This window comes from Panthera onca, chromosome A2, assembly GCF_046562875.1.
Source record: "Panthera onca isolate mPanOnc1 chromosome A2, mPanOnc1 haplotype 2, whole genome shotgun sequence".
Taxonomy (NCBI): domain Eukaryota; kingdom Metazoa; phylum Chordata; class Mammalia; order Carnivora; family Felidae; genus Panthera; species Panthera onca.
The window spans coordinates 8,083,330-8,358,912 of NC_138340.1; the positions used below are offsets into that span (position 1 = coordinate 8,083,330).

Below are 275,583 nucleotides of genomic sequence, written 5' to 3' on the forward strand. Positions count from 1 at the left end.
TAAAAAACGTTGAAAAAAAAATTAAAAAAAAAAAAAAAAAAAAAAAGATTGGGGGAGTCAGGAGCAGTTGATAAAATATGAGCCAGCCAAAGGGATACCAGAAAGGGAGAGTATTGCAGACAAAGGCAATGGCAAGTGCAAAGGTCCTGAGGTGGGTCTCAAGGGTGGGCATTTTTCAGATATGGCCTCAGTGAAGATTCTCCACCCTGAAAAGCCCAAGGCTCCTAGGTCAGTCTTGCGTACATCAGCACAATTGAGGCCAGTGGGCCACTGAGAGGCAGGATTCTGGGGCAATGGCGCCCTCTGCTGCCCATAACAGATACAGATAATCAGCTCCATTTTCAACAGTAAGTTATTGTATATTATATAATATTTGTTATTTATCTATTTATTTTTAATGTTTATTTTTGAGAGAGAGAGAGAGACAGAATGTGAGAGGGAGAGAGGCAGAGAGAGAGGGAGACACAGAATCTGAAACAGGCTCCAGGCTCTGAGCTGTCAGCACAGAGCCTGCCGTGGGGCTCAAACCCAGGGACTCCCAAACCATGACCAGCGAAACCATGACGGGAGCAGAAGTCCGACGCTTAACTGACTGAGCCACCCAGGCACCCCATATTTTGTTATTGTTAATGGAACAAGGCTAGTGGTCAATAAATCTATGACTCTCTCATTCCTGTGCATCATGAAAGGTGGCACTAGGAGGTGTGAATATAAGTAGGTCTACACTGAATTAATGAAAGAAAAATGTGGCTAGGTTCTGGGCCTCAGTCTCCTCTAAATCTAAAATTCCTTCTTTTATTGTATAGACTAATATATACTAGGTGCTGTTCTAAGCTCTTGGGATAAATCCGTGGACAACATAGACAAAAGCCTGTGCTAGGCAACTTATTAAGATCTCTATATATGCATGCTTCTTTCAATCTTTACAATGTTTTATTTTTAATTTATTTTTTGAAAGTTTTTATTTTTAAGTAATCTCTACACCCAACGTGGGGCTCCAACTTAAAAGCTAGAGATCAAAAAAAAAAAAAAAAAGCTAGAGATCAAGAATTGCATGCTCTACTTGGTTAGCCAACCAGGCGCCCCTTTTACAACGTTTTTAATGCTGAAGCAGTGTTATTCGCTGCATTTTATAGGGGAGATTATCGCTTAGAGAGGCTTTGACTGTAGAGCAAGTAAGTGGCCGGGTTGGGATTCGAACCCATAAAACCATAGTTATTTCTCTGTAACACGCCCCCGCCCCAGAAGCGAACTGAGCACTCCGCGGGGACGAGCGCGCCGGCGTCTGTTGCCATGGTTCCCGGACTCCCTTCCAAAAGGACAGCCCGCGCCGCGCGTCACGTGACTTTGGTCAACATGGCGCCGCCCAGGGTGTTGCAGTGTCCACGTGGTTCCGTTAGCTAAGATGGCGGCAGCTGTTAGCCCGACGTCCGTGGAGTCGGCCCCCCGGATAATGAAGCTGGTGGCCGAGTGCAGCCGATCTAGAGCCCGAGCAGGGGAGCTGCGGCTGCCGCACGGGCCGGTAGCCACTCCCGTGTTCATGCCAGTGGGCACGCAGGCCACTATGAAGGGCATCACGGCCGAGCAGCTGGACGCGCTGGGTTGCCGCATCTGCCTGGGCAACACCTACCATCTGGGCCTGAGGCCGGTGGGTGGGTTCTGCCTTGGTGGGGCGGCGGCAGAGAGTGGGGAGCACGGACACCTCCGAGGCACGGGCACGCCTCTAAGTCAATCGACAAAGGCTTATTGACGCCCCCGGTGGCCCAGGCCTTGTGCTGGGCGTGAGAGAGCGGCGGGGCCCGAAGCTGGCCAGCCCTGTCCTCCAACTCGAGCCGTCAGGGTAGCCCTCGCCTCTAACCTGATCCTTTCTTCCCCTAACCCAGGGCCCCGAGCTGATCCAGAAAGCGCACGGTCTCCACGGCTTCATGAACTGGCCCCACAATCTGCTGACGGTGAGGTGGAGTCGGGGCTGGGATCCCAGGGCACTTCTCAGAGGTGGAGATTCTCCAGCTCCACCCCCCTGACGGCCCTGCGGTGGGATTTCCCCCAGGACAGCGGCGGCTTCCAGATGGTGTCTCTGGTGTCCCTGTCCGAGGTGACGGAGGAGGGCGTCCGCTTCCGCTCCCCTTACGACGGCGACGAGTCCCTTCTGAGCCCCGAGAAGTCCGTGGAGATCCAGAACGCCTTAGGTGAGCGAGTCTCGAGCCGCCTCCTCTTCCCCTGCTTCTAGGGGTTGGAGGTGAGGCGGGCCCTTTGCTTACGTGCTGCTTGGCTGTGGGTAAGTCACTCCCGCTGTCTAAGCTTTGGAAGAGCCAACTCAAATGAGGATAGCGCCCGGGAATAATGACGTAATGTTTGTAAATCTCTTAAGCCAGTGCCTGGCATGTAGTAGCTTTTATTATTTTTATTGCTGTTATTTCTCTTAAATGGCAAATTAGTCGGGCAAAGATATGTTGAAATAAGGGGGGCAACAAGGGGAGAGTGAGGAAGCTTTAAGTCCCTCCCATCTCCATCAATATCCCTCACTCCTTGATAAGGACAATGAACATTTCTCTTTTAATATGTATTATATGTAATCGCTTTTGGCTAAAATCAAGTGTAACATATATATATTATACATCATATAGTTTCTCACTGTAACTCCTTCCCTCCCCCCCCCCCCCCCCCCCCCCGCAATTTGCTTCTTGAAGAAATGGGTTCTTTTCCCCTGTAGTGTTTCACATGGTCTGAATTTTGCGGATCACATCCCCGTGGTGCTGTGTGACAGTTTTCTTCTGCCTTCTAGATTTACTGTAGGTGGTAGTTAGATCTAGAGGTTTGAGCCAGATTCTAGTTCTTGTGTCCTTTGGCAAGAGGGCTTCATAGGGTGTATATTTCCATCCGGGAGCTGGTAATGTCTGCCGGTCTCTCCCAGTGAACCATCAGGCTCTTTGCCTGGGAGTATCATGCTATTAGGAGTTCCAAAATGGTAATGTTCTTTTCTTCATTTATCAGCTAGATTATTTCTGTAAAGGGAAAGGTGCCTCACCTACTCCTGAGAGACCAAGTAGTTCAATTCATACAGGGAAAGTGGGATTCCTCCTTTTCCTTCTTTTCCGGTTTTCATGAATTGATTACTTAACATCCTCCAGCGGTAATGAACTAATCTTTAGTTTTTTTAGGATCACCATGAAATCATGGGTTTAAATGTCGTTGATGTGTCTCACTCTATTGCAGCTGGATCGAGCCTTATTGATCCTTTTTGTGTCTGGCTTATTTCACTGAGCATAATGTCCACAAGGTTGTAGTATATGCCGGGATTTCCTTCCTTTTTAAGACTGAATAAGGCACTCCCTAAATTGGATTTTCGTATAAGATTATAATTGTCTTCGTTTTGCTTCCAAGTAGGTATGCCATAAGCGTAAGAAAAAAACCTTTGGTTTTGAGAAGTTTCTAGATTTTGGAATTGTGGGAAAGGAACTTTCTGTGAAGGGTTAGACCATGATTTTTTTAGCCAGACCTCTGTTGGTGGTCACTGGGGCTCGCATGGTGCTATTGCCTGCCACACCGTGGCGAATCACTTTGTGTACACAACATTTTGCTCTTGAAGGGTAAATTTGCAGAAGTGGGATTTATTCTATGTGCCTGGGCAGGATTTTAGCTGCCCAGGGTGAGGCAGGATCAAATGTGCATTTTATTTATTTATTTAATTTAATTTTTATTTTTAAAATTTCTGTTAATGTTTACTTACTTTTGAGAGAGAGAGAGAGAGAGAGAGCATGCGTGGGAACGTGATAAGCGGGGGAGGGGCAGAGAGAAAGAGGGAGACACAGAATCCGAAGCAGGCTCCGGACTCTGAGCTGTCAGCACAGAGCCCGACGCGGGGCTCGAACTCACAAACTGGGAGATCATGACCTGAGCCGAAGTCGGACACTTAACCCACCGAGCCACCCAGGCACCCCTTGTTTATTTATTTTAAATGCTTATATGTTTTTGAGAGAGGGAGAGAGAGACAGAGTGTGTGTGCGTGTATACCGGGAGGAGCAGAGAGAGAGTGGGACAGAGGATCCAAAGCGGGCTCCATGCTGACAGCAGAAAGCCCCATGCAGGGCTCGAACCCATAAACCATGAGATCATGACCTGAGCCAAAAGTTGGATGCCCAACTGACTGAGCCACCCAGGCGCCCCAAACGTGTATTTTAAAAAGTTCCCTCTGGCCATTGTATAAACAGCCTGGGGGACTATGTGGGAGTCAGCAAGACCCAAGGAGGGACATCTAGGGTCCAGCTTGTCCCCAGTAGGAAGTGAGGGCTTTCCCAGTGATGTGCTGCTGCTTCTTTTTTTTAAGCAAGTTTTTTTTTTTTAAGTTTATTTATTTATTTTGAGAGAGAGAGAGTAAGGGAGGGGCAGAGAGAGAGAGAAAGAGAGAATCCCAAGCAGGTTCCTCACTGCCACTGCAGAGCCCAATGTGGGGCTTGATCTCATGAACTGTGAGATCATGACCTGAGCTGAAACCAAGAGTCTGATGCTTAACCAGCTGAGCCACCCAGACGTCCCCCAGTGATGGTGCTTTTCTCACCCCCCAGGCTCCGACATTATCATGCAACTGGATGATGTGGTCAGCAGCACTGTGACAGGGCCACGCGTGGAGGAGGCCATGTACAGGTGTGTGTGTGTGTGTGTGTGTGTGTGTGTGTGTGTGTGTCCGTATGTGCATGTACCGGGAGGGGATCATAGCCCTGGAGCCTTGTCTCTTTACCCTAGGGCTCATGACTGGGTCCCTCTTCCAGGTCAATCCGCTGGCTGGACCGGTGCATTGCAGCCCATCAGCGCCCAGACAAGCAGAACCTCTTTGCCATCATCCAGGGCGGGCTGGACGAGGATCTCCGGGCCACCTGCCTTGAAGGTAGAGCCACGTGCCGGTAGCCGGTAGATCCAGGGCTTGTCCATCACCGAGGGCCCCACCCCCGGGCCTGGCACGTGATGGCGCTGACGGGGGTTGTTAATGGGCGGAAGGGATAGCTGAAGCAAAGGCACGGAGGCAGACATGGCAGGAGAATGTTTGCAGAATAATGGTGATTTCAAAAGCTAGCAATTTCATACTGTTCACCAGACGCTATGCCACGTGCTGGTCACAGACTGACCCATTTGGTTTTCGTAACCGTCCTGTAAGGTGGGAACTACCAGGTTCCCGTGGTTACAAAAGAGGAAACTGAAGCACAGAGCTGTTAAGCCACTTACCCCAGCCACCCGGCTTGGATGTTGCAGAGGTAGGATTTGGCCCTAGGTCTTGGGCTCTGGAACCTGCAACATTAACCGAGACACCGTGCTGCTTCCTCCTCAGGGTCAGGAGCGGTGCCTAGGGCATTCTGCTGTTAGTGGGGGTACTGGGGAGCCATGGAGGGCCGTTGAGTGGGAGTGTGACAGGAAGCAAGGGGCATCATGGAGAAATTCAGGAAGCAGAAGGCCCGTGAGGAGGTTGGAGTATCTGCCCAAGGGAAGAGATCCAGTAAGGCCCATGTGAGGTCTGTGGCCGTGGAGACAAAAGGGGGCCAGAGATGGGGACTCAAAGGCAATAAAGTTTCATGGGCAAGGCTCTGGGTCCTGGCGTTTAGCTGGCTGGATCCACACCTCTGATCTGCTGCCTCATGGCTGCGCACCCTCGGGCAAGTGGCTCGGCCTCCGTAAAATGGGCACATCCTCCCAGTGTCAAGAGGTCAAAGTGAGGTCAAATGGGAAAGTGTGTTCAAAGCGTTGTGCCTGCGCCTGACATCAGGATGTTTGTTGTAAAGACTGTCTTTGTCGTCATCCCTTTCGTCCTCAAACTGCGCCCAGTTCTGTGTCTAGTAAGTCTTTTGAACGGAGACCCCCTCCCCGGTCAGAGATACATTTCTGTATTTCTTTCTTTTTTTTTTTTTTAATGTTTATTTGTGTATTATTAAAACATTTCTTTTTAATGTTTATTTTTGAGAGAGAGGGAGAGAGCACACAAGCGAGGGGGGGAGGGGCAGAGAGAGGGGGAGACAAGACACAGAATCCGAACGGGCTCCAGGCTCTGAGCTTTCAGCACAGAGCCGGACGTGGGGCTCGAACCCACGAACCATGAGAGCCCGACCTGAGCTGAAGGCAGACGCTTAACTGACCGAGCCACTCAGGCGCCCTAATTTGCTTATTTTGAGAGAGAAAGAGAGAGAGCATGAGTGTGCCGAGCAGGGGAAGATCAGAGAGAGAGAGAGAGAGACACCCACCCAAGCAGGCTCCATGCTGAGCTCGGAGCCCGACGCGGGGATCCGTCCCGTGACTGGGAGATCACGACCTGAGCCCATGTGAAGAGTCAGACGCTTAACCAACTGAACCACCCAGGCGGCCCGGAGATACATTTCATGTCACAGCTCAGTATGTGTGGACATAGAAGAAAGCAGAAACCAAGGCTTCATGAACCGTTACCCTAATGCGTGAAACACTTTCTGGTATCGTGTGTTCTCTCATTCAAGAAAACCCTACCACTCTGGCCTTGCCCCGTCAAGTTCATTTCTTGGCCACCTGCAGGTCGCCGGGCACCGCCCTGACGGTGCTTCTCATTGTGCTCCAAGGCTTAGCTGCACCAGCACCACCCGGCTTGTCCCCCACGACCGCGTCAGAGTCCGCGGTGAGGTGGGGCCCGGGAGGCCACATTTGAACAACCCGTCCCCAGTGGACTCTGCCGTTCATTCCAGCTTTAAAACCTGACGCTAGGACCGGGTCCGTTTCGTCGACGCCGTGGCCTCCCCTGGTCAAACGATACAACTGGGGCCCAAGGCACGCCTGGGCTTTGAGGCCGCACCTGGGTTCAAGTCCAGCTTCTGCCATGTCTGGTCTGGGGTGGCAAGCCCCGAACACCTCAACGGCAGCGTAGAGCTGCAACCTCTTCTCTGCAATTCTGGAGCCTAACGGCCCACTTCTAAAACATGACACCACCCAGGAATTTGCAACGAGCTCATTTGGTGGCCAGACCAGACCTATGTGGTCATTCACCCCTGTTGTTGGGAGTCCTCTGTGTGTTTTGTGGCAGGACCCTCAGAGGATTTGAGGACAGGCCGTCGCCCGGCAGATAAGATGTGCACCGTTCTAAGATCTGGACAATTCTCAGCTTTGAAACACATCTGGCTTCCTCTTAGGTTTCAGCTAAGGGAGCACAGGCTGTGGGCCTCCCCTGAGGACTGAAGGAGGGGATCTCACATGCAGCGGGGACTCGACAAGTGGTAGCTGAGGTCACCAGCAGCCCTCAGACCGACAGACAGACTCTCTCTCTCTCTCTCTCTCTCTCTCTCTCTCTCTCTCTCTCAATCCCTGAGAGATTGTGGAGGTCCGGGCAGGGTCTGCCCTGGGGTCGCAGAGGAGGAGGCAGACTTTCTTTTGCCTGGTGGCCCCTCACCTTGCCCTGTACCCCCAGAGATGACCAAGAGGGACGTGCCGGGCTTCGCCATCGGGGGCCTGAGTGGGGGCGAGAGCAAGGGCCAGTTCTGGAGGATGGTGGCTCTGAGCACCTCAAGGCTGCCTAAGGACAAGCCACGATACCTGATGGGGGTCGGGTATGTGGAGGAGAGGGGAGCGAGCCCTACCTGTGGGGAGCGGGTTCCTGCCTGGGCCGGTATTGGTGGAATGACCCAGCCCTGCCTGTTGGGGGGACTCATGGGGTGGGGACTTGGCTTTCCTCTGGGGGCGGTTCAGAGGGAATGTGGCCCTGTCCCCGGGGAGTCTGAGTGTACGTGCGGGGGGAGCGCTGGGTGTGTGACCAGGGTGTGAGGTTCTCTGCTCCCTCCCCCGTGGCCCTCCCCCCAGCTATGCCACTGATCTGGTGGTCTGCGTGGCTCTCGGATGTGACATGTTCGACTGCGTCTTCCCCACCCGGACGGCGGTGAGGCCCTGGGCAGGGGGCAGATGGGGGCGGACCTGGGGGGGTTAAGGTGGGGGTGGGGCCGGTGAGGATGAAGACCTGGTTGACCCACTCCCTGTCCCCCCCCCCCCCCCCCAGCGCTTTGGCTCTGCCTTGGTGCCCACCGGGAACCTGCAGCTGAAGAAGAAACAGTATGAGAAAGACTTCCGGCCCATAGACCCCGAGTGTGCCTGTCCCACCTGCCAGAAGTAGGGGAAGAGGGGGGCCCGGGGGCGGGGGGAGGGTGCGGAGGTGTGCAGGACCCTGCGTCACTCGGCCCCGACCTCCTGTCCGCAGGCACAGCCGGGCCTTCCTGCATGCACTGCTCCACAGCGACAACACCGCTGCCCTGCACCACCTCACCGTCCACAATATCGCCTACCAGGTGGGCCTGTGACCAGGGCGGGCCAGGCGCAGGGTGGTGGTGGGAGGGTTCTGGGCGCCCCCCCCCCCCCCCTCCCGGGCTGACGCTGGCACCTACCCCCTGCAGCTGCGGCTGATGAGCGCTGTGCGTGCCAGCATCGTGGAGAAGCGCTTCCCTGACTTCGTGCAGGACTTCATGGGCACCATGTATGGGGACCCCACCCTCTGTCCTGCCTGGGCCACCGAAGCCCTGGCCTCTGTAGGAATCACACTGCGTTGATCTGGTTCCGGCGAGGGAGGGAGGGAATGGGAGGTATTGAGGGATTTTTTAAAATTATTATTCTAATTTAGAGTGTATCTGTGCCTTCTCGGGGAGGTGACCTGTCTAGGACCTCTTCCTCCTCTGAGTGTCATTGTGGCCAATGTCCCCCCGCCCCGCTTCCTGTTGATGATAATAAGTAATCATAGCAGCTGCTGATACCTGGGAACCACCTGGCACAGCCCAGCATGTAGCATGTGCCCCAGTGTGGGAGCTGCATCCTTTTTCCTGTGGCTTTGGCCCCCCCTAGTCACCCTGAGGGTGGGCACTCTTGTTCCCCGACTTATTACAGGTGAGGAAACAGGCCTAGAGAGGAAGCAGCTTGCCCAAGGTCACCACCGACGAAGTGGCAGGCTGGCTCCAGAGCTCATGCTTTTAGCCTTGAACATGGCTTAATTTTGCCGTCAGCAAACACAGTGATGAAGACAGTAGGTGTGATATGGCAGGGTGCTTACACTGTGCCTGGGACTGTTCTGAACGGTTGTCATGTGTGTGTTTGATTCTTGCAACTTTGTGATGCATGTATAGCTGCATCCCCCATTTTACAGTTGAGACTGAGGCTCAGAGGAATGAAGTCACTCGGCCATTATCACCTGGCAAATACAGAGGCCCATGATCTAACCTAGAGATGGCCAATTACAGAGCTGGTACTCTTAGAAGATAAGGGGTTTTAAATTGGAAAAGTAAGACTTGTATAGGATCCACTATTCTAATAGCATAAAAGTGCAACTACTTTGGTTAGTTTGTGTATTCTTCCAGAAATTTTCCACGTGTACATATTTTTCATGAATGTGGCGTCCTTTACCTGCCGTTCTGTACCTTTTTTTTCCTGTTAGTATATTTGAAATTGTTTACACGTCAGAACATGAAGACTTCCTGTCTTTTTTTACAGCTGTCTCACAGTGTTTATTTAACCGGCTCCCGTGAATGGGTATGTAGGATGTTTCCAGGTTTCTGTCACTGCGGTCAAGGCTACCATGCCAAAACCTTGTCGGTTGACTTTTTGCCCATCTCTCTGAGACGGGGCTTTTGGGTCTTGGAGCAGGCAGATACCATTGGCTGCCTTGCCAGGCTCCTCCCCACTGTTTCTTTATTCCCCTGGTAACTGCCTCATCAGCCCACTTTCTTACCTCCATTCCATCCGACTCCTGTTTGGGCTTTGGCCAATCTATGCCCGCCCCCGGGGATCAAATCACTTCTTTTCACAAGATCCTTCCACCTATCCCCGGCTTTTTTCCCACGAGGAACAAGATTTCTAGTTCACAGAACCTCCAACACTGACTAGAAGATAATCATTTCATGGGGAGAGAATCTGTTGGGTTTCATTGTGGACTTAAAAAGATCACGATGTGCTCTAGCCAGAAAGGCAGGGGGGCAACGTTGCAGGCAGGCATGAGCCAAACCAAGCCGGGGCGTGAGCGAAAGGTATTCCCGGGAAAGGGCCCAGCATTTGCAAAAGCGTCGAGGTGGAACTTTATACGAATGAAAGTGGAGCCAACGCTACAGCGCTACCGCCTCTCTCTAGGAACCACTAACGCCAGATTCTTCAAAACGCATTGAAACGCCGCGCGAGTAGCTGGTTTGCAAGCCCGGGGCCGAGATGCATTCTGGGACTTGTAGTTTTCTCTAGAGGCCGGAAACTCTGAAGCTACGATCATTACCGGGTCCCACCACGAGGTGTCGCTCTTCGGCGAGTACGATGGGCCTTATCCTTTACTCCAGAAGACACTAATGGACCTGCTACAACAATCATTAGAACGGGGGATTCTTTGATTGACAGGTTCTCAGTCAAAGTCAGGATTCGCAGGTCAAAGCCCGTCCTCTTTCGCTTTGTTGGCTGGAAGCACGGAGTGATATTTATATAAACCAATGGGAAATTCTTAGGGAACTAGGTGGTGTCAAGTGACAAACCAGTCTATGAATCGATCCCTAACGTCACTGGCCTGCACTGTAGACTGGCGGGTCTTCCTGCCAGTAAGACTGTTGGGTTTTCTTGCCGTTCGGAAACTCCCCGCCCCAGTAGGCCGGGCCAACATTGCCTTTTCCCGAAGCACCGCCTCCTGGCCTTGACAATTCGCTGCCCGGCCCTATTGGCTCTTGCACAAAAACGACAGTTCTTGAGTCCAATGAGCCCACCGCGAGGTCCCCAGGAGGAAGGATCATTCAGCCGTAGCCCTATACCTCATCTTCACTGGCTCCTGTTTACGAGTGGCAGCGCGACCGACCAATCGGGGGAAGTGTGAGGGCTTTGGGCGCAGCCCCGGGGCCCGGGCGGGAGGTCGCTCGGGTCGGTGTCGTCTGAGAACCGGATGAGGCGGCGACTGTGAGGCCGAGCCGGGAGCGGGCGTCGCGCCGAGGCCCGGGCGGGCGGGGAGCAACGGCCGCGGACGCCGCGGGGCCGCGTCGTTAAGGGCCGGGGGCAGGCGGGGAGCGCGGGGCGCTCGGGCCGGGGCCGCCGGCGCCATGGGCAACCGCGGGATGGAAGAGCTGATCCCGCTGGTCAACAAGCTGCAGGACGCTTTCAGCTCCATCGGCCAGAGCTGCCACCTGGACCTGCCTCAGATCGCCGTGGTGGGCGGCCAGAGCGCCGGCAAGAGCTCCGTGCTCGAGAACTTCGTAGGCCGGTGAGCGAGCGCGGCGGCGGCGGCGGCGGCGGGCGGGCGGCGGCCTAGGGCGCGGAGGGCGGACCGGGAATGGCGCGCCCTGCGCAGCCGGCGTAACTGCGGCGCTTGCGTGCCCGCGACGGGGACGGGGACAGGGAGGCGGGCTCTGTGGGACGCCCTGGGCGGAGGGCTTCCTGCAGGGGCTGCGGAGCCGGCTCAGACCCTTGGGGGCGTTTCGCCGACGGGGGGGGGCGGGGGCCAGGAATTGCGGTGGACCGTCGCCGACTCTCAGATCCCCAGCTTTCGTGGCTGAATCCTACCATCTGGTTGCCTGTGGGTCAGGGTTAGGTCCCCCTTCTCTCTCTGTCTGTCCGAAACCTGCCAGCTAGGTACCTATTGGTTCGACCCCTGCGGTCTGGCTGGCTGTTCATTTATCTGGAGCAGCCCATGCCGTCTGGTTGGCTGTCTCTGTCCTCGATAGAACTCCTTGCCACTACCATTTGGCTGTCCATCTGTCCAGTCCCTCAGGGCAGCCCCCTGCTGCCTGGCTAGCTGTCTAGGGTGACCTGTGCTGTCTGGCCGCCTGTCCGTGCCGCTCGCAGACTTAGCCATCCCTCTGTTGGGTTACCCTGGCTGGCCTCTGCCGTCTGACTGGCTGTACCCTAGGGGACTCTGTTGTCTGGTTCTCCCAGGCTAACTCTAAACTTGGTCCCTGACAAACGCTGGCTTCTCTCCCAAACGGATCCCTTTGTCTGTCTGTCCGGGTGTCCGTCCTTATGTTAGTCTGCCCATCAGTGCCCTGGCAGTTCCCCACTGTCTGGCCCCATCTCTGTAGTCCTGGGTGGGGTGGGCTGGGCTGGGAGCATGCTGGGAACAAGGGAGCTGAAGGATGAAACTTGAACTCCCCTATCGGTTGGAAGTAGGACCCTGGGAGGGGGTACTTTCTGCAGGATTCTTTCCTGGCCCTTGTCAGGGTGCTCTTGGGGTCAGCTCCCAAGCAAAAGTCTGCAAATTGGGGGCCCTCTTTGGAGCCTGATCAGGCCTTTGGGCAGCCCTGAGAAGCCTCGGTTTGCTCATCTATCCAGTGGGCAAACTCCACTCTTTGCCCGGATTCAGGAAGCTGCTGATGAATGAGAACTGGCAGTGAGCCCTCCAGGGGTGTTTGGTTCTTTCTTCTCCCTTCCCCCGCCTCTTGCCCTTCTGCCTCCCAGATGGGCTGTCACTTCTCCATTCTGGGAACGGCTCCATTTGTGCCTGTGGCTGCCAAATGATAACATCCCAGTCATCATCATGGTTGTTGTTGTTGTTGTTATCTGCAGTAAGGGTTAATGTTCATCTCGAAGGCTCCAGGCTGAGTTCAGTTTGTCAGCCTCTCGGATCCCACAGGGAGTGAGAGGGGTGGAGGTTCTGTTACCCTACCTTAGACACAGCAGGAAGGCTCAGAAAAGCCTCATCCTTGGCCCAAGGGCACCAGGCTAGTGCTCAGTGGTGCCCAGCCCCACCCTGCCTTCCCAGAGGCCTGGAGTTTTGCTCTCAGCGGCATGAATTTCCTCCTTTGCTGCTTTGTCTCTGGCACCTTGCCTGTTGTCCACTGTGGCGGAAAGGTGTGGACCTGGGGTCAGCTGGGCCGGGGCTGAGCCTTGGGCTGGGCTGTGGGCCCCTTTGCATGGTTATTTTCCTGCCTGCCCGCCCAGGCTTTAACTGGACACACAGCAAAGTTCTGTTTCATTTGCCTGGTGACCTCCTCGCACAGGTTGTCTGGCCTCTCTGAGCCTCAGTTTCCACCCCCCCCCCCCAAAAAAACAGGGTGATGGTCCCTCAACTTGCCATTCTGCAGTGACCTGATTTGTTGAAAGTGCTCACTTAGCACGGTGCCTGGCACACGGTAGGTCGGCACGGCCAGGCTGTTATTCACCATGCTGGTCCCTCCCATATCAGCAGCAAACACTAATCAGAATTAAAGTGCTTTCAGGTTATGCACTGGACTGCATTTAAGCCTTCTGAGGCTGACACTGCTATGGTCCCATTTTACAGAGCAGACAGCTGAGGCTCAGCTGAGCCCTCTTGCTCAGAGCTGTTCAGTGAGGAATTGGGGGCTCTGTGTTGGGGACCTTGGGTCTCTCTTCCCTGCCTGCCTCTCCTCAGTGTCTCTGCCCCTGGCCTTTCTCTCTTATCCACCCACCCAGCCACCTAGTACCGAGCTGGCTCCTGTGGCAACCTTCTCCCAGAAGCCTGCAATGTGACCTTGATCGTTAAGAGCATTAGTTCAGGGCCTGAGAGCCAAAGTTTTAAAAAAGCTTCTCGGTTATGGGTTGCTCAAATGGAGCTAACTTCTTTTTCTTTCCCGAGTGTGGGTAAGGTTTCTTAGCTACCAAGCCTTGCCACAGGGGGACAGCGGGCTGGCCCTCGCTTTGAATCCCACTCCTCCTTCTTGTGAGTTTGGCCAAACTGTTGCAGCTGAGGACCTGTTTCCTTCTTTGCGTTGTAGACCTTTACAGATGACATCTTGGCTAGTTTCAAAGAACAAATGAGAGAGTAGTTCCAGGGCCTGTTCCCAGGGGGTCAGCACGGGCTGCTCTGTTTCATTGCCTCCTCCTTGTTGGTTTTCTAAGACTGTGGTCCAAGGGAGATAGCTCAGCCTGTACCAACTCAGCCTGTACCGGGTTGCAGATCAGTGGCCCTGGGGGCTGAAGCCTGCTTGCTGGTCTTTTGTTTCACCTGCATGGTGTTTAAAATACTTTGTTCTTAGTTAGCTACCAACATTTAAGTTTTGCATCAAAATTCAGGTTTTTGCAATGCTTAGCAAACACCCAAAGAGCCTCAGAGTCTAGTGGTGTAATAACACGGGCTCTGGGCCTTAGGCCAGGCTTCATCGTGTTTGCCTGTGTGACTTTGGCCAAGTGGACTCAGGTTCCTTTTCCGTAAAATGGGGTGATAACTACTAGGCAGTCCCTGGGCCGGCTGTGTGAGTTAACATGTGTTGAGTGCATTGACCCTATACCCATGGCAGCTGTCGTTTTAGTCGTCATATTCTGGCCTTCCTGGGCCTGAGACTTGCTTGGCACCAAGTGCCTGGATCTCAGAAGCAGCAGCCACCGGCTGCCATGTCAGATCAGGAGTGGCCACGTGTGCTGCCCCACTCCCCACTACTCTCTAGTACTCGCCCAGGCTCGTTTTACATTTGCCTGGAGACTCCTGGCCCTAGAAACTTTTGAGTTTCAGACCCTTGGCTCGTCTGCCCTGTAACAGCATGTGGCCCTAAGGAGGGGGGAGGATGAGCCTCTCTGGTGACCCTGGTCGTTGAGCCTCCGCAGCTAAATGGAGGGAGGAACTTGAGAAATTTTTCCTTGAGAGAAGAACAGGAAGAGGCTGAGGTTGAGGCCTCCAGCTGAGAATCCCCCAGGCCTGGGCTTGTTCCTGTGAGCCTTTCCTCTTTGAGCCTCAGTATCCCCAGCTGGGAAATGGGGCTGTTAACAGCATCCACTTATAAGCCCCTTGCCTTATAAGTTGGGTGTGTTTCATCGCTTAGGGCAGGTGAAGTCACCTGGTGCCTGTCCTTGAGGGTGGAGTGAGGACTAAATGGCTTGGAAGGGTGTCTAGGAGGGGAAAAGTGCTTAAAGCGCTGTGCAGCTTTCATTTGTTCTTGAAAAATGTTTTCTAAACACTCTGTGTCCTTGCCGGGGGCCCTGTTCTGTGGCTACGGACACAGCCCTGAGCAAGATACCAAAACCCCCACCCCGGGGAAGCTGGCCTTCCAGCAGGGGGCCGATAAGGAAGAAACAGGCCTGAAGTTGAAAGCTGTTAAGGAAAAGAAAAGCAGGCTCAGGGAGAGGGCAGGGGGAGGTTAGGGTTTTAAATGGGGGTGTCAGGGAAGGAAGGCCTCCTTAGGAAAGTGACATCTGAGTAGAGACTTAAGGAGGTGGGGGGGAGCCATCAGTGGAGATTTGCTGGGGGAGCATCCCAGGCTGTGGGAACAGCCAGTGCAAAGACCCTGAGGTGAAGGTGTGCCTGGAGACCAGTATAGCAAGAGAGTTGGGGGAGATAAGGTTAGCAGGTACTGGGGTCCAGTGGGGGCCAGGGAGGGCTCTGAGCGGAGGGACGGCTGTGGTGGTTCCGGACCTGGTCCTGGGCAAGCTGAGGGCCCTCGCCTTTGATTTGCAGCTTTACCTGGATTATCTCAGTGAGCGGGACCCAGCCGCCAACTCACAAATGACCTAATGCCATTTTTCTTTTAGCAAGAATCAGCTGCCCCATGGGTCTCTACCGTCTCTGGCTACATTTCCATTTGATCTTTGGTGATGGGCCCCTCCAGGAGACATGGCTACACCACGGGACTGCTGTCTGGCACACGGTGGGTGCCGGACGAATGCTTGTCAGGTGACTGACTGTTGGCACCTTAGGTCCCTGCCAGGCTGAGGGGTATAGGCACGTGGTCCGCCGCTTGGGCTGGTTTGTCCCTTCGGGGATCTTGCAAATGAAAGCTGCTATTTTCCGTCGTTTCTCTTTTGGTGCGTACCTAAAGTTGCTTTGCCTGGGTGGTCTGTAGTACCTGGGTCAGCCTGAATGGGGGAGAGTCCTGGAGGTGCCCGGGGGAATGTGGCTGTCCCTGCGCGGCCACACATTGGCTGAATGACCTCACTTCTCCGGGCCTCAGTTCCCTCGTCCGGAAAATGGGAATCACGATGTTCCCTCTCTCCTGGGAGCGGGCTGAGGAGCAAATGAGCTAACCCTTGTGAAATAGGAGATCCCTGTGACTTGTAAAAGCCCTGGGTGTGAGGACTCTTTCCGTAAAGAAAGGGAATTCATAATTACCTTGTTAATATAAAACCCACCTCATTTTATAAAATTTTTTAAAATTTTATTTATTTATTTTTGAGAGAGAGAGAGAGGGGAAGGCACGGGGAGAGAGAATCCCAAGCAGGCTCCACACTGTCCGGATGGAGCCCGATGTGGGACTCAAACTCACAAACCATGAAATCATGACCCGAACCGAAACAAAGAGTCGGACGCTTAACCAACTGAGCCACCCAGGCATCCCCAAAGCACCTTATTTTATTTTGTTTTGTTTTGTTTTATTTTTTTACTTTTTATTTTTCCAAAGCAGCTTATTTTAGCCCAAACACTGAGTGAGTGCCTCTCCGTGCAGGCGGGCATCATTCTGGCTTTAGCTCTGAGCATGTAACCGGAACTAGCCAGTGAGCCAGATCCTGAAATGCTGGCGGGAGCCTGTTACTGCTGTGTTTCTAGGTGGAAATGGTGGCTGCGGACAAATATTTGGCTGTGAGAGTTACTGATGCTCATTTAGTGGATGGTGGCGGGAGATTGGGAGCAGACATGCCCAACAGTAGCGGATTAGCTGGACAAACAGTGCGTCGGACAGCCAGCTTGGAAACAGCTACTCAGAATGATCTAGAAGAGGATTTAATGACCCAGAAAGCTGTGTAAGACCTGTTAGTTTCCAGACCCAGGGGAAGTGTGATCTCCTCTTGTTCAAAGCGGTTGTAGCCTCGGAGTATAACGCCAGGGAAGAGATATGCCTCCCGAACTCCGCATGTGGGTTGTCTGCCCGTGTGGTTCTTGGTTGGGTTTTGCTTGCTGGGATTATGTTTCCAGCCCAGGAGACCAATTTCTCCAAAGCTCAGATCTGGGCCGCCGAGTGTCTTTGCAGAGTTATTTGTCCAGGGATAATGGCCCTCGCTAGGTACACAGATTGAAATCCCCCGGTCGTAAGCCGGTCGTTTCCGGGTGAGGGGCAGGGGACGACCTTGTGGACGGCTCTGGATTTCAGAGTGTTCAGAGGCACCGGTCGCGGGAGGGGCTGTTTGGAATGGAGCCATGTGTCTCTCCAGGTGTTTGCATTTGGATCAGGGCCACGTCTGCCAAGCTTCTGCCCAGATTTGAATGAAAACGCCGAAATTACAGGGCCCTCGATTGCAGAAAAAAATCGGAACATCGGCTAACCCTTAATTTACTGGGGTTGCTAACCACATGCTGTAATTAAGCCCTTATTGTGTGAAAGCTCTGGGAAAATGCAAGCCAATAACGAGATATTTATAGGGCATTCGCTACGATCTGAATAAAAGGAAAAAATTGCCTTGCCTCTGAAGCAAGAAGGCGCTGGAGAGAAAAGACTCCTGCTTCTGGGTGCGTTCTGGGTTCCTGTTAGTGTCGGCAGGGAGGCCTCTGCTGGGTGCTTTCCCTCTTGCAGTCACCCTCAGCTTGAACAGGGAGCCGGGTGGCTCATTTGGTTTCACCTGCGGCTGGATGTTTATGACACAGTAAGAGGTGATGTTTGTGGAGAATCACTCTGTGCCATACCCTGGGGACACTGGACCATGCAGTCCCAGCAGCCCTGGGGTGCTGCTCTTAGCATCCTTGATTTGCAGGTGAAGAAACTGAGGCCGGAGAGGGGAACTGACTCGAAGTCACACAGGGAGGAGCTCAGGAGCCGGGCCTCTAGCTGGGACTGTGTCCCCCAGAGCCAGATGCTCGGGGACGTCAGGGATGGCAAGGCGTGGAGTGCATAGTGGATGCTGTGGCACTTGTGTCTGTGGATGGGGCCGAGGTGACGGAGCGAGCAGCTTCTGGCTTTCGGCACTCTTCGAGGTTGTTAGCTGTGTGCCCGGCTGGCACGCCTTCAGTGGCACCTGCCGGGCCAGGTGGTCGGAACCCGGCCGGCACCAAGAAGGGCAGAGATCTGGTGAAAGGTTAAATGAACAGCTTTCTGAAGGTGAAGTGCAGCGAAAATGGTAGGGGGAGGGAGAGAGTGGCGGGGTGGAGGCTGCTTCAGACAGGTGGTCAGCGGGTGCCCCGAGATGGAGCCAGCCCCTCCAAGACCCCAGGGAACGGTGTCCCAGGCAGAGGGAAGGGCACGAACAGAGGGCTTCACGTACCGGCCTGCCGTGTACCTGCTGTCCTCTTGGAAAAGGAACTGAGGCGGAGGTGAGACCCAGGAGGCATGTGAGGGTCGGGAAAGTGCCCATGGGAGGCCTACTCTCCCTGCATTTGAATTATGCGAGTAAAACACCAAAGACCCTGTTCTTGTGCAGAGGGAAACTGACCGATGGGGAAGAATGCACCGCCAGCCCTGTCCCGCCCTCCTGGCTCCACGTGGGAACGCCATGGTCAGGTTGGGGTGGATCCTGCCAGACCCCTCTTGCGTATTTGTGTCCAGGTGTCCTTGCCGGGACAAATATATGGCACTGCCAGCAGTTGGTTCTTTTTCAGCATATCTGCTTTCTAGAACTGGGGCCACCCCACTTACGTGGCTTGGCAACTTGCTTTCCAACCACTTAACACATCCCAGAGGTCTTGCTGTGTTGGAGTTTCCTGCCCACCCCCCCTCCCCCACCACCTCCCCCAGAGGGGTAAGGAATGGAGGAGCGGGACCAGCGGCAGTTGCTGTGACTGTCCTAATGAGAAATGACAGCATCCTCTGTGTGCCATGATCGACGCTGGGGCCTCAGGGCAAGGCACCTTACTCGCTTTGAGGCCTGTACTTGATTGCTGCTTACTGGTGAGGAAACTGAGTCAGAGAGGCTGGCCCAAGGATGCTGGGTCTGCGGGGGGCCAAACCTGAACCCAGAGCCTCAAACTTTCTCAGGAGGCCTCCCCCACTGGGCCTGTTGGCCCGTACCTAGAGTAGCACCCTTGACCCTTGGCCCAGCTTCATCAAGTTGGTTTTCACTCCTCCTGCGCTGTCTGTACCTCAGAGTGACCTCAGAGATTTCTGGAACCAGGCCAGGTGTGGAGGAATAATCCAGACCTTCCCTGGGTCCTTGCGGGGCCGGGTGCACCCCTCAGTTGCTTGATGGGCCTCCTTCAGTGGCAGTCGGGGTGGCTCTGGTCTTTTTGTCCCACACCGAATGGACCTCGCGCGTCTTTGATGCACTTGCGTGTGAGCGCGACACTGAGCGCTGTCTGGGGGTCATTTTGGGTCGGTCCCGTTTTACAGATGAGGCGGCTGAGGGGCAGGGGTGGGGCAGGCAGGTGGGGGCCTCCAAGTCCCCGTGCCTGCCCACTGTTCCTTCACCCAGCATCTGTCTCCAGCGGAGAATGGGGCCACCAGAGCAAGCAGCAGGGGCTGGGTTTGGATGGGGGTGCTGCCACGAGTGGGCCCCAAGAGGTTCTTGTCCTCTCTTCTGCTTCTCGGCACAGTGAGAGTCGGAGGAGGCACGTGGAAGACAGAGGTTCTGATGGGGAGCTTTGGGCCGGAGTGGTGGTCAGGGAGTGCTTCCTGGACGAGGCAGTAGGTCTTCTGTCGAGGTGAGGAGGGCGGGCAGGAGCTGGCGTGGAGCAGACCGGCGACCGCTTGCTCCATTTGTACCTTTGTGCCCCTCCTGCCTGGCTGTGGGTCCCGGCTCGGGCCCTGTTATCCGTAGGCCCTTTCCTTTCCCTTTCCTGTTCTAATTTTAATTTCCAGTAGGTTAGCGTACAGCGTTATGCTGGTTTCAGGTGTAGAATATAGTGACCCGGCCCGTCCGTACGTGAGCCGGTGCGCATCCCAAGTGCCCCCCATGATCCTCCCTTCTTCACGGCTGCCTAGTGCTCATGGTACACAGACCGGCTTCTCGGTGGCCGGTGTCGAGCCTCCTCCTAGTCGCCTAGTCCCGGGGTTTGCCCACGGACGCGGCATGCCTCTGGGGAAGGCGGGCGGGGAGGACACGGGACGGTGGCAGCTCCGCGTGTGCAGTCCTCGCCTTCCCGGCCGCGGCGGCCAAGACGCCGCAAGCGGCTGCTTCGCTGGGGTTGGCGTGGGGCTGGTCGGGGGGGGGGTCCTCCCCGGTGCCCCCACGTCAGCACGTCCTGAACCGGAGCGGTCGTCTCCATCCGGCCTTCTCGGCTCCTGCCCCCGCCCCCCACCCCCACTGGGTGCCTGTGGACCCGAGTTAGGGCACGACCCTCCTCTGCACACGACCCTGCCTGGCTCCCACCTCACCTCCTGCCATTCTCTCCTCCTTCACCCCTCTGGCCACGCGGCCTGCTCCCCAGACCCCCGGGCTCACTCTCCCCTGTGGCCTTTTTCTGCCTTCAGTCACATCTCCTCTGTGTCCAGAGTTCTGCGTGACCTGTGCTGCCCCTGTCTTCTTGGGTCCGTGCTGAAACCTCACCTCAGTGCCAGGCGGTCCCTTACCTACCCCGGCTCACACGGGGCCTGGCACTCTCTCAGACCCCTGCCCTGATGTGTTTTCTTCAGAGCTCTTTTTCTTTTTAATGTTTATTTATTTGAGAGAGAGAGACAGAGAATCCCAAGCAGGCTCCGTACTTTCAGTGCAGACGGGGCTCCAACTCACGGACCATGAGATTGTGACCTGAGCTGAAATCAAAAGCTGGTCGCAGGGGCGCCTGGGTGGCTCAGTCGGTTGTGTCTGACTCTTGATTTCAGCTCAGGCCGTGATCTCATGGTTGGTGAGTTCAAGCCCTGCATCAGGCTCAGTGTTGCTGGTGCGGAAACAGCTTGGGATTCTCTCTCTCTCTCCCTCTCTCTCTACCCCTTCCCCCCCCACCCCACCCCCCCGCCCACCCAAAAAAAAAAAAAAGTCAGATGCTTAACTGATAGAGCCACCCAGGCGCCCCTCTTCAGAGCTCTTATTAGCACCTGAACTTATTTTCGTTATTAGTTTACTCTCTGTCCCACCAGAATGGGAGGTTCTCACGGGCAGGGGTTTGTGTCTGTGTGTTCATTGCTGTCCTGCTATGTAGTAGGATCATGCATATTTGTTGAATGGATATATCTAGAAACCAGAATTGGATTCATTTTGCTGCACAGACAACGTTCATTGAGAAGGGGCCCGGAGGACGCACCAGGACTCATCACTGGGGTGCACAGCGGTGAGGTGGGGCGTGGGGTGCTCTAGGGAGAACAGAAGCAGGCACCTTGTCTTTACAGGAAGGGCTGTGATTTGTCTGTTGACACCGAGTAATGACAGTACTGTGCTAAGACCCTGAGGCCAGCCAAGCATGGATGTCTCTCTGCTCTGGCTTCTCTAGCTCTAAGGGAGCCCCACCCTGGGCTGGGGCAACTGAGGCCCCTCCGGGCTGCCGGTGTGCTACCCATTTAATTCTTGCCGTGTACCTGGGTGCTGGTTGAACACATTCGCTGTGGGGCCCCGAGGTCTGAAGGCAGGTTGTCCGAGTGCCCACTTGGACCAGAGCAGAACCACGGAAAGGAGGCCACGAGGGGGTCATCCTCCCACAGGGAGCCAGGGGGAGATGTCATAAAAATACCAGCGCGCGGGGCCGGACCCCTCCCCGGGCCAACTTAAAACTCGGGGGGATTCTGGTCATGAGCTGCAGCACGGAAAACCGATGCTCTGTAGTGGGAGACTTCCTTTGGCTAAAGTTGAACCTGTTCAGACCACAGACCCGTGGGGTGTAGACAAGCGGCCAGCAGAGCTCCCCAGGCCCCTGGTGACACCCCCACACCCAGATGTAGGAGGAGGCATCCTGGAGACTCCGCTCCATGATACACATTTTCCCAGCGATAAGAGTCTTAGGGACTGGCAGGCTGGCTGGCGAGCAAAGCAAGCAGGAACTGTCCCAGCTGGGGTGACACCCGCCTGCTGGGTGATACACCCTGGCACGGCCAGGCCAGCCCTGGAGGAAGCCCCCGTGGTGGGTGTGGGACACAGCCCTGTCTGTCCCAGGCCACGGGGCCTCTGTGTTCTGTGCTGATGGACAGGGTCCTCTGGAGGGTCACAGCCTCCTTGTCTAGGAGGCCCCCAGCTGGCCCTGTGGCCAGGGAGCCAGCGGTTTTAAGGAGGATGCCTTCAAACGTGGTTCTGTTACCTTGGGGGGGGGGGGGCGATGGAGTGCTAGGGATCTAGCAGTCAGGATTGGGGGGCTGTGACCAGAGACCGTGAGCCGTCCTCTCAGCTTGAGGAGGGACGCTTCCTGTGGTTTGGGTTGGCATGTCTTGTCTTGCAATACTAAGTTCCCCTCACGTGGGTAGAAGCTGTTTAGACGGAAGTCCGGCTTCTATGGCGTCTGCCCCGCTGACATCTCTTGGTGGCAGGGCCTGGCACAGCTCCCTGGGGAGCCCAGGGCAGGTGGCCGTCGGAGGTGGGGAGGCTCTGTCGGCACTGGGCCGACAACGACACATCAGCTTGATTTTTCTTTTCTTTTTAAATTTAAGGTTTGTTCATTGTAAAATAAAATGCGTTCCTTTCAGACGTGCGCAGAGAAAGGCAGAGGTTCCTGTTACCCTTTGTAGGGAACCACGTCCATCAGTGTGTGGCTCTTGCCAGATCCTTTTTCTGCATTTCTGTGCGTAAATGTTCCCCATTCTCCCCGACACCATTATGAGCTCATGTGTGACAGTCCAGAGTCTTGCCATAATGTGTCCACCTCGTGCCAAGTCCCTGCTCTTCAGTGTCTTGAGGAGTTTTTGCCTTTGTTTTATTTGTAATACATTTTTTTTTAACGTTTATTTATTTTTGAGACAGAGACAGAGCATGAACAGGGGAGGGGCAGAGAGAGAGGGAGACACGGAATCTGAAACAGGCTCCAGGCTCTGAGCTGTCAGCACAGAGCCCGACGCGGGGCTCGAACTCACGGACAGTGAGATCATGACCTGAGCCGAAGTCGGACGCTCAACCGACTGAGGCACCCAGGCGCCCCATACATTTTTTTTTTTATTTGGGAACAGTTTTTGATTTACAGAAAATAAACAAGTTTTTAAGTTTTACGGCAAAGTTGCAAAGACAGCACAGAGGGCTCCCGTATCCCATCCTTCCCTGTGCTTACGTCTTACCTTACCATTGTACGTTTCTTACCACTGAGACATTAACTGTGGTAGATTGTTACCACTAAGGAAAGGCAGACTTTCTGCAGATTTCCCCAGTTTCCCCCCTTATGTCCTTTTCCTGTCCCCGGACCCCACCCGGGGTGCCACTTTGCATTGGAGTCGCCGCTCCTCCTCCATCTTTGCTGGTCGGTGACACAGCACCCACCACTGACTTCCCTTGGTTTTCATGCCTTTGGCATTTAATAGAATGGCCTTCAATTTGGGTTTATCTGGGATTTCCATGATTAGACTGGCACTCTGGGTGTGGGGAGAAGAATACCACACAAGCCAGAAACCCTTCTCTCCACATCCTATTTGGGCTCCATGTTATCAACGCGTCTTATCACGGTGATGTTGACCTTGATCTCTTGGTTAAGGTGGTGTCGATCAGCTCTCCCTACGGTAGTTAACTCTTTCTCTCCTTTTCATATACTATGCTTTGGAAGCACCAAAGTTTCTTTTTATTTTATTTAATTTTTTAATAATTTTTAAGTTTTTTATTTTTTTTTTTGAGCGAGAGAGAGAGAGAGAGTGCGTGCGCACCTGAGCAAGTGGGGGGAAGGGTCAGCGGGCGAGGAGGACAGAGGATCCAAAGCAGGTTCTGCACTGACAGCAGTGAGATCGATGCAGGGCTCGAACTCACCAACTGTGAGAGCATGACCTGAGCTGAAACCAAGAATCAGGCGCTCAGCCGACTGAGCCACCCAGGCGCCCCAAAGGTTCTTTTTAATATAATCGTTTAAATTGGTTAATATGTTCGGGGCGCCTGGGGGGCTCTGTCAGCTAAGCGTCCGACTTCGGCTCAGGTGATGATCTCACGGTGGTCCGTGAGTTCGAGCCCGGCGTCAGTCTCTGTGTTGTCAGTTCAGAGCCTGGAGTCTGCTTCAGAGTCTGTGTTTTCCTCTCTCTCTGCCCCTCCTCCGCCCCCGCTCACGCTCTGTTTCTCTCTATCAAAAAATGAATAAATGTTAAAAAAAAAAAACTTAAATCGGTAATAAGCTCAATATGGCACCAAGTTCAAAAACACCAGAAAGGATGGAGAGAGAGAGAGAGAGGCCTTGCTACCTGCCCGCCCCTACAGCCGGCACCCTCACGGCTGACCACCCTTCCTGGTTGCTGTGTGTACAAACAGAAGCAGACACGCGTGTGTTTATTCCCTCCTCCCCCATACACACTTTTACACGCTGTTAGGAGCAGGGAGATTCTTACTTGACAGCATTTCTTGGAGATCTTAGTGTATCCTCAGCACATAGAGAGCTTGCCCATTTGGCTTGTTTTCCACCCTCGAGGTATAATTTACATACCGTAAGCCCTGCCCATTTTTAGCCTATAGCTCTCCTTTGACAAACAGCAGAGGTGCGTGACCATCACCACAGTCAACACATGGAACCCTTCCAGGCCCCCCACAAGTCCCCCTGTGCCCTTTTGTGGTCACTTCCTCTCCGCCCCCTGCACCCGGGCACCTGCTCCTTGCCCGAGTTCCCCGTCCTATGGTTTTGGCTTTTTCGGACTCTTGTGTAAATGGACTCATGCAGCTTTTGAGCCGTGTTTCATTCTGCATAACAGGTTGGAGCACCATCTAGGCTGAATGCGTGAGCCATTCAGTCCTTTCTGTTGCCGAGGAGGAGTCCTTCATGGTATGGCCGGGCCACTGTCTGTTGAACCATTCAACTAAAGGACAGTGCGTTGTCTCCAGTTCCTGGTGATTATGAATAATGCTGATAGAAACATTCTTGTGCGTGTCTCTGTGTGACTCATAAATAGACATTTCGAGTTAATTTTTTATGATTTATGAGGTATAAACTGAGGTTATTTCTTTGCGTATGAATGTCCAATTGTGTGAGTATTGTCTATTGAAAAGACTTCTTTTCCCCATTGAGGTTCCTGTGTCAGAAGTCAGTGGGCCGTATTGGCGTGGGTCCGTTCCGGATTCTATTTTCTTTTCTTTTCTTATTTTAGAGGGAGACCGTGAAAGCGAGCAGGGGAGAGGGGAAAAGGGAGAGAGAATCTTAAGCAGGCTCCACGCTAAGCACGGAACCTGACGCAGGGCTCACGACCTTGGGATCATGACCTGAGCTGAAATCAAGAGTTGGACACTCAACTGAGAGAGAGAGAGAGAGAGAGAGAGAGAGAGAGCGTGCGTGCGAGTGGGAGAGGGGCAGAGAAGAGAGGGAGAGAATCTTAAGTAGGTTCCATGCCCGATGCTGAGCCTGACTTGGGACTCCCATCTCACAACAGTGAGATCATGACCTGAGCCAAAATCAAGAGTCGGGCACTTAACCCGGGCGCCCCGATTTTCTAACATTGATCTGTGTGTCTGTCCTTTGGGCAAAACCACATTTCTTTATTACTTTATAATAAGTCTTTAAATCTTTTGTTATTCACTTTCAGAATTGTTTTGGCTAGTCTAGTTCCTTTGTCTTTACATAATAAGTTTTAGAATCAGCTTGTTGATTTCTCAAAAAGAAAAAAATTCTCCATCTTGGTACATGGAGAGCTTTGCTATTAGTGTTCCTATCTGTATCTTCTTTTTTTAAAAATTTTTTTTAGTTTATTTATTTTGTTTTTTTTTTTTTTAATTTTTTTTTTTTAACGTTTATTTATTTTTGAGACAGAGAGAGACAGAGCATGAACGGGGGAGGGGCAGAGAGAGAGGGAGACACAGAATCGGAAGCAGGCTCCAGGCTCTGAGCCGTCAGGCTCTGAGCCGTCAGCCCAGAGCCCGACGTGGGGCTCGAACTCGCGGACCGCGAGATCGTGACCTGAGCTGAAGTCGGACGCTTAACCGACTGAGCCACCCAGGCGCCCCTAGTTTATTTATTTTGAGAGAGAGTGAGCATGAGCAGGGGAAGGACAGAGAGAGAGGGAGAGAGCGAATCCCAAGCGGGTTCCACACTGACAGTGCAGAGCCTGACGCGGGGCTCGGAACTCACGAACCACGAGATCATGACCTGAGCCGAAAACCAGGAGTCGGACGGACGCTTAACTGACTGGCCACCCAGGCGCCTCACTCTCTGTATTATTCTGTCTAACATCACTGCCCACCTGAACAAGGGCAGTTATCTCCTCCTAAGTCTTGTACCTTCCGACCTCCCTCCCTGCCCACCCCAGGCGTTCTCCCTATAGTGGCTGTAGACGGGTCCTATTGAGAATATATTCTGCCTCTGCTCAGAACCCACCGTGGCTTCCCGTTCTCTCTGTATGAAAACTGAAGTCTTCGCTACCACCCGAAGGCCCTGCATGGTCTCCTTGCGCCCCCACCCCCCCTACCGCTCCATCACCTCTCTCCCCTCTCTCCCTCATCTGCCCCTATTTCTCCCTTACTTGTTCTGTTTTGTCTATACTGGGGTCCTCACTGTTCCTCAAACATGTGAAATACATTCCCTCCTCAGGGCCTTTGCACATGCCATTTTCTCTGCCTGGAAAGCTCTTTTCCTTGAGATAACCTGATGGATCATCTGTCACCTCCATCAGGCCTGTGGTCAGATGTCTCCTCCTCAACAGGGCCTGCCTGGCCCCACTGCTAAAATGCCTCCACCCTGTTACTCCATCCTCCTGCCCTGCTTAATTTTTCTTGGAAGCACTTGTCCCTCCCTGTCATTGTTCTCTTTATGTATTTGGTTTATTGTCCACCACCACCCAGTAGAAGGTGAGCGCCCTGTTGGTGGGGCCTTGTTCCTGGGTGTGCCCCAGCCCTTTGCATGGTGCCTGGTGTGTATTCGATGCTCTAGAAACCCGTCTCCAGGTAAAGTAACCTTGGGTCTCAGCCACCGAGTGGTCCTCACTCCGCAGAGGCCGCTGAGCTTGCTGTGTGCCCCGCCACAACCTGGGCTCCTGCCTGGTTGGTTGCCCCTTGGAGTTAGGCCCAGTGGGGGAGGTACACACCAGCCAGGCACACAGAAAACTGGAGGTGGTGACTAAGGTCAGGGTCACAGAGGGGCTGAGGCTGTGGGAGGGCAGGATGAGGACTGGCCACAGTCAGGCCTGAGCCTTTCTGGGAGGGTTTGTGTGGGTGGGCAGTGGTTTTGTCTTAAAAAAAAATTAAAAAAAAAAATTTTTTTTTCACGTTTATTCATTTTTGAGAGACAGAGAACAGAGGGTGGGCAGGGGAGGGGCAGAGAGAGAGGGAGACAATCTGAAGCAGGCTCCAGGCTCTAAGCTGTCAGCACAGAGCCTGACGCAAGGCTCGAACTCATTGACCGCGAGATCACGACCTGAGCCAAAGTCGGACACCCAACCGACTGAACCACCCAGGCGCCCCTATCTTATATATTTTTTAAATGTTTATTTGTGAGAGAGAGTACATATGTGTGCACTTGAGAGAGAGAGAGAGAGAGAGAGAGAGATCAGGGGAGGGGCAGAGAGGGAGGGGAACATAGGATCCAAAGCACACTCTATGCTGGCCGTGGAGAGCCTGATGTGAGCCTCGAACCGACAAACCATGAGATCGTGACCTGAGCCGGAGTTGGACCTTAACTGACTGAGCCACCCAGGTGCCCCCGCAGTGGTTTTTATCTTAAAGATAGTTGATGGACTCGCTCCCTTGTTGGTACATGGGTTGCTTTTGTGCTTTTTGTTTTAAAATAGCATCTTTTAACTGAAATGTAATTCACATACCATAAAATTCCTCCTTTTGAAGTGTAACCATTAGGTAATTTTTAGCATATTCCCGGAGTTGTGCAATGATCACCACTAATTTCAGAACCTTTTCATGCCCCCCAAAAGACTCCGTACTCATCGGCAGTCACTCCCCACCCCCAGCAACTTGCAACCACGAATCTGCTTTCTGTCTATGAATTTGCCTGTTCTGGTCATCTTGCGTAAGTGGAATCCTACGTTACCTGGTTTCTGTGTCTGCCTTCTTGTGCAACGTGTTCAAGATTCATCCTTGTCACAGCGTGTATGAGAACTCTATCCCTTTTCACGACTGGATAATATTCCATCGAACAGATGTGCACTTTTGGTTATTTGTTCCTTGGTTGACAGACATTTGGCTCTTTCGCTTCTTGGCCATCAGAAAGAGTGCTGCCGGTGCACATTTGTGTGCGGATTTTTGTGTGCACATGTGTTCATTTCTTTTGAGTAGCTACCCAAGAGTGGAATTGCTGAGCCGTATGGTGATCCTTCCGTTTAACCCAGAGAAACCCCTGGACAAACCCCAGAGAAAACCCCAGAGAAAACCACCGTTTTTCACGGTGACTGCACTGTTTTATGTCTGACCCGCTCTGGAGGAGGGTTCTGGTTTCTCTACCTCCTTGCCAGCACTTGTTACTATCGGTCTTCTTTAATTTAGCTTCCTCGGGGGTAGGAAGTGGTGTTTTGCTCTTTTCTTTTCTTTTTTTTAATTTCCCTAATGACTAATGTGTGCTTGATGGTCGTTTGTGCATCTTTGAAGAAATGTCTATTCAGCTCCATTGTCCATTTTTAGATTGGGTTATTTGTCTCTTGTTGATTTGTGAGAGTTCTTTATATCTGGTGTCAAGGCCAGTCCCTTATGGGATATATTTTCTTCCATTATGTGAGTTGTCTTTTTACTTTTTTCTTTTTTTTCAATGTTCATTTATTTATTTCTGCGAGAGAAAGAGAGTGAGCGAGCAGGGGAGAGGCAGAGAGAGGGAGAGAGGGAATCCCAGGCAGGCTCTGCACCGTCAGCGCGAGATCACAGAGCGTGAGATCACGATCTGAGCCAAAGTTGGACGCTTAACCGATGCCCTTCTTTTTACTCTCTTGATAGTGTCCTAGAGGGAGACAAATTTTATTTTGATGAAATGCCATTTATATGTTTTTTCTTTTATCACTTACGGTTTTGGGGTCATATCCAAGAAACTACTTGTCCAGTCCATGAAGGTCATGAAACTTTACTCCTGTATTGTCTTTTATAACACTTTTTTCTTTTATTTTTTTGTCACCTAAATCTAAGCCTCCTGTGCTCCCTAAATGTGCCATGGAATAGGTTAGCTTGACACGAGGGCACCTCCACAACCTCAAGAAAAATTCTGCACGGTGAGATATACCGTAAACCACCACAAAATCCCCAGCCCAGTGGCACACTCCGTCTTAGGTATTTGGCTCTGAGAGACCCAAGGCTCATCTGAAGCAGTGCTGTCCTTAAGTTTCAGATAATTGCACACTTTACCTTTTGGCACAATTGCATATTTTATGTCTAAGAACTGTGGTCTGAGAAGCTGTAGATACCTTTTTCTTTTTTATAATTTTTTGGTGTTTATTCATTTTTTGAGAGAGAGAAAGAGACACATAGTGAGTAGGGGAGGGGCAGAGAGAGAGGGAGACAGAGAATCGGAAGCAGGCTCCAGGCTCCGAGCCTTCAGAGGCCGGCTTCAGAGCCCGATGAGGGGCTCGAACTCACGGACCGTGAGATCATGACCTGAGCCAAAGTCATATGCTTAACCGACTGTGCTGCCCAGATGCCCCAAAGCTGTAGATACCTTAAAGAAAAAAAAAAAAAAAGTCAAAATCTTACTAAGACAACCTAGAATTACACTGGCCATTATGGGGAATGTTCCAGTTAGGCAAGGTCGTTCTTTTTTTTCCAAATTTTAATTAATTTATTTATTTATTAACATTCTTTTATTCATTTTTTTTTTTTTTTCTGAGAGAGACAGAGTGTGAGCGGGGGAGGGGCAGAGAGAGGGGAGACACAGAACCCAAAGCAGTCTCCATGCTGTCAGTGCTTAAACTCCTGAACTGTGAAATCATGACCTGTGCTGTAGTCAGACGCTTAACTGATTGAGCCACCTAGGCGCCCCTCAAATTTTTATTTAAATTCTAGTTAGTTAACATACAGTGCCATGTTGGTTTCAGGCATAGAATTCAGTGACTCATCACTTACATACAACACCCAGCGCTCATCACAGCAAGTGCCCTCCTTAGTACCCATCACCCATCTAGCCTGTTACCTACCCACCTCCCCTCCATTGGCTCTTAGTTTGTTCTTTATCTTTATAAATTTTTTTTTTAATATTTACTCATTTTTGAGAGAGAGAGAGAGAGACAGACAGACAGAGCATGAGTCGGGGAGGGGCAGAGAGAGAGGGAGACACAGAATCTGAAGCAGGCTTCAGGCTCTGAGCTGTCAGCACAGAGCCTGATGAGGGGCTCGAACCCATGAACTATGAGATCATGACCTGAGCTGAGGTCAGAGTCTTAACTGACTTAGCCACCTAGGCACCCCTGTTCTTTATCTTTAAAAGTCTCTCATGATTTGGTTCCCTCTCTCTTTTTCCCCTTCCCATATGTTCATTTGTTTTGTTTCTCTTTTTTTTTTTTTAGCGAGAATGTGACTGGAGGAGGGACAGAGAAAGGGGGGGACAGAGGATCTGAAGCAAGCTGTGTTACGACAGCAAAGAGGTCAATTCAGGGCTCAGACTCACGAACCATGAGATCATGACCTGAGCTGAAGTCAGATGCTTAATTGACTGAGCCACCCAGGCATCCTGGTTTTTAATTTTTTTCAACAATGTATGTTTTGTTTTTTTTTTTCAGTTTTCAATGCACATTTTTTTACTTCTTAGATTAGATTTATTCCTAATATTTTATTCTTTTTGATGCCTTTGTAAATGGAACGGTTTTCTTAATTTCATTTTCAGATTGTTCATTGCTGGTGTATAATAATATAACTGATTTTTATATATTTATCTTTTATCCTGCAACCTTGCTGAACTCATTTCTTGTCAAAAAACAGGTTTTTTTGTGGGGTTTTTGGTAGATTCCTTAGTTTCTGTAGACATGATCATGTCATCTGTGAATAGTTTCCTTCTTCCTTTGGATGCATTTATTTCTTTTTCTTGCTTAATTGCTTTGGCTAGAACCTCCAGAACAACGTTGAATAGAAGTAAGAGTGGACATCTTGTCTAGTTCCTGATCTTAGAGGGAAAGCTTTAAATGTTTTACCATTAAATATGGTGATAGTTGTAGGTTTATGAGGAAAGGGTTGTAGATTTTGTCAAATGCTTTTTCTATTCAGATAGTCCTATAGTTTTGTTATTTACTCTTACTATGGTGTGTTGTACCGATTCATCTTGGCATTTTTGGACCATTATGGCTTTCCTGGGATAAGTCTCACTTGGCTATGATACATGATATTTTTTATATGTTGCTGGATTTGGTTTACTTGTATTTTGTTGAGGACTTTTTTGTGTGTCTATATTCATAAGAAATATCAATCTGTTGTTTTCTTGTGGTTTTTGTCTAGCTTTGGTATCAGGATAATGCTGGCCTCATAGAACAAGTTAGGAAGTGTTCTTTCCTTTTCCAATTTTTTGGAGAGTTTGTGAAGGATCCGTGTTAAACCTTCTTTAAGCGTTTGTTACAATTTACCCATGAAGTCATTTGGACCTGTGCTTTTTTTGGGGGGGGGGGGAGTTTCTGAGCATAATTTCAGTCTCTTTGGGGAGCCTGGGTCAGTCAGTTAAGCATCCAACTCTTGATTTTGGCTCAGGTTTGTGAGTTTGGACCCCGCTTGTGTGAGTTCAGGTCCTGTGTTGGGCTTTGTGCTGACGGTACAGAGCCTGCTTGGGATTGATTCTCTCCCTCTCTCTCTGCCCCTTCCCTGCTTGTGCACACATGTGCTCTCTCTCTCAAAATAAATAAAACTTAAAAAAATTCAGTCTCCTTACTTGTTATAGGTCTATTCGGATTTCTTTTACCTTTTTTTTTTTTTTTTTTTTTTTAGGATTTTATTTTTGGGGCACCTGGGTGGATCCAGTAGGTTGAGTGTCCGACTTTGCTCAGGTCATGATCTCATGATTCCTGGGCTTGAGCCCTGTGTTGGGCTCTATGCTGACAGCTCAGAGCCTGGAGCCTGCTTTGGATTCTGTGTCTCTCTCTCTTCCCCTCCCCTGCTTGTGCTTGCTCTCTCTCTCTCTCTCTCTCTCTCTCTCAGAAATGAATAAACATTAAATTTTTTTTTTAAGGAAGATCTTATTTTTAAATAATCTCTATACCCAATTTGGGGCTTGAACCCACAACCCTTGGATTAAGAGTCGCATGCTCGGGGTGCCTGGGTAACTCAGTCGATTGAGCGTCCGACTTTGGCTTGGGTCATGCATGATCTCACGGTTCGTATGTTCAAGCCCCGCATCAGACTCTGTGCTGACAGCTTGGAGCCTGGAGCCAGCTTCCGATTCTGTGTCTCCCTCTTTCTCTGCTCCTCCCCCACTTGCGTTCTGTTTCTCTCTCAAAAATAAAGATTAAAAAAAATAATAAAAAATAAATATAGGTGCCTACATCTATACATTTTCCTCCTCATGCTGCTTTTGCCGAAGCCTGTGAGTTTCGGCATTTTGCGTCTTCTTTTTCATTCCCCTCAAGATACTCTCTAATCTCCCTTAGGTTTTCCTCTTTGACTTGCTAGGTACTGAGGAATGTGTTGTTTAATTTCCACGCACTTGTGAATTTCCCCAAATTTCCTTTCGTTACTGATTGCTGATTTCACCCCGTGTGGTCAGAGAACGTACTTTATGTAATTTCTGCCCTTTGACATTTACTGAGTCCTGTTTTACGGCCCGTCCTGGAGGATGTTGCACGTGCCCTTGATACGGACGTGTTCTCTGCTGTCGTTGGGTGGGGGGTGCTGTGCAGCTTTGGTAGGTCTCGTGGGTTTGAGGGGGTGGTGTTTCCTTGTTGACCTCTTGTTCAGTTGAAGGCGGGGGCCTGGCGTCTCCCAGCTACTCTTGTAGACTCCCCTCGGTTTCCCTCGTCTCGTGCTCTTTATGACTGCACGGTCGTCTCCGGTCCAGCCCCGCCGTGCCACGTCCCCTCCCTGTCCCCTCCTGACAGGCCACGGGAGTGAGGCGACAGGCTTGCTTGTCTGCTAGGCCCAGGGCTGGTCCCTAGGAGGGGGCTGCTGTGCTGGGGGGAGGAGTAGATTTAGCATCGTCTCGCCCGATGTGCCAGGAGACACCGTTGCAACAGGGTCCTCCTGGAGGTGCCAAGGAATGTCTCCCTTCCTGCCATCATCCCTACCGACCAGTCTTGTGGAGGAGGGCCCTACGTGTGCCAGGGACCGGGGCTCACGGGACTCGTCCTTCTGATCCTCTGACAGCCTGACAGCGTGGGCACCGTTACTGTCCCCATCTTACAGATGGAGAAACTGAGGTCCGGGGAAGAGAAGATCCTTGTTCAGGTCTCACAGCTGGACAGCTGCAGACTCTGTGCTTTCCACTGTCACGGACCTATCTGTCCCTACAGGGAGTGGTGACTCTCCGCCTTGTCCTCGGAGTTCAGGGGCTCCTTTCCATCTTCGTTCCGGTAACATGTGGTGTAATGACCAGGATGGTGCCGGCAGACCGGGACAGGAAGAAGCCATCTGGGTTGGTGGCGGAGGATGCCGTCAGCTTATGTACCTTTGGTCCAGGTGACCACACGTCTTTACGTTCAGTTTCCCCATCTGCGTCACGGGGTTGGCGAGAGCCCCTGTGAAGAAGGGGATGGAGACTTGTGTGCACAGGGCTCGGCTCAGCGTTTGGTTGTGTGCGCCCTCGGAGACGCCAGCCTCTCTTATGGGTCACTCCTCAGCGGGCATGTACTGAGCACCTGTTGTGTGCCAGGCACTGTGCCGGGGGTGGGGGGCCAGGCAGTGAACGAAGGAGACGGCTTAGAGTGGGGACCAGTATGCAGGAAGGAAGCATGGAAAGGAGGCAGAGCCTGGCCCGGGGAAGCAGTTAGGGAACCTCCCCTGGCAGGCTCCGTCCAACCATTGTCCAGAGGAAGAGTGGAGGGCTCTTTGGGGGCATCTGGTGGCGAAGGAGCCCGAGAGGAGGCAGCAGTCAGCAGGGCCTGGGAGCGGGAGCGGGAGCGGGGAGGGGGGTGGGAGCCAGCGGACAACGGCAGGGAAGTGATGGGGCACTGGTGTTGGGCCTTGTGGGCTGCAGACAGGACACTCGTTTGTGTCCCAAGTTTGCTGGAAGACACAGGTGGGTTTTAAGAATGTGTGCAGCATGATCCGACTTGTTTGAAAAGCTGTCCCTGGATGCCAGGTCGAGAACACATGGGGCATGAGGGCTGGGGGAGCATGGCTGTCCCAGGGGCTCAGCCTAAGGAGGTTGGGACCAAGCAGGGGACGAAGGCAGGATTTGCTGACAGATCGACTGTAGGAGGTGGGAAAGACGTGACCTGGGCAAGGGCGGTAAGGCCGTCCTGTCTTGTGTGACACTGTGGACCAGTCTGTCTGGACTGTTCCTCGTCCCGTCATCTGGGAGGGGCTCTGGGAAGAGGGTTGTGGAGGACACACACCCGTTCTCCTACTTGAAGAAGGAGCCTGCCAGGAGGATGGTTCCGGAATGCTAGGAGCGTGGTGGAGCCCTGCCTGGCCTTCTTCCTGCCTATTTACCAGCATCCTGCCTCTGGCTTCAGTTGGGCCTCTTGGGTGGTGACACACGCAGAAGTAGGAATCCATATGTGGCTGACCTGTGGCACCTGCACTGTCTTCTGTCCCCATCGCACCTCATTTTCTAGATGAGGACATTGGTCCCAAGACGTGCATGACCTTGCCACCGGGGTCACGCAGCTGACATGGGGCAGGCTGTCTGCTGCAGGGTACAGCAGTGAGGATGCTGAGGGGACCCGCCAGGAGGGGCAGAGTCGACAGCTTGGGTTCCCAAATGCCAGTGTCTTTTCTGTCACCTATGAAAATGCTGCTTGGCCGCCTGGTTGCTTTGGCGCTCTTGGTACAACAGCAAAGGTAAAAATTAATATTTGCCTGTTACAAAAGTTATAAAAAAGTTACAGAAGACTGAAATTCAAGGCATGTTGGAGACCATGAAACAGGAAGTTTTTCCATTTGCATTCCATAACACGACTTCCATCGGGCCCAGGTGTCACCTTCAAGTTTGTTGTTCCCACACAGGCAGAAAATGGGCACAAGCGTTTAAAAATATTTGGAGGACATCTGTTCTGTCCATCACACTTTGCTTTCAGCACTGCGGTCTGGATTCCCTCCTGGCCCGGTTCCAAGATTGATTGGGCCAATTCCATGCGAGCGGACATCTAGGTGGTTAACGGATTTCACTCTGGAAAGCACTGCCGCAGGGAGAGGCCATCCTTGCAGAATCACTCAGGAGAAGGAAAACGGGGTGACGTGGAGGAGGGGTGTCAGTAGGGGACAGTCAAGCCTCTCAAAAGAGTTGACATCTGAGTTGAATCCTGACTGACCAGAGGAAGCCAGGATCGTGAAGAGGCTCCGAGGAGATGTTCATTCCAGGCAGGGGGTCAGCACATGCAAAGGCCCTGCAGCAGAAATAGATTTGACCTGTTTGCTGTACCTTGACCAGCTGTGTGGCTCAGGGAGTGAGCGAGGTGGGGGTGAGGGCAGGGAGGTGACAGGGCGATTGCTCAGGGCCTTGGAGGCCATCGGGAGGACTTTGGAGCAGAGGAGGGTCACGGTCTGATTCATATTGTGTCCAGTTTTCCCTCGATTGTGTAGGGCAGATGGTCTCTTTTTGGGCACCACGGTAAGAACTTTGCATATCCTCCCAACTGCCTACCATCTGAGGCAGATGACATCGTCCCCACTTAACAAATAACAAATAAGGAAACTGAGGCACAGAAAGGTGACCAGACCTGTGCACATTGTCTAGAAAATAAATGGAAGTGCCTGGACTCCCGCTGGGGTCTGCCAGACCCAAGAGCCACGGCTGCTAGTCTCCATGGGTCACTTCCTGCATTTGTTCCTGGCCTGGCCTCCAGATGAGACCGTGGAGCCGGTGACACTGTGGCTGAGTGCCAGGGGTGGGGCTAGGCTCTGGAACCTGCAGGATTCCTGAGCAGGGAGGAGCCTGCTGGGAATTGTGAAGAGGTGGCACCCCAGAGTGGGACCGTGAAAGCCAACAAGACGCTGGCCCGCCCGCCTCCACCTGAGCCCCAGTCTCCTCGTTGGGTCCTTCATCCCACAAACTGGTCACTTGCCTCATGCCTGGCTCTGTATTGAGAGCTGAGAGATCGGAGAACGTGCCAGGCAGAGGACCCGGCTCCTCCTATGAGGCTGCCATTCTAATGGATAGGTGGGAGGAAAGGGACCACAGCCATATGAACGGACCAGTAAATTGGAAGATGCCGGTTCTGAATAGAATTGAGAATCGAGCAGGATGGGCACCTGCTTTATGTTCGGAGGGTGCTGGGACGTGGGTAGAGAAGAGATAGTTTGGCCAGGAGTTGCTAGTTGGCCCTGTGGATGTTGCAGGGAGAGAGTTCTAGGCTGCGGGAGCAGTCAGTGCAAAGGCCCTGAGGCAACCACACCTGTTTGGGGGCAACATGGCAGAGAATAGCATAGCAGGAGCTGAGTGAGTGAGAGGGAGAACAGGAGGAGGGGAGGTGACTGGGCAGGCTGTGCGGGGCCTTGTGGGCCTTAGAGGACTTGGGGTTTTTACCCTGAGGGAGGTGGGGGTCTTGGGAGGCCTCTGAGCAGAGGGAGGCAGCCACTGCATCCATACACACCATGTGGCCACTTTGGGGGCGAGGGTGGGTAGCCTAAGAGGCAGCAACTGTACTGGTCCAGGCAAGCACGAGTGGCCTGTGTCATGGCCGTGGATGTGCAGGGAAGCGGGCCAGTTTGTGCCCAGCTGGAGGTGGATCCAGCAGGGCTTGCTGCTGGGCGGAGTGGGCAGTGAGGGGTGGGAGGAGCCCTGGGTCTGCGGTCTGAGTCAGCCTGCCTGCCTCTTGGGGTGACTACAAGGACACAGTGACACCTGCCCGGGGCCACTGAGTGTGGGCTGGGCTCTGGGTCACCAGTGCTTACTGTTGGATGGCATCCAGATGGGTGGTAATGAGGCAGGGACTGGGTGGGGACCGGTGGGGCGTATAGACTGGATAGTGTGGCTCCAGAGGCCCGGCGATGAACTCTACTTCTTTTCTAGCAAAACCACAGAGGAAGCCCTGGGGGTTTGGGGGTGATTGGGGGCGGGGAGGGAGCAGCGGTGGTTCTGCATCATTGACATCTTTCCTGTGTTCCCATCCCAGCTCTGCTCCTTCCTTGCTGAGTTGCCTGGGCAAGTCCTGAAACTCTGAGCCTTAGTCTGCCTATCTGGGAAATGGGAGTGTTGGCCCTGGTTGCATTCTTTTGGTCTTGCTAGAGGGTTTGCTGAGATGTTGCCAAAGATGGGGTTAGAGCTGGGCTAGGGGGGCAGCCACTGCTTCCTATATGGGCTCTTATCAGAGCCTGAGAGAGTGGGCTGGGTACAAACAGGTCCCTGGAGTGTGGGCCTCCTGCTGAGGGCTTTTTCCATGGCTGGAGTTGTGCTGAGGTCTCCTAGCCACACTGAGGCTTTGAGTGACCCCCATGAGTATATGGCGATGAGGAAGGGATCCCAGCCAAGGGTGCTTACTGGGCCTCCTGTAAGGAGGCCATGCTGCTCAGGTGAGGGGTGACCTGGCCCTTAACAGCTCTGACTCATCCTCTGCCAGCTTATCTGTTTGTTTTCCCTCCCCTGGGAAAGCCTCCACCTGCCCACCTACCAGCCTGGGTTTTAAGCCTCTATTGTTCTCTTAGCCAGGCATCCCCACCCATGTATGGGGCTGGAAGTCAAAGGGCTCCTGGAGGGACCTTGGTCTCTGTTCAAACAACAGTAAATAAACAGCTGGGACTTCTGATCTGCCCCTGGTGCCACCACCTGCTGTGCCTTTCCCTCCCTACTCCCTACCACTTTCTTCTCAGGAGCCCTCATTACCTTCCAGGGAGAGGTGGCCCATTTTAGAGCTTGGAAACTGAGGCTCGGAGAGGGTGAAGTGATGGTGTGCGGGTCAGGAGGCCAGCGGGGCCTTCCCTGAAGGATGAGTGGCATCCTCTCATCCCACTGATGGCCGTGCCAGTGTCCAGAGAAGGTGGAGACCTGCCTAGGACCACACAGCTCATGGGGGCAGGGCTGGGCTTTGAACCCAGGCTCTCTGGTTCCAGCGTCCATATTCCTCTTGGCCACTCAACAAACTATTTAATGAGCACCTGCTGTATGCCAGGCACTGTTCTAGGTGCTGGAGATCTAGCAGTGACCAGGCCAGGGGAAGCCATGTGTTGTCACAGGGCTAGACTTCCATTGAAAGCCATGTTGTGGGAGTGGGAAAGGGCATGCGTTTGGGAGGGAGGGGTGCAGTCCACTGCATCTGCCCACGGGTGGGTGCGCAGTGCCTGTGGGGAGGAGGTTCCTGGCAGAGGAAACAGTCCCTGCAAAGACTAGAAGCCAGAAGTGAAGAGATCCCAGAGCAGGAGGAAGCAGGGGTGGGGCTGGTAGGATGGGCAGGTAGAGGACCCTGTCAACTGCGGGATGTGATTTCTGTAGGACGGAGGCTTGGAGGCCTTGTCTTTGTTTTAGAAAGAGACCATAGGGGCACCTGGGTGGCTTAGTCGGTTAAGCCTCCGACTTCAGCTCAGGTCTGAGTGTTCAACGCGGTGAGTTAGAGCCCTGTGTTGGAACCCAGCTTGGAGCCTGGAACCTGCTTCAGATTCTGTGTCTCCCTCTCTCTCTCTCTGCCCCTCCCCTGCTCATTCTCTCTCTCAAAAATAAATAAACATTAAAAAGAGAGAGAGAGAACCTTAGGTGGGGTACCTGTGTAGCTCAGTCAGTTAAGAATCCAACCCTGAATTTTGGCTCAGGTCATGATCTCACGGATGTGAGATTGAGCCCCATGTTGGGCTCCACATTGGGAGTGGAGCCTGCTTGGGATTCTCTCTCTCCCTGTGCCCCTTCCCTGCTCGTGCTCTCTTTCTCTCTGTCTCTCTCTCTCAAAAAAAAAAAAAAAAAAAAAAAAAAAAAAAGAACCATAGGTAACCTGGGAGGAGGATCCTGTGGGCCAGGCCTAGGCCCATAGATAGAGGCCAGGTGCAGCAATGAACCCCTACTCTGTGCCAAGGAACAGAGTAGACCCGGGCTCCTGTCCTGGGGGGCTACGTGGCAGAGGGGGGCAGGTAAGCAGATAAGTGACTTGAAGTGTTAGTGACGAGGAAGAAAATGAGGGCAGGTGGGCGATGGGGTGGGGTTGGAGTTGTAAGTGGGGGTGGCAAGTCTCCCTAGGGAGGTGTCATTTGGGCCAGAGCTGTGGGGAGTGAGTCACGGGGGTGCCTGTGTGGTACCCAGCTGACCTCCGTGGCGGGCGGGGTCACCCCGTCTCGCTGACTAGGAAACCCAGACCGGAGAGACAGGGAAGCTGGCGGGAGGCCACAGAGTGCGCAGGGCAGCCTGGGCGTCCAGTCGGGGTGGGGGTGGGTTGACTCAGGGCGGAGGAAGCAGAAGACTGAGGCTTGGAATTTGCCTCCACATAAGCGGATGGTGTTCTGGGCAGAGTTACGAGGGGAGATGGTCTCCTTCCACCACCCAGGCCGGGAAGGCCCCCAGGGCGCTCCTGCTGCCTTGTGCCAGAACATCCTCTGGGCGGACCTGAGGGCACAGCCGGACGGGCCCTTCCTCCCCGAGCCTCTTGGGAATTTCCAGGGAGCTGGTTTTGGGGGGACTGTCCAGGCTGAGTCCGCACTCGGTGTTGCCGCCCTTTCCACTCAGCAGTTCGAGAGCTTCCGGACACACGATTGGAGGAATCCCAGGGCGGCTGGCACTCCCAGCCTGGTGCGCAAGGCCCCGCGCGCCTGCTCGGCCTCGTCCTTCGGCCTCCTCCCCCTCGGGCTGAGCCTCCTTTGCCTGGGCTGCACCCTCCGGTCACCACCAAGCTCCAGCCCCGGCCAGCTGCCTTCCCTGCATGTGCCCGGAGCTCTTGGGTTCTCTTGGGCATCGTGCTGGTCCTCGTGTTGTTGCGAGGCGCTCACCGTCCGTTGTCTGTAGTGTTACCATTGTGTCCATGGTGCCTGGCCCCCCCAGACACACCCAGAACAGTTACAGGACAGCGTGGGCCAATACCTTGGCCCTGGCGGGGGTGATGCCCGCGGCTTTTGAGTCAGAGGTGTGGGCCCAGAGGCCGGGTGACCTCAGACGCCGTGAACTTCAGTCCATGTTCCCACCACTCCCCGATGCCTAGTGACCTTGTTTTCTTATGTAAGTTCACGCACTCAGGAAATCACCAGACAGATCAAGATAGAGTCCGTCCCAGGGGCGCCTGGGTGGCGCAGTCGGTTAAGCGTCCGACTTCAGCCAGGTCACGATCTCGCGGTCCGTGAGTTCGAGCCCCGCGTCAGGCTCTGGGCTGATGGCTCGGAGCCTGGAGCCTGTTTCCGATTCTGTGTCTCCCTCTCTCTCTGCCCCTCCCCCGTTCATGCTCTGTCTCTCTCTGTCCCAAAAATAAATAAAAAAATGTTGAAAAAAAAAAAAAAAAAAGATAGAGTCCGTCCCAGAAAGTTCCCCGGTGCCCCTTCCGGTCAGTTCTCCAAAGGGAACCAAGTGCTCTGATTTCTATCACCAGAGACGAGTTTTGCCTGTTCAGGTTCACCCTCTGACTCAGCAGGAGAAACGAGGGCGTGTGTCTACCAGAGGCATGTGTGCAAATGTTCCTAGCAGCTATATTTGGTTTTTCATTTTTAAATTTTTTTTAACGTTTATTTTTGACAGAGAGACCGAGCATGAGTGGGGGAGGGGCGGAGAGAGAGGGAGACCCAGAATCCAGTGCAGGCGCCAGGCTCCGAGCTGTCAGCACAGAGCCCGACGCGGGGCTCGAACTCACAGACCGCGAGATCATGACCCGAGCCGAAGTCGGATGCTCAACCGACTGAGCCACCCAGGCGCCCCAACAGCTATATGGGTAACGACCCCGAACTGGAAAGACCCCAAGTGGCCCATCCGTGCCCCAGGGCACGGGTCAGCAGTGGAAAGGAGCCTCCTGCAGTCACACACAGCAGCTTGGAGGAACCACATAGACAGGCGTGGGGAATTCATTCCCGTGCTTCTGTATCGTTTGGTCCCCGACCCGTTCCTGTTGTGGAGGAGGTGGAGAGGTGGAGTGGAAGATTCTGGTGCGGGACGTGCACACCGTCACCGCTGCTGTCTGTGATTCTGTTGGAGGGCCGGCGCCCATGGTTTCCAAGATGCCACATCTCTGATGTGCAAGGGACCTCCTGTCCCTGCCTCTCAGGTCTTTGCCTCTGAGCCGGGTTGCCTGGGGCTCTGGGAGTGCCAGGGCCAAGGCCAAGTGTGGTGTTTGAGAGGTTAACAGCCACCAGCAGGCCCACCCTGTCCCTGGCATCTGCCGTGAAGTGGCTCTGCTCTCCTGGAGACATTGGGATGGATGTCCCCTCTGGTGAGGGCCGAGGTGAAAAACTGACTGACTTTGGGGCCTGGTGACCTGCTTGGGGCCTCCTCGCCATTTCCCCGCTCTGCCCTATCTGCACCCCTACATGTAGCTCACCTCCTGTTTCCCCTTCTCTGCCCAGGCCAGCTGCCAAGCCCTCTTACCTCCGTAGCGTGTCTTCTTTGTCCCCAGCACCTCCATCGTAACACCTGAGGTGTAGAGGGTGACTTTGCCACCAGGGGCCCCGGGCTTCGTCCTCCTGGGGCTCACCGGCGTCCTTAGGATGTTCTTCTGTCTCTTTTGGGCCCCCCCCCCCACCCTCCATGGTTGGACTGTCCTCTCCTGAACTGCTGTCAGCTCTGTCCAGTGTCGGTCCACTGCTCTCTGTTCCTGCCGCTCTGGGTCTAGCCTCTGTCATCACATACGTGGACCAGTGCAGTCCCCTCGTGCCTTGCCTGCCTCTGGACTCCCACCCGTGCCTTTGCGGCCGCCAGAGGGTTTATTTATTTTGAGAGAGAGACAGTGTGAGTGGGGGAGGGCAGGGGGGCGGGCAGAGGATCTGAAGCAGGCTCTGTGCCGATAACAGAGAGCCCGATGCGGGGCTTGAATCCATGAGCTATGAGATCATGACCTGAGCCGAAGTCAAACGCTCGGTCAACTGAGCCATCCAGGCTCCCCTGTCCTTCAGAGGGTTCTTTTAAAGCCACACCCCTTTAAAAGCACACAGAGTTATAATCTGGCTGTCCCCAACCCCCATCGGGCTGCTTTGCTCTAAGAATGATGACCGGACTCCGGCACCCCCGTCACCCCACCCCTCTCTGGGCCTGTCTGCCTGAGCGCCCCACTCTGCTGCTCGGACTGTGCCCCTGTGGGGCCTTTAGAGCCCTGAGGCCCACAGAGGGCCCCTCGTCTCAAAGGCCGGGCTGCAGGTCCCCCTGAGCGCGAGCCGGTGGGCCAACCTTACGTGGTCACTGCCACCTCCTTGCGCTCAGCCAGCGGAGGTGAAGTGCGGTGGGGCCGCCCACAGGATGTCATGTGTGGCGCATGCCCGGTATGCCTCCTTCCCTCCAGCACCCACCGGGTTATTAACACGTTCCCAGGGATTCTGCCAGCCAGCCTGAGCTGAGAACCAGTGACCCCTCCTCTGGGGCCTTCCAGGCTCCCAACAGGGGTTCCCGACGCTAGGAGGTGCCCTCCTGAGGCACTGTGGCTGTCACAGTACTGGGGAGCGGGTTGGTGCCGGTGGCCCTGGGTTGAGAACCCCAGGATGCTGTTGTCTTGCTGTATTTGGGACACACCTGCCCAGCACCACTAGTCCTGTGTCCCGCACAGATTACAAATAATCTAAACATTGGTGTGCAAGCCTTGTTTGAAACTTTCTGAACCTGGAACTTTTCTCCATTTTACATGAGACAACAAAGAATCCTTTGCACGTCTTTAATCTCCGAAAATCCCTCTTCTACTTCCACGCTCACTGGACCCTGGCTCTTCGGCTTTCCTTTCTTGATGGTCCAGAGTGCCTTCTGGTCGTCCTGCTTTGCATGAATCCACATGTAGTGGTGTAAGTCAGTCCAGCTGGTGCCTGAGTATTTCCATGGTGAAATACACAGGGTATGTTTCTTTATTTAACAGCTTTATTGAGGGATTGTTTATATGCTAGGAAAATTCACCCATTTCAAATGCAGTGGTTTTTAGTACACTTACAGTAAATATTAGCATCACCACAGTCAGGTTTTAGGACATTTCCGGAAAGCTCCCTCCTCATGTCCCACCCCTTGGGCAGCCATTGATCCACTCACTTCCTGCCTGCATCGCTTTGTCTTTTTGGGACATGAAACATGTATTTTGTCATCAACTACTTTCCTTTTATTTAGTCTTCGTATCATACATAAGGCATTAAATTAAAACATGTATGTAGGAAATGAACTCATTTCTTTGGGGTGCAGGAGATATTGTTCAAATATCTGTCAGCGAAAGGGCTCTGGGGGCATGCTGGGGCTGGAGCACGGCCAGCCAGAGGGAAACGGTTCCATTCCCCACCAACCTTCATTCCAGTCCCTCTTCTGCCCCCGGTGGCCTCAGGACCCTCCAAGATCTGGCTGGGATCTTGGTATCTTTGCTGAGGTTGCCCCAGTCGCAAGGCGGGATTGCTTCACACGTGTGGTCACACTTCCTGCCCCGCGAGCCAGCCGCTGAGTAATTTCTGTCCTTTTCCCCTCCCACAGGGACTTCCTTCCCCGAGGTTCAGGAATCGTCACCCGGCGGCCTCTCATTCTGCAGCTCATCTTCTCAAAAACAGGTACAGTGAGTGGGGCAGTTCGCTGCTGCAGCAGATAATGAGTGTGGGCGTGTCCGGGGTCTTGGGTCATCATTTGGGCTTGAACTCATGTTCTCCATCTGTGTAGGGAAGTTGAAGCGCAGTTCAGTGAACACCCACCCCTCGTGTCCTCAGTTGTGACCAGGCTGCCAGGTGCCGTGTCTGCTTGCTGTGTTGTAGATAACACACTTTTTGCTGAACGAACGCTTTCAAAATCAGTAGCATGTGACACATCAAGCCGGAGTGCTTCGGTGCGCCTCCCCTTGCCTTGAGGACGCCTTCCTACAGTCACGGAATCACACCCAGGAAAAGGAATCATTCCTGCACGTTATCTGATGCCCAGTCCATAATCAGGTTGCCACTTGTCCCCCAGATACCCTCCCTGGCTAGTTTTGCAGTGCTCTGATCTGCCCCCTGCTGCACCGCATTGTCCCGTCTCCTCTTTTCATTAGGGCAGCATGGCCACTTGAGTCACGCTGTTGGCTTTTGGAGAGGCCCACCCATTGAATGTAGAATGGCCCACGCGGAGATTCTTTTCTGGCTTCCCCTGGGTGGCCTCCGTTTGTTTCTGTTCTTTCCACACAAGCCTGGCATGACGTGGGCGTGTCTCCCACAATAAAACCCAGTCAGGCCTCCTTAGAAAGCATCGTGGGTCAGAAGCTGGAACGGGACAGAGGAGCTGTCGGGGGCATGGCCTCACCTCTCTCCAGAGCCCCAAGCGGCCTCCATGCTGCTTCCCCACTGACCTGGAGTATCACCGTAGGTCAGTTCAGGATTCATTGGGCGCCAGTCTCACCACACGACCCGGTTAAACACACCCATACTAGGAAGGCAGCTGACACACCCCCATTTTACAACTGGAGGAAACTGGAGCTTAGCCTCGTCACTTGTCTTGACTCTCTGCTGTGCTCCAGTCACGCCCTCTCGCTTTCATCTTCTGACTCCGCCCAGCCCAGCTGGGGGGAGGCGTGGCTCCAATGAGAGGCGATAGCGGATTGGTCCACACCTCCTCTTCGTGAGCCCTGCCATGTCATAGGCCACAGGCAAGCCAATGGGCTGCTTTCTGTGGATTCAGAGGTCCGATCAGCTGGGCCCAGACTGGCGCAGCAGAGCCCCAGTTTTCAGATGGCAGTGGGTCAGAGTCGTGTAAGGCTTGGCCTGGTGGGTTTTTGCTTCTCATTCAGCAGGTTTCAGCAGTTTGGGGGGGGGGGGTGAGAATATGCATTTTTTTTTTTTAATTTTTTTTTTTTCAACGTTTTTTATTTATTTTTGGGACAGAGAGAGACAGAGCATGAACGGGGGAGGGGCAGAGAGAGAGGGAGACACAGAATCGGAAACAGGCTCCAGGCTCCGAGCCATCAGCCCAGAGCCCGACGCGGGGCTCGAACTCACAGACCGCGAGATCGTGACCTGGCTGAAGTCGGACGCTTAACCGACTGCGCCACCCAGGCGCCCCGAGAATATGCATTTTAATGAGTTCCCAGCTGATGGCTGATGCTTCTGGCCGCTGGCCACTCGGGGAAAACCTCTGCCCTGCTGGGTAGGCCCTGGGAGCTAAGACTGCCGGGGTTCAGATCGTGACTCTGCAGCTTACTGGCTGTATGGCCGCTGGGGAGGGACTCCTGCTCATGATGTGTTTCCTTTCTGGACAGTGAAGATAATAATAGCAGCGACTTTGTCGGTTGCCATGAAGACCGCATTATTCAATATGTCCAACCCTCGGAACAGTGCCTGGCACTCGAGGTCCTCCCGTGTGGTGCTGACTCAGTGGCTGTAGTTTTGTGCTTTCTACTGGTCTGTTTGGGACAGCTTGCTGGGAGAACAGGTCTGATGGCTTTCTGCACTGGAAGGTGGCAGGAAGCCCCCCCCCCCCACCCCCATCACCTCCTCGGTGGCTGTCACCCAGCTGTGGTCCACTGAGCACTTAATGCATGCCACAGGCTGGTCCACGCCCAGGGCACAGCAGTGACTGGACCAAAGCTGCTGCCACCACCAGTCACCTGCCCCCTTGGCACTCCATTGGTGCCGGGGGACGGAAGTGGGAGACTTGGGGTGAGACCAGCAGGGAGACAGGCAGTCCTGGTCCCCACCAGGTGGGAGTGTGTGTGTAGAGAGGGGTGGGTGACTAACTTCATCTGGAGGGTGGGACATCCCGGGGCATCTCTGAAGAAGTGATGTTGGAGCTGAGGCTGATGGGAACTCTCCTTCCCAGCAGAAAGTGGTAGATGTGAAGAGCAGTGAAGGCAGAAACTCTGAGGGTGCACATCAGCCTAGTGCCTGACCCGGACTGATGCTGGCGTCTCTGTTCCCGTCACCCCCACTTTACAGAGGATGGAACTGAGGCTTCCAGAGATGAGGCCACTTGCCTGAGAGCACTCAGGAGGGTCACCGTGAGAGCCCAGCCTGAAACACACATGGTGGAGTGCACCCTGAGGCCGAGGTGTCACTTGATCACATCCCGTGGCTGCTGGTGAAAAAGAGAACACGGGAGCCAGCCCAGGGTAGGGGACCCAGAGGAGATGGAAGTGGTGCCTGGGGACATGTAGGGACAGGGTGGCAGCTATGGAGATAGGGTCATGGTTGGATCCTGTTGGGCTGGCGGTGGAGGTCGGGAGAGAGGCCCAGGTGTCCCATATGGAGCTGTGTCTCAGCTCACATACTCCTCTTTCCCCACCTGACTGTGGCGTCTCCAGTCTCTCTCTCTCTTTCATTAACTTTTATTTTTGAGAGAGAGCTCATGAGCAGGGGTGGGGCAGAGAGAAGAGGGGACAGAGGATCTGAAGCAGGCTCCGCACTGTCAGCACAGATCCCGGTGAGGGGCTCAAACTCACGAACTGTGAGATCATGACCTGAGCTGTAGTTGGACGCTTAACCAACTGAGCCACTGAGGCATCCCTCCAGTCTTTTACTGCTGCCAGTAGATGTGTGCCCACTCTGTGCTCAACCTCAGCTGGATGCCAGGGAGGCAGCATGGAGTGGCAGACAGGGGATGCTGTGGTCAGGCCGAGAGGGGAAAGGGCAGGGGGTGTGGGAGAGTATATTGGACATTGGATCTACTTTGGGAGAACATTCTGGGCCGGGGCAACAGCATGTGCAAAGTTATGAGGTGGGGCTGGGGGGAGAGGCAGGAGGCAGGTGATGTGGCCTGGCAGTCTGGTGATGGATTCAGGCAGTGAGAGCCCAGGGAGCACTTGGGTGGGGAAAAACTGGCTCAGCCCCTGGCTGCCTTGTGGAGGAAGGATGGGCAGAGATAGGAGTGCAGGCAGGGAGGCCAGGGAGAGGTTAGTCTAGAGCCAGGCAAGAGGTCATGAGGCCTGGCCCAGGGCAGTGCTGTGGGTGAGGGTGAAGGGCAGTCTAGAGTGACCCTGAGGTGGGGGTCCAGGGCGATGAACAGCAGAGGTGCCTGGGCTGGGTGGGAGGCGGGACACCCCACTAGCAGGAGGGAGGAAGCTGAGTGTAGTGTGGGACGTGCTGATTGGTAGAGGGCCCTCTAGGGGCTATGTGGGGCTGCACTGCTTCTAGAGAATAGACTTTTGTCCCGCTGACTCCTGAGAACAGGACTCAGCAGCCAGGCAGCTACCCCTTATTTCTGGGGCCTGGGGCAGGTGGCCTCTCTCTCTGTGTCTCAGCTTCCTCATCTGTAAAATGGGGGTGATAGTGGTACCCCCTTTGTGGCCCTGGCACCCCATGTGGCTTTGGTGTGCCTGCCGCCTCCTGTAGGGTCTGGGGTCCCACGATGTGACTCGGAGGCTGGGCCTCAGCCCTCCTTTCTGATGCCTGTGACATCCAGTGATGCTGGCTTCTGGTCCAGACTGCTCTTGGTGAGCCATTACTTGTAACTTTTTTTTTTTTTTTTTTTTTTTTTTTTTTTAAAGTAAGCTCCATGCCCATTTTGGAGCCTAAACACCAGGGCTTGAATTCACAACCCTGAGGTCACGACCTGAGCTGAAATCAAGAGTCAGATGCTTAACCAACTGAGCCATGCAGGCACCCCAGACTTTTAATCTGCTTAGTTTAAAAATTACCTAAGACTGAATGGGGCACCTGGCTAGTACAGACAGTAGAGCATGTGATTCCTGATCTCAGGGTTGTACATTTGAGTCCCATGTTGGGCATAGAGATTACTTAAAAATAAAATCTTTAAAAAAAAAAAAATTACCCTAAGACCACAGCCACCAGGAAGTTTGATGGCTCACGGGTGATCCCTGCTTCTCCTTGGGAAGAACCCCTGGCCTTGTAAACCCTGGGTGCTAGGGACTGTTCTGGTGTGGAATGTGGCCTCCTGAGCCTCCCTTCCCTTGACCTTGACTGTTGCTGTCAGGGACCAGAGAGGGGGTGGCTCCCAGCTTCCTTTTTAAAGCTTTGTGACCCCGACAGGGCCTTGCTGAACTCTGGGACCTCACCTCCTCCTGCTCCCTAGCTGGAGCCACAATCCCCCTGCTCACTCACCCTCAAGATCGGCTCGTCCATTCACACTTCCACGCCTTTGCCCCCACAGCGCTCCCTCCCTGGAACATCGTGCCTCACCTTCCTTCTCCCCTTCCTCCTCCCCTGGGTGAGCCCCAGCCCCCCACCCCATCATTGCTCCCTCGGTTCATCCTCAGGTAGCCTCATCTCATTCCGATATTCTTAATGGTTTTTCTCCCCCCAAAAGTCAGTGGCAGAAAGCACGGATCTGCTTTGTTGTGGGATTGTCAACAACCCTTTCTCCAGCACCTGTCGTCTGGGCCTGGCCCTGGCAGGGCCTTTTCTATAAAGCTGGTAGAGTCTGCAGCATTCGGGGCATGGCCTTGTGTCTTGATGAGGAAACAGGGCCAGGATGCCAACTGGGGCTGTCACTTTCTCCAGTACGTGGTGTGGGGTTTGCCACGTGTTCAGTGGACATTCACCGCGTGGCTCACGATCAGCTCCGTTCTGACACTGTCTGCCTGGGGAGAGTGTCACATCCCACAGGATGGGGGCTCAGTCCCACCAGACCGTCGTCCTCCGCCCCACTGCCAGTCACAAGTCCGGGTTGTCACCTGTGCGTCTCGCCCCCTGGCCGTAGATCTGAGTGAGGTTCCCACGACCCCCTCTTCAGGTTCGATTAATTTGCCAGAGCAGCTCACAGAGCTCGGGAGAACCGATCACTCACCGGATGGGTGGCTGGTGTGAAGGAGACAACCCAGGAAGAGCCCGACAGAAGGGATGCGCAGGGCAGTGTGGGGAAGGGCCGGGGCTTCCATGCCGTCTCCAGGCGCCCCTCTCCCGGCTCCTGCATGTGTTTACCAGCCGGGAAGCTCTCCGAAGCCCGTCCTTCGGGTTTTATTTTTATGGAGACTTCATTACGCAGGCACGACTGATTGAATCATTGGCCTTTGGTGATTGATTCATCCTGGAGCCCCTCCCCCCTCCCCCCTCTCCCCTCTCCGGAGTTGGGGGTGGGTAGGGCGGGACTAAAAGCTCCAGCCTTCTGATCGCATAAATTGGTCTCCCTGGCACAGCCCCCTTCCTTAAGTGCTTTCCAAAACTCACCTCATTCAACTAATGTGTCGTTGAGAGGGGCTGGCTGTGAATGTTTAGACACCTTTATGACTCTTAATCACTTAGGACATTCCGAGGATTTTAGGAGCCCGGTGTCAAAAATGGAGGGTGGAAATCCAAATGTGTATTTCTTACTGTAGATCACAGTAGCACGCCTTCCCAACGGCCGTGCGTCCTAGACTGGGAGGTCTTCACGACTTGTCTCAAATCCGAGGGAGCTTGAGGACCCAACAGCCTCGGGAGGTGCCACACGCTTTGCCTCTTCTTGGTTGGCTGAAGCCTCTGCACCGTCTGCCTCGGTTGGCTCCATCTGATCGCGTGGTACTCAGGCTCGCCCGAGTGCGTTCGAGTCCCCGAGTCGGTCCTCCTGACCCCGGGCCAGCATGCCTGTTGATGCCAGCTTTGGGGAAGGCAGACCCCATCTCCCACCATCAGGAGTCAGCCTGGCAGTTCCGCTCCTCCCTGGGTTGAGAATGGGGAAGGGACGGGCCAAGTCCCATGAATACCTGGGCAGGGCTCCTCCTTGCACCGCCCTCCTGAGACCCCGAGGCAGCCTCCCCTGACTGGCAGCTCAGCTAGTCCCCGTGGGCCTGGCGGTGTGGGATTTGATGTCGTAGCAGCCCCACACTTGGGTTCTGTGTTGTCTCATTTCCTTTGGGGAAACTGAGGCACTGAGAGGAGGGCGAGGCTGGGAGGGGCTAGGCACGCCCATCTCTCTCTCCTGTCACCTTCCCACACGTCATGGTGCCTGATTCAGCCTTTCCAGGCTGGAGGGGCTGGGCTGAAGGCTGGGTTGCTCCGGCAGAACTTGGGCATTTCACAGTCTGCCCGCGGGGTGGGGAGGGTGCCTTCTTCGGTCCTGTGGACCTCCTCCAGCTCCTTTAAAACAGGAGGGCCCTGGGGCGCCTGGGTGGCTCAGTCGGTTAAGAGTCCGACTTCAGCTCGGGTCATGATCTCACAGTTCGTGGGTTCGAGCCCCGCGTCGGGCTCTGTGCTGACAGCTCAGAGCCTGGAGCCTGTTTCAGATTCTGTGTCTCCGTCTTTCTCTCTCCTCCACTGCTCATGCTCTGCCTCTCTCTTCTCAAAAAAAAAAAAAAATAAACGTTAAAAAATTTTAAAAAATAAATAAATAAAAATAAAACAGGAGGGCCCTAAGACCCCTCACGAAGCCAGGCCTGAGGGAACCGGGCCACTGTCATGGGGCTGCTTCCTTGGGCCCTGGGTGGTCTGATACCCAGAGGGTGGACACATGTACTCGTCATCTGCCTTCTAAGGGCTCTTCTTCTTTTTTTTTTTTAAATAAATTTTTTTAATTAAAAATTTTTTTTTAAGTTTATTTTGAAATGAGCCAGTGGGGGAAGGGACAGAGAGAGAGAGAGAGAGAGAGAGAAAGAGAGAGAGAGAGAATCCCAAGCGGGCTCTGCACTAGTGTCCGACACGGGGCTTGAACACACGAACCATGAGATCATGACCTGAGCTGAAGTTGGATGCTTAACCGACTGAGCCACCCAGGCGCCTCTTGAGGACACTTTCTTGAAGGGCCTGGGAGATGCCCAATGTGGGGATTGGCTGTTTAGCACAATGGGGACATACTTGGGACTCGAGAGAGTGATGTCCTCCTAGGCTGTGGCACCTAATGATTTTTAATAGGTCCCTCAATAAGTTTTATTAGACAGCCACTAGGCACCAGGCACCGGGGAGAGTGGTGACGGAAGCTAAGTGCTCACTTGCAGCTCCAGCCTTAGCAGGGGACACTTGAGCACATGGTGTGTCGGTGCGAGGAGCGCCGTGGAAGAGAGGGCAAAGTGCCAGGGCATCTCCTGGGTCCCAGGTGGTCTGGGTGGGCCTCCCGGAGGAGGTATTTAGAGCTGAGACCTGAAGGAGATGAGGGAACAAGTCCTGGAGGGAGGGCAGAGCCTCTTTCTAGAAAAAAGCCAGAAGTGCATTCACTGTCCCCACAGTTACGATGCTGGCGGGAAGCCCTGCGGTGGGAGAGGGTGGCTGGCGCCTCTGGGTCAGCAGCACGAGTGCTGGACAAGGGCCCAGGTTATTGCTTCACTCCTGGAGTGTTCCAGGCCCTGGGCCGGGTCCCTGGAACCCCCGGGGCTGCCCGTCCTCCCGAGGAAGGGTGTGGCTCTGCAGGGTAGCAGTGGCGGGTGTGTGGCTGTCAGTGCTACAGCAGGGGACAGGGACCGGCGGGACCGGACTGGACTGGCCGGGTCATCTGTGCATGAGCAAGCGAGGGCTAGCAAGCATGGCAGCTGGGATGGGGACAGAGGTGCATGGCTTCTGGGGACGAGGTGAGAGGGAGTCTCCAGTCATCCCAGACTCTGAGCTCAGCCTTAAGGCCTCTGACTTGTTCTCTGAGACGGGATCATTAAAAAAATCATTAGCATTCTGGCAAGTACAGGGCAGTGGCGCCCCGGGCAAAGCCCTGCCCACCTGTTTCTCAGGGAGGCTGCCCCCCTCCCCTTCCCTCCTTCCCCAGATGCCCTGGGCCCAGAGCATCCTCAGGGATGCTCTCTGCCCACTGTTGCCCTTGCCTGCCTCCATCATGGTGGGGCAGGCAGGGCAGGGCGGGGGGCTGGAGTCGTGTTACCTCCTCCAGGAGGTCCCCACCCTCCAGATTCTGGTGTGTTGGGTCTCTTTTGAGTGTCTGTGGCACCTGCCGTGACATGCTTGTGCAGCATCCATCGTCCCACCAGACCAAGAGCCCAGCTCAGGACTGGGCCTCTATGGTCAAGAAGAGCTTGGGAAGGAAGGAGGGAGGAAGAGAGAGAGAGAGAGGGAGGGACGGAGGGAGGGAGGGACGCAGGGAGGAGAAAACAGCAGGTGGCCTTGCCAGTGCCCCCGTCCCTGCCCAATCTCCCATATATACAGCTTGATGGCCTTGGAGTTGGGCCCCCTTATAGAGCTGAAGCAGGGACCATATTTTATTTATTATTTATTTTTATTTTTTAATGTTTTATTTATTTTTGAGAGAGACACAGAGCATGAGTGGGGGAGGGGCAGAGAGAGGGAGACACACAGAATCCGAAGCAGGCTCCAGGCTCTGAACCCCCAGCACAGAGCCTGATGTGGGGCTCGAACTCAGGAACAACGAGATCGTGACCTAGGCCTAAGTGGGACGCCCAATCAACTGAGCCACCCAAGCACCCCAGGGACCATATTATCTTTCTGGTAGTCATTCACTCACGCATACAATTATTGAGCACTTCAGTAGGTATACTCAGAGGGAAGCCCAGGGACACGGAGTGAATAGCGCAGATTCAGATCCCTGCCCTGTACGGTGGCCCTTTTAATAGGGAGCCAGGAAAGACACAGGATGAGAAGGTCAGCGTTGTTAGAAGGCAGCCATGTTTGGAGGGTCATAAGGCAGAGGAGGAGGAAAGAGATTGGAGAGGTTTGTCATCTTGGGTGGGGGCCAGAACAGACCTCCTGGAGAAGGTGACACTTGAACAGACCTGAAGGAGGTGAGGGAGGGAGCCTGCAGGAAGAGAGAAGAGCCAGTGCAAAGACCCTGAGGCAGAAGCCCAGAGTGGCTGGAGGAGAGTGAGTTGAAGTCAGAGCTGGGGATGTGGTTAGCTGGGAGCCATAGATGGTTCTGAGGAAATGAGGGCTGAGGTCCGGCTTTATGAGGGTCAGTGTTGTGGGGGAAATCAGGCTTGGAGGAAGCTTTTATTTTTTCCTTTTTTGGTGGAAGCTTTTTAATGTTAATATCAACGCTGGAATCCAGCATATGGTTCTAAAGTGACAAGGAGCCCAGTAAAGCGGGCTGTGAGGGGGATGAGCCCAGCAGGCTCCTGAAACTTCCTCTTGGTTTCTGCTGCCTGTTGGCTTCCTGGGGAAGAAGCTATGGTTTTCAGGGCGCCTGGGCGGCTCAGTCGGTTGTGTCTGACTTCAGCTCAGGTCATGATCTTGCCGTCCGTGAGTTCGGGCCCCACGTCGGGCTCTGTGCTGACAGCTCGGAGCCTGGAGCCTGCTTCGGATTCTGTCTCCCTCTGTCTCTGCCCCTCCCCCGCTCACGCTCTGTCTGTCTCTGAAAAAATGAATAATCAACCTTAAAAAAAAAAAGAAGCTATGGTTTTCTGGCACCGTCTCACATCCTGCCAATGAAGGAGTTGGTAGAAGGGGAGGCTGCCCCTGGACTCTAGGGGCCATAGCCGGCAGGTCCTGGTCCCATAAACACAATCCCAGGGTGACCTGGCCCTGACTGGGGAGGAGGCCCAAGATGCAGGATGAAGTGTCAGGTGGCATGGAGTTTAGGAGGGCTTCCCGGGAGAGGCAACAGGCCCTGGAGGAGGTGGACCAGGGCCTGGAAGAGCAGGGTGCACAGGGGAGAGGGCCTGTGTCCCGGCCCCCAGTCCCTTCCCCTTGGCTGTGCTCCTGCAAGGGGGGTCGTTTCCGGTGGGTGCCGAGCCCAGGGCCTTGAGCCGGATGAGAACTGAGGTATGCTGTGGGGGGTTGGGGGACTGTGCCATTTCTGGTGGCCGCTGCCGGAAGAGCAGTCAAGCGTTTCCTCTGGTCCCTGTGGAGGGCTAGAGCGCGACTGTCCTTGGGAACTGGGTCGGCTGATGGGGGCGGGGCAGGGGCTGTGACTAGACCCTCCAGCAAGTGTCCTCATGGCCCCTGTTCCCCAGGGCCAGCGCCCATGGTGGAGGTGGTGCTCGGTGATCCGAGCCCACAGAGTCCCCCTGCCCTGAAGCAGAGAGGTTAACAGCCTGCCGGTGGCCTCACAAAGGCCACGTGACTTGAGAGCCACCACCTGGAGACAGATTCTCTGAACTCCAAATCCCAGCCCCCCCACCGAGCTTGGGCCAAGTCACTTCACCTCTCTGGGCCTCCGTTTTCACATCTGTGGAACGGGCATCATGCAGATGCCTGCCTAAGGTATTCGCTCTCGAGGGGCACAGGGGACCACACGCAGGGCTTGGCTAGAGCCAGCAGGGGCCGAATGTCGGCCACGGTTTATTAGGTCACGGAGGTGGGGTGGCGACCCCCTTTGTGCTCATTTCTTTCTGCCTTGTGTCTGGGGAGAGATTCTAGACCTGCCCGGTTTTCTCTCGTCGTAGGGCTCCGCCCCCATCCTTTGTACCGATCCTTCGCAGCGGACGGTATGTCTGTGCTGCGATGTGTGTAGCCACGTCTCCTGCTGACCTGCTGACCGTGGAGGCGATCTCTAGTTCTCCTCTTGGCCTGTCCGTCGCAGTCCGGTTCTTTGGGCTGTTTGCCGGCGTGATTTCCTTCCATCTCTTCGGCGTCACTGCAGAGCCACGGTCTCTGAGCCTGCAGGCCGCCCCCAGCCCAACATTTACTATGAAAATACGCACATCGGGAAAAGTCGAGGAATTGTACAGCGAACGCCTGTAGGCTCAGTACCTACACCTTAGGATGAACACATTTTATTCTTGCCTTATCCCGTGTCTGATGGGACCGCCGCTAACTGGTAGTCCCTTCCTTGTGGCCCCGCACCTCGGCATCAGTATGGCTTGTAGGTACCCTGGGCTCACAAGGCATGAAGAGGCCTCCTGTGTCCACATGAGACCCTGCCCAGAAAGCGGTTCTCCTGAGCGGTTCACGTCTAGGTGGGGGACCCTGTGAACAGCCAGATGAGGAGAGACAGTGAGACGGGCTTTGGTGAGGCCACAGTGGTGTCTCCCTCTCCATACTGTGCCACATGTCTTGGGGAGGAAGGACAGATGGGTCCCATGGATGTGCGTCTGGGCTCTTGGCAAGCTGGAGAGTGCTGGCAGCTTCGACTCCTCTAGGACGGTGGCTTCTCTTTGACCCACAGCAAGGGAGGTTCTAACATCATGACTCTGGACCCAGTCTCACGTCTAACAGCAGAGCGGAAGCTTCATCACATGGGCACCCCCCGCGGTCTGGTGACGCATGCCGGCATTTCCTCTTCTGTTCATCAAAAAATCACAGATGCTGGTTACACCCACCTGTTGGTTTTTTTGTTTTGTTTTTCTTGGAGTTTGTCACGACGCGTGGTTTCACAAAATACTTCACAGAGAGTTTCCATCCCCCAGGGACAGAATCTTCACTGGTTTTGTTCCTTGAGGAACTCAAGGTCTGGTGGGAGACTCGGCCTGTAGAAGCGGGCCCCCCCCCCCCCCCCCCCCCAGTACTCACTGCGAGAACGACTCTGTTGTTCCCCAAATTCCTGGAGCACCTGTGACCAATGCCACGCTTTCCCTGCTTGATAAGACACCTGTCCCAGAAGGCCATCTGCCCCCTACCCACAGCAAGACTGCTGCTCCCTCCCATTTTGAACTTCCTTCTTCCTTTTTCAGAATATGCCGAGTTTTTGCACTGTAAGTCCAAAAAGTTTACAGACTTTGATGAAGTCCGACAGGAGATCGAAGCGGAGACCGACAGGGTCACGGGGACCAACAAAGGCATCTCCCCAGTGCCCATCAACCTGCGGGTCTACTCGCCACACGGTAGGCAACACAGGCACAGATGCTCTGGGGCAGAGGGAAGTCGGGTCCAAAGCACCCTGATGAAAAATATAACCCCTTCCATGTTTCTTCACGCGCACGCAGCCCTCTTGATCTCTGTCTTCCCGCTTTTTTGTTTATGTTTATTTTTGAGAGAGAGAGAGACAGAAAGAGCATGAGTGGAGGAGGGGCAGAGAGAGAGGGAGACACAATCCGAAGCAGGTTGCAGGCTCCAGGCTCTGAGCTAGCTGTCAGCACAGAGCCTGATGCGGGGCTCGAACTCACGAACCGTGAGATCATGACCTGAGCTGAAGTCAGCCACTTACTTACATGACTGAGCCACCCAGGTACCCCTGTTTTCCCACTTTTGACAGGGACATGGTTTCGAGGGATCAGTCTCAGCTGGGAAGATGGTTGGGGGTGGTGGTGACTGGGGCAAATTGCAGCCGTGCGCTCCTGGGAAAAGGGTGGCCGCAGCGTGGCTTCCAGGAGATGGGGGCCGCAGAATGACTCCAGCCCAGGGGAGCCGGGGCTTCTGGAGCTTGCAGAGGAGCCAGAAAGCCAGTCTTCCCTGCAAAATGTTCTGAGTTTAAAAACTCTGCCGCCATGTACGACTGCCCTGGGGCGTGGATTTCTAACTCTGATGGCATTTGGGGAATATTCCAGCAGACTCTTAACTCCTCAGTATGAGTTCTTTGAGAGTAGTTTTTACATTTACTTATTTTTGGATAAATGATGCCTGTACATGGCTCAAAAATGACAAAAGCGTGTGTAGCGAAATCCCTCCCCGCCCTCAGTATTACAAATAGATGTTATGTTTTAATGCCTAAGTGAATAATTATGAATATGTATGCGTGTGTATCACATGTGTGTCTTTTACCACTTTTACTCAAATTGTAGCATAATATAAACTGCCACTTTTTTGTGCGGATACATCTCCCGAGGGTGTCTCTTACCCTCTTATCAGGGTAGCATCTTCTTGTTTTTTATGGTAAATGTTGGTAAACAACAGCCTTTGGTCATGGCTGAATTGATGGGCTGGAATTTATTTAGCCACTGAGAGCAATTCCAGCAAATGTCCCAATTTAAAACTGTATCACTACACTAGAGAGAGAGGCCGTCTGGAGGAGGGGTTCCTGGAAGAGGACCTACCTACCGGATCCGAGGGTGTAATCTGGTTGGAGGACAGGAGGGATCCTGTGGCTCGATCCCCCTCCCCCCCCCCCCCCCCCCCCCCCAGCATTTGGAGAAGCGGGCTGGGTAGCTGTGGGGCTGTGCGAGCCTCCCCTCCTCTGTCTGATGACCTTCCCCTCTGGCTTCCCTATCAGTGTTGAACCTGACCCTCATCGACCTCCCGGGTATCACCAAGGTGCCCGTGGGGGACCAGCCCCCAGATATCGAGTACCAGATCAAGGACATGATCCTGCAGTTCATCAGCCGGGAGAGCAGTCTCATCCTCGCCGTCACCCCTGCCAACATGGACCTGGCCAACTCAGATGCCCTCAAGCTGGCCAAGGAGGTCGACCCCCAAGGTAACCGCTGAGCCCTACACCGGAAGTTCCCCTGCTGGGTGCCTGCGAGCGTGGCAACTTGCCCCGCATCCTTGATTCCAAGTTGTTGGTATTCCCTTTGGCACATGACCCCTAGGAAAAGGCCCTTCTGGGATACAGCATCTCCCGTCGGGGCCAACAGTGCTAGAGGGCTGCCCCCGGGAGGCTCTTGGGTGGCATTTGGGCATTTCTCCGAGGCTTGGTCCCCTCTGTCAAAATGGCACCAGCGATCCTAACGTGTAGCACTACTGAGTGCTGAGAGGATTGGAGAGTCCCTGTAACTGCTCAGGGGCCAGGCGGGGTGGGGGAGGGGGTATGAGGGTGATGAGCTAATGAAACCCAGTGGGGCGATAGGGAGCAGCAGGGACTGTGGCATCTGTTGCCCGGGGCATTCCAGGTCAGACATTTCCATTTATTAAGTACATGTCCGTTAAGTACCTGCTCTGTGCCGGGCTCTGCTTTGGCCTTGGAAACCCTACAGGGGACAGAATGGACAGGGTCCCTGCCACTGGGGAGTTGACATTCCAGCGGGGGAGACAGAAGACAGCAAGGAAAGAAGCAAGTGGGACAGTTTCAGCCAGAAGTGGGCACCCAGAGGAAAATCAGGCCGTTTGAGAGTAGCTGGGATGGGAGGGGGGGTCAGAGGCCTCTGAAGATGAGAGGTTTCAGGCAAGACCAGAATGATGAACGACAGAAAGAGGCAGAACCCAGGAAAATGGACAGCGATGCCAGCTAGGCTAGGCACGATTTGAGCCTGGGGTGCCCAGGACACGACGCCAGTGTGGCCGGGGCAGAGCAAACCGAAGGGAGGACAGGTGGGGCAAGGGTGGGGTGGGACAGACCTTCCGTGGCCTTGGTGGCTGCCGTGGGCAGCTGGGTGTGCCCTGAGCGTGTTGAAGGTTGTGTGGAGTGGGACACACACTCAAATACATTTTGGAAAATGCCCTCCGACTGCCTCATTCCGTGGTTTGGAGGGAGTCGGGGACCAGGGAGGAGCTGGGGAAGGACAGGCTCTGGGGCTCCACTGCCTGGTTTCCAGCCCTGCTCAGGCCTGAGGGCGGCCGGGGAGGGCAGGCAGCTGACGGCCCTTTCGTGCACTGGAGTGGGAGCTCCTCAGAGTTGAGGGCTACGCGCTGAGACTCTTGGTCCCGCGAAGGACGTGCTGTGCCCCCGTGGTCGTCCTGGGCAGGCACGCTCTCCCGGGAGAGGCCGCCCCTGCCCCCGGCCCTCCACGGCTTCCCTGTGCCCCGACTCCGGTCCCACGGAACGGAGTGTGGTTGTGACACATACCGCGGAGGCTTGACCGGGCAGTGAGAGAGTGGGGACGGGTACAGTTATGTGTCACTTGTGACCTTGATGCTGGCGTTCTTCCTTGAAGAGAGCATTTTTCTGGCTTCTAAAGTATTCATAATTCATCACCGTTACCAACATGTCCACACTGTAAAATCTAGAACCTGAAAAGTGACCGCTCCCCTCCCGCCGCAGAGACACCAATGGCCACGGTTGGTAAATAACCTTTCAGAGTTTCTTCTTCCGTGGATACTCACGTTTTAAAAAACGGGGTGGTCTTTCCTGATTTTTTCCGCAACGTGTGTGCATGTTTCTCTGGTCTCATAGGGACACGTCTATGTGGCATCCACCGAATGGGCCACTCTTGCCCATTCTTTGTTCTTGAGCATTTGGGTCATTTCTGGTCTTTCATAAACAATCCTCCGGTGAAATCCGACATTTCCAATAGAGTCAGTGGGAGCCCCAGTCACATCCCTCTGCTGCACTCTGTCCGCCTCCCCCGTCCCTCCCTGGCAAGCCTTGTGGGTGTTCACGGCTGTGGCTGCTTTGCCCTCCAGAAAGGTGATGCCGGCTCAGAGGCTCAGAGGTTCACACTGCCGCATGTGAACGGGCAGGGGCCCCAGGGAGCGGACGGCTGTGCTTCGCTGCCCCCCCCTCGGCACCCTCCGGAGGTCTCTCTGGGCCTCCCGTGCGTCACACGTGCACACATCCACGTCCACACACGCACTAGCACGGAGAAGATCCTTCCGCGCCAGCAGGGGCACTGATCTGTAGGCGTGTAGCTTTGCTAGGAGGGTTCCCTTGTCTAGGTGACCCGGAGACAGGAGGAATTCGATGGGGGTGGTTCCCAGAGTGGAATTTTGGCCTTCAGGTGAAAGGTAACCCTAGAAACAGTCGCCGTGGGTTTGCGTATCATGTTGGGACTTGGCAGGTGACTCGGCACAGCGTGGAGACTGACCTGGGATTTGGGTTTCCGTGAGGTTTCCCCGGCACTACAGCAGCAAGACGCTGTCGCAGATCATGGGAATGACCGTGACGGTGGCCAGTATTTACTGATAGAACATGTGTCACAAGCCACGTTGATCTTCATGGACACCCCACTGGGATCGGTGTGGCTGTTGTCTTCTCTTGACATGAGGGAAACTGGGGTCCAGGCAGGGGACGTTATGGCTCGTCCCAGGTCTCACAGCCTAGAAGTGGGGACCCCCAGGCTGCCAGCCCGGACTCCTTTCTCACGGCGACCTCTGACCTCTGGGTTCTTTCAGGCCTGCGGACCATTGGCGTCATCACCAAGCTCGACCTGATGGATGAAGGCACTGACGCCAGGGACGTCCTGGAAAACAAGTTGCTCCCCTTGAGAAGAGGTGCGGCTGGGCAGGGAGCCGGGGGCCAAGGGGCGGAGCGGCTGGATATATGTTCCGGTGCTATTTGTTTTTGTCCTTATCGTTACCGAAACCTGGGCAGATGCCAGGAAGTACGCACAGATAAACACTCAGCATTGCCTGCTTCCCCAGCGCCCAGAGTAACTGCTTTTCCATTTCAGTACAAACCCTTCTGTCTTCACGCCTCCATGTACATATCTTTTTCCTCTGACGTGTATACGTTCACTTTTAACACCTGCTCACTTGGGGGACATAAACAAGCCTACGGGAAAAGAAAACCAAAGTCATCCACAGCCCGGCCTCTCCCACTAGTTCTTACTTTGTGGCTCTCCTCCCAAAAAGTTCCTCAGGATTCATAATTTCTATTAATTTTCATGCTTGCTTTCTGAGCACTTTTTTTTTTTTTTTTTTTTTTTTAATTTTTTTTTTCAACGTTTTTTATTTATTTTTGGGACAGAGAGAGACAGAGCATGAACGGGGGAGGGGCAGAGAGAGAGGGAGACACAGAATCGGAAACAGGCTCCAGGCTCCGAGCCATCAGCCCAGAGCCTGACGCGGGGCTCGAACTCACAGACCGCGAGATCGTGACCTGGCTGAAGTCGGACGCTTAACCGACTGCGCCACCCAGGCGCCCCTCTGAGCACTTTTTTAACCTTTTTTTTTTTAATGTTTTTTTTTTTTTTTTTTTGACGTTTTTAAATTTATTTTTGAGACAGAGAGAGACAGAGCATGAGCAGGGGAGGGGCAGAGAGAGAGGGAAACACAGAATCTGAAACAGGCTCCAGGCTCTGAGCCGTCAGCACAGAGCCCGACGCGGGGCTCGAACTCACGGACTGCAAGATCATGACCTGAGCCGAAGTCGGACGCTTAACCGACCAAGCCACCCAGGCGCCCCTTAATGTTTATTTTTGAGAAAGAGAGAGAGAGAGAATGGAGGAGGGGCAGAGAGAGAGGGAGACACAGAATCCAAAGCAGGCTCCAGGCTCTGAGCTGTTAGCACAGAGCCCGACATGGGGTTTGAACCCACAAACCATGAGATCATGACCTGAGCCGATGTCGGATGCCCGACCGACTGAGCCACCCGGGTGCCCCTATTAGGAATAGTTTTCTAAAGGAAATTTTATTTTATTATTATTTTTTTAAATTTGTTTTTAATGTTTATTTTTGAGAGAGAGAGAGTGAGAGAGACAGAGCATGAACCAGGGGAGGAGCAGAGAGAGAGGGAGACACAGAATCCGAAGCAGGCTCCAGTCTCCGAGCTGTCAGCACAGAGCCCGACGCGGGGCTCGAACTCACAGACTACGAGATCATGACCCGAACCGAAGTCGGGCTCTTAACCGACTGAGCCACTCAGACGCCCCTTATTATTATTTTTTAGAAAGAATATGAACGGGGGAGAAGGGCAGAGAGGGAGAGAGAGAAAGAGAGAGAGAATCTCAAGCAAGCTCCACACTCAGGGTGGACTTTATCCCAAGACCCTGAGATCATGACCTGAGCCAAAATCAAGAGCCAGACGCTCAACCGACTGAGCCACCCAGGTGCCCTTATTATGAACATTTTTAAAAACCTTCTCGAAAGTAGGGAGAGAAGTACGAGGAGCCCCCATGGACCCAGCCTCGGTGGTTACCAACACGGCTAATTTCGATCTCTGAATGTCCCCTGATTTGCTTGCTGGGAGGATTATGAAGCAAATCCTTGGCATCCTATCATTTCACACACAAATACCTGAGTTCTGGTCAAACAGCTCCCCCACCAGCCCCTTTGTGTCTCCTATGCTGTTTTTTGTTTTTGTTTTGGTTTTGGGTTTTTTTGTGGATGTAAGAAACCAGATCATGTCCCACACTTGGGATTGGGCCAGTTGTAGTTCCCTATAAACTGGTAATTAAATCGAGATGGAGGCCTGATAAGGTTTGGGTTTACGATCAAGTTCAGATCTTCTGACAGGAGCAGCCTAAATATTTTTATTTTCAAAAAATGAGAATAGCCAGGTCACCTGGCTGGCTCAGTCAGTTAAGCGTTTGACTCTTGATTTTGTCTCGGGTCATGATTGTATGGTTTGCGAGATGGAACCCTGCCTCGGGCTCTGCACTGACACCGAAGAGCCTGCTTGGGATCCTCACCCTCCCTCTCTCCGCCCCTCCCCCGCTCAGGTATGCTTGTGAGCTCTCTCTCTTTCTCTCTCTCTCTCTCTTTCAAACAAACAAACTTATTAAGTGTCTCTTATGTACCCAGTGCTCTTCATGTACACCAGCCCATTGAATCCTGGTAACAGTCCCAACAAGGTGGCTCTGTTCCCACCCCCATTTTATAGATGAATAAACTGAGGCACAGAGAAGCTAAATCCCTTGCTCCCGCTCTCAAAAACTAGGAAGTGACAGAGCTGCTCTTGAATGCCAGCTCTCCAGTGTCATGCCACTTTGCGACCTACTTTTCCATTTCACTTAGCAGAAGAGCAGGGCATTTCCCTGTGACAGGCGACTGTCAAGGGTCCTTCCTCAAAGCGACTTCCGAGGGTCCAGTGGAATCCATTCTAGGAGGATGTGTGGGCTGTTACTCAATCCCTGTTTGTTAGGTTATTCCTGTTTTTCACTGCGGCATGTTGTTGAGTGTCCATCTAGGCTTTTAGTTGGTGGTGGTGTTTGGTTATATATATATATTTTTAATGTTTATGTGTTTTTGGGAGAGAGCATGAGCCGGGGAGGGACAGAGAGAGAGGGGGACACAGAATCCGAAGCAGGCTCCAGGCTCTGAGCTGTCAGCACAAAGCCCGACACGGGGTTCGAACTCACACACCATGAGATCGTGACCTGAGCCGAAGTCGGATGCTTAACGGACTGAGCCACCCAGGTGCCCCAATATTTATTTATTTTTGACAGAGAGAGAGAGACAGTGCGTGCACTAGAGGGGGAGGGGCAGAAAGAGAACGGGGCAGAGGATCTGAAACAGGCTCCGTGCTGACAGCAGAGAGCCCGATGCGGGGCTTGAACCTATGAACCGTGAAATCATGACCTGAACTGGAGTCGGACACTTAACAACTGAGCCACCCAGGTGCCGCTAAGCCGTTGTTTTCTTAATTGCTTCCGTCTTGTGCCCCATTCCTTCCCTCCGGGATCTGCTGTCAGCTGTAGGCACCTAGGGGCATGTTGGTGTTGCCAGGACCATGTAGATCTTTTCTTTTGCCCCTAGGCATTCCCTCTTCCATGTCTGGGATAGGCATGGGGAAAACCTGGTTTCCACCTGCCCCCAGCCCTGCTGAGACATTGAGTGATGAGAGGGGCCCCCAGGGGAGGCTGGAACGTGGTCAGGGCAGAACCCAAACACCCATTTAGCTGCCAGGATCCCGAGCTGAAGAGTGAGTCACTGTTGGAGGCTTAGGAAGGAAGGATTGGTGCTGAAGCCCGAAGAGGACTCCACGTGTCCTCACACCCTCTGCCATCCCTCCCCCAGCCCCCTGACCGCGTGCTCATTCTGCACACACTAGGCCTAAATCTTGGTCCCCGAAGGATGCTACCTGGGCTCAGCATTGCCGCTGGGGGGGCCAGGTGACACAGACCTCCTCAGCTTCCTTCCTCCCCACTCACTGCTGTCTGCATCTGCCCTCTGCCTTCCTGTCTGTGTCCAAGAAGGTGAGCCCTTCCTCTCCCGGCTCTGTCTGCCTGCTCCCGACTTGTACCCGCAGCCTCCCTCCCTCGGTGTTCCCCTCTTGTCCCGTGGCCTTTCGAGTCTCTCGAGCTGCCGCCTTCTCCTTGGCTTCCCAAAGACTCAGAACTCTCGCACCTTCGGGAACCAAAATCCAAGCCAGACCACTGTCTCTGCTCCGTGCGGTTGGCATGTTTGCTGTCGTGTGGATGATAGCGAGCTTGGGCTTCCCACAGGTCTGGGTTCACCCTCTTGATTCTCCGGCTGCCCCTCTCCGTGACCTCCCCTTGGTCACTTCCGCTCATCTGTAAAATGGACATAGTGACATACGCGGACAGGATGAAAAGTAATTGGGCCTGCACGAGACTGGGCGGGAATAAGGGCAGGCAGGCAGGCACCACTCCCCTCCCCCCAAGGGAGACCGTCAACGCCTGCTGCTAAGCAGGGGGGATGTACGTATGTGTGCACCTGTCCCCAGTCCACCTCTCCAACTCTGGTTATGTCAGCAGTCGTGAATGACAGTCCCCGCGTCTGCTTTGTTGAGCACCTACCATGGGTCAGCCACGAGGCTCAGTTCTTAGTGTCCTGTGACATCCACTCACCCACCCTGCTGGTGTGCTGAGTGCCTCGCGTCCCCACGCGGGGACCCGAGACTGTTCTGGCTTTTTGAACACCATCCCCTTTCTCTTCATGTCCGAACGTGGCAGATCTTCTCTTCATGCTAGCATCTTTGTGGTACATATTGTTTCCCATGTGTGTTTCCCATGTGTGAAGAATTCCGAAATGGTACTGAAAGCCGCCTGTGAAGGAGAAGGTCTCCCAGCCCTTCCTGCATGTCCCATTTCTCACGTGGTCACGGTTACCATTTTCTTTGTGTCTTGGCTCAGAAAATTTTAACCCAAATATAGTCATCTCTGAAAACCACCCGTGTTCTCTTCCAGTTTCATGGTGTGTGTATAGATCTGTGATCCCTTGAGGATTAGGTTCGGTAGGCACCCAGCTTGGGTTTTTGCGTGTCTTTTTTTAATGTGTTTTTTTTTTGTTTTTTTTTTTTTTGAGAAAAAGCACATACGTGTGCACGAGCTGAGGAGGAAGAGAGAGGGAATCCCAAGGAGGCTCCGTGCTGTCAGCGTAGAGCCCAGCACGGGGCTCATACCCGCAAACTGTGACCTGAGCCAAAATCAAAAGTTGGACGCTTAACCGATTGAGTCACCCAGGCGCCCCCACAACCAACTTTGTTCCTTTGCTGGCCGTGGCCGTTGAGTGATCCACCTTCCTCCCGTTGGCTCTGAGGAATTAGCCATTGGTTCCCACCTGCCCTTCATGTGGTTTTGGACTTTTTTCTTTTCTGTTCCATTCATCTCTCCAGGCATACATGCCCCAATGTACCCAACCTTTTCAAACGTAACAGGTTTTAATACCAGGCAAGATGAGGTATTCCTAACTTGGCCTTATTTTTGAAGTGGTTTTCTTACTTGTCTTTATTAAAAAAAAAAAAAAAAAAATTTTTTTTTTTTTTTTTAGTGTTTATTTACTTTTGAGAGAGAGAGAGAGAGAGAGAGAGAGCATGAGCAGGGGAGGGGCAGAGAGACGAGGAGACACAGAATCCGAAACAGGCTCCAGGCTCTGAGCTGTCAGCACAGAGCCCGGCGCGGGGCTCAAACTCACGGACCGCGAGATCATGACCTGAGCCGAAATCGGATGCTTAACTGACTGAGCCACCCAGGCGCCCCTTCTCACTTGTCTTTAAAACACAGTTTGTGGGTTTCGTCTTCTCCAAAGCTTTTCTCCGTCCCCCGCCTCACATCAGGCCGGGCGTCACCCCTCTCCTGCAGACACTTTTGTTGCTTTCCAGGACCGCACTCTGCGTTTGTGTTCTCCCAGTTTCTGAGTAATGAGTGGGGCTTGTGGCCCAGTCCGCGAGTGACCTGTGGGACAGGGTCCCTGTCTGTGCCTGCACCTGGCCCAGCCCCGTTCCTGGTCCTCGGTGGGCATCCCGGGCACCTCGGCTCACCTGGCACGGCCCCTGCCCCTCTCCTCCCGCAGGCTACATCGGTGTGGTGAACCGCAGCCAGAAGGACATTGAGGGCAAGAAGGACATCCGCACGGCACTGGCGGCCGAGAGGAAGTTCTTCCTCTCCCACCCAGCCTACCGGCACATGGCTGACCGCATGGGCACCCCACACCTGCAGAAGACCCTGAACCAGGTACAGCCGGGATTTTGTGCAGGTGCAGTCCACAGTGATGCTGGCCTCGGTCTAGAGCCGGCGCGCGTTTTAGCAAAATGAGTTCAGTCCACATCTGATTCGGGGCCTGGTGGAGAGTGGGTATGCAGTAAGCGGGTCGTGGCACTGTTCCTGTCACGGTTACTGTTCCTGTTATTTTAATTACCGTTGTAATGATCTAGTCACGTACCCAGAAGTTTGCGTACGTTACAAACGCCTGGCCGGCACTGAGGCAGGGTGGCCAGGAGTGCTGGACGGGACCTCGTCGGGAGCGCTGTAGAGCCTGACCTTCTTGGGTCCGAAGCCCACCCCAGTCTCTGACTGGGTGGCCCAGCCTCTCTGAGCCTCTGGCGTCCGTTCGTCAGTTGGGAACCATCACCGTCCCTGCCCCCCCAGGGCTGCGGCGTCCGCTAAGTGCTCAGTGCGTGCGTTGCGTGAAACACAGCAGGTACCAGGTGCTGGCCGCTCCAGTATTGCATTTTCTACCGCTCTCTTGTTTTTCTACACGGAATGCATTCATAGGGTTTATGAACAACGTAGGTATCGATACACGTGCGGCGAGGTGCCCCCTTCTGCCCCTTCCTTCCACCTCCGGGGCCCCACAGTTGGTACTGCCTGCGTTTCTTTCTGTCCATAGAAGCAAAAAGGACCTTCCGAGAATCACTGCTCTCCCTTTCTTACCGTAAATGACGCCATGCGCCCCCCACCCTCCCCCCGCCCCTTGCTTTTGAGGATTTTTTTGCTCAGCAGTATCTCCTGGAGTGCTGGCTGTGCAGAAAAGAACCCTTCCTCACTCCTTTTCGCAGCTGCATACTGGTCTCTGAATGCAGTCTGTTCAGCCGTCTCTTTTTGGAGACTGACTCCATCTTCTCGTCTTCCTGGTGCATAGAGGCCGCCGCTAGTAACATGTTAATGACCTCATCTTGTGCCCCTGTCGACTTCTCTGGAGAGGAAAGTCCCTGATGGGGGATTGCGGAGTCTCACTGTCACAGACGCTGCTGCCTGTCCTCAGGTTCTGTCCTGGTTTGCCCATCCAGGGTGGCGAGACCTTCCCCTTTGAGACTTTGTGGCAGCTTCCTGGAAGGTGGGAAGGCATCAGAGCAACAGTGAATCGTTTCTTCGCGTATGCAGTGGTGACACAAGAGCAGGGCTCTGTCCTCGGGGAAGACATTTTTCTAATGGGGGGGGGGCGGGGAACAGATTCGGAACAAGTCACCAGATGAATGCACAATCAGGTATTAGGTAGCAGCCGGGCCATGAAAAGCTGGTGCAGGACAGGAAGGCAGAGAAGGCAGCTCAGGGGCAAAGAGGAAAGTGCCCTGTGGGAGGGGCCCTCCAGGAAAGGAAGCAGTGGGCCTGGGCAGAGGGCTGTGGGAGAGGAAAGGAAGTAAAACCCCCTTGCAGGTGGCAGGGGCCTCCTGTGGGAGCCGGCACGGGGCCCGGCTGACCTCCTGGGATGCGGCTCTGCATCGGGGCACTTCTTGGGAGCTGTGGCCCCCCCCGTCCCCTGTTTTCCCTGTGAACGAAACGGGGCCGCTCTCGTGCTCTAAGACGCGATCGGACACCAGAGGGAAGGTCTGCGGGGCGTGTGGCTCAGATCCCCACCCCAGAAGGCATGCAGGCCCCACAGGGGGTCTGGGACACTGCCCCTGGCCACAGAGGGTGTCAGAGGGACTGTCAGAATCCTGCCACAGAGTGTGCTGAGCTGGACCCTCAGGCTCCCTCACACCTTTTTTCAAGCTTGAGGGATACTCTAAATTCTTGTCTGGTGTAGGACAGATGACGGCAAAATGCTTCTTTCCGCTTTTAGCGTACTAGCTGCTTTTATGGCTTTTTGTTTTGTTCCCTCCCTCTCTGTCTCTCTTTTCTCTCTTTTATTATAGTTAAGAGAAAAAAAAAAAAGTCCCACAGCCCAAATATAGTGAATATCTCATTTCTTCCCATCTGGTGGTGGGTCCCTTCCTGGGAGTTGGCCAGTGTCACCACTAAGTGGGCTTCCTTCTAGAGACACTCAGGGCCTGGAGAGGCCACTGTGTCTGTGTCTTCCTCCCCTCCCTCCCCACTCCCCCTCCTCCTTCCTGTCCCTCCTCCCTCCTCCCTCCCCTTCCTCCCTGTCCTTCTCCAGCTCCCTCCTCTCCCTCCTCCCACCTCCCTGCTCCTCCCTGTCCCTCTCCCCCTCCCCTTTTCCTCCCCTCCCCCTCCCCCCTTCTTTGCCTTCCCTTCCCTTTGTTTCTTTTGACACCTGAGCAACCTTGTATTTGTGTGCCGTGTACCATTCCCCCTTACTTTTTCTCTCCCCACCCATCCTGAGGCTCGTTCTCTAACCTCATCTGCCGTGCCGCTTCCTTTTACAATTTGCGACTGCTTAAATCCACGTGATTCGGAAGCAGAACAGGAGAGAAGGGGCCGCAGAGGTGTCCCTTCTCACCCGCCTGCCCCACTCCGGCCTTTCTTCCACATTTGTTTCCTGTGATGCTTCCTTCTCTCTGTCCACGCGACTAAAAATATGTTCTTACTTTCTCCCTGTCTTTCACAGAAGGGAGCACACATCCTGCGTCTGTTCTGTGCCTTCCCTGGGGAGCTGTTTCTGCCTTAGGCTTTGGGGCCTGTTCCTGTGTCTGTACAGCTGCCCGTTGTCCTGGGGCCCGCTGGCCAGTCCTCCAGGACGTGGGTCCACTGGCGGCCCCCTGGGCCTCTCCCCGGAGCACCCGTGGGAGGCTGTTCTGGGTCAGCACGCGGTGTGCCGTGTGGCCTGGAAACCCTGGTTATCTGCCCGGCGCAGGCCCAGGGGGCTGCTCACGGCGTCCCGCTGCTGGGGGCGGCACGTGTCCCCTCTCCTGGTCCCGTGCACGGGTGTGACTCCTGTTGCTTCCTCTCGAGGCCGGGGGGTGCGCCGGGCGCAGGGGGCCATCTCGTCCTCAGCCCCCTGCCAGTGCAACAGGCCTGCCCCTTCCCAGCATCCTGCCTGTGCTGACCTCTGGCCTCTCTCTGTCCCATAGCAACTGACCAACCACATCCGGGAGTCCCTGCCAGCCCTGCGGAGCAAGCTGCAGAGCCAGCTGCTGTCCCTGGAGAAGGAGGTGGAGGAGTACAAGAACTTCCGGCCCGATGACCCCACTCGCAAAACCAAAGCCTTGCTGCAGTACGTGTCTCCCACCCTCTGCCTGGCTCGCCGGGGCCTCTGGCCGGCCGCGGGGTCCTGGGTCTGGGCTGGGTGCCGATCCTCATCCATCCGTCCACCCATCCATTCACTTAGCAGACATCCTTGGGGAGCCTCCTGTGTGCCAGGCCCTGTCCTGAGCACTGGAGCCGCCACAGTGGGTGGGGCAGCCAGCCAGCCCTGCCCCCACATGCTCAGAAAGCAGGGAGGGAAGGGATGGGACCGAAAATGAGTAAAGAAGAAAACGAATAGTGTGTTAAATGGTGAAATATTATTGTCGGGAAGAGGCTGGGCTGCCAGGATGGGCGTGGGGTTGCCATTTAAAATAGAGTGGTCTAGGGGCACCTGGGTGGCTCAGTCGGTTGAGCGTCCGACTTCGGCTAGGGTCATGATCTCATGGTTCGTGAGTTCGAGCCCCACATCGGGCTCTGTGCTGACAGCTCGGAGCCTGGAGCTCACTTCGGATTCTGTGTCTCCTTCTCTCTCTGCCCCTCCCCTGCTCATGCTCTGTCTCTCTCTCTGTCTCAAAAATAAATAAAACATTAAAAAAAATTTTTTTTAAATAGAATGGTCTAGAGGGCTGCCCTGAGACAGTGAGAGTCAGGCAAAGACCTGAAGAGGTCAGGGGTGGGGCCTGGAGGTGCAAAGGTCCTGAGGCAGGACAGCACCCTGCAGTGTTGGAGGAAGCTATGTGGCAGAACAGAACGAGTGAGAGGAGAGTGTGTAGGAGGTGTAGAGTGGAGGAGGGGAGAGCAGGAAAGGGACAGAGCAGAGAGCATTCAGGTCTTTGTGGGCCACAGGGAGGAATCAGACTTTTGCTGTCAGGTGGGAGCCAGGGAGGGTTCTGAGCATAGGAGGGACGGCCTGATTCAGGGGTTGACAGGCGCCCTCTGGTGGCTGTGGGGAGGACAGACATGGGGGAACAGGGTTGGGAGCCTGGCCCTGTGCCAGCTTTTTATGCTCTGTCTCTTGGAATTCTCACCCTGACCCTGAGCGGATGCCCACTGGCCCAGCTCAGAGCTGATGGGGACTATTTGAAGCCACCCAGCTGTGAGGTGGGGCGAGGGTTGGTGTGCCCCACAATACCAGGTTCTCTCTCGAGGCTTCTCCTGCCTCCGTACTCCCGGTTTCTGGCCTGCAAGGAACCCTGGGCGCTTAGTTAGAGTGGGATCCAGAAATTCCCTGGCAGCTCATGAGGCAGAGGGTCCCACACGTATGACTCCTCCCACAGACACACCAGAGGAACACCACCCATAGTGGCCACATCCTAACCCTGATGTCCCCCCATCCTCTGCCACGCAGCACTGCATGGTGGGTTCAGGGGTGAGAATGCTTTGATGCTCAGACTTAACACTGTTCATCTCTTGGGGGACAAAAGCTTCTTGGGATCTGAGACATCCTGCGCCTGCCCCCTGCCAGGTGTTCGGGGAGAACCCATTCATCAGCGGCCAGGCCCGGCCTCTCACCGGCACCAGCCAGACTTGCCCACGAGAACTGGACATCTCTTCGCCAGCAAACTGGGCTTGGGCCAGTAGAGGCCAGTAGAGGTCGGTCCCTTGACCACAGTAGCTCCTGTTCAGGGCAGACTGTGCACAGTACTGGAGATCAAGAGTTTTGGGGGCGGGAATGATTAAGACGGATGGTGCCAGAGGCTGGGAAAGCAACTAGAAATGCTAAGGAAAACCAAACACTAATAAATACTTGACTTCCCTGCTGCACACGCGATCACAGGGCTCATTGGCAACACTCAGAGACTTTTGTAAGGGTTGGGCCGGGTTCCCAGGACCCATGTGTGGTATTAACATATTTCACCAACCACGTCAGTGCTTTATTTTTATTACTACTTTCTTTTTTAATGTTTATTTCTTTGTATGAGAGAGAGCATAAGCTGGGGAGGGACAGAGAGAAGGGGGGACAGAGAATCCGAAGCAGGCTCTACGCTCTCCTAGCTGTCAGCACAGAGCCCGATGCGGGCTTGAACCCACAAACCATGAGATCATGACCTGAGCCGAAATCGGACGCTTAACCTTCTGAGCCACCCAGGTGCCCCTTATGGGAGCACTTTAAAAAAAAACAAAACAAAACAGGGGTGCCTGGGTGGCTCAGTTGGTTGAGCCTCCGACTTCGGCTCAAGTCATGATCTTGCAGTTTGTGGGTTCAAGCCCCGTGTCGGGCTCTTGTGCTGACAGCTCGGAGCCTGAAGCCTGCTTCGGATTCTGTGTCTTCCTCTCTCTCTGCCCCTCCTCGCCTCACGCTCTGTCTCTCTCTCTTTCAAAAATAAATAAATATGTAAAAAAATTAAAGCATTTTAACTTTTCTGAACTCAGAAGCTTTAGGTGAATTACCACTAATTGGCTGCATTCTTTCTTTTTTGTGGGGGTACCAGTGAATAGTGCTGCTTAGGATTGGTGATTCCTTGGAGTGGATAAAAAATCGAAACTCCTTGAATCCTCACAATGACCCTATGCGGAGATTTACCATGCAGATGAGGAAACTGAGGCTCGGAGGGGCAAAGCCACTTGTCCACGGAATCACAGCAGTCACTGGCAGAATCCACCTGAGTTGTGTGGAGGGGCTGCTTTTTCACTCACAGTTCTGCCTGATCAAGGCAGAAGTTGCCAAGCTGTGACCCTCCCCTCCCCCGTCCTCACTCTTGCTGTCTGCAAAACGGGAGTAATAATGCTACCCAACCCCCTCCAATTCAGTGAATGAATAATCCTAATGGGCCTGGCACATAGTGATTGCTTGCCATCGGCAGCCCTGTATCTTACTCGTTTTGTATGCATCTTGGTGCTAAAAAGTGAAAAGAGTGTGTAAGCCACAGCTTGACCTGGAACATGATTCTGGGTCAGAACCTCCCCTCTGACATTCAGGTTTCCTTTTCCCACCCCCAGGATGGTCCAGCAGTTTGGGGTGGACTTCGAAAAGAGGATCGAAGGCTCTGGAGACCAAGTGGACACGCTAGAACTCTCCGGGGGTGCCCGAATCAATCGCATCTTCCACGAGCGGTTTCCCTTTGAGCTGGTGAAGGTAGCACCGCTGGGCGGGGCCCTCCTGACCGGGGTCAGGCCCCCTTCTGCACAGCTTCCGGCCGGGCCTCCTCCCTCCTGCCTCCAGGCGTCTGCCTGCTGGGAGCAGAGGTGGGGGGGGGGGGGGTGTCCCCGGGGGGGGGGGTGTCCCCTTCGGGCCCTCGTTTCCTGAGCAGGCAGCTTAGAGGTATCCAGCAGACCCGAACGAAAGCTCCATTTTCTCTCTCTGACAAAAACCACATGTCCTTTGCAAAATACGCAGAGCACAGAGGTAAATTCTCGTAGGAAAATGGCCTCATCGTGTCAATGGGAAAAATAAGCCGGCCAAGGAGCCAGCATGTGTAGCAAGGCATGTAGATAATATTTACAGCACCCTTCCACGTGAAGGGGCGCGTCTGGATGTGTGTCTTTATGTAGACACATCTACAAAGATGCACACAAAAATGTCAGCTCTGGGCCCTGGGATTTGAGATTTTTTTTTTGTTAATTAGCTTGAAGTTGTACCCTTTTCGCCACGAGCACATACCATTTTTGTAAAAAACAGCGAAGTTCTTTTCAATGAAAACAAAAGCTAAAGGGGAGCAAACACCCATAATCCCAGTACCCGTAGACGACATCTGTTAGCACCTGGGTGTCCGTCCTTCCCCGATTATTTCTGTGCGAGTGGGTAAGTGCCCAGCATATGCAAACACAGCACGTATACTCATCCATACTTAAAAAACAAACGGATATGTCTCTGTACGTTGTTTTTTCATACGGTGGCCATCTTTCCACACCAGTCATGTATATTTCATGTGTTGTTAATGACACAGTAGTATCTTATCTTACGGCTGTCCCGTTAGACGTTGAGCCAGTCTCTCATCAGTGGACATTTAGGTGGTTTTCACATTCTTCAGCAGTTACGAATAGTTCTACAAACGTCACTAATTCTTAGTAATTCCTCGAGGTAGATTTCTACAACACTTAAAACTGCGTGAAAGTAGCTATGTGTTTGGAGGTCCTGACTGGTATTGCAAAGTAGCCCGTAAGAAAGTTCATGTGAATTCACGTTACCTCTGGGAGAGGGCGAGAGTGTTCATTTCAAGCCATCCTTGCTGAAATTGGGTTTTAATGTTTTGAAGAATTTTGGTCTAGTGCGATAGGCCGCCGTGTGAAAACAGACACACACAGGACACGTTATGTTCCCCAAATACGCACCTGTTGTGGGGGTGCCGCAGGCACTTGCTTGCATGTGAGTGATTTGTCTGCTCTCAGATGGAGTTCGACGAGAAGGATTTACGGCGCGAGATCAGCTACGCCATTAAGAACATCCACGGAGTCAGGCAAGTGCCGAGGGGAGAGTTGCCACGTTCCCTTCACCTCTGCGGCGCCGTCCTCCAGCCAGTTGGTCCCCCATCCCTCTGGGTGCCCTGACTGTGAGGGCTGGAGTGGGCTCCTGGGTGGTTTGTCAGTAGCTTTAGAAGTCTCTCCCCGTGGGTCTCCAAGGGCACTCGAGGGCAGGTGTGCTGTCTCGTGTGGATCTATTGTAGGCCACGGGGCCATCTGCTGCCCGTAGGTTCAGCTACACGTAGGTTCAGCTGCCCAGTCAGTTGGCATGAGCCCAGCTATGAAAGCTCACTGTAGATTTGCCCCCGGGGGTTGGGGGAGCCAGACCTGAGTCACGATTACAGGAATCCAGCATGTGTCCCCATCACAGGGCTCCCGTGAGACTCCTAGGTCCCCTCGATTATCCGACAAAAGTAGGCACTCTGGTTGTCCAGTCTTAAATCACCATGGCATCCTCAGGACACCCTGTGGGTTTCCAGGCAGTGGATGCAGGCGTCCAGCCCCCAGACTTGCTGTGACCTTGGCTCATTCTCGGGGACCTGGCCCATGCCTATGAAATTGCTGACCGTGCTTTGTTTCTCTCTGACTTATCTCCCCTGCCCCCGGGTACGGATGGTTTTAGGACCGGGCTCTTCACCCCGGACTTGGCATTCGAGGCCATTGTGAAAAAGCAGGTCGTCAAGCTGAAAGAGCCCTGTCTGAAATGTGTCGACCTGGTTATCCAGGAGCTAATCAATACAGTTAGGCAGTGTACCAGTAAGGTATCGGGCCCTCAGCAGGGTGACTCCTGGCCTTGTGGACGCGGGGGTATGGGGGTTTGGTATCAGGCTCCCAGTGCTGCTCCAGCCTTTGCCCCGCTGGTGCCCTTTCCCCCCAGATTGCCTTAGTTTCCAAGAATGTGGCCTCCTCCCAGGGGCTGGGGCGGGGGCGTGTTGGCCTGGGCGCAGCGTGTGGGGGGGGGGGGCGGGGTGCGCCAGGCCTCCAGAACTGGCCAGACTGGTGGGCAGGGCTCCCTGGGACCCTGATATCAAGCCTAGCATGTGTCTGATGGAATTGGGGGTTTCATTGGGCTGTCGCTTTGCTGCCTTCTGGGAAGCAGAGAGGGACCCCGTGTCAGCTGTTGGAGGCCAGGCTCCCTGAACGAACCTCCCTGGCTGTCACCCTTTCTTGACAAACGCCTGGCACCCTCGGGCTTTCCTGGAGCCAGCCACTTCTCTGTCCCCAAGGCACCAAGAAAGGCCCGAATGCTAACAGCGTAACGAACACTCGGGTGCCCAGCTTGGCTCCTAACTGCCTCCACCAAGTACCCCTGGCTTCCTCCAGGAACAGAGCTGCCCCCCCCCAGGCAGCATGTCCTCTGAGCCACTAGGTCACGGGCACCGTGTGCCAGTGTTCACGGGCCGCTGTCTCCACCTGGCAGGACGCGCTGGGCTCCCCCGCAGGCCTGGTTCCCAGGGCAGCACGCTTTGGCCAGGCAGCTGAAGTGCTTCCCAGTGGGCGGTTCGTGCTTGCACGTCCACGGTGGCCGTAGAGCTCTGGGTCGGTCTTCCAAGGCAGGGAAACTCTGCTTGAGCCTTCTGTCTCGGTCTGGAAAAGCCCACATTTGCTTCTTAAGCTTCTTCGATTAGAAAAGGGAGAGAGAGAGAGAAAAACCTAGACGGGGTAGAGATGATCATCCAAGATCGCATTGTCACAGGTGTGGAAATTCAAGGCCTCCACATTCCCTCGGCTGTCTGAACCGTGACACTGACCCCTAGCGCTTCCGTAATGAAAGCCCAGAGCAAGCCCCAGCCTCTCCTCCGACCCAGGACTCCTCTTTGATCCGAAGCAGCTTCCGGGGCAAATGCGGGCACAGCCTCCTACTTGCATGTTACTAACCAGCTGACTCTCCTCTCTTCTCTTTCTCTGTCTCCCATCCCGCGTGTGTGGCCTGCACTGTCCCTGGGTGTCTTTCTACCTCGTCCCACCCTCCGCATGACCCAGGACGGGGCTCTTCACCCCCGACATGGCCTTTGAAGCCATTGTGAAAAAACAGATTGTAAAACTCAAAGAGCCGAGTTTGAAGTGTGTTGATCTCGTGGTCTCAGAACTGGCCACGGTCATTAAAAAGTGTGCCGAGAAGGTAACCGAAGGTTTCGTTGTTATCACCTGCGCATTCGTCACGCATCTTCTCCCCCTACCCATGTTAGTCTTCACCCACGCATCTGGAAACTCTACCTCAGCAGGAACCCCCTTCTGTGGGCCCCTTGTCGCCCCGCGACGCCTCAACTTTGCGTGGCAGACGAACGGGAGGGAGTTGGGAACGCACACCTGGTCCACACTCCCAGTTTGGGCTCGGGCGGGGATGGGAGGCCGGTGGTGTAGCCAGGTGCAGGCAGTGGGGACCGGCAGGAGTGCCTGTTCCTGGACCCCGTAGAGAAGGGCGGGTGGGGGTGGGGGGGCAGGTCTCCAAACTGTCGCCGCAGGTGAAATGCTATCAGCGCGCAGACCTGCGTGTTCGTCACGTCACAGGGCGTTTGAGAGGCTTTCCACTAGTGATTTTGAGCACCCGCTCAGTTTTCCCCACCATGTGGACTTCACCCAAACCTCAGAAGGTGGGCTTCTCTGTGCCTTTGGTTTGGTTATGATCGGGGAATGGTTTTCGGCAAGGGGGTCCCTCTGAGGTAGATGGCCCAGATGGCGCCCCCATCCGCCTGGAACAGGCGCTACTCACTCACGAGCTGGGCGAGAGGTCCCGCCTCACTGGCCTGGTGGCCCTAATTATTATGCTCAGGGTCCTCGCCCTCAGTGCTGGGCGGAGGGGGCCACCATCGCTGCAGGGCAGCGGACACACACAGCGCCCACTTTCTCTGCCACTTTCCATCTTGGAATCCAGCACCTCTGCTCGTGCGTGGGCACCCTGTCACTCTCTCTGGCACACCGTTCCCCCACCGTCCCTTTCTTGTCTCCCAGCTGGAGCAGCTAGGAGACAGGAGTGGGGTGGGGACTCGGTGGGCCCACCCCTTGTCACTTCCCCTCCCCCACGTTCTCTGTGTGGTCGTGTCGCTTCCTGTGCCACGAGGACACAGCCAATGCCACCACTCTGCTCCCCCGCCCCCCAGCTCAGCTCCTACCCCCGCTTGCGAGAAGAGACGGAGCGAATCGTCACCACGTACATCCGGGAACGGGAGGGGAGAACCAAGGACCAGGTATTGGCTTTTTGTTTTACCTTTCAGGTGTCATTTATTTGCATAAATCTTTTTTTTTTTTTTAATTAAAAAAAGTTTATGTGCTTAAATCTTGAGCATACATTTCTTTGAGTAATGACAAATGCATAAAAGAAGGTAACCCCCTCTCCCCCACCGCCCCCTCAGCGAGATGCAGAACCATTCTGTGGCCCTCAAAATTCCCCGCCTTTACCCCTCCGCAGCCCGCCGGTCCCGGCAACCACCCGTCTGCTCCCTGTTCCCCAAGTTTTGCCTTTTCCAGAATGTCACTTGAGTGGACTCCCGTCGTATGTAGCCCCTTGAGTCTGCCCTCCTTCACTCCGCATAGCACGTTCAGGATTCATCCCTGTCATTTGCGGTGTTTTGCAGAGTTTGTTGCCGGTGATCACCGCATAGGGTTCCCTCGTGCGTGTGGACCACAACTTGTTTCATCCACTCGCGCTCCCGATGATGCGTGGGTGCTTTTTATGTTCCGACGTTTTCTCGTGAAGACCGAGCGCACACGAGGACAGAGAGCGGGACAGGTCCCCGCACCTGCCGTGTGCCGAGTGAGCCCAAAGCCGGCTGCACGTGGCTGCATCCGGTCCCGTCCCTTCCCCCCAGGTGTCCACTGGGGTCTCTGGGCAGGTGTTTGTTCAGACCAGAACCAGCACAAGCCGCCTTGTATTTGGTTGCGATACTGCCGTGTTTCGCGCATCAGTGGAGCAGAAGCTGGCTCCCGTGCGGCTTCCGTAGCCCTGAAGTTGTATCAGAAGCTTCAAAGATTCCCTTTAATTTTGTTGTTGTTTTCAAGAACGTTGCTGTCCTTTTCATACACGCCATGGCGCCTGGTTGCCCCACCGCCAGCACTTCTGGGCTCCATCCCAAGGCTCTGGCCGATGGGGCGCAGGCCTTATAAAACCAGCAACAATGGCTCCCGTGGACAGAGCACCCCAGCATTTTCCAGCACCCCCACAAAGTCCAAGTGCCTGGCGTGTTTGATGCTGGAGGGCTCAGAGGCACAGTGAAACGCCAGGAAAGGGCAGGGTATTATGTGAAGGCCTGTCCCTTATCTGAGATCACACCCTGACTGGCTCCTGCGGTCCTGTGTTTTTGGGTTCCATTCTAACGCCCTTGCCTGGCCACATTATCTTCGCTGTTTGAATGCAGCACTTACCACACTCCAGGCCCTACTCTAAACACGTCACATATTGGGAATTATTTAACCCTACACAGCTGGACCTCTTGTTCCTTTCCACCTTCCACCGTCCCGTAACGTGAGGGCAAGGGTCACAAAGTCAGGCGGTGGCCTGGCAAGACTGCAGCCCAGGTGGTCAGCCTAGGCCGCGCCTGCAGCCACCGCTGCACAACGAGCTGCCTCCCCCTGCTCTGTTGGCCCCGTCTTTCTTCCTTGTGAGGCCCTGAAGTTTCAGTTACCCGTTCCCCTCTTCCCTCTACAGATTTACCCCAAGGTTTGTTTGTGTTGGAAGGATACGCGTGGTCCCAGGTCTTCGGCCTGGGAAGCCGTAGGGTTCCAGCTCCCCCTGCTGGCGGGTTGGGGAAGTGCTCTGGCCACTGCCGTCCCCGCCAACCTCCGCTCTGTACTCACAGTTCCCCTCCTTCTTCCAGATTCTTCTTCTGATCGACATCGAGCAGTCCTACATCAACACGAACCACGAGGACTTTATCGGATTTGCCAAGTATGTACTTTTCAGGACAGGGCACCAATGCCCGCCCTCAGAGCCAGGCCCCGAGGGAGGTGGTTGAGTTGGCTTCCCTCAGCAGACTGGGGCAAGAGGGTCTTTCTGTCAGGGTCTGGGGGGTGAAGCGTAGAGCCATCTGAGAGTATCTGGGAGCTTTCCGGGGTTAATAGCAGCGTCCACCCTCATTGTCCTCAACACGCCTCCTATGGGGCAGACCTGTGGTCAGCCGCTTCGGGAAAGGGTGAGGCTGGCGGCATTCAGTGCTCTCCTTCCTACGTGACTTCTCAGAACCTTCATAAACTGGGCGGCTTTCTCCAGACTCCCCCATCTGCACTCGGCCCTCTCGCAGAACATCTCACAGGCTCCGGGGGCTGCTCGTTGGGAAGCGTGCTGTCCGGTCTAGGCTCTCCGTGGCTCCCATCCGTACACCATGGATTCAAAATCAAACCCTTCCATGGCACGTGGACAAGGAAGGTGCCAGAGCAGGGGCCTCTGATTTCAGCAGGGCCTAGATGTAAATGCTGGGGGCCTCAGGCATCGTGCACTGACTCCGTCAGCCCCTGGGTCCACCCTCAGCGAACTTGGGCGTCACATGGATTGTTCTGATGGCCTCCTGAAGGTCTTCTTGCCTGAGCCCAACAGAAGAATCGGTAGCCAGCTTCCTTGCATTCACTTAGCAAGTATTCCTGGTGTGCGTTCTCTGTGCCAAGCACAGACCCAGGTCCCCACCCTCAAAGGAAGGTCCCGTGCCAGAGACAGACACGCAGCCAACCCCTTAAGACCCAGGGTAATCACTGCTGGGGTCAGGGCTGCGTGAGGCTTGTGTTGAGTCCAAGGGGCAGCCTTCCGGCCTGGCCTTGGAGTCACAGGGAGGCTTCCTTGTGGAGCAGGGCCTGTTAGAACCCAGTCTTGGGCTAGCAGGCTGTGCAAAAGGATCTTTATCTCAGGGGTCTCTGTGCTGGACCTAGCACTTGTGGGTAGGACATCTATCATTGCACTCAACAGAGTCGGTCAGCTGTTCTTTGCTGGGCACGTGGTAGGTGAGTGGAAGGAAGGAAGGAAGGAAGGAAGGAAGGAAGGAAGGAAGGCGGGCATGATCAGAAGCCGTCCTTGACACCCAGACGAGCCAAGGGCCCTACTTGGGCTGCCCCTGCTATGGGAGGACTGAGGGGCCCTGACCTCCTGTGCCTCTTCCCCCAGCAGCCAGGTGTATGTGGGCGGAAAACGCTGGTCCCCTCTTTGGTTTGCTGCTGTTTGTGCCTCACCTTGATGTCTCTGCTTCTCACACTTCATCCACAGTTCCTTCTCACAATCTCTCCTGTTTTTCCTTTGACCACACCACTCTTTCCTCTGGACTCCTGGGCCTTCCCACTTCCCCCAGCTGTTATTATACTGAGCAGCTGGTGACCGGGTGGGTATTGCCTGCTGTGTGCCTTTTTCCTGCTGTGTGAACGGGGTCGCCCTGGCTGGGGGTGGGGCCCAGGGCCCCAGCCTTGGAGGGTGGACGTCGAGGGGGCCCGCTGGACAGCCGTGGAGCACTGTCTCAGAGCTGGGCCCAGGGCAGGGCCCTTGGAGTAGGAGGGTGAACGAGCCGGACTTGGGCCTCGCCCTTTCACAGCCCACAGGCTGGACACGTGTTTTTACCGAGCACGTTGTCGCGTGAAAGACCAGAGTTGGAAAGGAGAGTAGGTGAGGGGCTGTAGGAAGGAGGAGCGAGGGACGTGGCCTGGAGAGACCTTCCCGAGGAAGTCACAACAGCCAGGTGGCAGACAGGCAGAAGACCTAGACGGTGTCGGGACAGGGAAGGGAGGGAAGGGAGACCCAAGACACAGGAACACGGGGAGAGCAAGGCAGGGTGGAGGTGAGAGGCCAGGCCCCACTGCCAGGAGGAGCCCTGCAGGCTGAGGGGAGGACTTTGGACTCCTCCCGCTCCCCCTCATCCACCTGAAAGCAAGAAATGTCTGATTGGGAGCCGGCAAGGGAAAGGGGCACCTACAGGGGCTTCCGGGTGAGGGCGGGAGCCAGGAAGCCCCAAGCAGCACATCTGGGGCCTCGCTGGCACCCAGCCATTACTGTGCGGGGCTTAATCGGTCCTGTCTCCCGCAGACACTGTTGACCGAACTCCTTCCTGGGCTAGATGTTGTCGGCTGCTTTCTCACTGCCCTCTAAATGTGAAACCCAGGCCCAGAGAAAAAGCTTTGTAATAAACTCATTGAATGCTAGGGAAATTGTTGGACAAGTTCTTACTCCGTTCTTTTATTTTTTTTTATTTTTTATTCACTTATTCTGAGAGGGACAGAGACAGTGTGAGTGGAGGAGAGGCAGAGAGAGGGAGAGAGAGAGAACCCCAAGCAGGCTCCGCACGGTCAGCACAGAGCCCATTGTGGGGCCCGAACCCATGAAACCGTGAGATCGTGACCCGAGCCAAAACCGAGAGTTGGACGCTCAACCGACTGAGCCAGCCCGGTGCCCCAGTTCTTTCTCCATTCTTACTCTTCCAACCTTTGCCTGTCTAGGAACGGAAGCCTATTTCCTTAACTCTCTCCCTTACTCTCTCTCTCTCTTTTATCCAACAGCCAGCTTGAACTTTCAGGTACAGCCCCAGAAGCAGCCAGTAAAGGAGTGTAACAAGATGGTTAGCCTTGTCATATTCTGAAAGTTCCTAAAACAATGCGTATTCCTAAAGGAATGTCTGATTCCTCAAGCAATACGATAAGAAAAGAAAGTAGGATGCCTAAGGAATAGGTATCAGTTGTTTGCAGACGGGTGGTGCTGTGATTGTCTCAGTGGAAAATAGGATGAACAGGGGAGCTGAGTGGGTGCCCACGTGCAAAACACGTGGCCTTCATCCGCGTGGCACAAACTAGCCAGGAAACAGGGTAGCTAAAGAAGAAAAAAGATCAGGGACTGGAGGCAAATGAAGGACTTTATAGAAACCCTCTGGTGACCTTACCTCTCCTCTGCATTTGGGTCGGAAACCATCCAGAATGTTTTCACGGTGAGCAGCCGTCCCCTGTCCTGATCTCCCAGGGTGGCCGGCTCTGTGGTCGGAGCCACTGAAGATTTGGTGCCGGGGTCAGGGATGGGCAGAGAGAGTGGGAAGGAGCCGCAGTTTGCGCCCCAAACAGCCTGGTTCTCAGGTTACTCTGCAGCCACCGTGGCTGCCTCCCAGCCACCTGGGAGTCCAGCTTCTCGGGCCCCGCCTTGGAGGCTCTGGGGCCACTGACCCCTGGAAATAGCTGGTGCCCTTGGAGGTGGCTGAGGTCAGGACCTCGAAGCCTCAGTTTGACTGAATACATCTTCTCGTTGCATGAGCCCGAGCTCTTTCCCTTGGGTAGCCCTTTGTGTGGAAGGCGCTCCTCTCTGCCTCTGCCCTGAGCTGGCCACTTGGCCCCCACAAGGGAGAGAACCTCACCTCATCCTTCCCAGCGTGTCGCCACACGAGTCCTCTCTCTGCTTCGTTTTCAGCGCCCAGCAGAGGAGTACACAGCTGAACAAGAAGAGAGCCATCCCCAACCAGGTAGCCCGCCCCTCCACAGCCCACAGCTCTAGCCTTGGGGGCGGATGGGACTTAGGGACCGCCGAGCCCAGTGACGGTACCTGGCTCGTGACACGTCCCGCCAGACCCCTTACCCCCACTCCCAGCCTCTTGAGTCTGTTCAGGTTTTGGTGTTTCAGGAAACCTGTCTTTGAACTAAAGCTCTGGCCCAGGCTCTGGGGGCACATTTGCACACCCAGAAGGCCCTGTCTGACATCCAAGGCCACGGTTAGAACTTGACCCCCAAGAGAGGGGCATGGGTGTCTGCAGCCGAATTGGGTTCCCAGCCCTAGCCCCAGGAGACTCGGAATCTGGGGGGGGCGGGGGGGGCGGGAGGCCGCGTGGTGGTCAGCGGTTCTGGGGAGCCTGAGGGTCCTGTGTGCCCCATTCCTGGAGAAACCCAGAGCCACATGAAGCGTTCTCTACCTCGATGTCATGCCCCAGCCAGAGGCCTTGTGAAATATGAACAGCTTCATATATGCCAGTGTTAGGTGCCTTTTTTTTTTTTTTTTTCTTTAAGAAAAACACATCATCCCTGCAGAGCTCACCCCACTTCTCCATATTAGACAGGGGTGGGAGCGGGGACGGGGGTGGGGGCTCTGCTATCTTGCACGATTATAGAGCCCTCTGGAAAAGAAGGATGTAACCACTGCATGATTTTTTTGCGCTTGCCATAGGTAATACATATGTTGTTGCTTTTTTGTTTCGGGAGATGATAATGAATTAAATATTAACACCATGAATATAATTAATAGCATGTAATTTTTTTTCTTTTGCTGTTTTTTCCCTTGCTCTTCTCTCCTCCCATTTTTGTGCTTTTCCTGCTTTTTCTCTGTCCCCTCATGTCCCTTACGTTTTCTTTCCCTCTGCCGGCTCTTCTTTGATTTACCCACAATCCTAACTTTGCATTTTCAAAGGGGGAGATCTTGGTAAGTACCCACTTAGTGTGGTAGCAAACATTAGAGAACCTAAGAGTGGTGGAGACCCCGCCGCCCCGTAAATGTCCCTTTCCCCCCAAATAACAGAACAACTAAAAATCGAGCTAACCTAAAAACCCCCTGCCGTGGCCAACACCCGCTGGACTCCGTGTTGCCCTGGGCATAAGCTGACTCACACGGACACTAACCTGACCACCACCCTTGTGGGAGGCCCAGCCCGCCCGCCAGCCCATTTCCGACACATGTAGCTAGTTCCTATAGGTCAGGGATGGCAAATACTCAGCTAACACCCCATGCTTCCCTCCCCTCACATCCCTGGCCAGGGGAGATTTTGCTTAAGCCCTGCTGGAACTGGTTCTTGCCCCTGCCGCCACTGGCCTCACCATGCCGAAATGTTCTCTTCCTGCACTCCAGGCAGACATTACTAATCGATCCGGCGCTCTTTCCTTTGTGCCCCTCCCTGGCCGTGTGCAGGCATGGCTAATCGATCCTGGCGTACTCTCCTGAGCAGGCCACTACTCCCCTTCCTGTGGCAGATGTGACTTGACTGGTCAAAGAATTTTTTTCCCCCATGTGATAGCTTTGCACGTGACACCCCTCCTACACCCACGAGAGGCGTGACTGGCTGATCAGGGAACTCTCTCCTGGATGCTGCCACTATTGTTCCCTGCCCGTGGCAGGATATGATGATTGGTTAGACTGTTCCATGCCACTTGCTCCCTTCCCTTAGCGTTTGCCTGCGGCAGGCATCACTCCTTTCCCGCCGCACCCAGGGTTCTCACTTTGAATACTCACCACCTCCCCCTCCAAACAGTCCAGGGGCCCGCTTCTCCTCACACCCCAAGAGGTTTAGTTGTTCTCTTCCTGCCAGATTCCACATCCCCAGCACCAAAGGCCAGCCGCGCCCCGGCTGCGGGCCCCTGGGTCTCCCGGCCACGGTTCCCATTCCTGCCCCAGGCGACTCAGGCCAAGGACCCTGACCCGGGAGGAGGCTGACCCACCCTGCCGGCGGGCCCCAGCTTGCTGCTTCCTGCTGCTGCCCGTGCTGCCCCCGGTGGCCCTTCCTCCCACCCCTGGCGTGTGTGCGTGCCTGTCCCTGTGCACCCCGGAGCGTGGGAGCCTGCCTGCCTCTTCTGTCCCTCCACCCCCCTCCTTCTAAGCCAGGCCCCTGGGGCACAAATTTGGCTTCTAGATGAAGAAGGCCAGCCACTCCTTCTCCTGTAGACTCAGCACATGTGTCTGCCGCCCACAGCTTGCGCCTCCCCAGGGTGGGATTTCATCTCTGACCCTACATGGCTCCCACGCGGACAGCTCTCTGGGCAGCTCGAGGGGAAGGGGACCTTGGAGGCTTCTCCAGGCCTACTCAGATGGGCCATTCCCGGCACGGCATCTGCCCTGTGGCCACATGCCCCACAGCATGGCCAGGGCCCCGTTTGCCAGCTCTGACTGCTACTAACTGAGGGTGCAGGCAGGTGAGCCAGGCCAAGGAGGGGGTAGGTGGGGGGCATATCTGCCCCCTTGGGAACTGGGCTGGGCCCCGGGGTGGAGAGGCCTCACCACATGAAGACTTGTCTTCCGGGGAGCACTGACCGCCTACATTCTCCACCTCCTTCCTGCTTCTCTTCCCCTGGTTGTCGGTGACTGAAGTGTAGAAATGCCTACTCTGCCTGGCCTGGGCTAGGACGAGGCAGGCTCTACCCTGGCCCCTGGGCTGGGGAAGGAAGGAGTGGGTATGAACACAGAGACCCACACAGCTCTGGGACGGGGGGTGTGGTTGCTGGAGCCAGGGACTCCTTCCTGGGCCATATGCAGGATGGCCTTGAGCCGGAGTCTGAAGACCAGCCTTGCCCCAGCGTGACCAGAGCTCCCACTTTGCCTGGGACTGGGGGCATTCCCAGGACTCCAGGTTTTCAGTGCTAAACCAGGGCACCCTGGGAGGATACCATGACCTTACTGGGGCCAGCGGTCTCTGCCCCCTTGCCCACCAGGCAGCCATGGTTGGGCGGGTGCCAGCAGTCTCTGCTCACTCCCTGGTGGCCACAGGTCTCCAGGTGCTGTCTCGTCATCACCAGGAAGCCCTAACAAGGGCCGCCAGGTGGCATTCCATGCTGTCCCCAGCCTGGGCGAGGGCTTCTGTGTAGTGCAGAGGTCCCTGGGTGTGCTCTGGCCGCCTCCACCCTCATGGCCCATGAGGCTCAGAGCCTAATTCCAGCCATAGGAAGCAGGTGGCCCTGTTAAGATTTGACAGGCCTGGGGGCAGGTCAGAGTGGGAGGAGAAAGCCCCTCCTGAGACCTACCCCTTAGGAAGACACGTGAGCCCCAGGGTCATCCCTCAAGCCCCATCCCACCCCCGACCCCCCCCCCCTACACCCCCCTTCCCCACCCCGAGGCGGGTGGGGAGGTGGGGACTCGACACCAGCCCATCCCAGCTGTCCTTGGCCGCATCTCCGCATAGCTTGGCCCAGTCTGTTGCTGCCTGGGCCCCAGGTGGCCCTGCCTGTGCCTCCATGTGCTTTCCGCTGCCCGGGGGTCCCCAGACCAGAGTGATGGGTAGCTCTGGCCCACACATGCCTCCATGACCCAGGGAACACAGGACCGTGGCCCCTCAGGCTGCCTACATGCAGCTGTCAGATGAGTCCTCTGTGTAGACCTGGCCGGACTCTGCCTCCTACTCAGATGACAGCTGCAGGCAGACGAGCCCCGGCCAGGGGATCTTCCAGGCCAGAGCCTCAGCGCGTCAGAGAAGAGTGGGACTTCCGGGTTTGAGGCCAGTGAGGGGCATGATCCCCGGCGGGTGCCCCAAGCTCAAACCTTTGGCCCCAGCCCTCTGGGCGGAAGCATCCCTTCTTCCTGTACTCTGGAAAGAGCCTGTGGGGAAGGGAGCCCCAGGACAGAGGCCGGCCGCCGTCCCCGTCCAGAGCAGGTCCCATTGCCCACCAAGTGTCCACCAGAGTAAGCTGGGCAGGTGACCAACAGCGCGGGCAGCAGAGTTGACACTGTGGGTTACGCTTCTGCCGGTCAGCCGCAAAAGGAGGGAGAGGAAGAACCACTCCCGTTTCGTGGCAATTTCGCCAGCCTTCCGCTAACAACCATCTTCCAGAGGGTGTGAGGGCGTCCCTGGCACTTGGTCCCGCAAGTGTGATTCCTCCGATGTCACGTCCCATGTGACACACTCCCATACAAGCCCGGGAACTGTCCCAGGCCCCTTGTAGCCGGGCACACCTTTTCTTGCCTGTGCTGACTCGACCCCGCGTGCAGGGGGTCTCCCGGGGGCCCGGTTCCCTGCCCCCTCCACCCCCACCCCCAAGCCTTGTGAGTGAGTGTGCGTGCCCCGTGTCTGTCTGCCTGGGCATCCCGTGTTGGTTTGCAGTGGGAAATGCTTGGGGGCAAGGTGGAGTTGGGTTGCCTGGCCTAGGGCTGGAGGCATCTCTGCTGTGTGGTCCGTCTTCCTTACTGGGGACGAGGGCCCTGGGCCCTGCACGAGGGTGGGCTGGGCCGGGCGGCAGGCGTTGTCCCCCTCTGAGCAGCACCCTCCCCCCCAGGTGATCCGCAGGGGCTGGTTGACCATCAACAACATCAGTCTGATGAAGGGCGGCTCCAAGGAGTACTGGTTTGTGCTGACGGCCGAGTCTCTGTCCTGGTACAAGGATGAGGAGGTGAGTGGCTGGGGGTGGGTGGGTAGGGCGGTGGGACTAGAGTGGGTGGATGCTTGCTCGTTCATTCGAGAAAGGCTCCCCAAGCTCCTCCCTGAGGATGGTAATGGCCAAGACTGGGGCAGGACTGGGGGGGGCGGTGCATACTAGGCACCAGGTTGCGTATCCCAGCCCCACATGACCCTCTAGGGGTCCAGCCTGATAGCGGCTCCACTTCAGGAGGAAAGGGAGATGGAGAAGGGAGCCCTTGGCAGGCTAGAAACCGACCCCAGCCTCCAGAGTCACAGGGAGGCATCCCTGGCTCTCAGAGGGGGCACAGTCTGAGGTCAGGGACTCAGGCTCCCGGCCAGGTTGCTGAGGTGCTGGGGGCCCAACGTCTACAAGGGGCTCAGCCAGGCGCCTCGTTTCCCTATCTACGAAGTGGGATAGAATGGCCCCTGTGACGTGCTTAGCTATAGTGTCTGTCTAGAACATTCCCTATGTACTTGTCCTGATCCAAAGGGCCTGGGGAGGCCTCTGGGAATGGCACCAGGAACGCAAACCCCAGGGCTGTTTGCTGCCTTGTACCGTGGTCTCCGGGAACCCGCAGGCAAGCCCTGTGAGCGATTGCGCCCCCAGCCCAGTGGGCCGCCTCTCGGGCAGCACTGCCGTCTGGGTCCCTTCTCCGCCTCGGCACTGGCCTGTCTTCCCGGCCCGAGCGGCCCATGTCTTTGCTTAGTTCTCTTAACAACGTGGCTACGGCCTAGTGGCCCGGGAATGGCGCTGCTCCAGTGTGACTGCCTGTTGCTGCTCTGTCGTGGGCGGGATCGGCTTCTGAGGGTCACCAGTGGGGGACACTGTGTTGCTTTCATTTTCCTGGGTTGCCCCATGAAAGGCCCACCAGCCCTCCCTGTTGGCCAGGGCGACGTTAGGCGTCTGTGACAGAGGCCCAAATGAAGGCACTTACGGAGACGGCAGTCTGTGTCTTGCCCGTGTCCTGGGGAGCTTGGCAGGCCTGTGCCGGGAGGCTGTCCCGAGCCCGAGCTCCGCCTTCCCCATTTTGCCACCTTAACGTGTGACTCCCCTGCCCATCCCAGTATGGTCTGTAGCAGCCTGAAGAAGGGAAGAAGGGCCTGCGGAGGAAGGTACCTGCATTGCTCTGCTCGTGCCCCTGACCATCTGGTCACATGGCCACCGTGTGTCCTAGTCACCTGGGATGGTGCAGCTCTTGTTTGTGAAGTCCCTGCCCTGTGCCAGACTCACTGGCTTGGGGAGCCCACCGTGGCCACAATTTCCTCAGAAAATCCTTATGCTCCATTTGTTCTTAAGGAATCGGGCTCCAAGCAGTGACTCGCCCTGTGTCACAGAGTGGGGAAGGGTCCCTGTGTTGTGGGTATAGGGCGTGTGCTCCCTGTCCCGAGAGACACCTCAGCCCTGGCCTGGACCACTCTCTTGTGGCCCGGGCTGGACACGGTTCCTCCGAGGGAGGGTGTTTAGGGGTGAAATGTCATTGTTCCCACTCATTCTGGAACCTTCCAAGAGCATCAGGAACCCCGCGCCCCCTGAAGGACCCTGTCTGGTGGCTGTTTCTAAGCCGGGAGAGGGCGTGGCCAGGACCACAGAGCCTCTCGGAGGGTGAGGTCAGGCGTTTCTTAAGGAACCCTCGGAGCCAGATCAGCTTCTCAAAATGGCCGGGGTGAGGGGGTGGGGATGAAGCTTTTGCATTTTCTCCCTCCTTCCGCCCCCACAGTCTGAAAGCCGGTCTGCTGAGGCTTTCACCAGGCCAGCTGAGGGCCGGTCTCCACCTTGGGCCCGGCCATCTCCGCCCAGGGTGGGAGTGCCAGGCTTTGTGACGGCCTTGGGCAGTGGTAGGGGGACTTGGGGCCCGAACCCCCTCCTGGCGGTTCACTGCAAGTCCGGTTTTAAGAGCTCCTTTTCTTTAGTGGAGAAGGGGTCCCTCGTTTTCCCCTCATGTGGGGGTTGAAAGCAGCAGCCCCGGACCCTCCCGCCGGCCCAGACCCAGGGCAGGGGAGGCTTCGGGACGGGAGGAGGGTGGATCGCCCGCCGACGGTAACGAGAACCGTCAGGCCCGTGAAAGGGGCCCTGTGTGCGCTGCAGACACAAAGCAGAATGAGGTCGGGAGGGGCGGGACCCTCGGAACCCCACACGTGGCAGCCGCCACCCCCCCCCCACCCCCCCAGCTCAGGGACCTTCTCAGAGAGGCGAACCATATTTCTTTATTTTAAAAAAATAACCCAAGAGGAAGCAGTTACAGAGTGGGGTGGGACTAGGGGGACCGTTCAGCCAGAGCCCCTACCCCCGCGGCTGGCGGCGGCTCCCTCTGCTTTTCCCTGGCACCTCGTCTCCCACCCAGGCCCTCCTTGACTCCCCAGGCTTCGGTGCACGTCTCTCCATCCCGGTGGAGAGCAGGGCGGTGGGCGATGACACTCACCTCCGGGTCCGCCTTGCCGCGGAGGGGGCGGAAGTTCAGGGGTGGCCGTCCCGACGCGCCGCTTGCCCGAGCCCAGCCTAACCAATGTGCAGACTACTGTACACATTCAGAACCCCCTGAACAGGTAGTCTGAACACTGGGTGGGCGGGGCCGGCTGTCCGTCCTGCAGGCCCCCTGGCGGGGGAGGGGGGGGGACGAGGAGGGCCACTGCGCCCCGGCCCCTTGGAGCCGGCGGGGAGGCCGGTGCCTGCGCCGATGCGCTTCTCTCGTCTGACGTGGCACGGCCGGGGCCGGCTCGCATCTGGAGAAAGTTGTGGGTTTGCAGGAAATCCTAAGGAGGGGGCTGGGGAGCGGGTGGGCGTGGGCGGGAGGGAGGGTTTGGGTCCGCGGCCTCTGTGTGCAGGCAGAGGGCTCTTTGGGGGGCGGGTGGGGGCGGGGTGCGCACACGCCTCTGCGTCTCTGTGTGTTTGTGTTCTGTGCGTGCGTGTCAACAGCATCAGGAAGGCAGCTGCCGCGCTCTGGGCGGAATCACACTATAAACAGTTCCAGATGTGGCGTCTCGCTCGGGGCCCAAAAGGACTGTGACTCAGTTACTTGGCCTGGCCAGCCGACTAGAAGCTTCCTGCCTCCTGACACGACAGGGCGGGGGCAGCAGAGGCCCTTCCACAGTCTTCTGAGCAGGGAACCCCCATCCCGGCCCCTTCTAAAGCCCCTGAGACTCTTCTCCCGAAGGTTGGAGGGCCCTGGGACTTACCCGGAGCCTTTCTGTGCCATCTCCTTCCTCAGACCCCCCTCTGCAGCATGAATGGGGGGTTCACACCTTCGTGGCCGCCAGGCCCTTCTTCTGCCCCTCACTGCAGCTCGGCCGGAAGGAGCACTCTGCCTGGCTTCCTCCTTTGCCAGAGTCCTGGGACCTGACCCTAGAGCCATAAGAGTGAGGGACAAACACACAGAAGAAAACCCTAGTGTCTCCTGGGCTCGACTTAATCCTCACCTTGCACAGGGAGGGCAGGACTCCTGTCTGCCTTTGACAGATGAGGAAACTGAGGCATAGAGAGGGAGTGATTTGCCCAAGGGTCCGTGGCCGGGGAGGGGCAGAGCCCATCTGAACTGCTAAGGCCTGGGCCGCAGGGAGGTCTAAGATGATGCACCCACAGGGGCCCAGCCCCAGGCTGGGGGTACAGTAGGTCCTTAGCCTCCATCGGTGGGTGAATGTTGGCTTCCGTGACTCTCCAGGCCTGTGCCCCTGGCTGAGGGCCACATCCTCTCAGCTGCTTCCCCAGCAGCCGCCAGGACTGCTGTGCCTGTACTCAGTGGGGCACTTCCTGATCAGGGCTGCCCTTGGGAAGTGAGTGACACTTCCGTGGCTTTGGAGCTCAGGCATCACCTCAAGGGGGCTCACTTTCCAGCTCCAGGATCATCTGAAGCTGACTAGTTTTAAATCCCAGCCCTACCCCTGAATCGTTGCCTGCCCCCTCTTTGCCTCAGTCTCCCTCTCTGTAAGATGGGATCATAGCAGTAATTCAGTTACAGGCTCATTGTGAAGATAGAGTGGTCGTAGGCGTGGTAGTGAACCAGACAGGAGTCCCTGGCCTTGAGGAACTGACGAATCAGGTGGGTGACAGAGAATAGCCTAGGTCAGTGAGCAGGATAAGGTGTTGTGTTACGCGAGAGGAAGTACCAAGGGGAGAAGGAGGACGGAGAAGGCAAGGGAGACAGTGCCTGCGAACGTGTGGGGTGGGGTCGGGGCAGGCCTCTCCGAGAGGGTCCCCTCTGCACAAAAACCTGAAGGAGGCAAGGAGGGAGCCACACGGGCATCGGGAGGAGGAACATTCCAGCAAAGGCCCTGGGGTGACATGAGCCCACCTGGCACCTTGGAGCGTTGAGGGGGCCAGCATGGCTGGGGCAAAGTGGACAAGGGAGAGGTGGGGGCCGAGGCAGGTGAGTTAATCCGAATAAAGCCACCAGCATGAGAGGCTGTGGCAGGTGGCCCTCGAGGTGGGGTCCAGTCCAGGGTGACCCCTCCCCTTTCCGCCCTCAGGAGAAGGAGAAGAAGTATATGCTGCCTCTGGACAACCTGAAAATCCGTGACGTGGAGAAGGGCTTCATGTCCAACAAGCACGTCTTCGCCATCTTCAACACGGAGCAGAGGTGAGGGCCCACTGGGCGACGGTGGCCGTCCCCATCCAGTCAGCAGTACCCACTGAGCGTCTTCTGTGTGAAGTCCCTGCCCTGGGGTCTCACGTTCCAGAAAGGGAATCAAGTGAGGGGCGCCTGGGTGGCTCAGTCAGTTAAGCGTCCGACTTCACCTCAGGTCATGATCTCACGGTTCGTGGGTTCAAGCCCCGCGTCAGGCTCTGTGCTGACAGCTTGGAGCCTGGAGCCTCCTTTGGATTCTGTGTTCCCTCCCCCCTACCCTGCTCCTCCCCCCCACTAGCACTCTGTCTCTCTCTGTCTCAAAATTAAACATTAAAAAAAAAAATTAGAAAGGGAATCAAGTGAGAAACAGAAAACGGCCGTGGGTGCTTCCAGTGTGTGGTCGGGAAAGTCCTGTCTGGGCAGAGACCTGATGAAGTGATGGCCGAGGTTCTGAGCGGAGGAGGGACTGGCCCCTGCTCAGGTGCTCACAGGCGCCCCCTGGTGGCTGTGGCGGGGTAGGGCAGGAGTGGGGAAACTAGGATGGGTTGCATGCATAGCACTGGTCCAGGTGGGAGGCTGTGGGGGCTGGGCTGGGGTGGGGCTGAGGACATAGAGGGGGAGGCAGCTGATGCTGATGCCGAGAGTCAGAGCTGACCAAAGCCCTGGTAGATGTGGGTGCAAGAGAGGAAGGCATTTTCTGGTGACCCTGGACTCACGCAGGGACCGAGCTGCCATCAACTGGGGAAGGCAGAGTCAGGGTAGGCTTGGGGACCATCAGGGGCTGGGTTGGGGCCACGCTGAGGAAGAGAGGCCTCTGAGACACCACGTGGGGAATCAGGGAGGCAGCCGTGCACATTCAAGAGTCTGGTGTTAGGGAATGAGCTCCAGGCGGGATGTGAATTGGGGAGTTGTTAATGCATGGCCACGTTCAAAGTCATAGATGGGGGTGAGACCCTCAGGTGAGTGTAGACAGAAGAGAGAGGCCCAGGAGGTCCCCAGAAAACGCACCCCGCCGGGCACTGGGAGGAGACTTCAGCAAAAATAAAGATGCTTTTCTCAGCTTGGGAAGAGGTCCAGCTGGCAGGGGATCCAAGAGCAGGGGGAAGGGCAGAGTGTGGACGCGGGACTCTGGTGCGTCCTCATCCAGGAGCCAGGGAGCACCTAAATCGCAGTGGCTTTCAGCCAAGGCCTGGAGGTTCTTCACGATGGACCAACAGACATCGACATCCTCCCCGCTGCCCCGGGACCACCTCCCTCACTGCCCATCGCTCCCATGGGTTGGAGCCAGCCTCACGTTCTGTGTAGGAGTAGCTCTACCTGCTTTGTCACAGAATGGCCTGAAGCTCTGGGACCCGCTTTGGCGTGGCTGAACCTGGGCTTTGTTGTGGGGCAGGCCTGCCAGGAAGCTCTTCCTTGCTGCACAGCGGGCAGCTGGCCCGCCTCCCCGGGCCCGTGATGATCCCCTGTGAAGATGGTACCTAATGTATCATTTACGAGTGAGCTCAGGAACCCCAGAATAATAGTCACGGAAACAAGATAGAAGTTGCTATTGTTTCTTATGACGTTCCCATCTGGGGCAGGTGGGGCAGCTCCAAAGGCATCCGGGTCCATCCTTATTCCTGAGCCTTCCTCCTCCTCTTCCAAGATGGCTGCCCGAGGTCCAGCCACCATGATATTCCAGGCAGTGCAACAGAAGAGGAAGAGCCTTCCCAACGAAGGCCCGCCTCCCACTCTCTGAGACTCCCTCCAGAAGTCTCAGGGCAGCCACGCACTGACTGCTAGTTGGCCCTAGCTCCGTCACGGGCCATGAGTAACCTCAGACTCGGATCTCACGCTGAAGTGGTGGGCCAGCTTGGCCGTCTCGGCCACCGCTGCCCTGTGGGACAGGAGAGGACGTGTGTGGCACAGATCCCAGCCTGCAGAACACTGTCCATCCGTCTCTCCTCCAGCCTTGTGGCTCTTGCCGCCTCTGCTCACAGACCCACATTTGTCCTGCTTTGCACATGCTCAGCTGGGAGCCCCAACCCTCCACATCCCTCCCCCCACCAGCCCAGCCCCCCCAGGAATCGGGGCACATTCTAGACCTTCAGTATCCAGTGCAGTAGCCACTGGCCCAAATTTAGCTATTTAAATGTTGACTGAAATAAAATGAAGTTGAAATTCACTTCCTTAGTCACCCTGGCCCCCGTTCCCGGTGCTCGCAAAGAACCCACCTGCGGCTCCTTGCTACCGCACCTGACGACACAGGTTCTGCCATCCCAGAATGTTCTTTTGAACAACTTTGCTGTAGCCTCCCTGAGAAACCTTGATGGGAGCTTCCCCAGGCAGGGGTGTTAGGGGACACCTGCCCACTTCTGAGAGTGTCTTGGGCAGCCTTTGGCCCCCACAGGAGGGCATGGAAGAGGGGAGAGGAGAGGAGTCACCCGAACCCACAAAAACAAAACCCCACGGATGCCACTAGATGCCGACATCACTGAGCATGTGCGCTGCACTTGGCAGGGTTTTAGATGCTGTACAGGCACTAACTCGGGGCTCCTCTCGGCCCGACCTGTTGCAGGTGCCACTGCCATCCTGGGGCTCCAGTTGTGAGTGCCCGGGTCAAGTGTGAATCCCCGTCATTGAGACCCCAGAGCCCACGCTACAGCTCCCTGCACCTGTTAGCCCCATGGGCAGGGTCAAACCACATGCCTCTTCTTCCTCCCTCTTGCTGCAGGAACGTCTACAAGGACCTGCGGCAGATCGAGCTGGCCTGTGACTCCCAGGAGGACGTGGACAGCTGGAAGGCCTCGTTCCTCCGAGCTGGGGTCTACCCCGAGAAGGACCAGGTAAGGAACCACCCTGCCCAGCCGGCACACATCGGGCTGTGCTGACCCTGGGAGAGAAAGGGGTCTGGCGTCTCCCTGGATGGGTCATTTCTAGGATCATAGCCCATACTGTCGTGAGCAAACAAAGGGGAAAAGGGGAGAGGGTTTTGTGGTCAGGGTCCAGAAGGCTCTCCAAGTAAAGACAAGGACAGGGATATACATGGCCTGGGACCCCATCTGTTTTGTTCCCTCTCCTCCTCCTGTCCTTGAGGCAGAGTGAACGTGGCTGCCCTCGGCCCCCAAATTAACATGTTCCAGTCCCCAGGTGAGGGGTCCAGCCACCTTGGGGCATGGTCACCCCAGGTCCAGGCAGCTCAGGCCAGGGGCGGGCAGGGCCACTTGAAGCCAATACGGCCATCAGGGGACATCCCCAGAAAGCTGGTTGTGGGCAGGACAAGGCAAGCCATTCACAGAGAAGGGGGGCTCCCCACCCTCGCCTCAGGCCACAGTCCCCCCTCACCGCCTGCCCTCTCCCCCCACAGGCAGAGAATGAGGACGGGGTCCAGGAGAACACCTTCTCCATGGACCCGCAGCTGGAGCGCCAGGTGGAGACCATTCGCAACCTGGTGGACTCATATGTGGCCATTATCAACAAGTCCATCCGTGACCTCATGCCAAAGACCATCATGCACCTCATGATCAACAACGTGAGTGCCCGGCCCCGCCAGGGCCCACCCGCCACCGGGGAGGAGGCCAGGGCAGCCACGGCCAGATTGGGCCCGGACGCCCTTTGTATGACATTTAACATTAGAGTGAGTCACGACCTTCTAAACGTCAGAATCAGGGTTCCCAGCCTCTCTTGGGAGATTAGAAGGTACAAGCCACGTGGAGCTCACTCCCTTTTCCTTGGGTAATTGAAACAAATGCCACACGTATATACTTTCTCTGAAGTGTTTCAATCTTGTACGAACCCTAGGAGAAGAACTGTGATCATCTCCCATTTTCTAGACAGGAAAAGGAGGCCCCAGCAAGGTCAAGGAAGCTGCCCTGAGTCACTCAGAAGAGTGGGAGGTGGGATTAAAGCGCAGACTGAGTCTGTCCCCAGCTATGGCTTCTTGATGGCCTGTGGCCCAGCCCACCTTCACTGGAGGGCACTGCCTACCCCTGGGCTCCCGAGACTCACAGGGCTCTAGGCCTCTCTCTGGTGAAATGCACTTGTACTAATGTCTCCCACTCTCGGTTGCTGGGAGGGTGCAGGGGTTCATATGTCAGGCCTCCCGCTCAGCTGGGCACCCAAGAAGCAGCTACGTAGGCCAGCTTTGGGTTTATGTTGTGCCTGTGAAAGCTCGAAATGTAACAGGGTCTAAAGCAAAAATAAAGAGAGAAGAGGATGTCCAGGTTGATAATAACTCATTTATAATGTAGAAAAAGAACTGTGGAGCGTAACAGAATATACAGGAAGGCTCCATGTGTATAAAAAGGAGGGGAAATAAACTGTCAAGCCTGGTCGTTTTTGGAGATGTTGAAAGTCCATTTGGGAAAATTCAACATCCATTCTGAAAAGGACAACTGTAGGAGTCTTCTGTTAGGAATCTGTGTTTCAGTCTCAAAGTCACTCTTTTTTTTTTTTTTTTTTAATGTTTATTTTTGAGAGGCGGAGGGACAGAGAGAGGGAGGCACAGAATCCAAAGCAGGCTCCAGGCTCTGAGCTGTCAGCACAGAGCCCGACGCGGGGCTCAAAGTCACAAATTGTGGGATCACGACCTGAGCTGAAGTCAGACGCTCAACCCCCTGGCCACTCAGGCGCCCCAAAGCCACTCTTGACCTTAATGGGGGAGCTCAGGAGGCATTCCCTCGAAAGTCAAGAACAAGTTGGCTATCTCCACTTGTGTTTAAAACTTTTTTGTAGAATCACTAACCAATGTCGTCAGATTAGAAAAATCGCGTAGAGGTGTGAACACTGAAAAGGAAGAGGGAAACCTGTCCCTGTTTGGAGAAGCTCATGTACACGTGAACACACGTACCTAGAAATGCAGTAAAAGTAACTGAGAAACTCCTATATCCTGTAGGAGGTTTTGGAAGGAACAAAGTATACAATGAACAGAAACCTAGCACTGTTGTTGTTGTTTGTTTATTTATTTTTTTATTTTAGAGCCAGCGTGTGCTAGTGGGGGAGGGGCAGAGGCGGACGGGGAGGGGGGGGTGGGGGGGAGGGAGGGAGGGAGAGAATCTTAAGCAGCCTGCAAGCTCAGCAAGAGAAGCCTGACTCGGGGACCCTGGCCTCATGACCGGGGCAGAAATCAAGAGTCGGACGCTCAACCGACTGAGCCACCCAGACGCCCCTTTTAAACATTTCTTTTTTTAAGAGAGGGAGCTAGCAGTTTTTTAACAGACGCCAGTTCGCAGATAACGGATGGGAGGAGAGATGGCGATGCGAGAGGCAGGGTCCTCGGGGTAGGTTTGATCATCAGCGTCTGGTGAGACGGGCCGGAAGAACACTGGAAGGTGGCCCCGAGAGACGCGGCAGACACTTGGGTAGAACCCCCCCACCCCCCCACCCCCGCCTGGGTTGTAAGCCTCTGGCTCGTCCGGCAGTGAAGTTAAAGACAGGAAAGACTGCGGGGTGTGGTGGCCGCCCTCCCAGCCAGCGGCCCAGGCGGGCGTGGTGGAAGCCCTGACCTCTCCGCCCCTCGTCCCCAGACGAAGGCCTTCATCCACCACGAGCTGCTGGCCTACCTGTACTCCTCGGCGGACCAGAGCAGCCTCATGGAGGAGTCGGCCGACCAGGCCCAGAGGCGGGACGACATGCTGCGCATGTACCATGCGCTCAAGGAGGCCCTCAACATCATCGGGGACATCAGCACCAGCACCGTGTCCACGCCCGTGCCCCCGCCCGTCGATGACACCTGGATCCAGAGCTCCAGCAGCCACAGGTCCGTAAGGCCCGGTCACCCGCAGTCGGCAGAGGATGCTGCCTGCGGGCTCCCAGTTCCTCCCGTGTGTCCCGTCGGGGCACAGCCCACGGGGTGGGCAGGGTGGAGGGGCCCCCAGGGCTGGCCACAGTGGGAGCGGCTACCCTGCGTGGGCCTGAAGCGACGAAGAGAAGGGTTGGGTTAAAGGCCCACGTGTCTCCTCCTGGTGCTTCCCACGCGGTGAGCCCAAGTGGAAGCCAGAGAGGGCAAGAGGCCCGGGCCGTGGTGGCCACGGGGCCATCCTCCTGGAGCACAGATGAGAGTGGCGGGTTGGGGACGATCTGCGGGAGCCACTGGGAACCTTAGCTGGCACGTCCCCTTCCCCCTCAGCCACCCCAGAGCTGTTGGATGGAGATGAGACCCTGGCATGGGCAATGCAGACCATCAGACAGGGATACCTGACCGGTGACGGAGGCAGGTGGCAGGAGGAGAGGGTCGGTCAGGGAAATCTAGAAGGTGCCAGCCCTACTGAGACTTCAGGGAGCCATGGGTTACTTAGGGAGAGGGCACCCAACCTGGGGAACGGGGCAGCCTGTGGGGCGCCCAGGGCAGGGGCCTGTAGGCGCTGCAGCCTCTGGAGGCATTTGGACTTGCAGTCAGGGCTGGGCTCTGGAGGGATCTGTGGCTAAGGAGGGTGGATTGGAGGAGGTGAAGCAGGCGGGAGGCCCGAGCAGGGCCGGTGGGGGGCAGAGGGCCATGGGAGTGAGGTCAGAGGGAAGTGGGAGGACCTGGAGGCTGAGGAGGGGTGCAGGTGGGCCCTAGCTCAAGTTTTAGGTGGGGGCACAGCCATTGCCAAGCAGGTGGTGGCGGGTGGATGGAGGGAACAGGTCCTTGCCCCGCTGCATGTCCCTGGGCGGGAGCTGGTGCCTGCCTGCGCCACTCCCTCCCCCTCAGCCCTCTACGGCCACACTGGCCAGGCTGGCGCGCCCCACCCCCACCCCCAGCTCACACCCTCTCCTTTCTCCACAGCCCCACTCCACAGCGCCGACCCATATCCAGCGTGCATCCCCCAGGCCGGCCCCCGGCAGTGAGAGGCCCGACCCCGGGCCCCCCCCTGATTCCCATGCCGGCAGCCTCCTTTGCCGCACCCCCCATCCCGTCCAGGCCTGGACCCCAGAGCGTGTTTGCCAACAATGACCCCTTCTCGGCCCCGCCTCAGATCCCATCTCGGCCGGCTCGGATTCCACCCGGCATCCCTCCTGGAGTGCCCAGGTAAGGCTGGACCCCCCTCACTGCCTGCCACTAGAGCCACCGGCCTGTACCCTGGGGCCTCTCCTCGAATCTGACACCCTGCCCTAAGCTCTCCTCGCGCCCTGTGGGGAATGGAATCATCATCCCCATTTGGCTGGTGTGAAAACTAAGGCCCAGAGAGACCAAGTCGCTTTCCTCAAAGTCACTGAGTGGTGGTGGAGAGTCGAGGTGACTCCAGGGCTCCCAGGCCTGTCCCCTGCCTGAGCAGGTGGCCCGCAATGCAGGATGGGACTCCTCACGCGGGGCCCCTGCTCCTGGTTTTGACCATTTTCTTACTTGAGGACACGCGCTGTGAGCCGTTACACACCTCTGCCCTGCCTCTCCCCACCCTGCAGGCCAGGCTCTGTCCTCACTTCTCCCATGAAGAACGGGGAGGGGGGGGCCGGGGGGGGGGGACTCACACAGTCACACTGCCAGCTCCTCCCTGGCTCTCTAGATCCTTGAGAACATCCGGCATTGGGCAGCGCCGTGGGGGGGGGGGGGGGGGATGTGGCGGGGGGCGGGCTCCTCTCCCTCATCCTACTTATGGCCTCACTGCCATCTCCCCCCTCCCCCTCCCCGTCTGTCTTTATTCTCTTTGCAGCAGAAGACCCCCTGCTGCGCCCAGCCGGCCCACCATTATCCGCCCAGCCGAGCCATCCCTGCTCGACTAGGCTGCGGCTGCAGGGGGGGCGTGTTCTCAGGGGGTCCTCGCACACCCGCGGTGCAGGAGCTTCGGTCTGGGCCCCTCCGCTGCCCCTGGCCCCGTCGTCCGCGTGCCAGGACCAGGCTCCCTGCGGGCAGCCCCTGACTCTTCCCTAACCTTGGCCCCCATCCCCGTCTGCTGCACACAGCACTGACCGAAGGGGCCCTGGAGCCCCCGGGCAGGGAGGGGGGGAGCCGGGGTGGTGCACTTTGGGGGATGGAGCCTCGGGGTAGCAGAGGAGGGAACGCACTCTGGGCGCCATCTCGAATGAGGACTCGGGCCGGGGTGGGGGACTGGCCCAGGGCTTCTCTGGCCAGGAAAGGCTGAGAATAGAGGCACCCGGAGTGCCTGGATCCCCCAGGCCTTCCTGGGGCCCAAGGAGCATGTCCGCTTCTCAGCAGCGGGAGCTCCCGGCAGCAAGCCAGGCCCAGCAGGCCCAGCGCTGCCCGCCCTGCCTGAGTTGTAAATATTCCTTCCTCGGCCTCGGCTGCCGGAGGTGCCTTTGCCAGGTCCTGAAGCCTCAGCCCTGCCGGCCTCGCTCTCTCCTCCCTGGGTCCCCCCCTCCCCCAAGTCTCCGGGGTGGCTTGGGCTCAGGGCTGAGTGAGTGGGGAGGCTTTGAGGGGCTCCTGGCTCCTACCCAGGCCTCCCCCACGGGGTGGGCCCCAGGTGGCCCATCACTGAGCAGACCTCGCTCTCGCTCCTCGCTCGGTTTGACCACTGTAAGTGCCTGCACTCTGTATCCTATTAATAAACTAAAATAAAGGGAAGAAGCTTCTAGTGGCTGCTGTGTGGGCCTTTTGTGTTGTCAGGCTGAGGTTGTGGACTTGCTCACCATCCCCCCCCCCCCCCCAGCAGGCCTCCCTCCCACCCCCGGCTCTCACACCTCACTCACGGGGCTCTGCTCTTGGCGAGAGGGTTCACTTCTTCCAGAGACAACCATGCTCTCAAGGGAAGATCCTTTCTTTCCTTAATACCTCAGGAGTGGGGGCAAATGTTCCCCGCTCCCCTTCCACACATACTAACACGGGCCTGGCTGTGGCCCCTAACTCACTGGTGTGGAGACCCTGATGCAGGCCTAGGGTGGGCATCAGAATCACTAAGGGGAGAGAGGATTCCACCCCGAACCGCAGTGGTCAGGACCCCTCCCCACTGCTGTAGTCCTAAGGACTCCCCCTCAGGTCCCAGGCCTGCTGGCCCAGCCCCGGTCACAGTTAAACTTTGCTTTCTGATTTTTCTCTTGTGCCCAGGCGACCACCTCCATCGGCTCCCGCCCGACCTTTCTTCTGAACTTCGTGGGAGACCCCTCCCGCCTGCCTGGTTTGCCCCCTTGGGGCCAGGTCTGTCCCGGCTGGTGTCCCTGAGCCCCAATCACCAGGCTCTGTGATTTTCTGACCATAATTTATTGACTTCAGTGCCCAGGCCAGACCACCCTTTGTTCCGTGAGGCTCCTGTGCAAGGTTTGGCTGGGCCACCCCTCAGCTCTGCCCGGGGCCCTCGCAGAGAGAGCAGCAGGGGCGGATGGTCTCGCAGTCTCCACTCCTCGAGTTCTGTTACCAGACCTCACCGTGAGCCTCCCCCCTGCACTGGGCTGAGGGGCTGGGCTCCTTCTCGCAATAAAGTGACTGTCCTGGCAAGAGCACTGTTGTCTCCTTCCCAGCCCCTGGTGTCAGCGGGTCGCCCCCAGCCCGGAGCCACCCCCAGCAGCAGCAGGAACAGGCCTCTGGTGGGGTGATGGGGAGACCAAGGAAGGCACGGGGCCCTACAAACAGCAAGCCCCCTCCCACCACAACCTGGTTCAGAAGGCCAGTAGGGAAGGGAAGGGAGAGTTTGCTTCCCGGGCCCCATCCCACACCTAGTGCCAGTGCAGTGCTGGAAGACTCAGGCTAAGGCACACACATTTACAGCAGGGGACGTGGAGACGAGCCACAACACCCAAGGGTTGCATTCAAATGCTGCGGTGCCCCCGTCCGTGCACCATTTCCAGGAGAGCAGGTACAGCCACTGAGCTGCCCCTCCCGGAGGGCCCAGGTCCGTCAGCCAAGCCAACAAGTGTTTCTTGCCTGGCCCCTCCAAGGGAGAGGACACTTGAGGGCCACACCTCTGGCCCTGACTGTATAGCCTCCCCTCCCGAAGGAAACTCAGTTGGGGAAGGGACCCCCATGTCTCACACACGTGTACCCTGCTGCCCTTTTCCCCGTTCTTCCTTCCGGGGCTACGTAGGCACAGGGCGCTTGTCCTGGAACAAGCGCTTGAGCGTGCAGACCTGTAGCACGGCCACCAGCAGCAGCACGGCCACGTTCACAGCAGACCAGAAGTTGACCCGCTCCAGGTTGCCTTCCTGCAGGTTGCGGTCACGTGCCTCAAAGGCCCGCAGTAGCGTCAGCATCTGGATGCTACGCTCCAACCGGGTCTTCATGGTCTCGATGGATTCCTGTGGGGCAGAGAGAGGGACAGGGTCAGGCCTCCGCCTCTCAGGGAGCAGAGACCAATAAAACCAGGGGGAATGGGGTGAGCTAAGATCACAGACTCTGTGGCCAGGCTGCCGTGAGTCTTAAATCTGCTCTCTGTGGCTATGTGACCTTGAGCAAGCTAATTGGCCTCTCTGGGCCTCTGTTCCCTCCGAATTGCTGTGAGAGTTACATGCCTAAATAAGTGAAAAAAATGTACTTAGTAGTAGTCAACAGCACAGTTGCTAAAGCCAGACTGCCCGGGGTTCAAATCCTCGCTTTGCCAGTTGCTAGCTGCGTGGCCTTAGCCATCCTGTGCCTCAGTTAGAATGGGGCATTGAGAACACACTACCTACTTCATGCGGAGATTTCATGAGATATTTAAGCCCTCCTACACCTAGAAATGTATTATTTTAACTGTGAGCTGCTATTAACATAATTAAGGTGGGGGCACCAGGGAGGCTGGGTCAGGCGAATGCGGACCCCAGCCTCTGTGGAAGAACGGGAGCGCGGCTGCCCAAAAGCCGGAAATGTGGGATGAGTGGCCCCAGTTCAGTCTGAGCGCACCTTAATGTCTCCCATCTTGACATCCAGCATCTCCTCGGGCTCCACGGCCTCTGCCCAGCCTTCAACCTCCTCGTCGTCCTGCAGGCTGTCAAAAATGAGTTCAAAGAACACCAGCTTCTCTGAGATTGTGCTGAAGGAGTTGTCAAAGCACAGCTTGTAGTCCCCGGCCTCCGTGGGCTCCACTCTGGAAGAAAGACACACAGATACACGTGACCCTGAGTGGCCCACCAGCTGGACCTTGAGAGGCAGGGAAGGTGGTAACCTGAGGCCACTGGGGAGGGGCAGGGCTGAAACCGAACCCAGGCAGACAGTGGGACTGAACTCACGTGTGCACCCCATCTGCCTTGCGGGACTCGCTGACCAGCAGCACGCCCTGAGGGCTCTCCAGCGTGAAATCCACGTCCAGTCCAGCACCTCCGATCACCTGGGAGGGCAGGTAAGAGAGGGTGGAGGGCTAGGGGTAGGCCAAGAGCAGCTGCCAGGGAAAGCCAGACCCATACAGATCACCAGAAGGCTACCTAAGCCCTGACATCTACACCTGTGACCTGGTGCTGCCCGACCTGTCCCAGGTAGACCTTAGCCTTGGCTCTGTCTTCATTGATATGACCGCTTTGGGTCTGGCTCTTTCATCTGGTCACGCCCGCGTCGTAAATCCTTGATCGACGTTTACCTGGCCGCACACCAAATGAGGGGGCAGGGCCCAGCTTTCCTTAACCCAACCCCTGAAAAATCCTATTGCTGACCACGCCCTTTCTTGTGGCGCGTCTTGGTCACACCCACCGACTCCGGCCATCGCAAACTCTTGGCCACGCCCACTCGGGAGGTTCCCGCCCCGTGAAAGGCTCCCCGTTATAACCTATGGCCCCGCCCCTTCTGGGTGTCTCACTCTAGCCCCGCCTCCTGCCATTATTCCCACCCCCTTCGCTCTGCACGTCGTCTCCACCAGCTCCGGCACGCCCTCTCTAGCTCCGCCCCCGCGCTCTTACGCACGGGCTCCTCCCCCTTCCCTCTAACGCATGCCTCGCTTCAGCTGCCTGGCCACGCCCCCTCACCCAGGCTCCGCTTGTTCGCTGGCTCCCCAACCTGGGACCCTCTACCTGGTACTCAGTCTCGAGGCTTGCGTTGGCAGGCGCTGACTGGTAGAAACACTGTTTCCTCCCCGCAGGCAGCAGGAACGTGAACTCGCCGTCCTGGATCGGCGGTGGCCCTGCCCCTCCCACCCCCACCGGCGGCAGTAGTAGCCACAGTGCCAAGGCTAGGGCCGCTCCGGCCGCCATCATCCGGGTCACCCTCCGGTCTGCTAAGAGGTCGTGGTTCCTTTAAGGGCTAGCCCTGCCCCTTCTGCTACTCGGCGGAGCTCATTGGCAGCCGCTCCGTGAAACCAGCAAAGAGAAAAATGAAGGGCCCCTTGAGCGCTTAGCTGCCCGAATGAGTGCCCGATGTGCCTAACAACGCTCGATCATCTGGAGGTTTTTGTTTTTTTTTCTCCTGAGTGGCCTCCGGCTGTAGTCTCAACCGATGATGGGAAAAAAAAAAAATGACAAAAATAAGTACCATGATGGTGCATCTTCCTCAGGCAAAAGTTAAGACAACTAAGTCGGAGGTGGGCCGGGACCTTCTAAGGCCCCTCCCTGAAGTTTTCCCAGAGTAAGCTGCGCGCTACCACCGTTGAGCGAACCTGTCTGGGTGGAATGGGCCTGTACGCGATCCGTAGGGCTCAAGTATAAAATGATCTCCCTGGGCCAGGAAGACCTTTTAGTGTTGATGTGGGCTCCGTGTTGTCTGTGGAGTCTCACCCTTTATTCCTTAGACCTGTCGCTTTGTCAGTTTCCTCGTCTGTAGTTGGAGTGATGGAACGACCACCCCATAGGGCGGCTGTGAGAGTTGAGATGGAACCCTTGGGCTAGCGCTCATTTTTCCTGGCCTAGAGCCAGTACAGGGGCCTAGCCCTCCCTACACACCAACGGTCTCAAACTCTGGGGGACCAGCAGGTAAATAGAGTAACTGAAGTGGTTCAGGGTAAGAAAAACGACAGCCAGATTGCTTGAAAGAAGAGGGTGTGGGCCTGGGAGCCACGAAGGCTAGTTCCAACCACCCCCGACCCTTGGCTTGAAGACATCACCGTGCGGGGCCTGTGTATCCTCATCCATAAGATGGGGGTGATACTCGTCCTATCTCACTGGGCTGTTGTTGAAGATTAAAAAATGAGAGAATGCTTGTTTAGCGCTTAGCACGGTATAGGCCCTCGGTAAATATTATCTGTTGCCTTCCAGGCTTGTCGCCCACCTCTTCTCCCCGTTTGGCTTAGAGTGTTTGGAGGCGACCTCCCTCTGGGAAGCCGACAGATAAGCAGAGTCACTGTAGAAACGGACTCTGATTGATGATTCTATCTAGCATTAAAAAAAAAAAAGTTTAGATGGAAATGTTGAGTCTTTAAAGACAGGCCTCGGAGTGGTTGGCGTTTGGTGACAATTACTCTTCAAATACAGCTGATGGCTGTCCTCTCAGGCTTTTGGAGAACTTGGGGAAGTAACACCACTTGGTTACGTCAAAGATCATGGACAGTCAATGTTAGTTATTTCTTTTCACTTCCCCAGTTGTCTGTCATTCAGACTCGCTGCTTGGACGTTTTGAAGTAGTTGTGGAGAATGGGTGATTTTTTTTTTTTTTAAGTTTATTTACTTATTTTGAGAGAGAGAATGCGAGCAGGGGAGGGGCAAAGAGAGGGAGAGAGAGAATCCCGAGCAGGCTCTGTGCTGTCAGCACAGAGCCCAATGGGGGGCTGAGCCAAAATCCCACCTGAGCCAAAATCAAGAGTCAGATGCTCAGCTGACTGAGCCACCAGGCACCCCTAAAATTAATGATTTTAAAGTGAGTAATTCAGTGGCATTTATTACATTCACAATGTTGTGCAACTGCCACTTTTATCTACTTTCAAAACATTTTCATCAGCCAGAAAATAAACCCTGTACCCGCTAAGCCTGTACGTCATCCGCTCCCCGCCCCCCCCGCCCCCCCCCCCAATCAGCTCTGGCAACTACCAACCTGCCTCTATGAATTTGCCAATCCTGGATGCTTCATGTAAGTGAAATATGTGACCATTTGTGTCTGGCTTCTTTCACTTAGCATAATGGAGGTTCCTCCTCCTAGCATGAATATTTAATTCATTTTAATGGCTGAATAATAGTCCATTGTATGGATATACTACATTTATCCATTCAACCATTGATGGGCATTGGGGTTGCTCCCATCTTTTGGACATTGTGAATAGTGCTGCTATGAGTATGTGTATGTGTATTTGTTTGAGAATCTATTTTTAATTCTTTAGGGTATACACCTAGGAATGGAATTGCTGGGTCATATATAACTTTTTTTTTTTTTTTTTTTTTTTTAAGCAGAGCCTGAGACAAGGATTCAGGCACACATGCTTTAATTTCTTTTAACGTTTATTTATTTGAGAGAGAGGAGTGGGGGAGTGGCAGAGAGAGGGAGACACAGAATCTGAAGCAGGCTCCAGGGTCTAAGCTGTCAGCACAGAGCCTGATGCAGGGCTCGAACCCATGAACCACGAGATCATAACCGAAGTCGGTCATTTCATCAACTGAGCCACCCAGGCGCCACTCTATGTTGAACTTTTTGAGGAACTCCCAGACTGTTTTCCACAGTGGCTGCCCCATTTTGTATTCCCACCAACCATGTATGAGGGTTCCAATTTCTTCACATCCTCATCAACACTTGCTATTTTCTATTTTATTTGCATTATAGCCATCCTAATGGGTGTGAAGTGGAATCTCATGGTGGTTCTGATTTGCATTTCCTTGATGTTGGGCATCTTTTCAGGTGCTTCTTGGCCATTTGTATCTCTTGGGGAAATGTCTGTTCAAGTCCTTTGCCAGTTTTAAAATTGCGTTGTCTTTTTGTAGTTGAGTTACAAGAGTTATTTATATATTCTAGAGAGCAAGCAGAAGAAAGAAAAACAAAAACTTCCCCGGATTTATTTTGGGGCACTCCCTCAATGCTTTTTCAGGCATTTACAACTCTGCCTTGGCCTTCACTTCCTGTTTGTGCTGAGCCTAGAGATGAGCCAGAAAGCTTAGAGTCTTCTCCAGTCTCTTCTGAGCACTTCTGCCCTGGGCATGCACATTGCTTTCTCAATCCCCCAGGATATATGGGTGCTTCTGAATGTCCAAACTACCCAGAGAAATGCTCACCCCAGCTTTTTCTCCTAGCTTGTGGCACGCCTATTGTGAAAATCTAATAAAAGGAAACCTCCTTTAAAATGGAGTCAGGAGGGGAGCCTGGGTGGCTCAGTTGGTTAAGCGCCCAACTTAGGCTCAGGTGATGATCCCACTGTTCGTGGGTTCAAGCCCCGCATTGGGCTCTGTCTGCACTGACAGCTCGGAACCCACTTTAGATCCTCTGTCTCCCTCTCTGCTCTGCCGCCACTCATGCCCTCCCTCTCTCAAAAAGAAACAGAAAAAAACTTTTTAGATGGAATCAGGACAGAAGGGCTAATGCTCACACCCTACCACTCATTGTTCATTGCAGACCTGACAGGAAGAGAGAAACCTTGCAAATTGATAGTTTCCTACCTGATTTTACTACCTCCTGGTAACAGCCCAGCCAATGAGACACTGTCACCACTCAACCAATGAAACATCGCTACACTTCCAACTCCCAGTTTAATCCAATGGACCTCTTGTTCATAACAGCCTTCCTGACTCCCCCCTTTCCTCTATAAAAGAGTGTTCCTCTTCTTCGTTCTCCAGGCCTGTCCATGCTTTTGCTTCAGCTTGCTTGTCCTTAGTTGCAACTCTGTGCTTTTCCTGAATAAACCCATTTTTGCTAGTGAAACCATTGGTTAATGTCGTCCCCAGTGACAGCATTTTGCCCCAGGTGGCTGTGGGTTTTCTCCTTTGCCTTACACTATTTTCCAGGAATGCATTCTGAGTTCAACAGACAAAGCGCCTTGAGTCTGTCCCACAGGTAGCCCTCAGACATGTTAGAACGGACAAACGCAATACTGCCAACCTCAGAGACCCAGGTACTGGAGCCCCATACTGGGAACATGGGCTGCTGTCCTCAAGACCTCCACCATGCTGGGAAGGAGCTGAAGGCAGGGTGGGGAAAACACCACGGAGCTTTCCTCCCATGTTCAAGGTTCCTTTTTGTTTTGATTCAGTGTTCACTTGGTTGGCATAAACCTTTGGCTGTTTTCCAAAGTTCAGATAAAGTTGATTGTGACTGTGTTTGCTCAGTTTGTCAAAGCTTCTGCGCAGGGACGGGCCCTCGGAGCTACCATCTCCGCAACTTCTGCCGACACCTGGGCCCTGAATGGGTGACTCTTGTGTCCTTCGACTGAGCAAAAACTCTCCCCTGTCCAAGTACTTAACAAATATTTGCTGAGTGTCTACACTGTGAATAAAACAGACTCTGTTCATGTGCTCATGAAGCTGCCATCCCAGTGTAGGAGCCAGCTCAAACAAGCTCAGCACTCAGACGCCTTCAGGTAGTTACAGGCGTTAAAGAGTAAATGCTAGGTGGTAGATGGATGGCTCATTTCACCTGGGTGGAGTCAGGGAAGGCTTCTCAGAGGAGGTGGCACTGAATCTCAGATTTGAAGTCGAAGGGAGAGGAGGCAAGTGGAGAGAACAAGAACAGTGCCCTGAGGTGGGAACGTACTCCGAGGGCTCAAGGGGCAGCAAGGAAGTGGAGTGGAGGGAGGGGAGTAGTCAGAAAAGTGATGGGAGCAGCTGTGCAGGCCACATATATAGGGTCCCTCTTCCCTTGTAGCACTGGCCCCGTAGTCAGCCTGGGGCTCTTACAACCATAGGGAGTTTGCAAACTAGCTTCTGGAGGCTACGGATCCCCCGAAATTATAACCAAAAGATTCTGAGAGTGTGTGCTGGGCAGTCTTTGTGTCCCCCACCCCCACCCCAGGGCCATTCTCCACCCTTTCCTGGCCTGCTCTGGAGGCTGATCTCTACACACCGGGTCAACTTAGCTGCCTTTCCCTCTCACATCCAGTTGGGGTTGGCTCTGGCAGGAGATCTGAGGGCCGGAGGAGAGGAAGGTGTAGGTGTACATATTCTGGCTCCCACCCTGTTGGTCTGCATGCTTCTACCAAAGCCCACGACTCCAGCCCTCTCCAAGTTCCACAACTACCTTCCTCCCTAGCAACTTCAGGCCTGAGCTGGTGACAGCTTCCTGACCCTGGGGAGTCAGCCTCCCTTGCTGATTTCCCTTCACTCTGCCCATGACTCCTCAGTTGTACCTCTTATGGCTGCTATCTGTGACTAATACAGGTAAGTGTGTCTGTTTTTCTGAATTCAGAATTCTAGGTTATAGATTCGTGCACCACGTTAAATGCTCCCAGGATGGAGTCCTTAACATTCATCCAAGGACTTTAACATATATTATTCCCTTCACCTAGAGTGTCCTTCCCTTGTCTCCTTCTCAGGCTTTTGCAGTCAGATAACACCTCCTCCCAGAAGCCCTCCCTGAACCTGCTGAAGCCAGGTTAGGAGCGCCCCCTTGGTGATTGCCTCCATTATAGCACTTCCTCAACTGGACTCTCATTGTCTGCTTGTCTGACTCTCTAACCAAACTCTGAGCATCCTGAGGGCAGGAGATTTTTTTTATTCCTCATGGTGTCCCTGGAACTTAGCAAAGTTCTGAGCCCTTGATGAAACACACTAAACAACTGGTAGAATAGGTAAGACAGGAATCTCTCTTAACTCTGTTTCCTACACGCCCAGGATAGAGCAATAAAAATAGACTAAATGAATATTTTTTGGCTTTCAGGTCAGACAATCAAGAAATAATTGTGGTTCAGGGGTACCTGGGTGGCTCAGTCAGTTAAGTGTCCAACTTTGGCTTAGGTCATGATCTCACAGTTCATGAGTTCAAGCCCCACATAGGGCTCTGCACTGACAGCTCAGAGCCTGGAAGCTGCTTCATATTCTGTGTCTCCCTCGCTCTCTGCCCCTCCCCCACTCACACTCTGTCTCTCTGTCTCTCTGTCTCTCCAAAATAAATAAACATAGAGAAAGAAAGAAAGAAAGAGGAGAAAGAAAGAAAGAAAGAAAGAAAGAAAGAAAGAAAGAAAGAGAAAAAGAAAGAAAGAAAGAGAAAAAAAGAAAGAAAGAGAAAGAAGAAAAAGAAAGAGTGAGTTGTGGTTTACTGTGTGCCAAGCACTGGGGTAAGCATTGTGAAACCACAAGAGGCACCACAGACCCATCCCTGCACCATGGAAGGAAGAGAGGAAGGAAGAGAGCTGGATGAATTCAATAAATTCAAGCATGTTTTGTAAACCACCGTAACCTAATTTAATGGATATTTACAGAATATTATACCAAAACCCTGCAGAATGTACTTTCATTTCAAGTGCATATAGAATGTAGATTGAGATATGCTGGGCCATTAAACAAAGAATCAATAAATATCAAGGGACTGAAATTATATGGAGTGTGTCCTCTGACCACAAAGGAATTAAATTAAAAATCACTAACAGTAAGCTATCTCAAATGTTTGGAAGTTGACACATTTCTAAATAATGTGTGGGCCATAGAAAAAATTCACAAGTGAAATAAAATATTTCTACTTAAGCACAATATGTCAGAGTGTTTGGGATGCAGTTAAAGCAGTACATAGAGGGAAATATATAGCTTTAAATGCTTATACACGAAGATAAAGTTTTAAAATCAATGTTCTAAACTTCCATCTTAAGAACCTATGAAAAGAAGAGCCAATGAAACACAAGGTAAATAGAAGAAAGAAAAATAGACAAAAAGCAATGAAATCAAAAACAGAAAATAGAGAAAAACAATGAAGCCCAAAGCTAATACTTTGAAAAGATTAATAAAACTGATTAACCCCTAGCAAGACTAATCAAGAAAAAAAGAGAAACAGCACATTACCATTGAAAGAAGGAACATCACTACAGACCCTACAGACATTAAAAGTGTAATAAGGGAATACAAACAGTCTTATACGGATAAGTTCTACAACTTAGAGGAAATAGACAAATTCCTTGAAAATATAACATGCCAAGTTTAATAAAAGAACATCACAATGCACTGTAGTATAATTCAGCAAGGAAATTTTTCTAAGTCCAGAGAGATCTGGAAAGATTTCTCAGAAGTGATATTTAAGCTGAGACTTGAAACAGAAGTGGAATTTTACCGGGTTTCCCACCTCCCCCCAGACAATTTATTAATTTTTTCAAGTTTATTTATTCTTGAGAGAGAGTGAGAGAGAGACTGTGAGAGGGGGAGGGGCAGAGAGAGAGGGAGATACAGAATCCAAAGCAGGCTCCAGGCTCTGAGTTGTCAGCACAGAGCCTGAAGCGGGACCCGAACCCACGAACCACGAGATCATGATCTGAGCCAAAGTCAGACACTTAACCGACTGAGCCACCCAGGTGCCCCAGAATTTTACCAAGTTAATAGAATTGTGTCCCAGGAAGGAGAGACAGCATGTACAAAGGTCCTGACATTGGAATGAGTTTTGTGTATCCAAATAGAAAAGTCCACAGTAATGACCCTTTTTGTTGTTCAGTGAACATATGCTTACATCCTTCCCTGGGGTAAACCTCCAGGTAGACCCGCTTGACCTGAACAGAAATGTTTAGAGAGACCAAAGCAAACTTACTGGTAAGACAGACATTTGGAAGTTTCTGGGCTGGAAACAGGAGGCAATTTATTCTGTAAACTGTAACACTTCCTCATTTTGGAGCCAGGGTTCCCTCTCACCTGGCTGGTGACGAGCCTGTGGCCTCAAACTGGGAGCACTCACGTCTCTAGGCATTGCACTTCATACCATGAGTTCCTTGGATCTAATACCTGCTACTCTTAGCACCATTCTCCAGAGCAGTGAACTGAGACCTCAAAGAAGGGCCACATCTTGCCTGAGGTCACAGAGACCAAACACTAACCACTGTGCTTTACCAACTTCCCCCAAATATACATTTCAGCTTTGGAACTGGTTGGGCTGAGGTTTGTGTTTTGGGCATAGGTTTCCCAAATAGCCCATGGTCCTTGCCTTCCTCTTCAGGAGGAGAAAACACACACATGTACACACATGTACACACACACACACACACACACACCTCTGACCATCTTAGCCATTTGTCCCTCCTCCCATCTCTGCAGAACAGTGGCCACCAAGGTGCAGAGCAGTGCCAGGATCTGATGTGCATCCGTGGAAGGGGCGGGGAGAGGAGAGAGTCCCTTTCAGTAGCCAACTGTGTGTGTGCAACTTCCTGCCAGTGAGGAAACATTCGTTCAAATCAGCCCTGGTTCTCCTTTCCCTGCTCTGGCCTCACAGGAGGAGTTGGCAGTGAGCTGTGGGCTGCACTGGCCTCAGCCAGATTTCCTGGCCAAGCTCAGGAGGAGAGATGCCCTGGACTGTCCTGTTCTTTGCAGCCGGTGAGCCTGATGTCCCCTGTGCCACCCCCGCCCCGCTCCCGCCACCCTTGCCCACCTGACTCTGCTCTGGGGGCAGGAAGCCGCACAGGGCTGCCTTCTCCAGGTGCCGGAGGAGGCTGAGCCCTGACAGATCTGCCCCAGGGCTTTGGAAACACCCCAGGAGCATGGCTTTCTCTTAACAGGCTCCTCATCAACCCCCCCCCCCCCCCCCATCAAGGATATCAGAAATCCCACCCCACCGGGGACAGCAGTGCCCACGCCCCATGACTCAGCCCCACTTGGTTTCTACAGGCTGCTACCTCCATGGCTGGGGCACCAAGAGGATCCGCTGGGGGGTGGGGGAGTAGCTGGGCAAAGGTCCGGAGACTGGACAATGTAGATCTCACTTGAGCTAGACACTCTGCTCAGGAGCCTGGGGGCAGCTGGGGAGACACTGGTCCCTCCTACAGGAAACTCTACCCCGAAAACCCCGATTCCTCACCACAGCCTGGGAAACAGGAGAAACCCTCTGCCTTCTGTTCCTCCTGTTCTTTCCCCCGTTCATCCCCTCCAGCCACCCTGGCTTCTCAGAGAACCCCACACCTTTTCCATTGTCCCAGCATGTGCCTGTGTTCCTCCCTCTGCCTGGAATGCTCTCCCCCAGCTCTTCCTGTGTCACCTCTTCAAGGAAGCCCTCCATGGCTGCTCCAACCAAGGCAGCCTTCCCATTATCCTGTCTGGGGCGCGCACAGTGTTTCTTGCATCTTTGAGAACATCAGCCCCCCCTGAGGCAGGCATGTCCAGCTGTCTATGTCGTTCGCTTTCGCCGCTCTGTCCCCGGCCCCTGAAACAGGGCCTGACATACAGTGAGTGTCGTTGATCGAAGCGCCGAGGGTATAATTGCATTGCTATGCGGGAACCACTGCTGTCATAATAAAATGACTCAGCAACAGTGACCGTCCCCCCCAACCAGGTGCTAGTACCCAAGCCCCTGAACACAGCAGCGGAGTGGGATGACTAGCCTCAGGTAGTAAATACAAACCAAGGCCCAGAGCGGGTCAGCCACTTGCCCAAGGCCACGGAGCCAGATGGGCCTCTGCTCTCACCACTCACCCTGCGTCCGTTTTTTCTGCATTCCAGGCTCCTTGGCCATCCCAGCACCATCCATCCTGCTGGTGCCCCCACACCCCAGCAGCCAAGAGGACCCCATCCACATCGCCTGTGTAGCCCCCGGGGGCTTCCCAGGGGCAAATTTCACGCTGTACCGCGGCAGGCAGGTGGTACAGCTCCTGCAGGCCCCCGCGGACCAGCTGAGGGTCACCTTCAACTTGACCGGCGGAGGCAGGGAGGCTCCGGGGGGCACGTTTCACTGCCAGTACGAGGTTCTAGGTGAACAGCCGCAGCTGTCCGACCTCAGTGACACTGTGAGTGTCTCCTTCCCAGGTAAGGCCCTCCAGCGGGCCCCTCACTGCCTGGGGCTCCATTCTCTCACCACCGAGCCTTTGCTTATGCTGTTCCCTCTGCCTCGTGGGACAAGCCAGGCCTCCGGCTTGCCAGCGCTCACCCACCTTTCCTTGGTCAGTCCTCAGTCATCCCACGCGATGCATCCTGCCATTCCCCCCATGTTGCAGATGGGGAAACTGAGGCATCAGAGATGGGGGGACTCACCCAAGTCACACGGCTAGCGGGCAGCGGAGCTGGGGTTCCGTTGGCTCCGATATCTAGGCGTTAACACCTCCACACTCTGCTTCACCCTCCCCTCCTGGCCACGTAACATTTTTGAGCACCTTCAGAGCAGCAGGCGCTGGCGAAACAAAATCCCTACCCTCTCACAGCTGACATCCCGAGGGGATGCAGACAGACTATAACCAAGGAGTCCAATATATAGTCAGTGTGCCAGCAGGAGACAAATAAAGTGGCAGGGATGAAATACAGCCTGGTAAGGGGTGTCATTTTATTTTACTTTATTTTATTTTTATTAGAGAGAGAGGGAGTGTGTGTATGCATGAGTAGGGGAGGGGCAGAGCGAAGGGGAGAGAGAGAGAGAGAGAGAATGAGAGAATCCCAAGCAGGCTCCACGTTCAGCACAGAGCCTGATGCAGGGCTCGAACCCACGACCCTGGGATCATGACCTGAGTGGAAATCAAGAGATGGACACTCAAGCAAAGGAGCCACCCAGGTGCCCCAAGGGTGTCATTTTAAATACAGAGAGCGGCCAAGGAAAGCCTCTCTGAGGACCTGAATGAGGGGTCAGCCATGTGGGTAGCTGGGGCAAAAGGGTCCCAGCCAGTGGGAGCAGACTGTGCAAAGGCCCTGAGGCCGGAACACGCCTGGTGTGATTGAGGAACACAGAGGCCCTCTGTAGGGCTGAAGCATGGCGGGCGAAGAGGAAAGTCGGGGGACAAGAGAGCAGGGAGGTGGCGAGGAAGATCATGCTACACCTTTGGCTGCATTAAGGACTTTGGCTTTTCGTCTCAGTGAGACAGAAGCCCTGGGAAGGCTGATATTTTTCTGTGGTCTTTTCAGGACAGGGGACTGGGTGTGGGCTCCGGATCAAGGACGGAGCAGGAGGGAGGGAGGAGCCTCCAGGTAAAGCCTTTGCATCACCATCAATCAGAACATTCCAGCTGCAAAGAGAACTTTGTTGCTAGCAGAGGCCCCCACTTAAAAGAGAACTTTGTTGCCTCCAGAAGGCCTAGTCACTGAGGTGACAGAACAGTCTGGGCCTTTGAGCTCCACTATCAAAGGCCCCCTTCTCTCACCTTGAGCCTGTGGTCTCAGAGTGGGGAGGTGACAACATCCCTCCTGCCCCAAATGAATGAATGAACAAGGACTAACAGTGTGAGAATACCAAGCATGTGTCTCTCCTTCCCCTTCCTGGCTTAGCTCCTGATCTCCATGGGGATCAGGTCATCTCCTCCTGTCTCCCCTGAGAGATCTCCTCTCTCCAGGGAGGGGCAGCCAAATCCCTTTCAGAGAAGTAAACTCTGAAGCTGGGGCTTCATGCTTTTGTGGCTGATTTCTGCATGGACCTCAGGGTCCACCATGGGGCTGGGGGTGGATGTCATCTGACCCCCTGGTACCCAGCTGAAGCCAGCAGGACCCTCAGGCTGCAAGTCACTGGAAACTTGACTCAAACCGGTTTCAGAAACAAAAGAGAATGTGCTGGTTTGGTGAGCTGAAGTCGGTATGCAGTTTTGGCTTCAGGCATGGCTGGATCCAGGTGCTCATAAAGAAGTCAGGAATCAAGTGCCACCTCTCCGTTCAGCTTTCTCCTATATCTTATTCTTAGGCAGGACCTCTCCTTCATGGTGTCAAAATGTGCCTAGAGGATCCAGATGTATATCCTACCAGCTTTGTAATTCTGGCCAAAAGAGTAACCCTCTCTTCCCAGTAGCCTAGCCAAAGTCTCAGAATTAGCTCTCATTAGCTCAGCTTTGGCCACATGCCCATCCCCGAACTAATCACCATGGCTGGGGGTGGGGGAATATGCTAATTCACCAGCACGGAGGTTTGCTAGATCCCCAGTCCAGCTACACCAGCGTCAAATGGTTGGGCAGGACGGTGGGGGGAGGGCTGGATCCCCACATGTAATCTGGAGAAATGACAGGTGTCCCACCTTCACCCTCGCGACCCCGTAACCTGCCCCCTCTCTCTTTTTCTCGTGTTCCTCTAGTGCCCGCTTGGATACTGGCACTCTCCTTGAGTCTGGCTGGAGTTCTCCTTCTCCTTGCTGGGCTGGTGACCATTGCCGTGGTGGTCAGGAGAGGTAAGAGCAGGCAGAGAAAGCATGGCCCACCAGCTGCCAGCGTGCAACCCCTGAACATGTAAATGTTCCCATTTCTTAGAAGTATGGAGGCACACGGCCGGGGAGGTCTCACTCCAAAACTTAGCCATGAAGAATCCTCCAGAATGCAATGCAATGTTGGGGGGGGGGGGCAGGGGAAATTGACACACACACAAACACACACACACACACACACACACACATTAAAGTTCACTTATTTATTTTGAGAGAGAGAAAGAGTGGGAGTGGGCGGCAAGGAGGGGCAGAGAAAGGGGGAGAGAGAGAATCCCCAGCAGGCTCCATGCTGTCAGTGCAGAGCCCGATGCGAGGCCCAATCTCGCAAATGGTGGGATCATGACCTGAGCTGAAATCAAGAGCTGGTCTCTTAACGGACCGAGCCACCCAGGGGTCCCGATAGATATATTTCAATTATAAAATACATATAACATAAAGTTTAACATCTTAACCCTTTATAAGTGTGCACTTCAGCAACATCAAGGACACTCACTTTGTTATGAGACCATCACCGAGGTCCATCTCCGGAACTTCGTCATCTGCCCAAACTGAAACTCTGTCGTTCCCTTTAAACACTAACTCTCCTTTCCTCCTCCCTTAGCTCTTGTCAAGCCCTGAGATTGACATTTAACACAACAACAACAACAATTTTACATGCTTGTTTGAAGTTTTTACCCGCACACATTACTTATGTCAGGGGCGGGGGGTTGCTGTAACTCTCCTGTTGAGGGGCATGTTGACAGAGGAGAAGGCAAGTTTGGGTCACAAACGTATGAGGGGGCCTTGGGATTCTTGTGTGTGTGTGTGTGTGTGTGTGTGTGTGTGTTTGCAAGCAGGATCCAACCATGACCAAAATCTAGTAAATGCTTGTGTGTTTTTTTTGTCCCCAGTGAAAGTAAAAAAAATGCAGAAGAAAAGGTGAGACCATCATCTCTGGAGACCTTCAGAGGGTGGTTTGGGGGAAATGCATACCAAAGGGTTGGGGGGGGGGGTATAGTGCAGAAATTCCTGTGGGGTGTTAAGGACTCTGAGGCATGGCTGGGTTCTGGGGACAGAAGGGGACTTCCCTGGCTGGGTAGGAGCCCCATTCCACACAGCGCCCTCTGGTGGGAGGGCCGCTTAATAGGAACGGGCGCCATTTACAAAGTACGTGGGGTATGCAGGGCCCTCCGCTAGGACACTGCAGCTAGAGCCCGCAATAGCTCCCAGCCGCAGAGGAAGCTGGCTTTTTTTTTTTAAGTTTATTTATTAATTTTGAGAGAGCACGCACACGCGCACATGTGAGCTGGGGAGGGGCAGAAGGAGAGGGAGAGAGAGAATCCCAAGCAGGCTCTGCACTGTCAGTGCACAGCCCGACATAGGGCCCGAACTCATGAACCACGAGATCATGACCCGAGCTGAGGTGGTGCTCAACGGACTGAGCCAGCCAGGTGCCCCCAAATAGCCCCATTTTATAGACAAGGAGACTGAGGCTCAGGACTGAGACTGGGTCACACAGGGAGCAAGTGGCTGAGACTTCCTCACATCCCTTAACCAGTGCTGGGGGAGGGGAGTGGCACCCCCTGGGGCTCTGCTGTGCCCAACTTGCAACCTGTAGGCAGTGGCCCTGGTTCCTGGGCTTTCAGGATGTCCCAACTGGCCCCAGCCTCAGTTTCTCCTCTCTGCGAGAGGGGTGCCCCCTCCCCGCCCCGGCTGCCTAGTGGCATAGAGCTAGCGGCAGCCCCAGGGATCGAATCCCGACTTCACCTGGCAGGGGGGCTCCTACAAGAGAATTTCCATCTGAGGGGACTTAGGGAGGATGCAAAGGAAGGTGTGGAGCGAAGGCCAAGTGTGGAGCCAGGGGCTTCCGGGAACAAACCTCACTCCCTCCCAAATCCCTTTGCAGAGAGCGAGAATCCTGCTGGGCCCAGATCAACTTCGCCACCACAGGTCTGTACCTTCTTACCCCGATCTCCTGCTGGGTCAGGGTCACCCCTTCAAAGCTCTATCAGACCTCATTACTTGCTCCTGAACCTCTTCCGCGGCTGCTCACTTCCCTTAGGGTCAAGAACACACCCTCCCCTGCCCGCAACCCCCCCCCCCCCCCCCCCCCAGGTTCCAACCTTCTCTCTTTGCCTCGTCCTCATTCTGTGGTCGTCCTGACTTCTGCCTACAACATACTTCCTCCCTCCGGTCTTAAAGGCCACCTTCTCCGGGGAGCCCTCCCTGACTCCTAGACAGGGTCTGGGCTGTCTACTTACATTGCCTCCAGCACCCTATGATTCTTCTTACCCCTCAGGAAAAACACAGGTAATCACTGCCTGCTGTGTATGTAATACTCGCCTCCACCGCTGGACGCTCCGTTCCACGGGGGACGGACGGCGTCTGTCCACCGGGGCATGCTGGGCGCTTTGACCATGCCTGGCACTGCCCTTAAATGGAGCCCCCCTTGTGACCCAGAACGTGTCATTCCGAAGGCTTCCACCAGGGGGCGAGAGGCAGCCAGTTTGTGCTCTGCGAGGCTCAGGAAGGGCTCCCTCGCGGAGAAATTCCATCCGCTACTTCTTTCACTCTCCAGCACATTTATTGAGCCCCTACTAGGTGCTAACGTTGGGGGGGGGGGGGCGTCCCTCAATGACCAAGACAGACGACCTTTGCCCACAAGCCCATACTCCAGTGGGAAAACAGTCGATGGCATGTGGGACCCTGTCTGGGGTGAGGAGGGTGGTCCCGGGCGTGGGGAAATGAGTTGTAAGCAGAGACCCGCAGGTTCAGAGTAGCTGGGTGAAGGGCAGGCGATTGGAGGAGCCCCCGGGTCGGGGGAGGAGCTGAGAGGTGCTCTGTAAAGTGGGAGTCGAGAGGAGAAACCCATTTATCAGAGGGCAGCGAGGGGCCCCTGGGGGAGGGCTCCAAGCGGAAAAAGGACATCGTTCAGTTTGCGGCTGGGAATGGTTCACGCTGCGGAATGGGCTGGAAGGGACCAAAGCATGCTGGGAGGCGGATCCCAAGCCCTTCATCTCGGTGGACTTGAGGCCTGTGTTCTTAGGGGGAGGGCCCCCGGAGGGCGGTGAGCAGGGATTTTAAACTGGCCCCTGGTTTTCCTTTCTCTTTCTATTTTAGATATGACCTTTGACAATTCCCTGTTTGCCATCTCTACGGTAAGTCATTTCATTTCTTGGTTCTGGTTTTCTGCTGACCGTCCTAACCTTAGGAAGGCCTCCGCCAGGCCGGGTCGACTAGATGTCTCGGAGCTTCAGGGGTCCTGGGAAAAGCCTAGAATCGCTGAGCAGGGTTTTGTTTGTGAGCCAAGAGTTGGCTCTGATAAATCCCAGGGGATTGCAGGCAGCCACGTCCAGGCCTTGTGGGACAAAGGGCAGGATTCCCCCCCGGGCTGGAGCACTGGGACAAGAACGGCACAAGGCTTCTAATTCTTCAGCGCTTCCTAATTTCTATGGGCGGAGATAGACGATGCCACGCGGGGTAAGAGTGAGAGGGAAGCTCACTTCTCACTTAGATAGGAGCCCCAGGAAGCCTCAGAGACCGGCGACAAGCAGGGGGTAGCTATGGAAGATTGCTTCAGGCTCCGGACACGTGGTTGGCACGGTCCAGGATAACTGGAGTGGAGCCAAGTGAGGAGTCGAGGGGCGCCCCGCGGAGAACTTTGACTTTTTGCCCCAAAGTGAGGTGGGAGCCATGGAGGGTTCAGAGCAGAAGGAGGTGACCGAGACAGGTGCTCACAGGCGCCTTCTGGCGGCTGCAGGGAGGACAGACTTGGGGGGTGTGGACGCGCCGGAACGCGGAGGGGTGCGGGGATGCAGGTGGGGGGCGGGGACCAGAGAGAGGCGACTGTGCAGGTCCAGACAAGCTAAGTGGTAGGTGGCTTGGTCCCGCGTGCTGGCAGCAGAGGTGGGAGAAGCGCACAGATACAGGGCGGTAGATTCAGGGGACAGGAATTCAGGGGGCAGGAAACACGGCGCTGACTTCGGATGGGATGGTGGGCGGGGGGAGCAGGAGGAGGGAGGCGTGGGGGAGTCCTGAGGCGCAGTAGGTTTGGAGGGACGAGAGACAGGCTAGGCCACCGGGCGATGCCCAAGGGCAGACGGAGACGGGACTCTGGAGTTCCGGAGAGAGGAGCGTGGACATTTCAACTGGCCCCCCCAGTCACAGGCGGCAGTCGCTGGTGTTCGAATGTGACAAGGAAAGGGAAGGGCCAGTTCAGCCCCGGTCTCAGCTCCCGGAGCAGCTCCTGTGCTGTTAAGAAACAGCCGGCAGCCAGGGAAGTTCTAAAACTTTCTGGGAGAAGCCACGTGGCTCAAGGCACCATCCTGGTGATTTTTCCTTTTTCCTTTTATAAAAAAAAGACATTTACATGGCGCCTGGGTGGCTCAGCCAGTTAAGCGTCCGAGACGTGCAGCTCAGGTCATGATCTCACGGGTCACGGGTTCGAGCCCCGCGTCGGGCTCTGTGCTGAACAGCTTGGAGCCCTGGAGCCTGCTTCAGCTTCTGTGCCTCCCTCTCTCTGTGCCCCTCCCCTGCTTGTGCTCTGTCTCTCTTTCTCAAAAATAATAAACAAATTAAATAAAAAGACATTTACAATGAAACAAGTGGAAACAGATGAAGACAAGGAGAAAAGTTTAAAAAGTATCTTAGTCCTGGGGCGCCTGGCTGGCTCAGTGGAGTGGGCCAAGCGTCTGATTTCATGATGTCAACTGCTCACGAGTTCCAGCCATGCTTGGGGCTCTCCGCTGTCCTTCCAGGACCGGCTTCAGATCCTCCCTCTCCCTCGTTCTGCCCCTACCCCCTCTCAAAACTAACTAAACACTAAAAACATAAAAATGTTTTAAAAATAAATAAATAGTATCTTAGACTGGCTGGCTCAGTAGTGCATGTGACTCTTGATTTCAGGGCTGTGAATTCAAGCCCCACATGGGGTGTGCAGCCTACTTAAAAAAAAAAAAATAAAAAGAAAAGAAAAAGTATTTTAGTTCTTGTGACTCTATAGGTTTTTTTTTTTTAAATTAAAATTGGGGGGGGGGGCGGTGACTGGGTGGCTCAGTCAGTTAAGTGTCTGATTCGATTGCAGCTCAGGTCATGATCTCACGGTTCGTGAGTTTGAGCCCCGAGTTGGGCTCCGGGATGGTAGTGTGGAGCCTGTTTGGGATTCTCTCTCTTGCAAAACAAATAATCTTAAAAAATGGGGGGCTTGGCTCAGTCGGTTAGGGTTCTACCTTCGGCTCAGGTCATGATCTCACAGCTTGTGAGTTCGAGCCCCTTGTCAGGCTCTGTGTTGACAGCTCGGAGCCTGGAGCCTGTTTCAGATTCTGTGTCTCCCTCTCTCTCTGCCCCTCCCCCACTTGTGCTCTGTCTCTCTGTGTCTCTCAGAAATAAATAAATGTAAAAAAAAAAACAACAAAACACATTAGAAAAAAATTGGGGCGTGCACCTGCCTGGCTCAGTCAGCACAGCATGTGATTCTTAATCTCAGGGTCGTGAGTTCAAGCCCCACACTGGGCATGGAGCCTACTTTAAAAATACATATTTTTAAATCATGAAATTTATCCATATGTCAAAATTATATATATAGTAAAGTATCCTTCTGTTACTAACCCCTGCCCACCCACTGGTCTCCTCCACACATACAGGTAACCACCATTAGTAGCTTCTTTGTGTACATGTAAGGAAAGGTGAAAATGGGCCATTTACATCCTCACCCTTTCTCTTTCTTTTCTTTTCTTTTTTTTAAGTTTATTTATTTTGGGACAGAGAGAGAGAGTATGAGCAGGGGAGGGACAGAGAGAGAGAGAGAGAGGGAGACACAGAATCCAAAGCAGGCTCCAGGCTCTGAGCCATCAGCACAGAGCCCGATGCGGGACTTGAACCCGTGAACCGTGAGATCACGCCCTGAGCCGAAGTCGGACACCTAACTGCCTGAGCCACCCAGGTGCCCCGATTTTAACCATTTTTAAATGTTTATTTATTTTGAGAGAGAGGGAGAGAAAGGGGGAGGGGCAGAGGGAGAGGGAGACAGAAGATCCGGAGCAGGCTCTGAGCTGACAGCAGAGAGCCCGATGCAGGGCTTGAACCCGTGAACTGTGAGATCATGACCTGAACTGAGGTTGGAAGCTTGACAGACTGAGCAACTCAGGCACCCCGTACCGTGTTAACCATTTTTTAAGTGTCCAGTTCAGTGGCATTAAGTACATTCATTGTGTGCAGCCCTCCCCACTGTCCTGTCCATCTCCAGGACTTTGTCTTGCAAAAGTGAAACGCGCCCCCCCCCCCCCCCCACTGTACACTAATTTCTCATTCTTAACAAATCCCAGCCCCCAGCAGCCACCACTCTGCTTTCTGTCTCTGTGGGTTTCCGTATCCTGGACACTTTATGTAGAAATGATGCCATATAGTGTTCATCCTGTTGTGTCTGGCTTATTTCACTGAGCACAATGCCTTCAAGTTTCATTCACGTTGTAACATGTGTCAGAATTGTATTCTTGTTAAAGGCTGAATAATATTCCATTGCATGTATATAGCACATTTTGTTTCTTTGTTCATCTGTTGAGGGACACTTGGTTTGTTTCTGCCTTTTGGCTACTGTGAATTGTGCTGCTATGAACATGGGTGTGCAAATATCGGTTTGAGTCCCTGATTTCAATTCTAGTTTCTTTCGGAAGCATGAGAAGCTGTGCTGTTGGCTGCAATAAAAATAAAGCAGCTAACAGTTCTCCAGCCAGCTTGTATTGGGTTACCATACTGAAGGGTTAATGTTCACTTTATAATACCCTATGAAGTGGAGTTCACATTTTTTCCCCAAATGTTGATTTTTGAGAGAGAGAGAGAGAGAGAGAGAGAGAGACAAAGTGGGGGAGGGGCAGAGGGAGGGGGAGACAGAGGATCCAAAGCAGGCTCTGCACTGACAGCAGAGAGCCCAATGCAGGGCTGGAACTCACGAACCATGTGATTATGATCTGAGCCAAGTTCGAACGCTTAACTGACTAAGCCACCCAGGTGTCCCAGGAGTTGACATTAAAAAAAAATGTTTATTTATTTATTTATTTATTGACAGAGAGAGAGAGAGAGAGAGAGAGAGAGAGAGAGAGTGAGAGTGAGCACAAGCCAGGGAGGGACATAGAGAGAGTGGGAGATACAGAATCAGAAGCAGGCTCCAGGCTCTGAGCTGTCAGTGCCGACAGACATGGGGCTCAAACCCACAAACCACAAGATCATGACCTGAGCCAAAGTCACACGCTCAACTGACTGAGCCACCCAGGCGCCCCTGACATTTTTTTTTTTTTAATAGACAAGAACATTGAAGCTAATTATGGGCCTTAATGGGGTCATCCAGCTAGGCAGGTGCAGGACTGGGATGGAACCCCAGCCAGCTACCAAGTTTGGTTTTAGTAAGTTCATCTATTCTTTTTTTTTTTTTTTTAATTTGTATGTTTATTGATTTATTTAGAGAGAGACAGAGACTTCGTGAGTGGGGGAGAGGCAGCGAGAGAGGGAGAGAATCCCAAGCAGGTTCTGCGCTGCCAGCACAGAGCCCAATGCGGGGCTCAAACCCATGAACCGTGAGATCATGACCTGAGCCGAAGCCAAGAGTCAGCCCCAGTTCATCTCTTCTTGGCTGGCATTTGGGGCAGGAGCCTCCCAGGCGGAGGAAAGGACAGACTTCTGAGGAAGGTTTTGTGGGAGCCCAGGCAGGAGGGGAGGAGATGACGGTAACAGTTTTGTTCACTTAACAGTTGGTACTTGCCACGTGCCAGGCACTCTGTCTCTTTAATCCCTTTATGTTTTGTAGCAACTCTAGGAGGGGTGTATGAGCGTTCTTCCCATTGCGTAGAAGGAAAAAGTGAGGCACAGAGGGGTCAGGTTCCTCCACTGACGTCAGACTTCTAGGCCAGGGCGGAGCTGGGGTTTGAACCCAGGCTGTCCGATTCCCTACCCAGCCTACAGGAAGTCAGGAGGACAGAAGGCAGGATCTGGGTCCTAAAGCTGTGGGTGTGTGCGAGGGTGGGGGTGTGTGAAATGGGACCTGAGGAACTGGGGGAGTCTCAGTCTCAGAATGTAGGGAGACCCGAGATCCGGAAACCCCAAATCACACTCTTCTCTGTTTTTCCTCCATGGACAAAGAAAATGAATCCAGAAGATCCAGCCACGCTGGATGCTTGCTCGGGCTCCGTCGAGACACCTGGCAACTCCGGGCCCCGGAAAAGGCCCACTTCCACATCTTCCTCGCCCGAGCCCCCCGAATTCAGCACTTTCCGGGCCTGCCAGTGAGGCTGAGGATCGGGGGCCCCTCTGTGTCTGTGCACTCTCCATTCAGCCCCCTCTCTTGAGGGCCTGAGGTCGCTCTAGCTACTTTGGGGTTTCTGGCTGCTGCTTTCTCAGGGAATTGAATAGAGGAGACCAAGAGAATCCTTGGCCTTGGGACCTTCCTCGACAGAGGAGCAGGAGTGACAGAGGGGTCGCCCACATTGTCCTGGAAGCTGGACAGAAAGTGGGAGCACTCTTTGGATTCTACCCAGGAAGGAGATGTTAGGATCCCTGTGGCTCTCAGCTGGGCCATAAGAGGTCTGAATTCTCTGCACACCCTTCCAGTTTCCTCCTCCTCCTGCGGCGTCTGACTCGACCAGCCCAACTGGGTTTTTGGAGCATAGGGTACCTGGGGGTATATGTTCTGTATGTCTGTCCTACTGGCATGCCTAAGTTATTAATTATAACACGTGTTGAGCTGTTCCCAAAGTCTCTGTGGAGTGTAATCCTTCAAGCCCAGGATCTCTGGGTCTAATCACTGGATGCCTAGCGGGAGGGGAGCAGTACCCAAATGCATCAGGCTGTCAAGGTATATGGTGAGGCCCCTGGGGGTACAGGAAGGGGCCAGTGTCATGCGGGGTCTTTGCTAAAGTCCTTGCATTGGTGAGTACAGGGAGTGGAATGATGGGGGCATTGATGAGGAGGTCCAGAGAACTGTGGGAGCTGCAGAAGGTGAGAAAGCCACCACAAGCCTTTTGGGACCCTCCAGAAGAGAATGGAGCCCTGGAGCAAGGGGGGTCTTGGAAGATAGATGTGTGTGTGTGTGCGTTTGTGTTGTGTGTGTCCCTGTGAAAAGGGGCACTTGATCCTGCTTTGCTGGATTCGTTGGCTAGTCAGCGCTGGGGGGAAGGGAGGGGCTTTAAGGGAGGGACCCAGAAGGAGGGATTCAAGAATTTTTTGTGGGGGAAGAGATGGCCAAGGATGGAGGAGGAGGGTGCTAGGGGAAGCGGGCGACGATGGGGAAGAGACTGCTGGGAGAAGGGACCTTTCCGCAGATTCAGGATGAGGGCGGAAGCGGAGTCCCACCTCAAACTGATTTTCCCTTCTGGAAAGCGGGGTGGGGGGGAGGGGCCACAGGCTGGGGGGCGTGCCCAGGAGCTGACCTCGCCCCTGCTCCGGCCCTCCTTGTGAGCGGAGAGCCTCACAAAGCCACATCCGGGGTGGCGGGGAGCAGGACCGGTATAGGGGAGGGGCCTCGTCGTACCGGCACCCCGCCCCCCGCGTGCCTCCTCACAAAGCCGGGCTGGGCCAGGGGGCGGAGCTCGGCCGCAGAGGCGTGTCGTAGCGGAAGGGCGTCAGACCCTCCTCCACCATTCGCCGCTGGGGAGCCGCCTCACAAAGCGCGGCCGTTTGCGCGGGGCGGGGCCAAGGGCGTGTCCACACGGCCGAACACCGCCCCCCCCCCCCGGGGCGCGCCCCTGTCTCCGCCCCGCCCCGAGTCTCCGCTCCGGCTCCGCCCTACAAAGCTCGGCCTTTCGAGCCGCGTCGGGCCAGGGGCGTGGCCAAGTCCTAGGGGCACGTCCGCGAGGCCGAGCACCGCCCCCCCGGCTCAGGCTCCGCCCCCGCCGTTCCTGGGCCGCGGAGCCACCTCACAAAGCCGCGACCTTACGCGCGGGGCGGGGCGGCCCCGCCCCCCGGCGCCCTCTTCCTCCCCCACCCCGTGTCCCAGGCGGCCCAGCAGGGGGCGCTGCGCCACGGGGCCGGGCCACGGCGGCAGTGGCGACGAGGCGGAGCGTGGCCGGCAGGCGGCGCTGCCCGGCTCGGCCTCGGCCTCGGCCTGCGCGGCGGCGGCGGCGGCGGCGGCGGCGGCGGCGGCGGCGGCGGCAGCGGCGGCGGCCTGGGCCCGGGCGCGGCGGCGGCGGCGGCGGCGGCGGCGGGGCCTGGAGCCGGATCTAAGATGGCAGCGGCGGCGGCGGCGGCGGGGCCGGGCGCGGGCGGCGCGGGGACGGCGGTCCCGAGCGGCGCGGGGCCCTGCGCGGCCGTGTCCGTGTTCCCCGGCGCCCGCCTCCTCACCATCGGCGACGCGAACGGCGAGATCCAGCGGCACGCGGAGCAGCAGGCGCTGCGCCTCGAGGTGCGCGCCGGCCCGGACGCGGCGGGCATCGCCCTCTACAGCCGTGAGTGCGGGGCCCCGGGGCTGGGCCGCGCGCCGGGGCTGCCCACGAGGCCGGCCGGGCGGGGGACCGGGGCGGGAGGGACGCGGCGAGGGGCCCGGGGCCCCGAGGGTGAGGGGCCCTGAACCGTGGGGGCCTGGTGTGAGGTCCGTGGCGCCGGGCCGAGGGAGATGGGAGTGGGGGCCCCCGAGTCAGGCGAGAGGAGGAACGATGTCAAGGGGCAGAGAGAAAAGAGGGCGTGCGTGGTGGCCAGAGGTGAGGTTCCCGGAGTACGGTGGGAAGCGGGAAATGGGGGAGTGAGGGCCCTGAGATTGGGAGGGGGTGGGCAGGAAGCGGGGGGCCGAGCGGGGAAGGTGAATTCGTAGCATGCTGGGGGTGTGGGGGCTGGGTGGGAGGAAAGGGGGCCTGGGGTGTGGGAGAGGTGGGAGTCCCCGGGGGCGGGTGTGGCCGCCCTAGGGGAAGGAGGGAGGGGTGTGGGCAGCCTTTGGCCATCTCTCGGGACTCCCTGGACTGCTAAGGACAGTTGGAAAGCGGTGCCCGGCCTGGGGCGGCCTGGAGGACCCGGTTCCACCCATCGGGAGCCTTTTGGCGTTCTGGACCCCCGTGTGGGAAACTTCTAGACCTGGGGAGAGGGCCCATGCCGGGGTGGTGTGAGCCGCTGGATGTGCTCTTGGTGGAAACGTGGAAGGGTAGGGCCCCTTCTTGATGTCCGGCTCCGAAGTAAGAGGTAACACAGCCTCCTCCCTCGTCGCGGTCCTCGGGTCTTTCTTTTTGGGGATGTGAGAAGCTGGTAACATTTTCAGAAGCTAGTTTCAAAAACTGACATTTCAGTGGAAAAAAAAAATCACAAATGTGTTTGCCAAGGCCCCTGAGTCTTTGTGGTTCATCCTTTTTCTTTCTGTTACTCTTTTTTATCTGTTCTCTTTGATTCCTGATTGCTTGTTCACATTTTGCTATTCTGTTTCATTCAGCTTTGTCTCAGGTTTTCTCGCGCTGATGCTCGGGGAGCCACTTAGGAGGCCTCTCCTGGCTTTTGGCCTGTGTGAATTTTTTGCCACTTTGGGAAGGGGGTGATCCAGGGGAAAGCGCATAGAGCAGGTGGTTCACACAGGGTTCTTCCTGCACCTCTGCCCGGAAAACCCAAACTTATGCCCACCTCCCAAGCGTCACACCTCTTTTTGCTGGGGCAGAGCTGGGTTTTCTGGGACCAGCCGAGAGGAGAGGGGAGAAAGGTATCCCCGGTGGGCATCAGAGCTCAGGACAGGTGCTTATGCTCTCCACCTTAAACTCAGCAGGATCCCCCAGATCAGGAGCATGATCGTTCATTTGGCGGGTATTAATAAAGAATGAAGATGAGTAGAGGTACCTGGGTGGCTCAGCCGGTTAAGCGTCTGACTTCCGCTCAGGTCATGATCTCACGGTTCGTGGGTTCGAGCCCCGCACAGGGCTTGCTGCTATTGGCGGGGAGCCTGCTTCGCATCCTCTGTCTCCCCCTCTCTCTGCCCCTCCTCCTCTCATGCGCCTTGTCCCCCCCCCCCCTCAAAAATAAATAAAACATTTTTAAACAAATGGGACAAAAAAAGAATAAAGATGAGCAGCATTTCTCAAACCAGGATCCTAAGGCTACTCCTCAAGCAGTTCCAGGCGAGTTGGGTTTTTCTTTTGTAAATAACGTCTTTTGATTTTTGAACAGCTTTTGATTTATAGAATTATTGGGAACATACTACAGAGGGTCCTCGTCTACTCCACACCTGGTGTCTCCTAAGCTCAGCACCTTCCTCCAGGAGGGTTTTTACGTTTTATGTTTTTGTTGTGTGGGTGATCTTGACGTTGTTACTAGTTATAAAGATAACATCCTCTTTTAGGGGTCATTCCTAACGGAAGCATTTGTCAAGAGGAGAAAGTCCACGTTTCTCAGATTGAGATCCTCAGTCGGGGATGATCCAGTCTCGCGGGGTCTGAGAGAACTGTTTCCTCCTTATGTTTAAGTCACATTGATGTGGGGCTGAGAACATGGAGTCAGCTGAACCGGGTCGTGTTAATTCCTCAGGGCTGCCGTGACCAACTTTCTTTTTTTCCCCTAAGTTTGTTTCTTTATTTTGAGAGAGAGAGAAAGAGCGCATGCATAAGTGGGGGAGGGACAGAGAGAATCCCCGGCAGAGTCAGCGTGGAGCCCGATGCGGGGCTCTAGCCCACGAACCTCGAATCGTGACCCGAGCCGAAGTCAGACGCTTAACTAACTGAGCCACCCCGGTGCCCCTGCCGTGACCGACTTGGTGGCTTAAAACAAAAGGAACGTGTTCTCGTACAGTTCACGGCCAGAGGTGTGAAACGAAGGTGTTGGTAGGGCCGCACTCCTTCCAGAGGCCCTGGAGGAGGATTTCTTCTTACCCCTAACAGCTTCCTCTGGGGCCAGGCCTTGCTTGGCTTGTGTCAATAGAACTCCAGGCTCTGCGTCTGTCTTCACATGGCCTCACCCCTGTGTCTCTGCGTCTTTTCCTATAAGGACACCTGTCATTGGATTTAAGGCTCACCCTGTACCCAGAATGATTTTACTTGAATTACATCTGCAAAGACCCTTACTCCCAGATATGTCACATTCTCAGGTCAGGGAGTTAGGGCTTGGACGTATTATTTTAGGGTCTCCTACGAGGACTAGATTGGTGCCCTGCCGGTGCGGGTGAGTCTCTGTACCTCGGTTTCCTTATCGGTGGAATGCGGGCAGCGGCGGGCCTTTGTGGCACCTAGTGTGTTTGCTCCGTAAACTAGCACTTCTGTGGTGGTAGCACCTGCTCCCATCACAGGCTGGGGCCAGCGATGACCTCAGAGTTGGCTGGGTTAGTGCTCTGGGTGAGGCAGCACTGGTTCCTGAGCAGGCGTGGAGAGCGGGGTCCACGGGGAGGGATTGCCCTGGAGTGTGCCAGCGGGGTGCAGAGTACCAGGCTGAGGTGTGGGGGCTGCGCTCCGCCTCTGGATCTGAGAGCCGGCCCGGCCTGCCGGGTGGAGCCCAGCCGCCAGCGTCCCGGAGAGAGTCAGAGATGGTCCAGCCGCTGCCTGTGCGGGGATGTGGCGGCTCCGGGGACCTGGGGCCCACTAGGACCTTTAGGCCTTTTCTTGGGATGAACCTGCTTTCCTGGCCTCAGCATTTTCCAATCTGGGCCCTTCTGGGACCTGATTGCTTTGGCCAGTTGAGAAGATATCCGGAGCCCTGTTCTGCTCACCTGTCCTTCATGAGGCAGGGTCCTGCCAGCTGTGTGTGATTCCAGACCCCCCCCCCCCCCACCCCGTCCCCGCTCCGGGATTCAAATCTGTGTGCGGGTACGGACAGGGAGGTCGGCCAAGACCCGAATCTCCCCCGTGTGTCCCGTGGGAGGCGAGCCAGAGGTGCGCTTGGGTGCTGGCGGGGGTTCTGAACGTGGAGTCTCACTCGTGTGGGTCACCAGCTGTGCGGCCTGAAACAAGCCATTTCACCTCCTCTGAGCTTGTTGCCTCACCTCTAGCAGCACTTACCTGGACACAGCCTCAGTTTCCTCTTCTGCAATGGGAATAATACCACTTGGGGCCTGGAAATGGGGGTGAAGTGGACCATGGGGGTGTGGAACTAAATGTTTCAGTAGATGTTATTTTAAAGTTTTTTTAATGTTTATTTTTGAGAGAGAGAGAGAGTGAGCGAGCACGAGCGCACAGGCAGGGGAGGGGCAGAGAGGGAGAGGGAGACACAGAATCTGAAGCAGGCTCCAAGCTCCAAGCTGTCGGCACAGAGCCCATTGTGGGGCTCGAACTCACCAACTGTGAGATCACGACCTGGGCTGAAGTCAAACGCTTAACCAACAGAGCCACCCAGGTGCCCCAATATTTCTGTAGATGTTGTTGACGGTGTCGTTACCGGCATGGAGGCATGGAGATCTGGCTTTTCTAGGAGGGAGCCCCTTACGCTGCAGGGCTGTCCGCTGTCTCGCACCGCCAGCAGGTGGGGGAGGGACCCTTGGGCCGCGACTTCTGCCCCAGGAAGTGGGGCTGGGAGATGGATGTGGGTAGCGGACACACAGCCCTGTCCCTTGACGTCTGCGCCCTCCCCGGGGAGAAAGATGGCAGCCGCAGAAGGCCCCGCCCCAGTCGCCCTGCCGTGCACGACCACCCTCCCACCGCTTCTTGCCATCCGAAGTCACCCTGGCCCGTATCCATGGCATTGGCTACCAAATGGCAGCTACCAAAACCAGGCCGTCTTCCCTGGGCAGAGGTGCAGACTTCCCGGGCCTTGAGGAAGCTTTGGCACGGCCTCTGGAGTTCTTGGACGCAGGGAGCCCTCCCTTTGAAAGGAGGCAGCTTCTCGGGAAGCCCGTGGTGGGGCAGCCAAGGTGGGGAGCGGAACAGATTCTCGGTTCCTCAGGCCCACGGTGTCCTTTCTGGAGATGACTGTGTCACTTTTCTTTCTTGGTCGGCACGAGTCACTTTGCCCGGTTCTGTGGACTCTCCCCGCCCCCTGGCTCTGACAGGGGCCAAACTTCAGTTTGGTGGGGGGGGGGGGGGGGCACGCCAGGGTGCGGAAACCCCAGAGAAAAACCCTTTGCAGAAGCAAGGTGAAGAACAGCCAGCTGCCGCAGAATCAGGAGCTCTTCTGATTTCCTCTGGTCACGGTTCTGGGAGCCCCCTGGTGGCTGGGGGAGGGGCAGAGGGTACAGAAGAGTTTGTCACGTGCCCAGGCTTTAGGGCATTCAAAGTCAAGCTGGGGCGACAACCCAGAAGGTTAGTAACACCGGAAGGGCATTCACATCGCGGTGGTGCCCATAAGTTGCTGCTGCCCCGTGTCATTTTTATTGAGCATTTACTGTGTACCAGGCCCTGCATAAAATGTCTGACCTTGAGAGCAACAGGGGAAAGGATAATAACACGCATTAGGGTCTGTGAGCCAGATCGGGCCTGTCGCCTTTTTTCAAACAGCTAAAGGGAGCCTTGTACATCTTTGAAAGTTTTATTAGAAAAACCCAACAGCTGAAGTAAGAATATTTAACTGATGCTCGTGTGTCTTGCAAAAACTAAAATACTTATTTGGAAGCCTGTGGACCCCGGGGATAAGTGAAGGGAGCGGGAGGGGGGAGGGGGTGCTGGGGGAACTCGGCCCCAGCCAGGGCTGCCAGATCTGCCACAGCTTTTAAGAGAAACCAAAAAGCCTTTCTTTGTGTGCGTCTGTTTATTTTGACTGTGAAGTATCCTGATTGCTCAGGGCGGATAGAGGACATTTTCTGGACCGTGTGGGCCAGGTAACCTGACAGGTGTGGCCCTGGCTGTGTGTTACCACTTAGAATAGTCCTGGGAGGTCAGGGACACCGTTCCCATCTTATTGGTGGAAAAACAGAGGTGAGAGGGCTCGACCTGAGGTGACATGGCTGGAGGGCAGGAGAGCTGGCTTTCAAATTCACCTCTGTTGCACCTGCTGTTTTACGGCAGAGTGGTTCAGTGAGAAAAGGGGGTCAGGATTCAGATTTGTTCAGGCATAACAGAGATCCAGGGTGGCAGCGGCTCAAACAACATGGCATTTTATTTATTGTGCCTTCACGCTAAAGTCTGGAGGGTGGGCGACCAGGGCTGGCGTGGAGGCTTTGCTTCAGGAAGGCCTTGGACCCAGGTCCTTCCAGCTGACCCCCCTCCACCATCCCTGGGGTGAGGTCCTGGCATCATGGATCAACATGGCAGCTGGAGTCCAGCTGCTACCCCGGTTTCCAGACAGCAGGATAAAGGAAGGGACAAAGGTGGGCCAGGTGTCCGTTGAGGACAGTTTCCACAAGCTGGCTGTGACGCTTCTGTTTTCATTGTTGACTGGAAGGCAGTTGCAGAGGCACCACTAGCTGCAAGGGAGGCTGGGAAATGTAGTCTTTGAGCCATCAGCTCCGCGAATTTCAGGGTGTCTCTTTCTGTAGAAGAAAGGAAGGACAGAACAGAGACTGGGAGACGGTCAGGCGGTCACCTTGGCCACAGTAGGTAGGATGTGGACGTAGCCAATGTTGGGAAGGATATTCCTGGCTTATGGAGTCCTCAAGGTGGGGGGTGGGGGCAGCAGCCTGGTGTGGGGCAGAGGGGTCTCTGCAGGAGCTAAAGGGAGGGTAACAAGGTTAGGTCACGCCCAAGTCACGTCTTACGAACGACAGGACCTTTTCCTGTGATCAGGAGCCGCCCATTTTCCACACAGGCCCACACGATAAGATGTTATTTCTGAAGCCAGCGGGTTACAGTGTAGATGGGAGCAGGGAGTGAGGGGCCCGTGGAAGCTTCCAGACTAGAGAATGCAACAGGAATGTAACCGAATAGTTTCACCTTAACCTGCCCCAGGAGTGTGTCAGAGGTCCAGAAGTTGTGTTCTGGAACAAAAGGTGAACTCTGCCCAGGGCAAAGGCCATGACCCATCTCCAGGGGGTTGTGACCGACCTGCCCTCAGGTTTGCTTCACCATGTGGTTAAAATAAAAGTAGACTCTGGGTATCGTATTAATTGTGCGATTGTGCATCACAGTCTGACTTTTTACTTCTGAAAACCTAGAAGGGCTGGCAGCCCTGGGCTTACAAGCCCCGAGGCCGAGCTGGGTAGCAGTGCCCCCTCTGGAACTTGCCAGAAGTCCGCTCCTGGCTCGTCACCGCCCCGGCACAGAAGCTTCGTGGTCCTTCCACTTGCAGCGGATCGTGTCTTAAAATAGGCATTTCTCTGAACCCGGGTTGCCATTGGGTGTGGGAAGACGTCCCTTCCCCTCAGCCGGCACCCTCTTTCGGCTCCTGGCCTCTCCCTCTGGGCACCTGAGTCTGAGCCCCACGGAGGTGGGGCTGTTACCTCCGGTCCTAAGCTGATCTGGCCTCAGGTCCTAGATCCCACCCCCCCTTCCTGCCCCCCTTCGCTTCTCTACCCGCACCCGTGCAGGCCCAAAGCTCTGCATTGGCAGTTTGGAAACCCAGGAGTTCCGAAAGCCAGCTTGCCGCTCCTTTGACAGCAAAACCAACCTGGCCCGAACACTTCACGTTGGCAGAATCCCACCTGAGTTGCCACGTGGGCCTTTTCTAATCTCATCCGATTTACTCTGACTTTTCATGCCTTTCGGGGTGGTTGGGGCCCGTCACGATCGGAGGTCACAGGTGCAGAATGGCCAGCGCCGTGAGTGGCACCTGGCAAGCGAGCGCCGAGGCCACCCGCGGGGGCCTGGCCAAGGTGGGCGTGCGGGACCTTTGGACGGGAGCATGGCGAGAACTCACGGGTCATCTGAGGTGCCAAGCCTCGGACCGGGTCGGATTTTAGCAGAGTGGGAGAGGCTTGGGAACCTTCGTGGCATGTGCTGTGTTCCTTTCCTGGGGAGCTCGCTCTGTGTTTGGGATCTGCTCCCCAACTGGGGAGGTGGTGAATTTGCCAGGACAAATGGGGAAAGATACACCCATCCCAGAGGAGGAGGAATGGAGGTTTCAGACCTGGGACAGACTTGCTGCTCCCGGTGGAGAGTGGAGGCTGGGAGGGACTTCCTCAGGCGGCTCTGAGAGGGGTCTCTTCATCTGGAGTCCTCGATGGCCCTTGGGGGTCCTATGATGTCCTGAAATTGTATGCGGTTTTGCATAAGGGTAGAGGGACAAGAGTCACTAGCTGTGACCTTGAATGAGCCTCCTTGAGAAAAAGGAAAAAGGGTGACAGCGGCATGTCTCTTGAGGGAACGCATGTAAAGTTCCCTGTTGTGTGTGTACCCAGTAAACTGTGGCCATGGCATTGCCATTGGTTTTCTGTGTGTCTTTCTGGGGAAAGGCTCCCCGCTTTCGATGCCCCCTGCGAGGGATCTGTGACACAGGAAAGGCTGACCATCGCTGGAGGACAGCGGCAGATTGGGGAGTGAATGGATGTCTCTGGCTTCTGAGGAACGGGGGTGGCCAGTGGGAGAGAGGCAGGCGCCCTGCTCTCATCCGGCAGGAATAAGAGGTCAGCGATGTCTGTCGGAGTCACTGGATTTCTGGTCAGGAGGGGCAGCCCCCTTGAAGGTGGGGGAGGGGACCCAGCCAGATGGCAGGTGGTGGGGGCTGGATGGTGGAGTCTCCAGGAGAGGGGAGGGTGGGAGGGCTGACCTCACCCAGGCCCTCTGGGCCTACCAACAGTTCTTTGAAGATGGAGAGACCTGGCTTTCCATCCTCCAACCACAAACGTACTGCGGGGGACTTGGTGTCTTTTTATTGCCGTGGTTACCTTTCGTCTGTCTACCTTTAAACAGCTAGCAAAACTTTTCTGAGCGTCTGCTGCGTGCCAGTTACTGTTTTAGGAGCTGGGGATACAGTGACGCCCAAGATAAGCACGCAGTCCCACGTTTGTCGACCGGGGGGTTGTGTGACAGGCTCTAAGCCAGCCGTCGCCTAGACCTGTCGCGCTTAGTGGTCAGGGTCCTGCGGAAGAAAGTGAACGGAGGAGAGGTCTGAAAATGCTGGGGAGGGCGAGGGGGGAGACGGGGTCATCAGGGCCCAGCAGGGCTCCTGCTCGGGGCGCTAGAGCTCGCGGGACGGAAGGAGGGCGTGGTGGGGCCTAGTCCTGGCTGCCCGCCTCGGTGGGCATGACTTCTCTGTGCCTCTGTTTCCTCGCCTGGAAAATGGGGATCCTGAAGGCACCTACCTCAGAGGGCTGTTGGGAACTGGGGGCTAATACAAGTGTTTACAATCATGTCTGCTGCCCGGCAGGCGGGAGTTGAGTGAGCTGTGGGCCTGGTGTGGCCAAGGGCAGCCAGCCCCCAGTGTGGCTGGAGTGGGATGTGCAGGGGGGAGGGGAGGCCTCACAAGGGGGATCTGTGGCGTTTATGCCAAGAGTGTTGGGGGAGGGAGGTGACACCTGTGGTTGTGTCTGGGCTCAAGCCCGGTCTGTCCGCTGCCCTTTCCTAGCAGGGCGATGCCTGGCGAATGACTCAGTCGCCTGAATCTCAGCTTCCTTGTCGGTGGGGAGGCTTCACTGAAGGGTGTAGCTGGTGGCAGGTGGCCTAGTGGAGGTGGCCATCTGTGCCCGGACAGTAGGCACAGCCCTGCTCAAGCCAGACACGATCCCCACCCTGGCGTACTCCCAGTCTCGGGGAGCCGAAAGTAGCAAAACCCCGTCTCCCAGCTGCGGGAGACGTGGCCCAGGAGTCGCCTGAAGAGAGTGGCAGCCGAGGAGCTAAGCGTGGGGGCAGGAGGCCCCTGGTCTGACAGGGTGGCGGTGGCGAGGAGGAACTCCTGGGGGCGGGGCGGGGGGGCAGTGGCTCTGCTGGGGTGGGGTCTGCGGCATCTCTGGGCCAGCCCTGCTGCTCTCCTGGGTCCCTGACTCTGCATTCCCTGGTTGGAATGCACGTTCTCCCTCCTCCCTCCCGGACGAGGCAGCCCTCTCTGGGTCGGAAGCTGCTGGAGGCCATGATTAGCATAGGCTGTGTAGCCTTACCTTGATTTGACCTTGTGACTCTGTCCCAGGTGATCTCTGTTTCGCTTCCATCTCCTCCTGGAAGATGCAGGGCAGTGAGAGGGTTGGTGTCAGCCCAGCGCACATGGCAGGTGAATAACACACAGGGTTATAGGTCGTTGGTCTAAACCTGCTGTGTTGTCTGGAAGGGACGAGTACCCCAGGTGTGGGCAGCCAGGTGCTCGCGATCATAAAGCCCTGAGACAGGTGGGGCTGGGAGGGGGCCTCGGCGGCCTTGAGATCCTGCCCGGCCCCTCCCGGTGCCTCATGACTCAGGAGGGAGCCCCTGCCCGCTTTCTCCCTTCGGGGACTAGCTCTGGAGGATTTGGGACTCAGGGTCGCAGGCACGGTGCAGGGTGGGGCCATTGGCACCCGCCACACTCGCCCGGAGAAACCATGTCACCTGTCCCCGCGCTTGTACAGAGTACACAGCTCTGACTTTTGGTTGAAGAATCTGGAGTTCCCGACTTTCCCTGCCCCCACTCCCTTTGTTTCCCGAAAACCAGTTCTATGAAGGAAATTGAGACCAGGCTTCCCCCAGGCCTGCAGGGGTTGGATGGGGAGACTCTGTGCCCTCGTTTTTTTCTTTAGATGACTTATTTATTTTAATTGTTGTTCAGTCAACACCCCCAGATGCCCGGGCTTTCAATCCTGTCCGGTGCATTTGACAGTTGTGTCCACCCACGAAACTGACACCCAAAGCCAGACCTAGAACTTGTCCCCCAGCCTCTGGGTGCTTTTTGTTCTGTCAGGCGGGGCATTCTTGGAAACAAGTCCAGGCTGGTTTGGGGGAGGGGGCTCTGCCTCCTCCCCACCCCCACTCCTTGCACCGAGAGAGGGAACCCCCTTTTATTCCCTCTTTTTGTGTCTTTCAAGCGATTCATCACCCACAGCTTTGGCAAGAACGGGTCTGGGCTGTTTTTCTTTAAGATTGTTGGCGGATTTGCCTCCCCGCTAATTGTGTTCGTGTGGCTGGGATTCATGTTCGCTGGGTATGTTATACATGTCAGAGCGGAATGGTTTCAGGGGTGGAAACCTGCCTGACCACACGGGCAGGGGTGAGGTTCCAGGCGAGGACGGCGGAGGGGGCCTGGGCAGATGGGTGCTCTGATGAGAAAGGGGTGCTCTTGTGATCCCCTCCAGGGGGCACGTGAGTAAGTAATCAAAGACACACTGAGGGGGGGGAGGGTCTCTTATAGACCCAAGAGGGACATTCCAGAAAATTGGCCACATTCTCCCTTGAGCCTGAGGGGAAGGCAGCAGCCAGCTGGTTTCCAGACCTGTGCCATGTGCCCTGGAGGCCTCTCCACGGAGCCTGGAGCCCGGCTCTGCCCTGAGCCCTCTGTGTGACCGGAGGTTGGAATCCCCAGTGTTAGCTGGGCCCCCCAGGGGGCAGACATGGACAGGATGCCTGGCTCTGTCTCCCCCTACCTCCTCTGCCCCCATGCGCTGCTTATCTTGTCTGATGAGCGCCAGCACGAACATGTGCCAGGCGGGCACCGTCAGAACAGCCCCGAAGGGCCGGCCGGCCGGCCGCTGTGGCCACTTGGCACAAGGGTGCTGGGTGGAGGCGTGAGTAGGGGTGAAACCAGCCCATTCTCTGCTCCCCGAGCCACGCATGCTCTGCCGGGAGCCACGGAAGCCACAGCCCCTTCCTCTGGTTTATAAACGAGGAAACTGAGGCATTCGATGGCAGGTAGCGGCCGGGACGCCAACCCACGTTTGGCTCTGGCGCCTCCACTTAGCCGTGTCACCTTTCAGGCGCTGGTGACAAGTCCGTGAAGGAGATTTAACGCCGTGTGGAGGAGGCGCCCCTCTGCCCCTTTGTCCTTGTCCTGTGTCAGAGAAGTGGCCCCGGAGGGCTCTTCTGGAGCCCGCCTCATTGCTGAGTCCGTTATGGGGTGAGGCAGCCTCTGTCCCCCTTCGCCTGTGCACATCTGGAGTCACATCTGGTGAGGCAGCCTGAGGGCAAGGGGGGGCATGCAGGGTCCTCCAAATTCTCATCCTGTACTCTGTGCGCCTGGCAGTGGGCCAGAGGGGCTCCCTGAGTCCCGGGGGCCTGGCGGACACCCTCCAAGCAGTGGCGAGCCCTGCTTCACCTCTGGGCCAGTGGTCAGGCTTCCCTTCCAAGCTGGGCCTGAGATGGACCCCAAGTTACTCAGCCCCTGGGCTGCAGTTTCCTCTGTCATTTTCTACTGAGGCTGCCCCTGCCCCGTCGTCCTGCCTCTTCCTGTTTGGCTTTTCTGGAGCCACCCCAGTCTGCTGGTTGAGGCCCCTCAGCTGGCCCCAGGGCAGAACCCCCAGGAACCATATTCGCATTCCTCAGCTGTGACTGGCTCCGCTTCCTGGGGGGGGGGGGGGGCGGGGAGGCCACAGTGTGCGATGCACTCACCACTTAGGGGTCGGGCTCCCGCACAGCCCGGGGTCCTCCTGCTGCCCCTTGACGCGCCTTGTTCCAGCCCTACCTTCCAGGCCTCCCTGTGTGTCCCCTGTGTAAGGGCCTCCGCTGCCCACCTCGGTCCCCAGAGAGCACTGCCCGCCCAGCTGCTGCTGTCGTGGGTGGTGGAGCCCCGTAGTGACCCTCACAGCCCTGGGGGACAAGCTCCATCGCCTCCCCATAGTGGAGGCTCGGCGGGGGTGGCACCTGTCGTCAGCCGGACAGGCCCAGTTCTGCCAGGGCCCAGAGTCCACGTCCTTGCCCGTGGTTGCTGGGGTGGGGGTTGGCTCTTTCACAAGATGCTGAGTCCCCAGGCCAAGCCTCCCCGAACATGTGCCTCGGTTTCCTCTCTTGAAAGGAAGGTGGTCGGGAGCAGTAACTGGGGCACCCCAAGGCGTTAGGCGCTTGCTTGCCCAGTACCGGGTGGGTCACCGCTTCGGAGTCAGGGCCAGAGAAGGGCCAGGAGGAGGAGGCCCGTGGCCCAGGGTGTGGAGCAGGGGGCTGCGGGCTCGGATGCTTTGAGCCCCCACCTCCCAATTACCCGCTAAGCCCCTGTGCTTTTAGGGGCCGGGGAACCCTGGCGCACATCTGCTGTCCCTTTTGTAGCTCACAAAGCCCCGGGCTGCGCAGCTGATTAGCATGGATGGGGGAGACAAGTGCTGATGCTCCCGCCCCACCCCCGTCGCCAGCCAGTCGGTGGATGACGGAGACATTTGCATGTAATAGCCCTGCTGACTGGTGCCCCTAGTACTTTTCTCAGAAAAGCGCGGCCCTTTCTTTGTCTGCTCCTTCTTTTCTTGGGGTTGCCCTTCTGTACACCCCACAATTAGACTCCTCTTCAGGTTCCCCTAGACCAGTCCTGTAGGGCCTGGCGGACCCAGCCACGGGCAGGCCCTCTGAGAGGAGTCCCCTTGTCCCCTCTGACCGCACCGAGCCGTCGCTGGCTGATCCGGGAGGTTTGGCTGTCACTAGTGCAGGGCTGTGGGGGGACGGCTGGGTGCTTCCCGGGGTGCAGAGCGGCGCTGCGGCGCTCCTGGTTCAGACCCAGTGGCTGCAGGGAGGGTCGCGGCCCGAGGGGGCCTGGCTTCCCCGTGGGACGACAGGAAACCCCGGGGGGAGTTCCTGCTCTCCCCCCACCCACGGTTGCCTCTCAGACCAGGAGGCTCTTCCATTCTCAGCCCTCCCCATGCTCCTCCCCAGCGTCCCATCACCCTGTTGCTGGGTGGTTCCGGAAGTTTCCTCCTCAAGGCCCCTCCTGAAGTAGACTCACCTTTCGGATTCTTTAAGCTGCCCCGTAAATCGCCAGCCTGCCACCAGTGTGAGCCTTTTCTTGCCCACAGAGGCGGCGTGCTGTTGAGTTACTGTGAATGTTGTCAGAGGAACGAAGGGTGATGCGGTAAACCTGCCTCAAGAAATAAACCGTCCCCCGTTAGTAGCTCCCCGATTTCGGCTCCTCCCGGGGACGTAACCTGGAGGGAGGGGCGCCCCACCCACCCGGTGCTCCCGTAGAAGGGGCCCTGTGAGCAGCCCAAGGACCCCTCCTGGAGCTTGCGTGGCCTGAAGCGAAGACAGTTCCCAGCACCGTGTGCCCCTCGTCACTCTCTCCGCCTCGGCCAGATGGCTGCTCCTGTGTCCCCGAGGAGCAAGCACCCAGTCGAGCTGGTCCGGTGGCCAGAAGGCCAGAATTCTCTCCGGGACTCCTCTCCGCTCTTTGCCTCCAGCCAGAATGCCTTGGGGACACGGCGGCCACGGTGGGTGTTTCGTGCCAGTGACCCTGTGTACACATGGGTCTTGGGCTGGACACCAAGGGGGCGGTAGTCCTTATGACGGTCCTGAGCCCTGCAGTGATTTAGCTTCCTAGACACGAAAGCGGAGGCTTAGGGCTGGGGGGTGTGAGGCTCCAGGCGGCAGAGATGGCAGGTGAGATGTGCGCCGCGGTGCTGGGAAAGGTACTTCACCTCGTGGCCTTCCTGGTGCCGGGAGAAGGGCTTCCCCCCGCCGGCAGCTGCTGGAATGCAGGCCGGGCAGCCCCTGGCTTAAACCCGAGTCTGCAGGGCCACTGCCCCTCCTCCCGCCCTAACTGGGGTGTGAGCGAGGGCCTGCTCCGGCAGAGTCCCTCGGGGGGGCCGATGCCTCCATTCCTACCTTAGAAGGACCCTTCGGTCACAGGCCCCGTTCCCACCACCCTCCCCCTCCAGCAGGCTGAGGGGCGTCCCTGTGATGCCGGTTCCCTCTGGGGAGGACCTGGATGATTTGAGTGGCCGCCAGGCCTCCCCTGCTGTCCCGATCGCCTTTTGTCTGGTTATCTCTTGTGTACAGGGTAGAAATTCAAACCGTGCAGGAGGGTGAGATGTGGAAAGTCCTTGTCTTCTTCCTGCCTGGGCCTGGCCTGTCCCCCACATCACCCGTCATCTTCCGGTGTGACCTTCCCACGTGCATTTTCAGGCACATACAGGCACGCGTGCCCAAGCGTCTCCCTGGAGCCCACTGTCCGGGAGAGGGGGTGCCGGTGCCTCCCTTCCAGAGGCGGCCACTGAGGTCACGTTTTCAGTGTTTCTTTCCAGAAAAGCCCCCGGCAGGCAGCACCCTTGCTCCCTCCCTCCCTCCCTCTGCCCTCAATTTTGTACCTGTGGCTCATAGATTTTACAGCTCGGTCCCCGACAGTGGTCCGGCCAGCCTGACAAGCCAGCGTCCGTGGCCTGTTACTGGCCACATCTTCAGTCACTCATTCAGTGGGGATTTTGCTTTACAGCTGCTGTGGACGGTCCTGGGTCTGGGGTTGCCTTCGCAGACATTGGCAAGTGGGATTATAGGATAAGGCCCCCCAAAGGGCTGGCAGGGTGTTTCTGACAGATTGTCTTGGGAAGAGATTCGCGGGGCTAGGGCCGCCTCAGGTGCCTGCGGGGAGGGCTGGGATTCCCCCCCAGGGCCGGTCTGGGCCAGAGGAACCCAGGGTGACCTCGTGGTCCTCAGACACCCTGGGGCTGGGCAGCTGCGTGAGGCGTCTCCCGGGACAGCACTGGAGGAGAGGGCTTAGGTTACTTGGCTGAGAGGGAGGCCAGGCCGGGTGAGGCTTCCCAGGGTTGGATTTTTTTCTGGCACCGATCTGATGGAGGGTGAAGTGGCCACTCTGGTGACTGAGCACTTAGTACACTTACTACTGTCCACGTTTTCTCACGGGATCGTCATGGCAAGTGTGCGTGGGCGGGGGGGGGGGTTACCTTCTTTTTATCCCCATTTCCAAGATCAGGCTCCCGAGGTCGGGGGTGCAGGCAGGTGGTGCGGCCGTCTGTCAGGCCCTCCACGTGGGTCGTGTCCCCTCATCCCGAGGGCTGTGTCATTATCACTTTGATGGATGAGGAGACGACGGATGAGGTCACACGGCTGGAGAACGGCACGTTTGGCCCTGAACCCTGGTCTTCCTTGACGCTCGTCATTTTAACCACTGCCCACCTGGAGGGACCGAGAACGACCGTTTTCCTGTCCTGGCCACAGGGGTGCACGCCACGCAGGAGCAAGGGGAAGCTTCCACCCCCCACCCTTTGCAAACTCGGTAAACTGCCACCAGGCCCCGGGGGGGGACGGGAGCCCCGAGCAGAGGGTTGCTGCCCGGTGGGCTGAGGAAACCGCCTTGCCTTTTCCGCGCCGTCCCCTCCTTCCCACCTACCTTCCTTGACTGTGGAATATTTTCCTCTGGAAGGTGTACAGCCTGTGTTTTGTTTGGCGGCAGGAGGAAGACCTCACATTTGGACGAGCGATTCTACCCCCCCCACCTCCCTACGCCCCAAGTCTGCCAAGATAAATAGCTTTAATTAGTCCTCATTTGGTGGCTATGATGGTTTCCCTGCTAGAGAGGCAAGGACTTGGAACGTGGCCCCTTTTCCCCCCGAGCGGGTGGCTGCTTTCCTGCCTCGTCCCGCACCTCTCTGCTCTCCAGGTGGCAGCTCCCCTCCCCTTGCGTGAAGCTGGAAGGTTCCACGGGGGCAGAGTGTAACTCCAGACATTCGTCCTTGCTCCCCTGGGTCCCTCTGACCCAGGTCTGGCCAGCCTGAAGGACCCAGTGACCCTCTGCGTCTTCCATTACTGCTTGCTCCAGGGGGAAGGGGGAGGAGAGCAGGAAGGTCACTGGGTGGTTACCCAGTGCCCGGCGTCTCAGGAAGTGACCTTCCGGAGGCCACATGTGCCGTCGGGGCCTGGACACCTGGACTGTCACGCCATCTGCTTCCTGCCCTTAGGAAAGGAGCCTGGCCTTCTGGACCCCATGCCTCTGGGCCACCCTGCAAGTCAGCACCCCTTGAGTGCCCCCTGGGTCTGGGTGTGCCAGCCACGTGCAGAGCCCAGGGCCCGTGCGTCACTGTGTGTTGGGGAGCACAGGGGCGTTAAATAAGGAGTTGCCATGTGATGGAGGCTCGTCCAAGAATTGCTGGAGGACCGCCAGGAGGAGGTGACGGGGACACAGGACAAGGGGGGGGGGAAGGGTGTTCTGGATCTCAGGAGGCATGGAGGCCAGAGAGAAGTCTGGCCCATGGTCTAGGGGCAGCGAAGGCCCACGTGGCTCGACTGGGGTCGTAGATGAGGTTACAGACATTGACAGGGGCTTGAGAGCCCCGTAAGGAGTCTGTACTTGTTCTAGAAGGCTCTGGGAAGCCACGGAGAGGCCTAAACGGGAGAACGACCACAGCTGATTGGCTCCTCATCTCGAGAGCCACTGGCTTCCCAGCCTTCCTCACCTCCTGCTTGGCCCACAGCTCCTCTAGCCCTGTGTCTGTCCCCCAGCTCAGCGCTCAGTCCCTCCAGGTGCTGCCCGTGGCTGTGGGAGCAGCTGGGCCCCTGAGCCTCTCGAGACCCAAATCTGCCTGTCCAGTCTGGAGTCTGTCTCAGCGCCCTCCCTGGCCACAGCTGCACTGTCTTTGTCCCCTCATTCTCCCAGCCGGGACCCTCTGAGGAGAAGCGCGTCTGCCCTACTCTCAGTGCTGCTACCGAACGCTTCTTTTTTTTTTTCTTTTAAGGTTTATTTATGTTGAGAGAGAGAGCGCGTGTGGGTGAGGGGCAGAGAGAGGGGGAGAAGGAGAGACCGAGGACCTCAGGCAGGCTGCGCTGTCAGCACAGAGTCCGATGCAGGGTTCAAACTCACAAACCGTGAGATCATGATCTGAGCCGAAATCAAGAGTAGGACGCTTAACCCTGGTACTGAAGACTTGCCATGGATGCCTCCACACTCCAGCTGTGGGGCTCACGATCAGCTCCGTTCTGACACTGTCTGCCTGGGGAGAGTGTCACATCCCACAGGATGGGGGCTCAGTCCCACAGACCGTCGTCCTCCGCCCCCACTGCCCGTCACAAGTCCGGGTTGTCACCTGTGCGTCTCGCCCCCTGGCCGTAGATCTGAGTGAGGTTCCCACGACCCCCTCTTCAGGTTCGATTAATTTGCCAGAGCAGCTCACAGAGCTCGGGAGAACCGATCACTCACCGGATGGGTGGCTGGTGTGAAGGAGACAACCCAGGAAGAGCCCGACGGAAGGGATGCGCAGGGCAGTGTGGGGAAGGGCCGGGGCTTCCATGCCGTCTCCAGGCGCCCCTCTCCCGGCTCCTGCATGTGTTTACCAGCCGGGAAGCTCTCCGAAGCCCGTCCTTCGGGTTTTATTTTTATGGAGACTTCATTACGCAGGCACGATTGATTAAGTCATTGGCTATTTGGAGGCTTAGGAGGGAGACTGAAAGTTCCAACTGTCTAATTACTTGGTTGGTCCCCCTGGCAACAGGGCTGCATCCTTAGGGGCTTGAAAAGTGACCTCATCGACATAAACTCGAGTGGATGAAAGGGGCTTTGAACGAAATCATGGAAGACGCCTTGTATTGTTCTCATCACTTAGGGCATTCCCAGAGTTTTAGGAGCTTTGTGCCAGATAGTTGGTTTTTGGTTTTGTTTTGTTTTGCTTTGTTTTAGTTTATTTTTGATTATTTTGAGAGAGAGCCTGCATAAGCTGGGGAGGGGCAGAGACGAAGGGAGACAGAGGAACCGAAGCGGGCTCCGCGCTGAGAGCAGAGAGCCCCACGCGGGGCTTGAACTCATGAACCGTGAGATCATGACGAGCTGAAGTGGGACGCTTAACCGACTGAGCCACCCGGGCGCCCCTGCCAGATAGCTGTTTACTGTAAATCACAGTATCACACGCAGCCCCCTCTGCTCTCTGCCATCCCATGTGCCTTTTTTCCTCTTGCCGGAGAATTGGTTCCCAGTCTCTTTCCCGGCCTGGGGCAGGTGCCATCTGTAGGCTCCCGTCGTGCCTCTGTTCCCCTGGCATCAGTGCCCATTACCTGGGGAATGTCCTCACTCTGTTCTCACCCCTTTTGGGATGGGGAGTGCATCTCCACTTCTCGATGTCCGGTGAGCAGATGAGGAAGTGGGTGGGGAGGGGGCTCGGCGCCCAGCCCCTCTGACCCGGAGTCCCAGGCACAAATGCTGGATTCGCCGTAAAGTTTTATTGGCACGCAGCCGCACTCACTCACTTACACGAGGTCTGCGGCAGAGAGGAGTCGTAGTAGCAGAGACCACACGGCCTGCAGAGCCAAAAGTATTTACTCCCTGCTCCTTCACACAGAAGGTTGGCAATGCCTACTCCAGGAAGCACAGGGATGTCCTATGGCACATCGGTTAGGAGCCCAGACCCTGGAGCCAGTCTGCTCTGCCACTCGCTTGCTGTGTGGCCTTGAGCGAGATGCTTAACCTGTCTGAGCCTTGCTTCTTCATCTGCGTGGAACAGTAGATAGCACCGAGGGGTCCGTGTAAAATGCAGAGCGTGGCACCCGGAAAGTGTTGGTGCCGGTGACATCCCAGCCCTATCCCAGCCTCAGCAAGGCAGGCGCCGGGCCTGGCTCCCCATGGGAACTCGGAATTTGTGACCTGGATTTATGGGGGCCTTCCTTCCTGGGGAGCAAGACGGGGGAAGGTTCCTACCCCAGGGCTCCCTCCGGCACACCCTGAGCACGCTTGCCCTGTGCTTGTCCCTGGGTATTCTGGCCCCTGAGCCCCTGGCTCCAGAGCCTCGGCTGGACATCCTGCAGCAGGCAGGAGGTCAGTCCGCGGTGCTAGGCCGGGTCCAGGAGCAGGGCAGACACGTTCGTGGCACGATTAATGCTCCCGAGTCCGGCTTGCTTTCCTGCACACTCCTGCGTGTAGACTCTGCCTTGGGAAAGCTTTTCTGGAGAAGACGGCCCAGTGAGGGGGCCTGTTCCCAGCTCCGCCACCTGATCGTATTACTGCAGGGATGAAACCTTGGCTCTGCTGACCTCGATCGGCAGGAACCCAGCACAGCCTCCCGGCCAGCAGCCCTCTCCGTGGTTACCGCCACTTAAATCATCACGGCAGCCTGCTAAGCCCCCATCCCGCTTCCTGTCCCCCACCTCTCTCGGCCGTGTGCACACAGCCCCTGAATCCGCTGGCCGATGTGACGAGGGCAGATTGGCGCTCTGGGTTGCTTCTGGAGGCACCGCGCAGAGTTGCTCCTGTCTCTGCCATGGCTCACCGGTGATGGATGGATCAAGGGGTGACTTGAGAGGAAAGAGAGAGAGAGAGACAAGCCTAGCAGGCGGTTTCCTGGTGGACGCAGCCACTCCTTGTGTGTGTGGGCGGGGCGGGGACACCTAATCGCCACTGCTGGGTCCAGGCCCTGGACCTCTTTCCTTTGGCCGGGGGCGGGGCGGGGAGAAGCTTTCTTCCAGGGCCACCCCCTACTACCGTGGAGCCGGCCAGGAGGCACGGTGTGCGTTCTCAGCTCCATCTGGGCACGTGCGACCCTGGGCAGTGAGGAAGCCAGAACCCCACGTGGGCGGCCCGCTGAGCGCCACCCCACCCATGTCCTGGGGGCCCATCATCCTAGTGAGAGGAGGGGAGAGTGGGCAAAGGGGGAAAGGGGCGCGCAAAGGCCAGGAGCTGGTCCACTGGTGAATGAGGGGTACGGGTCCTGCAGGGCCTCCCAAGAGCTGGGGTTTCTGAGTCTTTTATTTATTTATTTATTTATTTATTTATTTATTTATTTATAAAAAAAAATTTTTTTTAACTTTTATTTATTTTTGAGACAGAGAGAGACAGAGCATGAACGGGGGAGGGGCAGAGAGAATGGGAGACACAGAATCGGAAGCAGGCTCCAGGCTCTGAGCCATCAGCCCAGAGCCCGACGCGGGGCTCGAACTCACGGACCGCGAGATCGTGACCTGAGCCGAAGTCGGACACTTAACCGACTGAGCCACCCAGGCGCCCCTCTGAGTCTTTTAAATACACGGAAGAATATGATCCAGCTTTTTTTTTTTTTGATTTGTCAAATATTTACTGAACACCCCCCTCCTGTGTGCCAGGGACTGGCCTGTGGGACGGGCTGTCAGAAAAGACTGGCTCCACGGGCTGTGGTTGCCTCTGCCGTGATGGGACAGGTCGGGCCGCCCTCAGCCCGGGCTCCCTTGGCCACGGGTCCTCGTGGTTGCCTGCCGGGCGCCAGGTCGCAGGGGTGCCTGGGGCAGCTGGTCGGGTTGCCAGGCTGCTCGGTAAACAGAGGCCCTCCTTGGTATGCTTGCTGTTACCCTGGTGCGGCTGGCAGATTGGCCTTATCTCCCGCCCCAGGAGGGACATGGGTGACGGCACCGTGCCAGGGTCCCTTCCTGGGACCCGCTTGCAGCCAGACCTGGGAGCCCCCTGTCTGGGGCGGCACCTGACAGTACGATCTTCTCTCCCGCCTGTGGTCAGGAGGCTGGCCCCCGGCTCTGGAGGTGTGAGGCCGCCTGGCAGAACCCGGGCTGTGGCCCCAGGAGGCCTCCAGGACCTGGGTCCACGCTCAGAGTACCCAGGGTGAGAACAAGAGAGCCGGTGAACACCCATAGGCCCTTCATATCTGCATCCACGCACTGAAAAGGTTTTTCTTTTTCTACGGAGATAAATTTCACATGACATAAAACAAACCGCTTTAGGGATGCCTGGGTGGCTCAGTCAGTTAAGGGTCCGGGTCCGACTCTTGGTTTTGGCTCAGGTCATGGTCTCAGGGTTCATGAGTTCAAGCCCCACATCAGGCTCTGTGCTAACAGCGTGGAGCCTGCTTGGGATTCTCTCTCTCCCTCTCTTTCTCTGCCCTCCCCGCCACTCGTGCATGTGCACGCTCTCTCTCTCTGTCTCAAAATAAGTAAAAAAAAAAAAAAAAAAAAAAGGTGTACAATTCGGGGGCATTTAGTACATTCGTAATTGTGTGACTACCACCTCTGTCTGGTTCCAAAACATTTCATCACCCCAAAAGGAAACCTTGAATCTATTAAGTGGTCACTCCCCAGGCTCCCTCCCCCGAGCCCCCGACAGCCACCATCTGCTTTCTGCCTCGGTGGATTAACTGATTCTGAATGTTTCATATACACGGAATCACTTGTGTGTGACCTTTTGTGTCTGGCTTCTTTCACTCGGCGTAACGTTTCTCAAGTTCATCCACGTTGTAGTGTGTGTCAGGACTTCATTTTTTTAAGTTTATTTATTTATTTTTAACGTTTATTATTGAGAGACAGAGAGACACAGAGCGTGAGCAGGGGAGGGGTAGAGAGAGGGGGAGACACAGAGTCCGAAGCAGGCTCCAGGCTCCGAGATGTCAGCACAGAGCCCGACGCGGTGCTCGAACTCACAAACCGCGAGATCATGACCTGAGCCGAAGTCGGCTCAACCAACTGAGCCACCCAGGCGCCCCTGTTTATTATTTTTAGTACTCTCGACACTCAACGTGGGGCTCGAACCCACGACCCCCAGATCAAGAGTTGCTCTCCTGACTGAGCCAGCCAGGCGCCCCAGGATTTCATTCCTTTTTATGGAAGAATAACAGTTCATCCCGTGGACCTGCCACGTTTTGTGTGTCCGTCTGTCAGTGGACGGACATCTGAATTGCTTCTACTTTCGGCTTCTTGCAGATCGTCCCACTTTGAATATTTGCATACAGGTATTTATCTGACTGCTTCTTTCAGTTCTTTTGCGTACATCCCCAAGAGTGGGGTTGCTGAGTCAAATGGTAATTTGATGTTTAACATTTGAAAGAACCACCAGACCCTGTTCCCTGGCAGCTGAGTTGTTTCATAGTTTCATGCCCCCACATGCCTCCCAGGGTGTGAGGGTTCCAATTTTTCCACATCCTTGCCAACACTTGTAATTTTCCCCTATCTGTTTAAAGTTCTAGCCGTCCTAGTGGGCGTGAAGCGGTGTCTCCCTGTGGCTTGATTTGCATGTGCTTGTTAGCCAGTCCTCTATCTTCTTCGGAGAAATGTCTGTTCAGGTCCTTTGCCCATTTTTGTAAAAGGCGAAAGATTTATGCGATTTGAAGAGAAACCAGAGCATTCCTTTGCCCATTTTTGAATTGGGTTGTTTACCTTTTCGCTGAATGAATTCTTTATATGTTCTGGACACTGAGCTCTTTTCAGGTATATGATTTGTGCATCGTTTCTCTCGTTCTCTAGGTCATCTTCACTTTTTTTATTTTTCTTCATGCTTATTTATTTTTGAGAGAGTGCGAGCGATGGGGCGGTGGGGGGGGGGTGTGCAGTTTGCGCAGAAAGAGAGGGAGACACAGAATCTGAGGCAGGCTCCAGGCTGCGAGCTGTCAGCCCAGAGCCCGACGCAGGGCATGAACTCACAGACTGTGAGATCACGACCCAAGCCCAAGTCAGATGCTTAACTGACAGCCACCCGGACGCCCCTTCACTTTCTTGATAGTGTCCTATGATGCACAAAAGTTTTCAATTCTCATGAAGTTCAATGTATCTAGTTTTCCTCTGGATACTCTTGCTTTTGATGTCACCTTGAGGAATCTTTTTGCCAAATCCAAGTTCAGGAAGAATTTACGCCTCTGTTTCCTTCCAGGAGTTTTACGGTTTTTAGCTCTTGTACTCAGGTCAGGCTTCATATGTGGTGTGAGGTAAGGATCCAGCTTCATTCTGTTGCGCGTGAACATCCACTTGTCCCTGTGCCATTTGCTGAGGATACCATCTTCCCCCCCATTGAATGCTCTTTGCACCCTTGTTGAAAGACGGGGATGCCTGGCTCTCTCAATCGGAAGAGCATGTGACTCTTAAACCCGGGGTCATGAGTTTGAGCCCCACGTTGGGTATAGAGATTGCTAAGAAAAATGAAAGAAGTCAGTTGATTATAAACAAGGTTTTAATTTGACTCTGATTCTATTGCGTTGGTCTCTCCTTTGCCAGTACTGTTCCATGTTGATCATGGTACCTTCAAAGTAGGTTTGGGATTGGGGAGGGTGAGTCTTTCCACTTTGCTCTTTTTCAAGATGGTTTTGGCTTTCTGGGGCGACGGGGACACTTGGCCACATTGGTACTCGGGCTGCTCTCTGTACGTGTGGTTTGTAGTTGTCTATTTGATGAGCTACTCTAAGGCAAGTTGCAGACGTGACAAGAATTCACTTAGTACTTCCTGTTTCATAGAAGAATGAGGGCGTTATTCTGTGGACCCACATGCTGTCGTCACACGTATGTCATCTAACCTTGTCACACCCACGGTCCGCACTCAGTTTCCCAATGGTCCCTAACAGCTTGTGAAAAGGTTTCATTAGGCTCCAGTTGGGGCACCGGTGGCATTGGGGTCACATGTTTTTGGTGACCCTCGCTCTGGAAAGGCTCCCCAAAATTCGCCTCTTTCCTGGCATTGCCGCTTTGAGGAGGAGAGCAGGCGTGCTGTCTCGCCGACTACCCCACGGTCTGGAGCCGTCGCAAGAGGACCAGGGTGGACACTTGTGCCGAGAATGCGACACAGATGCCGTGTCTGTCCCGCCGCACCACACCAGGGCCTCCGGGCGTGTCGGTTCGGCCTGTTTCTGGTGACGCAAAGTTTCACCGTTTGAGGGCGAAGGAACGAGCGGTAACAGTAATTAGTGGCGGCTCGTGGATGCCGTGCTCGCCGTGTGCCGGGCCCTGTGCCTGCCCCACCGTTAGCCCCATTTGGCAGATGAGAAAACCGAGGCTCAGAGAGGCTAAGTGACCTGCACGAATCACACACCGAGTGGTGCGTGTGGGACACGAACCCGGGCCGTCCGGCTCCCGGGGCCCCGCTTAGACTCACTGCGCCACCCGAATCCAAGAGGGAAGGGCTCAGGCGAAGGAAGCAGAGGCGCCCCCGGGCATTCTGGCTTGGCTCCCACCCGCCCCTGCCAGCTGGGAGAGCCGGTGATCTCCCCGTGTGACGGGGGCATTGGTGAATCAATGCCAGGCTCGCTCAGCTGGGTTCCCGTAGCCCCCCCGACCCTGCCAGAGTGGCCCTGCTCTCGGCCCTCTTCCCACCTCAGCGCCCACTGGGTGAGCGGGGGCCTGGGCACCAGGAGGTGCTCCGTGAGGGAAGGTCCTGGCAGAGGTGCCCCCGCGCCCCGGTGTCCTGCTCGGCCCCACGGCGCCTGGCCACCCCCCACCCCCACCCTCGGTCGCTCTGTGGACAGCGGTCCTCTCCGCTTGACATGCTTTGTCCTGTGTCACTGCCGCCCGATCGGCCGTCCCCTCTTCCTCAGCGTGGGCTGGGCAGGCGGGGTACACGCGGCAGTGGGCCCGGGGCGGGTTTTAGGGAGCCTCAGAAGAACCTGGGGGCTGTGAGGAGCGGGGTGGCGGTGGCGGGGACGTGACTCGAACAAACTTAGCCCACAGGGAGCCTTGCTCGGCCGGCCCCGGGACCCTTTGGCTCATGCTCCCCTCTCTCCTCTTGCAGACGAAGATGTGTGTGTGTTTAAGTGCTCGGTGTCCCGAGAGACAGAGTGCAGCCGCGTGGGCAAGCAGTCCTTCATAATCACCCTGGGCTGCAACAGCGTCCTCATCCAGTTCGCCACTCCCAATGGTACGTGTCCCTTCCGTCCTGGCGGCACACGGCCAGAGATCCGTCAGCCGTGGCTGGCGGGGGACCCGGAGCCCTGTTCGGTCACGGCCCATCCGTCTGTCCCGGGGAGCCAGCAGAAATTACTCCCATGCGGAGATACGTTCGTGGGAAGAGGACATTCTCTCTGCCTGGAACGCTCCTCCCCAGACCTTCCCTTGCCGAATCATTTGGGTCCTCCTGGGCTCAGCTCTTACCTCCCTTCCTGCAAGAGGCCTGTCCTGACCACCTGGCCTGGGTGCACATCAGGTCTCCTGGTGGAGCCTGGGGGCGAGTCTGGGGGCAGCGGAGGATGAGAGTGAGACGGAAGCCGAGGCAGGCAGAGCTCTGTTCCGAGCACGTAGAGAAGCCACGGGAGGGTTCTGTGCGGACCCTGCTCCGGGATCCAAGTGGATGCAGGTGGTTTCCGGTTCCCGAGGAGGGTTTTTAGAGCCCCAGGCGACTGCTGGTGGCTCAGGTGGAGGTCAGCAGAGGAGGTGGTGGGGAGCCTGGGGCTGGAGACCGCTTACTGGTGCAGCAGCCAGGCCTGGTCACTGCAGGTGACGTCGGTGATCCTGGTGGCTGGGCTGGGAGAGGTGGAGAAGCTGCCCGCCCTCTGCCGCCAGCCCCCCACCCCACCCCCGCAGCAGTCCCGGTGCCCCGGTGGAGGAGGAAGCCGGTGGAGGAGGAAGCCGGGTGGGGTGGAAGGAGCCAGGTGACTGACCCCCTCCACCGCAGGAGGCAGTCTTACGCCCCATTTCTTTCTTTACTTACGTAAATCACCCGAAGTCAGTGTTTAAAACACCACCCCAGGGGTGAGCAGTGGGAGCTGGTGTCAATCTAGTCTTTTTCGACTCCATGAATATTTATAGTTGGCTTTTTTCCCTTTTAATTCCACCGGTTTTTAAATGGAGGTAAAGTACACATAACAGACATTTAACGTCTTAACCCTTTCTGGGCGTAGAGCCCGGGGACACCGCGCGAGCTCCCACCGTTGTCGCCCCCATCCGCCTCCAGGACTTTTTCAGCTTCCCAAACTGCAGATTGTAATTTTTTAAGAGCTTGCCTTAGAAACACTGCTCTACTTTTAAGGCACTGGGTTAAAATACACATGACAAAATTTACCCTCTTAACCATTTTTAGGTGTGTAGTTCAGGTTGTTAAATACGTTTACTGCTGGGTAGCCGCCCACACCCTCCCAGTCGGCCCCACACAGACCCTGTAGGGGTGCTTGCGGTTCCTGGGCTCGGGCCAGTCTGTGAGGCTTGACCCTGGCTCAGGGGGCGCGTGTCCTCCCGAGGCTTCGGCCAGGCTCGTCGGCCCCACCGGCCACGCAGAGCACACACACGCGCTCCCCGCCCCCGACTGCAAAATCCCGGCCTCGTGCCGGCCACCAAGTGGCAGGGTTTGGCTGCCCTTCTTCGTGAATTTCAGCACTGGTCTGGGGACAAAGAGATCACCAAGCACGCATGCTCAAACTAGGAGAGTCAGGGTGTGCACGTAGATGGAACCCCACCCCCGAGATGCCCACCGATGACCCGGCCTCCCCCTTCCAGACTTCTGTTCCTTCTATAACATCCTGAAAACCTGTCGGGGCCACACCCTGGAGCGGTCGGTGTTCAGCGAGCGCACGGAGGAGTCCTCTGCCGTGCAGTATTTCCAGGTGGGTACGCGTCACCCCCGACCAGGCTGCCGCCACCGGGTGGGCAGCAAAGGGCAGGCCCACCTGGGTTCTCGTCCTGGCTCTGCCCCTTACTAGCCACGTAGCCTCGGGCAGGTTTCCTTCGCCTGCTGGGCCTCAGTTTCCTCATCTGTGAAACGGAGATGCCAGGGTCTGCCTAGGAGGGTTGCTGGAGGAATTGAGTGCAGGTGAAGCTCAGGTTCACAGGCGTTTTGAGTAACAGTAGCACAGTTATCACGTACCGAACAGGCATTGGTCTGAGCGCTTTTACACCTGCAGATGCGTTGACCCTCCCAACAACCCTAGGAGGTAAGTACTATTATTGTCCCCATTTTACAGATGAGAGAACTGAGGCTCAGAGAGGTTAAGTGACTTGCTCCAAGTCACACAGCTATTATGCAACAGAGCCAAGATGGGAAGCCAGGTCTGCCTGATGCCAAAGCCTGTGCCCCTGCCCAGGTGCCACGCTGCCTCCCGATCGCCCGTTGTCTTACAGAGAGACCCCGCAGCACCTCACCCGCCTGGCGCTCTGAGTTCTAGGGTTCTGTCTGTTCTACACCTCTGCTTCGTTGGGGACCCTAAGATGGGGCAGGCGGCCCCCAATCCCAGAACCCCTCATGTGGCAAATCTTGACTTCTCCTGGGTGGCGCCCAGGTCTGGGCAGCACCCGGCTGCACACGTTGGCCACGGTGATGGTGGCGGTGACCCTCCTGGGGGCTGCCTGAGGCTTCCCACTCCCTTTCCCGGAGCGGCCGGCAGCTGCCAGCGGGGTCCGGGTCGGTAGAGGGGGTGCAGCCTCCCAAGGGAGGTTTGTGCCCACGGTGGGCCCTCCTGTGTCGCAGGGCCAGCCAGGGCCACGGTCGTCCGTGCCGCCGCGTGCCCTGTGCCATTGGCGTGTCTCTGTTCCAGTTTTACGGCTACCTGTCCCAGCAGCAGAACATGATGCAGGACTACGTGCGGACGGGCACCTACCAGCGCGCCATCCTGCAGAACCACACGGACTTCAAGGACAAGGTGAGCGGGCCTGGCCAGGGGAGCGGCTGCTTTCCTCCTCCCTCCCCTGGGCCCCTCCGCCCAGGCTCCAGGTCCCCCGCGCTCTGTCGGTTGTCTCCAGTTGTGTTTTTCTTTGCTCGTTGATTTCATCTTTAAGTTTTTCGGATTACAAGAGCAAAGTCTACTTTTTGTGAAAGCCCAGTGTGTGTAATGTAGGCGCAGAAAGCCTCCGTCATTCACCTCCAGAGCCAACAGTAAGGGTTTTTTCCAGATTTTCCCCTGTGCGTGCATGGGCGTATATAATCTGGAATTGATTAATTAACGGATTTACAAAATAGGATCTTCTTCTGTGTACTCCTCCTGCAGAAGACCTTTCCCCCCCATAACGAGAGGTCTTGGGACAGGCCAGTAAGTCACGCGGATGTATTGTAACTTGTCTGGTTATTTTCTTAGTCGCTTTTAAAATCTTTTTACTGTTACCAAGTAGCATAGACTCGTGCCTAAAAAGAAAGAGGGGCTCCTGGCTGGACTCCGAGGTATCCTTAGCGGGTGCTCATCCCCAGAGAAGCTATAGGCGTGCCTGGAGTCCGTGACGCTGCCTGCGTAGACTGATCATAGCCCAAACCCTTCCTTTCTGAATCCGCCCTGAGGGCGTGTAATGGTCCTAACATCCTAGCCGCCTTCAGAAATCCTGCTCTGCCGCCTTCGGACTCCAGCTAGGGGCGCCCACGTGCTCCAGCCCCGGGGGCGGCCGGCCTTTGTTGCTGGGATGCGGGCCGAAGGGCCACGGAGCACACCCGGCAGGGGAGCGAGCGCCGGGGGACGTGCTCATCCGTTAGGATCACCATCACTTCACTAGTGTCCGCTTTTCACTGCCCCCTTCCTCCTCCAGATCGTTCTGGACGTGGGCTGTGGCTCTGGCATCCTCTCGTTTTTCGCCGCCCAGGCCGGGGCGAGGAAGATCTACGCGGTGGAGGCCAGCACCATGGCCCAGCACGCAGAGGTGAGCGGCCCACGGGGACCCCAGCTTGTCCTCGAGCTCTGTTCCAGCCTGGGGAAGCTGGCCCCGCCGGGAGACTTGACCCCCACATCCGGGGAGCCCGGGCGCAGCGCTTCTCTGTTCTGGTCTCTTGTCTCCCGCAACCACGGGTCGACGGGCCTGCTGGACGGGAGGCGGTGTGTGCCCTCCGTGACGGGGTCGGAGCCAGGTCGGAGGTCTTCAGAGGGCGGACGGCCTCTTGCCCCCGGGGGGCAGCTCGTGCGGTCACACGGACCAGGGTGGGATCGCGGCCCCGCTCCGAGCCCCACTCCCCGCCTCTGTGGAGTGTGGGTAACAGCAAGCTTTCCTTTCGTTTACGCTGTCGTTTCCTCGTTTCGTTTTCCGTGCGTTGAAACCTTCGTTCACGAGGTTCAGAACCGAAACGCTGTGAAGGGTTAACTGCCAGGCTACCTCCCTCCCCCACCCTGCCTCCCGACTGCCTGGCCCCCCACTCTGGAGGGAGGGAGACCTGGGGGGGGGGGGCTCTCAGGGCCGCCCCGGGGCTCCGAAAGCCGGCCTGCGTCCTCTGACCGCACACTGCCACGTTGCCGTGCTCCGGCCCCCCGTGCCGCGTGCCTGGGACTTTCCGTGTCCCCACGTAAAGAGCTCCCTCACCCTCTCGAGTGTCTGCCGGGCATCCCTTCGCCCCGGGGACCGTTGTCCGTTTAGATGCAGCTGGGCTGTCATCGACCTTCGGGCCGCTTCGGTCTTCGCAGTGCAAACACGTGCTCTGCTGAACCCCCCACGCTCTGTCCCCTCTCGTGTGCGGTGACGTGTGTAGGACACCTTCTTAGCACCGGAGTCCCCGGGTTGGAGGGTGTGTCCGAGTTTAGCTTTGGTGGCTGTAGCAAAGCCTCCTCGTCCTGCCTACTCCCATCAGCTGTTGTCCTCGAAGGGTGGAGGTGACATCGGGGGACCAGGGAGCCGCGGCAGGAAAGGCCCCGAGAGAGGGCTGAGGTTGCCGTGAGCTACTCACGGGCCGTGGCTGGCAGTGGCTGTGGCTGGGATGCTGACGAGAGAGGCGGGGGTTTGGTGGCCGTGCGTGGGTGGAAGCCCGCCCCCGAGAGGAAGGGTCTGGTGACGACCCATGGTGTGGCTGGGTGCGGGGACCCCCATGACGCCTCTGGGCCCCCCGCCCCCCCACGCGCCCGCAGGTCTTGGTGAAGAGTAACAACCTCACTGAGCGCATCGTGGTCATCCCCGGGAAGGTGGAGGAAGTCTCGCTCCCCGAGCAGGTGGACATCATCATCTCGGAGCCCATGGGCTACATGCTCTTCAACGAGCGCATGCTCGAGAGCTACCTCCACGCCAAGAAATACCTGAGGCCGGGGGGTGAGTGTCCTTGCCGGCGCAGGTGGCTGCCACAGGGGGTCCCGCCGCAGGGCCCCCGGCTGCTGCTCAGTTGGTACCATTGTGATCCTGTGCCCTGCCTGCCTGCCTGCCTTGGCAGCCTGGGGTGCCGGGGGCATCCGGGCCTTTACCCCCAGTCCCTTGCCCACCCCCGCCGGCCGTGGCTGCAGGGGTGCGGGGCCAGACCTCCGCCTGCCCTGCCCCCGGACAGCCTCCGGGCCGCCTCTGCTGTCTTAGGTCCTGTGTCGCGGGGACAGTATCTAGCTGGGAGTGGGGGTTGTGGCAGGTGCAGAAGGTACTCTGTGCCGGGCACCTTCCCGAGGAGCCAGCCTTCCGTCCTCGTTCCTGGCGCCACAGACCTCATCCTGGCGTGACAGGCCCCTGAGCTCCGCCGAGCCAGGGAGACGAAGGAGGGAGTTCGTGTGTGTGAGAGAGCGGGCTGGGGGTTCTCGGGCGTCAGGGAGCCGCTGTCTGGCCTGCCCTTCTGTGGCCTCCTGTCTGTGTCACTGTGCCTGCCTGTCCGCACACCTCGGTCGCAGGCTGTTCATACTTACGCATGTCCCTGGGGTTTATGTGCCCGGCCTGGAACGTCTGCTGGTATTTCTGTTTCCGTTCATGGTTTGTGTGTGTGTTTTGAGTATCTCTGTGCGAGCAAGGGGTCGTGTGCACGCGTGGGTGTGTGTGGCACAGGGGGACCCTGGCCAGGGCAGCAGCCGTGGGACAGAACACGGGAAGCTGGTGGACTGGCAGGCCTCGTGGGGGCCAGGGGATGGGTGGTTCTGTGGGGAAACACCTGCTTTGGTCCTCTGGCCTCCCTGGGTCTGGGCTGCAGGGACTGGCCTCAGGCTGTACTCCCGCCGCTGGGGGCTGTGTTACGGGTGCGCGTGTGGGAAGCCAGGCTGCCTGCGGGGGGCGGGGGGGAGGTGCTGGTGTCCTGGACCCCCTCTCCTCCCTTCCTGTCCTGTAGGATAGACTGAGCCAGCCGGGGGTGGTGCCCCAGCGGAATGGGCTCCTCCTCATGGGGCACGAGCACAGAGGGGCGTCAGGCTCCGGCGGGCAGCCCGCCCGTGACGAGGCTGCGGGCCGGGCCGGCCGCACTGCCCTCCTACCCCCAGCCTGCGTGTCTTCATCCATCCCAACACGCTCTTCAGTGGGTTGAAGGGAATCCCCTCTCCAGCCACATACGTTTAGGTGCCTCCGGAGCAGGGGCACTTTCCCGTAACGCCCTTGGGGGCTGGCAGTCTCCTCCTGGCCACGTGGCCTGGAGTGTGGCCTCCGAGCCACAGTCAGGCATCTCCCCCGCCCCATCCCGGTGGCTGTAGCCGAGCCTTCTAGCTGGAAGAGGAGGCAGATTCCTGCCAGTGCCTCAGGGCCCCCCTCTCCTGCATGGAAGGAGGGAGGGAGGCCCACATCTGGAGGCCAGGTGACCTGGGGCCCTAGACTACCCCAGGGGGGTGGGGCCTCCCAAGCCCTGGCTCTCTCTGCCGCTGACTGGGACTCCTCCGTCTGTTTGCGGAGGCACGCGGAGGGAGAACCGCGGCCAACCCCCCTTCTCGTGTCAGCCCACGTGCCAGACCAGGGTGGCCAAGTGGCTCACCTGTTTGCCAGAGGCCGAGATTCAGCTGAACCCCCCCACCTAGCCTCTGGCCTCATCTGAGGCGCTGACGGAATATTCTAGGGCTTGCCTTCGCCCTGTCCAGAGTGCTTTGCTTCGCTTTCCCTGGCCGCGCACCTGTCCGTGGACAGCGGCACTCGAGAGGCACGACCTGGCTGGCTGAGCGGGGACCCGGAGGCCTGGCTGCACCCCAGGCACCACTTGCTTACCCCCCGAGGCTTTGGCAGGTGCCTTCCCACCTCCCAGCCCTGGTAATGGAACACAAGGACAGGCCTTCCTGCTTCCCTGGCTGGCCGGCCAAGTTTCACGAGACCGTGCACGTCAAGTGCTCATCTTGGCCGGTGGCAGAGACGGTGCTCCGTATCTTTGTGTCGCACGGATGCACAAATGAATGAATGAGAGGCTGGGAAGTCCCAGGCTTGGGGATCCAGGGGCCGTTTGGAAGCTCTGCCAGGCGCTTTGGGATGTTCCACCCTGACGTCAGCACCCCTCCCTGCCCCCCACTCCCAGGAAACATGTTCCCCACCATTGGTGACGTCCATCTGGCACCCTTCACGGATGAACAGCTCTACATGGAGCAGTTCACCAAGGCCAACTTCTGGTGAGTGTGACCTGGGTGTCCTGCCTTCTCGGGGACGGCCCCGCTTCTCTTTTTTTCCGCATCCTCAGTAGAACCCGAAAGACTTGGGCTGGTTGAGGGCCAGCTGGGAGAGAAGGCAGCCTGCCCCACCTGTCTCTCCTGCTACTGGTAACTTTGCTGTGGGAATGGGGGCTTTCTGCAGGTACCAGCCGTCTTTCCATGGAGTGGACCTGTCAGCCCTCCGAGGCGCTGCAGTGGACGAGTATTTCCGGCAGCCTGTGGTGGTAAGTGGGGCATTCAAGGCACTATCACAGTTGGCACTAGGCATGGCCCTCCTCTGGGGTGACCAGAGAGGGGCGTGGGCTTTCCTGTTAGGTCTTGTGCAAGCTCTGCAGCCCTAGGAAAGCCGCTGCCCCTCTCTGAGCTCTTGCTTTTGCTGCCACACAGAGCTGTCACACAGGGGTTGTTGGGAATAAAGTGGCAATGCGTGTGGAGTGCTTTAACACACAGTAAGCGTGCAATACATGCAAACTGCTGTTAGATGAATTGATTCTTGGTGAACTGATTTTGATTGATGTTAATTGAGATTTTTGAACTGATATATAGACCCATGGTTCAAAAATCATAAAAGTATAAACTGAAAGCCTACAGGCGAACAGTATTTCTTAGATATATTTTCAGAAGTTTTATATCTAAATGTGCATATACAAATATGCACACACACACACACACATATATATAGTCTTTTTTTTTTCTCTCAAAATATAGCATAATCAGCAAACTACTTTATTTCTGTGATCAGAGAACATACACTGTATGATTTCAGTCCTTTGAAATTTGTTGACAATTGCTTCATGCCCACTATGTGATCTCTTTTGGTTAATGTTCTCTCTGTACTTGAAAAAAATATGTTTATCAGTTGAGAAGAATGTTGTATTAAGAATTAGGTCACGTTAGTTAATCATATTGGTCAAATCTTGCCTACCTCTACTGAAATGGGGCGGGGGGGGGGGGGAGGTTGGGATCTGCTTTTCCTATCACTGATTGTAGATTTCTTTTTCCATTTCTGAGTTTTGGCTTTATGTTTTTTGGCATCGTGTTATTAGGTGCATACAGATTTAGGACTGTTGTATCTTCCTGTTGCATTGATCCTTTTATCACTATAAAAAGGGTTCCTTGGGGCGCCTGGGTGGCTCAGTCGGTTGGGCATCCGACTTCGGCTCAGGTCACAATCTCACGGTCCGTGAGTTCGAGCCCCGCATCAGGCTCTGGGCTGATGGCTCAGGGCCTGGAGCCTGTTTCCGATTCTGTGTCTCCCTCTCTCTCTGCCCCTCCCCTGTTCATGCTCTGTCTCTGTCTCAAAAATAAATAAACGTTAAAAAAAAAGTTTTTTTTTTTAAATAAATAAATAAAAAATAAAAAGGGTTCCTTTTTTTTCCTCAAGTAGTACAGGTTGCCGTAAAATCTTTTTTTTTTTTTTTTCCTGATAGTAGTTTAGCTACTCTGGTCTTCTTTTGGTTAATCTTTGTACAGTATGTTTTTTTCTTTCTACTTTCAACCTTTTTGTGTCCTTATTACTTAACGTTTGTCTCATGTAAGCAGCATGTATTTTGCATTTGTTTTTTAGTCAGATTGACCTTTTATTTTTGTCTTTCAATTACAATATTGAGACCATTTTATTTTTATTTATTTATTTTTTTTAAATTTTTTTTCAACGTTTTTTATTTATTTTTGGGACAGAGAGAGACAGAGCATGAACGGGGGAGGGGCAGAGAGAGAGGGAGACACAGAATCGGAAACAGGCTCCAGGCTCCGAGCCATCAGCCCAGAGCCTGACGCGGGGCTCGAACTCACAGACCGCGAGATCGTGACCTGGCTGAAGTCGGACGCTTAACCGACTGCGCCACCCAGGCGCCCCGAGACCATTTTACATTTAATGTAATTACTGATCTTTGTGGGTCTAAATTTGTCATTTTTTTTCTCTTTATCCTGAATGTTCTTTTAAATTGTTTTGTTACTTTTTGCATTAATAAGGTTACATTATTTCCCCGCACTTGATGTCTTTCACTAGTTTTTGGAGACTCTTGGGCACTGTCTTTTTAAGCACTACCTCTGCCCCATTCTCTTTCTCCTTCCATCCTTTTTTCTCTGTTTGCTTCATTTTCACATTTCCTACTGATCCATCTTCCAGTTCTAATCTTCTCTTTGCCATTTAAGCTGATTTTCTAATTCTTAATTTCAGTACTAGGATCTCATTTTGCTTATTTTTTTTATTTTAGTTCTCTGAAATACATTTTTTCTACCTTTTTTCTTGTACATACTGTAAATCTTTGGTCACTTTCACTATCTGGGTGTTCAGTGTATTTGTTTTTTGTTAATATTCTCTTAGTTTTTGGTCCTCATTCTCTTGTTCTGTTTCTTGGTATGCCTGGTCATTGGATACCAGAATGAAAAATTATAGAGGCTCTGGATGATGTCTTTCCTTCCCAGTATTTGTTTTTCTTCAGGCAATTAGCCATATATAGATAGATCACCTTGGTCCTATAAGGCACTTGATATATTTAGAGGCTGCTTTTCAGACTTGACTTTGCTGGTCTACTTCTAGCCTTCCCTGTAAGACAGGCAGTGGTTTTCAAGCATTTTGGTCTCAGTGACCTGTTTTACATTTTTTTAGCCTGTTTACATTCTTAAAAATGGAGGATCCCAAAGAGCTTTTGTTAGTGTTTTAGCTATTGATATACTGTCAATATCTCTTGGTATTAAAAATTAAGCCCAAGAAATTAAAAAATATATATTTATTTAAAAATAACAATAAGCTCGGGGCGCCTGGGTGGCTCAGTCGGTTGGGCGTCCGACTTTGGCTCAGGTCATGATCTCGCAGTCCGTGAGTTCGAGCCCCGCATCGGGCTCTGTGCTGACAGCTCAGAGCCTGGAGCCTGTTTCAGATTCTGTGTCTCCCTCTCTCTGAGCCTCCCCCGTTCATGCTCTGTCTCTCTCTGTCTCAAAAATAAATAAACGTAAAAAAAAAAAATTTTTTTTTAATAAAAAAAAATAACAATAAGCTCATTACAGGTTACCATAGATAGCATTTTTAAGGGAAAAAAAACTATTTTCCAAAACTTTTCAGCGAGAACAGTTGGGATTTTTTAGTTTGCAAGTCTCTTTAATGTCTGGCTTCATAGAAGACAGTTGGGATTCTGCTTCTGTGTTCAATCGGTTGTGTTTATCACAGGTGAGTGAACCCAAGAAAAAGGCAGAAAACATCTTAGTATTATGACAATAGCTTTGACCTTGGGAGTGCTCTGGAAGAGACTACATTGGGAGAACTGCTGCTTTAGGGCCTCGCCTGCAGTGGTCTCCATGTAACCACGGTGGGTGCCCCATGGCCGGGGGGGGGTCCCTCCTCCCACCCTCCCAGCACCAGTATGCACCTGAGCCTTTTCTTACTCTTTCAGTGTCTTATAAGTGGCTTTCTGCTTTGTTTCTTTGTCTCTGAGCCCCGCCCCCCACACAGCTCAGGAGTTGGCAAATGCCACAAAGTGAAACTGCATGTAGAACATCCACCTGTTTCCACATTTCCCTTTTGTTTCGTATCTTGACCTCTTGAATCCTAGCTGCCTTGGTGACCCTGAGCCTCCGTTTTGCTTTCCCCGTCCAGGGAGGCTGCCGAAAGGTCCTGCCCCGAGGGGAAAGGCACAGGCCAAAACACATCTCCCTTCTCGCCAGGATGTGGGCTCCCAAAGCCGTGGCTGCTCTGGTGACTCTTCAGTGCTTTCAAACCAGGCTGTAGTTTTCCTGTGTATTTTATTCAGCTCACACAGTTCTTCCCCAGAGTGTTAGTCTGATGAAAAGCCTTCGTCACAGCCGGGTGTGGACGTGAACACGTAGTTCTCCAACTTGCTTTTTAACTAGCGGTTTATCTCGGAGATCTTTCCCCATCTGTTCTTTCTTCGTTCTTTCGTTGGTTCTCAGTCAGTCTTTTATGCATGGCACATTGGTGGTTTAACGAGATGGTTTCCAGAATGTGTCTCTACTCTAGACAACCTAATTACGCGTGTGAGCTTGCAAACGTGCACGTGGATCCGTAGGTTAAATTCCCAGAATGAGTCTTTAATGCCCGTGAAAGGTGGTGATTTTGAGGGCTGTCGCCTCACTGCCCTCCACGGTGGCGTGCCGCTTCGTCCTCCCCCAACACGTCTAAGAAGGGAGGGCGAAGTGGGCTTAGCGGAACGGCCTCGAGGCCGTGGCCAGACAGGGAGAGGGGCACGGCTCTCCCCTTCCCGCCTGGCCTCCGTGCCCGAAGCCAAGTCCTGCCGTGGTCTCTCCCAGGATACGTTTGACATCCGGATCCTGATGGCCAAGTCTGTCAAGTACACGGTGAACTTCTTAGAAGCCAAAGAAGGAGATTTGCACAGGTACCGGCACCCGTGCCCCTCCTCCTGAGCCCGGCTCCTGCTGGAGTCTAGGGCCACCGCAGACGCCCTCAGGCATCCTGCCCCAGGGCGGTGGGCACGCAGGGGCCCCAGGACACCGCCCCCAGCCACCCCCGTCTGTCGGCAGCCTGTTTGACTTCCCCAGGAATCATTGCCCTCTGCCTTCCAGGATAGAAATCCCATTCAAATTCCACATGCTGCATTCCGGGCTAGTTCACGGTCTGGCTTTCTGGTTCGATGTCGCCTTCATCGGCTCCATGTGAGTACGACCGGAGCAGGCCGCGCTCTCCCCGCTGTCCCGGCCCCAGGACTTCCTGCAGCGACCCCCAGGCCTGGCTGCCTCGGAAGGCTGCCTGGGGACTAGGAGGAAGGACTAGGCCTCGGGGACTAGGTTCCCCGGCCCCTCCAAAAGGCAGTGAGGTCTCACCTTCGAGCCAGAGACTGTTGCGGGAGGGAGTGTCTGCCCTGCACTCGGTGGCTGTCCTTCACGGAACCCGGTCTCGGTCTCTCGGTGCAGACATCAGGGTGAGCGGGCCCCCTGTGGGTCTGGATGTATGCGCAGGCCTGTGCCTGGGACGCCTGGGCAGCCAGCCTGTCTCGGCTCCGGGCCCCCGGGGCACCCATCAGAGGTGCCTGTGTAGAGCTCAAGGTGCACAGGGTAGTGGCTCCAGCCTGGTCAAGCGTATGCCTGTCCTTGCTCGACAGAATGACGGTGTGGCTGTCCACGGCCCCGACGGAGCCCCTGACCCACTGGTACCAGGTCCGGTGCCTGTTCCAGTCACCACTGTTCGCCAAGGCCGGGGACACGCTCTCAGGGACATGTCTGCTTATTGCCAACAAAAGGTGTGAGCTGCCACCTGGGGCTGGGGGAGGCAGGGGTTCCTCTACCCAGCCAGCTCATGGCTGTCCCTCCCCTGCCCTCTCTGCAGACAGAGCTATGACATCAGTATTGTGGCCCAGGTAGACCAGACGGGCTCCAAGTCCAGTAACCTCCTGGATCTGAAAAACCCCTTCTTCAGGTAGGATGAGCCCTCGGCCTGAATGCGGGGCGCCCCTCCTGGCCCGCAGCCTCTCACCCCCGCGTCCGGGTCTGTCTGCTGCAGATACACAGGCACGACGCCCTCGCCCCCACCCGGCTCCCACTACACGTCCCCCTCGGAGAACATGTGGAACACGGGCAGCACCTACAACCTCAGCAGCGGGATGGCCGTGGCTGGTGAGCAGCCCCGCGTGGGAGAGGCCGGCGGTGGGGACCCCCGGGGGCAGAGACGCCGGCGCCCAGGCCCTGACCTCTCCCTCTCTGCACGCAGGGATGCCGACCGCCTACGACCTGAGCAGTGTTATTGCCGGCGGCTCCAGCGTGGGCCACAACAACCTGATTCCTTTAGGTGAGTGTCCCCCGGGGTCCGGAGGCAACGAGGGGCGGCGTCCAGGAACGTCTGCGCGCTCGGGCTTTCTGCGCCGCGGTGTCGACGTCACCTTTTCCTCTTCCTGGGGCTCCTGGCGGAGGCCCTCTGTTCCGTTCCTCTCTGCCTCGCTCTGCAGCCGCTGTGCCCACCCTGCCCACACCCCAGTGACCAGAGTGTGGGCCGGGCCGGGGGCGGTGACGCCGTCTCCCTTCCTTCCTCCCTCCCTCTTGCCGCGCAGCCAACACGGGGATTGTCAATCACACCCACTCCCGGATGGGCTCCATAATGAGCACGGGGATTGTCCAAGGTAACGCCGGGCGGCGGGAGCGGGGTCCCGCGGGCGTGAGTGTGCGGACCCCCGGGCCACCCGCCTGCCCTCTCGCCTGCTCTCTCTCTCTCTGCCTCTGCCGCGGGTCCGGGCGGGCGAGGGGGCGGAGCTGGCCTCTCAGTGCCCGCGCCCGCCCCACAGGGTCCTCCGGCGCCCAGGGCGGCGGCGGCGGCGGCTCCAGTGCGCACTACGCGGTCAACAGCCAGTTCACCATGGGCGGCCCCGCCATCTCGATGGCCTCGCCCATGTCCATCCCGACCAACACCATGCACTACGGGAGCTAGGCCCCTCCAGCGTGGAACAGACTGACAGCACCAGGAAACCAAATGAAGACCCTGCCCACCCACCCCCCTGCCCGGGCGGCTTTCACCCCTGTACCGGAGAAGCCCAAACACCCGGTCACAGCCCTCTTTGCTATGGGAACTCGGACACTTTTTTACACGACATCGCCGCCGCCGCCCCCACTCCACCGCCCACCCACATCTTGGCCCCGAGCGTGTGTCGCTGCCGTATTTTACACGAGATCATGTCGTGGGAGCCCCGTTTCCCCCTCCTGCCCTCCACCCTGACCTGGGTTTGACATCCTCCGTAACGGGCGTGTCCGGGCCTGACAGCTGCAGGCCTGGCGGGGAGGTCAGGGGAGCAGCTGCGCACCCCCCACCCCCCAACGGGTCCCTCGGCGCCGGCCCCCCCCCCCCGCCTGTCTCCAGGGGGAAGGCGGTCCTGACTGGGCGGGGCCTCCCCTTCTACTACCAGGCCTTGGTCACAATGGGCGTGACATGCTGCTTTTTTTAATTTTATTTTTTTACGAGAAGAACCAGTGTCAATCCACAGACCCTCTGAGAAACCAGGCCGGCCGGGCCGAGCCAGCAGCCCCTCTCCCCCACTCAGAGGCTCAGTGGTGAGGGGCAGCCCTGCCGAGTCTTCGGGACAGGGGTGGGGCCAGGCCTCTGGAGACCCGAGGCCCCCTCCCACCAAAGGGTTCACCTCACACTTGAATGTACAACCCACCCCGGCTGTCGGGAAGGCCCTCCGTCCTCGGCCCCTGCCTCTTGCTGCTGTCCTGTCCCCGAGCCCCTGCAGGTCCCCTCCCCCACCCCTGCCGAGAGCCAGAGCAGGTGGCCCCGTGGGCCCCAGGCCTGGAGGAAAGGGCCACCGTCAGCCGCTCGGGGCAGACCTGAGACACCTCGAGGCTCGGCCGTGGAAGGCGTCCTTTTCCCTTGTAGCTCACATTAGGCCTGTGTGTTTCCCCCCACATTTGTAGACGCTCCAGTCCCTCTTACTATGATGGCATTGTGGTCCCTCCCTAGCCTGGGAAGGGGCCTTGCAGGGACCTCTCCCCACCCCCCCACCCCCAAAAAACAAAAAAAATAAACGAGGAAATGTATGTTTCAGCACAGGCCATTTTCTTCTTCTGCTCCCCTGCCCCGTTTCTAACCCCTCCAAACTTGGCCGTGGTGGAGCTCAGGTGAGGAGGCCCCAGGACCTGCTGACCGGGCACCCCGGGAAGGGCAGGCACAGCTGAGGTGGGGGTGGCCCCCTTTGCTCTCCCGACCGTCCCCCCAGGGAAAGCAGAGGCCTAGCGGGCAGCCCGTGGGGCGACGGCCACACCGGAAGCTCCCTGCTTGGCTGCCCCTTTCCCACCTTTATATAAATTCTCTGAATCACCTTTGCATAGAAAATAAAAGTGTTTGCTTTGTAAGAAAAGTCTGGAAAGTAGCAGAGCGATCTCGAGGTGTCAAGGGGGCCTTCAGTCCTCGTGTGAGGGGCAGGGCAGGCAGAGGCGTCCCCTCGTGTGAAACCTGAAAGAGAGAGACTCCTAAGAGCAGCCAGCCCGGTGAGGCCTCCGTCGAGGAGGAGGGGCGGGAAGACCCCTCAGTCACGGCCGGAAACTGGTCCTTACCTGCGGCTCGGGCCCTCCTAGGTCACCTGGGACCCTGGGGTGGGCGGCGGCAGCAGGTTTAGGGGCAGAGACGTGGCCTGGGGTGGAGGCGCCAGGGGCTCCAGGGGCAGCGGCTGGAAGAAGTAAAACTGAACCGAAGCCCCCCAGGGTCAGCGCCGGTGGGGGCCGGTGACGCCCCGACCCCAGGCCCGGCCTCCCGCCCGCCCACCCGCCCCCGTACCTTACAGCCCGTGGCCAGAAGGGCGTGGAGCAGCACGACCGTGGAGAGCAGCACGGCGGCCACCAACCGGGTGTCCTCTCGGACAACAGGCCAGAGGGTGAACACCAGGCTAGCGGCTGACAGGGCCAGGGCCAGCGCCCCAAACAGCCACTGCAGCCACGGGACAGGGATGAGCCACAGGACCTGGGGGTGACACGGGCAGCTGGCTACCGGGCCGTCCCCACGGCACCCGCCGCCCCCATCCCCGGGCCACACTTACCACGGTGGGGATGAAGACGAAGAGGGAGTAGCCATAGACGCACACGGTCTCCAGGAAGGTGTAAGGCCCCACGCGCTCCCGGACACGCTTCCGCCACCGCAGGAAGCCCCACAGCGCCAGCGGCACCAGCCAGACGTAGCAGTAGATGGTGACGCCGGCCACGGTCACTGCGGGGCGCGGGGCAGGGCAGGCAGTCACCACCGCCCCCTCCCCGCCCCAGCTCCGGGCCCCGCGGCACTCCCAGCGCTGCCCGGGGCTAGGCCTTGCCCTTTCCACTTACCCTTGTGGAACTGGGGGCTGTAGTGGATGGAGGGGTCCCTCCTCTGGGCCAGCACCAGCGTCAGGTTGCCAGTGACGGCCAGGACGAAAGCCAGCGTGGCACAGATCCAGAAGGGGCCTGTGGGCAGGGCACGGTGAGGGGCCCGGCTCTTCCGGGACAGGTGACTTGTCCCGTGTCGACTGTGCTAGGACCCAAGCTTCTTGCCAAACTCTGAGCTACCCGCCCCCCCAACTCCATCAACCGGACACGTCCACAGGCCACCAGCGATGACCTGCGGTGGCTGCATCAGGTGCTGGCTCGGTCCCTCCTCTTGACCTTCCGGCAGCCTTTGCCGTGGCTGCTCTCTCCCTTCTGGAAACACTCCACGTGTGCTTTCTAGGCAGGACTCCATGCTCCTGGCTTCCGCGTCACCTCCCTGGCAATTCCTCAACCTCTGTAGCCCCCGCTCCCTTTAATGACAGGGACCCGGCTGGGGCCCGGTCCTTAGCCATTCGTCTCCATCTGTGTTCACCCCTTGCGTGATCTTGTCCACCCTCAGGGCCTTATGTCACCTCTAGGCTAACGACTCCCCAGCTGGCTTCAAATCCGGGCCTGTGCCCTGAACTATAGGCCTATCGTCAACATTTCCACGCGCTGCACATCTAGGCCTCTCCAACTCCAGCCTGGCACACTTGGGCTCTCCCCTCAAACCCGCCCAGCTCTTCCAGTCACTGACTGACAGTTCCATCCCTCGAGTGGTTCCGTGAAAATCTAGGCGCCATCGTTGCGTGCCTCCTCCTACCCCGCATCTCGTGCGCCAGCAAATCTAGTCGGCTCCACCTTTGAGACACATTCCACGGTCCAACCACTGCCCTCCACCGGGGGCCCGGCCCCACCATCCCACACTTGGGCCACGGCACTCACCACCTCCCTGGCCTCCTGGCACCTGCCCTTGCCCCCCCCGCAGCGGCCAGAGGAAGCCTACGAGCCCTTAACCGAGACCCCTTCTCCCCGCGGCCTCTGAAGCCTGTCACCTCCGAGACCTCGCGCAGCTCACTCTGCTCCGCGGACAATACTGCCCTGCAGTTCAGGCATGTTCCCACCACAGGCCTTACACTCCCTTCTGGAATCTTCTTCCCCTAGGTCTCCCCAACCCGAACAAGGCCCATTCTCTCCTCCTCAGGGGCCTTCCTTCCCTGACCAACCCACGCAAGACAGCAACGTTCGTGCTCTAAAGCATCCACTGTTCTTCCGAGCCCCACCGCCCCGGGGAGCCTTTTGCAGGTCTGTCTCCCCACACGGAATGTGTGTTTCCCGCTCTCCGGGAGCACCTCTGCCTTCCCCTCAGCTGCGTTCCAGAGACTGGTACTCAGTCCACCCACGCTGAAGGAATGATCAAGCTGAATGCACACCACCACTCACCGTACAGGTCCGGCCGATTCCGTAGACGGTGCCGTACAAAGTTGTGGCCGGGCCGGGGCAGCAGCGAGCCTTTGATTCGGTCCAGGACCTAGGGACAAGGTGAGGTGCAGAATGGAAGCCTGCATGGGGCCCTTACCCCCCAAGCTCCTGCCCGGCCCTTAGAGGCTCCTTCCTTGCCGACTCCCCATCCCTCTGCCTGAAAGGGCTCAGACGTTCCCCCGGGGTTGGATGGCCTGGAGCCCCTTCCCCTGGCCAGCCTCCATACCCGCTGCGTGCTGCCACTCTGAAGGACCCTTCCGGGCCTGCCGTCCTTCTCTCCGCTGCTCCCTCCTCTCAGCTTGGCTGCCCTCAACTGCCTGTCTCACTGCCTCCCCTCCCAGCCCGGGGACACTCAAGTTCTTGGCCTCCTCCTGCCTACATCTCTCTCCACTCTGTGACCTGCCCTGCACCCCAGATTTATCATCTCCCTCCCTGGCACCTCTGACCCATCTTCTTTGCACCAGGTCTGCTGATTCCACCCATTCCTCTCCTGCTCTAAACCTTTCCTCGACTTCCCAGCACCCTCAGGATAAGACCCGAATTCAGCACAGCACACGAGCCCTTTATGATCTGGCTTCTGCCTGCCTGTCCCCATCTCACCCTCTCCAGCCAGATCAAGTGACAGCTCCTGTGGCAGTTCGTGCCTTCCCTCACCTTGGGTCCTCTGTATCTGCCGCTCCCTGTGCCTAGGACATAGGCTTCCCATCACTCTACCCAGTTCACTCTTCCTTCTCCTCGAGGCCTTAAGCCCATTCCTCACTTCCTCCAAGGGGCCCTACTCTAGCCCGTCAGAGCGTGTGTTCACAGGAGCCCCAATCACCCCATAATCCTTACACCGCACCACAGTTACATCTACCAGCCTGGTGGGGGGGAACCCGTGACCTCCCACCCGGGCATTACCAGCGCTCGGCTGCACAGGGAGGGCTCAGTGAACAGTGACTGGACCCCATTATGACTCCAAGCCCCATCCCGCCAGCTTCCAGGGCCTGACCTGGCACGTGTCCACGTCAAAGAAACTCTGATAGTAGCCAAAGGTCCAGAATCCAGGCTGCTGCTTCTCCTGAAGGAGCTGCGCGGCACAGGCTTTCAGTGGCTGCCCTTACAGCCTGGGCAGAGGGTGGGGGCGGGGCTGGACGGCGGAGGCAGGGCACGGGCACTCTTGTGACTCACCGCTGTCTTGTCGCTCTCTTCGACCTCTTCCTCGGCTCCATAGCTACCACCTGAGTCCACAGCCACAGCCACGTGCCCCTGTGGGGTCAGCTGACCACTTCCGCTGGTAGTGACCGCATCTGGGGTCTCGGCCAGCAGATTAGAGGCTTCCTCGAACTCTGTCGAGAAGGAATACGAGCCACAGGCAGGTTTTAGGCGTCAGGACAGTCTGGTTTGGCCCATTGCTCATCTGGGGGCCAAGACTCCCAACCGGGGCCACCTAACCCTTCCCTCCAACTAAGGTCCCAGCCTCCTAAATTTGGCGGGAGTTAGAAGGTGTGGTCTCGCACGCCTACAACTTAAGCCTGGTGCTGGGATGGGGTCAGGTCTGGGAGAGAAGCTTTGCTTTGAGATCTGAGTTCAGGGTTGGAGCGAGGTTCGAATCAGGAATGGGTGTCAGGTCGGGGTCAGGGTTCACAGCTGACTGGGGATTCAGCTTACACGGCGATCAGATCCTGGGTGGGAGGTTCCGGCCGGCGGAGGGAGTAGGAGCTCGGGCCAGGTCGCGGCCGCACTTACCGTGGAAGGCCAGCTCGTCGGCCGCTGCCATGGTCACCCAGGGGCGTCACCGCATCCCGCTCTGAGGACAGAAGCCAATGACGCCCGCCCCCAACCCAATTAATGCGGTGCCCTCCCCCACCCCACCGATGTCTATCCCTCAGCACCGAGCCCAGCCTGGCAGCTAAGGGCACCGAGCCCCGCGGGGGGGTGGGGGGGGAAGGGGGGGGTTGAACTCGCCGCCCCCGCCCCACAGGTGCACCCCGCCCCCCTCACCTGAGGCTCCCTCGGGCGGCGTGGCCCAGACTCTCTGCGCCTGCGCGGCCCGCCTACCCGCCACAGCCGACCCCGCTCAGACCTGACAGCAACATCCGGCACCGGGTCCGTTTTCTATCCTCTTCCGACGGGAAGCCACTTCCGGCGCGCTTGGCGCTTCCGCAGGAGAGACCCCCCGGGCCTTTTCCTTCTCATTCCCGGCGTTTCTCGTCGGAACAGGGACGCCAAGCCGGAAGAGGATGGCGGCGGCCGCTCTGAAAAGATTTTGGTCCCGAAACCGTGAAGACCCTGGGGGCCCAGCGGCCGCGAAGCCCGGCGTGTGGGCGCGGTTGGGTGAGTAGCGGCGGGAGGCGGCGGGGTGGGTGGCCGCAGCGGCCCGCCGTCACCGCGTCTGTCCCGCTTCCCTCCCCCCAGGCTCCTGGGCCCGCGTACTGCTCCGAGACTACGCGGAGGCCTGCGGGGACGCGGCGGCGGCGGCGCGAGCCCGGCCCGGGCGGGCGGCCGCGTACGTGGGGCTGCTGGGCGGCGCGGCGGCCTGCTGCGCGCTGGTGCCCGGCGAGGCGGCCTTCGAGGAGGCGCTGCTCGACGCGTCGGGGACCCTCCTGCTGCTGGCCCCGGCCACCCGCAACCGCGTCTCCGAGGGCCACGTGCAGCGGCTGCTGTGGCTTCGGGGCCGCGGCCGCCTCCGCCACGTGAGCCTGGGCCTGTGCTCGCTCGTGTACGAGGCGCCCGTCGACGCCCAGGCCAGCCTCTACCAGGCCCGCTGCCGCTACCTGCAGCCCCGCTGGGCCGACTTCCCGGACCGGATCCTGGACGTGGGCTTCGTGGGCCGCTGGTGGGTGCTGGCCGCCCGCATGCGCGACTGCGACGTTAACGACGACGAGTTCCTCCACCTGCCGGCCCACCTGCGCGTCGTCGGGCCCCATCAGCTGCGCTCCGAAGCCAACGAGCGGCTCTTCGACGAGAAGTACGAGCCCGTGGTGCTCACCGACGACCAGGTGGACCAGGCGCTGTGGGAGGAGCAGGTCTTGCAGAAGGAGAAGAAGGACCGACTCGCCCTCAGCCAGGCCGACTCCCTGGTGCGGCCCGAGGGGCCCAGATGAAACCCCGGGCCTGGGTCGGGTCCGGGCTCCGAGCCCCGGCGGCCTGTGTGGCCCGGAGCGCACGGCCGCGGCGAGCGGGGGAAGCAAACGCTGTGCAGAGCGCGCTCTCCCTGCGTTTTCGCCACCTTTCTAGAAGGCCGCTCTCCCTCTCCCCCTCCCCTTGTTCCTTGTTAGCTGAAGCGGTTGCGGAGCCCTCTGGGGCAGGGAGGTGGGGAGGGCCCAGCGGTAAGACGGCGGAGTTGATCACTGCGAGCGTTCGTCACGAGCCCTTTGCGTGAGTGAACTTTTCGTGGAGTCTCACAGCCCCTCGCCCGAGGGCTCCTATTTGTCGAGGGACTCCGGCGCTCTCCTAAGACTCTTCAGATTTTTATTTTAAGCTTGGCAACGTTCTTTTCGTTGTCCTAAGTGTCTTTGTTTGAAGTTAAAAAATTACTAGTCTCAGAGGAAAGTGGGAAAACACCACAGGCATCCTGCGCCCCCTTCCCCCAGGGTACCCCAAATGGTAATGTTTGACCGGAAGCCACACCAAACCCGGAGACTGCAGGGGGAGGACAGCAGACTTCACAGGACAGCATTTTGCAAAAACAAGCACCAAACTTTTTGCCCCCTAGGACAGTGATGTCAAAATGACGCAGAAGGGGAAAACATTATTTAATTTGGAATTATCTATGGGATCATGGATTCTGTTTATATTTCAGAGACCCTGAAAACCCAGAATCCTGTGGAATGGGATGTGTTAGTGTACAAAGGTCAGGATAACCCTCCTTTACGGACACAGGAATGAGACTACCTCTGTCACCCGCGTGGTTTGTGGCTGCTTGATAAAACCGTGAGATGAAACAACTGTCTTCGTTGGGATGTTTGTGTTACTGCGTTCGGCCATTTAGTTTTGGTACTTCTAGACCTTCCATGCTCCGGGTGCTGGACACACAGTAATTTTTATATCCTTATTTTTGGGACAGTGGAGCATCTTGTACGTCAGCATCTTCACTTTACAGCAGAAAAAGTGAGGTTCAAAAGTTCATTTTTTTCTGGGGCAGAAAAAAATAGGTGTCCGACGCAGGTCATGATCTCATGGTTCATGGGTTCCGGCCCTGCGTCAGGCTCGGTGCTGCCAGCTCAAAGCCTGGCGCCTGCTTCAGATTGTGTCTCCCTCTCTCTCTGCCCCTATCGTGCTCACACTTTCTCTCAAAAATAAACAGACATTAAAAAAAATTTAAAAAGTGGATTTTTTTCCAAGACTGTGGCAGAACCAAGATTCAAACTGCAACTCCCAACCCTGAGCCTTAATCCTCGAACTCGGGATGCTATTTTTTGATCCTAACAGCATCCTGCTAGAAATTATTAAATGTTGCTATCACTAGCCATGGATAAAACAAATACACGAATAGAAATTCTGCATATGGAATAAATTTTAAGTGAATATAAAAAAAATGCAATAAGGACAAAAGACAAAGGATACTAAGTTATAATCCTATATGGTTACCTGCAGGAATTTCTGGGCCTAAATCCTGATGTCTTCGTTAAAGAGATATTGGCCAACTTCAGGAAAGTTCTAAGACACACTGGCATCCAAGTGAGATATGTTCCTTAGTGTGATCAGAAGTTCTGGAAGAGAACTGCACAGCTTTATTGCTTGAGGTGGTTATTAAATGCCACTTCTGGGGCGCCTGGGTGGCTCAGTCGGTTGAGCGTCCGACTTCGGCTCAGGTCATGATCTCACAGTCCGTGAGTTCGAGCCCCGCGTTGGGCTCTATGCTGACAGCTCAGAGCCTGGAGCCTGTTTCAGATTCTGTGTCTCCCTCTCTCTGCCCCTTCCCTGCTCGTGCTCTGTCTCTCGCTCAAAAAATAAAAACATTAAAACCCTATTTTTTATTTCAATTAAGTCTCAGCTTTCATACTGGTTTTGTAACTGACCGGGGCTAGAACAGTTACCTAAGAAAAAAGGCGAACAAATTGTAAAGGGAGTAAAACTGATACTATTTGCAGATAATGTATTATTTACAGAAATCTCTAAAGACCCCATGAAAAAACGGATAGAAGAAATGAATTCACTAATGTTGAAAGATACAAAATGCAAAAAGTCTGTTGTATTTCCACACACTAATAATGAACAAATTAAGAAAACAATCTAATTTACAAGTGCATCAAAAACAACACCTGGGAATAAATTTAACCAAAAAAGTGAAAGACCTTCCTTAACCAAGGAAGTGAAAAGACATTTATGAAAAATCTGAAGACCCAGATAAATGTAAAGATATACGGTGCTCATGGATGGGAAGAATATTGTTAAAATGTGCATATTCCCGGGCACCTGGGTGGCTCAGTTGGTTGAGCGTCTGACTTCGGCTCAGGTTTGGGAGTTTGAGCCCCACATTGGGCTCGCTGCGGTCAATGCAGAGCCTGCTTGGGATCCTCTGTCCCCCTCTCCCACTGATTCTCTTTCTAAAGAAATAAACATTAAAAAAAAAAAAAATCCATATTCCCCAAAACAATCTGCAAACCCTACCAAAACTCCAATGGCATTTCACAGGGAAAAAAAAAAAAAAAATCTTAAAATTTATAGGGAACCCCAAATAGCCAAAGTAATCTCAGGGAGGAACAAAGCTGGAGGCGTCATGCTTCCTGATGAAGTATGTTGCCAAGGTATAGTATTCAAAACAGCATGGTATCAGTATCATACAGACACAGCTCAATGGAACCAGAGAGCCCAGAAATAAACCTACGAATATATGGTCAATTGATTTATAACAAAGGAGCCAAGAACACACAGTGGGTGGAGAGCAGTCTCTTCAATAAATGGTGTTGGGAAAATCAGACAACCACATTCAAAAAACACGAAACAGGGCCACTGTCTTATACCACATACCAAAAGTAATTCAAAATGGATTAAAGAACAGGAGGCCTGAAACCATAAAACTAGAAGAAAACATATGCAGGAAGCTCCTTGACATCGGTCTTGGTGACGATTTTTTGGATTTGGCACCAAGAGTGCAGGCAACAAAAACAAAAGTGGAACCAAGGCAAACTAAAAAGCTTCTGCACGGCACTCTCAAAAATAAACATTAAGAAAAGGGGGGGGGGGCGGGGAAGCACCTGAGTGGCACAGTCGGTTAAACGTCCGACTTCGGCTCAGGTCATGATCTCCCAGTTCTTGAGTTCGAGCCCCGTGTCGGGCTCTGTGCTGACAGCTCGGAGCCTGGAGCCTGCTTCGGATTCTGTCTCCCTCTCTCTGCCCTTCCCCTGCTCACACTCTTTCTCTCTCATAAATATTAAATGTTAAAAAAAAAAACTAACTCAAAGAGATCGATGTTCCCCTATATTCACGGCAGCATTATTTACGATAGCCAATATATGGAAACATCAGTGAATGATCGGATAAGGACGATGTGATGGATGTATGATAGAATATTACTGAGCCATAAAAAGTAGGAAACCTTGCCATTTGCAACATGGATGGACCTTGAGGACGTTATGGCAAATAAAATAAGTGAGCCAAAGACAAATGCCAGGGGAACTCACTTATGTGTGGAATCTAAAAAACAAAAAGAAGAAAAAATAAAACTGGGCTCACGGATACAGAGAAGAGATTGGTGATTGCCAGAGAATGGAGGCAAAATGAGTAAAGGAGGCAAAATGAGTAAAGGGGTCAAAAGGTACAAACTTCAAGTCATAAAATAAGTCATGGGCATATAATATATTGTATAGTGACCATGGTTAATAATATGGCATATTTTGGGGGCGCCTGGGTGGCTCAGTCGGTTAAGCATCCGACTTCAGCTCAGGTCATGATCTCACAGGTCCTGCATAGGGCTCTGTGCTGACAGCTCAGAGCCTGGAGCCTGCTTCGGATTCTGTCTCCTTCTCTCTCTGTCCCTCCCCACTTGTGCGCTCTCAAAAATAAATAAATGTAAAAAAAAAAAATTTTTTTTTAAAGATTCTCCCTTTCTCTCCCTCTGCCCCTCTCACTCTCTAAAAGAAAATAAAAAAAAACCCAAAACCACTTTTTTTAATAATTTAATAATATTTTAAAAATAAAATATATTTTTAAAAGCAGGGTTTGAATCTCCCCTTCCACACTTACTAGATTTGTGACTGACCTAGGACAGGTGGAGCTCCTTATCCGTAAATGGGAAAGGACTCTGCCCAGCGTTGTTAGAAAAAAATCAAAAGCCACCAGAAAGCACTTGGTACCCGGCACGCATCTGCATTGCATGTTGTGTCCGCGGATCTCATGGGTGAGAGCATGGCTCTCAATCTGTGCCCCACAATTACCTGTTACCTGGAAGGGCTGCTGCCCCCGAGCCTTGCAGACAGCCCAGCCTGCAGGGATGGAGCCCGCCCAGGGCTGCCCACAGGGAGGGCTCAGTAAACAGGATGGACAGGGCCTGGGACTTGTCCCCCGGGGCCCAAAGACACCTGGATACAATAGGCTCATTTTCTTGAGGCCAGTTCTCGCTTTTTCTTAAAATTTATTTTTTTAAATGTTTATTTTGGAGAGAGAGAGCGCGTGCACAAGCTGGGGGGTGGGGGCAGAGAGAGAGAGAGAGGGAGAGAGAGAGAGAAGGAGACAGAATCCCAAGCAAGCTCCAGGCTCTGAGCCATCAGCACAGAGCCCGACGCGGGGCTCAAACTCACAAACTGTGAGGTCATGACCTGAACCGAAGCCGGCCACTTAGCCCATTGAGCCACCCAGGTGCCCCTCAAATTTATTCTTAACAAGCTTTAATGATTTCGGCCTTCCCAGCCAGTCCGGGGTTGGCTCCAGGCGCTCGAAGCAGGCTGTTGTAATCAGAGAGACCAGCAGAGGGCACCGGAGACGGGGCTCAGAGAAGCCGGCTGGCTCCTCCCCAGTGGGAACGGCTAGCCCCCACTAGCTTTTGTTCTGAGAAGCAGCCAAGGAGGTAGTGACGGTGGGCACACATCCCTCCTTTAGAGCACACACTGGTCTTTAGAGACGTTGGTAGATGGTGGCCAAGGTCAGGGCTGCAGGGAGGGGCCACACCCATCCCTCGACCCTGCACCTACCTTGTTAGCAGGAGGCCTGATGCTCCCCCTTGAGACTTCCTGGAGTGCACGGACGGACAGACTGGCAGGGTCGCCTGGTTTGCCTTGGGAGCCCTTCCAGTCCCCTGGTGTTCTGGAAGTTGTATTGAGGCATCCAACGCAGTAGGACCTGGGGTAGCGGAAGGCAAGCGGGGTGCCTAGGGCAGAGGCTTTAAGGAGCTCCCTCCCCGGGGGCAACAGCGCAGGGGCGGCCCCTGGGAGGCAACGCCTCCTTAAACTCTGCGACCGAGGGGCCTCACACGGCTGGAGTCCAGACCTCACAGCAAGCTCGGCAGGGATCACCAGAGCGTGCTTTCCAGACTCGCTCCTCCCTGAGGCCACAAGCTCTTCTTAGGTCCGTGCTCACAGCCACAGGTGGAAGCACGTGACTTTTTAAGAGCTCTCAGCCAATCACCCTCGTCCGAATTTGGTTACAGCAGAGGTACCTATTTGGGAGACACCTGAAAGAGGAGAGAGCCAATAGGACGTTAAGGCTTGGGAACGGCCAACAAAGCTCTAAAACTCTTTTGTCTGAAAAATTCCAAACACACACCTATGTCTGAACCTCCACACGTACTCGTCACCCAACTCAACGGTGAAGACTGTGAGCCACGTTTGCATCAGGTGTCCCTTCTTAAGGTTTCCTTTGACAGAGTAGCTGAGTAATGTTTATTTTTAGTTTTTTTTTTTTAAATTTTTTTTTTCAACGTTTTTTATTTATTTTTGGGACAGAGAGAGGCAGAGCATGAACGGGGGAGGGGCAGAGAGAGAGGGAGACACAGAATCGGAAGCAGGCTCCAGGCTCCGAGCCATCAGCCCAGAGCCTGACGCGGGGCTCGAACTCACGGACCGCGAGATCGTGACCTGGCTGAAGTCGGACGCTCAACCGACTGCGCCACCCAGGCGCCCCTGTTTATTTTTAGTTTTGAGAGAGAGAGCACAAGTGGGGAAGGGGCAGACAGAGAGGGAGACAGAAGATCTGCCGTGGGCTCTGCAAGGACAGCACAGAGCCCAACGCGGGGCTTGAACTCACAAACCACGACATCAAGTCGGACGCTCGACCGACTGAGCCACCCAGGCGCCCTGCTAGATTATTTTAAAGCAAATCCCAGACATCGCAGTAACAAACCCCTGTAGTTTCTGCGTGCACTTTTTTACACAGTGACGTGATTGTCACACCAAACAAAATCTAGAGTAATTCTCTGGAATCATCTGAGGCCAGTCCGTGATCATTTTTCTCTGATAGTCTTAACACGTGTTCTCAAACTTTGATCTGTTTGAATCTAGAACCAAACAAAATGCACATATTCTTTTTTTTTTTTTTTAATATTTATTTATATTCGAGAGAGAGCAGGAGCGAGGGAGGGGCAGAGAAACAGAATCTGAAGCTGACTTCAGGCTCTGAGCGGTCAGCACAGAGCCCCACTCGGGGCTTGAACTCGCAGTGAGATCATGACCTGAGCCAAAGTCAGATGCTCAACCAACTAGGCCACCCAGGTGTCCCTCTGTTTGGTTGTTTTAACTCCTGTTTAATCTAGAGAAGTCTCCCCCCCCCCCCCCCCCTACAGCTTTGACCTGTTGCAAAAATGAGTTTAACCATCTTGAGATGTAGCCCACATGAGGGATTGGTCAGCTTGTTGTCGGCTGGGTTCCAGGCAACCACAATTTCTATTTATTTATTTATTTATTTATTTATTTATTTATAGATGGATTTTTTTTTTTAAGTTCATTTATTTATTTAGAGAGAGGGAGTGACTCCCGAGCAGGCTCTGCACCATCAGCACAGAGCCCAACACGGGGCTCAAACTCACAAACTGTAAGATTATGACCTGAGCTGAAATCAAGAGTTGGATGCTTAACCGACTGAGCCACCCAGGTGCCCGCAACCACAATTTTAAATCTTCCCAGGTGATGTCAATAAACGACCAAGCCTGGAACCACTAGTCGGGAGGTTCTAGCACGCCCCTTCCCGGTGGGTACTTTGGCTTAGTCCCGCGTCACGTGTTGGGAGGCATGCCATGACTTGCTGTCTCCGACAGGGCCCTCCGGGGTGAGGTGTCCTCTTTGCCTTTCATCTAAGGATTTTTTTATTTTTTAACTTAAAAAATGTATTTAAATGTTTATTTTTGAGAAAGACAGAGCGTTAGTGGGGGAGGGGGGGAGAGAGAGAGAGACAGACGGGGGTCACAGAACCCGAGGCAGGCTCCAGGCTCTGAGCCGTCAGCACAGAGCCTGAAACGGGGCGCGAACTCACGAACCACAAGATCCTGAACCTGATCTGAAGTCTGACGCTTAACCGACTGGGCCACCCAGGCGCCCCAATACTTTTGTTCTTGTCACCATATCTGGGGCTCATGAGACTCCAGCATCCCACGTAAACTGCCGTCGAGTCACCGTGACCTACCAGATGGAGCTTCTGGAGAACTCGCTGCCCTCCCCTATGACAAGTCCTGGGCTTGCCCTTTAAGCATTTCCCTGAGGGCCGCTGCAAGGCTGCTGTGGCCTCTTCCCCACCCGGCAGCTGTTTCGAATAGCCGCTCATTGCTACGGACAACACCTGTGACGATGGCCATCCCTGGGCCAGCTGAGACCAGAACAGGCACCGCCAGGGACCGTCTCGGACTCGGCTGGACCCGGAAGCTCCCAAGCGTGCTGCGAACACCCTCGGCAGCCCTGGAGGTTTCCTTGGAGCCACTGCCCTTGTCAGCAATGTCCCAGGCATTCCAGCCCCCACCCCCACCCCGCCCCTCTCTCTTACTCGACCCGCTTTGAATAAGGGAAAAATTGCTAGGGTAGTTGGCACGGGTAAGGCTCCAGGCTTTTAAGCTGTCCATTTATTTATTTTTTTGACGGAGGTGAAACCCCCATAACATCAAGTCGACCCGTTCGAGGTGTACCATACAGTGGGATTTAGAACATTCGCATGGTTGTAGGCCCAGTGGTGTGGGAAAAGGAGGCAGAAGGAAACGGCAGATAACGTTTCTCCCGGAACTCCCTACTTAGTAGTAACGCTTTGCCAGAGGGAAAAACAACCTTGGCTTGACGACCGCTAGGCCTCCAGTACCCCAGGAGTCTGCTTTAGTCTGTGGAAATCCCACTGGAAACTCCCCCTTGGCTTCACCTCCCCCAGCTCCCAAGTGTGTAACCAGTGTCTCTTCATGGCCCCTGGGGCAGCTCTTCCTGCCCGCCGGTCCCGTGCCCGTGTTGGTTTTTGTTTTTGTTTTTTGAGGGGGTTAAAGGAGCCTTTATTAGAATGTTGTAGCAGTGTGTTTTGAAGGCGGCGAACCTACAAAATAGGGATTTTAAATTAAGTCCCTAACTGCATGGATAGGAAAACGGGCTGGGGCTGAAGCGGGGAGCAGTGTACCCCATCTCCACGTCGACGCCCGTGTGTGCGTGCACACAGGACACCCTTGCACCTGCGTGGAGGCAGGTGCCCGTCGTGCCCGTGTTTTAATAAAATCACCTTTTTGCGCCAAAGACATCTTCCAGAATTCTTTCTTGGCCGTCGGCTCCTGACCCCACGAACCCCACTATCACCCCAAGCCTCATCAACCACCACCTCGACCTATTTCTAAAGCATTTTTATCACCCCAAAATAAGGCTCGGTACCCATTAGGCAGTCACTCTCTACTCCCCGCCTCCCTCTAGCCCTTGCCCCCCGCCCCCCAGTCTGCTTTCTGTCTCTATGGATTTACTGATTCTGGATATTTCATATAAACGGAATCACACAAGATGAGACTTTTGGCGTCTGACCTCTTTTCTTGCCTAATGTCTTCAAGGTTCGTTTAGGTGGTAGCAAGTGTAGGATTTTATTCATTTTTCTGGATGAATAATATTCCTCTGTATGGATCTAGCATATTTTGTTGGTTCACTCATTCAAAGATTGGACATCTGGTGGGGCGCCTGCGTGGCTCAGTCAGTTAAGCGTCCAACCCCGGCTCAGGTCACAATCTCACAGTTCGTGAGTTCGAGCCGCGCGTCGGGCTCTGTGCTGACAGCTCAGAGCCTGGGGCCTGCCTTAGATTCTGCGTGTCCCCCTCGCTCTCTGCCCCTGCCCCACTCAACCCTCTGCCTCTCTCTCAAAAATAAATAAACATTGGGGCACCTGGGCGGCTCAGTCGGTTAAGCGTCCAACTTCGGCTCAGGTCATGATCTTGCGGTTCATGGGTTCAGGCCCCGCGTCGGGCTCTGTGCTGACAGCTCAGAGCCTGGAGCCTGTTTCGGATTCTGTGTCTCCCTCTCCCCTCTCTGACCCTCCCCCGTTCATGTTCTGTCTCTCTCTGTCTCAAAAATAAATAAACGTTAAAAAAAAAATTTAAAAAAAAGAGCAAAATGTTAAAAAAAAAAGAAAAAAAAACATTAAAAAGAAAAGTAAAAAAATCAGTAAAATCTAAAAGCCTGCAAAACCCACTTCTCTGTAATGACATAAAGGCGTGCTAAGACATGTTAAACACCAGACTTAGAACGGTCTCGGTCTCTGGTGGGGTCCAAGGCAGGAAAGTGGGGAGGTGCATGCTGGAGACCTTCGCTCTATTGGCAAAGCTAGGAGGTGGGTATGTGGCTGTTTGCTGTATTCATCTTCATATGTCTTGTTATCTCTTAAATTCTGCAGAGCGAAACGTAGAACATCAAACAAAACCGAGGGGAGGGTTAAGGGAAGGACAGCTGAGTGCCTGGCTCGACTTACGTTTTTCACAGAATGAGATCAGCCGCTGCTCCCTCAACACTGCCCAAGTTCAGGGTCGCTGGGGAGTCACGGTTTGACGTCCAAATAAGCGGGAAACTACTTTTATGCCTGTTAAATAACAAAATTCAACCGAGTAAATTTTCAGCTGGCTTTATTAATCGATTCGAGAATCACGCAGCATTCCCATCTAGCAAGTGGAGCAGAGCTCCAAAGGACTTACGGAAAAGGGAAGTTTTTTAAGTTTATTTATTTATTTTGAAAGAGAGAGAAAGAGAGAGAGAGAGGGAGAGGAAGAATGCAAGCCAGGGAGGGGCAGAGACAGGGAGGGAGAGGATCCCAAGCAGGCTCCGTGCTGTCAGCACACAGCCCGACGCGAGGCTCGATCCCGCGAACGATGAGATCATGGCCTGAGCCGAAATCAAGAGTCAGACACTTAGCCAAGCGAGCCACCCAGGCACCCCGAAAACAAAAGGTTTTTAGAGGTAGAGAGGGAGCGGCATAAAGGAAAATATCAGCAAAGAACCCATTGTTTTAGGCAAAGTCACCCTCCTAAGGAGGAATGGCAGGAGTCTTTCAGTAACTTTCCTAGAGCTAACCAGACAATGGCCGGAGGCGACATTTCTGGAAGGCTGAACTGCAGTTAGGTCAAGTATCAACTCTTGCTTTACTGACTTGGGGCCTGAACCTAAGTGATGCCATTTGGGGCCTGTGGTTTTCTTTTTAATGTCCCCTTGGCAGAAGTGTTGAGGGGAAATATGGGTCCAGGCACCGAAGCTCTACTATTTTGGAGGAGACTTTTCAGAGACCAAATTATTACGCAAGAGCTCTCACGGAACCACAGTTTGAGAGCAAATAGCCCACAAACTCCAACCTTTTAGTGGTGCTTAGCAAACCAAGGAGTGAAGGCTGGAGTTTTGGAAGTAGGTTTTGAGGACTGTATTTCTTGGAGTATCTCCTTAAAGGGTATATTTGCTGCAGGGTGGCCGCGTCTAAAAACTGAAACCAGTAAAAATGAACACGTGGAAGCAGCAGTTTACTCCAGGTCCATTCTTGTCATGCAACACCACAGTCATTAACAAGGGAGCAAGATTCACAGACACCAACATGGACGGATGTCCAGGGTGTGCACTGAACTAGCGAAAGCAAGTTTCAGAAGGGGCGGAGATAAATTCCCCAGAGTTGAACTGCTGGCTTAAAGGATGTGTGCATGGTGGATCCACGCCCATTAGGGTGGCCATAATAATAATAATGCCTGGAAAATAACCAGTGTTAGCAAGGGGCTGGAGAAATTGGAACCTGTGCGCTGTTGTTGGGAACGTAAAACAGTGGAACCGTTGTGGAAACAATTTGGTAGGTCCTCAAAAAGTTTAGAACCACCACATGACCCAGAAATTCCCCTTCTGTGTATACAACTGAAAGAATTGAAAACAGGGAGGGGCGCCTGGGTGGCTCAGTCAGTTAAGCTTCCGACCTCGGCTCAGGTTATGATCTCACAGTCTGTGAGTTCGAGCCCCACGTCGAGTTCTGTGCTGACAGCTCAGAGCCTGGAGCCCGCTTCGGATTCTGTGTCTCCCTTTCTCTGCCCCTCCCCCGCCCGCGCTTTGTCTCCCCCCCCTCAAAAAATAAACAAACATTAAAAAATAAAATTTAAAAAGAATTTAAAGCAGGGACCCAGACTGATCTGTACACCTGTGTTTACAGCAGCATTGTTCACAATAAAGACGGAAGCAATATCCATCTGCAGAGAAACGGATAAACTGTGGTCTATCCATACAATGGAATATTTATTATTCAGCCGTGCAAAGGAAGGAACCTCTGACACCTGCTACAACACGGACGAACCTTGAGGACGTCGCGCAGAGTGAAATAAGCCCATCACAAAAGGGCAAATACTGTGTGGGAGGAATTTAGAGTAGTCAGAATGTTATTTTAATTTTTTTTAAATTTTTTATTTTTAACGTTTATTTTTGAGACAGAGAGAGACACAGCATGAACGGGGGAGGGTCAGAGAGAGAGGGAGACACAGAATCTGAAGCAGGCTCCAGGCTCTGAGCTGTCAGCACAGAGCCCGACGGGGCTCAAACTCGCGGACCGTGAGATCATGACCTGAGCCGAAGTCGGACGCTTAACCGACTGAGCCACCCAGGCGCCCCAGAATGTTATTGTTTTTAATGTTTATTTATTTTTGAGGAAGAGAGCGAGTGAGCAGGGAAGGGGCTGAGAGAGAGGGAGACACAGAATCCGAAGCAGGCTCCAGGCTCTGAGCCGTCAGCACAGAGCCCGACATGGGGCTCGAACTCACAAACCGGGAGCCGAAGTCGGCCGCTTAGCCGACTGAGCCACCCAGGTGCCCCATGAAGTCAGACACTTAACCAATTGAGTGACCCAGGCGCCCCCCCCCCCTTTTTTTAAGTTTATGTATTTTCAGAGTGACACAGAGAGACAGAGAGAGAGAGAGAGAGAGAGAGCACAAGTTGGGGGAGGGGCAGAGATAGAAGGGGGCTGAGGACCTAAAGCGGGTTCTGTGCTGACAGCAGGGAGCCCAATGGGGGGCTCGAACTCATGAACCACATCATGACGTGAGCCCAAGTCAGATGCTCCACCGACTGAGGCCCCCAGGCGCCCCTTGATACATTATTAACTGAAGCCCACGGTTTACATTAGGGTTCCCTCTTAGTGTCGAACGCTCTGTGGGTTTTGCCAAAGGCATAATGTCCTGAATCCACTCCAGCACGTGCAGAAGATAGTTTCACCGCCTTGAACATCAGGCCCGTCCCTCCCCTGCAACCCCGGCTCTTTTCACTGTCTCTACAGATTCTATACATAGCTATAGATCCCATTATTTATGGGACAGCTTTATTTACGCACCTACTGAAGGACATGCTGGTGACTTCCCCGATGACCTGGCGGGTGGGGGCGGCCGGCAAGGGAGCGGCGCAGGGGCTAAGTGTGTGGCGCGTGCTGGCCACCAGAGGGAGCCAGACCCCCCCCCTTTTCTCCTCCACCAGGTCCGGGCCAACCGTTTCCGTGCGTCCCCCTCCACCGTTCCCTGCACTAGAGTTGATCTCATCTTTGCCTCGGGCTAGGGCTGATCTGGAAGTCGGCCGGAGTCAGTCGTGGGCTTCGTCCAGAATCCCGCCCGGAGAAGTTAACGAACGGAAGGGCCAGCCGGACCTGCCGTCTGTAGACATGAGCCCGGCCGTAGCGGAAGCAGGGAGAGAAAGCGCCCCGGGCCCCGATTCCCCCGAGCGCGACGCCACCGTCCCTGTGCCCAAGGATACTTGTGTCTGGTTTCGTAAGAAAGCAGGGTCTGAGGAGAGGAGGGGATGGCGTGGGAACCCAGTGGTTTCTCTTTGGTCTGAGGGACCCACTGGAGGCGAGGGGACCACAGTGAGGCGAGGGCTGTGGCCAGCTGCCCACAGAGCTCTTTTGTCACGTGTGCACAGGGCTCCCCGGTGAGTTCCGATGCAGGTGGGACCGGCCACCAGAGCGATGCCCTGTCTTCACCCCGTGTGATTAAGGCTCTGTAGGGAACAGAGTGCCTGATCGATTCTTAAGGGTGTGTTTATTAAATGTTTATTTATTGATTATTAAAAAAATATTTCTTGATTATTTTTGAGAGAGAGAGAACACAAGTGGAGGAGGAGCGGGGGGGGGGGGGGGGGGGCGGGGACACTGAATCCGAAGCAGGCTCCATGCTGTCAGCACAGAGCCAGACGCAGGGCTCGAACCCACAAACCGTGAGATCATGACCTGAGCTGAAGTCGGATGCTTACCCGACTGAGCCACCCAGGCGCCCCTTGAGTGTCTTTTCTTTCTTTCTTTTTCTTTTGATTTTCATGCATTCTTTTTATTTTTTTAACGTTTATTTATTTTTGAGAGAGAAAGAAAGAGCCTGAGCGGGGAAGGTGCAGAGAGGGAGGGAGAGAGAGTCCCAAGCAGGCTCCATGCTGTCAGCACAGAGCCTGACATGGGGCTTGAACTCACGAGCCACGAGATCATGACCTGAGCTGAAGTCAGACGCTCAACCGACTGAGCCCCCCCGGCGCCCCTATAACTGTGATCGTTTTTAAGTGTCCAGTTCAGTGGCATTAACCCCACCATCCATCTCCAGAACTTTCTCATCTTCCCAAAGCTGAAACTCTGTCCCCATGGAACACTGACACTGCCCCCCGGCTCCCTACCCCAGCCACCGCCCTCCATCCTTCTACTTCCGTCATTGTGAGTTTGACTCCTCTAGGGACCTCATATGAATGTAATCGTACAGTATTTGCCCCCCTGTGACTGGCTTTTTTCACTGAGAACAGTGTCCCCGAGGGCCATCCATGTTGTAGCGGGTGCTGGAACTTACTTCCCGCTCAAGGGTGACTCCTAAGAGGGACTTCCTTCTGTCACGTTGCTGTTTGGTGCCTTATTTTCTACCTCTGTTATGTTTTTTTTTGTAGTGAAACATTCCCATTTTCTTTGTGGTTCCCCGGGGGATTACATTCAGCATCCTGAAGTTAGAACACTAATTTGGATTCATACCAGCTTAATAACGATAACGAACAAAAGCTCCTTCACAGGAGCTTTTTCTTCCCACTTCTTTCGGTTGTCAGGGTCCCTAAATCACATCGTCGTACATCGTGTGTCCAAAAGCAAAAGCATCAACAGGGTCGCCTGGGTGGCAGCGGGGGAGCCTGCTTGGGATTCTCTTGCTCCCTGTGCCCCTCCCCCACACGCTCTCTCTTGCTCTCTCTCAAAAATAAATAAACTTAAAAAATTTTCTCATTGTTTACTTTTGAGAGAGGGAAGGAGGGTGGAAGAGAGAGAGGGAGGGAGGGAGGGAGAACATGAGCAGGTGAAGGGCAGAGAGAGAAGAAGACAGAGGATCCGAAGCGGGCTCTATGCTGACGGCAAAGAGCCCAATGCGGGGCTTGAACTCACAAACCGCGAGATCAGGACCTGAGCCGAAGTCGGACGCTCAACCGACTGAGCCACCCAGGCGCCCCTTTCTCTCGCTTTCGAAGGACAGTTTTGCCAGATGTAGGCTATGTGACTGACGCTTCTCTTTGTTTTGTACTTAGAACATATCAGGCCACTCTCTGGCCTCCCAAGTTTCTGATGAGAAATCTGCTCGCGGTCTGGAGGACCCTTTGTGTGATGAGTTGCTTCCCTCTTGCCCCTTTCAAGATTCGCATCGCCGCTGGCTGTCAGCAGTTTGGTAAGAACCCATCCTGGTGTGGGTCTCTTTGAGTTCGCTGTGTCGGAGTTCATTGCGCTTCACGTTCGTTCCGCCAAATTTGGGAAGTCTGCAACCATCATTTCAAGCACCGCGTCTGCCCCTTTGTCTCATTCTTTTCCTTCTGGAACTCCCACGAGGAGTATGTTGGTCTGCGTGATGGTTTCCCACAAGTCCCCAAGGCTCTGTTTACTTTTCCTCATTCTTTTTTCTTTCTGTTCCTCAGACTCAATAAATACTATCGTCTCTATCTTCGTTTGTGCTGATTCTTTCATCTGGCTGCTCAAATCTGCATTTGAGGTTTTTTGTTTTTTTCTTTGCTTTTAGGTTTTCTAACTCCTTAAAAAAAGGCGTATTTATTCATTTTGAGAGAGAGTACACACGAGAGCGAGGGGGAGGAGCAGAGAAAGAGGGAGAGAGAGAATCCCAAGCAGGCTCTGTGCTGTCAGCACTGAGCCTGACGTAGGGCTTGAGCTCATAACCATGAGATCACGACTTGAGCTGAAACCAAGAGCCAGACACTCAACTGACTGAGCCACCCAGGAGCCCCTAGGTTTTCTAACTCTTTATTAATATTTCCCTTGTGTTCATACAGATACGGTTCCTGTTCCCTTGTTCCCATCTTACATGCAAGTGGCAGGACCTGAATTCAGGCGCAAGCAGCCTGGTTCGACCTGAGGTCTTATCCACTGATTCTCCTTGGCAATGGCTTCTACATAGTTCACCTCTGTGGAGCAGGTCACCCTGGGACTGCTGGGTTAGTTACATAAGAGGATACAGGGGCCAGGAGGCAAGAGACTGTTAGGTAACACGAGTTAAGTGAGACCATGCGCCTTAGCCTAAGAACAAAACAAAACAACAAAAAATACAACAAAAACCTGTCTCCGTCACATTCAAAAGCATTTAAGGAAACTAAGCTTCAGCATATAACACCTTGGAGAAGGGAATCAAGGTGACCTTTTCTTCAGCCCTCAAACGTGCTACATGCTTTCCAGATAGATGCCCATGAAGGCAGCACAGATTATCCAGTAGCCACCTAGGTATTCACCGTGTCCTAAAAACTCCCCTTGGATTGTCTTCTGTTTGTCCCCCAACTCGCTCACGGAGTTCAAAGCTATTCTTGAACATAAGCACACCAAGCACGGTCATACCTCAGGACCTTTGCGCTTGCCGTTTCTTCTTCCTGAAAGCTCCCTCCCCTCCATATACCTGACTGATTCCATCCCTTCATTCTGGGCTCTGCTTAGCGTCACCTTTTTATTTTTATTATTTTTGTAAAGTTTATTTATCTTTGAGAGACGGAGAGACAGCACGAGCCGGGGAGAGGCAGAGAGAGAGAGAGAGAGAGAGAGAAAACAGAATCCGAAGCAGGCTCCAGGCTCCAAGCTGTCAACGCAGAACCTGATGCGGCTCGAACCCACAAACCACAAGGTCATGACGTGAGCCGAAGTCCGACGCTCAACCGACTGAGCCACCCAGGCGCCCCAGGGTCACCTGTTTAAAAGAGTGTTCCCTGACTACTCTGTCTGAGCTCACTGTGTAGCCCCATGCCCCACTTTGCCTTTCTTCCAGGTTCTTCTCGCTGGTCTCTTCTCTGCCCATCCCCCACGCTGAACGAAGGTCGGAAGCCGGGATCTGTCTCTCTTGTTCACTACCCCTTCTCCAGTGCCTGATACGTAGCGCACACTCAGTCAAGGTTACGAGCTGGACGTTTGTGTCCCTTCGAAATTCCCATGTTGAGATCCTAACCCCGCCAGTGACGGTATTAGGGAGGTCGGGCTCTTGGAAGAAGGTCAGATCTCGAGGCGAGGGCCCTCATGAACGGGATTTTTGACCCCAGGGAGCGCTCTCTTGCTCTGTCTCCACCAGGTGAGGACACCACAATACTTGTGCAAGCAAGGAAACGCACCCTCATCAGGAATCAAATGTGCCGCTGTCTCAGTCTTCTATTTCCCAGCCTGCAGAACCCGCAGACAAATCTCTGCTGTTTATAAGCCATCCAGTCTATGGTATCTGGTTACAGCAGGCTGAGTAGGCTACGATCGTCATTAATTAATGAATGACTTTACATCCTGCACCTTATGTTCTGTAGAGAGGGCTTCGAGGTGACTTCAAATGACAGCCTGGGTGGCTGCAAATGCGAAGCCCCGCCCGTTCACTGAGTCACGACCGGGACTCACTGGACCCCAGCCATTAGATGCTGGTGGCCATAGCTTATATTTAGATTTCTTGCCATCATAACGTTTTTTTTTTTAATTTTTAATGTTTATTTATTTATTTTTATTTATTTTTTTTTTTTCAACGTTTTATTATTTATTTTTGGGACAGAGAGAGACAGAGCATGAACGGGGGAGGGGCAGAGAGAGAGGGAGACACAGAATCTGAAACAGGCTCCAGGCTCTGAGCCATCAGCCCAGAGCCTGATGCGGGGCTCGAACTCACGGACCGTGAGATCGTGACCTGGCTGAAGTCGGACGCTTAACCGACTGCGCCACCCAGGCGCCCCCAATGTTTATTTATTTTTGAGAGAGAGACAGAGCGTGAGTGGAGGAGGGGGCGGAGAGAGGGAGACACAGAACCCCAAGTGGGCTCCAGGCTCCCAGCTGTCAGCACAGAGCCCCACGCGGGGCTCGAACCCATGAATCGTGAGACCGTGGCCTGAGCCGAAGTTGGATGCTTAACCCACTGAGCCACCCAGACACCCCTATGCTACTTTTTTTTTTTCAAAGAGTATGATTTCTAATAGCCTCTATGCTTGAGACCATACTTGAATTCTGTTCTACCTTGTCATGTGGTTGGGGGAAGGTCCCTCTGCCCGTACAATCTGAGGCCATTGCTCTGTGATACTCTGCTTTCAAATGCTGCCTTATACAGTCAAAGCCCATCATGAGCCTTCCGGCTCTAAAACATTGTTAACTTGATGTGCAGAGATGAAAATTGTTTAAGTGGAGATTAAAAATACACCAATATCTTACACACACACACACCCGCTCTACCTTGGTCTCTGTGCAACCGTGTTCTTGGAGGGATGAAGGTGATGTCGATAGGGGACAATGTTACCATGGAGACGACTGGGCTTGGTCCTATGAACCATGTTCTTGGCGGGATGAAGGTGACATTGATACGGTACAACGTTACCATGGAGACAGCTGGGACTAGCTCTATTAGCTGCAGCCTTGCTAGTCATTATCCCTGCAAAAAGGGTGTGAAGAAATTAATACGCCAGCAGCCCAGGACACGTGACTCCTACAGGGTCTGGGTTAGTTTGTGTGTTTAGGGACGGACGGGCAAAGAGCTCCTGGAAGCATCGTGAAGATGGTAAATGCAGGATCGTCAGAAAGAAATGTCAGAAAAACCTGGCAGTCCGCCCCCCTGTTGAAGGTTTGTGCCAGATTAATAGCAGGAGAAAGGAGAAGTGTTGGTGCCATTAGCGAAGGAAAAAAAAGCAAGCAGGCAAGCAAAGAACAAAAAAAGCTCACCTTGAAAATCCAGCCTACAAGCCTGAAGCCAAGTCGGAGCAGATGGGGGTAGGCCTCTGCACCCAGACATCGCAGCGGACTTTGAGATTTATTTCAGTGGTCTGTTTCATCTAATGAAAGAAATGTTCTACTATTATCATACGGGGCAGCCAGGGCCACTTGTTCTAATTAGAAGAGGACAGTAAAAACAGACGTGATAATGGCCGCCGTGGAAAACAGTATGGCGGTTCCTGGAAGAATTCAAAACAGAACTACCATAGGACCCAAGAATCCACTGCTGGGTTCTTCCCCAGAAGAGGGGAAAGAAAGGTCCCAAAGAGATAGCCACACACCCATGGTCACAGCACCAGGGTCCCCAGTAGCTCAAAGGTGGAGGCAGCCCTAGGGTCCACCAACGGATGAATGAATGAACAAAATGTGGTCCATCCATGCAATGGAATGTTATTCAGACTTGAAAAAGAAGGACATTCTGGGGTGCCTGGGTGGCTCAGCGGGTTAGGCATCTGACCCTGGTTCAGGTCATGATCTCACAGTTTGTGGGTTCGAGCCCCGCGTCGGGCTCTGTGCTGACGGCTCAGAGCCTGGAGTTTGCTTCGGATTCTGTGTCTCCTTCTCTCTCTCTGCCCCTCCCCCGTTTGTGCTTGCTCTCACTCTCCCTGTCTCTGTCTGCCTCAAAAATAAGTAAATAAGGGGTCCCTGGGTGGGTCGGTCGGTTGACCGACCATTTTGGCTCAGGTCATGATCTCGCAGTTCCGTGGGTTTGAGCCCCGCATTGGACTTTGTGCTGACGATGCAGAGCCTGCTTGGGATTTTCTCTCTCTCTCTGCCCCTCCCCCACTTGCACGCTCTCTAAGTGAATAAATACACCTAAAAAAGTTTTTTTAAATAAATAACTTAAAAAAAAGGACATTCTGACACAACATGGATGAATCTTGAGGACATTATGCTGAGTGAAATACGCCAGTCACAAAAGGAAAAATACTGTGATTCCACTTCTATGAAGTATGTAGAATGGGCACATTCATAGAAACAGGAAGTAGATGGTGGCCGGGGGAGGGGAAGGAGGGTTAGTTTCAATGGGGACAGAGGTTCAGTTTCAGAAGATGGAAAAGTTCTGGAGATGGATGGTGGGCATGGCCGTGCACCAGTGTGAATGTGCTTAATGCCACTGAACAGCACACTTAAAAACGGGTAAGATGGTCAATTTTATGTTAACTGTGAATTGTTTGAGGAGGGGGAGGGGCAGAGGCGTGAGAGAGAATCTTAAGCAGAGTCTGTGCCCAGCGCAGAGCCCAACGTGGAGCTCGATCTCACGACCGTGAGAGCATGACCTGAGCCGATATCGAGAGTTGGACGCTTAACTGACTAAGCTACCCAGGCGCCCTTGATTTTTTTTTTAATTTTTTTTTTTTTTAACGTTTATTTATTTTTGAGACAGAGAGAGACAGAGCATGAACGGGGGAGGGTCAGAGAGAGAGGGAGACACAGAATCTGAAACAGGCTCCAGGCTCTGAGCTGTCAGCACACAGCCCGACGCGGGGCTCGAACTCACGGACCGTGAGATCGTGACCTGAGCCGAAGTCGGCCGCTTAACCGACTGAGCCACCCAGGTGCCCCGCAGGCGCCCTTGATTTTTAAAAAAATGTTTATTTGTTTATTTTTGAGAGAGAGAGAGAGAGAGAGAGAAAGAGGAAGAGAGGGAGACAGAGAATCCCAAGCAGGCCCTGTGCTGTCAGCGCAGAGCCCGACGTGGGGCTTGAACTCATGAACCCTGAGATCACGACCTGAGGCGATACCAAGAGTCAGACGCTCCCCCGATGGAGCCACCCAGGCGCCCCTTAACCATGATTTCTAAAAATTACTTTTCAAAATCAGCAATGTGGGGCGCCTGGGAGGCTCAGTCGGTTAAGCGCCTGACCTCAGCTCAGGTCATGATCTCATGGTCCGTGGGTTCGAGCCCCGCGTCGGGCTCTGTGCTGATGGCTCGGAGCCTGGAGCCTGCTTCCGATTCTGTGTCTCCCTCTCTCTCTGCCCTTCCCCCACTCACACTCTGTCTTTTTGTCTCTCACTCTCTCTCTCAAAAATAAACACTAAACATATTTTTTAAAAAGCCAGCAGTGAGATGCATCTTAGCTGGACCCTGTTACCCACTGAGGCTGCTGTGCCTGAGCCCTGCCACGACCTCGTTAGACGGGGATGCCAGCCAGGGGGCCAGGTGATAAGGAACACAGCCCCAACTCCGAAGGGCGCAGCGCCCTCACAGCACCGATACCTTCTAAGTGTGTCCCGTGCCACCAGCGACATATGCCCTCTGGTCCGGGAAAGGTGATTCCGGTCCAGCCGCTGGTGGGGGGCTTAGGATTTCAACACAGGGGTGAGTGCAGGGGGCATCGACATTCATCCCACTGCAGTGACGGTCACGTTGAGAGGACGAGGCTTCTCTATGAACAACGGCTCAGAAGCAGCCCCGAGGCCGAGCGCTCAGACCTTCCTCAGTGGCAAATTCACACCCTCTCCTTCGAGGATGACGCGAATACTTCCATACTGGAAGAACTGTATTTTTCAGTAGTCCCCACTCTTTGCATCCGACAACATCCCTGGTCCCTGGAGACAAAGGTGGTTCTAGTCTCTGCCCTCCCACACTTTACCATTTCCTGGAGGAAACGGATCGGGAGACTGTGTAGTAGGGTTTCATGTGGTCCCCCCACTTCTGGGAGGTCATCTCTGAGATGTCATGCCAGAGAGGAGGGTCTCTGTTCGCCGGGAGGCCTCGGGTCCCACTGGCTAGTCCAATGGTATGACTTAGGGTGGGGGCCAGAAAGACCCACAATGGGGTCTGCGTGGGGGCTTGGGGGGTCACGTGGCATCGGTGCATCTGGACACTGAGATCAACCTTGTGGGCCATCGACTAATTGGCCAAATGCCCCCACGTACTAGGGCTCCCAGCAAACCTCACCGCCTGTGCTTGGGTGAGCTTCCCTGGCTGGTGATGCTCCAGTCTTCCGGACGTATCACACACCGATGCCGGGAGAGTAAATCTGTCCTGTCCCCACAGGGAGAGGACAAGAGAAGCTGCACGTTTGGCACCTGTCCCACACGCGGCCTGGGCGCCTCTCTCTTGGCTGATCTGAATCTGTAGCATCCTTTCCCCGTAATAAACTGTAACTGTGGGTGTAACAGCTTCCAGTCAGTTCTGTCTTTCCGGTGAGTTGTCAAACCCAAAGGTGGTGTTGAGAAAACCTGAACTTGCAGCTGACGTCACCAGCGAGGGCAGGGCCGCCTGGGGGTGCTCAGTCGGTTGGGTGTCCCTCTCTTGATTTCAGCTCAGGTCGAGATCTCACGGTTCAGGGGTTCGAGCCCCGTGTCAGACTCCGCGCTGACAGGGCAGAGCCTGCTTGCGATTCTCTCCCTCCCTCTCTCTCCCTGCCCGTCCCCTGCTCGCCCTCCTCTCTCAAAATAAATAACCTTAAAAAAAAAAAAAAAAGGAAGAAATGAGGGCAGTCTTGGGGGAACTGTGTCACAACGGTTAGTGGCGTCTAACCCTTCGTAGCAAATCACGAAGTGAACAATATTTGAAATTCTCATAACCCTCTGAGTCAAGAACAGGGACGGGTGCTCTGAGAACCTAGCTCCTCTGGCCGCTCTTCACGCCAGAACCTTTACAGCTTCCATGTTTCGAGTCCGGCCAAGCCCTGACCGGTTACGGCTCGCGCAATTACGGTAGGTTGGCTCAAACTGCACTCCGGGGACTGTCGTCTCCGGGAATCTCTCATCCTTCCCTGCAGGGGCCGCACTGCTCTTTGTCGAGGTGCGTGCCAGGTCTGCGGCTCTGTTTTATCTCCGCTGGTGTGCTGATCCGTGGCTTTGCTGACCCGGTGGTGTTCTGTGAAAAGTCTCTCTTCCTCCTGAAAACAGTTAGCGGTTGGCTGTCGGCTTTTGAAATAATCCCCTAAACCCGACCCTGCAGGAGTCTTATAAAAGCTGCTGCGGAGTTGAAATGCTTGCAGAACGATCAGGTATCACTGGCTGGTATAAAAACAACGGTATCGGGGGCTCCTGGGGGGGGGGGGCTCAGTTGCTTGAGCGTCAGACTCTTGATTTTGGCACCAGCCACGATCTCACAGTCGTGAGATCGAGTCCCGCGTCAGGCTCTGCACTGGGTGTGGAGCCGGCTTGGGATTCTCTCTCTCCCTCTCTCTCTCTCGGTCCCTCCCCCTCTCACGCTCTATCTTTCTCTCTCTCAAAAATAAAGAAACATCGAAAATAAATTTTTTTTAAAAAGGAAGGAAATTCTGCCACCTGCTACAATGTGTGACAACTGTCTTCCACAGTGGCTGCCCCACTTCTCATTTCCACCAGCGGTGCAGGATGGCTCCCTTTTCTTTTTCTTCTTTTTTTTCTTTTTTAACGTTTATTTTTTTATTTCGAGAGAGAGAGAGAGAAAGAGCGTTCTAGTGCAGGAGGAGGGGCAGAGAGAGAGGGAGAACGAATCCCAAGCAGGCTCTGCATTGTCAGCACAGAGCCCAATTTGGGGCTCGAACTCAGGAACCGTGAGATCGTGACCTGAGCCGAAACCAAGAGTCGGATGCTCAACCGAACTGAGCCGCTCAGGCCCCCGAGATGGCTCCCTTTTCTCTAGGACCTCACAACACTTGTGATTTTCTTTGTTTTGTTTTTATATAATAGACATCCTAATGCATGTGAAGGGGTATCTCACTGTGGCTTTGATTTGCATTTCCCTAATGATTAGCATTACTGAGAAAATATTTTATTTATTTATTTATTTATTTATTTATTTATGTTTATGTTTATTTATATTTGAGAGAGAGAGATAGTGTGAGCAGGGGAGGGGCAGAGAGAGAGAGGGAGACACAAACTCCGAAGCAGGCTCCAGGCTCTGAGCTGTCAGCATAAAACCCGACGCGGAACTCGAACCCACGGACCGTGAAGTCATGACCTGAGCCGAAATCGGACGCTCAACCAACTGAGCCACCCAGGCGCCCCAAGAAAATATTTTTAACCTAGGAATTATTTTGAGGCTAGCGAGAAGCATCCAAAATTAGGTAACAGACAGCCACGTGTTGTGTCCCGAGGTGACGGTGATACTCAGGTTGGTTCTTACCCACCTTCTGTGCTGAAATAGGCCTTCTTCTTTAAAAAAAAAAAAAAAAAAAAAAAAAAGGGCACACTTCTCTGCACACACTGGCAGCGGACATGGGAGCACCACACACCTGGGCTGGGCTCTCCGTGTGCAAACAGAGCCGGCCCAGGGCACCCAGCCTCACGAGGTCATCGGCTGGGGAAGGCCACGTGGCCAGCTGCCCCATCACTTCTGGCCGGCGACACCTCGGAAGCTGGTTTCACAGAAACCAGCTGTGCTGGGAGGCTGCCGGCCTTTCCCCTCTCTGGGGCTCCTGCAGCGGGTGCCCTGTGGGGTCTAGCTTCCCGACCCACACCCTGCGTCCCGGGCACTTGCCGCTCGGAGATCGTACAGTGATCACTGCATTTATGTTTCTCGTATCACATCCGGACACGTCGGGATCTGGGCTGCTGCCTTCTATGCTCGAGAAACATGTGCTGAACTCTGGCCACCATACTGCTTTTTAAGAAAATGAGTTCTAGGGGCGCCTGGTGGCTCGGTCGGTTAAGCGTCCGACTGCGGCTCAGGTCATGATGTCACGGTTCGTGGGTTCGAGCCCCAAGCTAGGCTGACAGCTCAGAGCCTGCAGCCCGCTTTGGATTCTGTGTCTCCCTCGCTCTCTGCCCTTCCCCCACTCGTGCTCTGTCTCTGCCTCTCTCAAAAATAAAGAAACATTAAAAATTAAAAAAAAAAAGAAAACGAGCTCTAAACTGTTCATGTATCAACCTCACAATACATTGCGTTATTATGAGTATTTCAAATTCGACCTTCATTTGGATTTATGCCCATTTATCACTTTTTTCGCTCAACCTTCCTTCTTGGCTCTCAGCCCTCTCCCTCTTGGGATCACTTCTCTTCTGTTCTGCTTGAACAACATCCTTTAGAACTTCTTTTGACGTGGGTTTGCTGGTGGCAAACTCTTAGTTTTTATTTGCCTGAAACGTCTTCCTTTTGCTGTATTTTGAAAATGGTTTTCGGTGCTAAGTTCCCTCTTGTTTTTTAATAGCAGTGTATTAAAGATGTGATTCCCTGTCTTCTGAATTCCAATGTTGCTTTTGTAACGTCAGTGGTCAATATGATTGTTGTTGCTTTTATTCTGTTTGATCCTAAAGTCCTCTCTCTCTCTCTCTGATGACTAGGTTTTAGTACAGTTGGCCTACATGTGGAGTTATTATTTTGATAAACTTTATTTATTTTTTTATGTGTATTTATTTCTTTTTGAGACAGAGAGAGAGAGAGCACGAGCGGAGGAAGGGCAGAGAGAGAGGGAGACAGAGAATCCCAAGCAGGCTCTGTGTTGTCAGCGCAGAGCCCAGTGAACCGCTGGAACCCATGAGCTCCGAGATCGTGACCTGAGCCAAAATGCAGAGTCTGACTCTTAACTGACTGAGCCAGCCAGGCCCCCCTATTCTGATAAATTTTAAATTGAGGTATAAGACCGTATGGTGAAGAATTACCCAAAGAGAGGTCTGGTGTCCGTCCTGGCTCTCCGGAGGTCACCTCTAAACCGTCGGGACTTCCCCGATAGGATCTTGTTGGTTACTCATGGTGGGAACCTCAGACCACTTGGTAATTTACGGCGACTTGATGACTCATGGTCGGCCCCGGATCATTTACGCTAGGAGATGACTCGGGGTGGGGGCTGACCACGCCAGAAAGACCAACTGCGTGATCAGATGGCGGGAGCTGAGCTCTGTGCTATCACCCCAACCTCTAGGGAGGGGAGGGGACGTGCTTTTGATCGATCCATGTGGCCAGTGATCCAATCAGTCACGCCTACCTAATGAAATGAAAAACTCTGCAACTTGGGTGCGCTTCCCTGGTCAGCAATAATCTGTATATATGGTCACACATCGAAGTGCTGGGAGGAAAATGCTTCCCCGGGGACAATGAAAGCTGCTGGATGTTAAATCTCCAGTGTCTGGCCACGGTCAAGGTTGAAGAAACGTTTGCTGAGAGACACAGGACTACTTTTTTCTGTACATCTTGGATCTGTTTTGCTCCTAAGTCCTCTGTTACTGCTTTCTTTTGTGTTCGATTGACTTTTTCCTCATGTCCCATCTGGAGGCCATCGTCATTTCCTTTCACCAGGCTTTTCGGTCTCTCTGTTGATTGTCCCCTCTGCCATCCCTCGCCCCAGATGGCTGAGGGTAGCAGATGTCTTCACAGCTTTTGGCAGATGCCGCCCGGGGAAGTTGCCCCAGCCCTGGGACAACTCTGAGGGAGGTGACGTGAAAGCAAGCCCTTGGTGGGGGTGGGGACAGAAGGCAGGTCAAAACGGACAACGACAGTTCTCTGAGAACGAGATCCATTTACTCCCCACACCCCACCTACAGATGGCATCAGATCCCACAGGTTAAGGGCTCAGTCCCACAAGACTGCCTCCTTGCCCCTTTGTCACCAGTCACAAATCCAGCTTGTCACCTGTGCTTCCGATGGACTGGCCTTAAATCACAGGTTCCCACGACCGTCTCCCCAGGTCCGAGCAGTTTGCTGGAGCAGATCACAGGACTCAGAGAATCAGTGTAATTCCTAGATTAGCCGTTTACACCAAAGGATAAGAAAGGATACAAATCAACGGCCAGATGCAGAGATTCGTAGGGTGAGGTCCCAGACCCAGGAGCATCTGTCCCTGCAGAGTCTGGGGCTCAGCAGGCAAATGCATCCGGTTCACCAACCTGGAAGCTCTCTGAACCCCACCCTTTTGCGTTTTTATGGAGGCTTCATGACATAGGCATTGTTTGATGAAATCACTGACCGCTGGCGGTAGATTCACTCTCCAGTCCCTCGACTGTCCCCGGAGGCTGGTGTCGGGAGGGACTGAATGTGCCAGCTCTCCAATCACAGCACTGGTTCCCTGGACAACCAGCCCCCCTCCTCCCGTGCTTTCCAAAAGTCACCTCATTTAAAAACAATTTTTTTTAATTTTATTTATTTTTGAGAGAGAGAGAGAGACAGACAGAGACAGAAAGACAGAGTGTGAGCGGGGGAGGGGCAGACAGAGAGGGAGACACAGAACCGGAAGCAGGCTCCAGGCTCTGAGCTGTCAGTGCAGAGCCCGACGCGGGGCTCGAACTCACAGACTGCGAGATCATGACCTGAGCCAAAGCTTAACCCACTCAGCCACCCAGGTGCCCCAAAAGTCACCTCATTAATATAAATTCAGGTGTGCTTATGATTAATATCAAGACACTTTTATCATTTTTTTTTTTTTTTTGGTAAGATTTTAAGCAATCTCTACCCAACGTGGGGCTCAAACTCAGAACCCCGAGGCCAAGAGTTGCATGCTCTACTAACTGAGCCAGCCAGGCGTCCCAACACCTTTATCCCTCTTACCGCCTGTGACATCCCAAGGGTTTTAGGAGCTCTGTGCCAGAAATGGGACAAAGCCAAATATATATTTCTTATAAATCACGACATCACAGAACAGAACCATTAGAAACTGACAGAGAAGCTGGATGTGAAAGACACTGGCCTCGAGCCCCTAGAGGGACGGAGCTGCTGCTGAGCGATGCACACGTTTGCCACAATTTTTTTAAATATAGTATATGCTAACTTAAAAATAATTACAAATCACTCACAGTCTGGGAATCCTTCCCGGCCACTAATACTGTGCAAATTCTAATACACAGTGTCATACTGGCGGCACAAGTGAATTCGTTTATTTGACTATGTTTACTGAGCACACACTATACACCAGGCACTATTACAGACACATGGGACACACTAAGGAACAAAAAGAAGACCCCACATTCCCATCGAGCTCTAACGCTAATGGGAAAGGCACGTGAGGGCCATGGAGGACAGATGGCCGGCATGGCACATAAGTAAACCAGAGACCGCGATAAAAGGAAAGCATGCCCTAGAGAAATGGAAAAGTGAAAAGGGCGCTGGGAGAGCTGGGTGCTGAGGGAGCCGCTGTAATACAAAACAGAGTCATTAGAGAAGTTGGGATTCGAGTAAAAGTCTGAGGGAGCGGAGGGATGGGGGAAAGAATGCTCCAGGCAGAAAGACAGCAGGAGCAAAGGCCCTGTGGCACAAATGTGCCTGGCAGGCTGTTAGGACAGTGAGGAGGCCAGTGTGGCTGGCGTGAGCCAATGAGTGGGGACTTGCAGAGGTGAGGGCAGGGGTCTTGTGGGGGCATGGTAAGGACTTCAGCTTAGGTCAGTGCAGCCACTGGTCCAGTCCTTCTAGCTTAAGAAGATTCTAGAGGCTGATTTCAGAAGAAATGCTATCTTCATCTTGCAAGAGAAACACAATCCCTGGCCTGGGGCTCCCAGGTAGCTTAGTCGGTTGGGTTGAGTGTCTGACTTCAGCTTAGGTGATAATCCCACAGTTCGTGGGTTCGAGCCCCGAGTCGGTTCTGTGCTGACAGCTCAGAGCCTGGAGCCAGCCTCGGATCCTGTGTCTCCCTCTCTTTGTCTGCCCCTCCCCTGCTCATGCTCTGTTTCTCTCTCACGCTCAAAAATAAACATTAAAAAATTAAAAAAAAAAAAAACAATCCCTGGCCTCTCCTATTTTTCTTTCTTTTTTTTTTGGGGGGGGGGGATTTTAAAGATGAAGGGAAACAAATCCAAATCCAGGCATCTAGCAGTGTCTGGTAGCACGGCAGGCCATTCTGCCAGATTTGATTAACACCAGAGCAAAGGGGCCAGCGGATGCTTGTTAAAGGGAGCACCAGGCGTCCAGCCGCTGAGAGGGTGGCTTTTTTCTTCCTCCCCTGTGGGCCAAGCGAGGCTCTGGGCAGGAACTACTGCCTGTGCACGCTGACTCAGGGCCCTCCTAATTCCATCCTGCCATGTGGGCTGAGCGATTGATCTCAGGAGGGCCGAGGACAGACAGCTTCGTGACGAGGACCTCCACGCCCCCTCCATAAATACAGCTGTCGTGATCCTGCCCAGAGGAAGCAGCCTTCGGGTTTTCCCCGGGGATGACCAGCCAGGCCTGATGCTTCTCATTGGGAGCATCTTCCCATCTGCCAGCCAGTTCCTGGGGTTGGTCGTGAGGACCCCGGGCGGGCTTGGGGGAGGTCAGCTGGGGGGCATGGATTTATTACTGCTTATGAGGATTATTCCAAATTGAGGCAAAGTATGCAAACCATACAATTTACCACTTAAAAAAATTTTTTTTAATGTTTATTTATTTTTGAGACAGAGAGACAGAGCATGAACGGGGGAGGGTCCGAGAGAGAGGGAGACACAGATGCGAAACAGGCTTTAGGCTTCGAGCTGTCAGTACAGAGCCCGAACTCACGGGGCTTGAACTCACGGACCACGAGATCATGACCTGAGCCAAAGTCGGACACCCAGGCGACTGAGCCACCCAGGTGCCCCACAAACTTTGTTTTTAAGTGTCTACTTCAGTGGCATTATGCACATTCACACTGTCGTGCGGCCATCACCGCCACCCACCTCCAGAACTTTCTGTCTTGCAAAACTGAAACTCTGTCCCCATGACGCACTAAATCCTCATTCCCCTTCCCCAGCTCCTGGCTCCCACCTTTTTCCTGCCCATCTCTATCCATTTGCTTCTTCCAGGGACCTCATCGAAAAGGAATCATATAGTATTTGTCCTTTTGTGTCTGGCTTCTTGCACTTAACATAATGTTAACATAATGTCCTCAAGGTCCAGCTACATCGTAGCCTGTGTGAGGATGTCCTTCCTTTTTAAGTCTGAATATGAGCCACATTTGGTATTTAGTCATCTGTTGGTGGGCACCGGGGTTGTTTCCACTGTTCGGCTATTATGATGAATAATGGTGCTTTGAACGTGGATGTTACCAACATCTCTGAGATCCTGCTTTCAGTTTTTTTGGTTCTACACCCCAAAGTGGAACCGCGGCATCATATGGTAACTCTGTTGCTAATTTTCCAAGGAACTGCCACACTGTATCCCACAGCAACGGCAGGTGTTACATTCCCACCAACAGGGTACGAGGGCTCGGATTTTTCCACATCCTCGCCAGCACTTGTTATTTATTTTTTTAATGTTTACTTATTTATTTTGAGAGAGAGAGAGAGAGAGACAGATTGAGAATCCCAAACAGGCTCCACGCTGTCAGCACAGAGCTGGACTCAGAAATCGATCTCACAAACCATGACGGCCTGACCTGAGCTGAATAAAAGGGTCACACGCTCGATGGACTGAGCTGCCCAGGCGCCCCTGTTTTCGGTTTTCTAGATAGCAGCCATTCTAAGGGGTGTTGGGTGGTTGTCACTTTCAAGTGTTAAGAGGCTGCTTCTGTCTTCATAGAACTGTCTTGGGTTAATAAAGTCATTCGATAAGAGGTGCCTGGGTGGCTCAGTCGGTTAAGTGTCTCTTTTATTAGGCTCAGGTCATGATCTCATGGTTCATGAATTTGAGCCCCATGTCAGGCTCTGTGCTGACAGCTCAGGGCCTGGAGCTTGCTTCAGATTCTGTCTCCCTCTCTCTGCCCCTCCCCCGTTCAGGCTCTGTCTCTCTGTCTCTTTCTCTCTAAAAAATAAACATTCAAAAAAAAAAAGTCATTTGGGGTGCCTGGGTGGCTCACTCGGTTGAGCGTCCGACTTTGGCTCAGGTCATGATCTCATGGTTCGTGAGTTCGAGCCCCACGTCAGGCTCTGTGCTGACAGCTCAGGGCCTGGAGCCTGCTTCGGATTCTGTCTCCCTCTCTCTCTCTCTCTCTGCCCCTCCCTGGCTCTCACTGTCTCTCTCTCACAAAAATGAATAAACACTTTAAAAAAAAAAAATGTAATTAGATGAAAGATTAAAAAGTGAGCAGCCCCAAGGAGAAGTAACAGCCAGGTAAACCCACGACAGTGGAACCCTTCTCCTGGGAGAATCAGAGCCCCTGAGGCCCCACCCCCTGTTCCTTTCCCAAGGTCACCCTGTGAGCGCATGTGCAGGTGATATTCTGGGAACACCGGCTTGGGCAGAGACAGGTTCTCCTTTCTCCAGTTCAGGGTTGGACAACCTGTTCTGCCACAATCTCACAGATGCCACTCCCAGGCCCGACCTGCACTGCAGAATGAGGTCAGTGAAAGACGGGGAGGGGAATGCACAGGAGAGGCAATGAGGAGGTGGACGGAAAGGGGCCGGGTGGGACAGGCAATTGGTTGTGGCATACTCTCCCCCTGCCGCATGGTTCTCTGGCCACACACATGTGTGTCTATACAAACTCCAGGGCTGGGCTAACCAGTCATTCCTGCTATGGCTCTCCAGGAACTAGTAAAGGAAAAACGATGGTTTGAAACTACTTTAAATCAATACTTCTCAAGGGGGACCATTTTGTCCCCCAAAGGGTACCTGCCGTGTTTGGAGACATTTTTGTGTTGTCAGAACCCTGGGGATGGAGAGCAGTGGGAATTTCTTTTTCATGGCCATTATTATTTAAGTTTTTATTTACTTAAGTAATCTCTACACCCAACATAGGACTTGAACTCACGACCCCGAGATCAAGAGTTGCATAGCCTTCTGAAGGAGCCAGCCAGGCCTCCCTATGGGAACTATTATTATTATTATTATTATTATTATTATTATTATTATTGGGGGGGGGCTGGGGAGGGGCAGAGGGAGAGAGAGAATCCTAAGCAGGCTCTATACCCACAGCAGAGGCCTCCCCAGGGCTGGATCTCATGACCGTGAGATCATGATCTGAGCTGAAATCAAGAGCCCCGACTCTTACCCGACTGAGCCACTCAGGCACCTTGGGGGGAGTTATTTTTATTTTGGCAAGTATTGAAGGCATTCTAAAACCTTAAACAGGATCCTGGACGTGTAAGTCTACAGAACAAAGAAATAGGAAAATCTGCTCCACCCTTGGGGTTGGAGTTGGATGTTAGACACTGTAGGGAGGGTGTCTGTTTTTTGCAGAAAAGCCTCTGAAGTCACATAAATACAGAACACTTTATAGTTGTAGATCAAGGTTAGATACTAGTCATGGAAGGGTGGTGACTCAATTTGTCTTATGGACTGAAGGTTCTGAACGTCCAATATGTAGAGAGAGTCCCACCCTCACTTGGCCCCGTCTCTGCCCCGACGTTGGCATACAGACACCCACAAGTGGTAGGGGCTTCATAGCCTAGAATCTGTGCCTACGGGAAGGGGGGAGACAGGGTAGGGGACGCTTCTGAAGGGTCGTCCCTGACACTGGCCCCCAGGGAGGCTAAAGGGACTTGCTCGTAGCGAGCCTGTGGCTACCCCTTCTCATCCTTGTTTATTTGTTTTGTTTCTCTGTAGGAGTATTTTCCTTTTTAAAAAATTGAGATATAGGGGCGGCTGGGTGGCTCAGTCAGTTAAGCATCCGACTTTGGCTCAGGTCACGATCTCGCGGTCCGTGAGTTCGAGCCCCCCGTAGGGCTCTGTGCTGACAGCTCAGACCCTGGAGCCTGCTTTGGATTCTGTGTCTCCCTCTCTCTCTGCCCCTCCCCTGCTTGCGCTCTGTCTCTCTCTCAAAAAACAATAAACATTAAAAGATAAATAAAACCACCATTTTTTTTTCCTTATGATAAAAACGTTTAAGGTTTACTGTTTCAAATACGCAATACAGTATTAACTATAGTGACTATTACATCCCTGTAACATATACGTTGTAACTGAAAATTTGTATCTTTTGACCTCCTTCACCCTGTCCACCTGCCCCCACCCCCATCTCTGGCAACTACCAATCAGGTCTCTGTATCTATGAGCTTGGTTTTGCTTTAGATTACTTTTTTTTTTTTTTTTTTGATTCCACATATAATTGAGATCATTTGGTATTTGTCTTTCTCTATCTGACTTATATGCCCTCAAGGTCCACCCCTGTTGTGGCAAATGGCATCTCTTTTTCTTTTTCGTGGTTGAATACTATTCTCATCGTTGGCCTTTTAAATAAAAAAAAAAAAAAAAAAACCCGAGGGTTGGGAGGCCGGGTGGATCAGTGGGTTAAGCGTCCTACTCTTGGTTTCAGCTCAGGTCACGATCTCACGGTTCCTGAGTTCGAGCCCCACATCGGGCTCCACACTGACAGTGCGGAGCCTGCTTGGGATTCTCTCCGTCTCTCTCTGCCCCTCTCCCCTACCTTGAAATAAATAAATAAACTTTAATAAACAAACAAATAAATGACCAGGTCCTGGTGGCAGAGACCCGGGTAGTTCTAGAGGGTAGGCATGTCAGAGAGAGGACACAGAGGAGAGCGATGCCACCCCAACTCTATCTCTCCTTCGCCAGTACGCACCAAGCCAGCCGTCACGTGAGCGGCCACCAGCGGTGGGATGGTCAGTCACGTGGTGCTCAGTGTCGGTGAAGGACCGAAAGAGGAAGAGCAGAGACCCAGAACACTTCGCTCTCTGCCACAAGGGGAGGCCTCCACAGGAAAGGCTGGATAAAGGCCCGAGCTCCAACGTGTCCCCCAGGAGAGGGTCCAGGCTGCAGTCCTCAGTGCCGGATGAGGCCAGTGTTGCTGCCCGACACCCTACAGTCACAGGACGGCCCCCCAATCAGAGGACTACTGGATCCAAAACATTAGTGATGCTGAGGCAGAGAACCCCTGCTTTAGATCATCTTACATATACAGCCTGCTAAACTGTACCCAAACAGAAGGGGGAGAAATGCTACATTTTATTTATTTATTTATTTATTTATTTATTTTTTAAGTTTATTTATTTTATTTCTGAGAGAGAGAGAGAGAGAGTGGGGCAGGGGCAGAGAGAGAGGGGGACAGAGGATCTGAAGTGGGCCCCGAGCTGACAGCACAGAGCCTGATGTGGGGCTTGAACTCACCAACCGTGAGATCATGACCTGAGCCAAAGGCAGACGTTCAATGGAATGAGCCACCCAGGCGCCCCAGCAGATTGCCCTTCATAATGCAGGTGGGCCTCATCCCATAGGCTGAAGGCCTGTACAGAACCAAAGACTGACCTTCCCCCAACAGGAAGGGGTTCTGCCAGCAGGCGACCTTGGAACCTGCACTACAGCATTGACTCTTCCTGTGTCTCCAGCCTTTGGGACTCGCCAGCCTCTATAATCACCTGAACCTGGATCCTTAAAATCAATGGGGCTGCCATAACAAAATCCCATAAGCTAGGTGGCTTAGCCAACAGAAATTTATTTTCTCACAGTTCTGGTGGCTAGGAAATCCAAAATCCAGGTACCAGAAAATTCACCCTCTGGTGAGTGCTCTCTTCCTGGCTTACAGACAGATGTCTTCCCACTGTGTGCTCCATGGTGGACAGAGGAAGAGAGAGAGGGGGTAGGAGACTGATTGAGAGGGAGGGATGGAGTTCTCCAGTGTCTGGTCTTCCAAGGGCACTACTCCTGTTAGATCAAGGCCCTACCTTTATGATCTCATTTACCCTTAATTACCTCCTTCCAGGCCTATCTCCAAATATAGTCACATTGGGGGTTAGGGCTTTGACGTATCAAGTTGGGTGGACACGATCCAGTTCATAGCAAATCTCTTTCTATCTATGGGATAGAAACTCGTTCTGTTTCTCCAGAGAACCCTAATAGAGGGGAGACAAGACCTTCTAAAAAGGAAAGCAAATTCCAGCACTGCCTGTCATAGATGACTGAGAGCAGGTGAAAATGGTCGCCTAGGGTTCCCCTTGGGTCCGTGGCATTAGGTACCACCTGCAGGCAGCCGGCTCCTACCCCATCTGGAGTGTTGTGTTTGCAGCAGACGGAGGAGTGTGGTGGCTAAGGGCCTAGACGCTGGGGTCCACCGGCCTAGCTACAAATAAGGTCAGCCCTGCAGGACTGTGTGACCTTGGGTAAATTATTAACCCTCTCTGTGCCTCACTTCCAACTACAACATAGGGTGATAATACGAGATAGAGCATAGGGTGTGGTGAGGGTTATGTCAATGGACATATGGTTTCTATTTATTTTTATAAAATTTTTTTAATGTTTATTTTTGAGAGAGAGAGAGAGAGAGAGAGAGAGAGAGAGAGAGAGTGGGGGAGGGGCAGAGAGAGAGGGAGACACAGAATCTGAAGCAGGCTCCGGGCTCTGAGCTGTCAGCACAGAGCCCGACGTGAGGCCCGAACCCATGAGTCGTGAGATCATGACCTCGAGCCAAAGTTGGATGCCTAACCAATTACGCCACCCAGGTGCCCCTATTTTTATTTGTTTAAGTTTATTTATTTTTTTGAGAGAGACAGAGACAGAGTGAATGCGGGAGGGGTAGAGAGAGAGAGAGAGGGAGACAGAGAATCCCAAGCAGGCTCTGTGCTGCCAGTGTAGACCCTAACTCGGGGCTTGGACCCACAAAACCGAGAGATCAGGACCTGAGCAGAAACCAAGAATCAGATGCTTACTCAATTGAGCCACCCATATCCCCTCAGACATATGGTTTTTAAATGAATAGACTTTATATATATATATATATATATATATATATATATTTTTTTTTTTTTTTTTTTTTTTTTTTGATGTTCTATTTATTTTTGAGAGAGAGCGTGCATGCACGTGGGGTAGGGGCAGAGGGAGAATCAGTTTTAGCAAGTTCATCTCTTCTTTTTTTTTTTTTTTTTAATTTTTTTTTTTAACGTTTATTTATTTTTGAGACAGAGAGAGACAGAGCATGAACAGGGGAGGGGCAGAGAGAGAGGGAGACACAGAATCGGAAGCAGGCTCCAGGCTCCGAGCCATCAGCCCAGAGCCCGACGCGGGGCTCGAACTCGCGGACTGCGAGATCATGACCTGAGTTGAAGTCGGACGCCTAACTGACTGAGCCACCCAGGCGCCCCGTTCATCTCTTCTTTAAAAAAAAATTTTTTTTTTAAATTTATTCATGAGAGATAGAGACAGCACGAGTCGGGCAGGGGCAGAGAGAGAGGGAGACACAGAATCCAAACAGGCTCCAGGCTCTGAGCTGTCAGCATAGAGCCCGACGCGGGGCTCGAACTCACGGACCGTGAGATCACGACCTGAGCCGAAGCTGGACGCTTAACTGACTGAGCCACCCAGGCGGCCCCCAAAATGGTAATTTTAATCACGTGGTCACACTAACCGGGAACCCCTCCTTGGAGGTCTGCTGTCTTTCTCTGAGATTTGGCGAGCCTGCAGGGTAAGTTGGGGAGTTTGTGTATTTGCACTGAAATCATGAGCCACCCAGGCACCCCTATCTTGGGTACTTTTTATTAAAAAAAAAAAAAAATTCCAGAGCTCCACCCGAGAGGGTCTCAGCCTCCAGGAGATTCTCCAGGCTTGTGTTTTGAACAAGCCCCCTTTCCCAGTGTGCCTTCTTGGCGAAGGTGGGAAGCATGCACAGGCTAATGTTCTCTGTTGATTTCTCTAGAACACCACCTCCGTCAGGGCAGAGGAGTTGTGCAATACATAGGACTAAATCAACTCATTTTGGTTGAATTGTCTTTTTGTTTTAAAGTTTATTTTTATTTATTTTGAGAGAGAGAGAGAGCGCAAGCAGGGGAGGGGCAGAGGGAGACAGGATCCCAAGCAGTCTCTGAGCTGTCAGTGCAGAGCCCCACGTGGGCTCATGAACTTTGAGATCATGACCCAAGTCGAAGTCGGACACTTAACCGACTGAGCCGCCCAGGCGCCCCTAATTTAAATCGTCTTGCTGCCCAATGTGACTGCAGCTTCCAGAGGGGAGGACCTCTTTCCTTTTTCATTTTCTTCTAGCAATCGGGGTAGGATTATGACTGAGAAGAGAGCCAGCATGTCTTACGAGATCATTTGATAAGCAGATGCACCCACTGGTCTATTCATTGGCCCCAATTCACATAAGCACTGACAGGCCAGGTGAGGTTAACTAAGCAGACATTACACACAGCTCGTGGTATAAAAGCTGGGCAGTGAGTTCTACAGACCGCAGAATGCTGTGCATTGTTCCTCCAGACCTTGAGGGAGTGTGACAGAACCAGAGATTCAAGTGTTCCCTCATCCTGGACAGGCTGGGAGGGAGGGGAAGCTGGGAGGATGGGTGTGCTGGCCAGATCCCAATGCCGCTCTGCAGCGCCTTCGGGGGAGAAGACCCAGAAAGGCCACACAAGAAGTGTGATTTAACGCACGCACGCTCACTCACAAGCGCAGGAGAGACGGAACACGCCCAACATGTAACATAAAATTATCACTTTCAAGTTTATTTATTTATTTTGAGAGAGAGAGAGCATCAGGGGAGGGGCAGAGAGAGAGGGAAAGAGAGGGAGAGAGAGAGGGTCGCAAGCAGGCTCCGGGCAGTCAGTGCAGAGCCCAGCGTGGGGCTCGAACCCACAAACTGTGAGACTGTGAGTTGAGCCAAAATCGAGAGTCGGATGACTGACTGTGCCACCCAGCTGCCCCTAAAATTTACCATTTTAAAGTGTACAATTAGGGCGCCCGGGTGGCTCAGTCTGTTGAGTGTCTGACTTTGGCTCAGGTCATGATCTCACAATTTGTGGGTTTGAGCCCTGTGTCCAGCTCTGTGCTGACAGCACAGAGCCTGGAGCCTGTTTCAGATTCTGTGTCTCTCTCAAAAATAAATAGACATTAAAAAAATTTTTAAGTGTACAATTTAGTAGCATTAATTGTATCTATGCTGTGGTGCAAACGTCACCACTAACCATCTCCGGAACGTTTTCATTTTCCTCAACTGAAACTCTGTCACCGTTCAGTATCAACTTCCCAGCTCCCATCCTCTAGCCCCTAGAAACCTCCATTCTACTTTGTGCCTCTATTAATTTACGGATTCTTGCTACTTCATGGAAGTGGAATCATATTAATACTTGTCCTTTTGTGCCTGGTTTATTTCACTCAGCATAATATCCTCAAGGTTCACCCGTGTTGTACTAGGGGTCAGAATTTCCTTCCGTTTTAAGGCTGAATAATGTATGTATTCATCACATTCTCCAGTCATCTGTTGACGGACACTTAGGCTGCTTTCAGATCTTCTCTGTTGTAAGTAATGCTGCTAGGAACATCGATGTGCAAACGTCGGTTAGAGTCCTGAGACCTATCGGCCAAGATATTGGCATTGATACAAGTCATTAATTTTACTCCGATTTCTTCGGGTTTACCTGTATTCATTTGTTTGCATGCATGTATTAAGTTCCATACAATTTTATCACGTGTGTGGGTTTCCATCTCCACCACCACAGTCAAGATACAAACTGTTCCAACATGGCTACCATCCCCGGTACTGCCCTTTTAGAACCCCCCCTCCCTCCTTCTTCCAACTGCTCTTCTTCCCCCAGTCTTGAAAAAATGTTGCCATTTCAAAAATGTTATATAAGAATCAGATACATTGTAACCTTTTGAAATTGATGTTATTTTATTTGATTTTGGTACTCTGCATAATTTCCCAGAGACTCATTCATTCTGGTTGTTGCAGGAATCAATAGTTCACTCCCAAGGTGCCTGGATGGTTCAGTTGGTTGAGCATCCAACCCTTGGTTTGGGCTCAGGTCATGATCCTAGGGTCATGGGATTGAGCCCTGTTTTGGACTCTACACTGAGTGTGGAACCTGCTTAAGATTCTCTCTCTCCCTCTGTCTCTCTTAAATTAAAAAAAAAAAAAAAAAAAAAGTTCAGGGGTGCCTGGGTGGCACAGTCGGTTAAGTGTCCGACTCTTAATCTCAGCTCAGGTCACGATCTCACAGTTTGTGAGTTCGAGCCCCACAATGGGCTCTGCACGGACCGCTGGAGCCTGCTTGGGATTCTGTCTCTCCTCTCTGCCCCTCACTCTAGTGCGCCCTCTCTCTCTCCAAATAAATAAATAAAATTAAAAAATTAAAATAGTTCACTCCCTTTTATTGCTGAGTAGTATTCTATAGTATGGATTGACCAAGGTCTGTTCAATCATTCACCTGTGTGAAGGACACCTGGGCTGGTTCCAGGTTTTGTCTGTTCCATACAAAGCTACTATGAACATTCACCCTCTCACCCACAGGTTTCTGTGCGAACATGTTTTCATTGCTTTAGGATAAACGCCAGGAGTGCAATTAACCGGGTCATGTGATAGTTGTCTGTGTCCTTCTTTCTGAAGCTGCCAAATTGTTTTCCAGAAAGGCTGCACTATCTTACATGCCTGCCTGCAGAAGACGTATCAGCCACGTGTATGTTCCACGTGTTTTTGAATGTATTCCAGTTTTTCCATGTCCTCGCCAGCATTTGGTGTTGTTAGTCATTTTCATTTTAGCCATTCTGATAGCTGGTAGTGATTTCTCACTGTGGTGTTAATTTACATTTCCTTAAGGGGTAACGATATTGACTAAACACCTTTTCACATGTTTATTTGCCATCTGTATATCCTCTATGGTGAAATGTCTATAAATATTTCAAACGTAGCTCAAATTTTATGTTATACACACACACACACACACACACACACACACACACAAAACCTATCATGTGTACACATATGTAAAACTGTAAAACTCATATGTAAAACACATATGTAAAACTCTTTTTTTTTTTTTTTTTTCAACGTTTTTTATTTATTTTTGGGACAGAGAGAGACAGAGCACGAACGGGGGAGGGGCAGAGAGAGAGGGAGACACAGAATCGGAAACAGGCTCCAGGCTCCGAGCCATCAGCCCAGAGCCTGACGCGGGGCTCGAACTCACGGACCGCGAGATCGTGACCTGGCTGAAGTCGGACGCTTAACCGACTGCGCCACCCAGGCGCCCCCACATATGTAAAACTCTTGATGGAGGCCTGAACCGCAATAATTTCAAAAAGTTTAACAAAGTCAACCTAAAATAAAACATACTACAGGTAGAATAAAACACCAATAGGGGCACCTGGGTGGCTCAGTCGGTTGAGGGTTTGACTTTGGCTCGGGTCATGATCTCACGGTTCGTGAGTTCAAGCCCCACATCAGGCTCGCTGCTGCCAGCTCAGAGCCCGCATCAGATCCTCTGTCCTATCTCTCTCTGCCCCCCTCACCTGTGCTCTCTTTCTCTCTCAAAAATAAATAAAACATTAAAAAAAAAAAAACAATAAAATTATGACAAATGTGGGTAGTTAGGTATCCACTGTTAGTGCCATGCTGGTTATTTCCTAAGTTCAGTTAAAAGCTGGGCTGCCTGCTAAAAGAACTCTATTGCCCTGGGTTTGTATTTGGAAGGACTGTTTCCTGTTTTCTATACTACACATCTCACTGCTTGATCTGGGGAAATTGCTTTCTTGTGAGGCTTATTTTTCAGGGCAGTAGGATATGCTTGAGGAATAAATATGTTTCTTTAATAAATAAACAATTTCAGGGGCGCCTGAGTGGCTTAGTCGGTTAAGCGTCCGACTTCGGCTCAGGTCATGATCTCGCTGTTCATGAGTTCAAGCCCTGCGTCGGGGTCTGTGCTGACAGCTCAGAGCCTGGAGCCTACTTCGGATTCTGTCTCCCTCTCTCTCTGCTCCTCCCCAGCTCATGCTCTATCTCTGTCTCTCAAAAATAAATGTGAAAAAACTAAAAAAAAAAAAAAAAAAAAAAAGCAATTTCATGTTCCAAGGGAGGTCCGAAGAGGTAACTGAAAAATTATTCACTTTACAATTGCAACTGAAGGAGATGCATTTTACATTTTCACACACTGGACTTTGGTAAGCTTTGTAATTCAAGTCCTACAAGAGGGAGGTCCAGTTTTCTTGGCAACGGTTAATTTTATGTATCAACTTGGCAGGCCATGCCTTCTAGTTGTTTGGTAAAACACTAGCCTAGATGTTGCTGTGGAGGTATTATTTTGGTTGTAATTAACATTTAAATCAGTCAACTTTGAGTAAAGTGGCTGTGACCCCAGACAATGTAGATGGGCCTCCCTCAGTTGAAGGTCTTAAGAGTAAAGATTGAGGTTTCCCCAAGAAGAAATTCTCTTCGAGACTGTTGTATAGAAACCCTCCTTGAATTTCTAGCGTGATGCCCTATAGAATTCTGACTCAAGACCGCAACATCTACTCCTCCCTGAATTTCTGACTTGTTAGCCACATATGTACGTATATGTGTATATAGGTATATGCATACATATACGCTACCATAATATCATATACTATAATTTTGCGAAAGATTACCATTGGGGACTTAAAAAGATACTTGCACAGCCATGTTTATAGCAGCATTACTTACAACAGACTAGATGTGGAAGCAACCCAAGTGCCCGTCAACAGATGAATGGGTAATGTGATGTATACACGATAGATTAGATTTTGACTTGTCAGCCCCTACATTTATGTGAACCAAATCCTCCAAATAATTCTTACCCCCTTTCTCTGTCTCTGTTTTATACACACACACACACACACACACACACACACAGGCATACCTTGGAGATGTTGTGGGTTCAGTTCCAGACCATTATAAGGTGAATGTCACAGTAAAAAAGTCAAATGAATCCTGGGTTCTCCTCGTACATATAAAATTTTTTTTTTTTTTCAACGTTTTTTATTTATTTTTGGGACAGAGAGAGACAGAGCATGAACGGGGGAGGGGCAGAGAGAGAGGGAGACACAGAATCGGAAACAGGCTCCAGGCTCCGAGCCATCAGCCCAGAGCCTGACGCGGGGCTCGAACTCACAGACCGCGAGATCGTGACCTGGCTGAAGTCGGACGCTTAACCGACTGCGCCACCCAGGCGCCCCAATAAAAGTATGTTTACACTATAGTGTGGTCTGTTAAGTGTGTAATAGCATCATGTCTAAAAAAAAAAAAATGTACAATGTACATACCTTAATTAATAAATACTTTATTGCAGTGGCTTAGTTGGTTAAGCGTCTGACTTCGGCTCAGGTCATGATCTCGAGGTTTGCGAGCTCGAGCCCCGTGTCAGGCTCTGTGCTGACAGCTCGGAGCCTGGAGCCTGCTTCAGATTCCGTGTCTTGCTCTCTCTTTGCCCCTCCCCTACTCATGCTCTCTCAAAAGTAAATAAACATTAAAATAAACAAACAAATAAATAAATAAATAAATACTTTATTGCTTGAAAATGCTATCATCTGAGCTTTCAGTGAATCATAATCATAGACCACAGAACAAATATAAAAATAACGAAAAAGTTTGAAATATTGTGAGTACCGAAATATATAACATAGAGACAGGAAGTGAGCAAATGCTGTAGGAAAAATTATGCTGATGGACTTGTTCAATGCAGGGTTGCCACAAGCCGTCAATTTATAAAAACGAAGTATTTACAAAGTGCAATAAAATGAGGTATGCCTGTCTGTGTTCATAACAAAAGCAAGAGAACAAACATATATGTACATATATACATGTATATGAACTATCCTCATCTCTGGAAAACTCTAACATATCTGCAGAGGCACGTGAAAAACGTCCACCTAATAAACGACAGATTCATAAAAATGTAGATGTGACCATGCAGACTCCAAGGTTGCTAAAACCCACTGGGAATTTTATTTTTGCCATACAGGGAGTGATGCTGCAAACATTTTCTCATTCTTTTTTTTAAGTTTTATTTTATTATTGTTTATTTAAGTAGGATTCACGCCCAGCCTGGAGCCCAATGTGGGGCTTGAATTCATGACCCTGAGATCAAGATCTCAGCTGAGATCAAGAGTCAGATGCAAAACTGACTGAGCCACCCTGGTGCCCCGCCCCCTCTCTTTTTTTGAAATCTATTTTAAAAAATATTTTATTTTTATTGTAATATTTATTTTGGGGAGAGCATAACTGGGGGAGGGGGGAGAGAGGGGGTCAGAGGATTCAACGAGGGCTCTGTGCTGACAGGCTGACAGCATTGAGACCGATGTGGGGCTTGAACTCACGAACTGTGATATCATGACCTGAGCCGAAGGTGGACGCTCAACCGACTGAGCCACCCAGGCACCCCCAAAGATTTTATTTTTAAGTAATCTCTAGGCCCAACATGAGGCTCAAACCCACAACCTGAGATCAACTTTTGGTGTTGTAGGTTTCATGGGTTTGGGCAAACGTATAATGACATGTTATCCACCACTACAGTATCATACAAAGTAGTTCCACTGCCCTAAAAATCCTCTGTGCCCTCCTATTCATCCCTCCTTCCCCTGTAATCCCTCAGATCCAATGACCTTTTCACTGTTTCCAGTTTTTCCTTTTCCAGAATGTCACAGAGTTGGAATCATACAGTATGTAGGCTTTTCAAATTGACTTCTTTAATTTTAGAATATGCATTTGTGGTCCCTCCATGTCTTTTCATAGCCTGAGTACATTTCTTTTTAATGCTATTATCCCATTGTCTGGATGTCCCACAGTTTATTTATCTGGTAAAGGACATCTTGGTTGCTTCCAAGTTTGTTTGTTTGTTTTTTTAATTTTTAAATGTTTATTTGAGAGAGAGACAGAGAGAGAGAGAGAGAGAGAGAGAATGAATGAATGAGCGAGGGAGGGGCAGAGAGAGAGGGAGCCACAGAATCCCAAGCAGGCTCCAGGCTCCGAGCTGTCAGCACAGAGCCCGACGCGGGGCTCGAACCCACTAACCAGGAGATCGTGACCTGAGATGAAGTTGGACACTTAACTGACTGAGCCACCCAGGTGTCCCGGTTGCTTCTAAATTTTGATAGCTATGAATAAAGTCACTATAAACATTTATATGCAGGTTTTCGTGCGGACCTAAGTTCTCAGCTCCTTGGAGTAATTATCAAGGTATGCAAACGCTGGGTCATATGGAAGACTATGTTTAGTTTTATAAGAAACTGCCAAACCGTCTCCCCAAGTGTCTGCGCTCTTTTCCATTTATACGAACAGTGAAACAGAGTTCCTGTTGCTCCACATCCTCACCAGCAACTGGTGTTTTCCAAGTTGGACTTACACTATTCTAATAAGTGTACAGTCGTATGTCACTGTTGCTTTAATTTGCAATACCCTGAACATCTTTTCATATGCTTATTTACCACCTATAGATCTTTGGTGAGGTGTCTGTCCAGGCTTATCCATTTTTTAGTTGGGTTGTTCATTTTTTTTTTAATTGCTTTTTATTTGTTTTTGAGAGAGAGAGCGAGCGAGCATGTGTGCAATTGGGGGAGGGGCAGAGAGAGAGGGAGACACAGAATCCGAAGCAGGCTCCAGGCTCTGAGCTGTCAGCCCAGAGCCCAACGCGGGGCTCGAACTCATGGACCGTGAGATTGTGACCTGAGCTGAAGTCGGATGCTTAACCGACTGAGCCACCCAGGCGCCCTACAGAATTAGACATTTTAAAATGAACAATTCAGGGGCGCCTGGGTAGCTCAGTTGGCTAATCGTTGGACTCTTGATTTCAGCTCAGGTCATGATCTCATGGTTCATGAGTTTGAGCCCTGCATCAGGCTCTGCACTGGTGGTATGGAGCCTGCTGGGGATTCTCTCTCTCTCTGCCCTTCTTCCATTCGCTCTCTCTCTCTCTCTCTCTCAAAATAAACAAACAAAAAAAAAAAATAAAAGAAAAAGAAAATGAGCAACTCAGTGGTATTTAGTGCATTCACAATGTGTAAGCTCCGCGTCTATCTAGTTCCAAAATATTTTCATCATCCCCAAATAAAACCCTGAACCAATCAAGCAGGTATTCCCTCCCCCTTCTCCCAAGACCCTGGGCAATCTGCTTTCTGTCTGTATGGATTTGCCTATTCTGGGCATTTGCAACAGACTGTCGGATTTCTTTTATTTAGCATGGTTTCAAGGTTCACCCACCTCATAGCATGCATTAGAACTTCATTTCTTTTTGTGGATGAACATTCCATCAAATGTGTACACCACAGTCCATCCATTCATCTGTTAACAGACACTTGGACTGTTTCCAACTTTTAGCTTTGGTGAGTAGTGGCACAGCAATAAATATTTGTTTTCAAGTATTTGTTCAAGTACCTATTTTCTATTCCTTTGGGTTAGATACCTAGGATGTAGATGGTTTCTTAAGGTCACAAGACTGGAAGCTAAGGGTGTGAATACAGATAGGGGACCAAGTCCTGGGGTAGTTCGTTACCAAGAGGTGAGTGGGAAGAAGAGGAAGCTACAAGGGAGCCTGGGAAAGAGCAGCTATTGGCATGGGAAGAAACCCAGAAGTGTGTGAAGTGTGCAGTGCGTTGGAAGCCAAGTGAATACAATGTCTTTTTTTTTTTTTTTTAATTTTTAATGTTTATTTAGTTTTGAGAGAGAGAGAGAATCCAAAGCAGTGTCCAGGTTCTGAGCTGTTAGCACAGAGCCCAACGCGGGGCTCGAACTCGTGAACCACTAGATCATGGTCTGAGTTGTAGTCAGACGCTCAACCGACTGAGCCACCCACCCAGGCGCCCCATGAATAGAATGTTCTAAGGAGGTAACGTGTCAACTGTTGCCAGAGGGTCAGGGAAAGTGAAGATGAGAATTGACTCCTGCGTTTAGCAACAGGCAGGTGCCTGTGAGCTTGAAGAGTCATTCCAGTGGAATAGGAAAGGCCTGAAAAGAGCAAATTTAATAGAAGTTAGAGAAGACCTAAATAAACAGATACACCATGTTCATGGATCAGAGGATGTAATATTAAGGTAACAATTCTCCCCAAATTGGACTACAGATTCAATGCGATCCCACTCAAAATCCCAGCAGTTTTTGGTAGAAATTGACAGGCTGATTCTAAAATTTACACAGAAATGCAAGGACCTAGAGTAACCAAAACAATTTTTAAAAAGGGCAAATTTGGAGGAGTACCTGATTTCAAGACTTATTATAAAGCTACACTTATCAAGACAGTGTGGTCTTAGCATAATGTAGACCTATCGATCAATAACAAAACATGGGAATCCAGAATCAGACTCATGCTTCAACAGTGAATCGATTTTGACAAAAGTGCCACAGTAATTCAATGTGGGAGCAGACATTTCAGGACTGGGGCTGGGACAATTAGATATCCCTCCAGAAAACAATGAACTTCGATTTTACCTCACGCCACACATAAAAATGAACGTAACACGTATCGCAGACCCTGAGCGTTAAAGGCACCAGTTTTATTTACACTGGGATCCCAACGTACAGCCACGAAGCACTGGTCTACGAAACTGTTCCCGATAGACATCTTGCCCTTAAAGCAGGACTCTAGCTCCTTCCTTGCCGCCATTCTCATGTCCTCATGGTCTCCCCTGCAGAGAAAGCTGCTCACGCTTTCACCTCTCAGGTCTATTCCTTCAGCTTCTATCCATTCTACCTCCAATTTCCTCCACCTCTCTCTACGTCTACCAACCTCACCCTACCGTAGGCCACCATCCATTCTACCCCGGGCCGTGGCAATGGCCTAAAGGGACTCATCACCTCCCGTCCTTCTTCCCCTTCAGCCCAGACTCCACCCTGCAGCATGAGTAACTATGGGACTCTCTTGATTAAAGCCTTTCGAATACTTCCCCAACGTGGTCAGGGAAAAGCTAAACAGCCTCACCGCAGGCTACGAGGCCCCGCCCAGCGTAGCTGTCGCTGATCTGCCCTCCTCAGCCAAATGGGCCTTCTTCTGTTCCAACGCTCTCTTCCTCCTCGGGGGCCTGGTACATCTTGTTCCCTCCACCTAGTGCCCTCCTCCTCCCGGCCCTTGCTCATCTTTTGCGACTTGGCATAAGCGCGTCTTTCTCCGAGAGGTCTAGCTGACTTGAGTGCTCAACTCCAGGAGGGTCCCCTGTTATGATCTCTGCGCTGTGGGCCTTTCTTCCGTTGCACTTAACATTTTCCTATCATGTATTAGCTGATCAATATGGGAGACGGTCACCTGAACTCACAGATTGTCCACATCACGACCAGGACACTGTCTGCTCAGCGTACCACTGGAGGCCAGGGACCAGCTCAGTGTTTAGTATGTCAAGGATGTTTAAGAAACACCACCTGAGGGAACGAGACTGAAATTCAGACCCCACTTGCCCATTTCATGTGCATTATTCAACATCATGAGCTAAGGTTCAGAAAACTCCCAGGTGGCCTGCTTCCACAGATTCCTCATAAGGAATCTGTGGAGGGGAGTGTTGTTATTGTTTCCATCGTACAGGTGAAGAAAGGAAAGTGCAGAAGAGTCCAGTAAATGTTTCTGGCAACACCCAGCTACTACCAGTGGAGTCAGGTTTTGGGTCCAGGTCTTTTCGGACTCCTGCATTGAGATCTCACGGTCTACCCAATATTGCAAGTGTCGTGGGGAGCAGTATGGTGACCGGGATGGGTGGGGTATGGGCTGCCCCCGTTGCCAGGGCTGGACCAGCCTTGTCCTATTGGCCATGGCTGAAGATTACTGAACGGGGAGGATGAGAGGGGAGCCGGGTCCCCACTCTGAACTAGAGGGACCAGGTCCCTAGCTTCTGCTCCCAGCCTTCAGATACTAGTGCTTAACGTTCCTCAGCTCATTTCAGGTGTCTCCTTACTGTCATCCCACGTAGCCCCCGGGGTGAACATGAATTCAGAGTCTATTTTTCTAAATAAATTGGAAAACCGTACCAAAAAAAAAAAAAAAAAAAAAAAAGCAGCAATGAGCTAATGCAGCCATGATACACACTTAATTGGCAATCCATCTGCATTATTCTTTCAATTAAAAAATTTAGGGGCACCCGTGTGGCTTAGTCGATTCAGTGTCTGACTTCGACTCATGTCATGATCTCCTGATCTCCTGACTCATGAGCTTTGAGCCCTGTGTTGAGCTCTGTGCTGACAGCTCAGAGCCTGAAGCCTGCTTCAGATTCTGTGTCTCCCCCTCTCTCTGCCCCTCCCAAGCTCATGCTCTATCTCTATCAAAAATAAACATTAAAAAAAATTTTTTTAAATTAAAGTATCACATAGGGGGCGGCCGGAACACCACAATGATTTATCTGTATGTAGATGTAAATGCTAGGTATTCAATAGTGACTAAATTGGTAACATCTTTACCATTTATTTTATTTTAAATGTTTATCTTTGAGAGAGAGACAGACAGACAGGCAAAGCACAAGCGGGGTAGGGGCAGAGAGAGGGAGACACACAGAATGTGAAGCAAGCAGGCTCCAGGTTCTGAGCTGTCAGCACAGAGCCGGATGCGGGGCTCGAATCCACACACCGTGAGGTAATGACCTGAGCTGAAGTCAAGGGTCCCACGCTTAACTGACTGAGCCATCCAGGTGCCCAACATCTTTGCCATTTAAATTGAGGGTAAGAAGGCAGACAATAAAAAGGGCACTCAAACATGAAGGAAAGAAAAAGGAGGCAGTGATCAAAAGGAGGTGAGGCTTGAGGTGATTCTGTCGGCTGAGACCTGAAGATTAAGAGCAGGCTTGAGGGAGGCAGGAACAAGGACAGGCTGTGGGCCCTGACTTAGGGGAGCACTTGACCACTCGGAGAACTGAAACAACTGGAGACCCTTTCAAAACACAGAGAAGAGGCCTAGAGGCTCAGGTCCTTCACACTAAGAACAAGGCTCTTTCATGTTTTGACTCCAACATCTTCCCAGGGACGCCTTCTCTGGCTGCTCCATTTAAAATTTCCACGACTCTCCACGTTTCCGTCCCAACACAATGTATTTTACTTATTTCTCTTGCCTCTCGCTTGCCTTCCTAGTTCCACAACGGTTGAGATCGTCTGTGCGGTGCCACAGCACTTGCGTCCTAGGACTCAGTAGTAGGTCAAAAATTATTTGCCAAACCAACAGTGCTAGGTAAGTTCTAAAAAAAAAAAAAAAAAAAAAAGGCCACGATCGAAGGCCACCTGGCTTTGCTGAACAGACCCCGCCATCCCCCAACCAGAAATAAAAAAAAAGCAGCTCCCAGACCCGCCCTTGGCCCCAGTCTAGCCTGCCCGCCTCCCGACCTTACGCACGGCCTCGGGTCTTCATCTGCGGGTCTCAAAGCCCCTCGGCCAACCCTTCCCTGCAGACCCCGCCGCCATTCCATCCCATCCCATCCCATCCCCCAACCCCCCGCCGCAGCCGCGGGAACCAACGCAGCCACCGCCGCAGTGGCGCCCGCTCTGCGCATGCTCGGCAGCGTGGGGACGCAGCGTGAGGACGAAGACGCCGGTGCGCATGAGCAAGACCTTCCCGGATTGAGTCGGGGGGGAACATCTGGAGCGCCAGCTTTCTCTGGTCCCGCCTACCTCCGCTAGGCCCCGAGCGGACGCGCACGCGCGCTGGGAGCGGAAGGGCGGACGGGCGCGCGCACGAGGCCGGGCGGGCGGCGGAAGCGAGAGAAGCCGACCGTAGGGGGGAGGGGAGCTGGCGAGTGCGCGCGCAGCGGGGGCGCGGGCGGCGTGGGGGGGGCGGCCGAGGCGAGCGGGCGCGCGCGCGAGACTTACCCTCTCTCGGCGGCGGTGGCGGCGGCGGCTTCTTTGTTTCGTGAGGAGAGGCGAGACGCCCACTCTGCCCCCGGCCCCGCGCGGAGGGGCGGGGGCGGCGCCGGGAAGGCGACGGCGCCGGCGGCTCTCGGTAAGGAACGCGGGCCGCGGGGGGAGCGTGGCGCGGGGCTTGGGAGGACGGTTTGAATGGAGCCGGGGCGCCGAGGGGGGAGGGGGCCGCCGGCGCCCACAGCGGGGCTGGGGTACGGCGGCGCCCGAGGGTCAAGAAGCCTGGCCGGCACCGCGCGCGCGGAGAAGGCCACAGTGTAGCGAGGCCGCGGCGGCTACAGCATCCGCGGGCCGTGGGGTGGGGGCCCGGGCCGCGTGGAGGCCGCGCGCGCGCTCTCGCCGGGGTCGCCGGACAAAGCTCTCCGCCTCCTCGGCGGGCCGGTGTCCCGGCCCCCCAGTCGCCGTATCCGTCGCGGCAGCAACAATAGCATGGCGTTGGGGCTTCTCTGGCTACGTTGTAACGGGTCCGACCCAAATGTCTTTTGGGGGAGGTGGCGGCCGGGGCTCAGTAGGAAAAACCCCAAATGAGTCTAGTGTCGCCTGGAAACGAGCATTAGCATTAGCAGCCCCTTTGGGTTAGCCGACCTAAAATTTTATTTAAGAAAATCACGTAGTCTAGATTTTTCAAGGAAAAGTAAAGAACTCCCCCAACCTCTTGCAAGCGGCGACTTCAAAAATGTTTGCCCTAAAGTGGGGAGTCTAGAGCGAGTGAGGGAGGACGGGTAGAACTGTTTGCTCTTGAAAGCATTGTTTTTGTTTTGCATCCTTTCGCCTTCCTTCCAATTGATTTTCCAGATTAAGGCTTTTATTTAAAACGTGGGCCTTTCGGAGAGTGTTTTGTGCTGGTGTTGAAGACACGAGTCTTGGTTTTTTTTGCCCCCAGTGAATCCTTGGGGGAAAAGTAGGGAATACGTGCAAAAGTCACTTCCTAGGAATTTGAAACAAGTTTTCAATTTGAACTGACAGACCGGATTGGAGTTTGCTTATGGTCGATGTCGGTCACTTAGCTGTGTGATCTTAGATAAATAGCTTAATCTCTCTGAACCTTTTAGTTTCCTCATTTGTGAAATGGGGATAATGCCACAAATAGAGTTGGTGAAAACCTGTAAAATGGTTTCTGATAAGTGGGAAGTGCTGTTGTTAATTGTCAGGCCCAATCTCCTTCATTTTTTTTTTTTTTCCATGTTTGTTTATTTTAAGAGAGAAAAAGTGTGAGTGGGGAAGGGGAGAGAGAAGGAGAATCCCAAGCTGGCTCTGCAGAGCCTGAAGGTGGGGAGAGGGGGTTGGTCTCCACCTCAGCTGAGATGCTTAACAGACTGAGCCAACCCAGGCACCCCCTCCTCCTTCATTGTTGAGCAAATATTTGTTGAGTCCCTACTGGGTGTTAGATGGTTGGTGATTGGATGCCCTGAGGAGCCTCTCCAGTCTTGCAGGGGAACAGAAAGGTGGGAACAGCTCCCTGTGGCCTGTCATGGAATCCTCACTACCCTTCCTGTGCAAGGAACACAGCAGATGCACGGGGGAGCGATGGGGGCCAGAGATCAGCGAGATTGTGTGGAAGAGGGGGCCTTTACTCAGAATCAGGGCCAGTGCATTTGAGCCCTTGGACCGGTCGTTGCTGTGCAGTGCTACACTCGCACATCACCTTGATCCTTTCTTGTGTAGCAGTTACCCCAGTTTGTAATTACTCATTCATTCTTCTCTGAGGGCCATCAGAGCAGGGATCATGTCTGCTTGGTCTCCCAGAGTGTCCCCTGGGTCTGGCACATAGTAGGTCCTTAGGGAACATTTGTGGAATGAATGAGGAGAGCCCCGGGGAGGATGGAGTGGATTTATGTGTGAAATGCTTGACGCAGGACTGGGGGTGGGTTGTAAGCAGTAAGCGTTCGTTGCCCGTGTTGGTTTAACAGGCCATTGTCGCCAGGGAATGAGGGTGTGGGGTGGTGGTCAGGACTGCTAGTTCTGGAATCAGACTTCCTGGATTCACACCTAGCTTTCTAAATCCTAGTTTGACCTCGAGCAAGGCATTTACCAGCAGGTCCCCCCACTTGTGAAACAGGTATGACAGCAATGCTGCCTCAAACAGTTGTCAGGGTTGAGAACATGACATGGGGAGCCGCTTCACACGCTGCAGTCACTATAGGGAACACTCACTTCACTGGAGGTAATGTTGTTTGTTGTGTGTACGTGTTTATATATATGTAGACATATATATGTTGACTATCTAAAAAGTGAGCAACATAATTTAGAATCATTCTATATCCCAAGAAGCCCAGGTTTGATGAGCTGGTTATATATATCTTGTAGTTTCTTTAAAATTGGTGCATACATACTTATGGCGATCATAAATGCTCCTCTCTGTGCCACATACCTTTGTCACACCTTATGGACCCTCAGAACACTGAGAGGTAGCCCTAGACCAGCCCCTTGTCTTCTCTGTTATGGGATGAGGTGTGTTGGGTGAGAACAGCATTCTGCCGGTGAAGCAACTGACATTTAGGGATATTTCTTCACCAAGGGTTCTAGTCGGCCTTGTGGGTTTGACTCCTGGCTTTGCCACTTTCCCTCTTGGTGCCTCAGAGAAACGGAGGTGACAGTTCCCAGCACTTAGTGAATCCTCAGATGTGCCAGCCAATTTTGGCCTCAGTTATTAAGGCTGCCGTCACACAGAGGGACCCATTCACACCCACCATAGACAGAACACAACATGAATGGCGCCCCCTGGAGTTGTGCAAGAAGTTCCCCAGCCTCACATTCCCCATTCGAACAAGTGGGCTTTGACAGCCTGCCACAAGCCAGGCCCTGACGGAGGCTGGGGATTCAGCCAGGAACAGGCAGACAAGGGCCCTGTTCTCATTCAGTCATATCTATCTCCTTATTTGCAAAGGGAGACAGTAATGGTACCCAGCTACTAGGATTGTTGCAAGGACTAAACAACGACAACTGTATAGTGCTCAGAACAGTGCCTGGCACATAGTGCTAAATAGTTGGTAGCTATTGTCACGTGTTAGGGTTCCTACAACACCCTGGCAGGTTGAGATACAGAGTACATTTTTACCCTGTTGTGAGAGTTCTGTATGTTTTCAAAGTGATTCAAAGGAATCAGCTCTTCTGTTTTGTCTTCCATCATTGAAAAATTGTAAGCGTGTGATTTCACCATAATGCGTTGGAAAGAGAGGCGTGTGTTCGGTGGCCTTGGTTTTGGAAGATATCAAGTGTTTGTTTCCCATCTCACATATTTCCTCATGACTTGTAACATTGATTGGAACACTTAAGAGAGAATTGAAGTTAAAAAAAATCAAATCAAAGGGATGTGCAAAACCTCCAATAAAGGGGAGGTAACAGCTGCCAGAATATTGGGGGGAAATGTCTGAGGGGGAGCACATCAGAATCAGGCCTGAGGCTAAATGGAGTTGCCATTGCTGTCACCCTTACGGAGATCATCCCTAAGAAGTGTAAGGCTCATTGATATGATTGGTAGTATCTTAGTTGGAGTTTTTTGTTAACTGCATGCTGATGATACTAATTTTTCAGGACATGGATTTGATGGGTATGAGCAATTTGACCTCGAATCATCTTCATGTAAGGGAATTGGCCTCGAGGGTAGTGCCGGGTACCCAGCTGGGTTTGCTGAGCAGTTGGATTGCACAGGGCAGAAAGAACGGAAGGGATGCATCCACTTCCTTACATTTCCCTCAGAGAAGGGGCTTTCTTTGGAAAAGAGGTAAGTGTTAGCAGGGCATAAACCAGCCCAGGCCCCTTCGATGCCTTTGCGGCTAGACTGGTCTCCAGAGCTTTGCCTGGGGACTGTTACTTTGTTAAATGAAGCATGTCTTCATTTTCACCTGTGGATACTTGTTACTGTCAGGGTTTTGCTCAGTGTGTGAGATAAAGGAGGACGGACCCCATTTTTAGTAGCAATGGGCTTTAAAATGGCTCCTTGGGATGGTTTAAGTTCTCCTTTCGCTGGTAAGTCATGCCCCACTGGCTCAGGAAGCAGGTGGCTGCGTGGCAGTTGCTGCCTTACCTGTTACAGAGGGGACGGGATTTGACGTGTGCCACCTTGATTTGCACCAAAAGTCCCAGTAAAGGGGCACGGTGGGTGGTGTCATTGTCTTAAAGGTGACGATGCAGCACAGGGGTCTGCTTGTTGGGCCCTGAGAGCTACATCTGGCCCTGATGACTGCTGGGTGTGCTTTTGGTCACAACCTGGTCTGCTGTTGTGCTGAATGCCCGTGCCCACCTCCTGGGAACACGCTGTGGATATTCCTGCCTGTCAGAGTGCTTCCATTTGCCTGCACTTTGCACCCTTCCGGGCTGTCCTGCCTTTTGATACTTAGACTAAATTCGTTACTCAGGCTTTGGAGTCAGACAGACTTGAGGCAGGACTCTACTTCCTGTGTGATGTTGGACCAATGACTTAACCTCTCTGAGCAGAAAACCCTTGGTCCTCCCATAGCCTCCCCAGTTGGCACCTCCAGTCACCAGTATCGAACCAAAGGATGTGAGGTGAAATCCAGCCTGTCTGGGCTTTGCGAAACCTGGCTCAAGGCAGGGGCAGGCGGGGGGGGGGGATAGGGGGTAGGGGGTAGGGGGCGCCTTTTATATTTCAAAAGATATGTGCTGAGACCCTGTTGGTTACCTTGGTCACCACTGACTCCTTTCATTCTTTTACCCTTACATCTGTTCCATCACTGTGTCCAGAGAAATCTTCTAAAACCATCATCAGACCGTGTCACTGCCCTGCCCAGAACATTCCAGAGGGTTTCCCTTGAACCTAGAATAGACTCTTACCTCCTCACTGCTGCCCTTCAGGCCTGCGATCTGCTCTCCCCACTCATCTCTGACTTCGTCTCCTGCCGCATCCCTCCTCTGCTCTAATCCAGCACAGTCCCGTCCCGGGGCCTTTGTACTTGTTGGTGGTCCCTTGCCCACCCACTGGATGGTTGGCCTCCCTTTCCGCTTCAGGTGTCTGCTTAGATGTATCCCCTCACTGAGCCCGTCCCTGGCCACTATGATTGAAAGAGTGATTCCTGCCAGCTTGATGGTTAACCCTGCTTATTTTTTTCACAGTGGAAGTTCATACCACTTCCACCCCCCCGTAACATCGTGTCATACTTATTTGTGTGCTCGCCTCTGTCACTCTGTTGTCAGTTCCACCAGGAACCGTCAGTTCCAACGAGGCAGGGATTTTGTTGGCTGCTGGATGCCCAGTACCTGGTACTTTGTTCAGCACAGAGTTGGTTCTCAGTCGATATTTGAGGTACCTGGCAGGGTCTGTCACAGGTAGAACTCCACAGGTATGGCCACCATGCCTCCCTGGCCATTCTTGCATTTTGTGTGCCGCTGTTATTGGGGGGACTTCTCTCCTGCCCTCTCCACAAGTTGTGTGTTGTGCTCTGTGTTGACTATACAGCAGGTACCACAAGAGACCCAGCAGCAGGTCATGACATCCACCCAGTGTGACTTGATCAGCCTTAAAAAGAGAAAAAGGAGAGAGTCTATCCATGTTTCACAGGGAACGTGGTCAGGACAGATTTGTAAAATTGGTCGGATTTACTTGATGTGTGTTTGCTGGGTCATGTCGTGACCGACGATCGTGGTCAAAAGAGTTTGACAAATGCCCGTCTAGTGGATAGATCGGAAAGTGTTTGTGTTCTCTCAGTGGAGACACTGCATCTTCCTGCTGGATTAGAGCATGAACTCCACAAGGGCAGAGAACCGGCCAGGTTGTCATCATGTCTTCACATCTTCTGGTGTGTTTTATTTAAAAAAAAAATTTTTTTTTAATGTTTTTATTTATTTTTGAGACAGAGAGAGACAGAGCACGAGCAGGGGAGGGGCAGAGAGAGAGGGAGACACAGACTCCGAAGCAGGCTCCAGGCTCTGAGCTGTCAGCACAGAGCCCGACACGGGGCTCGAACTCACGGACCGTGAGATCATGACCCGAGCCAAAGTCAGACGCTGAACCGACTGAGCCACCCAGGTGCCCCTCTTCTGATGTGTTTTTAGATGAGGAGGTGCTCTTCAAAAAAGTTTTTTTTAATGTTTATTTATTTTTGAGAGAGAGTACACGTACGGGGGAGAGTCAGAGAGAGAGAATCCTAAGCAGGCTCCACGCTCAGCGCAGAGCCCCACTCAGGGCTCGGTCTCAAGACCCTGAGATCATGACCTGAGCCAAAATCAGGAGTCAGATGCTCAACCGACTGAGCCACACAGGTGCCCCTGAATGAACCGACTGAGCCACACAGGTGCCCCTGAATGAAAAATTTTTTAAAGGGCAGGAGGTGTGGATTCCAATGAATAAAATGATGCATAATTCCTAGTGTTAAAAATAGTACAGTAGACTCCCATATCCATGAGGCATACGTTCCAAGACACCCCGCCCCCAGTGGTTGCCTGAAACCATGGATAGTACTGAACCCTATCTGTACTGTGTCTTCTTATACATGTATACTTACGGTAAGGTTTAATTTACAGTCGAGGCACTGTAAGTGATTAGCAACGTGAAAATTAATGACAGGAAACCTCATTTAAAGTGAATGGGGGAGACAGAAGGGGGAGCTCTCAAACCCCAACGCTTGTCATTGGTTGCAGACCCAACAGGAACACACCTACCTTGCAAGTCAAAGCTTGCAGGTCACAGTACTTGACTACCCCAGCTGAGGAAGAAAGGTTTCTCTTCTGCCCCAGCAACAGCCCAGCCAATGAGAGACTGTCACAACTCAGCCAATGAAACACTACTACACTTCTACCTGCCCCTTTGCTTCTAGTTTATACCAGCCCTCCTGACGCCCCCCATTCCTTCCATAAAAGAGCGTTCTTCTTTGTTCCCTAGACTTGCTTATGGTTTTGCCATAGTTTGCTTGTCCGGATTGCAATTCCCTGCCACTCCCAAATAAACCCATTTTTGCTGGGAAGTTAACTGACAGTTTTATTTTTAAGGTAAACAACAACAACCGATAATAAAATGGAGCAATTGTGACAATGTACTGTGATAAAAGTGTGTCAATGTGTTCTTTCTCAAAACACCTTATCATACTGTACTTACTGTTCTTGTGACCATGCGAGGTGATAAAATGCCTGTGTGATGAGATGAAGTGAGGTGAGTAATGTAGGCGTTGTGATGCACCGTTAAGCTACAATTGATTTTCTGGCAAAACCCAGCCCGGCGGGGTCAGGGGGGCGGGGGGGTGCAGGGATCATCTGCTTGCAGACCACGATTGACCCTGGGTAACTGAAACTGGAAAGTGAAACCTGGATGGGGGGGTTTGAGGAGAGGAACTACTGTACTTAGTAACATACAGACTTGGTGTGTTTACGTTTTAGGTAGAACTGATAAGACATTGTAATTAATTACCATGACAGAGGTTTTTGTTTGTTTCTGAACTATATTCCTTTTTAAATGTAGGGCAAGGTTTTGCTACTTAATTATATTGCAAGGAAAATGCCCAACAGCCAGCTGTGGAACAGCCAATGTTGAGGAAGCACCGTCTCAGGAATAAGCTATCCATATGTTCCCTGAGACAGCGGATGCCTCGTCCCATACGTCCTTTCAGGTTCACAGACCAGTGCGCCCCACACCATCCGTTCGGGTGTGGACGCTTTGCTTAGTAGAGTATGGGGGGAAACCTCATTTTGTAGTTTTAATGTAACAAATAAAGCTGCTTTTGCTGAAAGGCATCCTGCCCAGCCTCCTTGATGAGTCTGAGAACCCTGCCATGGCTTGACCACAGTGTGTCTGCTGATGAGACACGTAAGGGAACAAATTTCTCTGTGCCCAAAAAGCAACGTAGCAGCTTTCCTGGGGCCAAACTTAAGGACAGTGCTGATTTCCAGGCAAGATGGGAGAAGAAAACCCACATACCATAATCCCAGCAAGCAGAGTTTAGAGGGTCCTTATCGCCTGTTAGCTGCCGTCTGTCTTGCTGCAGTGGGTGGCCACCACCATTCTTTTTACTAATTTTCTTTTTTCAATTTTAATTCCAGTATAGTTAACATACAGTGTTATATTAGTTTCAGGTGTATGACGTAGTGGTTGAAGTGGGGTGCCTGGGTGGCTCTGTCCGTTAAGCATCTGGCTCTTTGGCTCAGGTCATACTGTCACAGTTCGTGGGTTTGAGCCCTGCATCGGGCTCTGTGCTGGCAATGCAGAGCCTGCTTGAGAATCTCTCTCTGCCTCTCCCCAACTCCTGCATTCTCTGTCTCTCTCTCAAAATAAATAAAGTTAAAAAAAACAAGAATTACAAATTACTCAGTGTTGGGGCGCCTGGGTGGCTCAGTCGGTTAAGCGTCCGACTTCGGCTCAGGTCATGATCTCGCGGTCCGTGAGTTCGAGCCCCGCGTCGGGCTGTGTGCTGACAGCTCAGAGCCTGGAGCCTATTTCAGATTCTGTGTCTCCCTCTCTCTGACCCTCCCCCGTGCATGCTCTGTCTCTCTCTGTCTCAAAAATAAATAAACGTTAAAAAAAATTAAAAAAAAAATTACTCAGTGTTCATCAGGGCAAGTATATTAATCTCCTTCACCTGTCCCACCCATCCCCCCACCCCCCCTCCCCTCGGTAACCACCACTTTGTTCCCTATAGTTAACGAGTCTGTTTTTTGGTTTGTCTCTTTTTCTTCATTTGTTTCGTGTCTTAAATTTCACATACGAGTGCAATCCTATGGTATTTGTCTTTATCTGACTGACTTCACTTAGCATTATACTCTCTAGATCCATCCATGTTGTTGCAACCACGGGTCTTTTTTATAAGAGCAAAGCGAAGGGGGGTATGAAAGAAGAAGACCTACTTCTCAAGCAGTCTGGTTCCGCATTTGAACGTCAATAGATGTTTCTATTTTAAATGATGATTTTGATGAAGTTGAAAGTAGAAAAGAATGCAATCCTCAAATCCTTTCATCTCTTTTATTTCCACAAAGGCACCCCCCTGGCCATCTTCTTCTGGGTATTTATTTCCCAGGTCTTTTTCTGATCTAGGTAGGTTGGTTGGTTGGTTGGTTTTGGTGTTTTTTAAAAAGAACACATAGGATTGCAAAAGTAGTAGAAGGTTATTGTAAAAAAACAACAGCACACCGACACAAAAAACACCAGAGCTCTGTGATGTGGAAAGTGTCAGTTCCCCATCATACGCCTCCTGAGAGAGCTGCCGGCCGCTGCCAACCACAGTTTGGCACGTTTTCTTGGGACTGGTCTCTACGTGCAGATGAGCTCGCGTACGTTCTTCCTCTCAGCAGAGTGGGGCTTGGGCCAAGCACACCTTACGTTGGTGCCCCCTTCTTTCCTCTGCTTCATCGCGGACCTTCCTCCACATCCGTGTGCACGAAGCTACTTCATTCATGTTTGATAGCGTCTCGCTTCTGGGGCATGGATAGTGTGGGGGTTCTGATTGTTCAGCACTCGGGGTGCTCAGAGAAATCAAGGTGATAAGACCGCGTCACTTCTAGACCCGTTGGCCCTGGGAACCCATTTTTTTTTCATCCTGTAACCTGTCGAATGTCTTAGCTTTCAGGGTTTCGATTCTTGCCCCGGAGTAGTTTTATCTGCCATCACATTCCTTTGGGCTGCCTACCCAGATTCCCAGGTTCTGTTCCCTTCTCATGGAGCCCCCAGACGCACTTGACCCACAGGCCACACACACTTAGGCTCCCAGAAATACGTGCTAGTGGTGGTACTGTTTGTCCCCTTGTGCTGCTTAGGTGGGGCTGACTGGTCTGAGATGGATTTCAGTGTTTGTGTTTAATTACCTTCTTTTTTCCAGCCCAGACACCAAGTGACTCATCACAGGGAGACTTGCAGGAGTCTGGTCTGAATGATGGAAGCCACCTGAAACCCTAGGACCATAGGACAACCTCGGGGACCCAAGGAATTTGCTGAAAATGCCAAATCCTCAGTTTACTGTATAGGAAAGGTGGAGGTGTTTGGTGATGAGGGAAGAAGGGGTGGGGAGAGGGCTGGGCTGGTCCTTGCCCTCAGATCCACCTCCCTTCTGAAATTTCTGGCCAAGCTTTCAGGCCCTCCTGAGCGGGCACCACGCTGGATCGCAGTAGTGCCCTGTCCCATATCATACGCAGCTCTCTCGAGGGCCAGGCCCACCCCTGCCCTTTAAGAAGGGTTGGCTGGCCAAAAGGGGCTTGATGGTGGGTAACAACACCGCATTTGTGCGAGCGGGATCCGAGAGGGCAAGGGAGAATTTGCAGCAGCTCAGATCTTGCCTGTCGATTGCCAGGGCGGACCTCATCACTTGGGACAGCCGGGCTTTACACGGGGCCGCGCGGCCTTCAGGCAGCCAGTGTTCCTCCTCCGGTTCCGCAAAGCTGCCTTGTGCAACCTCTACTTCCTGGGTTTGTTCCTGAGCACTTCTGGACAGGAGCATCCTTTGAGGTTTGTCCTGCGGGGGAGGCTAAGTTTAGGAAGCACGTTCTCCAGAGCAGATACTTACTCCGTGGCTTGGTTTACTCATGTCTTTATGAGAAGAGGAGGCCGCTGCTTCTGGGTCAGTAGTGACAAGCAGTAAGCGACCGCTCGGTGAATGTGGAGGCCCTGGATTTCGCCTGCGGTGCGGCATCACTTTCTGCCCGTACGAGCCTTGCTTGCGTTCACTCGAGGGATGCCGGCTGTGACCCCTGAGGGGGGGATTGGCCTCCGCACCAGCCTACGGAGGAGGAAACGGGCTGGTGGAGGTTAAGTCGCCCACCTAGGATCATGTGGTTGGCAAGTGGTAAAGTCCACACGCAGCCCTGCCTCCCCGCTCTGGCTGGGTCATCTTCCCTGTGGCTTCTTTGTGACTGGTAACATCCTCAGCAGTTGTAAATCCCTAGGGAGCGGAGCAAGTCACAGTCTCTCTCGAGTTGAAAATATCCCTTTCCTTCCTCTATCTCTGTGACCTTGAGATTGTAAAGGAAAACCGATTTCCTCTGCTCACAGCACTCTAGCACCAAATGTACGGGTTTTCCACACCGAGCAAGTTTCTGCAGATACCAGCTGAGTGTCCTACACTTCAACTCTGACACTGATTACCCAAAGTTAGTGCAGACCTCAGAGGTTGGGGGCTCAGTCCCACAAGACTGCCCCCCCACTGCAGGCACCGGTCTCAAGGAGTGGGTCCCCAGGTTACCCGCACTTCTGTCCAACTTGGTTACAAATGGGGTTCCCATGACCCTCTTCTGAGGTTTAATTATTTGATATAATAGCTCACCAACCTTGAGCCATTTACCTATGTTTGCCAGTTTATTATAAAGGATATTGTAAAGGATAGGGATGAATAGCCGTATGAAGAAGTAAATAAACTGAGATCTAGAAGGATCCTGATCCCAGGAACTTCTGTCCCCATGGAGTAGGAATGCACCATCCTCCTAGCACATGGATGTGCTCACCAACCCATAAAGCTCTCCTAGCCTCTTAGAGTTTTTATGGATGCTTTATTATGTAGACGTGTATTAATTCACTTTCCAATTCCTCTCCCCTCTTTGGAGGATGGGGCTGAAGCTTCTAGTCATGGTTTGGTCTTTCTGGCAACCAGCCCCCATCCTGAAGCTATCCAGGAGCCACCCAGAGTCCCTTCATTAGAATAAAAGACCCTCCCATCCCTGAGGAAATTACAAGGGTTTTAGTCAAAAACTGAAGGCAGAGACCAAATACATGTTTCTCACGATCTCAGGGAGACAAAAATTTTCTTGAACAGGACGCCAAAACCATTAGCCATGTAAGGACAAACCTGATAAATAAGACGCCATTAAAATAAGAACTTCTCTGGGCACTGGGTGTTGTTATGTAAGCGATGAATCATGGGAATCTACCCCCCAAACCAAGAACACACTGTATACGCTGTATGTTAGCCAACTTGACAACAAATTATATTAAAATAAATAAAAAATGAAAAGGCAGAGGGGCGCCTGGGTGGCGCAGTCGGTTAAGCGTCCGACTTCAGCCGGGTCACGATCTCGCGGTCCGTGAGTTCGAGCCCCGCGTCAGGCTCTGGGCTGATGGCTCGGAGCCTGGAGCCTATTTCCGATTCTGTGTCTCCCTCTCTCTCTGCCCCTCCCCCGTTCATGCTCTGTCTCTCTCTGTCCCAAAAATAAATAAAAAAGGTTGAAAAAATGAAAAGGCAGAAAATAAACAAAATAAGAACTTCTCTGCGTCCCGAGACACCCTTAGGAGAATGCAAGCAAGGGTGAGACCCAGACTGGGAGAGGAACCACATATCCCCAAGTGAAGCATTAGTGAGAACAGGGCCTCTGCAGAAGTGAGTATCTCCGTGGCCAGTCAGCATACAGAAAGGGATTCGATGCCATTGGTTGCAAGGGAAATGCCAAAAAAAATTATAAGATACGATTATACACTCACTGGAACAGTTACAAGTTACAGGGACCGACAGTGCCGAGCGCCAGCGTTGACAGAGAGGAGCTGGAACGCATTACCCTCTGCTGCGGGGATGGCGGTGTGTGGGACTGTGGTCCTGATTTGGAAAGCTGGCGATACTTACCAGAGCCAAATTTATGCCTTCCTCTGACTAACGGTTCCACTCCTGGGTCCCCAAGGAAAATGAATGCGTGCGTCTGCCAGATGACGTTGGTAGCAGCTTTAGTCGCGACAGCCCAAACCTGGCCGCACAGGGTCTGCGAATAGGAGAGTGGGCAGATGAAGAAGAACGAAGGACCACCGTCCCAGCAACGTGGGTGCCCCTCGCAGAAGAGTCAGAGGATACCACCGTGGGTTTTTCTTTCTTTTTTTTTCCAGATGCAGTTCAGTAACGGGTGAAACCGAAGAGTGGTAGAGGCAGAGCAGTGTTTCCCTCTGGGGGGGGGTGGTCTTCATGGGAGGGGCCCAGATGCCTTCGAGAATGTTGGAAGTGTTCGATCTGATCTGGGATTCATCCAGCCGTACGCCTAGGTGTGCTGACGCTCCGTGCGAGTGAATCCGATGCTCCCTCTTGACACCCGGGACCAGAGAGCTGCTCCCGTTCCACTTTCCTGTCCTCTCCATCATGATGCTGGGGGCCTGCCGGTACGCGTCTGCGTGCAGACGCCAGCACCCTGATGGGGCGCATCAGGGTTTGGGGGGGCCCACCCCACTGTGCTGCTCAGGAAGGTTTTGCATTGTGTCTGTACTTTTTGGGTTCCTTTTACTGTCACTCCCCACGTGTGTCTGAGCTTTCAGTCCAGAAATGAGTTGGCTGCTGGTGACTCCGTGCACTTACCTGCCTCATCGCAGCCTGACGCTTCAGAGGTGACAGCTTCTGAAGCAAATGCCATTTGTATTATTTTTATCACTTTATTTATTTATTAAGGATCATTTATTTTGAGAGAGAGCGCGTGCATGCGTACACACATGTGGGAGACAGGCAGAGAAAAGGGAGAATCCCAAACAGGCTCCACGCCGTCAGGACAGAGCTGGACTCGGAAATTGATCTCACAAACCATGACTGCATGACCTGAGCCGAATAAAAGACTCAGACTCTTAACCGAATGAGCCACCCAGGTGCCCTATTTTATTTTTTTAATGTTTTATTTGTTTTTGAGAAAGAGAGAGTATGAGCAGGGGAGGGGCAGAGAGAGAGGGGGAGACACAGAATCTGAAGCAAGCTCCAGGCTCCAAGCTGTCAGCACAGAGCCGACGTGGAGCTCAGACTCACAAACCGTAACCGTGAGATCGTGACCTGAGCTGAAGTTGGACACTTAACCGGTTGACTGAACCACCCAGGCGCCCCGCAAATGACATTTTTAAAAGCCCGTTGTGGGGGCTCCTGGGTTTCTCAGTTGGTGAAGCGTCTGACTCTTGATTTCGGCTCAGGTTATAATCTTAACGGTTTGTGGGTTTGAGTCCCGCATTGGGCTCTGTGCTGACAGCGCGGAGCCTGCTTGGGATTGTCTCTCTGCCTCTCCCCCCACAAATAAATAGACAAACTTAAAAACTAAAAAAAAAAAAAAAAAAAAATTTTTTTTTAATCTGTATTTAATTTTGAGAGACAGAGTGCGAACGGGGGAGGAACAGAGAGAGAGGGAGACAGAATCCAAAGCAGGCTCCAGGCTCTGAGCTGTCAGCACAGCACGATGCGGGGCTTGAACTCACAAACGGCGAGTTCATGACTTGCGCTGAAGTCGGACGCTTAACCGACTGAGCCACCCAGGTGTCCCTAAAAAAAATTTTTTTTTAGGAATGAAAAAATACAGGGGCACCTGGGTGGCTTGGTCAGTTGAGTGTCCAACTTTGACTTAGGTCATGATCTCATGGTTCGTGGGATTGGTCCCACATCAGGCTCTGCACTCTTGGTCGGGAGCCTGCTTAGGATTCTCGCTCTCTCCTCCTTCTCTCTCTGACCCTCCCTCGCTTGTGCTTTCTCTCTCTCTCTCTCTCTCTCTCTCTCTCTCTCTCTCAAAGACGGAAACTTAAAAAAACAGATACATTTAAAAAAAAGTTTCTTCTGAAACCCTGTACTTCTCAAAGGTAGATGTTGCCATATTTTGGCACAAAATTATTATCTGATGTCCTCCAGCATCTTCAGCAAACTTCATGTGTCTGCTGATGAAGTTAGTGCTTCTGAGGGTAGAGGTAATTAATGTCTAGAGGTACGCTGCATTTTGATGGGAAGAAGGTCTGACACTAAGTATCAACTACTTTTAGAAGAACCATCATTCCAAAGACACTCCCCAGTGTTTGCTCTTTGGCACATCTGCCTTTAGGTGAGGAGATGACATCATCCCTAGATGGCGTTCCCTAGATTTTATTTTGCTGTTGGTTTCAGTTGGCTTGACTTAGAATAGAGACCTTCAGGGGCCCCTGGGTGGCTCGGTCGGTTAAGCGTCTGACTTCAGCTCAGGTCACGATCTCATGGTCCATGAGTTCGAGCCCCGCATCGGGCTCTGTGCTGACAGCTCAGAGCCTGGAGCCTGCTTCGGATTCTGTGTCTCCCTCTCTCTCTCTGCTCCTCCCCGGTTCATGCTCTGTCTCTCTCTGTCTCAAAAATAAATAAACATTAAAAAAAAAAAAAAAAAAGAATAGAGACCTTCAGTTGAGAAAGCATCTGTGAGCTCCCAGATGCCACGGGACTCCTTTGAGTATTTTCGGGGCCGCTGTCTCTCTTGTCACCTCGCTGCAGTCTCTCTGGGCCTGAGAGGCCCTGTGGGCGCAAAGGGTCCAGAGGGGCGCCCTGAGGAGCCATCTTCCTTGACCCCGGCCGTGGCTATGTTCATGTCACTCAGGTGTCCACCTGTGAAGTATGACTGCAGGTGCGTCTTGCCCTAGACAAACCCTGGGCTGGAGGTTTCAGACTTGAGAATCAGCATTTTAGAAAACGATTGGGATACAGGTCAGCCACGTGGCAGAGCCTGGAGCGGCGTCTGGAGGTAACAGGATCCTAGTTCTGTAGCAGAAGGTAGGACTGTTCACACATGTCTGAATCAGGTCTGATTTTGCTTCTAAATGAATTTGTCTCTATTTAAAAAAAAAATTTTTTTTTTTCTTAACGTTTATTCATTTTTGTGAGACAGAACAGAGCGTGAGCAGGCCAGGTGCAGAGAGAGACGGAGACAGAATCCGAAGCAGGCTCCAGGCTCTGAGCTGTCAGCACAGTGCCCAACGTGAGGCTCGAACTCACTAACCTTGAGATCATGACCTGAGCCGAAGTCAGATTCTTAACTGACTGAGCCACCCAGGCGCTCCACATTTGTCTCTGTTTTTTAAAAGTTTGATTCTCCCCGTCTCTGGGCTTACGGGATTTTGGATTTGTGAGGAAGGGATTGTGAGCACTTTCTTGAGCAATTGGGTCTGTTCCTAGTCAGGCTGGTGCGCTGGTCACTGGTTCATGCCCTGCCAAAGTTTCTGATTCTCTCTGCTCTGATTATTTAGCCATGAAACTGGGACAAAGACGTTTTGGCTTTTGATCGATTACCCAGGAAAATATGCCCATCTTTCAAATGAAAACTTTACTTTGTTTTAATCAAGAGAATTAAAAATGTTCTTAGACTTCTTAACAAAACTTATCCTTAGAACCAGAAGAGCCCAGTAAAGTTTCGGGACAAAGAGAGTCACTCCCAACACCAGAAAAGTCTACAGAAACAAAGCACATTTGAGACATGCCAACAAGAGAGGGGCTTTTAAATAACTCAGTATGTGGCAGAATGAGAGAACACAGCAGAAATCCACTAGAAATCCTTTTGAAGACTATTACATGTTAAAGGTGGTCCTGGGTAGAATTCTATGAAGAGAAGCATGCCTAGCATGTGCTGAGTAATACTGTTGCGGATGTGTGCGCCTGCGTGTGGAACAGTCTAGAAGGGAGGCAGTGAAGTGTGGTGGGAGTCCCGGCAGCCATATGAGGGCAGCTGTCTGCCCTGGCCGACTCAGCTCCATCCTTACGGCTCTGGTGGTGGCCCACGTCTCTGAGGAAACCCCCAGCCCCTTCTTCCCACCCCCACCCCCCATCACCCTGCCTGGCTCGGATAAGGAGGGCTTTGTTGCTCGTTGCTCCCTGCAGGGCTGGTAAGCACTTCACCTCTGCGTGTCTGGTGTGGTGCTGGGAGATTTTAAGTTCTTGTGATCTTGTGTTTTCTACCTTTCAGCTCTGAAGATGTATTCCTCTATCATCATGAAAGAAGTTCTTAAATTGAAGAGAATTGTATCTAAGGCTATATGTAAATATACAACAGATGAAGGGTTACCTGAACCTAGAACCCTTACTGTAGAAAACCGGATGAAATTTACCAGCTCGTGGCCCTGTCTCAGCAAGCATAATTAATCACCTTACCACCATCATTAGATTTTTTTTTCCCCCTTAGCATATGATTGGATCTCGTCGTGGCTCTGGGTCGTAGTTCTGAGCATCAATTTTCAGATTGTGGAAACTTTCGATGGACTTTAGACACGTGAATATCACTGTGGAAGTATCTGAGATATCAGAGCGCCTTTATTTGTGTAATACTTTAAATGAACCTACATGCTAAACTTGTATTCATTTAATTTAAAAGGGACTTGGTCTCACCGCCTTAAATGGGAAACCGGCATCACTTGCCATGAATATTTGGTTTTGTTGAGTGTCCCAGGGCCCAGGTGGATACTGTCGCCAACAGAGGCTTTGAGTCTTAGTCTTGCTCTCCCTTTTTGTCAAATCGGAAGATGGCAGGTGATAGGCGTGAAGGGTGTATCGGCACCACCCTGAGACGTTCTCTTTGCTGTGATCAGAATAACAGCAAGGGAAGTGAATCCCCAGGTGGGGCAGTGGCTGTATACCTCCACCTCCGGAGTCCCATTCCTCGGGGGAGACTGTGATCTGATTTTGTATGCCCGATGTATTATCTCCTCTGAGAAGAAGGGAGGAGAAAGGTCCGGGTGGTGGGGGTTGCCCGTCAAAGGTGACAGCTCCCTGTCAGATTGGTGCTGCTTACGATACTACGTGTGGCCCTCCCTTGCCAGCTCTGACTCTCCCTGGTGGTGGCTACGACCCCAGACTGACCAAGACTTCTTTCTAGCAGGAGACCACTGTCTGCAGCTCCTGTGAAGATGTCCACTCCAGACCCACCGCTGGGCGGAACTCCTCGGCCAGGCCCTTCCCCGGGCCCGGGCCCCTCCCCTGGAGCCATGTTGGGCCCTAGCCCAGGCCCCTCGCCGGGCTCTGCCCACAGCATGATGGGGCCCAGTCCGGGGCCTCCCTCAGCAGGACACCCCATCCCGACCCAGGGGCCTGGAGGGTACCCTCAGGACAACATGCATCAGATGCACAAGGTAGGGAGCCCGGGCCCACTGCCCGATTGGCTGGGTCTGCGTGATCAGCCGTGCATCCTGGCTTCTGCTGCCAGCCCGCAGCCTTCCCACCGTGTGTCTCCCACGCCCAGCATTCCACGTGGGAAACGCGCTAACACTGCTCCAGGGTTGTCTTTCGTTAATGAATAAAAAGTGCCCAGCTCCTTAAAAAGTAGCTGTGTCACTTGGTTTCCCGCACTCACCTGTGTAACTTATGAAGCAGAGCAGTGGGTGCCCCTTGTCCCTACTCGATCCTGCGCTTGGGCGCCACTCACTGTCATAACGACTTACTTGAACTGATCAGGGACTTTTTTGCCAATGGGGTGTAAAAAAAGCCTCCCAACACAAATAGTTTTTCTTTCTCCCTGTGTTCCTGGGTGGTGGTTGGGGAAGCGAGGAAACATCCTCTTACATGTATTAGCATCTAAAGGAAAAGGTGATGTGTTCAAGTCTCAGAAACCACAGGAGACCCTCGCGGAATATGCAGAGTGTGTGGCCTGGAGGTCAGGGTTCTGTGTTGACCCCCATAGCCTCCCTACCAGGGCCATCCATGTGTTTGTACCCCATTCCACTTAATCTCCCCCCCCCCCCCCCCCGCTGCCCCACCCATTAGGTGTAGGTGGTTATTGTGCCCATTTTACAGATGAGGAAGTAGGCTCTCAGAGAAATGGTCCCTCACTGTGTCCATGGCAGAGCCATCTTGTCCCTCTGGGTCCTCCCTGCCTTCCCCATCTCCTACACGTTTTTTATTTTTATTTTTTTTTAATGTTTATTTATTTTGAGAGGAAGAGACAGTGTGAGCAGGGGAGGGGCAGGGAGAGAGGGAGACATAGAATCCGAAGCAATTCCAGGCTCTGAGATGTCAGCATAGAGCCCAACATGGGGCTCGAACTCATGAACCCCAAGATCATGACTGAGCCAAAGTCGGACGCTCAACCTACTGAGCCACCCAGGTGCCCCTCCCACACATTTCTGGCAACAGTATCTTTCTTGTCACTTCCTGGGAAGCTGTTGGTGAACCAGCCCCCTCCCTCCCCTCACTGATTTAGTCTGGCTTCTCCAGCACAGCCTCCTCTTTCCCTCTCTGCCCATTTTGGTTTTTTTTTTCTCTTATCACTGGCACACACCCCACACCTACCATTTGTCCTGCACAGTGTTAGGAGCCAGGGCCCAGGGGTAGCGGGACACTCCTCGTCTGCGGAGAAGTTCGCTTCCCGAGGGCTGCACCCTCTTCCTGCGTATGAAGCTGCTCCTCGTGGTCCCAGCCAAGCACCCTCTCTTCCTCCCATCTTCCTTCTCTCATGGCACACACTGAGTTGTAGTCAGCTGGGCCACCCATTAGACTGTTCCCGGAGACCGGGATATTTGGGCCAGTCAGGGCCTGGCAGTGTCCTGGAAGGGTCCCGGAAGATGTCCCCTTCACCAGCTATTGCAATAGGGGAAGTACTTAGTGCTGAGGGAAAATGGGCATCATCGCTCCACAGAGGACCGATGTGCCTCTCAGGAGGGATGGAACCATGCCACAGACAGCTTTCCTCCCAACTAGTAGGCTGGAGGCTGATCTCAGATCAGCGAGGACACCTAGTGTAGTGTAACCATACTTATAGGCAGAAATTTCTCTTTGTCCCTCTGACTTACAGTCTCCCAAGGAAGAGGGTTCCTGATCCAAAGACTTGTCACCAGGTCTCCTTGTGACAATTAATGGGGAGCTTGGTGTCCCAGTCATAAACAGCTCCTCACCAGGAGCTCATGTCCTTTCCTCATGGGATTTTGGCCATCTGAAACTGTCTCCTGGCGTCCTGATCCATCTGTCCCTTCGCCTCCAGACCTCTAGCCGCCTAAGTGGTCAGCCATCGCTGTGTGACATTGCTTCATGCATCTACTTGGCACTTAGTGTAGGTATCAGGACCGTAGCTTGGACCTAAGCTGCTTGGTCACGTTGGCGATTCAGTATATACCATGGCGACCTTGGGTGGACATTTTCAGTGGCAGTGAACTTCTCTCGGGTGGCCCTTTGCCTCCTGCCTCTTCCTGTTCCCTCTCGCTGATCTTGCCTTTTCATCGTCCCCTCTTACAGCCAATGGAGTCCATGCACGAGAAGGGCATGTCGGATGATCCCCGCTACAACCAGATGAAGGGAATGGGGATGCGGTCGGGGGCCCACGCAGGGATGGGGCCCCCGCCAAGCCCCATGGACCAGCACTCCCAAGGTACCGTTTGATTACTCTTCTTTCCTTGTATGTGTTGTCCCCCTGGGTGCCCTGAGGTCATTTTTCTAGTTGGGTCTCCCGTAGGCACAAACAGGGTAGACCCAGCACAGTTCAGCCCTTGGGAGACTGTTGGGCTTGGGGTTGGGCTTGGCTGGTGCCCGTCTCAGGCCAGTCTGTCTTTGAGCAGCCCCGGGAGCGGGGACGCCAAAGGGGTGGATACATGTGAAGCACTGGAGGTTAGATGGGGGCTGAGCAGAGTGGGCGCCTCGGGCTGGCAGCTCCCAAGCTACCCAGGAGCATATTAAGGATACACCTTCCCGGGCCCCACTTTAGCTTCTGCGGCAGAATCTTGGGGTGGGGGTGGGGCTCTGCTTTAACAAGCCTTCCAGGTGGTTTTTCTGAACAGGGCAGCTTGAGAATTGATGGAGTATGTGATTTCCTCTTATCGGTGGGAAGCTCCTTGCGCCCAGGGGCTCTACATGGGGGTCAGAGGAGCATTCTGTCCTAGCTGAGGGGCAGGGGGCGGGCCTGAGGGAGGCCTGGATCTGTGTAACATCCCAGCATTGACCCTTGGTGACTTGCTGAAAGCTGAGCCAACACCAAACCAGTTGTGCCGGCCGCTGGTCAGGCTGCCAGCGCGTGTCCTCTCTCTGGGCACTTGTCATTTGAATCACAGGAGTAGAGTCCCTTGGCCACCCCCGTCTCGAGATAGGAGCTGGTGTCAGCGCAGCCGAAAGGTTGCCGTCTTTGCCTTAGACGTCCTAGAATGTGTGTTGCCGAGTGACCACTTGGATCCACGTGGCCCCACAGGTTACCCCTCCCCTCTGGGTGGCTCCGAGCACGCCTCCAGTCCGGTTCCAGCCAGCGGCCCATCCTCAGGCCCACAGATGTCCTCTGGGCCAGGAGGGGCCCCGCTGGACGGCGCCGATCCCCAGGCTTTGGGACAGCAGAACCGGGGCCCGACTCCGTTTAACCAGAACCAGCTGCATCAGCTCAGAGCCCAGATCATGGCCTACAAGATGCTGGCCAGGGGCCAGCCCCTCCCCGACCACCTGCAGATGGCGGTGCAGGGGAAGCGGCCAATGCCCGGGATGCAGCAGCAGATGCCAACGCTACCTCCACCCTCTGTGTCCGCAACGGGACCCGGCCCCGGCCCCGGCCCCGGCCCCGGGCCAGGTCCAGGACCAGCACCTCCAAATTACAGCCGGCCTCACGGTAAGACCCACCGTCCACAGCGCTCGGGGTAGGGAGGGGACTGAGCGAACCGACCGGGATGGGCACCGGTGTCAGCCGGCCTGGGCCGTGCTGCCCGCGTGCGTCCCCCCAGAGACAGCGCGGCGTCAGCACTCGGCGCTCGGGCAGGCGGGGCTGCCAGCGCGATGCAAGTTCCTCCCGCCGCCTCTCCGCTCTCCTCCCCCCACCCCAACCTCTCGTCCACACTGAGGGGCTGTTGTTGGCTGTGTCCCCTGGAGCCAGGACTGCCCGTGCGGGTGGATGCGGGCATAAACACAGGATGCCTTTTATTCTCTTGTTTCTCCCCGTGTGCAGGTATGGGAGGGCCCAACATGCCCCCCCCAGGACCCTCAGGTGTGCCCCCTGGGATGCCAGGTCAGCCCCCCGGAGGGCCTCCCAAGCCTTGGCCTGAAGGTAAGTTTCCTCTGTCTTGGTGGCGTGCCTGTTCCCTGCTCTTCACGAGCTTGCGCCATGCAGAACCCGAGAGGGGACTGAGAACAAGTCCTTGCCTTTTAGTTTTCTTTGTTTTAAATATATATATTTTTATAGTTTATTTATTTATTTTGAGAGAGAGTGAGCATGAGTGGGGGAGAGACAGAGAGAGAGAGAGAAAGAGAGAGAATCCCAAGCCAGCTCCATGCTGACAGCATGTGGGGCTCAAACTCACAAACCGGGAGGTCATGACCTGAGCTGAAGTCAAACACTTAAATCACTGAGCCACCCAGGCGCCCCAAGTCCTTGCTTCTTTCTGCCTTCTTGGGTCTATCTGTCCCTGGTCCGTTCCCAGAGGTTTAAGTTTGGTTCCACTGCATGATTCCCACCCCACCTTGTCCTGTGGGTCGTGGTGATCCTGGGCTGTCTTTACCAAGAAGAGAAGGGTACTGATGAGCGAGTCCATTGTATGACTGCAGCGAGGCTGTGGGGCGGCATTGCTGTAGCCATGAATACCAGCCTTCAGAATTTGGGCCTCCGAGCCTGGAGGCCACGTGTGACCCCCTGGCCTCCTGAGAATATCCCCCAGTGCTGTGGGAGGCAGGCAGGGTGACAGGGTGGCTCAGGGTTCCATTTCTTCTGCGCGCAGTCTCTGTGTTCTGTGTAAAACGTGGTCTTAAGTATTGGAGAGGCACATCTGTTGGGATGAAGCATGGGCAAAACGGACTCATTCCTCATCCTCTCGAAGGACGAGGTTTAGTGATGGGCACTGAAGAGCTAATTGCCTCAGTAGGCTTCCTTTGGCACCGGATGACAGTCCGGAAACTTCTGGTCCTAGGAGGCCATACGCGGCAAGACCAAACCTGTGAGCGGTGCTTGAGCAGGCGTGCCTTCAGGAAGGGGCACATACGCTGAGATCTAGAGGAAGCAGGAGGGAGTGAGACCCCTGAGCAGGAAGCAGCGTGGCAGCCTGCACGGGCTTAGTCAGCCACGGGGACGAGCTTGTCACTGGGGCAGGGAGTGCCCGGCAGGCTCTTCATTTACCCCTGGAATCAAGCCAGAATTCAAAGCTCTGTCATCGCCGCTTGACCCCTCTTTCCCCCACCGCCCCCAGGACCCATGGCGAATGCTGCTGCCCCCACGAGCACACCTCAGAAGCTGATCCCCCCACAGCCCACGGGCCGCCCCTCACCAGCGCCCCCTGCTGTCCCGCCCGCCGCCTCCCCGGTGATGCCGCCCCAGACACAGTCGCCGGGGCAGCCTGCCCAGCCTGCCCCCATGGTGCCCTTGCACCAGAAGCAGAGCCGCATCACCCCCATCCAGAAGCCTCGGGGCCTGGACCCTGTGGAGATCCTGCAGGAGCGGGAGTACAGGTGAGGGAGCGGCTGCCTGGGGCCCCTCACTCGGGGCGGCCCTGATGCGTGTCAGTTTGGCTCACTGTTCTGAAAGCCAGTGAGGTATGTGACCAGAGAGCTGTCACCAGCTGCCTGGTTCTCTGTATAAGTACATATCCTTCCAGAGAAATCCGGTGAAAGCCTGGGCAGCCCTGTGGTCCCAGGTACTCCATGGAGTGCACACCGTTCCTCCGTGGGAGCATAGCTTAGATCATTCTCTGTTTGTACAAAGTGAGCTTTTCTTTCTTTCTCTCTTTTTAAGTTTATTTATTTTGAGAGAGAGTGAGTGTGTGCTTTGTGGGGGGTGGGTGGCAGAGAGAGAGGGAGAGAGAGTCCCAAGCAGGCCCCACACTGTCATTGCAGAGCTTGATGTGGGGCTTGAACTCATGAACTGTGAGATCATGACCTGAGCCAAAATCAAGGGTCAGACACTTAGCCGACTGAGCCTCCAGGTGCCCCAGTGAGGTTTCCTTTTTTGCACACATAGTATCTACCTGGGGGCTATACCATAATTTATTCAGCTGTAATAAGGGATGTCAGGTTGTTTTGAATCCCCGCCCCCAATCTTTTGTTAAAACAGTACTGTATGCACATGTGTCAGAATAAATCCATAAAACGGCCATTGCTTGGGTATGGGGGACACATGCAGGGAAATTTTCCGAGAGTCTGCAAAATGGCCCTCTGCAGAGGCTGTCCCAGTAGGTGTGGGAATGGAAGTGCCCGTTTCTCCTTGCTGATGTTCGGCTCATGAACACTCCACAAGCAACCGGTCAAGCTTTGTGATGGGCCCTTCCCAAACATCACTAGTTGTTGGCTGCTTTGCCAAGGCCTTCTGGGTGCCAGGGGCTGGCTGCGGTGCCAGGCACACAGCAGGTCTGAATCACTCTGTCCCATACTGCTGGGGCACCTCAGATTTGCCTCCTGAGCACCCTGTACCTCCCTCCCCCTTTTTTCCATTGCATTGATAACTTATTCAGGGCTGGCCTCCCTTGACGAATGTAAGCTCCATGAGGGAGGGCTGGGCCTCGTTCGCCGTAATCCCCAGATGTATCAGGAAATCTTTGCCCAATAACAGTCTCCAGAATGCCTCCCCAGCTGTGATGTGCTCCGGAGCTCCCACCCCTGTACCCAGGCACCTCCCCTCCAGCTGCATTTAGACAGCTTAAACGTGGCCTTTCCGGATGTCCTCCTGTCCCTCCCTCCACCGTTTCCTTCCAGTCTCTGTTCCACGCACCCGGCAGCAGCTCATTGGGCCAGACCCTGCAGCCCCTTGACTATCGCTCGCCCTCCCTCACCCTCCGTGTCCTCATCTCAGCTTTCCTCCTCCGTCCCAGGAACTGGTGGCCTTCTTCACACTGTGGACGCAGCCACCTGGTCTGCCCCACCTATACACCCTCAGTGGTGCAGTCTGTTTGCCACACGGCAGCGTGAAGTCTCTTCTAAGTGACTTCTTTAGATCTCTTCCCCAGGTTCAAATCTGCCATTAGTGTCCCATTGCCCATCCAGGAAGCGCCTTTTTGTTTTTAGTCCCTGCCCGAGGCTTTGTCCTTGCCTATTCCACTCTCCCTGTTCCTCTCTCTGTTGAGTAAGTTAGACTCATTACTGCTCCAGGGCCTTTACAGAGGCTGGGCTTGATTCTTTGGCTAATTTAGGCCTAATTGCTGAGGTCACCTGCCCAAAGTGGCCCTGTCCACCTCCCTCACTTCCAGCTCCCTTCTCAGAGTACGTGGTACTCTCTGGAATCAGTGTAAACATTTTTAACTGCTTTATGGCCTGTCTTGTTGATAAGCTTGTGAGCTCTATGAGAATAACAAATATCCCTGTTAGTCTTGTTTAGTGCTAAGGTCTAACACCTGGGTCAGTCCCTGGCACACAGTAGGTGCTTAATAAATATGCGAAACACTGCGAAGGGGGATTATCGCATTTGAACTTTAAGACCAAGCCTGTAGGGTTGCTCTGCGCATTCTCCCTAGGCGAATTAGAGACCCAGGGCTGGGGTAGAGACGCTGGTCTGCCTCCATAAGCTGCTCACACTGCTGGGATGTCAGAAGGCAGGTGTGCCCTGTCGGGTTCTGGTTTCTGTGCCTGTCCTCTTTATGTGTGATGTGGCTGGCATCCTTTATTGAGCTATTTCTTGTCTCATCACTGGGATCTGCCTACCTTGAGAGGTAGGTTCTCCTGAAGCTCCACCTTTAAAGAGAGGGAACAGAGGAGCTCCCGTGAATAGACAAGATCTCTCATCACTGCTCTTTTCTTCTGTCTCTGTATCCCAGGCTGCAGGCTCGAATCGCACACCGAATTCAGGAACTTGAAAACCTTCCCGGGTCCCTGGCCGGGGATTTGCGAACCAAAGCGACCATTGAGCTCAAGGCCCTCAGGCTGCTGAACTTCCAGAGGCAGGTGGGCACAGGTGCAGGCCTGCTGCTTGAGGAAAAGGGCCTTTTCTCCTATTTGCCAGGCAGTTATTAAATGCGCCTTGACGTTGAGAGCAGCAGTGTCCTTGCGTCCTCATTAGCTGGCTGCGCATCTCTCCTCTCGTGCCGTGCACAGCGGTGGGACAGTAGCCGTTCTTGGGATGAGTAGTTGTGCGTCTTCCCTAAGACACCACATCGCATTTTGAAACAGTAGACTTAAAAATGGGCCTGTTTCTGAGGGTGCTTTAATTTTGAATGACCCGTAAGAAGTATTTTCTGTGGGATTGACGATAGGCGAAGCTGGAGACCTCTGGAGGTGTGAGAGAACCTTCTGCTGGGTGTCCAGAAGCAGTTGTCTCCTGACCTGTGCTTGCGCTACCCATGGGCCCCCTCCAGACGGCATTTAGCAAGGATCCTTCCGGAAATCCAGAGCAGCGTTCTGTCTAGCTTGGGATGTGTAGTTACTCGTGGACCTGACGGAGTTGTGCGCGTCTTGTCTTCCTCAAGCTGCGACAGGAGGTGGTGGTGTGCATGAGGAGGGACACCGCCCTGGAGACGGCCCTCAATGCCAAGGCCTACAAGCGCAGCAAGCGGCAGTCCCTGCGCGAGGCCCGGATCACCGAGAAGCTGGAGAAGCAGCAGAAGATCGAGCAGGAGCGCAAGCGCCGGCAGAAGCACCAGGTGCGGGGGCCCCACCCAGCGCGAGGCTCGGCTGAGCTTGCACGCTGTGGAGTCTCGTTTGGTTTGTGTCTGAGCGTGCTGCCTGTTTGTCTTTTCTGCTCGCCGTAACGGTATTCTGGGCACCGAGAGTATGTCCGTGGACAAAACCAAACGGCAGTGGGAGGACGGGCCATAATCACATATACCACGTTGGGAGGTGGTGGAGTATGAGGAGGCGCAAAGCAGGGGTGGATGGAGGGTGACGGAGGGGCTGTTTACACAGTGTGGATCTGAGTGGAGACCTGAGGGAGGGTAGCCACAGGGACATGTGGGCAAGCAACTTTGCAGATCCAGGAGAAGATGCAAAGGCCCTGGGGCTGGAATGTGCCCTGTGTTCTCTGACCAGCAGGGATCCCAGTGTGGGGAGAAGGGGAGGATGGGGAGGTGACGGGCAGAGCTTCTGGGCCGAGGGCACAACTTGGGCCTTTGCTGAGTGAGGGGGGAGCCGTGGAGGGTCCTGAGCAGAGGAGGCCGTGATCTGACTTTACTTTACAAGACCAGTCAGGAAGACCAAATCTGTCTGGAGTAGGATGTGGGGATGATTCTGTTTATTTGCTCATTTCCATTTTTTTTTTTTTTTTTTTTTTGGTAAGTTTTTTAAATTTTATTTTGAGAGAGAGTGAGAGAGAGAGTGGGGGAGGGGCAGAGAAGGAGAGAGAATCCCAAGCAGGCTCCATACTGCCATTGCAGAGTGCAACGCAGGGCCTGAACCCATAAACCACAAGCTCATGACCTGAGCTGAAATCAGGAGTCGGATGCTTAACCGAATGAGCCACCCAGGCGCCCCATTTGCTCATTTACATTTTCTAAAGGTCTTTACTCCCTATCTAATACTGGTAACCACTGTTAGCAAGGGTTTTTGGTATATATCATTCCAGGTAGCTTTCTTGTGCGTGCACAGAATAATCAGAAGTAAAGTAGCCACCCGTAAACAAATACGTACACACGTTCTGTCTTTAAGTATTGTGGAAGCGTGATTTTTAACACGTATGTTGTGTTCCTCAGTGTGTCCAGCATCCAGTAACTTCTGCAACCATTTTCCTGTTCGGGCACAGGTAGCATGTTCTCAACCTTCCAGTGTTAAAGAGAACGCTAAACTGGGCATTCTTGTATTTGAATTCTGTTGGCCAATGTCTGCTCGTTTTCCTTAAAGTAAATTCCTGGCAGTGGAATAATTGGTTGGAGGGTCAGAGCGTTTTGAAGTGGTTACGTTCAGTGCCGGGTGGCTCCAGCAAGGCGGCTTGCCCTGTTGTACACGAGGGAGGGCCCTTCCCACCGGTCACCGGCATGGAGTGTTTCCTTGTCCAGAGAACGCCGAACCGCATAGGCAGACGGTGTCCTGGTACTGTTTTGGTTATGTCCTCTTGGTTTTAAACCAACTGCCTTTAAAGTTTTGTCTCGGCTGGGGCAACACTGTAGTGAGCCTGTGGAATAGCCAGTCCTCTTTTCTGTGTGTGTTCCTGCAGGAATACCTCAACAGCATTCTGCAGCATGCCAAGGATTTCAAAGAATATCACAGATCGGTCACAGGCAAAATCCAGAAACTCACGAAGGCCGTGGCCACGTACCACGCCAACACGGAGAGGGAACAGAAGAAGGAAAACGAAAGGATTGAGAAAGAGAGAATGCGGAGGCTCATGGTAAAGTCCTGCCTTCGTGACGTCGTGTCCCTTTGTGTGTGCTTTGGGTGTGACAGACACCAGGGATCGATGACCCTGTGTTCTGCTGAGGCGGTTGACTGCTCAAGTTAGCGTTGGGACGGAGAGAAAGAACGGGCTTGGGTTTGGGCCTCCAAGAGACCTGGTCTGAGACCTTTGCCTCTTCATTCCACCAGCGATCAGAAGACCTTAGGCTGGCTAGCTTGTAGCTCTGTGTTCTGCCCAGAAAAGGGAGGGGGCACCGACTCCAGGTTCGAGAGTGACCGATGTGATCCCTGTCCTCCGTCCCACCCTTTGTGTCTGGCTATTCAGAGGCGATTCTCCAGCTGGGCAGATATTGGCAGGCCCTGCTCTAGGCACATGGCCACAGGAGTAAGAAGCGTGCAGTCCCTACCCTCACGGCTGCCCCCACTGGCCCTAGAGAGGCAGGTGCCCAGGCGGAACCAACTAGATCATTTTGGATGGTGTGAAGTACACTGACAAGAAAGAGGCGGGACGAGGGAGTGGGGGTTTATGGGGTGTTCTGGGAGGGTGGCATGACTCCCTGGACGAAGTGCCTCCCAGGGATAGAGGAACCAAGGTTAAGAGCCTGAAGTGGCAGAAAGCCAAGTGCGAGGCACAGCAGGCAGCCCTTAGAATAGCGTGGTGAGGGCATGAGTGATGCCAGAGTCCCTAGGGCAGTCCTGTTGGGCCTTGCAGGCCATGAGGAAGGCTTTAGATTTAATTCTGAGCATGAGTGGGAGCCACAGGAGACTATAAACTGGGGGTGACATGATCAGGTTTATTATCAGAAAGCCAGGAGGGGCTTGCTGCACGCGTCTGTGACGGTAAAATGGCCCAGACCAGAAAGAGTGTTGGATTTGGGGTGTATCTGTGGACACAGGGGCCAAGACTTGCTGTTGGCCTTTTCAGATGACCTCTGGCAGAAGCATGTCTGTCTAGCAGGCCCCCTCAGGGTCCGCCCTGGGTAGAGGTTGAGGAAATACTGACAGGGGAGTCGATAGCTACGTGGAGGGTGTGTATGCAGCACGGCCATGGTGGAGGCCCAACACTCCCTTAGTGCGGGCTGGTGGCCGGTTAGCAACCCCCAGTGGCCTTCTTGACCCCGGGTTCCTTGCCGTGGGCGCTAATGGACGAGCATGTGTCACTTGCAAGCAAACGCCATAACCTTGCCGTTCTGCAGGCTGAAGATGAGGAGGGCTACCGCAAGCTCATCGACCAGAAAAAGGACAAACGCCTGGCCTACCTCTTGCAGCAGACGGACGAGTACGTGGCGAACCTCACAGAGCTGGTGCGGCAGCACAAGGCTGCCCAGGTCGCCAAGGAGAAAAAGAAGAAAAAGAAAAAGAAGGTGTGCTGGGACCCCGCCCCGTGCCTGCCCTCCTGATGGGACCCGAGCAGCCGTCTTGGTGCGGGTGCCGCTGCCTCCCCAGGCAGGGAGTGACCGTGTCTCCCTCTTTACTTCCAGAAGGCAGAAAACGCAGAAGGACAGACGCCTGCAATCGGACCTGATGGCGAGGTGAGGAATCAGGGGCTTCCTGGAAATGCCAGCCCAGCCCTGGGAGCTTCGATCTATTTCCTCCTTTACATTTTTATAGCTGTTTAAAGCTCACCAGAGCTCTGTGACAGTGGTAAGAATCCACATCTGTCCCCTGCCACGTCCCACCCCTCCTCAACCCCACCCCCAGGAGGGTACGTGGTTAACTCCTGGGTGTGTTTGCTTGCAGACTTTTTTCCTTTGCACATGCCATTGTTTTTCAGTGTTCACTCTCTCATAATTACAGGCCACAGGATTCCTGCCTACTCCTCACCTGGGTTCCCTGTTTCCACACACCACTTTTTCCAAAACCGTTTGGGAGATGCAGACAGGACAGCCCTTTACCCCCCACTATATTTCCTAAAAACAAGGTCTGTCTTTTCCATGGATGCAATAATACTATGATCAGATCCACAGCTCTTATTAAGGTTTGGCCAGCTGTCCCTTTAGTGTCCTTCACGACGACTCCGTGGCCGAGCGTCTCATTCAGTGACGGTCTGTCTGGTCTCCTTTGATCTTGAACAGCTCCTCACTTCTTAGCCTTTTCTGACCTTGGCATTTCTGAAGAGAACAAGCCAAGTATTTCCTATAAAGGCTTTTAGTTTGGGTTTGACTTGCTATTTCTCTTTTGGCTAGATTCAGGTTATGTGTTCTTGGCAACAAGACCCAGAAGTGACGCTGTGTTCTTCTCCGTGCGTCACGTCGAGAGTGCATGGCGTAGACTTCTTCAGTCACTGGTGACATTGACCTTGATCCCTTGGTGTCTGCCAGGGCATCTCTGCTGAAAAGTTACTGTTTCTCATTTTGTGATTATTAAGTACCTTCTGGGGAGGTACTGGAGGCTCTTTAAACATATTTTAACTCCTCAAACTTCTACCCACTAGCTTCTGTATCCATTAATGACCTCCGCCTGTATCCGTTTTTGCCACGATGGTTACGTTATGGTGATTTCCTGCTCCCCCCATCCACCCTGATTTCTTCTGCATTTTGTAGATGACTTTCTACAGGAAGGAAAAGCTTTTTGTCTTCTTTCCCCTGTGGCTCTTGGAACAGTTTGCCAACCCCTTGTACCAACTCATAGGATTCTGTTTTAGTTTAATCCTTACGGTCATTATCTTGAAGTTCAAATTGTTTGAATTTGGGCCAGTAGGAGCCCCTTCAGATTGGCTCACGTATCTTTTGAGGGCTTCCTTACTTCTTGCACACTGAAATGGCCCAAGTTCATCTTCTGCTTTCTCTGCCCAAACCCTGGAAGTCAGTCATTTCTCCACGGTGCCTTGGTTCTTTTTACCAGAGAAGAATATGTAAAAAAACAAGATCTCTCTTTCTTTCTCTGTCTCCATTTCTGTTTATTCTATACGTAAGTAAGGTAAGTTGGCAAGCCCTACGCCCAAGTGTGGCTTGAACTCACGATCCTGAGATCAAGAGTCGCATGCTCTACTAACTAACTGAGCCAGCTAGGCGGCCATCAAGATCTCTCTTTAGATGTGATTATTGGTACAGGTTGTCATTGCTTCTAGGCCCTCTTAGCAAAAAGATCTAGGAAATCAGTTTATATCTGCATCACTAGTTCTATATATTCAGAACCTTCAGTTCACATGGATACTTCTGTGTGTATCCTTCTCTCTTTCCATACCGTAACAGCCTGAAACCTGGCTTCCATTAGCCATGGTATATTTCCTTATTTGCTCAGTCTTAGAACATACAGGAAGTAATTCAGAATTGCTAACTTGCACCCTTCTGCAAAGGAAGCCTCCTGGCTACTTTAGTTTGTGTTTGGAGCTATTCAGCCTGAAATTGTGTGCTTCAAATACTGCATTTGAAAGTTACTTGGAGGGGGCGTCTGAGTGGCTTGGTCAGTTGAGCATCAAACTCGATATCGGCTCAGGTCATGATCCCAGGGTCATGAGATCAAGCCCCACGTTGGGCTCCGCGTTGGTCTTGGAGCCTGCTTGAGATTCTCTCCCTCCCTCTCTCCTCCTCTCTCCCTCTCTCTCCTGCTCTGCGCCACCCCACCCTGAAAGTTACTTGGATTAGTTTTTCTCTGTGCTCCCATTAGTGTGGGTTCCTCCATCCTTGTTGGTTTTACTTATTTACTCATCATTTATTTCGTATGTGAAACGTGACTAGCCTGCTTCTAAAAGTCAGAACTGGGCAAAGTGGCCCACTCAGGGAGGGGCTGCTGTCCCCACGCACCGTTTTTTCTACCACATTCCTACCCGCCTCCCAAAAGCAGCCATTCTCACTCAGTACTCTCATTTGGGAGAAGGACGTTTCAAAGGGACAGACGTAAATAAGAGGCGTTTCCTTTCCCACCGCCCGCCCCCACGCCCTCCTCACTCCCACCTCCCAGAGGAAAAGTGTGAGTAAGCGTCGGGGTGTTGGCTCTGGGGCCTTTTCTGTATGTGAGCCACCAGATGGTTTTCTTTTTCCAGCTTTGCATTCTGTCTCTGACGTCTTCCCACATTAGCTCACACACGCTCTCCTTATTCTTTGCAGTGTTGCCGAAATGTAGTATTTCTTGCAGAAAATACCTGAATGGTTTGATGAGAAGCGGAAGCCCCTGTGGCACCTGCTCTCACAAGCCTGCATGTTGAGCCCTGGTTGGTCTTCCCTGCACTTCCAGGAATCTTTATGCCTGTGTCCTTTTTTGGGTTGTTGTAAGACCACTTGGGGCAATCTGGACATTAAGCTAGACTCTTTCCATTTAGCACAGCATCTTGGGCCACTGTCCATATCAGGCCATTCATTCTGTTTTAATTTTATCATTTCGATGTATTGGAATCTCACTCAGCTTTCAGACTGGTAGTTTAGTTCGCTTCCTATTCGTAACTGTCTGGAAGGTCCTGCACTGCTTGGTCTTGATGTACCACCCCCTGCTCCTTCCCTACTGGTGGCTCTTTCCCATGTTCCCTTACTCCTGTGGCACACGCTGTTGTGAAGAGCCTTCTTGTACGGTACCTTCTGATGCTCTCTCCTGGGCAGCTTGGCCTGCCCTTACAAAACACCATGGCCTGGCTGGCTTAAATAGCAGACTTATGTTCTCACGGTTCTAGAGGCTGTAAATCCAAGATCAAAGTGCAGCAAGGTCGGTTCCTGGTGGGGCTCTCTTCCTGGCTTATAGATGGCTGCCTTCTTGCTGTGTCCCCATATGAGGCGAGAGAGCAAGCTTTGCTGTCTCTTACGGGGGCACTGTCCCATCCTGAAGGTCCCACCCTTGTGACCTCAGTGAACCCTCATTACCCCCCAAAGGCCACATCTCCATGTAGAGCCACACTGGAAAGTTGGGGCTTCAGCATTCGAATTCTTGGGGGCAAGGTGGGGGGGGGGGGGACACCATTCAGTCCATAGCAGATGCATACCTTTTCCTGTAGGCCAGATTCCTGATGGGAGTGACTGGCAGTGAACTCAGATACGTATTTACTTCATGAGATTTTTATCTTAAATGTTATATTGAAATTTTGAGAATGTGGGCTGGCATTTTACTACGGCAGAAAGCCTTCGTAAGGCCATGTGGGGCATTCAGGGGAAAAAGTCCTAGGGCAGAAGAGTGCAGTAAAGGGAGTTCTGTTGGGTAACCTGTGGCCGCGCCTCCTATTTGCTTACAGTAGCATCACTCAGTGGTGACCGTGACTTGTGCTTGATCTCAGCCAGTGGTTCTCAGCCTCGGCACGTGTGAATTGCCTGGGAGCTTTTTAAAAAGGCCCAGAGCAGTTGAATCAGAATTTGGGGGTAGGGAGAAGTGCAGGCGTCAGTCCTGTTAGCCACTCCTGGGGAGCATTTGGGGGGTGAAAGCCACTGATTGGGACTGATGCAGGCAGTCCGCAGAGCCTATTCATGTGACAGGTGGTTACTGTCACCTTCCATGGCGGGCAGCTTTGAGGGGGAGATTGGTCGCAGTCTCTACCTAGGAAGCTCATCTCTACCTAGAGTGTGGGCCATGTTGACGGTGAGTGTGACACTTAGAGGGGCCGAGGGGGCGGGGATCAGTTCCTGGAAGATGCAAACGAAAGTTTAAACAAGAACCTCCTCCTCCTCTTGGAGGTTTTCTCCAGGAAATTCTAAGGAGCAAATGGAGGGGGGAAATGTTCTTCCAATGTTGACAACTCAAAATGAGAAACTGAGAAATTCCGTATTTGTTGGTAAGAGGAAGGTAGTTGTTTTGTTTTTCAAATATTCTAGTTAGCTGTTTAACAGAAAAGGATGAGGATATTTGAGGAGGTCTACAAAGGTAGTATCAGTTGAAAGAATCAAGGGCCAGAAGAATGCGAATAATGTAGTCATTTGTGTATAAAGGGAGAGAAATGAATCGTTGTGTCTTCTGCACGGAATCGGTCTGTAAGGGTGCATGGGAAACAGACACCGGTAGGCACCTGTGCAGAGAGCTGTCAGATGGGGCCTGGGGGGGAGAATGGGGGCGGGGGCGGGTCCGCACCTCGTACCCTTGTGGATTTTGAACTACGTGAATGTATTACGTATCTGAAAATGAAATACCGTGAGGAAGCAGCAGTCATCCGGTGATTCTGTGTTATTACTGGATTATTAATATGTCATTAATCCATTTTTACAACCAGTGGCCATGTTTGGTGCCATTTTGGGGGGCATGGAGTTGGGAGGGCGCTTCCCCAGTTGGCCCTAGTTGGCAGAAGCCTGAGGTACGGATACCACAGAATCTCCGGTTACACATGTGACTCTTTTTCAGCCTCTGGATGAGACCAGCCAAATGAGTGACCTCCCGGTGAAAGTTATCCACGTCGAGAGCGGGAAGATCCTCACAGGCACAGATGCCCCCAAAGCAGGGCAGCTAGAGGCCTGGCTTGAGATGAACCCCGGGTGAGTGGGGCCTCACTTTCAGATGCAGCCAGGGGTCCTGAGCTGGCCTCGTTCCAGGGGCACTGGCAGCTGGGGGGTGATTTGGCTTTCCTTTAGAAACAAGCCAGTTTGTTGAGGAAAGTAAATTCTCTGGGTTCTGGGGAGATGTATATTAAATCTTGACTGTTTTTTCTAGGTATGAAGTAGCTCCAAGATCTGATAGTGAAGAAAGTGGCTCAGAAGAAGAGGAGGAGGTAAGAGTCCATTTCCTGGCCGTCGTGGCTCTCGGTGCTTTGTTGTGGTAACTTACACACCTTGGGCATCCGTCACCCCTTTGCATCGTGATCCTTTCCTGCTCTGGGTGGGCACCGCGTGGAGCAGGAAGCAGGCCCAGGGCAGCTGAGGCCCCAGTCTTGGCTGAAATTTGGGGCTTTAGAGCTGCACTTTCTAGTAGGGTAGCCCCTAGCCACATGTGACTCTTTCAATCTTAAATTAATCAAATTAAATAGAATTTAAAACTCCCCATCCTCAACTGTACCAGCCGCCTTTCAAGTGCTCAACATTTGAAGCTCCGCCCTCCAGAAAGATCCGTGCGAAGTTGTGGTCATTAGATCGTGTACGTTATCGCCCATTATAATTCCTTCTTTGGAAACATAAATGGTTGCATTTATTGTGTGAATTCTCTGAGTCATTTAATTATACCATGTTGAGGTGATATTTCCTTGGTTGCCAAAGCTGTAAACGGAGAGCCTCATTCCTCTCTCCGTTCCAGATTGCCTCCTTGGGAAGGATAACTCAGGGAACGGTTTCATAAGGGGGCGTCTCCATCATTAGCATCCAGATGGGGGCTCTCTGTCACTCCCCCTTCACTTGTGGCTTAAAGTGTCTTAAAAGGCTTTTTTCAGGGCCTTAAAAAGCTTTGCCACCTTTTCACAGGCGTTTCTTTGACTGCTGTTACAGTGGAGCATTTTGTTCAAGTTAACTAACCGTTCTGATATTTTCTGTGAATGTTTTGCATTGTTTGCCCATTTCTAATCAGTTACGAGTGGTTTTTTTACTGATTTTTAAAGTGCTCTTCAGATATTTCCCCCAACCTGAAATCCGCATAGTATTCACCTATAATCTTTTGTTTTGTCCTGTTTTTACTCTCCTTCTTGCCACTTGAGGTATCTGGGGTTTATTGTGTGTAGGGCCTGGGACGGCGCTCCCTCCCTACCCTTAAGAGGAATGCTGCAATTCAGTGATTTGTAGTAAATTTATAGACTTGTGTATTCACTACCACACACCAATCTTAGAATGTCCTATAAGCCACAAAATCCCCTTCCTCCTGGTTTACAGTTTGTTCTGACTACTTCCTACAGCTCTAGGAAACTGCTGATTGACTTTCTGTCTCTGTAGATTTTGCCTTTTCTGCATATTTCCTATAAATGGAGTCCAGTAACATGTAGCATTTTGTATCTGGCTTCTTTCAGCTAAAATGTTTTTGAGGCTCATCCACGTTGTTTGTGTATCAAGAGGTCATTGCTGCTTATTCCTGAGTTCTGTTCCCTTGTATGGTGAACCCCACTTTATCCACTCACCAACCGATGAGCATTTGTGTTGTTTCCGTTTTTTGCTGTTATGAGTAATGTTGCTATAAACACTTCATACGTTTCCATACGTGTCTTTGTGCGGACATATGGTTTCATTTCTCTTGGTAGATACCTGGGAGTGGGATTGCTGGGTCATATGGTAAGTTTATGTTTGCCTTTCTGAGAAACTGCCAAACTGTTTTCTGAAGTGGTTATACCATTTCACCGGTTCCAGTTTCTCCATATTCTTGTCCACAGTTGGTGTTATCTGTCCTTTCGATTATATCCATCCTGGTGGGTGTATAGCAGTATCTCACTGTGGCCTTAATTTGCATTTTCCTAGTAACTAATAACGTTGAGCATTTTTTCATATGTTTATGCACCATTCATGTATCTTCTTTGGTTGAACGTCTATTCACATTTCTTGCCCGTTATTAATTTGTTGTTTGTTGTCTCATCATTGAGTTGAATTCTTTATAAGAATTCTTTAGGGGCGCCTGGGTGGCTCAGTCGGTTGAGCGGCCGACTTCGGCTCTGGTCATGATCTCGCGGTCCGTGAGTTCGAGCCCTGCGCCGGGCTCTGTGCTGACAGCTCGGAGCCTGGAGCCTGTTTCAGATTCTGTGTCTGTGTCTCCCTCTCTCTGACCCTCCCCTGTTCATGCTCTGTCTCTCCCTGTCTCAAAAATAAATTAAGAAAAAAACAAAAAACGTTAATAAAAAAAAAATTAAAAAAAATTGTTAAGTAATTCCTAGTTTCACTTTAAAAAAAAAAAAGAATTCTTTATATATTCTTGGTACATGTTCCTTATCAAATATGTAATTTACAATATCTTCTGCCAGTTCCCTAGTCAGTTTGCCTTTTTTTTTTTTTTTTTTTTTTTTAAGTTTATTTGTTTTGAGAGAGACAGAGCGTGAGCAGGGTACGGGCAGAGAGACAGGAGAGAAAGAATCCACTGTCTGCGTAGAGCCTGATGTGGGCTCAAACTCACAAACCGTGAGATCATGACCTGAGCCAAAACCAAGATTGAAATACTTAACCAAGACTGAGCCACCCAGACACTCCAGTTTGCCTCCCCCCACCCCCAGTAGTGTTTCTTCAGATGCAAAAATGTTTTAATTTTAATGAAATCCAGTTTATCAAATTTTTTTGTTCGTGCATTGGTGTTTTGGTGTTACATCTAAGAACTCTCTGAAGTCACAAAGACTTTTCTTCTATGTTTTCTTCTAAAAGTTTTGTAATTAAGGCTCTTACATTTAAGGTCATGGTTGAATTGACTGCCACCTGTGGTCTGAGATACAGGTCTAGATTTTTTTTTTTTTGCGTATGGATATCCATTTTATCTAGCACCATTTGATGAAAAGACCACTCTTTTCTTCTTTGGTTAGTCTGTGGGAAATCAGTTGACGATAAATTAAGGGTTTTTCTGCCTCTCATTTCTTTTCTGTCAATCTTCATGTCTTTGTGTGACTACCACTTTACCTTGATGATTGTAGCTTATAGTAAGTGTTATTCCTTCACTTTTGTGACTTCGATCGTCTATTCTAGATCCTTTAGGTTCCTATATAAATTTTAGGGTCAGCTCATCAGTTACTACAAAAATGCTTGCTAGTTTTTTTTTTTGTTTGTTTTTTTGTTTTTAATAAAATTATCCTGGATTTTTTAAGTTTGTTTATTTATTATAAGAGAGACAGAGACAGCACAAGTGGAGGAGTAACAGAGAGAAAGGGAGAGAGAATCCCAAGCAGGCTTCACAGTGCCAGCGCAGAGCCTGATGCAGGGCTCAATCATGAAGCTGTGAGATCATGACCTGAGCTGAAACCAAGAGTCAGACGTTTAACCAACTGAGCCACCCGGGCACCCAGGGGATTTTTTTTTTTTTTTTTTTTTTTAAGTTTATTTAGTTTGAGAGAGACCGTGGACGTGCACGTGACCAGAGGTGGGGCTGAGAGAAAGGGAGAGAGAGAATCCCGAGCAGCAGAGTCCAAAGCAATGCTTAACCCCAGGAACTGTGAGGTTATGAGCTGTCAGCACAGAGCCTTATGGGGGGCTCAAACTCACGAACTGTGAGATCATGATCTGAGCTGAAGTCGGATGCTTAACCAACTGAGCCGCCCAGGCGTGCCCCATTTTGTCTCATATTTTTTAACTTTTAAGTTGATTGTCTGATTTTCGTCTCTTACCTATTAATATGATTTATTATGTAAGTTAATTTTTAGATAGTATACCAACCTTGCTTCCCTAGGATAAGTCCTACTTTGTCCTGTTGTATAATCTTTCCTGTGTATCGCAGTGTGGCTACTATTTTGTTGAGGACTTATGGGTCTATATTCATGTGTGACATTTTTGTCTCGCTTTGTAGTTAACATTGGCCTCAGAATGGATTGAAAAATGTTCTCCTGTACTTTCTGGAAGAGTTCATGAAAGTTTGGTATCCTTAATCTTAACATATTTGGTAGAATCACTGCTGAAGCCATCTGGACTTGGCCTTTTCATTGTGAGAAGATTTTTATTTACTGATACAGTTAGCTATTGAAGATTTTTTTTTTCCCCAAATTTTTCCATTTCTTGACTCAGTTTCAGAAATTTATGTCCTTATCGTATTTCTGTGGTTTCATAGTGATCTCTTTTTCATTGCTCATTTTGGTGATTCAGTAATTTGTCTTTCATTTTTTGGTAGTCAAAGTTTAGTTTACTCATTTGAGACTTGTTTTCCTGGTATACTTGTTTAAAGTTACATTCCCTTTAGGCACTGCTGAAACTACAGCCCGTAAATTTTGATATGTTGTTTCTGTTTTTATTCAGTTCAAAATATTTCCTAATTTCCCTTGTGATTTTTTTTTTTTAATTTTTTTTAATGTTTTTATTTATTTTTGTGACCGAGAGAGACAGAGCATGAGCAGGGGAGGGGCAGAGAGAGAGGGAGACACAGAATCTGAAGCAGGCTCCAGGCTCTGAACTGTCAGCACAGAGCTGGATGCAGGGCTGGAACTCACGAACCATGAGATCATGACCTGAGCCGAGGTTGGATCCTTAACTGACTGAGCCACTCAGGTGCCGCAAGAGTTTTTCTGTTTTTGTTCTCTAATTTAATTTTCTCGTGGTAGGAGCGCACGCCTGGGTGGTTCAGTCATTTGAGTATCTGACTCTTGATTTCGGCTCGGGTCATGATCCCAGGGTTGTGGGATCAAGTCCCGTGTCAGACTCCATGCTGAGTGTGGAGCTGCTTAGGATTCTCTCTCCCTCCGCTCCTCTCCCCTGCTTGTGTGCATGCACGAGCCGCCCCCCCACCCCGATAAATACATAATAATAAAATAAAATAATTTTCTCGTGGTGTAAGATTACTTGGTATGATTTTTCTTTCAAATTTACAGAGACTCATTTTATGGCTCAGCATCCTATGGAATGTTTCATGTTCACGTGAAAAAGGATTCTGCATTTTTTTGGGTGTAGTGCTCCGTAAATGAGAGTTCAGTTGGTGGATAGTGTTGTTCAGGTCCCGTATATCCTTGCTGACTTTTGTTTAGTTGTTATGATGTTGTTGAGGACGAAATGGGAAAATCTCTGTTTTTGTTGAATTGTTCTCCTTTAAATTCTGTCAGATTTGCTTCATGTATTTTCATGTTCTATTGATAGATATACTTAGTTGTTCTGTCTTCCTGATATATGTGATATTTTATCATTATTGAATATCTGTCCTTGTCCCCAGTAATATTTGTTTTGAAGTCTGTTTTGTCCAATGTTAGTATAGTCCCTCCAACTTTCTTATGGTTACTGCTCGTTTGTGTAGTCTATAGTTTTCCATTCTTTTACTTTAAACCTGTCTGTTCATTTGAATCTGAAAGAGCAGGTAGCTAGATCTTGCTTTTTAGATCTAGTGTGACAGTGCCTGCCTTTTGATTGAACCTTAGACTAGTCACATTTAATGTAATTATCAATATGACTGTGTTTACATTTGCCATTTGGCTATTTCTTTTCTTGGTCTTAGGTCTTTTTGTGTTCCTCTGTGCCTCTTTTTGCTGCCTTTTGTGTTCAATATTTTTTATTGTACTGTTTAATTTCTTGTGTAGACTTCAGTTGTCACTGTACCTTTTAGTTATTTGTTTTGTAGTAGCCCTGGGGATTACAATATGCATCTTAATTTATCATAGTATGTTTCAGATTAATACCATCTCCATTCTGGTAAAATAGAGAAATTTACGTTCCAATGTAGCTCTATTTGCTACCCTTCCTTCCTGCTACCCTTCCTGTTGTCACATATGTTACACCTGCATATGCTCTAAACCCTACAATGCAGGCTTCTAATTCATACTGCATAGAATCTTATGATTTGGTCTGAATAAGTTAGTAGAGAAGAAATAAAGGAAAATGTATTTATAGAGTCTTTTTATATTGATCCATGTGTTTACCATTTTTAATGCTCTTTATTTCTCGGGGTTTGAGTTACAGTCTGTTAGCAACAAGTTCCCTCAGCCTTGGTAGATCTGGGAGTATGATTTCTGAAGCTTTGACTTTGGAAGGATAGTTTAGTTGGACACAGATTTCTTTGTTGACAGCCTTTTTCCTTGTGCATGTGTCATTGCACTGCTTTCTGGTCTCTGTCTCAAATGAGAATTTAACCACTAATTGTAATGACGCTCCTCTGTACTTGATGGTTCATTTTTCTCTTTCTTGCTTTCAGTATTGTTTGTCTTTGGCTTTTTTTTAGCAGATTGATGGTGAACTCTCTTTATATTTATTCTCCTTAGTGTGTGTTCAGCTTCTTGGCTGGGTAGTTTCCACGGAAATCTTTAGTAAAAGGCGAAAGATTTATACAGTCTGAGAGAAACCAGAGTATTGGCTGGGTAGTTTCGTGTTTTTCATCAAATTTGGGGCTTGCTGTCTTTTATTGAGATTCTGTGTTTGTTGACTTATTGTGCTTAAAGATGGTTTCCCATGGTTCTTTGAACATATTTGTAATAATAATTGCTTCACAGATTATATGCTAAATTCAACATCTGGGGAAAGAGACAGGTTCATTTGCTTTTTCACTGAATACTGTAATCACCCTTTCCTCTTTCGCTTGTCTTCTAATGTTTAGTGGAAACCTATGTTTAGCTACGCTGTATTCTGACTCCCACCCCTGGGTGGTGGTTTTTGGTGGTGGTGTTTGTTTAGTAACTTACTTGGGCTAAATCTGTGAAATTCTTGCTCTGGTGGCGTGTGCTACCTTTGGTGTCTCTGCTCAGTTTATTTTTTTGTTTTCTCATTTTCATTTTTAATTCTGGCTTTCTAGGAATAGGCCATGTTTCTTTGTAACTTAGTAGTTATCCAGTGATTGGGCAGTGATTGTGCTCGGACCTCTTGAGCCAATAATACAGCTTCTGTCTCTGGCAGATGGATAGAATGTATAAAGGAACACATTCCAGGTTCAGGCCGTTTTCAGGTCCACCCTGGCTTTTACTTTCTGTGAGGTCCTTTTGCATTTTCTGTGCACCTGGTCACGGGCTCAGCCCGTGATGCGCTTTCCCAACCAAAGTAGAAAAGCTGGCAAACAACCCCACTTTATTTCAGCAGTGCCAGTGGCTGGTAGGGGCAGTGCCCACTGCTACGAAATGACCGCGTCCCCATCAGACTCAGCTGCCGGTGCTGTTGGCCTGGCCGCCCTGGCAGAACCTTCAACGTGGAGCCGGGGGACGGAGAGGTGGAAGCGGACCCAAGTGAGAATGCTACCGTCTCCCACTCTTCTTACCCGACGTTCAGCGGTTTCTCAAGCATTAATACTTCTCAGGCCCCCAGAGCTCCGAAATGGTTGCTCTTGCCAATTTTGTTCGGCTTTGAAGATGGTTTTCCAGGAGCGAATTTGTAGACTTCCTCCCTGAGACTTAGCTGGAGGTCCCACCCCATTTTAATTCCAGACATAGTATGTCAGCTAGGAAAAGTCTGTACCAATTATGATTTTTTTTTTTTTTTTACCCAAAATGTTTGTGCTGTTATCACCTGTTCATTATTCCGAGTGATTTATAAAGTTATTTTGCATTCTCCAGGGGACATCCCATGGGATTTTGATTGGAATTAATTAGTAGTTTCATCACAGATACCTTTTAGTTTTATCGCAGTCCCATTGTACATCAAGACAATTATCTACTGGCACTTTGTCTGATTTACCAGGGAATACAAGAATGGTTTCACATGGGGAAGTACATTCGTGTGTGTTTTGTCAATATGTCACACAAAATCCCTTTATCACGTCCTCCGTAAAGGCTGAAAAATCCCAGTAATGAAGAGTAACTGATTTATTATTATACCTAACTTATAAGTTCATAGAAAACCGCTTGGTAAACTAGGATGCCTATTATCAACAGCGTTATTTGACCGAGCACAGACGTTTTAGCCATGTCGATAAAGCCTAAAGTAAGTCAGGAACAATAATGTTGAAAATTTGCTATCGAGTGTTTAATACTTAGAAAAATCCAAGAGAAGCAAATCAGAAATGGCTTTGAGTATCAGGTCGGGCAAGGAATAAGCTTGGTAGTATGCATTTTGTGATGGGAAGGCACGGTGCAGGAGGAATCTACTCTACTAGTAACAAGAATCCAGAGTCCCTTGAGGTAGCCTTAAAGAGAAGTGTCTGTATTCTGCTAGGAAAACTGAAAATCATAGCACTGAGGAGAAGAGCAACGAGGAGGCACGACACATTCTGGGATAGTAAGAGGGCGTGGAAACAGCGCCTGCTCCCAAAAGCATTCTCCCCCTGGGAGCCCTCTGCCTGTCCCTGTGGGGTGGCCTGAGGTGACGTGGGCTTGTGTCTTGGTAGGAGGAGGAAGAGGAACAGCCGCAGCCAGCACAGCCTCCCACCCTGCCTGTTGAGGAGAAGAAGAAGATTCCAGATCCAGACAGCGATGACGTCTCGGAGGTAGACGCCCGGCACATCATCGAGTAAGGCATCCCTCCCCAGCCTCCTACTCTGCCAGCCCCCTTTTCAGGGCGGCAGCAGAGGGCTGTCAGGACTCCCGCCTCTCTACGGACGGCCCTCCCTGCCGTCCAGCCCGCAGACAGCAGACGTTAGGGACTGTAAACAGACCAAGTGGATTTACTTCGGATTTCAGTCACTTTCACAGGCGTTGACTAGCCAGTCTGTCCGTTGACATGGTTCATCTTGTGCCTAAGAGGTAGTTAGTTATACAACAACAGCCACCTCAGGCTGGGTCCCCAGGCCGCCCTCCCACCCCACCCCACCCCACCCCACCCCCTCCCTGGAGGAGACTGTTTCCAGCGTCGTGTGTCTTCGGAGACAGTTCGTGCAGCAGCAAGCAAAATGTGTGCATGTGTTTCTTTTTACTGGTACACGTGTATCTATCCAGGCCCGCTTTTCTGCCCCTGGCTTTTTTCACCGAAAGTTTTCTCTCGGAGGTGACGCGGTGTCTGTACGCAGTGTCGTCAGTGACGTTGTGTGTTACATCTTCGTGTGTTAGCCCGTCCCTAGTGGCGCGCATTCATGTTATTTCTCATCTTTTGCCCTTAGAGGCACAAGTACAGTTAACATATCAATGTAGTTGTTGCTTATGGTACGCAATTAATGGATGCTTTTGAAAAGAAACTGAGAACTGAGAGTTGTGTATGCTCTAAATATGACAAACATTCATCTAGAGCAAACATGCAGTCCTTTGAAATCCTTAGAGAAATAGGGAAAAGCCCACTAAGCTCACTGACAGATTCTTAAGGAGATAGAAAACCAGAAACCACAGCACACTATAAAACAGTGTGACAGAAGTCGGATCACGTGTGTCTGTCACATTCATAAAATGTAATAGTTTAAAGTCACTTTTTAGGAGCATCTGGGTGGCTCAGTCGATTAAGCGTCTGACTCTTGATTTTGGCTCAGGTCATGATCTCACGGTTTGTGAGTTCGAGCCCCGTGATGGACTCCGCGCTGACCGTGCGGAGCCTGATTGGGATTCACTGTCTCCCCCTCTCTCTCCCCCTCTCTTCCCGTCTCTCCCTCTCTATCTGCTCTTCCCCCGCACATGCGTGTGCTTACGTGCACTCTCTTGCCCTCTCTAAATAAAAAATAAAGTCACTTTTTAAAAGAATTCCAGGTTAGATCATAAAACAGCCACAGTGTAAATGATTCTGGTCTTGTGTGAGGCTGTTCAGTGTGCGCTTTCATTTTAGCCTCACGAGCGCTCAGTAGAGAGAATGGGCTGGAGGACGGGCCTCTGGCTGAATGATGCACTCTTTCTGTGATGTGGCAGTGACTTGATTCCTGTTCCGGGAATGTGGGGTCGGGACCCACGCCCCCTGAGCCCAGTCTTGGGCCCCCCTGGATTAGTAGTTGCTGCCTGGCCCTCCCTCAGACTGTCTGGCTGCACTTGGGCTTATGTGATGGCTGTCAGGCCGTGGGTCTTTGGGCAGGAAGCATGTCGTCACAGGTGGGAACGTGTGTCCTCACGGTGTTTCCATCTTAACTCCCAGGAATGCCAAGCAAGATGTTGATGACGAGTACGGTGTGTCCCAGGCCCTGGCACGGGGCCTGCAGTCCTATTACGCCGTGGCCCATGCTGTCACCGAGAGAGTGGATAAGCAGTCGGCGCTCATGGTCAATGGTGTCCTTAAACAGTACCAGGTAAGGTCGGAGGGGCACATCCACACGGCACTCCTGGGGTTTCCAGGGTGTGGGTGGCTGCCGAAGTCACATTCCAGTCTTTGTCTTTGGACATTCGCTCTTCCCCTCTGAACCTCCGTTTTCCTGATCTGTTAGCCTAGCCTCCAGAAGGAGTTGAAATTGTGCAATAAATCTGGATCTGCTGGGTGCTTAATGTATGCCGGGCAGAACAGGAGGCTGCTATCTGTTCTCTTCTAAGCGCTAAACAACCCTATTTAGTGCATGCTTCCATCTCCGCATTTGGCGGACGTGGGGGGCAACCGAAGAACAGAGAGGTGCAGTGATTCTGCAGAATCACACAACTCGGGAGTGGCCAAGCCAGGACGGGCCCAGGCGTGGGCGCACGGGTGCTCAGTGCGTGTTCCCCGGAGCCCTGCAGTGAGGCAGTGAGGGCAGGGAGCTTCAGTGTCGGGAGCTGGTAGCCCTGCTTTCTGTTGGCCGTTCCAGGTAGGAACTTAGCTGTTCGGATGTGGACCGGAAAAAGAGATTTTGTAGACACATACCACCGGCAGGGCAACCCTGTGATTTTGCAGGAGTGATTGCTGAGGATAAGGATAAGTAAGAAAGGACTGGGCTGATTGACAGCGAAATACCAAAAATCCCGATGACCACGGGTGGTTCGTGGCCAGGACAGACTTGTGCCTGGCCGTGCTGAGTCTCTGAAGCGCGGGGAATGCTCTCGTACCCGACTCGGGCTTCAGTCCCGGCCGCTTGCCTCTCTCCATGCAGATCAAAGGCCTGGAGTGGCTGGTGTCTCTGTACAACAACAATCTGAACGGCATCCTGGCTGACGAGATGGGCCTGGGGAAGACCATCCAGACCATCGCCCTCATCACGTACCTCATGGAGCACAAGCGGATCAATGGGCCCTTTCTCATCATAGTACCTCTCTCGTAAGTGCTCTCGTCCCTGGGGGGTCTGGGAGGGTCCAGCGGGAAGGCCACGCGGCTCGGGTTCACGTCACCTCATGGCTTCTTGAAAGACCCCGTCTCCAAATACAGACCCATTCTGAGGGGACTTGGGGGGTGGGGCACACAACTTAGCACCCGGCATCCTTCTTCTGGTTTCCAGGGGCAGGATGGGAGAAGGGTGGGTGATGGAGGGCCCGCCTGTCATCCCTATTGGGGCAGCTCTCACAAGATGACCTTGGAGTGCTCTTCAAGTCCACCAACCGGCACGTTGCACACAAGGTGTTGCGGGAGCCAGACCGGCTCCCGCTAGCAGAGCGGAGGAGAGCCATTTGAGAAAATATCACTACCTCTTTCTCCCCGGGGCACGGGGCCCTCTGGTCCACCTCCCTTCCTGGCTGTGGCAACCCCGGCACTTAGTGTGGTAGGCTCTGGGTCCTCCAGCCGAGTCCCGAAAAGGCTCTTACTCACCACCTCTTGGCACTGCTGACCTCCTCCTCCCGGCAGGCAGCCATGTGGGGCCAAGATTCACCAGCTGCCCTGGGCGTCCGTCTTCCTAGGTCAGCACTGCCACAGCGTGGTTCACCTGCCCCAGAGCTTTTCGAGAAGTCCTGGGGCTGGTTCTCATTGACCCCAGCTCCGGTTTCGTGTCCTGCACCAAACCAGTCCCAGGCCAGGGGACGGTCCACCCTGATGTGGCCAGGCCTCTGTGTACGCGCTTGGCCTGGCCCTGGAGGGAAACCCCCTGCCTTCCGCCAGCACTCAGCAGTGACCGCTTCGTCCTCGAATCGGCTGTCCGGGCTGAGCGCTCGGGCCGATCCCACAGGAGATACCCTCCCGCTTTGAAGGTGGCCAGGCTGCCAGAGGCCACGCAGCCACGGCTGGGGGTCCCAGAACTCTCCCAGCATCTGCTTGGGCAGGTTTATTTCTTCCTCCTGCTTTCCCTTCCTCGTCCTCGTGTGAATTTGGCTGTGCTGCTGGAACAGAGCTGCGCAGAAGGAGAACTGTTCGCTGCAGAAGGGCCCAGGCTGAGGACGGATGGCCTTGCCTCCCCCTCCCCCGCGGTCAGACCCAACCTCTCAGCTTTCTGTTGCATTTCTCCATGTGCCGTCTCTCGGCCCACCAGGGACTGAAGTCCCCCCTTTTTGGGCCCCTCCCCGCAAGGGGTAAGGTGTGAGCTCATCTCTACCAGAGTGGTTCACCCCTGCGTGCTGTCCTATAACGTGGGTGTTTCGTTTTCATTTTAAAATTACTTCATTTATAAATAGTCGCAAAATCAGAATAAAGATTTTCTGTATGCCTTTCACCCAGCTTCCCAAATCTTTGCGGCTCCAGGGCAGTTCTAAAGGCAGCACTGGTCACGAATCTAGAGACCTCATTCACATGTTGTCTAATGTCCCCACCGAGGGCCCCTTTCTGGTCCAGGCTCCTACTTTTGTTGTCGTGTCTCCGCGACGTGTCAGTGACACTTCTGCGGTCCGTCTTCATCCTCGATGATGTCGACACTTGAATTCTGCTTGGGCGTTAGTAAGCTGTCCCTCAGACTTTGTTTGTGTTGGATGCCTGGCCCTGAAAGTCTGGTAAGAATCCCCGAGAAGGGATGCTGTGCCCTTCCTGGGGCCATGTTTCAGGAGGCACGAGAGATTGAGAGGCCCGGTCAAGGGAGAGGATAACTTTGGTCTCTGTTATGTGGTGCCTGCTGGTTTCCCCGTGTGATCCTAGGAGTTTTCCTTTGTAATTCAGAAGTCCCTGGTGGGGAGGCATTTAGAGTCCATGGAAGTGTCCCATTTCTCATCACACTTTGCCCAGAGATTTCTGCATCCATCAGATGAGTCTGGCTTGAGACACCTACCCCAGCAGGAAGGGCTGATGGTGGTTTTCTTTCCAGTGCACCTCCCACACTGTGGGAGATCCACCGTAAGGAAGAACTGTACCTTCTCCATGTACTTACTGATGTGTATAACTTTTTTTTTTAATTTTTTAAAATGTTCATTTATTTTTGAGAGATAGAACGTGAGCAGGGGAGGGGCAGAAAGAGAGGGAGACACAGAATCTGAAGCAGGCTCCAGGCTCTGAGCTGTCCGTACAGAGCCCAATACCGGGCTCAAACTCACGAACCATGAGATTGTGACCTGAGCCGGCCACTTAACCAACTAAGCCACCCAGGCGCCCCTGTTTTCTGTAACTCTTACCTGAAACTGGCAGAATGGAGACTTTATTTTCTTGGTCAGATTATTCCAGATTTGGCCTGTGGAGACCCTTCAGGTTGGTTCCCGTTTCCTTCCTACATGTCCCGGTCACTGTGTCATGCTTGGTATTGGCTTGAGAATCGTTTTAGCTTTCGAGAAAAGTTGTAGAGGTACTACTGAGAGCTCTGCGTGCCCTCCCCCGGTTACCCTGTTGTGAATAACATCTCACGTGACTGGTACGTTTGTCACAACTCAGGAGCTGGCACTGGCACATTACTGTTAACTCCAGCGTTTACGCCCCTCTCTCTACTTTTCTCCTGGCATCTGGCTGCTGTTCTAGGACCCCACACTGCAGTCAGCCTTCTCAGAGCCTTGGCCTTCTGTGGCCAGCAGGCACTTCTCACATTCCATGTTTCTGTTCGTCTTGACGGTTTCAAGGAGGACAAGCCTGGTGTTTTGTAGGGTGTCCCTGAATCTGTCTGTCTGGTGATTTTTTTCATGCTTGGACAGGATGCTCGGTTTGGGGGCTAAAGAACACAGGGGTAAAGTGCCCCTGTTGTGACATCATATCAGGGGCAGTTACTGTCACTGTGCCTTGTCACTGGTGATGTTGACCTTGACCACCAGGTTGAGGTCCTGTTTGTCATGTGTCGACACTGTGAAGTTACACTTTCTTCCCCCTTCCATATTGTATTCTGGAATAGTCACTGAGCTCAGTGCCCATATAAACGAGCACTTAAGCTCCACCTCTTTGAGGGAGAAATAGTTCTGTAAATTCTTTAGAATTCTTATGTACAGAGGAAGTATTTCTTCTCCCCATTTAGTTTATTTAATCATTTTAACCACTTTTTTTTTTTTTTTTAGCATTATTTATTTATTTTGAGAGAGAGAGCGGCAGAGCGGCAGAGCGGCAGAGAGCGAGAGGGAGAGAAAAAATCCCAAGCAGGCTCTGCACTGTTAGCACCAAGCCCAACGTGGGGCACTATCTCACAGACTGAAATCATGATCTGAGCAGAGATCAGGTGTCAGATGCTTGACCGACTGAGCCACCCGGGGGCCCCTATTTAATCGTTTTATGTCAGTGTGGACTCATGGGTACCGAGTTTAGACCTTGGTCTGTACAGCAGTAGTAGTTTATCTTGTGGCTCGGATCATTCCAGCTTTGACCGCGGGGAGCTTTCAGTTGGGGCTACTGTGTCCCTTTGATAGGCCCCCATCACTGGGGGGTATCGAGGCACCTAGTTGTTTTTGGTACCCAAAGGTGCCCCCAGCTCAACTTGTATACTTCCTGCCTAAGGCCTAGAATCGGCCATTTTTTCTAAGAGGCCCCGGTTTCTCTTCTTAGAGGTCAGTATTAGAGACGAAGAGCTGGGTGCTGGGTGTGCCTGGTGCCCCCGAAGTGTCGTCGCTAGCGGGCCCTGTCAGCGCACAGCTCTGGGCGATAAATATACGCGTTTGTCTAACGTGATTTCTGTGTCTGGTCACGTCCAACGGCTGTCTCTGCCTCAGCCACAGAGCTCTTTCTGGGCTTTGCTTACTTGTTCATCTGCAGTTACGTGGATGGCTGTGTGTGCACGTACAGCAGTTTCCAGGTAGTTCATCTGTGCGAAGCAGCTTTACCGATTGGAGCACCGTGTTTAGATCCAGTTCCTTTTGTCTTGCGGCGCAGTTTCCTGTCAAAATAACCTTTCCCAAGGTTCTTTAAGTTGGCTTCAGCGAAGGGACGCTGTGTGTTGATCTTCAGGCTTTTTACACCCACGTCCCACCCAGACAAGTGCCTGGTCGTTGGAATGACCTCTCTTCTGGGCCAGAAGAGCTCCTTTTGCCCTAGGGAGCTGTTTTAGACATTGAGCGTCCAGCTGTCACATCTACCCACTGAGACAAACGACTTTCCTCGTCCTGCCTCCCTCTCGATCTCTGTCTCCCAGCCTGTCTCCTCAGTCTTCCCTGCCCCCAGCTCTCTTGGGTCTTCATCCCCCACTGCACACGTTCCCCACACCTCAAGTTTTGGCCCTCAGCTTCTTGGTGCCTTGACTGTACACCATTGCTCCATACAGTAGAATCCAGACTTGAGAGACTGGACCAGGGCAGTCTTGCTGATCCTCGGTAAGGGGTAACCTAGAGCCAAGCCATCTGAGGCAGGCCCAGTGGCCCCAAGATGCCAGGACCCACGCTTTGACAGTTTTTTTTGCTCAGGACTTTTGCTTCTAGCCTTCTTACCTCGTGGTGGCAAAATGGCTGCACTGCCTCCGTCATTTCATATGGGTTCCCAGGGTGGTGGACAGGGCAAAGGGCAGCTGACTGTCCCCCGCGCCCCCCCCCCCCCCCGCCCCGCTTCTCCTCCCTCCTTTGAGTACTTTCCCCAACAGAATCTTGAACTTCATCTCATTGGCTCCAACTAGGTCCTTCCTGTTGGCCCTAGTGGCTGAGGAGCCTGGGAGCTAGGGGTTTACGATGAAGACGGTACCCCCCTCAGTGGAGCTTCTTGCAGTGGAGAGCTGGCTGAGCCACAAGCAATCTCTGCCACTCGGCCTCTGAGTCCTGTCTTTACAAACTAACCAGACTAGACTTTCTGAGTAAATTCCCTTTCTCGCCGGAAATTGTATATCCCAGTGTTTCCCAGGGAACCCACCCACCCCCTATGAACTTGGCTTTATTATTGTCGTCACCCTCCTGAGGCTCTGTCTCACAGTTCCTGGTGAATCGTGCCTCCTCATCTACCCGCCAGCCACCCCCATGCCTGCTCACGGCTGCTTCCTCTCTCTCCCCACTCTTCCTGGCCTTGCTCCTCCCATGAAGGAGCAGACGAGAGTCTGTGTTGCTGCCCTGCACCCAGCCCTTCACCCGAGGCCGGCACACTCTCCCCATCTCCGTTGTCTCCTACTGGGCAGGAACCTGCAGGGGCCGCCATTTTCATTTCAAGGTGCACAAAGAACGTGTGGTGTCTCCCGTGCTCCCCGGTGTCCGGAACACACTCTCCAGCACGGCTCTGAGCCTGAAATGAGCCACTGTGGGTCTGCAGTTTTCCTGGGAGCCGGCTGACGACGCGTGGCATGTTCTCATAGGGGCCTGGGACCCCACAGCAGTGACAGGACTGGTTCCCAGGTTCAACTCCTGGGTCTGGCCTCCTGCAGCCACTGGTTCCAGCCCGGGGCCGCTCTAGGCTCCTCCTACCCAGGGCATCACCCCCTCGTCCCCCACGCTGTCGGTTACTTGGCCAGCTTGAGCATCACGGCCAAGTCGGCCTCGTGCCCCAGCGAACATTGGCTTAGACGGGAGCTGTTGATGAATGAATTAGCACCTGACTGCCCCTTCCTTATTTCCATCAGCACATTGTCAAACTGGGCATACGAATTTGACAAGTGGGCCCCCTCCGTGGTGAAGGTGTCCTACAAGGTACGTCACAGCCTGAAGAGATGGACGTGGATGAGGGCAGCGGAGGGGTGGGAAGGGCAGGGGAGGGGTGGGGAGGGCAGGGGAGGGCAATCCACTTGCATGACTCACAGGGTGCGTATGCCCACGTTTTCCTGTGCTGTACACACGGGACCATGCTATTCGTGAGAGGTTTGGATCGTCTATTTCACGGTGATGCTTCTTTTTAAGTGATGCCGTGGACTCAACATGTGGCATCCGGTGACATCAGCGCATTCACTGCAAGATTTTGTTCTTGTCACCCCGGCTTTGGTTAAAACCCATTCACGTAGAAAGACCCCATGAGTGTACTGTGGTCTGTGGGACATGGGACTTGTTCACCCCGCGAGGAAGACACTCATTGTGCCTGTTGTGTCAGTGGGGAAACTGAAGCAGAGAGGGCAGCCCGGTTGTGTCCTTGGCTGCCAGGCTCCTAGGTCCAGGCTCTTCACCCTGTGCTGGGAGGCTCTGGGCCACATGATGTGGAGGAGGGGGTCCCGACACCGGGAACAGTGTGGGCAGGGGGAAATTGGTGCATTTAAGGAGCTAAGAATCGTTCTGCTGGCAAGAACTTCTGGGACCCAACAAAGCTCCGTCAACCTGGAACGTGAGCCTGGAGAAAGCACCGTGTCTACATCCTGGGGCCCTGGTCACAGGCTCAGTTTGGAGTTTGGAGCTGGGGAGGGGCAGGGCAGGTTTGCTAACCGGGGAAAGGGCTGGAGCTATGTGTCTGGGAGTGCTCATGGCGCCCGCACGAGCACAAAAGGCCCTGGTTTCCAGCTTCAAGGCCTCAGAGGAGGCCTGGGAAGAGGAGGGAGCTGATGGGCCACTGAGCAGGGGGCAGGTATAGCGCAGGTGACAAGTTGGAGGACAGGCCCCACAGCCTTGCCCGGCGCCCTTCTGTGGCAGCCCCGGCGAGGTAGGTGTCAGCCGCTGTGGCCTCAGGAGGCTGAGACGTGCGTGCCTTCTCTCCCTCGCAGGGTTCTCCAGCAGCCAGGCGTGCTTTCGTCCCCCAGCTCCGAAGTGGCAAGTTCAACGTCTTGCTGACGACTTACGAGTACATCATTAAAGACAAGCACATCCTTGCAAAGGTAGTATGTCCTTGTGTAAAACACACCAAGCCCCAGACAGTCGTGTGATGTCAGGGAGCACCTGATCCAGGGTTGTCGTGTGTGTGTCATGCAAACTAGCTTCTAAGAACTTCTGCCCAAAGAGCTTACTCACATAGGGTATCTCCTGACCCGTCACCAGTCCTGTCCTCATTGTGCCTGGCAGGGTAAGGGTGAGGCCAGCCTTGTCTCTGCCTGGGTCTGGTGGCCGTGGCCTTCCATCCCGGGTGGCTATGCCACCCCCACCGTGGCCCTCAGGACCCCAGCCCACAAAGCAACTATGATTTTGGCATTCAGGGCTGAGGACTTGTGCTCCGTCGGTCTCGGGCTGGCACGCGTTTGCTGGGGGTTGTGCAGGACTGGAAGCCTCTTGAGTGACACTGTTGTGAAGGCAGCTGTAGTCAGGCCATCAGTGGATCACTGAGACCATACCTTGACCCGGGTATAAAACACACATGGTCCCTTGCCTACAAAAAGGTCACTTTTCCTGGTTTGGAGGCTGAAGATGATGCAGGTGTTCTGACCACTAACCATCCAGCACAGGTTAGGTCGAATGATCGAATTTTTGAGTCAGGGATGGAGGTGTTCACAGGTCACCTGTCGGGACTTTGTCGCTGTGACGATTCGGGTGCTCCATACCCATCTCCGGTGTACAGATGAGGGGACTGGGGTCCATGAGCAGGCTCTTCCCCTCGTGCCTGTGGTGCAGGCCACCCCTTCCAACCCTGCAAAGCCTGGCCCGTCCCAAGCCTGAGAAAGTCCTTACCTGGCAGCGGCATTAATGGATGTCAAGGCCAAGTGACGGGGACTCCTCCTAGGAGACGGCTCCCTTTCCCCTGCCCCTGTCAGCTCTGCCCTGTTCAGTCCGGTCACCTCACACGCATCGCCTGTCTCAGGCGTCACTGTGTCCACGGGAGGGCGGAGCTGAAGCACGGAGCAGTTGGGAGTCTCGTCACGGTGTCCTGCAGACTCAGGCTCACCGTGAGGCTGGACATCGAGCCAGTGTCTGTCGGTCCTGTGGTCACCAGCAGGCTCTGGGAGCTCCCATTCTGAACTTACCTGTACTAGTACTGCCTTGAGAGGCACAGCCTGGTGGTTGGAAAATGTACCCACTTCTGAGCCACATCCCCTGTAGACCCCCCCCCCACCCCCAGCCCAGGGCCCTCTAATCGGCGAGAGGTGTGTTATTTGTAGTATTTTTCTGTGCTGCATCCAAGCATATGTAATCTGGGGGGAAACCAGAGTACTTTCCTGCAAAGTGTGTCGTTCGCCCGACAGCAGGTCATGGGCATGTCTTCTGTGTGTCTGCACCGCCTGCTTCACGGAGGCCCTGTTATGTGGCTGTCGCTTGTCAGGGGAACTTGTTACGCCCATGTTCTTCACTTAAATCTGCTGTTCTGGCTGGAGGCTTGCCTGAGAGTTGGGACATTCTTGCTAAGCTAGGGGCGACCCTGCTGCTTCCCATCCCCCGCCCCCCCCCCCCCCCCCCCCACCATACAACCTCCTACTCTGGGGCCCCACAGATCCGTTGGAAGTACATGATCGTTGATGAAGGCCACCGCATGAAGAACCACCACTGCAAGCTGACGCAGGTCCTCAACACACATTACGTGGCCCCCCGCCGCCTGCTGCTGACGGGCACGCCGCTGCAGAACAAGCTGCCGGAGCTCTGGGCGCTCCTCAACTTCCTGCTGCCCACCATCTTCAAGAGCTGCAGCACCTTCGAGCAGTGGTTCAACGCGCCCTTTGCCATGACTGGGGAAAAGGTGTGTGTGTGTAGTTGGCTCCGTGCTGGCGGTAGGTAAGGCAGGGAGGGGGGCCGTGGTCATGGGAACTTTGCCCAAGTGGACAGTCCCAGGCTCGGCTGGCTTCTCTCACGTGTCCACTGAGTGCCCACAGTGGGCCAGGCTTGCGCTGGATGCCAGGGTGGGAGGCCATGTCTTCATGGGGCAAAGCGGCCCCGGTGCCGAAACTGAAGGGCGGAGATCGTGAGAGTGAACTCTGGGGAGTCGTTTGGGGATTTCCTGACCCTGTGCCTCAGGTCCAGGGTGGGGACAGCAAGGAATATGGCCCTGGGGTAGCTGTGGCGCTGGGTCCACGTCCCAGGGGTCCTGTTGGTCCTTCTAGAGAGTTCAGATTTCACCCCAAGTGTAGCAGCAGGCTCAGAAGATTTTAGTTAAAACAGCAACACAGACAGATTCTGTATACTTTGTTTTTAACAAGCGCTGTGATTAACGTCTCTCGATGTCTGTATGGCTGGGGATGGCATTGTCAGCCTGAAGACCAGACATTGGCCCAAGGAGCCAGGTGTTTATTGCTTGATGAAGTCTCCAAGCCGGCTCCCAGTGCAAGCCTCCTGTGCTGTTGGGGTTTGAGGGGGGCTTATGGGCAGGTCATGTTTTCTGTCGAATGAGGCTGCATGGCTAGAACCTGGTGACTGAGGAATGGGACACAATTGCAGAGGTTGGAGGTTAATGAGGAGTGTTACTGCCCTCGGTGGCTGGGCTCCCTGGGGCCACCAGTGTTTCTGGCCCGCCAGCTGGTTCCCAGTCCTGAGGGTCTCCATGGGCAGGTCCAGGTCAGCTGGGGCCACCTTACTGTCATCCACGAGGCCCCCTCTCCCTGGCTCCAGTGGAGACAGAAGCCCTTCTGAAGGAGAGACTGTGGCTTTTCCAGGAGGAGCCCCCAGTTTTCAGACCCCCAGGACCCTCATTCCAAGCATATGGCTCTTGTTTCATTTATTTTCAAGGTTAGCAGCAGTTCTAGAACTCTACCATGAGGTTATCAGGGGGCCCAAGAAAGATAACTTTAAGTCTGGTCTATTTGACTTTTTTATTTTTATTTTTTATGTTTATTATTTTTGAGAGAGAGCATGCTCGCGCATGAGTTGGGGAGGCAGAGAGAGAGGGAAACACAGAATCCGAAGCAGGCTACAGGCTCTGAGCTGTCGGCACAGAGCCTGATGCAGGGCTCAAACTCACAAGTTGTAAGATCATGACCTGAGCTGAAGTTGGGCACTTAACCTACTCAGCCACCCAGGTGCCCCTTTTTAAAAAAAAATTTTTTTAACATTTATTTATTTTTGAGAGACAAAGAGAGACAGCACGAGTGGGGAAGGGGCAGAGAGAGAAGGAGACAGAGAATCTGAAGCAGGCTCCAAGCTGCGCAGGGCTCAAACTCATGAACCATGAGATCATGACTTGAGCCGAAGTCAGATGCTTAACCAACTGAGCCAGCCAATTTTTGAGAGTTGAATTTGTTAGCATCGTAGCAGACACCTTGGGAGAGCAGCGTTTCTTTACCTCCGTCCCTGCTATGCTGAAATAAGAGAGGATTTAGGGCTTGCAGCAACAGAGCCCCCCCAAGAGGATCATTCGTTTTACAGCAAATGTTCTGTAAATGTGGTTCTGTCCCACTTTCCTTGGGATATGTTGGCGGGTCTCCAGACACATGAGTTTCTATTTGTGGGGAAGCAGCCTGGTGTGCTGTGTGTTTCTTTTCCTAGTAAGGCCTATGGGGTGTGGTTCCTTGGAGCCTTGGTTTCTACACACTAGGAATTCCGTGGAAGGTCCCAGATCCTGACACTTTTCTAAAGGAAGGGGGTGCCCCACCACTCCCCTTAAAGCATAAGGCATCCTGAAACAGGTGCTGAGGGCAAGGTGACTCTAGATGGCCCTGTGCACCCCCCTCACCCCATCCCCACCCCTTTCCTTTGGAGGTAACCTCGGTTTGCTTGTCTCATGGGGGTGCCAGGTGGACCTGAACGAGGAGGAAACCATTCTCATCATCCGTCGTCTCCACAAAGTGCTGCGGCCCTTCCTGCTCCGGCGGCTCAAGAAGGAAGTCGAGGCCCAGTTGCCCGAAAAGGTAACAGATAGTTTTGAGTGGACAGAGCCATGGTGCAGTGTCGTGCCAGGGGTTTTTCGGCGTAGGACCGGTCAGGTGGCACTCAGGTGATCATGGCCCTGGTCTCGCTTCGGCATTGTAGTGTCCATGGGGTGTGAGGACAGCCACTCACTCACACATGCTGGGTCTGCAGAGTGGAGGCGGGTGTGGATCAGAGCGGGGAGGCCGCCTGGCATCTGTGGATCAGACGCCTGGGCAGGTCCTGTCCCATCACATCCTGCGGTGCTTAGAGGCTGTGGGCTGCTCATGAACCCGCTCACCCCGCAGGATGGCTCTGGCTTCTTGCTCAGGGTCCCAGTCCCCCAGCTGTCCCCCTAGACACCCTCTCCTCCCCCCCGGTGGGACATGCATTACTTGCCCTTGGTTTTCTGGTGGACTGGAGAGAAGCTTTGGGAAAGTAGTCAAGTTGCCCCTTCTGGGTCAGCACGTCCTGTGTTTCTCTGTCCCGCTGTACCTACCACAGCCTGTCTCTCCTTGTTCCCCAGCTGTGGGGACTCCTCACCGTCATCCACTTATGCCCTCATTTGAGCACGTATCCTGGGGCCAGGTTGTCTCTGAGAGGTTCAGAGGCCAGTGATGGGCTCAGGCTGGGCGTTAGGCTCAGAGGTTCTGAGCTCTGACTGGTGACGTGTGTCCCCTGCAGGTGGAATATGTCATCAAGTGTGACATGTC

At 53.6% G+C, this 275,583-nt stretch overlaps 8 protein-coding genes, 3 long non-coding RNA genes and 1 pseudogene across 35 annotated transcripts in view; 7 read left to right on the forward strand and 5 right to left on the reverse strand.

Annotated features, from left to right (window-relative positions):
• Window positions 1-1,341: 1,341 nt before the first annotated feature.
• QTRT1 (queuine tRNA-ribosyltransferase catalytic subunit 1) lies at window positions 1,342-9,465 on the forward strand. The gene is made up of 10 exons (XM_078443405.2): window positions 1,342-1,648; window positions 1,884-1,952; window positions 2,051-2,189; window positions 4,566-4,644; window positions 4,770-4,885; window positions 7,412-7,550; window positions 7,801-7,876; window positions 7,994-8,103; window positions 8,192-8,279; window positions 8,385-9,465. The coding sequence occupies exons 1-10, from the start codon at window positions 1,406-1,408 to the stop codon at window positions 8,535-8,537; spliced, it is 1,212 nt and encodes a 403-aa protein (XP_078299531.1). The 5' UTR covers window positions 1,342-1,405; the 3' UTR covers window positions 8,538-9,465.
• A 1,389-nt stretch (window positions 9,466-10,854) lies between these two features.
• DNM2 (dynamin 2) lies at window positions 10,855-99,960 on the forward strand. Of its 9 annotated transcripts, none has more exons than XM_078443398.2 (21): window positions 10,855-11,200; window positions 43,364-43,437; window positions 55,278-55,427; window positions 56,753-56,956; window positions 59,530-59,628; window positions 65,332-65,492; window positions 68,510-68,652; window positions 71,565-71,700; window positions 72,954-73,021; window positions 73,648-73,786; window positions 76,127-76,213; window positions 77,840-77,910; window positions 81,382-81,433; window positions 82,369-82,380; window positions 85,932-86,045; window positions 90,515-90,624; window positions 93,326-93,437; window positions 93,959-94,123; window positions 96,117-96,349; window positions 97,358-97,600; window positions 99,572-99,960. In XM_078443398.2, the coding sequence occupies exons 1-21, from the start codon at window positions 11,040-11,042 to the stop codon at window positions 99,609-99,611; spliced, it is 2,574 nt and encodes an 857-aa protein (XP_078299524.1). In that variant the 5' UTR covers window positions 10,855-11,039; the 3' UTR covers window positions 99,612-99,960. The 9 variants fall into 9 exon arrangements, with proteins under 9 accessions (XP_078299524.1, XP_078299521.1, XP_078299518.1 ...); XM_078443395.2 differs by lacking the exons at window positions 73,648-73,786; window positions 99,572-99,960 and adding exons at window positions 75,009-75,147; window positions 98,226-99,101; XM_078443392.2 differs by lacking the exon at window positions 99,572-99,960 and adding an exon at window positions 98,223-99,101 and having other exon boundaries at window positions 10,856-11,200.
• On the reverse strand, window positions 99,704-102,698 carry TMED1 (transmembrane p24 trafficking protein 1). The gene is made up of 4 exons (XM_060630237.3): window positions 102,436-102,698; window positions 101,665-101,762; window positions 101,339-101,522; window positions 99,704-100,755 (listed from the first exon to the last, which is right to left on the reverse strand). Exons 1-4 carry the CDS (start codon window positions 102,616-102,618, stop codon window positions 100,537-100,539), a joined length of 684 nt encoding a protein of 227 aa, XP_060486220.1. The 5' UTR covers window positions 102,619-102,698; the 3' UTR covers window positions 99,704-100,536.
• Window positions 102,699-102,703: 5 nt separating this feature from the next.
• Window positions 102,704-123,262, forward strand: CA2H19orf38 (chromosome A2 C19orf38 homolog). 5 transcript variants are annotated; one of them, XM_078443406.2, is made up of 10 exons: window positions 102,704-103,329; window positions 107,516-107,643; window positions 110,666-110,766; window positions 111,886-112,188; window positions 114,422-114,514; window positions 115,438-115,465; window positions 116,433-116,476; window positions 117,647-117,684; window positions 121,824-121,923; window positions 122,657-123,262. In XM_078443406.2, exons 3-10 carry the CDS (start codon window positions 110,736-110,738, stop codon window positions 122,860-122,862), a joined length of 843 nt encoding a protein of 280 aa, XP_078299532.1. In that variant the 5' UTR covers window positions 102,704-103,329; window positions 107,516-107,643; window positions 110,666-110,735; the 3' UTR covers window positions 122,863-123,262. The 5 variants fall into 5 exon arrangements, with proteins under 5 accessions (XP_078299532.1, XP_060486226.2, XP_060486228.3 ...); XM_060630243.3 differs by lacking the exon at window positions 107,516-107,643; XM_060630245.3 differs by lacking the exons at window positions 102,704-103,329; window positions 107,516-107,643; window positions 121,824-121,923 and adding an exon at window positions 117,869-118,006 and having other exon boundaries at window positions 110,511-110,766; window positions 122,657-122,757.
• Window positions 123,263-124,648: 1,386 nt separating this feature from the next.
• On the forward strand, window positions 124,649-164,483 carry CARM1 (coactivator associated arginine methyltransferase 1). Of its 4 annotated transcripts, none has more exons than XM_078443401.2 (16): window positions 124,654-124,956; window positions 149,540-149,665; window positions 151,237-151,343; window positions 152,271-152,375; window positions 153,247-153,357; window positions 154,548-154,725; window positions 156,869-156,959; window positions 157,141-157,222; window positions 161,268-161,353; window positions 161,541-161,630; window positions 162,077-162,214; window positions 162,301-162,390; window positions 162,475-162,587; window positions 162,682-162,759; window positions 163,019-163,087; window positions 163,250-164,483. In XM_078443401.2, exons 1-16 carry the CDS (start codon window positions 124,737-124,739, stop codon window positions 163,390-163,392), a joined length of 1,827 nt encoding a protein of 608 aa, XP_078299527.1. In that variant the 5' UTR covers window positions 124,654-124,736; the 3' UTR covers window positions 163,393-164,483. The 4 variants fall into 4 exon arrangements, with proteins under 4 accessions (XP_081647808.1, XP_078299528.1, XP_078299527.1 ...); XM_078443403.2 differs by lacking the exon at window positions 124,654-124,956 and adding an exon at window positions 125,644-125,680; XM_081791682.1 differs by having other exon boundaries at window positions 124,649-124,956; window positions 163,019-164,483.
• Window positions 130,279-134,678, reverse strand: LOC132678207 (uncharacterized). Its single transcript, XR_009609519.3, has 3 exons — window positions 134,364-134,678; window positions 132,398-132,516; window positions 130,279-130,865 (listed from the first exon to the last, which is right to left on the reverse strand). It is a non-coding gene; the product is annotated as an uncharacterized LOC132678207 (long non-coding RNA).
• A 10-nt stretch (window positions 164,484-164,493) lies between the features above and the next one.
• On the reverse strand, window positions 164,494-169,305 carry YIPF2 (Yip1 domain family member 2). Of its 3 annotated transcripts, none has more exons than XM_060630249.3 (10): window positions 169,194-169,305; window positions 168,939-168,999; window positions 168,381-168,538; window positions 168,202-168,279; window positions 167,172-167,259; window positions 165,771-165,887; window positions 165,491-165,657; window positions 165,232-165,414; window positions 165,012-165,124; window positions 164,494-164,910 (listed from the first exon to the last, which is right to left on the reverse strand). In XM_060630249.3, exons 2-9 carry the CDS (start codon window positions 168,967-168,969, stop codon window positions 165,029-165,031), a joined length of 918 nt encoding a protein of 305 aa, XP_060486232.1. In that variant the 5' UTR covers window positions 168,970-168,999; window positions 169,194-169,305; the 3' UTR covers window positions 164,494-164,910; window positions 165,012-165,028. The 3 variants fall into 3 exon arrangements, with proteins under 3 accessions (XP_060486232.1, XP_060486230.1, XP_060486231.1); XM_060630247.3 differs by having other exon boundaries at window positions 165,012-165,139; XM_060630248.3 differs by lacking the exon at window positions 169,194-169,305 and having other exon boundaries at window positions 165,012-165,139; window positions 168,939-169,134.
• Window positions 169,306-169,320: 15 nt separating this feature from the next.
• Window positions 169,321-171,140, forward strand: TIMM29 (translocase of inner mitochondrial membrane 29). Its single transcript, XM_060630250.3, has 2 exons — window positions 169,321-169,526; window positions 169,608-171,140. The coding sequence occupies exons 1-2, from the start codon at window positions 169,433-169,435 to the stop codon at window positions 170,294-170,296; spliced, it is 783 nt and encodes a 260-aa protein (XP_060486233.1). The 5' UTR covers window positions 169,321-169,432; the 3' UTR covers window positions 170,297-171,140.
• An 11,356-nt stretch (window positions 171,141-182,496) lies between these two features.
• LOC132678210 (uncharacterized) lies at window positions 182,497-185,503 on the forward strand. Its single transcript, XR_009609520.3, has 2 exons — window positions 182,497-183,591; window positions 185,099-185,503. It is a non-coding gene; the product is annotated as an uncharacterized LOC132678210 (long non-coding RNA).
• Window positions 185,504-212,472: 26,969 nt separating this feature from the next.
• Window positions 212,473-219,096, reverse strand: LOC144615743 (uncharacterized). Of its 4 annotated transcripts, none has more exons than XR_014136332.1 (3): window positions 218,984-219,096; window positions 215,681-216,562; window positions 212,473-215,158 (listed from the first exon to the last, which is right to left on the reverse strand). It is a non-coding gene; the product is annotated as an uncharacterized LOC144615743 (long non-coding RNA). The 4 variants fall into 4 exon arrangements; XR_013554305.2 differs by lacking the exon at window positions 218,984-219,096 and adding an exon at window positions 218,510-218,642 and having other exon boundaries at window positions 216,450-216,562; XR_013554308.2 differs by lacking the exon at window positions 218,984-219,096 and adding an exon at window positions 218,510-218,642 and having other exon boundaries at window positions 215,730-216,562.
• SMARCA4 (SWI/SNF related BAF chromatin remodeling complex subunit ATPase 4) overlaps window positions 218,844-275,583 on the forward strand; it is an 89,895-nt gene continuing 33,155 nt past the window's right edge. The window contains exons 1-21 of one of the 5 annotated variants that reach the window (XM_078443389.2): window positions 218,844-219,113; window positions 236,498-236,747; window positions 238,843-238,975; window positions 239,786-240,190; window positions 240,524-240,622; window positions 241,755-242,013; window positions 244,308-244,434; window positions 244,956-245,129; window positions 246,635-246,808; window positions 248,010-248,177; window positions 248,295-248,345; window positions 253,066-253,196; window positions 253,372-253,429; window positions 261,541-261,662; window positions 263,199-263,349; window positions 264,118-264,281; window positions 269,815-269,881; window positions 270,877-270,987; window positions 272,529-272,771; window positions 274,759-274,872; window positions 275,555-275,583. The exon at window positions 275,555-275,583 is cut by the window's right edge and continues 79 nt beyond it. In XM_078443389.2, the coding sequence (XP_078299515.1) occupies window positions 236,526-236,747; window positions 238,843-238,975; window positions 239,786-240,190; window positions 240,524-240,622; window positions 241,755-242,013; window positions 244,308-244,434; window positions 244,956-245,129; window positions 246,635-246,808; window positions 248,010-248,177; window positions 248,295-248,345; window positions 253,066-253,196; window positions 253,372-253,429; window positions 261,541-261,662; window positions 263,199-263,349; window positions 264,118-264,281; window positions 269,815-269,881; window positions 270,877-270,987; window positions 272,529-272,771; window positions 274,759-274,872; window positions 275,555-275,583 (3,002 nt within the window). In that variant the 5' untranslated portion in view covers window positions 218,844-219,113; window positions 236,498-236,525. Of the gene's footprint in view, window positions 219,114-236,494; window positions 236,748-238,842; window positions 238,976-239,785; window positions 240,191-240,523; window positions 240,623-241,754; window positions 242,014-244,307; window positions 244,435-244,955; window positions 245,130-246,634; window positions 246,809-248,009; window positions 248,178-248,294; window positions 248,346-253,065; window positions 253,197-253,371; window positions 253,430-261,540; window positions 261,663-263,198; window positions 263,350-264,117; window positions 264,282-269,814; window positions 269,882-270,876; window positions 270,988-272,528; window positions 272,772-274,758; window positions 274,873-275,554 lie in introns of all 5 variants that reach the window. The other 4 variants (XM_078443388.2, XM_078443387.2, XM_078443391.2 and 1 more) reach the window with 4 other exon arrangements.
• LOC132680030 (U5 spliceosomal RNA) lies at window positions 259,513-259,574 on the reverse strand (annotated as a pseudogene).

What these genes read in the sequence shown, in the direction of transcription:
- QTRT1 (XM_078443405.2), top strand. Translation starts at nt 1,406, where the DNA reads ATGGCGGCAGCTGTTAGCCCGACGTCCGTGGAGTCGGCCCCCCGGATA. An exon ending in CCGGGCCACCTGCCTTGAAG is followed by an intron (nt 4,886 to 7,411) that starts GTAGAGCCACGT and finishes CTGTACCCCCAG; the next exon opens with AGATGACCAAGAGGGACGTG. An exon ending in TCTTCCCCACCCGGACGGCG is followed by an intron (nt 7,877 to 7,993) that starts GTGAGGCCCTGG and finishes CCCCCCCCCCAG; the next exon opens with CGCTTTGGCTCTGCCTTGGT.
- DNM2 (XM_078443392.2), top strand. Translation starts at nt 11,040, where the DNA reads ATGGGCAACCGCGGGATGGAAGAGCTGATCCCGCTGGTCAACAAGCTG. An exon ending in CTCGAGAACTTCGTAGGCCG is followed by an intron (nt 11,201 to 43,363) that starts GTGAGCGAGCGC and finishes CCCCTCCCACAG; the next exon opens with GGACTTCCTTCCCCGAGGTT. An exon ending in CCTGGTACAAGGATGAGGAG is followed by an intron (nt 86,046 to 90,514) that starts GTGAGTGGCTGG and finishes TTCCGCCCTCAG; the next exon opens with GAGAAGGAGAAGAAGTATAT.
- TMED1 (XM_060630237.3), bottom strand. Translation starts at nt 102,618, where the DNA reads ATGATGGCGGCCGGAGCGGCCCTAGCCTTGGCACTGTGGCTACTACTG. An exon ending in AAGGCAGATGGGGTGCACAC is followed by an intron (nt 101,523 to 101,664) that starts GTGAGTTCAGTC and finishes TCTTTCTTCCAG; the next exon opens with AGTGGAGCCCACGGAGGCCG. An exon ending in TCAAGATGGGAGACATTAAG is followed by an intron (nt 100,756 to 101,338) that starts GTGCGCTCAGAC and finishes TCTGCCCCACAG; the next exon opens with GAATCCATCGAGACCATGAA.
- CA2H19orf38 (XM_078443406.2), top strand. Translation starts at nt 110,736, where the DNA reads ATGCCCTGGACTGTCCTGTTCTTTGCAGCCG. An exon ending in AAAAAAATGCAGAAGAAAAG is followed by an intron (nt 115,466 to 116,432) that starts GTGAGACCATCA and finishes ATCCCTTTGCAG; the next exon opens with AGAGCGAGAATCCTGCTGGG. An exon ending in CCCTGTTTGCCATCTCTACG is followed by an intron (nt 117,685 to 121,823) that starts GTAAGTCATTTC and finishes TTTTTTTAATAG; the next exon opens with ACAAGAACATTGAAGCTAAT.
- CARM1 (XM_081791682.1), top strand. Translation starts at nt 124,737, where the DNA reads ATGGCAGCGGCGGCGGCGGCGGCGGGGCCGGGCGCGGGCGGCGCGGGG. An exon ending in CTGCTTATTGCCAACAAAAG is followed by an intron (nt 162,215 to 162,300) that starts GTGTGAGCTGCC and finishes CCCTCTCTGCAG; the next exon opens with ACAGAGCTATGACATCAGTA. An exon ending in CAGCGGGATGGCCGTGGCTG is followed by an intron (nt 162,588 to 162,681) that starts GTGAGCAGCCCC and finishes CTCTGCACGCAG; the next exon opens with GGATGCCGACCGCCTACGAC.
- YIPF2 (XM_060630247.3), bottom strand. Translation starts at nt 168,969, where the DNA reads ATGGCAGCGGCCGACGAGCTGGCCTTCCACG. An exon ending in CGACGAGCTGGCCTTCCACG is followed by an intron (nt 168,539 to 168,938) that starts GTAAGTGCGGCC and finishes CCTTCTCGACAG; the next exon opens with AGTTCGAGGAAGCCTCTAAT. An exon ending in CAGCCCCCAGTTCCACAAGG is followed by an intron (nt 165,658 to 165,770) that starts GTAAGTGGAAAG and finishes CGCGCCCCGCAG; the next exon opens with TGACCGTGGCCGGCGTCACC.
- TIMM29 (XM_060630250.3), top strand. Translation starts at nt 169,433, where the DNA reads ATGGCGGCGGCCGCTCTGAAAAGATTTTGGTCCCGAAACCGTGAAGAC. An exon ending in CGGCGTGTGGGCGCGGTTGG is followed by an intron (nt 169,527 to 169,607) that starts GTGAGTAGCGGC and finishes CCCTCCCCCCAG; the next exon opens with GCTCCTGGGCCCGCGTACTG.